The sequence below is a fragment of the Antennarius striatus genome, chromosome 14 (genome assembly GCF_040054535.1).
Source record: "Antennarius striatus isolate MH-2024 chromosome 14, ASM4005453v1, whole genome shotgun sequence".
In the NCBI taxonomy this organism is placed as follows: Eukaryota; Metazoa; Chordata; class Actinopteri; order Lophiiformes; family Antennariidae; genus Antennarius; species Antennarius striatus.
Window position 1 is genome coordinate 11,080,406 of NC_090789.1, and position 282,627 is coordinate 11,363,032.

Sequence of the window (282,627 nt, forward strand, 5' to 3'; positions counted from 1 at the left end):
GAACAACACCATACAGAACAAACATGGCTTCTAAATGTGATTCATGAATTTCAAAACAGGGTGACATGCAAAACATAAATGAAAAAAACTGCTTTTTCTAACATCAACATCTTTTGGGGGTTTTTTTTACAGAGATCACACAAAACAGCACCACAATACAGATCAACATTGATGGTTGATCTCATTAGTTGGAGGAGAATCTCCCACAATTGACTCTTACCGAAAATTAATTTAAATTTGTGGCGCGATTACCCACCAGCCTTTGGACGATGTAGAAACAACCCAATTTAATCGCCCCCTGTGGTCATTTGTGGAACTACAGACACGTAAAATGACATGCTTACTTTACATGACAATTAAATACAAGGTCATTTATCATCTAAGCATCAATAGTGTAATTAGATAACTCGAGTCTGGGTGTAATATAAATAGTTACTAGAATAGGAAACAAAAAGGATATTTTGGGATTCCAGCTGTTCAGATTTTGCCTGAAATTTCCCCTGAAGTCGCTGCATTGTTTTCTCCATCTAGGCACCAAACAGCGAAAAGCGTCAGTGAGGTTCTCTGGTGAACACGGCTAACACGAAACAACTCACCTCCTCGGCCATAGCTGCAGCTGCTTTGTTGTCTGTTTTTGACATCGTTAGTTCAACAACACATGAATATTTACATATAATCTGAATCTTAGTCATGTAGCAGTAGTATGATTGTTGTTTTTTGTTGCTGTTGTTTTCCTAGACAACCGTAGCATCCGTCCCAACTCAGCTACATTAGCTTGAAGTTCCATAACTTTACGGTAAACATGGTTCAAAGAGCTCAAAGGTTTGACTTCCGCTTGTGAGCATTTGTACTTTCAAAATAAAGGTAAAGAAAGGAAACATGTCAGGTTGTTCAGTGAAATCTCCAATACTATGATTCATTCTGGACCATACTTTGGTACTACACTGCACCACACCCACAGTCACCTGGAATAGGTTCCAGTACCCCGCGACCCAAGGCAGTGGAAGAGGCGGATGTATGACGATGAAAGTCTCTTAAATCTTTAAATTTAGCTGTCGTGCAATGCACCAGATGTTAAGTACAAAATGGTACTGTTATGTGAATTGAACCATGATTTTAATTTTTAACATAATTTGTGATGTCCCACTTGGCTAAAGTAAGAAAGTGGGCTTAGAGCATTACATTCTAAATTCAAAGAAGCATGCATAATGTTCAACTTCATGAGTTTGTCCAATATCCAGTCCATTAATTTGTCATTTCATCAGGGACATATGTTGATTTTTTGATTTTTGCAAAAACACTTTAATCACATTCAAACATTTTACAATTTTACATTAGATGAAAGCACTACAGTGCTTCAGAAGAAGAATAAGATTTTTTACAAAAAAAACTTCAGTCACATTCAGAACATTTAGAACATTTTACAATTTTTCATTAGATGAAACTTCAAAAACACTGAACACTCAAAAACACTAAACACCAATAAACAAAAGGAAATACAATATAAAACTTAGGAAGGAAGTTTGTAAAAGTGAGGTGGTCATCAACTAAAGTGCATAGGACATTTTTGTAACACTCAATTCAAGAAAGACGTTACATACATACAGTTGTTAACAAACAAACACTTAACATTATATACATTAGCTAAATTATGGAAATTTAGTTCATGGAGCAAATTGTTTTTTGCCTTTTTTTGTAACTGATTAAATCAAGACTATCAGTAGAAATTTAGAAATAATAAAGTTTATTTTTATGCAACACAAACTGCACTAGCAAATTGGCATGGAAACAGTGGTGCAAAAATAAATTATATGATTTGTTACTTTCGCATTTTAGAAATTACTGTCAATGTAAGATCCAAAAATGTGTTTAAAATTGTTGCATGACGTTTTCTGTTTAAAAACCGTTCTAATTATCTAGTAAACTCAGAAAAACCAACGTCTGGCACTGAACTCAGACAGCTGTTTCAGGAGTGGTGTGATATATCTTAATATACAGAAGATCTTTGAACACTGACGTAGTACGTAACGTATGACGTTTACGGAAGTGTGGACTGGCGCTTAGACCGGACACACTGAACCCGGGTTACACACTGGGTGAAGTACGGTCATTTAAGGACCCTATTCGAAGAAATACTATAATACAAGTCTCAGGAAAAAGAACAGGGTTTTTAATGCTCTTTTTCAGGCACATTTTGAGTTGTTTTTCTGATTTCATTGCAGCCTTTCAAAGCAAATTCACTTAGAATCATCATAAGTGTTTAATTTGGACATTTGAAGCACAGTTGGAGCTAAAGCCGTCCTGTCTAAATCAAACTCTGTCTTCAGCGGTTGTTGTTTGTCTCGGTAGAGTCGTAACGATATTGATATCGTCGCTGTTTGAACTGTTCAAAGCTGTAAGGCTGTCTCTGAATTTCCGAGTCACTTCTTGGCTGGTGGTGGCGTGGCAGTAGCTGTTTCTATTTGTAACCCCGGTGAAGACTATGCACGAAAAACTTTCTATACTGTCAGAGTCGCTTGACGGGACCAACGGAGGAGAAACCATTGATAAAGTCAAGACTTCACTCAGCCTTTCCTGGGACTGACTGCTGTGCAGCTGAACATGGAAGATGAGGTGTTCGACCAGATCGTGGGAGTGATTAACATCCTGGTGTCGTGGATCGCGGCTGGGGCCATGGTTTTCGGTGGGGTGGTGCCCTACATCCCCCAGTACAGAGACATCCGCCGGACCCAGAACGCAGAGGGCTTCTCCACCTATGTGTGTCTGGTTCTCCTGGTTGCAAACATTCTACGGATACTCTTCAGGTATTAGATCATTTTCCTGTTCTCTCTGTTGTATGATAAAAGAGCCTACATTCAAATCTAATGCTCTTGGGCCTGTTAATTAAAGTGTACACGTTTTGAAACAAGACAGTTTTAGAATTAGTTGGGCATTCTCTGAAATTCAGTTTCACATAGCCTAAAGAACTAGTTAACTTTGTCGCGGTTGTAGTTTAATTTATTATTATTTCTGATTGCCTGATGTCTTTGAAAGAATATTATATTACGGTAGATGGCTGGCCAGTGAAGCACCAATACATTTTTAGGCAGATCTAGATACAGAGGTGAGTTCTGGATTAGATTTCCACTGTCTTTTTCTTAGAAAAATTCACAAATCATAAATAATAAGAAACCAGTAAGTTTGTAACTAAAATAAATGCAGATCCAGAAGTGAACATTTGTGAGCATTTGAACATTTCTCTACTACTACAGATGCAGTATTTGCTTTGAGGATGTTGATAGAGAAGTACAGAGAAGGCCAGACGGAGCTGCATTGTGTTTTCTTAGATCTGGATAAAGCTTATGACAGAGAGGAACTGTGGTATTATATGAGGAAGTCTGGAGTGGCAGAGAAGTATGTGAGAGCGGTGCAGGACATGTATGAGGACTGCAAGACAGTGGTGAGGTGTGCTGTAGGTGTGACAGAGGAGTTCAAGGTGGAGGTGGGACTGCATCAGGGATCAGCTCTGAGCCCCTTCTTGTTCGCTATGGTGATGGACAGGCTGACAGACGAGGTTAGACAGGAATCTCCATGGACTATGATGTCTGCAGATGATATTGTGATCTGCAGTGAGAGCAGGGAACAGGTGGAGGAGAAGCTAGAGAGGTGGAGGTTTGTCCTGGAAAGGAGAGGAATGAAGGTTAGCCGCAGTAAGACAGAGTACATGTGTATGAATGAGAGGGACCCAAGTGGAAGAGTGAGGTTACAGGGAGAAGAGATCAAGAAGGTGGAGGATTTTAAGTACTTAGGGTCAACAGTCCAGAGCAATGGAGAGTGTGGAAAAAAGGTGAAGAAGCGTGTACAGGTAGGATGGAATGGGTGGAGAAAAGTGTCAGGTGTGATGTGTGATAGAAGAGTTTCAGCTAAAATGAAAGGAAAGGTGTACAAAACTGTGGTGAGACCAGCGATGTTGTTTGGTCTAGAGACAGTGTCACTGAGGAAAAGACAGGAGACAGAGCTGGAGGTAGCAGAGATGAAGATGCTGAGGTTCTTTCTGGGAGTGACCAGGAAGGATAGGATCAGGAATGAGTACATCAGAGGGACAGCACATGTTAGAGGTTTTGGAGATAAAGTCAGAGAGGCCAGACTGAGATGGTTTGGACATGTCCAGAGGAGAGATAGTGAATATATTGGTAGACGGATGCTGAGTTTCTAACTGCCAGGCAGGAGGCCTAGAGGAAGACCAAAGAGGAGGTTTATGGATGTAGTGAAAGAGGACATGAAGGTAGTTGGTGTGAGAGAAGAGGATGCAGAAGACAGGGTTAGATGGAGGCAATTGATTCGCTGTGGTGATCCCTGAAGGGAAAAGCCGAAAGGAGGAGAAGAAGATTTTGATTTTTTTGATTTTTGCGAAAACACTTAAATCACATTCAAACATTTTGCAATTTCACATTAGATGAAGCACTAAAGTGCTTCAGAAGAAAATTTTTTGCAAAAAAACTTCAATCACATTTAGAACATTTAGAACATTTTACAATTTTTCATTAGATGAAACTTCAAAAACACTAAACACTCAAAAACACTGAGAAGAAGATTCCAAATGCTACATGTAATCAGTCAGTGTCAATAAATTACAGATGGATACAAAATATGACCAGCAGTTAAACCATGTGACTAAGTTCACTGAGTAAGAGGTGGGGCTGGATCTGATGTGTGCAGGAGGAACAGGTGGCTGCATTTTTTTAAATTCACACTTGATGATGATGAATTTAAACTAATCACGTATGAGATATGAAAAGGTGTAGCTGAATGTAAAATAATCACACATACAAAGGTACATTCTACTAGATTTGTGGTGGCAGATTCTTTGTGGGTATAAATGAGTGGTAGTGGGTGCTTTATACTGGGATGTTTTTGAAGCGTTAAACACAAGCTGCTGCAGCAAAGTACTATCATTTACAGGGCTGCTTTTACAGCAGCACAGGTACCTGCAAAGAAGCCAGCTTCCTTAGTGCCAAAGCTTTTTCTGTTTCTTTTTTACGTAGTTCATCCATTTTTCTATTTTTCTCCATCAGATTTGGCCGCTACTTTGAGACACTTCTGCTGCTGCAGAGCATCGTCATGATCACCACCATGCTCATCATGCTGAATCTGTGCACCAATGTCCGCATGGCCACTGAACTCAACACCAAAAGACGCACCTTCATAGGTCAGAAACCCTCTGCAGGGCCTCTTTGCAGTGCAAATAAAACTCATTCGATGATAATGCATTGGTTTGATTTCAGCTTCACCTCTTATGTGCGTTGAAGAGCAAGAGTGTGTGAGTGTGATTACTGGGAAAATCTGTGATAAAGATGTGTATGTGTGTGAGAGAAAGTATGAAGCCTCACCCTGCTTGACAGCAAGCAGGATGAGGCTGTCTATATGAGTCTGTGAAAGAAATGTTGTGAGTAAGTGTGAGCATGGTGTGAATAGAGTTCTTATGCTCAGAGTTCACAAGACCTCACCTTAAAAAAGATTTGAATTATCCAGTGAAATCTGTTTCCGTAATTGTTTCCAACAGTCAGATGGGAATTATCTGAATTGTTTCTTTAACAGATGATCCAAAGGTAATTTCAATAATTATCCATATGCAGGAAAAACACCCAATAATGTACATTAGTACATAAACATAAAGAGTTCTATTATTTTAAGAAATAAAGCATTACCTTTTTAAAAAGTTGATGGCTGTTTAATTTATTTTTCCAATATTAATATTAATAGCAAGCCTCTTTTGAAGATGAGAGTAGCAAGTGTAAAAATGTATTTTTATTTCTATGGTAGTTACTTAACACGTCTGTCCCAATTGTTACAATGCTGCTGAATTATTTAAGATTACAACTGCACAATCATATCTTTCATGTGTGTAAAAATAGACATGTCAAGGTTCCAACACTATCTCCATGGAGTTTTTCCACTGTTTTTGACGTTTGACTGGCACATGTTGATGGCATCATCTAGTCATCCTAATCCTGCTCTTGAGTCAAGGGTTCAGTTAGCCTTTAACACCACAACCATTTATCTCTTGTGCTATTTAGAATCGAAGAGACATTTTCGTCTTTCTTAATGAGAAATACATGTTTGTTTGTTTATTTGTGATGAGACTCCTAGAATGGTTGGATGAATCAGCTGAATGTGCAAATAATGCGTAAGCATACTTATTTTTATGAAAATTATTCATCAATTAAAATTTCCTGATCATGACAGCCGTAATATAAAACTGTTTCAGTCTGATGGTTCTGAGCTTGAAGCCTACTGCTGTTTCCAATGAACTGACACTGAGATGCTATTGTTTGCAGACTGTTCCTTTCTTTACAGTCTACACACGGAAGTGTCAGATCCTGCAGCTATACATTCAAGCTTCAGTCCACAAACAGACAAGGAGCTTTTCTCTATTGTGTTCCAGAGTCAAGTGTTTGAAACCTGTCTTACATGTTGTGTTCCATCTAGATCAAACATTAAACTCCTTTTTCAGGGTTGGTCTATTTTGAATAATGGATCCTAATCTTTTTAGGCCCAGTGTGAGAGGAGAAAGTAAAGAGCAACAGATTAAAACAGTCTGTGAGGCAGTAGAACATACATCAAAACTGAGAGGAAATGTCCACAGATGACGCAATGGGGGCCGCACTCCCAATGCACCAGGGCATTTGCCGGTGGCCACAAGATTGATTCCTGACCCTGTCCCTTTGATTTTGCCCCTTATTCCCTTTTTTTCCTCACAACAAATCTTCAGTTGTCTTACAAATTGAAGAGACAAAAATGCCCCCACCCACCCCCCAGAAAAAAAAATTAAGAGGAAAACAGACTAGGTTCTAGGTTCTGCGGTTTTTTTAACCGTCAAAGATACATCTACAGGTCAGGCTTTGTTTAGCTTAAAACTGAGACTGTTGGAAAAGAGCCTGAATATCTGTATCAGCATAACATTAAATGGTCAAATGTTTAAGATATATGATGCAAAGAAAAGTACTCTGTAGACTGACAAAAACCTATCCTTGTCACTCACCAGAGGTGGGTGGTGGTGTCTGCAGAATCTTTTTCTTCTGTATTTTGTCAGTTTGTGTGTTTGGGGCGTTTGCAGAAAACAGCAGATTTGTCCTTTCAGGCGTGAATATATCAATGTTACATTACATAAAGGCTTAAATGATAGTTTTGGGATTTTGCCACAAAGTCATGTCCTGCTTGAGCAGCCTGTGCATCACATTTGGCTTTGCTGAAAAGCAAAGGAAATCAAGCTCTTTCTTCTTTCCCTTCCTTTACTTGTTTTGTTATTTTGTCTGTAGCAACAGACAGTAAGGACGAGGAAATCCGAATCCCAAACAGGATCTTTCTGGGTATGTACTGAACTTACTGCCACCAGACATCAGCTGTAGTCCATCTGCATCTTCATCTCCTCATCTTGTGCATGACAACCCAGAGTGTCTCTCTACTAACAGCACCAAGCATGAGCCCATTCCATCAGCACATAGTCTTGTTGTTGCATTAACATGTGATTCATGGAGCCTTTATCATGTGTATAATGTGGCTGTGAGTCTTTGCTTGCATGTTACACATCATAACCTGAATACAAATAGATTGTGTGACTGAAAATCCTGTGTGATTTTGGCTTTTATTGTTTGTCCTTACATGTTTTTTATCATATGAAATAAGAAGCTGCAATATTCTGAACTCACATGGACTACAAATTTACAACAATCTAACTGTTTTCGTAGCAGGTTTTACCTAATTATTAGAGCCCTCTGTGTGACTGTCATCATGTTTAGCTTTGAAGCATGACTTTAAAACTCTAATATTTCTTGCAAAACATTTCACACACAGCTACCAAGAAATAAATTGGTTGCTTTTGCTTTTTAGGAACAATATTTTTTGTTGTTGTTTCCATGTTTACCAATGGATTTTGGCTCATTGTATAATTCTGGATCCATCTCAGATGAAGTTTTCAGAAGTCTAACTAAAATGCATGCACTGGAGAAGTGCCTTTTGTTGTTTTGGGAGCATTAAGCATTTTTTAATCATTTTCTTCGATATATATTTTACAAAAATTCTAATTGAGAGGGGCTGAACTTTTTTTTTTGTCCTTCTTTGTTGAAAGACAAATTTCAAACCCATCTGTTTTAAAGTTATTGCTTTATGATGACATATTCATTCCTGTGTTTTATGACTCTCCATGACTTATGGCAGTGTTTTATGCAGTGTCAAATGCTAATGAAATTTAATTCGTTTCCGCAGCTTTGTCGCAAATCCTTCTTTGAAATCCACTTGGTTTCTGTACTCAGTCCTTTTATGATGAAAGTGCCAGATGCTACTCAACAGGAGAAACAGACACATGAGCTCAACTACTATATTATATAAATATTGGATGATCAAAAACAGAAGATTAATAGTATTATGATCAAGTCCACACTAACAAACTACTGGAGCTGTGCACCTTTCATTATTTCTATTACTATACATGGTTGCAGGCTTTCCTCATGGTTATACTGGAAAAGTGGCAAATTAAGTTGAGCTATTGAATTTGGCAAAGATGCGCTTTTACTGTAAACTGTCAGTTTATAAGGAAATGTTGTTCTTGGTTTGGACACTAGATAGCAGTAGGAGACTATTTGTATGGTTGGAGGAGCGCCTTTGTCATGAAATATATCCTCCTCCTGGGACTGATTAATGCACACTAGATGGTTTGGTATTTAAACTGATGTTTCAATCATTTAAAGAAAGTGAACAGAAGAAAGGTGGAACCTGTTGGATGTTTGCTTTTCTGCTGATGATCATCTTACATTGGCAGTTTTTCCCCACATGTTGACACCGACTTTTGCAGCACCAGTGGTTTGAGCCCCTAGGAGGGGTCATCAGTTCACCAAGCATAATCACCAGTGACAGAAAACCAGCGTCTCTGCTTTCGCACATTGATCGGCTGGAAGAAAAGTAATTCTTAACCATGTTGTAGTTTCAGGGTCCACATGGATGAGGGAGACATTAAAATAGTTGAGTGGAACAGAAAAGACATTTGTCATGATTTATCACGTAGAGGTCTAGAGCGTGTGAGGCTGACGTCAGATCTGATCCATCAGTGGAAAAGGAAGTTCTAAGCAGCAAACAGTGTAAAATATGGAACCCTGCTGCTGTCAGTGTGGTTCCATCAGGTGGTACAGCTTCAAAGTGTGAGGCACTCAGCCATATTGTTCTTTATAAAAATTGCAGGGCCTGGGGGGGCAGGCCATCTTCTATTGGTTCCTGCAAAATTGTTTACTTCATGTCCTTTCAGCTGGTGTTATGGTACCGTACTTACTGTAATTGCCTCATTGCAGCACAGTGTCATCATCACAATAAGCAATTCCGTCAAACAGCTGGACATTTGTACTTCTAAAACAAAGGCACTTTAAAAGCAGTTCCATATGAAGGTCTGATGAGGTGGCATGAACGGCTGTGAGCATTACATATATGAAGACTGTATGTTGCTTTGTTTATGATGTGATGTAACTTCAGAGAACTACAATGACACAACCAGCCACATCTGTGCTGCACATAGCAATGCTTGTAGTTGGTGTCATTTTACTTTTCAGATGAGAGAAATCCTGGTGTAATAGCAGCTCAGTGGGATTTATATGGAAAACTGCCTGCTGCTATCCTTTAAGAAGATTAAAAGATCAGATCATCTGGCTGTGTCAGGATCCAGAAGGCTGGCAATCACTCAGGTGGAGGTAAAATGGTTTGAAAGGAGAAAGTTAGAAGAAATAAGTTGACAGTGACTCTTCAGGAAAGTCTGACTTTGTCTAAGGCGAGTTTTAAGAAAACTTTGATGTACAGTAAGTCGTTCTGCAGACCTGAGAGAGTAAAGCCAGATTACATTTTACAAATTCTCCAGTGGTGTAAAAATGAAATTGTGTCAGCAAGCGAGCCATCAAAACAGGATTGAAAGCATGTGCCATAAACGGTTGGATGCCTGTGGCTTCGGACTCCTGGGTAGCTTGTTCCTGAGAGGCAGCCACTCTCGTCTGTCACAACCGCCTTCCCTTTCAGTTTCAGCTTAGTTTAATCTTAAAACATTTTGATAAATTGTGTACTGTGGTCTGAAGAATGTGGGACGGAGCATAGAGGAGAGTACATTTAATTAGAGGGGAAATGCTCACCATTGTGCCTACAGTCAATTTAGAGTCCCCAGGTAACATCTAAGTTCTTTGCTTTCACGACGGAACCTGGAAGAAAATGACGCAGGCAACCTAACCATCATTTAGCGTTATGTTACATTACTGAATATACCACTTTCTGTTTTTGTGTGAAGATGATGTGATTATTTAGAAACTCTTCTGGCGTGTTGAACCGTCACAGATCCTTCTCCATGGTCCTTTTATACACAGCGCTCACACAGGAGTGCAGCAATAAATTTGCTTCTGTACACCAGAAGCATTATGCTACTCTACGTGCGAAACCATTTTCTTTTACAACAGAACACTAAATATTTTGTTGTGGAATTCAAACGTAGAAATTTATTTCTTTATACCAAAACAACTTCCTCCATTTCCCTTCCTGGATGGCTTGACTATAGTCTGAATATGAAAGTTCATTTTGGATACAATGGCTGTTTTATTGGAATGGGAACTACATATTGTAAAAAGAAAAAAAAGGAAAATAAAGTTTCCTGAATCAGTTGCAAATTGCTCAAAAAACAAGTCAAAGTATTTTCTAAAATGTGCAGTTACCTTCATTATGTCACAACAATTGATTGGCAGCGTTCTACAGAGCTATTGGCTTCACTCTGTTACAGACGTTCAAGGCAGAGCAACACATTGACATTTCTTTCTAATGGTTGCTCATGGCTCTTTCTGGGCCTTTGGACATATGTACTTTTAGCTTCGTTTGGTTTTTCAACTCCGGATCATTCACCCTGTCCTGGGATCCAAGAAGCTCAGTTATACTCTCCCCGGGCCAGATCCAGACAAAACTGTACTTTTATAGAACACGTGTAGCAAAAAGACAGCTCTCTGTCCTTCGGGTAAAAGCCTGTTGGTTACCTGTTTCCTGTTAAAATTTAAATAGAGAAGCTTGTTGAAATTTAAAGTTAACTTTCCCAGCCTGTTATTACGGCCTTTTCACAATAACATTCCTACCTCTCCCGTGGGTGCATTTGAGTGACAGTAAGTCATTATTTCAGTCACATATAGACATTTCTGGGGCTTTGCAGGGAACGGTTTGTACACAAGCGACTGAAATTTCTGATTCCAACTGTGCCTTCCTACACATACACCACAGCTCTGTAGGACTTCAAACTGAGCTGCACAACAACAAGCTGTTTGGCCACCTCAGGATTTGTGCAGCTCCAGCCTGTTCCCACACATTGCTGCAGCAGTTGCCACACTGCACAGGGATTAGAGGTGGAGGAGAATGCCCCAGGGTACAAAAGAGACACAGCAAGAGAGGGTATATGGATGGTACAGTATAGCAGTGGTATATGCCTCTGATAGAAAGAGATCTGTTTCTTTTTCTATGTACAGTTACTGCAACTCGGGGTGCAGAGCAGGAGAAGGCCTCATGCATAAACTGAGGTATCAGAAAGAGATCGCTTTAGCACCAGCAAACAAGAGATCTGCACAAATAATTGAATGACATGTCTCAATCGCAAACTCTTTTGACAGAGTTGTTCATCAAGAAGAGGTTCCGCGCATTGTGGAGTTCTCTGTCACCAAATTAAGTTTTGTGATGAAAAAAATGTCTTTAATTTACCCAAACACTAAACTTGAGGCGTTATCTCTCCTCCTACACTCTCTGGCAACAAAAATAAAGGACGTCTGTTTGGAAATCTTTCTTCCTCAATCATTAGTGTCATTATGATTGAATGCTTTGATATTGGCCAATTTTAGAATTAATAAAAGGCATATTTCAAAAAGTTTTAGGTCATGTCTTGTGAAATAAGACATTCAAAAATTTATGTCAATAAGTAATGTCAAGCACTTTTTAAGAAATGTTTTTGAGGCACGAGTATAATGTGATATTTTAGTAGATGATGTTGAGGGGTGAGGGAATGTGGACCTCATTTGGGTTTAAATCTGAAACGAGATGCCACTAAATCTCACACACATTGACTTACAACCAATGAATCCCAAAATGATTTTAGACCTTGCAGTCTAGCTAATGTTAAATGGAGTAGAATAGAATTTGTGTTCTGCATCCTAGCAGATTGCTAAGCTGTGTGTGCGTAACCGTAACTGGAGGAGGACATCATCAGGATGGAGCTCAGACAACCTCAGCCCTGCCTAGAAAACAGAATGGGCAACAATGAAAAAAATCCAGCTGTCATTGGGAAGTCCATCTTTTTGCTGGCAATATGAATCAAGCTCTAGCTGGTTCTCGTAGATGTAAAATACATTACAAAAAACAATTTTGAGACAACTAGCATTCATGATCTCTTTTGCATTTGATCAAATCTGCTGCTATTGAGCTGAGTTTTGGGGGATTTTAAGCTATTGAACATCCAACTGTCCATGCATCTGTTGCTGTAGCTGTGTAGGGTAGTGGGGGTACAGGAGCCGATCCCAGCTGACACTAGACAGGAGGCAGGATCGATTTATACACTGCATGAGCCAAAAGAGACCCCATTCACACTCACATTCACACCTACAGGTAATTTAAAGCAAGTAGAATTATCCTTTTAACAAATGTGTTAAATCTAATAAAACTAATTTGTTAACTGTGTAACACCGTTTTTTATTTAGCTCTGGTTTGTCCTCCAGAAGTCTGCTTAGACGTTACGTCCTGTTAGCCAGCTGGCACTGTGAGTGTTTGCACGACTGCTGTCAATGACTAATTTGTGCTTGTTATTGGATCTCAGGTCTATCATCACCCAGAGCCTTTCATCACATGTTTCATCATATGTTTGGTGTTGCATTAAACCTCAAGTTGTGCATGCTTTTAGCTGCTGGATTGCTGATGAGTGTTGCTCTTTTGCCCCTGAATGCTCACGTGTGTGTTTGGCTGTTATCAGGCAGTGTCAGTACGGTGCTACTGTAGTTGGCCTATAGTCACACGCCTCTGGCTCTGCTTCCAACAGGTTTCACAGCCACACAGCAAATCCACACCCACAGTACCAACAGAATAACACACCGCTCGACACGACAGCTAACCACTCTCAAAGGATATATTTGTTGTTGGACGAAAAAAAAGAATAAACTACACCTTATGCAGAACTATGTGTTGTTGTTTTTGTTCTTCTTAATTGTGAGGTCTTGTTGGGATACCTTTTGTTGTGTGGAGGGTGCAGCAGGCTGACAGAAGGTGGTGACCTGGTCTGAAGTGATCTGTGACATTTATTACATTACATTTGTTTTCATTGTGAGAAGAAAGAACTGGTATGGTGCAGCGATGTAAAACCAGGTTACCGTGTTTGCTAAAGTGCCTTCCATGCATATTCATGTGGCTCCATCTAAATGTCAGAATCAGTGACTCTAGTGACTTTAAACCGGAATGTCATTAAAGCATGTAAAAAAAATCTGGTCAATTTTAAAAATAGCTGGTGTGCTTAGTTGAGCGTGACATTTTGTGAAGCTGCTGTACGGTCCCTTTGTTGGAAGCTCAAGTAGGCGTCAGCACTCGGCCTCTTAGAGTCCACACACATAGCTTTTAGATGAAGACACTCCACACTTAAGCATGATTAAAGAAATGGGCTATATTGCATTTGAGACTTATAGAAATCCTTTTTTTGCTCTCAGCCATGATTAGATTTTTATGATAAACTCTTGATGTCCTCTGCTCACACATTAAACTAGCGGCTAAATGAATCTTGTTTTTCCTCGACCCATAGAGGCACTGTCTTTATGAAATTAGATGTTAAGATGTCCTTGATTATTGGACTCCCTCCTCTCATCTGCTATAGTTAAAGTAGAATCTAGGGCGCTTTGCAGCCTTGAGAATATAATCAAAATGTGATTAGTATTGGCTCTGTTGCTTATTAGAGGAAACTAGTATTGTTGTCCTCAGAGTCATTTCCTCAGAAGTACACAATAGGTGTTGGGGCAGAAAACTGCTGTAAATCATTCAGCAGCATCTTATATATAAAGGTTATATATATTTATACCACTGTGTGGAAAAGCGTAATGACCTTGGCCAGCAGTAACACTCCTTCTCGGCCTTTCTCCACCTCGTCGAACAGAGATTTCTCTCCTCAACAACTTGAAGTAAAAAGCTTCTGTTTTTGTGAGAAGCTCGATGGGAACAAGCCCAAATGGACGTGTTGCTAAAGAAGTCTATTTGTGACTGTGACAAACAAGATGTTAGATTGCAGGAGTCATGTGAAAATTCACTGCTCAAGTGTAAAGTTTTCACAATAATACAGTTTTGGCTTTGCGTTATTTACAACATACTGCTCGGAGAAGTTCATCTTGCCAACATTTACCGTTCACATTACTGTTTAAACATGAGAGAAAGCTAAAAAATGTCAGCTACATTTGGAAGAGCATTTATGCTTTTTTTCTCACTTTCCATAACTTTGCCTTCCTCATCATACAAGCAAAATAGAAATTCACTGACTTTAGTGATTGTGATGACCTGAAGTAGGAGGAGATCACAGGAGTTATTTTTTCTTAAACAACGACTCCTCTTGTTTTATTATTAGGTGAGGATTCCTTTTGTGTTCATTATCCAGATGATTTTTAACCGGAACTGAATTAGCCACATATTTTTAAAACCAACAACAAAGCAGTGGTGAATTGAATAAAGCAGATCCACTTCATAAATCAGTGCCTCTTGGTATGTAAAATGAGAAAACAGCTCATTTTGAAACACACAGCATCGCTACCTTGTGTATTTTTTCTCTTGCTTTTCTGATGCAATGAATGTTTCATCATCTTGGGGACACCAGCTCGTATTTGTTTCTCCCCAGAATTCATATCGAAATGAAACACTTTCAGTGTGATGTGTGTGAAAAAGAAATAATGTTCCTGTTACTGTGCTGTATTGACCAGATGGTTCAGAACTCTTCTCTCCTGAAGCAGATAGTATTTAAAAAAAAAGAACAGGAAACTTTCTGTGAACTCATTCTTGTTTATCCGTGTTATGCACCCGTAGATTTTGACTGGAACCACTTCTGGTCGTGGAGTCACTTTGTGGACTACCTCCAGTGCGTGCTGGCCTTCACACTGGTGGCGGCCTACATCACCTACCTCCTCCTGGATTCTGCCGTGTTTGTGGAGACCTTGGGCTTCCTGGCTGTCTTCACAGAAGCAATGCTGGGCACACCACAGCTTCACTGCAATTATCAGAACAAGTCCACAGAGGGCATGAGGTAAATCATGGGAAATCCTTTATTTCAACACAATGGGATTTCGGGGTGTATTTTTTGTTTTTGTTTTGTTTTGTTTTGTTTTGTTTTTAAGAGACCTCAAAAGTGACCGAAGACTTTGGGTAGGTCTATAGAGAGAAAAATCTAGAATGCCGAGTCAGACTTACCAACACAAGGATTTTATAGCCAAACTAAAACAAACGTAAAATCTGTTGACTTCTTTGTGTGTGAGTCAAGTTTTTTCACATCCAAAGGACGTTTCAATGTTAGTTTCACAGAGAAGATCTGAAACTCTGAGCGATTAGGTGTGTGCTGGAATAGACTCTAACCTAGCAGGACGGTGAATACTAGAATTCTCATGGGTAAAGGCAAAAACATCAATGTTTGGTGTGTGTCCCTTCAATGTTAAGAAAAACTTTAAATCACAAGTACATGAAAGGTGACTTGTTGAGCTCAGCGGGTCGAACGTGTGCCTTATGTTTTGAAACTTGATTCTACCACGAACATTTGCTGCATCTCTCCTGTCTTCTCTTCAGGTGTTCTTTTTGTGTAATAAAGATAAAATACCCAAATTATAGCCTAAAAAAAAGAGTGACCCCTATTCCAGTCTATTTTTACGTCATGTCACTCGTTGTTATTGGTTGTTTTGTAGACAGGGCTCCTCACAGCATTATATCAGAATAAAGCTACATAGATCTCCAGGCCTCCATTGAAGAGATGTTACAATGTGGAGACACATCTTTTTTTTAAGGGGATCACAGAATCGTGCCTTAAGGGAAACCCTTCTCTATTCCATCTTTGTTTATTTAAAGTGAACAAATCAGTGTTGGCATTACATCGCTCCATTACAGTATAAGAAAAGAGGCATCAAATAGGGGCATCTTTGAAAGTGCTCAGTCAACAACATTTTATTATTCTGTTGTATTACAGTCAATCTTGTCCTCTCCACTGTCAACCTCATCTTCTTCAGTAGCAGTCTCTACTGTGGGGTTTTAATCCCACAGTCGTTACTAACACTCAAAGTGTTCTGTCCTGCCAACTCGCTGCCTCACACTGTTTATACAGATGTCGATTCAGCACTGTTGGAAAAACAGTGACCAAGCATTACCTATCTAAAATGCTTACAGAGAACTGTGAAGTGCAATAAGGGTACAACACTCTTGCCTTGAACAGGCTGGATAAAGGCACTCTTGAGTGCTTTAAGATTGTTGACTATCCCTCTTCATCCTCAGCTCTTTTGGGCTTTGTAGACTGTCTGATGGCAATCATTAATACTTTAATTACAATGTCTTTATCCTGATGAGTATTTTTTATTTATTTATGGGCACCACTTCCACCAAAGACTGCTCCAAGGATGTATTCCTGTGGTACACACTTCTGACCCCCAAGATTATGTTGTATTGCATAGAATCATTAATACTATCAATAGCTGTCAAGTTTGATGTAAGGATGGGGGTTGCTGACAAGGATTATTAGAATTACTATGATAACATGAATTAGCTCGCTGAAGTTTCTCTGGAAATCAATTTGGTAATGAGCCATTCTGTCTTGCAGTACTCATCATTCTGACAATGTTGATTTGTCTCCAGTCACAATTGCAATTAAAGGCCTTAATGTAGAAATAGATTTTTCAAAGCGTATGCAATTTCAAAATCAATTTTACTACTTTTCGGATCCAGTGGTTCACTTCTTTAACTGTATAGCTTTTCTGAACACCCAAAGAGCCCAGCAGCACCAGACGATCAAAAACAGACCTGCAAAAAAGAGAACTGAGGTTGGATTACAGTAACTGAAAGATGAAGCTGTTCATGTATGTATTCAAAGAGCTGTGAGATAGAGACGGAACACAGTCTTGATATAAAGCTTTGTCTCAGTGTGTGTCCAGCCTCGGAGCAGTGTGCATCTCCCCCACCCCCATCCAGTTGACTTTCTGCTGCAGACAGATAACACAACTCCAGCAGGGCTGCTTGTCCGTTTAACTGGCCATGGCAGCTCTCACACTGGGCTTTACCCTCCCATCCCCATGCTTTATTTATTTTTCATCCTTTTTGTCTATACCATCAGTGTTCACCAAGCAGAGTTACCCTTATTTACGTTCTTATTGCTATTTCTGGTGGATTTCAGAATTCTTCTTGGGGTTAGCTAACATGAGAGACATTAAGATCAAACTCACATTTTTGTTAAAATGCTTTCAATCGGGGCTGATTCAGTCTGAATTATTTGTTTTGGAAAATTACCAGATTCTCTCTGCCACATCGGTCTCTGACTTGACGCTTGTCAAGATCCTTGCCTCAGTCACATGACTCCCTTTTTAAAGATAGATAGATATATACCTAATTAATCCCGGAGGAAATTGCACATATCCACTGCTCAGGCACACATAATGAATAAATACTGGGTAAAAACCAGGGGGGGGGGGGGAAGGAGGGGCTCTCCGGCAGGTAATGCAGAATACATAAATTGAAACTCCAAGGAACAAAATATAAATATTGACTCGATATTACAAGAATGCTCATAATACACCAACATTTGATTCATGTTTATTATTATATTTGGGGGGGGAAAAACAGCTTTTATACTGGTTAAATTTTATTTTGTTGTATTTACCCGCTACATTTGAAAGTCCAGTTTGTGAGAATATTGTCTGACATTAAACAATAACAGATAGATAATATACTGTATATTCAAGTATCTTTAGAACAACAAAGATTTAATGTGCAAAAAATTAAGAAGAGAAGAAAGAAACACACTATAATTCTTGAATTCTTACCGTGAACTGGTTTGGTTTGTGACAATCATAACGTTTGTGGAACATTTTTCTTTTTTTTCTTTTTTTATTTGACAATGGCATTTTTCAAAAATAATTTGGTTTTATTTAGAAATGCAAGTAATCAAAATGAAATGATAATAATTTATAGTCTGTGTAAAAATGTTAATGTGACATATAGTTCTGTCACAGTTATTACATAATCCTCTCAGTGGGATTACCTTAAATCCAGGCTATTGAGCACACAAGAATATAAACCGCACCAACTAAAAAAATTGTACATATGTAGGCGACACTTCTGTATAAGCCGCAGGTGTCAAGATATAACATGAAAAACTGACACAGAAAGATGGTACATAGATTTTGTAAAAAAAAGTTTGGTTTTAAATTTTTTTCAAACAGTGCCATTAATTTGGCACCAAGACAAAGCTGCTGTCTCAGATGTTTTGCAGACATTTCATCAATGCCAAGCTGAAGGCCGTTAGCCAGTAAAAATCTACAGATTAGCAGCATCTTTGTTTAAACTGCAGGTTTCAAAGTGTGTGGAAAAAGTAACAGTTTATATGCCAGAATTTACAGTATTTGAAGGAGCTATATTTAATTTGAATAATAGTTTCACTTGCATTTATCTGTATGAAAGCAACTAGACGAAAAAGAAATGTCACATAGCTTTTGCCAATTTCCACATTGTCTTTCATGTTTCCCTGGCGTTTGATGAGGACTCCATCTGGCGTCAAATGTTCTACTTTGAGAGGAGCAGTGAATTTGCTTTTACCTCTACCAACTTTTTTAAAAAAAATCTCTTCAGGGCTTTTTTGAAGATTATTAATGTGAACATTATGGTTAATTTAGTGGCAAGATCAAAATCCACAGCGGCAATGTTCAAACATTTTGGTTTTCATAGGATGTGATGTTTGAAACTTGGAACAAGAAGTTGCCGTCTCAATCCTTCATCTGAAAACCCTAACCCAGACACTTCACTGAACACAGACAGACTACTGCAGGTCCATCCTGCTTTACTGAAGCATTGTGACAAGATCCTAAATATGAGAGTAAAATCCCAGAAAGTGTCTTTTCATTGGACGATTGTGTCATTAAACTGTCACAAGACACTTTAACATGAGATAAAATAGAAGTTAATTAAAAAATTGCAATCACTTGTGTGACAGTTGACAAATTTTGTGATTGCAGTGAGTACGGAATGAAGTTTTTATCTTAAGAATTTTGCATTCTGAAACTAAATGGAAATGAATAATAAAAACAATAAAATCATATATCATTTAAATTAAAACTAACTATTATTTAAATTTAAATAATAATGGGATGGTTGGAAAAACAATCAACCAAAGGTGTTGTTTTACTCTGCAACATATTCTGCCATCCGTCGGGTGGTGCGCACATGAATCTGCTGCTGAAAGCTGAGGACAAGTTCTGTTTATTGTTGGTGTCCATTCCTCCCTCTGTGCAAAACCTGTTGAGTCTGGCAGGCTGTTGCTAGGCTACTTTAAGCACTAAGCACTCACTCAAGGCTGTGTGTGTGTGTGTGTGTGTCTGTGTGCCTGTCCTCACAGATGGGAGCGAACGGAAGCTGTTGGGTGCGCGTTTGGCCACGTTGAACTTATTTGGTGATTTAATTATTCTTTGTGTGAAAGAATAACCGCACACATATATTTTGCAACGACAAAAACAAGCAGACAGATGAAGTAAAGCAGAATGCCCTTTCTTTTAAATAATCATATCCCATGCAGCACGCCCGTGTGGAAAAATGTCACGCTGACTTCCTCCCCAGTTAGAATGTCCCCCACTCCAACTGGCATAACAAGTATCATCCTACTTGCGCAACTTGTACACTCACAAAGCCTCTCCACCTTATCAGCTCTCCCAAGTAGGGGATGTAGTCGGAGCAGGGAGAAGTTGACAGTCGAATGAGTCACACTGGGTGTCCTCGCCATATACACTGACACGACACCTTGACACGCTGTCGGCATTAGCAAAGCAGTTCCTAACTATGAAATATGGATGGACTTCTGTGAAGGCAGTGTTTGTCTCTTGGAGGCACAGTAGATGATATGTGGTTTTGTATGACGGTAATTCAGCCTGGACATAATGTGGACTGTTAACCTCAGAGACTGTTTGAAACTCACAACTGCTCTGTGAACATGACTTGACTACCATTGTTGGAATTTTCCATTAATGCCACACATACATGGCATCATGGTAATGGTAAGAAGAACTGCTGATTGTAATGACAGCAGTGACAGATTAACCAGTGGAAATTCTTTATAAAAACAGTGGATTGATCATTACATACAGAGGTAGACAAAAACCAAGTCGATAGGTTTCTGTCCCGGGATCATCTTCTTCTTTTTTTTTATTGTAAAAAACGTCTGATGAAAAACAGCCAATTAATTATATTTTGTCAATGGTAAGCCGAAGCATACTTTTATCTAACAGAGCTCCACAGAGTAATATATTTTGTTAACATTCGCTAAACTAATATTAGTAAGCTAGTTAATCAAATGTTTTAGTATGTTTACTATGTACAAGACAGAAAAAATGTTTAATATTGATAATTTAAATCAATCGTTAGCATTTTGGATTATTCAGCAAAAACATATGATAAAAGTACATATTCTCTCATTATAGGTCAATATGACTACTGAGCTTCCTCATGCTGTGAATGTTTTTAAAACATGTAAATATGTTATATACTTTTCCTGGTTACCAGCCTGCAGTTACCTGTATGCATGATTTATGAGTTAAACATTCAAAAAAATCAATCAAAATCAAAAGTTTCTTATATAAGTGAGGAAACCTTAACTCCAAAAATGCTACATTTTTTGACATATTGTACAAACTCAATAAATTCACAATGACTGTAAATATTTTTTAATCCAAATGCAGTCAGTAAAGGTACAGGGACAAAATGTTTAATAATAAACTGATGAGTCAAATGTTAATTCTGAATTTGATGTGTGCAACACATTGTTAAAATGTTAGGACCTTGTCATAATGTGGCAGCATGTACTAGAGTGTAAAAAAACAGCTGTTTAAGTTTTGAAAGTAGATTTCTGTTTTGTTCTTATTGATATATGACTTAATTTAAATCATTCTCTCATACCATCACAGATGCTGGCTGGTAATAATCTGGATGGTTCATTTACTATTCAGCTTTGAAGACACCATTCAAAAAACTATTTGAAATATAGAATCATCAGACCAATGAAAGCTTTTCCACTTTAAAAGTAGTCCATCTAGATCAATCAATCAATCAACCTTTATTTGTATAGCGATGAGCTCTGGCCCTTAGAAGGTCAGGCGATACTTGAATTTGTCGAAGCACAGACAAGTTGTGTTTAGCTAGAACAGCGTTTCCAAGGGGATTCCAATCCTAGAATCATGTTGGGTTTTTTAAAAAGTGCCATAAGAGGGATCAAAGGTCATGTCCATTCACAGTTTCTTTTTAGCCCAACCCCTAGATGCAAAAAATTCCCCTTATTCCCTGAATTATCCCATAATATTACAAACTGCAGACAGTGAATATCTTTCTCAAGTGATGCATTTCTTTATGTATTTCCCTGGTATAAACAGCTTTTGGATGACGCCTCAAAATTTTTGGTACATGTTGCTGGAATAAAAATATTATTTTAGATATTGAGATTTATTTGAAACTGGATTTGGAACAAAATATTTCATCCACTGCAAAAATTTAACGACGTTACTCACCTTTCTAGTAGTAGATAAAAAGTGTGTGTGGTTCATGGTTTCACACTGCTACAATTATTTACCAGTCCTGACTTTGAGGAGCCAAAGTTGCATGTGGATTCTGCCATCAAAAAAATAAAATACAGCACACAGACACAAACATAGAAAAGGGAGGCGGGAAATCCAGACAGCTGACTGCAACCTTATAAGGCTAAGCTTCACCAGCATGTTAGATGAGGATGCTAGAGCCTTATTTAGCCTGTAGGCTGCCAGCCACATGGTCACACACTGGGATTGTTGCATTGACTACTGATGGTACTAGGCCATCACCCTGTGGCCCAGTGGATGTAGCTACTGTGTGAAGCATGACTGTAGAACAGAGTAGCTGGAGAACCTCAAGATTATCAGTCCAACTCGTCCTCCCCCGGTCTGTTCACTTCACTTGAGGCTCTCTGTTTTCTCTTGATCAGGGCAGATGAAAAGAAAATGTGTTTTTCTTCAGAGGTAACATCCTGTTTAGCGTAGTAATGTTAGTGTAGCTTTTATCTTACATCAAAATACACATATTGTAACATCAAATGATAGATTAAAAAAGTAACGATAAAAGAAATCCTTAACAGAGGCACTAAACAGTACTTTTTATTGCCGTTAAGTTGTTTCTAAAATTATTCTTATGCCTTCCTTATGCATGTTAGCTATTTATTTTCTCTTGCACCTGGTGATAAGAAGTGTAATTCTGTTCCACTTTGTATGTTTTATGGCTATGGCAAGAATAACAAACTCGAGGACTTGACAAGTGGCATACTCTCACATAAAAGAGATAAAACTAATATAAAGTCACTGGTTCATCGGAAACTAAATGCAATTGCAATAGAAGTGTTTCATCCACCAAATGATTATAGTCTTTCACCCCAGAACCTCAAGATTTGAAGGCAAACAAATGGGTTTCAGGAAAAGCGCTGCAAGAATACTTTTCCATCAATATCCCCAGGATTAGATGAAATTGTCATATATGAGACTCTCAGAGTAATCCTTCATGGTTCAGATATTCTCTCACATTTTTCTTTAAATGATGAGTAGTTCTTTTTTGTAGTTAGGTATTTTCAGGTAGTTACCCAGCTGTGTATTACAGTATTACTGTAGGGCTGCAACAAAGAGAGAGTTTTCATTGGACAATCAGTTGATAGGACTGCTGGCTGACTGGCAGGGCATGTAATGCTCATGCATTGCTGTTCTCAACTGGAAAAAGCAAATCTCTTCCCAGATTCCTGTTTTTACTGGAAACACAGAAAAGTAAAGTAATAGATGCCAACTTAACTTAAGATGTAGTACAAAGCTGGATTTTGCTTGGCATTTCCCACTGGGCTTCACAACTGACCCAGCTAGTCAGTTTACAGCAGCTATAGTTGGCAATTAGCTTCCTTTAGCAATGAGCAAAGCTTCCATCAGGAACTTGGTCATTTTTTCCCCTTTCTTTACATTTAATTACATTCTGCAATACATCCAATGTATGTAACTGAATTTAAGGTCATTGAAATGACAGCATTTACAGCACAGTTACAAGAAGATTTCACTATGTAGTAATACTTGATGACTAGTTCATGTTATACCAATGTAGTTGAGAATAAGAAAACCCACAACAAAAATTATAACGGTGACAGCCGATGTCAGAGCAAACCATTTATGACTGTTAAACGTAAGTATAACTGAACATTTTGTTCAAGTGTGATCATTAGAACAACTGTGGCATATTTATAACATGTTACAATAACCAAACAATTCCAATTAATGAATGAGTGACAAGGACAACTCATAAACATCAGACTCATGTCATTCTAGTGTCATGTTCTCATACACAGCAGCCTCATGAAGTCTCATGGGAGACTGCAGCTTTCTTCATAGCAACACATGAAATAAATAACTTTCTTTAATTCTTCACTTTTCTTTCATAACTTTCCCCTGAACTTTAAATCCATCCCAAAGCTTTACTTACTTGTTAAAATTATTTTAGGAAGTAGATGATTATTCAGTATGTGACTGTCCTCTATTTCCTGCATGCACTCACCGCTATGACATCGTCGTAATAAAATGAGTTGCTTGATCTGAATAAATAGGAGCTGCAGAGAGACGATAAGAATGACAAAATTAATGCCCTAAACTATAAGCTTTACTCTGTCTGCAGTCAGTGTAGTGATATATGATGGTACATGAATAAGTACTCTTTAATAAATTATGTCAGGTATTTTTGGCCACTCTGTAACCATTTTGGATTAACAGATACAGAGCTGAGCAGCATTTTAGAAACTAATTAAGCCATTTGCTTAACAATTCATCTGTGCTTTTACTTTAAATGTCATTTTTTTAAAGCAAATATACATGCAAAACTAGAGTATGTATGTTTTTATGTATGTAATGTATCTGCAGCCTGCAGTAGAAATTTCCTACTTCTCTGGCATCGTTTCAGATGGGAGTGCAGCATGTTTCCATCCTCAATTTTCTATATATGTCCCTGAGAAGGTGACAAATAAGTAGCCCGACATGTCCTCACCATGTGCTTCCAGCGGTCCTTGTCTTACCTCTCATTAGGGAACCAACAGAGGAATTGATCAAACAAGAATCCCGCCTCTTTAATCATTACCAGTAGATATACAACCTCATAACTACGATAGTGGCTGCAGAGGAGAGAGAGGGGGGAGGGACGCTTCCCACAGTGCTAACAAGCTCCTCACTAAGAAAACAGAGTAGGAGGGGGAGGAGACGAAGGTGGAAACAGTTGGGAAGATGAGTGGACAGGGAGGAAAGGAGAAGAGGTGTATCAAGTTAGTTTTTCAAAATAGACCATGAAAATTATAGAAATGTAGGGGAAAGTAATTACAGAGGGAGTAGCTAGAAAATAGCTTGCACAAATTGGCCTCACAAATGAAAAAGGGCTAAGGTTAGGGTGGAGGCATGAATTATGCATGAAGAGTTCAGGCTGAAAAGCTTTGCTTCAGATGTTCCATGACATGTTCTGGATACACTCTCTTCTACCTGGGGCAGAGAGAGTAGATTACTTCTAATTCATCCTATAGCACGTTCCATCGGAGCATCCTCAATCGGAACCATGTGACATCATTCAGTTAGGAATTAATAACGCCTTTATTTGACCCTGCTGTGGCTCGATGGGTGAGACCCTATTATGAGATTACAGCTGTGACTTATTTTCTTACATCAGTAGAAATTGGATTGAATCTGTCAGATCTAGTGCAATAACAAAATGAGCATTAGCCTCCGGTCAGCTGCACTGCCTTTAAAAAACAAGAGTATCAGAAGCTGAGCATTAATCTGCTGCTGCAAAAGCTTCCATTCTTCACGACAAGCCTACCTCGAGATTCAGAAACCTGATTGCAGGTATTTTCTCCCATGGAGACCAGCTCAAAAACTGCATTCATACTGGACAAGTATTTCCGGTTCCAGCATTTATCGGCAGTGCAGAAAGAAGAATCCACAGGTGTTTTATTCCTGTAGTGTTGTAGTTTCTACGTGGATTTTGCCCCCAAAATATATCTTGTTTGGATATATATGAAATTAGTGGTCAAACTGTATGATAGAAAAAACAAGAAGACCAAACTATTAAAAGAATTCTAATCTCAGCTCACAATCAGTAGAGCCATGGAGTTCTTCTGTCATGTTAAAGCAAACAAACCAACCTCTGGATTTTCTAAAAGCCATTTAATGATTTTAGTACATTTTCAAATATAAAATATCCTCCTGTTGACTGAGAAATTGTCTCAGCAGCTTGTGTCATAATTGATCTGTAAAAGACATTTACCTACGGATTTATGCAAATCGTTGTAATGCAATTCCACATCATTGGGTGTTCTTTCCCTGATCAAAAATGATAAAAGCTTTAATGCTTTTGTTCTATGTGCATTGTCAATTCATGTGTGACAAGTGTGTGACAGTATTAAGTCCCAAAAAACAAAAACTGTTAGTCTGTTCATACACTTTTGCTGTGAATAATTTCTGTGACAAATATTCTGAATCTAAACTAATGAGGAAAGATGCCACTGGAGATAAACCAACCAAACTTGACTCGCTGACACCAAAAATATTCTCTAAAGCTTTTTCCATAGTGCTCGCAAACCAACCCAACACACTTGAATGAAGCAAAATTTCTCAGCCTGTGTTTTTATTGTTGTTGGCAGGTTGCTTTATGAGTGTGCTTTGTAGACAAAGTGCTGGCTCAGGCCTGTTTTTTTTGGTTTTTTTTACCTACATGTATCCTGCCTCAAGGTAAAATGCCTGCAGCGAGTGCAGCAACCAGCAGCGCCTTTTAAGGCATCTAAAAAGACTAGAAGCAAATCACCACCCTTCCTTGGTCCAGCTGAATGTTGTATCCATAGGTATTGTTGGAATATGATTTACAGTATACATATATATAGAATTATGTATTTGAAGCCTGGGGCTTGTGTTTTTGTCTTTGTTCTACTTTCACTATGCTTCCTTTTCCATCTAATTAGTTGAGTTCAGAGAGATTCCAGATACGAGTGAAGAGAATGCTTAAATAACTTTGGCCTCTCAAATCACGTGGATGCTTTACTTAAGCAACTTTAATACAATAACTCTATTATTTAACTGCTTCAACCCCTTGATTATCATTCATTATTCTATATTTAAATTTCAAATTGGTGTTATTGTAGCAAATGTGCTTTAGCAGATCATTGCACTGATGGTCTTCTGACCCATTTTCCTAGTGGATTTGGTGACCAAAATCTGTCTTTGTTCCACCCCTTTGACTCCACCAGTGGGTAATTTGTATTAAAGATACTTCTGAATGTTAATCAAGATTGAGGGAAAACATTTGATATAAAATGTGCCATTATGACACATTCATAAAAGAAAGGTTTTGGTAATTGTTTAGGATTTAAATTTTTTAATGGTTCTTTTTCAAAAAAATTCTTTCAGCTCCAGTTAGCAAGAGTGAAAGCGATGCCAAAGTAATCATCAACCAGCTAGAGGCTCATTAAACACACTGTGCAATCCATTATTTCAATAACAAATGAAACTAAATAGCAAGTATAGTTTATTAGCACTAATATCAGCAGCTGATTTAATCACTGCTGGACTACATGTTGATCAAGACATGAATGAGATTTGTTACTGATTAAAAAAGATGGAGCAGTCACTGTTGAGAACACTGAAAGTGGCGATAAGAATGTAGCGGTGATAACTTATCTGAGGTAACTGTTTGTTGTCTGATTGTTTGGTTTTCATGCTCTTTAGTTTCATTCATTCATTTTCAGTACCTGCTTCTTCCGCTGTCGTGGGTCATGGGGTTGTTGGAGCCTATCCCAGAGAACTTGGGGTGTGAGGCAGGGTACATTCCGGGCAGGATGACAGTGCACCACGGATGCTCTTTAATATAATTGGGCAATGGGAAAGAAGACATTTTCTAACAACAACAAACTCCTTAAATCATCTCTTCTCTTTCCTTTCAGTATCAAGATGGTTCTAATGTGGACCAGTGGCGACACCTTCAAAACCGTCTATTTCCTGTTCACCCAGGCTCCTGTGCAGTTTTGGACGTGTGGCCTGCTGCAGGTCTTTGTGGATTTATCCATCCTGTTCCAGGTTTACTACTACAGCCGCTATCCACAGAAACCAGTGTCTCACACAGTCTCCCTCGCCAGCAGTGCTAAAGCCCTCTGAAAGCATCTGCTAGTTCTCAAAAACTCTGGAAAGGAAGCTCTTTAACCGGCGCTGTGGGCTTGTATAAACAAAGAGGTACCAAAGCACCCTGAGAGGATGCAGGCTGCTCACCCTCACCTCCCACACCCATATATTAGGATGGAAAACACACAGACATGTGGTGTTGGTGAATGCAGCGTTACCACAAGTACACTTGTTACAACCTTTTTCATTTATTTATCCAACAGACTTTTTCTCAATGAGGCTGTAAGCTTGTGTGTTGGAATGCGGACTTCTCAAAAAATATAAAGTTAAGTCAGCCTGTGCACGTGGAGATTATTATGCACATACATGAATATAAACAGTCTGTAAAGTCATGATGTCCTGATGAGGACCAGCTTTTGTCATCCACGTTAGCTGATGATTGTTGCATGGAACCTCTGCCTTAAAACAAACATTCAAACATGGCTTACCAGCAATATAAATGTATTAATCAATCTTTATATATGTCCGTACTGAATGTACAACGCAGCAGTTGTTTTAGTTTTTTGTTTTAGATATGCTGTTCAGTTTACTTGCTGAAAGAATTGTGTCTGTGCAACAGAAGCTCAAATAGTTGGATAATAGAAGAAATCAAGCTCAAAGAAACTAAAGGCAATCATACTTTACCAAAAGAAGAAAAGCTTGAAATACATTGTCATTTACAAGAAACGATAGTTACATGTGGCATTTAAGTGAATGAAGGTACAATACCTCTCTTCGGTCTGGTACCAATATTGCTGGAATCACAAGCGTTCGTTTTTCCGAACATCTCTGTAACATTGTGACCAGTGTTCAGGTTGAATCTATTGATTTTGTTTAGTCTGTTGATTTTGTATTCAGTTCAGATAAGTGCTAACTAGCTACAGCTACAGTCTGTACAGCGTGTGCATTAGCCATTTGTGCAAATCCGACCAGTGGAGTGTTTTTACAGCCAAGGCGGGTGGGGGTCATAGAAAGGATTTAGCTGTGTTAACAGATTCTGGACAAAGATTTTGTTTAACATGCTGCATTGAGGCGGTTTTGTTGTTGTACAACTTTAGAGTATTTATGCATTATTCTAAGTTGCTGCTAGCCTTGAGGTCACAGCATTTAAACAGTTCCCGCCTAATGTGTCAGTGTGTTTTATTAAGATGCAGCTACCGGCTGGTGGCTTTGTGATTATTTTGTCACCAGCTTGTTGACACTTCAGTTCTTTCTTCTTCTTTTTTTAATTCCGGGAGAAGAGTACAAGTGGAAAGCTGAAATGAATGCTTTTTCCCCACATGGTTCTTGATTTACATGAACAAATGAGTTGGAAGCAGATTCGCTCAGTTTTTGCCTTTATTTAAACATGTAACTTGAGAGCACTCAAATCACATATTTCAGCCAACAACACTTAAATTACTTTTTATTCTGAGCCAAAATAAAATCCTACAACTGTTTATCTGTTGGATGAATGTAGTAGGTATGCTTGGGGGGGTGTAAATAGCACAGTGTTTTAGACATACACCCCATGCATGGACGTTTCAACCCTCACATGTCATGAGGGTCTACATGTCTTCTCCCTCACCCTCTATCCCCTTTTTCCTGTCATATCTCTGGGTGTCAATACCATTAAAGATAACTATATCAACAAAAAAAAGGAAATTGGTGCACCGTGAGGATGTCCTTATTTGTTATATGATCATACACTATGGACGCCACCAAGATGATGTTACTTTTGTCAAAATGTCTCATGCCAATTTAAGTAATTTCAGTGAATTCCTTAATCCAGGAAACGTAATATCTGGAAACCTACTTTATGTTTATTATCAGTAGTCAATGAGAAGATCTAGATGGTGAACTGGCCAGTCAGTGTTACAACTACAACTTGGCTGAAAGTCCATTGATAGCTCTTTAAGATATCTGACTGTCCTCTGAATCAATAGTAGAATCAATAACATATTGTGCATGTGTTAATTAATGAAAATAAAAGGCAAGGTAACGACTTGGAGGAACAAACTATCTGAGATTTTGATGAGCACAGCAATTATTACTACCAAGTAACCTCGTCCATAAAGTGAGACACAAGTCCTAATGAACCAAAAGGCAGATTCGCATTGGGTTTTACAGACAGATTTCCCTGAACATCCACAGGAAAATCATTTCTTCTCTTCCCATCATCTTGGCTGTGGGATGCACTCATTGGTCAGGCTATCACCAAGATAGCAAATTTAAATGCCCCTTTTACTGACTCTGATATTCGATGTGGCACTGTTTTTGGAATCTAAAAGCATCAGATAGCACAGTGAAGCAGTTTTTGCTTTTCTTTTTTCTTGGTGTGTGTGTTTTGTAATTCTCCTCTCAGGAGAGAAATGCCAAACCAGGAGACGTGGGACTGTCAGCCCTTCAGTGAACTGTGTATCAGAGAAGACCTCATTCTGTCCGCTTGTTCTGAACCTTGAGAAATGAAAATTTCCCTTTTAGTCCACTGGGATGTGGTAGGAATTTTCGATTAATATAGCTTTCCTTGCTCTTGATTGTACCCAATGCATCTATCATACAATGTCTGTTTGGTTTCTTATTTGTAGACATGTACAATATTGTTACTTCTTTTTTCTAACTTCCAATGGCTCTAAGATCATGCCTGTCTTTCATTCGCAGTGATAAGACTATCTCTGTAGGGATAATGTTGGATGAATGAAAGGTCTTTGGTCTGCTTGACCAAAATGATGGCACTATTCACTATTTTACTCGTGATTTCCATTTATCTGACTTGAATTATTTTACTTTGGGTTGCATCAGTTTATCATGTAAAGGTATTTTCCTATAGAAACTGCCAAATATTACTTTGTCTTATCTGTTAAAATCCACATCTGATTTTTTAGTCAACCAAAACTATGTTTAACTATTTTGTCTTTTTTTATAACGTCAAATCTGTTGGGTTGTATTTAATATTTTAATTAAACTACTTAAAAAAAATCACCGCTTCAATAACTGACATTCATTGGTGCATTATGCTGTGTATACACCAGGTTCTGTTGAGATTCTCTTGAGGCGTCATTACCTGAAGAGAACACAGAAATGTTTGCCATGGTTTTTTGTTTTTTGTTTTGCTGGATGTGACTGTTGTGTAGACATCCATCGTTGCTCCCATCAGCGATGCAGCTCTGGCAGACATCAGTTGTCAAAGGGAAGATGGAGACTCATCGACTTTGGTTCTTCTTTGGGCTTTGGACATAAAATATATTAATAATAAGCACATAAATTGTTTTGTGTTTGGCTTTCATATGAAGCGCTCCACTGGTTCACTGAAGAGACCATAAAATGTTGCCCATACACCAACCAAGCAGTAAAATATGTATTTAAGAAGGTATTTTCTAAATGCAGAGATATTAAGTCATTTGAAAGTCGGAATGAATGGGAACTCACTTAAATCGATAGAATGGTTTGTATGAACTTTTTCAAGTACCCCATGTTTTCTGTGATATGATTATTTGTTGTATCACCTCTAACCTCATAGAATGTGCATTTTTAAATCAAACTACATGTTTATATTGGACTACAACAGTAACTTCAAAATTTTCAATGAAGCTAAAGAAGTGGAACAAATTGCTGATATGTTCCTGCTTCTCACTACCTGGTCTTCAGAAAGTTGTGATCTTCATCCCTTCATCAGCCACCAGTATCCAATCCATGGGGGATAAATCTTGCTGCTGCACAGGACAGATTGCATTCTTAAAAATATCTTTGCTCCATTCACTTGTCCCTTCTCCTTAAACATAATGTAACATTAGAACTGGTCACAGATCAATCATACCATCACATCGGTGAGGTTCTTTGTTATGAAATGTGTTGTTCTTTTTTTCCTTTTGGCTTTTCCCTTTATGGGTTGCCACAACAAATCAGTTGCCTCCATGTAACCCTGTCTTCTGCATCCTCTTCTCTCACACCAACTACCTTCATGTTCTCTTTCACTACATCCATAAACCTCCTCTTTGGTCTTCCTCTAGACCTCCTGCTTGGCAGTTCAAAACTCCGCATCCTTCTACCAATATATTCACTATCTCTCCTCTGGACATGTTCAAACCATCTCAGTCTGGCCTCTCTGACTTTATCTCCAAAACCTCTAACATGTGCTGTCCCTCTGATGTACTCATTCCTGATCCTATCCTTCCTGGTCACTCCCAGAGAGAACCTCAGCATCTTCATCTCTGCTACCTCCAGCTCTGTCTCCTGTCTTTTCCTCAGTGACACTGTCTCTAGACCAAACAACATCGCTGGTCTCACCACAGTTTTGTACATCTTTCCTTTCATTTTAGCTGAAACTCTTCTATCACACATCACACCTGACACTTTTCTCCACCCGTTCCATCCTGCCTGTACACGCTTCTTCACCTCTTTTCCACACTCTTCCACTTGGGTCCCTCTCATTCACACACATGTACTCTGTCTTACTGCGGCTAACCTTCATTCCTCTCCTTTCCAAGACAAACCTCCACCTCTCTAGCTTCTCCTCCACCTGTTCCCTGCTCTCACTGCAGATCACAATGTCATCTTCAAACATCATAGTCCATGGAGATTCCTGTGTTACCTCATCTGTCAGCCTGTCCATCACCATAGCGAACAAGAAGGGGCTCAGAGCTGATCCCTGATGCAGTCCCACCTCCACCTTTAACTCCTCTGTCACACCTACAGCACACCTCACCACTGTCTTACAGTCCTCATACATGTCCTGCACCGCTCTCACATACTTCTCTGCCAGACTTCCTCATACAATACCACAGTTCTTCTCTGGGCACCCTGTCATAAGCTTTCTCCAGATCTACAAAAACACAGTGCAGCTCCGTCTGGCCTTCTCTGTACTTCTCTATCAACATCCTCAAAGCAAATACTGCATCTGTAGTACTCTTTTTTTGGCATGAAACCATACTGCTGCTCACAAATGCTCACTTCTGCTCTTAATATAGCTTCAACTACTCTTTCCCATAACTTCATCGTATGGCTCATCAGCTTTATACAATTTATACAATTTACTCCGGGATTAATAAAGTATCTATATATCTATCTATCATTATTCCTCTGTAGTTGCCACAACTCTGCACATCTCCCTTGTTCTTAAAAATGGGCACCAGCACACTTCTCCTCCATTCCTCAGGCATCTAAGATCCTGTTGAACAACCCAGTCAGAAACTCTACTGCCACCTCTCCCAGACACTTCCAAACCTCTACAGGTATATCATCAGGACCGACTGCCTTTACAATCTTCATCCTCTTCAATGCCCTCTTACTTCATCCTGACTAATCTTTGCTACTTCCTGGTCCATAACAGTCACCTCTTCTAGTCTTTGGTCTCTCTCATTTTTCTCATTCATCAACTCTTCAAAGTACTCTTTCCATCTTCCCCTAACATTACTGGCACCTGTCAATAGACTTCCCATCCCTATCCTTAATCACCCTAACCTGCTGCATATCCTTCCCATCTCTGTCTCTCTGTCTTGCCAACCTGTATAGATCAGTCTCTCCTTCTTTACTGTCCAACCTAGCATACAAGTCATCATAAGCCCCTTGTTTGGCCTTTGCCACCTCTACTTTCACCTTACGCTGCATCTCCCTGTACTCCTGTCTACTCTCCTCAGTCTTCTCAGTGTCCCACTTCTTCTTAGCTAAACTCTTTCTCTGTATACTCTCCTGTACCTCCTCATTCACCACCAAGTCTCCTTATCTACTTTCCTTCCAGATGACACACCAAGTACTCTCCTACCTGTCTCCCTGATCACATTAGCTGTAGTTGTCCAGTCATCTGGAAGCACCTCCTGCCCACCCAGAGCCTGTCTTAACGTCTGCCTAAAAGTCAACACAACACTCTTCCTTTTTTAGCTTCCACCATTTCCTCCTCTGCTCTGTCTTTGTCCTCTTTATCTTCCTCACCACCAGTCATCTTACACACCACCATCCTATGCTGTTTGGCTACACTCACCTACCACTACTTTACAGTCACTGATCTCCTTCAGATTACACTGTCTCTACAAGATGTAGTCTACCTGTGTGCTCCTACCTCCACTCTTATAGGTCACCCTATGTTCCTGCCTCTTCTGGAAGAAAGTATTCACTACAGCCATTTCCATCCTTTTTGCAAAGTCAACTACCATCTGTCCTTCTGCATTCCTCTCCTGGATACAAAACCTGCCCATCACCTCCTCATCACCTCTGTTTCCTGCACCAACATGCCCATTGAAGTCTGCACCACTGTCTTACTTCTAGGTGTGCTCTGCATCACTTCATCAAAGTCCAACCAGAATTTCTCTTTCTCCTCCAGCTCACATCCTACCTATGGAGCATACCCACTAACAACATTGAACATCACGCCTTCTATTTGTAGCTTCAGACTCATCACTCTATCTGACACTATTTTTACCTCCAGGACATTCCTAACAAACTACTTCTTCAAGATAACTCCTACTCCATTTCTCTTCCTATCTACACAATGATAGAACAACTTGACCCCTGCTCCTAAACTTCTAGCCTTGCTACGTTTCCACCTGGTCTCCTGGACACACAGTATGTCAAACTTCCTTCTCTGCATCATGTCAACCAACTCTCTACCTTTTCCTGTCATAGTTCCAACATTCAGCGTCCCTACTCTCAGTCCTATACTCTCGGCATTCCACGCTTCTGTCTTCCTACAAACTCACTTTCCTCCTCTCCTTCTTTGACCAACAGTAATCCAATTTCCACATGCACCCTGTAGGTCAACTACACCGATGGCGGTCGTTGTTAACCCTGGCCTCAACCGAAGTCATAGGTTTGATTCGCATGTTTGATTTAGCAAAAGTTTTACGCAGGATGCCCTTCCTGACACAACCCTCTGTATTTATCCGGGCTTGGGACCGGCACAATAAGACACTGGCTTGTGTCCTTTTGCGGCTACATTGGTCTTTGTTATGAAATGTAATAGTAATATAATTTTCTGGGTCTGATTAGATCATTAATGATCGCTAACAATATGAAAAGGTGGGCTCATTCACTTTTTTAATAGGAGTTGAATGTTAACTGAAGCACTGAGTCAACGATCGTACAAAATCAATGTCACGGAGAAAAAAAAAAACCTGAGCCACAGACCAACCATTAAGGTTGCTCTAAATGAAGCACGTACTCTTCTGCGGATTTAATGTTATGTACATAATATGTTTTTAAAGTAAACTACATAGACGGTCCATTATGATAATATAATAATCAGTGTTTCATTGTATCATATTATTTACACTTATGTAAACATAGATATGGAAGAAATTATAGTTTAAAGAATTCTGTGTAGTTATTCTGTGCTCCAGTAAATCCAGTGGTACTTACAACTTCCTTCGGGCATTTTGAAAACAAAAAAATAGATTTGCACTCTCAAGCACATTACTTTGATGAATTTCAACCTGCAAATTGTTTCAGAAAATGTTTTTAATGGTTTTTTCACAGTACAAGGCATTGAAGTCAAAGGAAATGCATTTGCAATTATGTGAGGATATCATTTAAGGCCGAAAATTGTTTGCCAAGTATAAAGTGGTTTTGAATTTGAGTGCATAGTCCGCCTCTTTGAAGAGAATTTATCTCTAATTACATCTCCTGGAAAATGCTTTTGTGGCTGGTTTCTTTTCACATTCAAGAATATCTTTATACTGTTGATCTGCTGGTTACTTACTGTGAGCTCTGGCACACATTCAGTCGCTGTCACCAGGGCATATTATGTGTGTGAATCAGCAAAAACTTTTTAAATTAATACAAGCTGTCAGTAAAACTATTTCAAAATTATCATAAGTAAACTATGATTAGTTCATTTTCTATAAAGCTGATATTACCATATATTGGTTGCTGCACTGAACAAATGTTAAGTTGGTTGGGACTGTTTTCAAGGAGGAGATTGCTAACAATGTGCAAACATCATCATGCACATGTCTGAAGCTTTTATGGCACAACCGTGGCTACCATAAGTCATTCGATGTGACCAAATGAAATACAGAATGAATGGAGACACTAAATATCAATCTGAATTTTCAGGAAACAGCTTTATTTCAGAAAAATCCCTCAGATGCAGCTACATAAGAAGGTTGTAGATTTCCTTTAAACTCAAGTCCAAATCGCAGCCAGTCAGTATCCATCAGCCACTTATTTGTTCTTTTTCTTTCGTTGTGTAACCATGAACATTGTACTGATACTGCACCCTCTTATAAAGTTGAATCCGTGGAGAAAAAAGAGCCCTAGAGCTGTTTTGTAAAACTTATACTCAGATACACTGTGGCGTAAAAGCACTTCACACGATCAAAGCAGAGACCTCAAGCACCAGAGAAGAAAATCTCCTCCCTGTTCACAATCCTGCAGCCTGGCAAATTGGAAGTCCCACTGCTAGGTGTCATGGCCTCCCAGGATGCCAGTGCATGCAGAGAGGCAGACAGCTAAGTTTGCATGTGGACTTTGATCTCAGCAGCCCTCTGAAAAGCTACAGACTTCCTCCGCTGCATGGATGCAGCTGCAGCCTCCGTGATTCCTTGGTAGCTGTCCGTCTCCTGAGAGTCCTCGCTATTCTGGGACTTGGTGCTGTCCTGCGAGTCGGGCTTCTGCCTTTGCGCCCGGCTCTGTTCCTCCTTCAACTCTAAATAGGAGCGAGAGAATGTGTGAAAAATGGATGTGACAGGGAATGCCATGAGGAGGATGCCACTCAGGATGCTGCTGAGGGCCACCACCTGGCCGGGGATACTTCTGGGTACCATGTCTCCGTAGCCAACTGTGGTCATGGAAATCACAGCCCACCAGTAGCTACCAGGGATGCTAGTAAACTCCTGCTTGGCACCCATCTCACTTTCAGCAAGAAACACCAACGGGGAGAAAAGAGCCATAGCCACGCAGAGGAAAAGCAGCAACAGTCCAAACTCACGCGTGCATCTCCTCACTGTCAGACCGAGAGTCTGCAGGCCTAAGGAGTGGCGGGCCAACCTCATCACGTAGAAGATCCGTAGAGCTCTCAGAACTCTGAGAACCAGCCCCACCTTCTCCAGGTAGTTATTTCCAGAGCCTGCAGATTTTCCTCCCACTGATAGAGAGTCCACAATGAGGGTGATGTAGTAGGGGAGCAGCGCTACCACATCTATGACGTTCAGTGGAGTGCGCAAAAACATACACTTGCTCTGAGTCTGAATGAAGCGCAGCAGGAACTCCAGGGAGAACCAGGCAACACACACCGTCTCCAGTACAAAAATGTTATAGCACCTCTGGGAGCACTCACCCTGCAGAGGAAGAACAAGCACACATTAAATATTGTCTTCCTTATGTTAAACACCAGCAGTAACGCCCTTCACTTTACAAACTACAAAGAGGCTTTGGATAAAGGTGAGAAGTAATTAAACCATTTCAAAGCCTGCTATTTGAATAGTGGCAAATGAGGTTGACACATTTGATCTCACAGCAGAGCAGTGATACTGTTGACGGTATGAAACACAGCTGAGGAGGGGTTGAAAGATTCACGAAGAACAAAGGCTTTCATTACCTCGTCTTTTTAAACCTCAGTGAAATTTACTTTGTGATCAAGAGGTTTGAGTAGAAGTACACGATGCTAGTCAGAAACCTCAGCGGTTTCATGAAATTTAGCAGAGCTGAAAGTTCCCTCTAAATTCTAATCATTTTTTTTCAAGACTGATGAAATAGTGTTCATAAATATTTGATAGTATAATTATAAGAGATTACATGGTTATTAAGTAACAGTCACCCCTGGAGGGGGCTTTGATAAATTGTTGCATTTTTATATCTCATTAATGCTAAAAAATATTCTTTGCTTTATTTGTTATTTAATCATTATTATTTTATACACAGCGTAATCAGAATGTGACAATGGGCAACACGGTGGTGTCGTGCTGGTTCCTCACAGCAGGAAGGTCCTGGGTTCAAGTCCATGTGGGACTTTTCATGTTCTCTCCACGTTCTCCAGATTCCTCCTTCCACCAAAAATATTTGACCATGGATGTGAGTGTGACTGATCATCTGTTTTTCATGTGATCAAAAATTGGCAAGTTATCCAGGTTTGTACCCCACATCCCACCCAATTTAGATGTGATAGGCTTTGGCCCCCTGACCCAAAACAGACCCAAAACAGGATGCACTTCAGAAAAGGAACAAAGAATACAACTGCAGTTGTAGAAAAACATCGACAAAGAGACTGGAGCTATTTAAAATAGGACATGGTTCAGAGTTTCTTTGCAGGAAAGAAATTTGTGGTTGTGCAGAAATACATAATGACATTAGCACAACTGCATGACCTGTGGTTTTAAAGGTTATTTCCTAGTGGAAAAGTTAATATAAATACAAATCACTTGGTATTGGCTCAGAGAACAGCTTTAGTCCATAGGGACTTCTTCTCAAATGACCGCCTGAAAACAGTCCATCGATCAGATTGAGCTTGTGAAACAGTTTTAAATCCGTTAAAACTAGTCTTGGCTCAAACTTCTTTTTCGCCATGCGAGTTGAGTGGCTAAGAGGATAGCAATATCAGATTAACAGACTGGTTCATTCATATTTTGTGAGTGAGAAGGAAGCCGTAATTTCAAATAACTTGTGTGTCCTTGTGTGTTTACATGTGGTTTCTTTATTGTTTGTTGCATATAAATGAAAATATTAAATAACAGATTATTTATGTGCATGTTCGATTGCTTTAAATATTGTTGTCAAGGACTGTGGGCCTCAAACATTTTACCATCAAATCTGTCCCTCCCTATAAAATGCTTGGACACCCGTGAGGTACAACCTCAAACACACGTTATTGTGGCAGTTGAGTTGTGTTGCTAAAACTTGTATTTGGCAGAGGCAATCACTCTAAACAAAAATATCCAAGCTTTGGCAACTCACAACATTCCACCACTTATGTGCACACTTGGATTGAGATCTGGATCATGATCTGGAGCTGTGAGGTAGGTGGTGCTTTGGCAGCGTGCTAAGTATATGTCAAAAGCAACATCATTATTGTGGTAAAGTCCCTGACAAAAGTCCTGTTTCTTATCCATTTTGTAGAAACATCAGTTTATAACCTGACTTTTAATAAATCCATTGGTATTAGGCGTGTCTGATATGAAAGCTAAAACCATCCCAAATTAAATTTCATATACTAAAGTCAAACCACATGGATGCAGTACTTCAGGCTTGTGTAAGTCATACAAGATATTAAATATAGATCTCAAAGCACCACTACTTAATTCACTGAGGTTATGCAACATATTTTTGTATTTGAAGTAAATTGTTTTTTCAATTTTCACATTACTTTCTGTAGATGACAGAGAAATTTCCTTTAGCACAATAAACATAATTTGGGAGGGTTTTAGCTTTTATATGAGCCACTCCTAAAAACTGATGGATTAATTAAAAGTCAGGTTATAAACTGCTTTTTCTACAAAATGGATAAGAGACAACACTTCTGTCAGGGACTGTATTACTACTGTGTGATATGCCCAGAGCAACAAGTGATTATTGATATGACAGTTAATAATCTTCTCACAGAGATCTAAAACGTTACTGGCGTGTCGTGCAGGCAAAAAGGTGCACCTGATTTTTCTTTCAAACACCTTTTTATTGGTTGTGGTGGTTTCTGAGTCAGTGACATTGGCTCTTCGAGAGCTGATTACGTAACAGAGGAAAGAAGCATTTTTAGATCCTTAATGTACATTATAATATTTAGCACATTTTCCAGTGAGGATCCATTCCATTAAAAACAGAAGTGTTTTGTTTATATTCTTCATTTTCAGACTGTCAAACGTATTTGCATGGTTTACAGAGGAGACAACCCTTTTTGTGACTGAGACTGAATAGTCAAAAAGTCTCTCTATTCAGTCTGAGGTAAAACACACATCTGTTGTTTGGTTATGTTGAGATTTCATACAGGCACAATCATATTTTCCATTTACTTCTGTAACTTCTTTCTTTTGTGTCCTCACATTAATGTAGCAGACCTTTTAAATATCTTCAAAAGTGTGGGGGTTTTTTTTTCTAGTTCTGGTTAAACGCAAAGATTAAAGCACTGCAGTCTTGAAGCTCTGCCAATTTATTGAAATGATTGAGATTTGAGGTGCAATTCTTCATCTAATCATGTGATGTAAATTTCCATCGAAAGAAACAGGAGACTTAATCCAGAACAAGTGAATGTGCTCCTGTCTGAATGCTTCAGGAGTTACAGTAACTCCTCGTGCAAAACAACATATCACACGTTCTCTGTCATTCAGCCGTTCTGTGCCCATAAGGAAGTCTCTCTGCAACTGAACTTTCCGTGGATCGACCGGCGTATTTGGATTGTTCTGTCAGAGGCTTTCTGGCTGAGTGAATCTGCTCCCTCCCATCCATCCCCACACTGGAAAGCTTGAAACGTATGCACACAGGATTAAATTAAAAGCACACAATTATCCATCTCAGCGATCAAGAGACTTTGACCCTGTCACAGTTGAAGACAAGCGTGCAAGCCAAACAACGCAAGAGGGGACAGCTCACCTCTGATCCTCGCACACAAGTTGGAGTGGGTGTGATGCACAAACAGACACACTCGGAACATTTCTGTTTGGGGCGCACTCGTGTTTTTAATGGATTTATTTACTGATGTTATTTGCTCACCTCACCAGGCTTCACTGTGTGTGTTTGTTCTGCCTGCCATTGTTCCAACAGTTCTCTCTCTCTTCCAGAAACCATCATAAAAATGCTCCCTCACAAAGCTATAATCTTGTTACAGAACATATTGTGTGTGAAATCCTCAGGATTTTAAAGTAAAGGGCTCCCATCCAGATAATATGCAGTTTAAAGAATAAATCAATGCTGCAAGTAAAGCCCAGAATTTCTGATTTTTCTGGGTCTGAAGACACTTCCTTGACATTTAGATATCTTCTTAAATATACAGTCTCAGCAAGATCTAATTTGAGTCTGGATCTGACGTGTTATTTCCTCTTATCTCTTATGAAAACACACCTGAATTGAAGTTAAATATTTTGCTGTTTACCAAAGTCTTCTATAGAAGCAATAAAATATCTGAATAAATAAGTACATAAATCCATATCAACCTCTGCTCTGCATCCTCCTTCACTGTAAGTCTCAATCTTCTGATAACAAGGGCAAGGTTATAGATTACAACAGCACTTGAACCGTGTTTGTCGTTTTATCACAAAGTTATTAATACAAACAATGAAGGTTAATTGTACCACACAATGTGGAAAATGGAAGTTTGATCGTGCATAATTTGATGTTGCCTGAATGGAGCAATCAAATGCTGGATAAACTGTGTTCAGTCATTTGTAATTTAGAGTTCAAAACTATCACACAGAAGCTGAAGATGAATTAAATAGCAACTTAAATGAGTAAATCTCTCTGTTGGGTAACACTTCAGGGATTTAAACAGGGCACAACCACCAATCTGTAGCTGAGATTCAGAGTCACTCAAATGAATTTCATGTTTCTGTAAAAGGCGAGAAGTTATAGCTCAACAATAAAATAAATGTCATTAGAGAATCCTAACTCATTAACTTTGGATGAGTCTAAATATAATAAGTACTGGAAGGTCTTAAGGTATTATTAATTTGACATGACGTGGATCTGCAGCATCTGAGGGTCTGACTAATACCTGGAACAAAGGCTAAGCTTTATATGTTGATTTTTTTATGTACATTTTGCAGATGCATATAAATAAAAATCAATGATCTTCTTCTTTTCCCCTTTAACATAAGCGGAATAATTCTCACTGACATTTCCATAATCAGCACTGCATGTCCAATGGCTCTGACCTCCACGGTATAACAAGGTTTGCATGTTTCCACAGGCAGAATTAAAGCCATTCATGGGCTGGTTGCAGTTTAAGTGAACTGGTAATTGCACACAGGAAATATATTAGTCTATTTATAGCCTTGTACAGACGACCTGTAAATGGTATGACCTGACACTCATCCTTGAATGCTGGAAACACTACTGTCTATTACAAATGTCCTCAGGAATCATCGCTGCGTTTTAATCTGCTAAATTTCATTGTCAGGCCTCATGTTTGCTGCTCTGTATCTAAACAACTTCAGTCAATTACAATTTCACATCTTCAGTTTCATTAATCTCACAAAACCTTAAACATCACTGACAATGAATGTGAGATTGGAAAATATTAATTAGATCCCTGGGAAATAGGAGACAACCAATCTAAGATAGAGGGCAGTTGCACCCTCCTTAGAGAGAAATTAAAAGTTGGCTGTGGCATCACAATTCATAACAAACAAGACCAATGGACGCGCAAATGTAACAACATCATGCACTGCTGTGCTTCTAATCGTTTGTCAATATGACAAGATGATAATCTTCAGTCATTCTTCCCCTCTGTCCTTACAAAACAGTTTAGCTAGCAGTTATGTGAATTTCCACATTAATCGTCTGACAAGAATGCAGAGACTTGATTAACCACGTTTTCCATTAAACTAGATCCCATTATTACGTTGTTACAATTACTTTGCATGGAACTTTTCAGAGATTTTATTAAACCTAATCTTTAATTTGAAGAAGAGTTTTAATCCACCTCCACCATGGAGATTAATCAAATGATTTAATAATGTAGGAAATATATTTATTTTTCAGCAGCATGAACACACTACTATAACTCAGCCACACTGAATTGGCCTGCACCCAAGCTGTTTCCCTGCTTGTCAATTGGTATTTTATTACTGCCAGCCCTTTGGGGAGGGGTGGCAAAGTTTATGACCAGTGCTTTCTGCAAGAAAATATTTTTTCCTTCCCCTCCCTGGGTGATCCTCAAGCTTTAGTAGATTTCACAAAAACTATGTCCTACGTCCTATGTCCTACGTCTGTAAGAAACAATTATCAAGCAAATTCCCCTTGTGTGCATGAACGACGCCTGTCACCACTGCTCTGCTAAATCCTCATGCCCCTAGATATATTAATTCTTTGTTCCATCTGTGCACCTGATAATGAGTAGCCAGCCATCTACTTCAGTATAGAACATTGAAACACTGCATCTTCAAATAATGCGCCATAGGCTGCTATTTATTTCATGCTCTGTGCAGCAGTGATGGGTAAAGCTCTCAGTCTCATCTGATCACTCTCAATCTAAAGAGTCATTGATCATGGTGGCTACTGAAAAATGTTGTATCTGCTGTCTTGTGTTAAAACACATTATAATTGAAACTGCAGACAACATAGAAGTAGTAAAAAAGTACATTTCGATCTGACTTTGCTTCTTTTCCATTCAAGTTCATACATGTTATAAATTCAGTGGGATTAATAACCCTCCAAACAGCTCTTACACTTCTGTCTCCACTGAGGCCTAAATGGGCAAACTTTGTTGGTATTAACATTCATGAGAGAGGCTAATGCAGCTCAATTAGATTAAAAATTACTGCCTTGAAAAATATTTTAAGTTCTCCCCATGTTCTGATGAGATTTTGGCAAACTGTACACTCACACCCTCTGAGAATTATCAATTGATTTGCTTTATACCACTCACACAGCAAAGTGCTTCCTTTGTGGTTACATTGTATCTAATAATTTTAAAATATTCAGTATTACTGTACGTACAGTGTTTCAGTAAATGACACAGAGACTAATCGAGCTCCAAATGATTACTAATGCAAATGCTTCCTCAGTAACAGGAGACACTTAATACTAAAAGTCAATGTTGTTTCCTCTTCAAGTGTGGAGAGGCTGTTCAGCTGACTTGGTTAGCAGCTCCACAGGGAGGAGCAGTTAAAGCTGAAGCATATTTCCATTAGGAAATAACCAAATGTTTGAAAGAAGACATTATTAAGGCTCTTTTACTTTCTATTCTTAGAGTCTCTAAATTAATCTAAAATAAACAGGAAATGCACCGGCCTGTGAAAGCAGGGCAATTAAGATACATTTGGGAGACATTTGCATTAAGCTCATGCAGCTATTAAAGTGATGTAAGGGTGGGAAGTCATTTAAAGAAAGCACCATTAGTCTTCAAACCTTCAGAAGGGATCCTGACAGGTTCATCAGAGAAAATGTTAAAATCATTCTGAAGTCCACCAATTTTAAGGATCGACCACGATCATCAATGTTTCCTTACTTTCTAAAAATTAAGGGTGTATTTTGAAATACCTTGAGTGTACGCCACCTGTGGCATACAGGTACATTACAGTAACAGTACAAAAAGTAGAGAGGGGTCTCCAGGATATCACACCAACATTCCCATGTCGATTTACAGTTTGAGCTTCATAAATGATTCAACAAATCATGACCACCATGAAGGAGAAATGTTTAAGGTACACCTCAAAAGACGGATGCCTCCTCATTTCCTATGACATTTGCACACATTCCTCTTCCACCTCATCCGGAGCTCTGAGTCGTCAGTCCCCTGTGATGATAAATGGCTCAGGCAAGGGTGTAGTTTAAAGAGGATGGGATTTACATCACAAGAGAGTGTGCCAGTTCTCTGAGGCATGAGTAGAGTCGCTGAGACGTCAGACCCATAGCGTGAGTTCTTGCAGAAGACAAATGGGGAAAACAACACTTTTCAAAGATTTATCAGCAGTGTAAACAATTCTAAGGAGAAAACAATCAACAAGACACTTGAGGTTTTAATCCCCTATTCATCATGAGTGTGTGGAAGTGGTACCGTGAAATGTGAAATGCATCTTTTTGTTTGTGCGAGAGAGAGGCAGAGTGGGTAGAAAAAAGGTCTCCCGGTCACCCAATGCCGCTCTAAGAGCCTCATTAGATTAGACAGCCAGACTAAGTGCTTTCCATCGAAGGTGGCTGCTTAAAAATGTCTGGTTTTGGACTTGCATGACTTTGTTTCCTGGGTTTTATGTTGCATTGTCCTCCTGCTTTAATTATAATCCATATCTGACATGACATGTGATGTTTGAATTCCATAAAAACATTTATCCATACAGTTATAACCCTAATACTGTAGTGACTTAGCATCTTTCAACTGTTTACATTTTCTGGCCAGAAGTTCAACCGGAATAGACAACTGGCGCAGTGGGTACCGCTGTCGCCACACAGTCAGAAGGGCCTCGGTTTAAATCCTGCGGCGACTTTTCTGTGTTGAATTTGCATATTTAAATCACCCATAGACATGAGTGTGAGTGTGATTAGTTGCTGGAGGTTCTGCCCCCCCCCCCCCGTCCTGCTATACTCAGTGTCAGCTGGGATTGGCCCCCTGCAACTGGATAAGCGGTTAAGAAAATGAATGAATGAATTTTAAGATTTGTTTTGGTTCCTAGTCAACCCACAAAGCATTCTTAAAGAGCTGCTTTCAGTAGAGGTGATAGGAAACTGTTTGTCAAACTCACTAAAGACAAAGTCAGCCACTATGTGAACATATTGCAGTATTTTGCAGCCTGGAATTGTCCCTCGAGAGGTGTTGAGGACCAAAAGAGATAAACAGGAAAATTATTAATCGTTCAGAAACTCTAAAATGAAAGATAACACCAGTTTATCTCTTCAGGGTATGTAACAAGGCAGCTATCATTTTCAGTCTACACACTCTCATGCTGTTTTCCTCCACAGTTTTTTAATTGAAGGTTTAAATGGATCATTAAATATTCATTACAATGAAATACATTGAAGTATGAATTAAATAATCTAAAAAACAATCAAATGTTTTTCCCTCTCTGTGTAAAGTATACATGAAATACTGAAATGGGTGGATGAGGAAAGTCTTTATTAGTTTCATTAGCAAAGGGAGGATCTCTGCTGATGTAAACAACCCAAAGCTAATTATCATTTGGAGGCTGTGTAATGGCAGAGAATGAGTGGGCCGACTCAGAGCGCAGAGCTGAGTTGATACATGATGGTTGTCAACGACTGAAACCTTTTCTTTAGCATGACAGATGACAATACAGGAACTGAAGCTTGAACTGCGTTAACAAGCACAAAAACACTTGGACCCCCATACATCCACTGTTCTGTTTTATATTAACACATGCACAGATAATGTCACCGAGGAGAAGATGGTTAGGCATTATCCCAATAAGGGCATCAAGCGGGTGAAGGCAGCTGACACTAGAAAAGGTTGAGGGACACCTAAAGGAGGCGAACCCCCGACGTGCTTGGGGGGGGAGGGGCATGCGCGAGCTTCTTAATATGAACCGCTCCAGTGCTCCCACCACCAGCACCAGCTCAGACCTAGCAGAAGAGCTAAACCTCTTTTTTAGTAGGTTTGAAGTTGGAGAGGAGCAGGACGCCCCCACGCTGCTACCCCTGACACGCTGTCCCTCACTGTGGGCACAGAGGGGGTCAGGAAGGTGCTCAGTGGTGTGAACCCATCACAGGCTGCCGGTCCTGAAGGCATACAGGGTAGGGTACTGAGAGGCCGTGCGGAACAGGAACTGGACCTCCAGACTGACCAACACGTTTTACTCAAGCGCGATCAGAGTACTAAACACAGTACTCCAAAAGTAAGGGTTTACATGTTGGAAGTCCACCCCAGTAAGGAACCCAGTGCAATGTCCTCGTCCCAATGGCTGCTACTGAGCCCTCTGCCCCACAGTACACTGTACAATCTTGAGGGCTCATTGTAAATATATTCATAATTGCTTGTTTTTTTGTATCTGTCTTGTCTTGATTTTTTTTCTTGTTTTTTTATTTATAGTTACTTTATACTTGAAACTTTTGCACAGAGAGTTGTCGAAGAATTTCGTTGTACATTTGTGTATAATGACATTAAAGGCATTCTATTCTATTCTTTTCTAACATGGAATCATTGACTAATGTATGGATGGATGCTGCTCAATAGCAGCCACAGGATATAAACAGGTGAACTTTCAAAGCCTTCTTGTCCAAGTAATGTTTTACTTGGACAAGAAGGTTGTTCCAATTTACCATCTCTGGCTTTTGTGTTGGTTAAGGCAACATGAGAACTTGTCAGATTCTAGTTTCTAATTGTGTAATGCTAGATATCCCAGGAATGACAGCTGCTTCATTATAATCTGAAGACCCCTGCATTTTCAGGTTGTCCTCCTGTGACTCGTTTTCTCTCCTAATGAACTACTCGCTTAAAGGAGGAGTCACATTCAAGGCGTCTCTGGTGGTTAATTGGCGCTACGATGACGCTTTCAGCTGTCCAGAGTTTATATGAATCTGAAGCTCACACCTGTTGAGCTTCAGATTCATATAATTAAAGCGGAAGATTCATATAGCGCATTATGGCAGATGACACTTCATTAAGGTTGGGAGAAGACAAGAGGAGACTATGTTTGGGTCAATCAATGTTCAACTTTGTTTTCCAGACTGACATCCACCACCACCCCCTTCCAGACTGCTGATGAAGACGTACAGCTTGTTTGACAGAGGAAGAAGCCAAATGTTTTGTTTTTCATAACTTCCAGCACTCTGCTGATGTCATGCAGAGATGAATTCATCTGATACCATGGTGCCCTACAGCCAGCCCTATAAGGCTTTTGAAGCTTTTGTCAGAAGTCAGACATGAAAAGGTTCAGGAGGAAGACATTGTCAACTTTAAAATGCTTGTTCCAAAGCAGCATGTGTAGTTAGTGGTAAAGAAAATAGGAATTTGTTGTGAGAATAGTTATTTATTGGAACATTCTCCATAACAGGTTCCATATTTTCTACACACTTATCTATGATGGATCTCTCCTCTGGTTTCTATTTAGAAGAAATAATTACAATGTGTATTTTAAATTGATTTTGATAACTTACTTTGAAGAGTTTGAGGTCGTTTGTTCTGACAAACTACAGGTGGTTTGCCTGTAGTTTGACATACTTCATGGAAATCCTTTTAAACTTTTAAGGAGAAGTGAGGACAGCCTGGTTATTGGTAATAACTAAGTCCTAAACCTTACATTTTACTCTAGAAAATGAACATTGTGCTGTATTGATGACTTAAAACCAGCGTCTAAACCATAATTTCTTAGAAAACATGAAGACTGGTAGCTCTACAAATTGTTGCACTATTCCCAATTTCCACATCAATCTTAATATGACATCCCTTGTGGTAAAATATCTATATCTATATCTAAATGTCTATCCACCTCGATCAACTTGAATTAAAATATATTCAAAAACTAAATAAATGGTTCCTGAAATTTGCTTTTGCTTTTTTATTTGGTCAACTTTGGGTAAACCAGCTTTTAAGATTAACACTTCATGGTTATTATTTGCATAATCATAATGTTATATAACAATAATGAGCTTATTTCATAGTCATTTTTGGAAGCAGGTAAAAAAAAAAACAATTGTATGGGGAGTATGGGATTTTGGAAATGCAAAACTGAAGCCAAAACCTCAAAAAAACTGTTCATTTGTAAGATGTGTGAATATATATAGTCCGTTTTCTCATTTGTGTGTTGCATATGCTCTGTTTATTGCTGTATGCATCTGGGAGAACACGGATCTATTGGAATGTGTGCAGCACAGACACTAAAGGAGGGAGACAATAATCTGGTAGTCAAGAGAATGGAGGGGAGGCCTCGCTGCATCTGAGCCTTCGCCTCTGTCACAATGATTTTCAATAAAACTCAGTATGTGGGCTGCAGCATCAACATAATCTGAATTCTATGTAGGAGCTGAAAAATGTTCCTGTCCCCAAGACTATTGTGAAAAAAAGTAATCTTGAGACCATAGTTCATTCATTAAGCCAAAGAGAGAGAGCATGCCATTACTCCATCAGAACCATAGCGGGGATGTTTTTCATATACTGTATACACTTTTCAAAAATTGGTAATCCTACCTTCAAAATCTAAGGATGTTTTGCTTTTGAACCTCTGTGTGAATAACCATGATTGTATAATGATGTTGCTTTTGCTGAATGAAATTATTCCCTCACAATTATTCTAGGTTCCATCACAATTAGAATAATTGTGATGGAACCTACTGGTAATTCAAAAAAGTAAATATGAGTAAATATAGCATGTTGGGATAATTCAATGTTAAACAAGAAAATTAAAGAAAGATGTTTCTGGTGAAGTGAAGAAACAGACTGAACTCACCCTCTCCTCCTCTGCCCTGAGGTCCGGCATGGTGCTGACACACAGTGTAACAGCTGTAATGGCTACAAATAACACTGACAAGCAGGCGAAGATCTTCCCTGGAAGGCCAGAATGGGGGTTCTCCACCATGTCCCTCAGTCTTCGCATACAACTCCCTACTTGGACCTCTTCCGGTTCCCCCACACCTGGAGAAATCTCCTCGCAGGACTGTGGTGAGGTGAGCTCAGTATCCTCTTCCTCCAGCCTCTGCTGCTCTTTGTACTCTTCCTGCCTCAGTCGCAACTTCCTAAGGCAGCACCAGTCCAACTTGTTCTCCTCCACTCCCCAGTACAGCAGTTCCTCCTGGAAGGACAGGGCACACATCTCTCTGAGGAGACGCAGTTTACCTGCTGCTAAGAAAGTGACAATGGTCCGGAAAGCAGATGGGCTCCGGTCGAAGAAATACTCGTTGCGGCTGCCATCGTAATCGTCACATACGTCCATGATCTCAGCTTCGTTGTTGCAGCTGCGCAGCTTGCCGAGCCGTGTTAAAGGGAATTCCTCCAGGGTGGACCATGGGATACGGTACTTGATCCCCCCAACATTAATAATGGCCACACCATCAGCCAAGCCAATCTCATCTCCATCTCCCTGACGAGAATGAGGCTGGAGCAGCAGCTGGGCTCGCTTATAGAACAAGCCTTTCTTGGAGGTGACCTCCTGTGGGTTCTCCACGCGATTGAAGCGGAAGGTGGGGAACTGACGGTCAGTGCTGCCAGCCAGGAGCGCCACTTCCTGGTACATCACTGCCGGTCTGTTGGGGACCCTGTCCTTTGCAATGTGATGGGAGAGGGGCTTCACAGTTTATGTGAGGTGACTGGCAGATTGTCACCCATTTAGCTGTAGGGGGTGTCTCTATAGGGAAAAAGACAAATGAACAATTACTACTTTTATTTGAGTGTCACAAAACAATGCATCTGCTTGTCTGGTTTGCCCTTGGTTGGTCACAGGAAAATGGGGATGACAGTGAGGGGGTTGGGATGCAGCACTGTTGTGTGAGCTGGATGGAGCTCACGGTGCTCACGGTAGGACTGTTTGGTTTGTCAGTTCAGCACATGGCATTCTGGGTAGCTCATCTGATGTCTGAAAGGTTCGGAACTTCCCACCAACGGTTTGCAACCAAAGAAGCCTCTTGGATGAAAGATGAAACGTGTTTTAACTTTTTTGTAAGTCCAGTGGTACTTCGTTCACCACAGAGATCACTTCACATTGAGGTGAGGATGTTAGCCTGGTTGACGTGGTCTACTCATGTTGAACATGCAAGTGACATAACAATGTATGAAACTGTTTTTCATAGGGACATAGTGTACATCTTCTTTAAAACAAGTCAGTGAAAAGAAACTAAATGGTCGTATTTTCCCTCCAACTACAAATATGTCTATTAAACTTATTCACATGATTGCTTTTTATAGATGGAGAACCTGCACAAAGGATTAATGTGATAAAGGCTGAGTGAAGTTTTTACTTGAAGGGAATAAAACACAAAGAGGTAGATTATGGGAAAGGGAGAACCTTGACAGAAAAATGGTTAACGATTTCTCTAAAATGAAAGACGGTGCTTTAATATGCAGTTACGCAGCATATTAATTCAGCAGACTGACAATTCATGGTTGGCAGCTGTCATAGAAACACAATCAATGTTTCTCAGCACAATCGACTGAATCTGAACCAACCAACAAAACCAACAGAGTGAACAACACTAGAATAAAAGCTTTCAGTGTTCAACATCGGATATCTGTGACGTGGCTCTTTTTTCATGTGTCTTACATAAAATCACATCAACAACCGTCAACCTTACAAGTCTCATTGTCTTAACATTAGTCTTTCTGGTTTATTTACTTCTCCTTGCAAACTGTAAATATGAGATTGTTTTTATCCATCACTCCAAATTTACAAGAGATAAAATGACCAAAGCCTTAAGGTGTTTGCTTTCCTCGACTTTGCTCCTCTACTGCGAGTCCGATCGTTTTGTACCAGACTGTTTTCTGAGGTTCATAGAGCAGCACCTCTTCAATGACCCAGCGTGACAATGGGATAACTTTGAGAGCACAGAGGAAACAAACCCAAGTTATATAGAAGAGTTTTCACATACTGTAAGCGTACTGAGTCTGATAAAGCTAACCAAGTCATGGAAATCTTGTATTTCTGGTTAAAACTTGGCATGATTGAAACGTTCTTTGAAGGATTCTTCCCTAAAAATGTGTTTAGTTTAACATGTATTCTTCTTTGAAGGGATGGTTAGTTAGACATAATTTCTCGCTGAAGGGGTCAAAAACTAAACATATCACCTGGTTCTACTCTATATCAAAACCCTGACAACCATGAAAAAAAACTACATCCGTGTAGATTTGACACATTTCTGTTTTAGAGTGTTCAATAATGACAGAATGCTTTTGAACTCGCTGTTCTTTCTGCCACCAGTTGCTCATGCAAATAAAATTTACATGCCTCTTTGTATAAAACTGCAGTCCATGCAACACTGATATATCTGCCTTCCCACTGTCACAAAACCCGGTTCTTCCTAAAACGCCTGAGGCAGGAGTCTATTTTAGGATTCTTGAATGACAATCAACAACCATCTAAACTCCTGCTGAACGGTTAGTTCTCTTCTGAGGAAGGTTTTGTGACTGGCTACTATTAAGAAATGATGATAATCATCCCTCTTGTGCCTTCAAGAGTGGTGCAGCAATCAGGAAATATAAAACAAGTTCATTATCATGAATGACAAAAAAACAGCTGCAGTAATGATGGAGAGGGCACTTCTCACGACATGAAGAACAGAACATGCATTTATTTACCCCGCCTGGGCTTGCGCTAGCCATACGCCACTTCGCCGTAGGCGAAGTAAATTCCATATGGCTACAAGGTTTTTAGCTTGTGTAGCCACTGTAGCGTTCTTATTTTTAGGGAAAAAAAAGTCTAAAACTTACAACTTTTTTGGACTGGCGAAAATCCCCGAGCGATAACATAAGAAAACAATAGCATGCTTCTATTTCCGTATGCCGAAGGAAACAGCCGAAGTGACCCGAACGCTCCCGATCATTAAATATGCACTTGGGTCATGACCGCCTCTCGCCCAATAAAAAAAACTAGGGCTGTCACTTTAATGTGTTGATTGGATTAACTAATTACGCTGCAAATTAACGCACTATAAAAATTAACGTAATTAATCGCGAGTGGCAAGTCAATGCGCAAGTATTTTAAATTTGTCCCGTTGAGGGACCCGTAGGCTGCAGTGACGTCACTTCCTACCTGCGCCACTAGTCAAAAGCAGAGTGACTGACAACAGAGATGGACGCAACTCAGGAGAGCGAGGCAAGCCCACTCGGACCTTTGGGCGGAAAGTTTATTTATAAAAACAACAAAGACGGGACTATCAGCAAAAACGCAGTGATTCTGCGCTGCCAATCTGCGCTGTAGATGCCTCCGTCAGTCTGCCCCAGGGCAGCTGTGGCAACAAACGCAGCTTACCATCACCGAAGCAGCTCCAGCCTAACGTATCATTTAAATGCAAAACATGTCAAGGGCAGAGAGTTGAACATTAGCTTACCCTTTTAAAGGAAAAGCCTGTTGGCATCTTGCTATTGATGTTGCCTTATTTAGAGGCATGTTATACTATTCATTTTGAATTGCTGTATTGAGTCAGCTGTAGTATTCATTTTGATTGAGAGTCTGCTTATGTGCCTGTTTGAGACTCAGCCTTGTTTCATTTCTGAATTTTATTTTTTTATTTAACTGTATTTGTATTGCATTTTTGAGAAATGCACCTGGCCTCATTGGTTTGCTGATGTGCTTGGCCTTTTTTCTTTTGAATTTCATTTATAAAGCACACTCGACCAATAAAAATGTGGATTTCAAATCTTCTCTTCCTGGTGTATTCTATTGATTTGTCATGCACTACAATTTTGTAATGTCCTAGAATTCAAATTCTTTATTTGGGGGCCTTTAACAGGTATGAGATTAAAATGTGATTAATTAGATTAATTAATTATGAAACCTGTAATTAGTTAGATTATTTTTTTAATCGCCTTACAGCACTAAAAAAAACAGGATTCTTTTTTTTACAAGTTAAACCTGCCTTGTTGGTGTACGACAAGGCAAGGACGATCGATTGGAAGAAAATGAGAATAGAGTGTTTTATAGTAGATTTTGTGTTAAAATTCTAATTGAACAGCAAATGGTGAATGCTTAGAGGGGGGAGGAGTGGTGACAGATCGATCAGAAGGTAGATGAAAGATATTATCAATACTTGTTTGTAGTCTTCGACTTTTGATACCTATGACCGTCAGGAATAACCAGTGATGCATGTAAATATGTATTCACCTCGCTGGCTATTTTATATGCCTTTTTAAATTGAAATGAAAAATCAAGTTATTAAATAAAAAATAAAAAAACAACTAAACTATGGCGTACCAATGGTGTTGTTTTGTCTAAGTCAAAGTTAAAATGTCTTCTAGTCTAAGTAAAACTTACAAGTAAACATTGAGTAACATTTTGTATGACTGTATCTTCACATAGTGACTGGAAATTTTCAATTGCTGAATCTCACATTTATACCTGTATAAACTAGGATAGAAATAAAAATTGTTCAGCTTGAACTGTTGACTTTAGTGTATTTTTGTAGGTAAACTGAACAGAACATTTTGCCCTCAGAATGCAGGAAAACAACCCCATTTTCTAAAAAGCCCCCAGACCCCCCTGTGGGGAGGTACCCCCCCCACACACACCCTACGACGAGCGTGGTTTTACACCTACCAACAATTGAAAACTTACATTCACTATGTGAAGATACAGTCATTCAAAATATTACTCAACGTTTACTTGTAAGTTTTACTTAGACTAGAAGACATTTTAACTTTGACTTACACACTTTGATTTTAATAAATTTGATTCTTGGTATTACTCAACGTTTACTTGTAAGTTTTACTTGGACTACAAGACATTTTAACTTTGACTTAGACACTTTGATTTTAATAAATTTGATTCTTGGTATTACTCAATGTTTACTTCAATGTTTCAAGTTTTACTTGCTATTACAGCAAGCCACTGTCTTGGACACAGAATGTATTTTTGTGGCTTACTCAATTCTTTTACGCTGAGCCACATTGGCTTGGTCATACTACCTCCTAGTGCAAGCCCAACCTGGTAAAATTATGAAATCAAGTTACCCATGACACAATTAATTACTGTTTTACTCAGAGGAATACCTTCCATTCTGTCTCTGTGTATCTTTGGTTGTGGCTTAGAGCAGTGCAATTACATAACAGTGCAGAGCCCTCTCTGTCCCAGTCTGGATTTTGAGATTTAAATGAATCGTATGTCAGATGGAATGCAATAAATGCACCATGCAGGTACTGTTGATAACACAGTTTGGGATAGATGGTTTTGGTTGGTGAGATCGGAGGAACACCTTGATCTTCAAGATTTCAATAAAGAACAAAGTCACATGAATATATGTACTTTTTTTTGTGCTGATAATAACTTTTTCAGAAAAGGTACACTCACTGATATAATCAGTTTGTAGAGCACAGTTTTTCTGGAAATTTTTGGCACACTGAATTTTGCATGGGCCCACACAAATCATAATGCCACAAACTTTACAATTCAATATTCAGTCACTTTATATGCCTTTTCTTTCTAAGAAGTTTCTGAAGTGCCATGGCAATCAAAAATTTGAATGAAACCTGGACTTTGAGGCCACAAGTCACTGTCAATCATTTGAATCAAAGGGCTGGATTTAGCTACTTATAAGCCAGAGAGAGAATAAAATGATATACTTGAAAAACTTGCCGCAGGGGAAAGGATCAATTTGGCAGAGTGCATGAAAACAGAGAATGGAGCATTTGCACAGGATTTATTTGGACAGGGTGCAGAAAACGGCTGAGTGCACAAAAGGAATAAAAACAAATTTATTTACACACTAACGAATTAAGAATATGGCACATCTCCCACCCTTTGCATAAATAAGCACCGGAGTCTCGTACTTTCTTACGTGCATTTCTCTGTTAACCACACACACATGGCTTTAGCTTTAGAGGAGAGCTGAGGGCAAAAACAAGCAGCTATAGGGTTTGTTGAGAAGCAAACCTGGTGCATAACATGTTGATACAGAACAAACTGTCACATCCAGTCATCTGTTCTCATTAGTTTGTCTTCTCTGCTTTCAAGGGCCCACTGGTGTGTATTCACTGCACAGGAGAGATGAGCATCCATCTTCACATATCAACAGGTAAATGATCTCAGGAAGTACAGGAAGACAGTGGCATACACATACGGACAATCTATATCCATAAAGTCAGGGTTGGAGTGACTTACATATTATTATACTGTTATATTTATGTGTCAGTCAGTCATCTTCAGATCACCACTGCTACATCTGCCGCAGCGGGTCACGGGGAGCCGGAGCCTATCTCGGCAGCATAGAGCGTGAGGCGGGGTACACTCCGGGCACGACGCCAGTGCACCGCGGAGCCACACACAAAGACATACAACCATGCATGCACACACTCATTTCTACGGGCAATTTGGACCGGCCAATCAACCTGAAGCGCATGCTTTTGGAGGTGGGAGGAAGCCGGAGAACCCGGAGAGAACCCACGCAGACACTGGGGGTTAATTCTGAACAGCATTCTTCTGTTTTAACATCATTCAGTGACATACTATAGATTGCAACACAATTTGGTAGTAAGGAGAACGGTTCCATGTACAGAAATTATGGGATGATGAGAAAAAAAGTATGGAAATGTGACAGTTAACAGACATGAGCGCTGCATGGATAAGGAAGCTTAAGTCCCTAAACGTGTCAATTCATTAGGAAATGACATGTTATTGATCTTGTCAAAGCCGATTGGTATTTTTTCTTGTAATTTTATTAGCATATTTAGTATTCTTGAAATCAGTTGCAGTCGTAACTATTTAAGTACGGGGTCTGTGGCTCAGCCTTGGGGTTTTGTCCCGGGCCCCTGCAGTCTACTTGTCAACGATATGGAGCCCCAAACTGCTCCCACTGGGGAGTTACATCACTCCTGAGGAGCAGGAAGCACCACAGGATCATGTGTGTGAATGCTGGGTCAGTGCTGTTAAGCTCCTCAGTGTACAAGCACTACAGTACAAAGTATAATCCAGTACTTTTATAATTTTTCTATTGTATCATAATGATCGTAATGATTTCAATTATCCATTTGAGAACATACTGTACACTAATCACAGTTCAGTATCATGCTGTGAATACACAATACAGTACTGAACTCTTTTCTATTAAAATACTGTAAAAAAAAAAAAAAAAAGGAATAATGCTGGCAGTTAATGTCTTGTAAATGTACACTGAAATGTGTTACAGGGAATTGATTTGATCAAATCCAACGTTTTAAATCTTGTAAGTAGAAACAGATGCGGAGACTGGAGGCTGTAGAACACCCAAGACATCATTAAATAAACTTTAATGCACCCTATCCAGGATAATACTACAGCAGTGGGAGATAACATTAAGTGCTATAAAATCACTTTTGGAAGTACTCAGCGTCCCATACGAAACATTATGGGCCTGTTACAGCCATGAATAAAATAAATAGCAGAAGACATTATGGACACATTAATTGAGAACGATTAGCCCTTGTTATCCTCTTCCACTTTTCTTTCTGCCTTCTGGAGAGAACACAGTCGGCTTTTACAAACGATTTGTATTCTGATTTGTATTCTCTTTGCTCTTTATAGACTTTAATGCTTCGAGTAGGATTATCAACCTTTCCGTCTGTGACTTTACTAAAGCATCACAAACTGCGATGGTGTGAAACAAATCCTAGTTGTCAGACTTACCCAGTGCGTTGTTGAGCTTTTGTCCATCTGTTTCAGTTTGCTCGTACGTTCGCACCCCTCAGTATATGGCTTGCCTTGAAGTTTTCCACGTCAACTGTCTGGAACATAGTGCAGTTTACAATGAGTTTAATTCTTTACCGCAGTCAAACGGAGTTCGAGAAGTAGATGATTAGAGATGAAGGCGTCTCAGCGACCGAAAGGATCCTTCATTCTCCGGGCGACGCCAAAGAGACGCGCATTTTACTCCACGTGAAAACACAGTGTGACAAAGTGTTTCTCTCTTCGTGGAAAGGCACGTAGTAGATGTTGTGGAGGACGGCGTGTGAGAGACTGTTTCCAGCTCAGCGCGCCGTTCCGGCTGCTCAGGTGCGTCCGCGGCTGTGCGCTCCGCGGTGCGCTGCGCTCCTTCCAACTGCGCCTCTGGGAAACCGCTCCAGTGTTCAGTCCAGTATCACAGCGTCAGGGGGAGTGTTTCTGAAGCACGTCTCCTCACTGTTACAAACGAGCGTGGAGTGTTCTGTTCTTATAATTAATTTGGTCGACAACATAATAATTCGATCATGAAAGTATTTTTTTTAATTGGGATATAAAGTCGACCGGTGACGTAATAAATAACGCTGATATCTGTGTAAAAGTAAGACATTCTCAGTGTGGTTGATTATCTGGCTCGGATGCAGACATCCAGCTGATGCAGCAGGTGTGGTTTTGCTTTTTTCATTGCAACATTATCTGTCAACATAAAATCTACTCAGGTGAATGTATTCAAGACAGGAAACAGCAGAGTGGCTGTAATTTTAGGAGTGTGATTTGTGATGGCAGTAGAGACATCTATCTGCAGAATAACTGGGTTTCTAAATGGTTGTTAACAGCTCTGGGTGACGGATGCAAAAATGTGTCACAAATGTGACATAAAACATGGCAGGATTTTATGTCACATTTCATTGTGTTCTATTGTCTACCACAAAATCATCATGCTGACGTGTCTCCAACCAAAACAAAAAACAAAAACAGCAAACACTCAACATTCATTCACCTTCCATTCTTTTGACCTTGTGGTGGAAAGTTTTTTAATACAATAAAATAATACAATAAAATAATATAATAAAATAATAACATTTCTTGACCCAAAAATCTAGAGTGTGTGTGTGTGTGTCAAATCTTTCAGCACTTGGGAGAAATGGCCCCAGGAAGTCTCGAGGTCATGAAAGATTCTGCAAGAATCTAATCTGTTTTTAGAAGTGTTTGCGTAAATGTCAGTATCTGTTCATAATTTTGTCTGCACTAAATGTCCGCGTGACTGATTAGGTTATGTCATCAGCCATGTGAAACTGTCGACTAGACGTCTCTGCTAACTTCTTGAGGTCATGATGTACCTACTGAAAATGGGGGAAAGGTTAGTGGAGAGCAGAGGGAATGAAGTTAAACAACTGATTCACACCTCCCATAGTTACGCCTTTAGAGTATAAAAAGAGATGTGATCCATGTTTTAGTTTGTACTTGAAGTTTTTTAGTACCCAGAGTACTCTGCAACAACACACCGGAGGACTTTTTCACTGTCCCCAGAGCTCTCATCATGCTTAGATAAGTATTTGTTGAACTTGTCTGTTTGTTGAACCTGTCTGTCTGTCAATATCATCGATGATGTTATTGGACTCATACTCAACCTATCCATCCATCCATCCATTCTCTTCCGCTTATCCGGGGTCGGGTCGCGGGGGCAGCAGCTTAAGCAGGGAAGCCCAGACTTCCCTCTCCCTAGCCACTTCATTCATACTCAACCTATTGATGGTATTATTGTACTGCTACTCAACCAATACATGATTTGAATTGACAAAAAAATATCTTGTATTTTACACTGTCTCCTGTCCTTAAGAAAAACGAAACCCCCACCACAACCTGCCTGTAAAGAAGATTTTTGAAAAAAACATTTTAGGAAAAGGAATTTAATTTTAATTCTATGTTATCTTATTTAAGTGATACTTTATAACTAGCCTTTTATCTTTAAAGACAAAGAACAATTTGTAGATTTATACAATATACAAAAATAATGCCTACATTAAAACTCCGGGCCCACAACATGTCTGCATATGTGTCTATTCATTTTGTTGTGTTTGGGAGCATTGTGGGTAAAGGAGAAAGCAACGTTAGAGTTTTCAAAAACAATTCTTGAAATAACAGTGACACAAATATTGTGCCTTTTAGGTTAGGTTTTCACTGCGGTTGAAAGTTTCCTGACTCTAGTTTATCCCCAAACTGATCTTTCCTCTTGACTAAACACATGCATCTTTATATTATTTCTTAAAAATGAGGCTTGGGGCTAAAGTACTTTCCAGTGAAGCTACTTTAATTTGGAATTGTCTGTCTCTAACTCATCATTGCCATGATTCTCTACAATATACAGTATGATTGGTGCTATAACGATCAATGAGAAATGAAGAATAATTATGTGAGTGTCCTCAGTTGGACAAAAATCACATGAATTGTGGTATGACTGTAGACTTCTGGAAGTCATACGGGATCACACATACTTACATGCTCTAATCCAAAATTTGAATCAAAAAGATCAGAATGTCCAGGTTCTTTGCTGCTCAGAGTGTGTGGCACATGAGTCGAAAAAAACAAAACAAAATTCTTTGAGTAAAGCCAAGGCATGTGCCGTATATGGCTCTACGTAACCATTTTGAATATGTCTACTCAGATTTGAGTTATTTTGACATGACAAGTGAAATCTTAATCTGTGAGGTATTAATGTTACATTTTACAGACCGGTTGCCATGTCCACATGATCGGCCCTTATCCTTGGTCCTGAAGCCTAATTAGACCATTTTCCACATTGTGGATAACACACAACATTAACTAAAAAAGAATTAGCTCTGTTGATTGCCTATTTTTTTCACAAGTTAAAAAACATATCCCTGTCCTCCCTTTGTTTCTTGGACAAATCACACCCTGTGTCTAAACATCTTTCACAATTTTAAAAGCCGGACCAAGGAAGAGTTGGACTGTTGTAAGGTGGATCTGGGGAGAAATGTAAATTCGGGATAACTTTTATGCTTTTTCATTTCTAAAGTTTTTGTAAAGAATAGACCAATCAAAATAAATATGTTAGCATGGATAACTCAGAATGTTCTGTCAATACTCCCAATTGTATGCAGATCTGAGAGTGGAGCACTATGTATGGGGTCACAGCATGGAAACAGAGAGGTACAAGGACATGGCACTGGACCCGCTGTGTAGCTGAGATTATTCAGATTTGTGTTCATTCATATGTATGTATCTCAGAAATTTGATTTCCAGGAGCAAGGAATTAGCTGGTATTACTAAATTTGACCTCCTCGCTGTGTTACATAAGGTAAGACACATATTGTGCAGTTATGGCCGTGCCCGTTTCTTATTTCAGACACCCAAACCGCAGAAACTATTATGGCTGCATTAAAGATAAAATGTTATCTGTTTCTGCGAGGTAACTCTGAGTTCATAGAAAATGGCAGTAAGTGATACCATAACTGTGGGGAAAGTTAATTGGATTTTTAATTGAGGTGGGGATCTCACACAGTCAGCAGAAAAAGAATTAAGAAGAAACGGAACCGTTGAGTAAATATACTCTCAGCCAGTGAGCCTCAGAGTGCCGTCTAGTGGTCTACCGAGGCTGTGGCAGTTTTTGTGAATTTTCTAAGTTAGTTGTTTTTATTTCTCATGTTTGCTCAATAAAATACAGTAATAAAGATTGAGAACTTAGTTTCCAGACAGGGCTGGTGATGGTCACATGCACACAATAAAATATATAAAACATTTTGCTGCAAGACTAAAACGAGCATTGATCTCATAAAAAGTTGACCTCCTTTCATGGGGTTAAACTATGAGAACACATGCAGACAAAAAAATATATAAATACCAATAAAGGCCATTTCAAAATGCATAATTTGAATGACCAGTTATGTTTGAATAATGTCGTACTGATCATGAATCATCGAGAGGGGACTTCAAGAAACCAAATGCAAAGTGTCGGGATTTATAAATCACAATAGGCTTAGAAACTCTTCTTTCGAATCCTCTTGCAGCTTTTATTAACCTTACAAATCTATTTGCATTTTTGTGTCTATTTGGCATCTTTTGACAAGTGACAAGATCCTCCTGTGTTCATCTTATTTTTCTCTGTAACAGAAAGACTCATTTTTATGGCCATTGTGAGAACTCTTATCTCAATTGAAGATAATTTCAGGTTTTCATCTGTTACATGAAACGTTTACACATACAAACACACTTACATGCCTGTAGATTGACAACAAAGAAACCAAACACGTCAGCACAATAATTTTACACCAGTGCAGCTAGTCCCTTCTCCATGTACGTGACACTGATGAAGTACCACACTGCAAATATGCTGCGTGCACGTGATGCACCTTTAACTTTATCTCCCTTCTTTCCCGTCCTTTCTCCCTCTGCGGGGAATCACCTAGCTGTAAGCCACAATAAATGGCTACCCCGTGATTTTGATCCCAACACTCAGGTGTATAACTTTTGAAGAAAGATTAGGTATGGTTTTCTACAGATAAAGCTGGAACTTGAAATGTTTGAATTCTTGAAATGTTTGAATTTACAATGGACTCTCAGACAGAGACGGGATGTTGTTTTTTCAGGGTAAGAGAGGATTTTTATTAATTTGTCATTTATATATATATATATAAAATATATATATATATTAATATACTATATATATATATATACTGTTTGTGTGTTTGTGTACAGTATCTTTAAATATGGTTGTTGGTCAAAATCTGGATTACATGTTATTGTCTTCAGTTATACTGTAATTTACAGTATTGATTAAAAGTATTAAAGTATTGTTTATAAGGATTTCCTTTTGACTCTGCTAGGGATTGCTCATGTTCCCGAGGGAATTACATTTTTTTTCTGAGACATGGCTGCTCTACTCCATAAACAACCTCGCCATGTAAACTATGAATCGGTTAATGGCAGGTTTGTCCTCACCATCTGCAGTCATGGTAAGATGATCACCTTTTAGAACACCTCATCACAGCCAAAAGAAAGCAAAGGATCAGTCAAGTCCATTCATATTTAAGGAATCAGGATGACCACAGGGCAAGTTTGTCTTATTCACCATTGGACCACACTAATAGACCATCCATCTTCCATCCATCTTCTAATAATCGCTTTATCCTCCATAGTGGGTCATGGTGAGCTGGAGCCTATCCCAGCTGACTGAGGGCGTGAGGCGGGGGAAACTCCGGGCACGACGGCAGTGCGCCACAGAGCCACACAGATACAGATAACCATTCACGCTCGCACTCAAACACTACGGGTAATTTGGAATGGCCAAATAACCCGAAGCGCATGTTTTTGGAGGTGGGAGGAAGCCGGAGAACCCGGAGAGAACCCACGCAGACACGGGGAGAACATGGAAAGTCCACACAGAACGAGAGTCAAACCTGGGACCACTTTGCTGAGTGGCGACAGCGCTACCCCAAGATGATCAAAATACGTTAAAAGCAACAATGAGAAGCGTAACACACCAACTTCCCCCAGGAGAAGTGCTTTGGTGTTTACAAGGTTATAAAAGCCGTAAAAGAGATGGAGGCAACAAAAAGCACATTCTAAGTTTCAGAAATATCCGTATCTTTGGGAAACAGACTGGGAACGATGTTAAATTGAATTACCTCTACTACCATGAGTTTGAGGATTTTATGTGATTGGAAAAATCTTGTTTCACTTACAGAAAACAGACATTGACATTTACACCACCAGATGCAGGAAAAGCGCCACTTAGGTCGTGAAGGTCTGCACTCACCTTGCACACATTCTGTCACTCTTACTTCTGGAAGGGGTTGTGGAAACTGTGGAGCAGGACCCAAAGTATTGAAAAGCAGTTCCTGTTGAGTAGTGGTGTTCTATAATTGTCTGCTGCACATTGTGCTGTTGCAAAAATGACAGTACCTTGCAAATAACCAGTACCAATTGCACACTGCAGATAACTACTCTCATGCACATTAGTTTGCTGCTTCACGTGTGATTTGAGCCTCTCTTTTTGGTTGATAATGCTTCCTTAATTTTTGTACATATAATATTATCTGTTTTTACAGTTATTATTTGCTGCTATTGCTGGACATGACTAGGACCTGAGTAAGAAATGCTGTACTACTGTCATGAAAGTGCTGACTGGAATGGCAATAAAAACTTGTGTAATTGAATGAGCCATTATTTAGATAATAAGGTACATATACTTCCATTTTGAGTCATAACACAAACTTCAGTGTGTGATGACTGAACTGTTAAGATGGGACCTTCATGACTATCAGTGTATCAGAAGATTTTAAATATTTGTACTCCCAAACACTCACTTGGAACTGAAAAACTTTCTTGGGTGGGAGATTAAATGTCCTCAAGCTCTAAACAGAAGTCTAGATGCTTCAATACAGCCATCAAGGATTATCATGACCTGATAAATGAGAACGTCACCCACTTAAACTCTTATAGCACTTGTAAAGTGTATGTCATTTCTAAATAAAGTATATTTCATTTCTAAATGTTAATGTAAGCAATATACGTTATTCTAAGTAGATAAACCTGGTTTCATGTGGATAGAGCCAGGTTTGAACATGTTTGTCTGTTTAGTTAAACTATTGTTAATTCAGGATCTTCACATTTGACAGACAAAAAAAAAAAAAATGCAATTTGAGTGTTTTCATTGAACTCCTGAGAAGATAACAAATGAACCCAAATGTAATACGTTAGATTGTCTTCATCCTTGTCTATGAAACTGTCTTCAAACTACCGGTGCTTGATAACTGCTTACATCATTCAAAAGTCATTACGTTATTACTGCTGGTGTGTGTTGCCAAAGGGGAAACACGAAAATACAATATTTTCACACCATCGCACAACAGTGGGAACATTTAGCACAATGTGGCAAAGATGCAGCAATCAAAATCCGGATGTAATTTGTCAAAAATAATGAAACTCATCAGCTCTATTACTTTTTCATTGTGAATTCCATATCAAGAGAAGCAGGTAACAGCTAATGGTGATCTGAGCGGAAATAATGACTTAAAATAGCTGCTCATGCAGAGTGAGAAAAAAATCCAAATGTCAACCTGAATGGCATTCATTTCCATGTCAGCCTTACAGTTCATTTGCTTTTCTCCCTGCACTTGTCTTTAAGTGGAAAGACATATTCCTCCTGTCTGTCTCCTTGACATCCAGTAATCATTATGGTATAATGAGTCATTGCAGAAAAATCATTACAGAAAAACATTTTAATTTGAACAAACATATGAACTTATTCTGCCGTGAGTACCTCTTTCCTGTATTCTACACACACACACACACACACACACACACACACACACACACACACACACACACACACACACACACACACACACACACACACACACGTGCACGCACATATGCAGCTGAGTTTGTCCGTGGTGATTGGTCACTTTCTTTAAATCATATTCATGCATCAACTCCTTTCCATCAGCAGAAGATAGCTAGGGTTTTTCAGCTTAGTTGCTAAAAACAACTTTACACTTCAACATCAGCACATTGACATAATTAGTGACTATAGGTTAACAGGTGGCTAACCAGCCCAAATGCAGACATTTGTCTTGTTGGTTGATTAAGTTCAAAACACTAGAAAGAGATGGAATACTGGATTCATTGGTGGCTGGAAATACAACGTTTCATTTGTTACCCATGGGTGTACTACCACAATTGTTTGACAAGAAAAAGATGGATACGAAGGAAACAGAAGTCTTGCTCGAAGCAATCTGTGTTGTGGATTGTTTCATGTGGACTCATAGAGATGAGGCTGCTGAAGATTGTAAATAATGCAGAGCCTCCTGGTGACTACTCTTTGTGGTTTCACATCCCATCAGAGAATGAACCCTTCTTTCTCTTTATTGGCCTCATCACGTTGACATGTTCTGTGCTGCTGCTGTGCAATATTGAAGAGGATTGAGGAGCAGATGGGCGAAATTCCCACATTAACCACAATTCTATGATACAGTACTGTACTATTGTTTTTTTTTCCACATGTCAATTATGTCACGATAACTTAATTTTTTTTTTTTTTAAAAAGCCTGGAAAATGACAGAATTCCTTCATCCACTGCAGTCCCGACTGTAGTGATTTACAAAGCCAGTCTAATGGTTCCTGTATTTGAGTTTGTGTATGTGCTGCGTTGAGTATGTGATTCAACATGGACAATATGACTTGCAGGAGAACGGAGAAGAATTTGAATTAGATTTGAGCATGTTTTGTTATGATTTGGAGAGAAACAAATTGGAGAATAAAACATCCACAAGGAAACATGACAGTTTTAGCTGCACATTTTCAATCAGCAATAATCCATGAGGAGAAGATGACAAATAAAATGGGTGCAGAATATGACATTCCTTATCAAGCAGTATGCACAAAGATGAGCCCCGCCAGCTTCAGAGAGGAGCCTCAGCAGCAGCTGGATCTCCGGCTCCTTCTGAATGTTGACAACCTGCACAGCCACAGTATACATGTCTATCGGTACATTTCCATAGCAGAAAAAAAAAGATAATGAGGTGGTTGTTAGAATGAGTCCCAACATCTTGTAACAAGATCACAGAATTCATTCATCCATTTATCGTCTTGAAGATGAGATGATTGTAATTATCTCATCTTTGGCTGCTTATCCGAACGCGGGTCGCAGATTACGCTGGAGCCTATTCCAGCTGGCTAGAGGAGAGAGGCAGGGTACACCCTGGACAAGTCACCAGTTCATTGCAGAGCCATACAAGAAAGACAGAAAACCATTTACACTCACGCTCATCACAATCCATACTGACCAATTCAACAGTGATGCATGTTTTTGGTGGTGTGAGAAAACCAAAAAACACAGAAAGAACTCACCCAGACACAGGAAGAACATTAAAAAAAACTGCGCAGAAATTCCCCAGAATTATTTTAGTGATAAAAGAAAAGAGATATTCATTACATTTATGTTCATCTTTGGGGCACCGTGGCTTTTTATGTAACTTGTGATTTTCATTGAGCAATTGGCTACAATTCCAAACAGCATAGCATTTTCTGAATATCATTTCCTCAGTTTCAACCTGCTCTTTCAGATATGGCTGAAAAAGTTAGAAACAAAAAAAAGACTCATAAGAATATAATGACTTGCATGGTTCAATGGGACATTTGCATCAACCCAGGCATCAGACGGACTTGTGTTTGTATCACTTCATTGGAATCGGTGTTTTCATTCATCCCCATTAACTTCAGGCTGATTGGCTTCATTCATGCAGCTGATTGGCTTCCAGCTGACTCATCAAATCAAATCCCATTGAAATAGGCTTTATTATGACTACTCATGCCAGCATTATGAGTTTCAGCAATTCTGTCTTCCATTCAGGCCTTCACATCATCTTTTGTTGTTGTTGATTTGACTACTACCTATTGTTTTGTCCTGCAGTTATGCTCATTATGCAGCATCATTTATTTATCAGAAGGTCCAGCATTCTGCTTGTCAAAGTTGTGTCCTTGCTTAACATTTTGAAACCCAAAGCGTTCCCAATGGCTCTTCTATTTGTGAATGAATTATTGGTTATGCTCCTGATGAGCAGGTGGTGTCTTCAATGACAGCCTCTGCTACGACTGTGTGAATGTGTGAGAGAATGGGTGGCTGAGTTGTAAAGGACCCTGAGTGGTCCATCAGACTGAAAGGCGCTATGCAAATACAGTCCACTTACTGATTCTCATTGCTGCCTGGTTTCTGTTATCTGTATATAAACAGTTTAGAGCAGAAGAGCCACTAAGAGACAGAAGAATGAGTTTAATATCTACAAACTATGTTGACTCTCTTCACTATGGTTTCAGAACATACAGTGTACTATGATGATCACAGCTAACGAGCATTAAAGATTTAGAGATTTTAAGTTCTGGATATTTTATTTAAAAGTGAAAGTACCGTTTCCCTCCACCTCCTGTGTCAAAGAGCTTTGCATGCACCCTTTATCGTAAGCGTGGGTCCAGTGCCAGAGACAATTAGCGCTTAGCCACAGAGAGGCGTGGTGGGCAGATTTGCAGGATGGCATTGTCTGCCACATTTGTTGCTCCTGTCACCAGCTGGAAGAGTCATCTCATAAATGGAGTGGGCTGTGGGTGTCAGAGGACGTCCATCTTGTCACAGCCATGTTCCAGTTTGCCTGTGCTTATATACCCCCACTCCACCAACACCCCACGCTATGTCTCCACACTGTCTGCCAGACATTGCATTGCAAATCCTGAAAACGTTGAATAGAAGCAAACCAAAAATCATGTTGAGAGAGTGCACCATAATCAGCACGTGCTCATTTTCACCTTGATAGAATGTTAAATGTTGTTTCCTTCATAACTGATGACTTGATTTAGTTTTGGTCATACTTGCTTTTTCAGGTGATAATATATTAGTGTTGTGATCAGCCCAGCCTAAAATATCTCAAGAAATACTGTGAAAATGTTTATAATAGATGAATACTAGATGGATTTCATTGACTATAATACATTGTGATTCCATTCATTATGCCTCATTGGCTTCCTAATTTTCTTAGGATGGCAGATTATCAAGTCAGCAGGTTCCTGCCTGGTCCTAAAGCAGCTTTCAAACAAATCAAAGATGGAAAAACTGCAGAGGAGGATAAGGAGGCACAGGTGCAAACAATGAGTGAAGAGGAGGAGGAGGAGGAGGAGGAGACACAGGAGGAAAGGCAAGACAGGAAATGCATAGCAAAAAGATTACACAGGGGAAACTTGATAACATTTATTCATTCATTCATCCATCCATCCATCCATCCATCCATCCATCCATCCATCCATCCATCCATCCATCCATCCATTCATTCATTCATTCATTCATTCATTCATTCATTCATTCAGTCAGTCAGTCAGTCAGTCAGTCAGTCAGTCAGTCAGTCAGTCAGTCAGTCAGTCAGTCAGTCAGTCAGTCATTCATCCTCTTGAAGACGAGACAATCGTAATTTTCTCGTCTTCATCCATGGGTTACGCTGGAGCCTATCCCAGCTGACTATGGGTGGGAGGTGGGGTATATCCTGCACAAGTTCCCAGTCCATCACAAGGCCACACAGATAGACACCGGCTCACATTTACAATCACACCTACTGACAATTTGGGCGACCAAATCCTTTAAGTTGGAGAACCTGGAGAAAACCCACACAGACACAGGGGGAAAATGCAAACTCGTCAAAATACTGTTCAAGGAATCAAACCAAGGACCATCTTGGTGTGAGGTAATACTGCCCACTGGGCTGCCGTGCTGTCTCAACCCAAACTCAAATATTTAAAAGAAATATACATACTTGCTATACATCAGCATATTGTCTGTATAGTCTAGCAAATATATTTTCATTAGCATATTAATGTTACCACTGAGTACAAAGCACCACCACAGTGTCCACATGTCGTATGGTGGCAATGTTTGCTGCTCTTGCATTTAATCGTCATAAAGTGTTCTTTTACAGAAACCCAATAGTCCCTGCTGACATTAAGGCAATCAGGATTTAGCACTATAGGCAGGACAGTAATAACCTGGGGATGTTCACTCTCAGCTGCAGTGAAGCCATTTCCTGATTCATTAACCCTGGCCTTCATATGTTTCTATGGCTGAGACGAAAGAGAGGAGGGGGCTCTGTGGCTCCCACTGAAGCCTGGTGGCCACATGTTTTATGAGAACAGTAAATCAAAGGTGCACAGTTAGGTAATTTTTTTACACACTCACAGAGAATGATCATCAGGACAAGTTTCTGGATGCCCACTAATCCTTTTTGTCTAAATTCAATAAACAAAATATCAGCCCCTCTGTCTCGCATGTATCCGATGGCCTGTATGATATAATTTTTCTTTTGAGGTTGGAATCCCAGCTGGTGTGTGAAATAATAATTAGTGATATATAGTAACTTGTATATGATTTTTATCTTTGAAAAGCAGCCAATTACTCAAATCATTATGTATTATTAAGGCTGTGGAATAAGTTTTAAAAATGAAATATTTTCTTTTAGAGCATGGAAACACATGTCTTTTCAAATAAATACAGTATTTAAAATAAAATAAATGTATTTCTGTTATAAAATAAATGAAATACATTTTCATATATATATATATATATATAAATTCAAATGTGCAAAACATTCAAGAAATACATTTTGAGAAAAAACAGAAAACATAACACATATAACACATTTGATAAATATTTTTTTTTGCAGAAATCTCAATCTTGTTTTACTGTATTTTTTTCAAAGCTCCAGTGATGTTACATAAACAATTCACAATGACACACAGCTGTGAAATAACCTGTCAGGGTAAAAAGCAACAGAAGACACATAAACAGAACATGGAAATATATAAAAATATCCCAGGTATGAGGGAGAACTGTATTTCTGGAGGAACAGAAATTAGCCTGAGGTGTCAAAGTTTGATTAATATTCTCAGGCACTAAGGGCACAGGACCAGAGAGCTATTGGCTGTTTAAAGCCAGATCGACATGTGGGATACAGTACATTTAGTCTAGCTTCATGAAGATGCATTGAGTCATTGTGACTGTTGAAATCTGATGTCTTCCATTCATAAAACATTAATTCATCAGAGCAGAAAAGGAATGAAAGCAAGATGATTTTGTAATGCTATTAACTTAAATTTTATTACATGAGAACATGAATACCACTCTCAGAAAGGCACAAACACACTGGGAATTTAGGTTGTATAATCATCTATTAGCTGTGACATATAGAGGAGGCTGAGAAGTGTGATCACCCACCCCTGGTGACCAGCACCCTGGTCTGCTGATCTAGAGGTACTGTCCCTGACTGTATATCTGGCCTGCCTGTATCTGTCAGCTGTATCCAGAGCCCCACGACTCAACAAGAGTTAATCACACTTCTTCTTCAGCTTGACGTCATCCAACATCGATCCCCTGGTTTGGGGGTTGCTACCGCTACAAGCACCAGAGAAATTGCAACTTTGCAACCGCTTCGACGATGGAGGTGGAGAAGATGATTCCCTCTGACTCAGTGTTCCCATCCTCCTACAAAATCTGGGAGAAGTTCTCCCGGAGGTGGAAGTTGAAAACCTCTCTGACAGAGGGTTTCACCAGACATTCACAAAAGACCGTCAAGACACGTTTGGGCCTGCTGAGTCTGTGCAGGTCCTGCCCTGCGCCCTGTGAGCAGGGGCCTGGCCACCTTGGTCGGATCTGTCACCTAGGACCTGTTTGCCATGGAAGACCCTACAGGAGCATAACTACCCTGACAATATAGGTCCTACCACCATTCGAGCACTCAAACTCCCCACCATGATAAGGTGGCAGTTCAAGAAGATGAAGAAAAAGAAGACATACTGTTTGTTATCCCAGCAGGGAAATTACTTTTTCCACTCCAGTCTATTTTCCAATACACACACACACACACACACACACACACACACACACACACACACACACACACACACACACACACACACACACACACACACACACACACACACACACACACACACAAACACACACACACATATATATATAGCAGGGTGTAAGATGCTCGCCAGCTCAGCATACATGGAAAGGCACAACCAAGTAGCTGTGATAGTGTACAGGAACATCTGGACCCGGTATGGACTAGAAGTACCCAAATCCCAATGGGACATACCACTAAAGGTGGTTGAGAACGGCAAGGCTAAGATCCTGTGGGACTTCAGCTTCCAGACCGACAAACAGCTACTGGCTAACAAACCGGACATAGTGGTGGTGGACAAAGAGCAGAAGAGAGCAGTGGTGACAGATGTGGCGATTCCAGCTGATGCCAACATCAGGAAGAAGGAACATGAAAAGATTGAGAAGTACCAAGGGTTGAAAGAACAGCTGGAACAGATGTGGAAGGTCAAGGTTAATGTGGTCCCCGTGGTAGTAGGAGCACTTGGGGCAGTGACCCCCAAACTGGAAGAGTGGCTCCAGCAGATTCCTGGAACAACATCTGAAGCCTCAGTCCAGAAGAGCGCAGTCCTAGGAACAGCTAAGATACTGCGCAGAACCCTCAGACTCCCAGGCCTCTGGTAGAGGACCCGAGCTTGAGGATGACACACAGATACCACCCTGAAAGGGTGAGAGGGACTTTTTTTTTTTAAATATATATATATATATGGTACAGGCCCTGAAACACACACAAACCAGGGGCCTGTACAGCATGCAAGTATATAGTGAGGGGTAGAGCATCGGACAGCTCGTCACTGATGCGCCCTATGAGTGGCTTGTGGGGGACGGTGCCTTGTTCAAGGGCACCTTGGCAGTACTCAGGAGGTGGAGAGACACCCCTCTGTTCACGCTCCAAGTTTTTTGTTGTCCACACGGGATTGAATCGGCTATCCTTCGGTGATCCTCCAATCCCCAGCCGAAGAATTAGTGGACTGAGCTACTGCCGCCCCCCCAGAGGGAGCCTTCTAATTTGTTTATAACTTTATTTGTAACTGACCTGTTTTAAAAGTAGGCTTCAGTCGGCTTATATCTTGACTTAAAGCTGGGAAAAAGAACACATCTGTTATTCTGAACATGCCCTCAAGCAAATCTGACATGATTTATTTCATCATCCAGGACTGAGCGCAGGGCCGTTATCTTTCTGGGGATGATTGATTATCAGTCTTGCAGACTTTCCTGGAAAGTAAGGACTTTCCAGGAAAACAATTTTAAAGATTTTGAAGCATGTAATGACTGGAAACATACATAACACATAGGTGTTATATAGGAGATGTCCAATTGTAATGGATAGATCCTATCAATTTGCCAATGCTCAGATGATATTAGCTCTTGATGCTCGTATTCGTGAAACCAGCAATAGCATAAGATTGGATTTACTTCTGTAAAAGATAAAGGATGATATAATCCCAAGTGTATGACAAAGTCTGATTATTCATTCTCATGATAAATCATGATTTTACAAGACTGAGTCAATAACTATGGATGAAGAATCTTGTAATGACTTTCTAAAATCTGAGTAATCAATCCTTTTTATGTATTTTTTAATGGTAGCCTTCACTAACTAACAGCAGCTACAACCTCCCTCTGCTGCCCTACATACTGTAATCTAATAGTCGCTGCATGTCTGCAGTCTGGTGATAGAGAGTATGAAATATCTGAGCGGTGCTATTAGTCTTTGGTATTGCTCACCTTGTTACATCTTTGAGAAACACAAATTGATTTAAGATCTTGAAATCCACTGTAAAAAATGCACATTTTCCGAGGTCTGATCAAAGTAAAATTCACTTACACCCAGAGAATTTGCATCCATCTTTGGTATGCCTCCAGCCATTGAAAATATTGCAAATACCATTTGTGTTAGACTGAGGCAGGAAAATAATCCATCGATCCATCCATCCATCCATCCATCCATCCAAGTACAAACAGGATGCAGGAATGACAAACTTTCAAAATAAAAAAAGAAAATCACAAACCATGAGCAAAGCACAGTATCCACTGAACAATAATGATTATTAAAAGTAACAATTGTATTGTCCTTATCTATGCTAATGTCAAATCTACTTGGAAATTGACTTGCGTGCTTTTGTGTACATGTTGTTGTCAGGACCATAAAATAACTAATGCAGAGCAACATTGCTGGACTATTGTAGCTAACGCCTCTGTTAAAATGGGACTCTTTAGAAGGTCATGAATACGTTGAACAGACCCTGAGGATTCCTCTGTGGTTCAGTGAAACATCATCAAAATTCCCAGTTTGTTCCATGTCCCCGTTATCGGCCTTGACCAGAAACACAAACACAGCAGTAGAACACAGAATGACCACAAGTGTCAATCAACCTTAAGCCTCTCAACGGTTTCATGGCTTATTGATCACATCCATGATTTGCTACCTTTGGGATGAAAACAACAGAATACAAACGTCAAGCTCAGCAGGAAGATCAGAGATATAAAGGTATATCTTTGGGAAGGCAGCAGAGGGAGTGGCTGTCACTCAGAAAGTATTTTTTTATGCTGGCCAACCTTTATACTGTAACGTCTGGAGAAAACTGAGGCTAAGATTCATCTGCAACTCAAGTCTCACTGAACAGATAAAGGTTTTCAGACTAATTCAAAATGAAGTACAGAAAAGCAAATGTGTGATCTCAAGTCTACTTAAATCTTATTTTAAACTTTAGACCTCTAAACCCTGGTTGGGTTATATATAGTAATTCCATATATGTGCAAAGGATTTAATAACACGCTAACATTTCAGGTGAAACAAATGGAATCAGTACAAATTATAGCAGTAATCATCATCTTTGTGGACTGGCACAAATTTTGAATGCCATCCTGTGTGGTGGTAGCAGTCTTCCCACTGGTCTTGGGTTTTGTAGTTCATCATGTCTCAGGTGATTTATTTATGTCATCTATCATAGGTGCTAAAGCTCTCTTCTGCTGCTGTTGTGGCTGGTGAGAACCTATTTTTGAGGTTCAACAGGCGAAAATGATCTGATTCCGGATCATTAAACAAAGTTAACCCAGAATATTCTGTCTTTGTTCCCCTTGAGGCATAACACTATCATAGATGGACTATTGTAGGATGGTGAGCATTCAACATCCTGTTGATGGATCAAAGATTTTTGGATATTTCCCTATAAATTGTATTTTCAGACTGGTGACAGACTGCATGAACTGGCCCAAGAAATGTGTATTTTAAAAACATTTTAATGCTACTTACACTTTCAGTACATACACATTTAAATGTTTTATAATGTACTTGCTGATTTTGTACTCATAAGATGGGGAAGAAAAATAATCCAAAATCCATTTGAGTCTCCAGAAGTCAAAACACAATTTCCCTGTTGATCTCAACACAGAGCCAGTCATTCCCATTCATTTTGTTTCCTTGTCATTCTGTAAGATTGCCTTTCGAGGACATTGGAGTGCACTTACACCACCAACAAGAACCAAGGCAGTCACAGACTGCAACATGCCACGACTTACCCTGACCTACCTTCAGGGTAGGTCAAAGCTATGCACTAGCTTTGAGCATAGATAAAAGCTCCTGCATAGGTAGATCAAAGCACTAGCTTTGATCTACGGTCTTACTCACTCTGGCCTTCTCCCTCGTCTTTCTATCTTATCCGGTTCCTGAATGTACAAAAGTTGAAATTTGGCCTTGACTTACTTTTCTCAAGGTCAAGCTCATCATCTCATTTTCATCCCCTTTGCCGCCCGAGTAATCTGTTTTTTGTTTCATCTTTCTATTTGCAACGATTGCGAAGATATTTGGTGGACATACTAAGGGACAGACGAACACACAAACACTGACAATTACAATATATCACCACTTTGAAGCGAGATGTATTAACAGGCTGCTCACAACTCTAATTCATCCTGTAATGCGTTTTGGATTATCTATTGGTACGTGAGAGTTTCTCTGTTTTTGTGTTCTGACACTGAGCAGAAATCACTTCTCAGACAGCTACCTATGTGTCATAGAATATATCCCCAGAGCACTGCAGATGTTCCTGTCCCCAATGACACCCAGAAAAATAACTCTAAAACATGTTTACACTTGGCCCAACACAGGTTAGAATATATAATTTCAGATTTGTGGGTTCTTGACTTTTTGAAGACCGTTACATCATATCTTAGACCAGAACTTGCTGTAAGACCCTGTGGCATACACTGAATTGCTGTTCTAGATCATTAACAAAACAGCAATAAAATATCTGCATTCGAAGGTGGACTCAAACCAATATCGACGAGTAAAAAAGATTTTCCCTGGAGAAAAATACCTGCCTTCATTTCAGGACAAACAGCAAAGCACTTATTGGTTCCTTCAGTTGTAAAGGCAGGCAAGGAGTTCTGGGAAGCAAATGTCACTTTTAATCGACTTTATGATTGTGATTTATCCATCTTGTTACCAACAGCACACCAGAAGACAAATCATTTAAAGTGGAGGACAAGATGAGATCTTTTGGTTACGAGTATTTTACACCTGATTTTTAATACAAAATCACACTGCATTTAGTGCTGAGCCTGAGAAGAAATGACATGCTCTTACCCACCAGGTATTATTCACTTGTCTTATTTCCTGTTCTTCCTACATGTAAAATTACAAATTGATGACTTGTTCTGTCTGTCGGCTCCATAATAATGTCTCTGTGTAATAGCGACGAACAAACACAAGAGGTTCCTTGCAGATTGCGGTGCATTCTCTGCACACACACCTACGCAAGTTGCAAGACGGAAGCAAGCCTAATGGTCCTCGTATGTTTTTCATGACATGGAGCCCATTATCTGAGTGCTGTTTTCTGGTGGGAGTCTCACTGCGCCACAACCATTATGATGCAAATGTTTAAAAACCAACAAAGAATGAATAGAAAATGAAGGATACAAAGAACATCTCTCTACAAGATGAAAGAGCAGCACAAAATCTAGTTTCATTACTTTTAAGCAACATCTTTATTTAATGAAATTTCAGTCAGGGTCAAATAAGAATTAAACTTTACAAATAATTAACACATCTGTTGTACAAGGTAAAACACCCTAAAATGGATGAAAGTCACTGTAAAAGGAACTTTTGTTTTGTCTGGTGCAGTAGGTGAATGTGTGGCTAAATCATTTATTAGGCAGATTAAGACACATCTCTTCTCAAGCTTTAGGGAAGTTCTTTATTTTGTAAACCTAAATGCATGAAAAGGAAGACTGTTCACGCTTTTGAACAAGACAAAAATAGATTGAGAGCTGTGGGTTTGACTTCGGATAGATGCTGAACAGTGAATATAAGAAACCTTGAACTAACATTTCAGTTGCACAACATGTGCTTTTGGTTTCAAAAGACAGAGATGGAAGTATTTGATCTTCAGTACACAGAAATCTTGATATAAGATGTAAGAAAACTGCATGCAGCAGTCATATTCTACATCCAGCATCCAACGCAAAGTCAGCATGAGCATTCTCCGTTTGTAACTCTGGAGGTTGTCCCTTGTTTTTGACAGTGCAATAATCATTAGGGCTTGTTCTTAATAATTTAACTGCATTAGCATCTTACCTCAGGCAGGTTTAAAGGGACTGTTAACTGACCTCACCAAAATGTTCTCACTTGCATTTTGTGGTGTCCAATTTAAATGTTTTTGTCTAGCCGCAAAACACAAGGTAAACTCAATTTTATTTTTTGAGTTCCCATCACCAAACCAGCCCCCCTCCCCCCATTTTAAAGAATTCAAGAGTTTTATCCATCCAGACATATATGGATATTTCTGATATGAAATACCTCCACTAAAGCCAGTTGACAACATTAACTGGATCACTGATCAACAGGGACAAGACGCCTGGAGAGAGATTATCATTTGCTGCACCAAGTCCTCCAGATGACACAGAAAATGTTAGTCTTGAAATCCTTACACAGAAGAATCTGACAAGTGAATGTAGCTTAAGGTTTACAATGAAACGGAATCATTCGATGGGACACTGTGTTGGCTGGTCATTTTTGAGCAAGTACCCATTCCTTGCAATCCATCTATGAAACTTGATGCTGCAGCATTTCTGATTACGTCTTGGTGGCCTTGACAGAAGGATAAATTGCTTTCCAGGTAAGCTGATTTAATTTCCGATATCAATATAAACAACTGAGCCGTGTTATTATGACATATGGGTCTGTTGTTCAAATCTCACATAACCTGCAAGAACCCAGATGAGTGTTCAGCCTTTCTCTGTAGATTCTCCATCATGAATTTGATATTTTATTTGTCTAGTTTTGTAATTTTATACAACTCATCTAAACCAGCAAACATGTTTTGTAGGAAACATTAATTTCAGCTTTACAATTTTTCTCATTTACTCATTCACAGAAACTACAATGGCTGCAATCTACTATGCACAGAGACAATCAGGGGCAGAGCTAACTAAATGTTTGACCAATGAAGTTGGGAAATCACAATATATTGATAATGAAGGGCTCAGTATAATGTTCAATGACAACATAAACCTCAAATCCATGGCAGACAGAAAACTATTTGATAAGTCACATAGCATTAAATATAAAATAGGCTTCTTTGATGTAATACGGGTGAACGTATACTTTGAGGGAACAAGGACGCACAAGGTATAAGGTTCGGTATAAATAATCACAGGCCTGGCGAGATTGTTTGTCATAAATGGTACAATATTGAGAGCACAGATGAGCTGGGAAGGAAAAGGTGAGCTAACACTTATCACACATGAACATGAACCTGGCTGTTCAGTCACAGTGGTTGTGCACCAAAGTGCTGGTTGTAATAGACTGAGAGGATAACTTGTTATCAAAAGTCCAAAAACCAAGATGAAGAAGTTACTCAAGAAAACACATACAAATGTTCACATTAACTCGTTGCTAATATGACCCACAAACACGACTGAAGCCAAAAGGAAAACAAAACTGAAGATCAGAGTAAAATATTTAGCTGCAAACTTATTCCAAACTCTTTGGCATATTCAACCAGCAAAATGTACGGTGTTATTTATTTTTCTTTCATTGATATAAAATTTAAAATAGAAAAAAGTAAAGCAAAAGACGTATCAAATTTTTTGTCTTCTATAGTTTATCTTACAATAAAATGTTAACATCAAAGTTTCAAAAAGGCCATATACCAATGCTACAAAAAATCTAAGCCTTTATTTACACAGCCACAAGTAATTTTTGTACAGGACATTCATATTTCTTACAGCACACACTCATGGCTCACAAGTCCACTGATCCCAAAGCAAAAAAATAACATTTAAGGTACCATCTGTCAGGACGATTGGGGCAGGTTTTTTAGGACTTTTGTAACTCCCGTCATTTTTCACATCACATGAAGTCATTGAGTTCTGCCTCTATGGCAGCGGCCATTTCATCCGCCTCTGAGCTGCTGCCCCCCTCTTCCTCAATGGAGTCTTTAGAAGACTCATCAGCAGATGCTTCTGGATCTTCTCTCTTGACATCACCTTCCTCCTCCTCATCCATCTTGGCTTCATCATGCTTCCGTTTGTGGCCCCTAGAGATAACAAGAGATGACTTAGAAAATACTCTATACCTCTACTCGTATACAAAACTGATTTTTTTGATTGGACAAACCAAACCTGAGAAAAAGTTGAAGGTCGAATATGTAAATAATACAGCAAAGGGCAACATTTTATTATTGCTTTGTTTCTTAAAGGAACCATTCAAAAGTTTTTTTTAAAACTCTACACCAACACTAATACAAGGAGCTTTTTAACTTGGATCAAAGAAAGACAGAATAAGTATACAGTGATCTCTCGTTTCTTGCGGTTAATGCGTTCCGGGACCACCCACAGAAAACGAAATTCTGCGATACAGCGACAAAGTATTTCCAGTATTTAATTATAAATGGTAATTTAAACGTTTATGAACCCTCCCATACTGATATTGAGACTCGGAACGCAGCGCACTTCTGGATGTATGCTAACTGGCTAAATAAACAGCTATCTTCACAAGTTCCTTGAGAATTAGATTGTTTTAATTAAAAATGGTGAATGGCAATAGCTGAAGACAGCGTTTAGAGCAAAGTCAAAGCAGATTCTGGTTGAGGTCCACAGTGGTCCCGATCCCTGACTGGGGGTGAAAAACTAATGAGACTCATGAACAGTCATCGCTCAGGGTCAGAGTTTAATCCGGTAAAGCCAAAGATTAGGGATCTTGCGTTAATTAACAATTAGCTTGGTGCTGGCTGTAGTTTAAAATAAATAGGCAAAAAAGAAAAAAAATATGACGTCTATTCAACACAGTACTAACAATAAATTAAATAGGAAAAACAAGAAAAGGCTGACAAAATAAGCCCTTTTCTTGGTGCAGTGCGCCCTCGCGCAATCGTGCAACAAAGCTTGCGACTTCACTTCATCGCGGGTTTTTGGTAGGCAGCCATGTGATACCGTACGCGCATTCTATTGGCTGACGGCATCCGGAAGTACGCTCAGTTCCGTGAGTCTCGAACTTAAATGAGACACCAAAGTGCCTTAAACAGTCGATAAGAGTGTGGGAAAGGTAATATAGATAGAAGGTGGTTTAATATCAGTATTGGGGGGGGGGCATAAACGTGTAAATTACTGTAAATAATAAGATAAATAGTTCGTAGCTCTATTGTGGAATTCATTAATCACACGTGTGGTTCCTGGAAGGCATTAACTGCAAAGAGCGAGGGTGCACTGTATTGGCAAAAAGGGTCCTCCTCCGTCATTGTAGCAAATAATAATAATATAGTTAAAATAAAGAAAGATCCGAAAGACCATTGTTCCAACGAATGAGAGCAGACTATTATACTCCTCAAAAAGTATAATAAGAAATGGTAATATGATAATGTTGTATTGCTTATTAATGAAATTTACAGGTATGTGCCCTTCAGTCTGCATCTATTGTGTGACTGAACTGAATCAAACTACTGAGTCAAGAGATCCTAACACATCCTTTCAGTAGAGAATTCTATCTTAGGCTAGGAAGTGATATTGTTTTAATGTTTCAAAGGCAGTTGCAATTTTTTGTATAATCGTCCTAAAAAACATTTAACATTTAGACACTGGTGAAATTGTAATGTCACACAGAGTAATAATAATAATAATAATAATAATAATGACCCAAAAATCCAAAATGGCTAAACAATCCTTTGCGTTTGGGTTGTAGATAGACCATCGCTCTTTCAACTCCATTTTAGCTTCTCATCCTCTGCAGTATCTGATTAGAATGATGTTAATGAGGTGTGCAGGCGTTTTGAATGGGCATCGAGGAGGACTGAGATGGCTGTGATGTGAAGCTCTCTCAATTGGCTGCACCCCGCCAGACAGCCTCTCTTACCTCCCACAGCAGGAGGCTTCTGGTCGTTTGTTCATTAAAGGTCAGATGTCAGCTCATATCAGCAAAGAGGCTTTATGACTTGACACTTACTGTGGACCCCTGCAGACTGTGTGATGTCTGAGGGATGGAGAGGGTTGTGTTTGTGTCATAGCAGCACAACACTTCTCCAAATTGACAAAATGTCTAATTTTCAGTGTACAGTACATATATTCACAGATGATGAGTAAATATGTGATGTGTATGACTTTACACATCCACCATTCCTCTCCCTTCTACAAATATTAAAAGTTCAGACAGCAGGGGTTGGATTGGGATGAGTCCCTCCATTGTTTTATGCTTTGCATCATTACATCCAATCTAAATCCTTGTTTATTATTCTAACCACCCACAGACCAAAATGCCACAGACAATCCATCAAGTTCACTCATGTCAGTTCCAAAACAGCTGTAATCTGTTTTATTAGATGTTAGCCGGTCTCACATGTTGTCAACTGCACCGCTACAAGGGGTTGGGGAGCATCTTGCAGTAAACAACATAGAGTCTGGTCAAAACACTCAAGTAATTAACAGCAAATATTCTTGCATCAACAGTTTCATTAAAATACAAAGTCACAGGTCAAAATAGATATTTTAGAAATTAGGTTTCATCCTCTAGGTACAAATTTCATGGCAACCTTTTACAGTGCTGTGTCAAAAAGTACCACCGCCTTATTTTTGAAGTAATTGAATTGAAGTAATTTCTTGATTCAAGTCATCAGGCCTGAGAATGGTAAGTGAAATTGAACTTGGATTAAAAAAAAAAAAAAAAAAAAGCAATAAAGTTGTTAATCCATGATTTAATTGGCGGAAAATTACTTTTCCACATTGGGCCAGAGGGATTTAGGTAAATTTCCATTAATAAATGAAATTGTCATTTAAGAATGCATTTTGTATGCACTCAGGTTATCTTTGATATTAAAATTTGCATTAAGATCTGGAAGATAACAGTCTGAAAAATATGGTGAAAAGAAAAGTTTCCTTCATTCAGAGATTTTTTTATATCCATTATAATCAAATACACAATCTGCATCTGTACTCCAGGAATCATTAAAACATCACCTTTCCAAAGATCTCTCTATATCTTATGAATTAAAGATAAATAATTCACAAGCAGGCTTGACAGGTGATTGAATATGTATGTACAATGATTAGATACACCATGTTCTAGCATGATGAGATTTTATAAAGCATTTCATTTGAATTTCTTTCGTCATTGATTCTCTTAATGTATAGTACAATATAAGATGGATAAGAAGGATAGCGTCCTATCACCATGTCAGAGGACAGTGACCTACAATGTAGTTTCAAGTACAGTATAAGAAAGGAATTATTGACTTTTTGAGTAAGTAAAATCACACAAAACAAGCAGAATCACAAACAGAAACCTAAGGAAGTAGGACCTAAACCGTGAACGCCCACAAAAAAACAGCAGCTGTTGAACACACAAGAGGTAGGGTGGATTTGACATGTCAGGTAGTAATTATTAGGTGGAGCATTTGTTATTTATATACCTTAGGATCTCAGTTAAAGGCAACACTGGGTCAAAACAAAAATACAGAAAATGAAAACTTGTGTTTCACACTCTCTCCAGGTGGTTTGAACCTATTTTCATGCATGAAAGAATAATCTGTCCTTGACAACGACAACCAAAAAGAACTACAACATTGCAAAAGCTAATAACTCATGTCACCCTGAGATGTATTATCTCCATGTTACATAGGAATATTACAACATTAGGGGTGTCAACAAGTCCATGTAGCCACAAGAGGGTACAAACCAGTGTCCTATTGTGCCGGTCTCAAGCCTGGAAGAGTGAGGTTACAGGGAGAAGAGATCAAGAAGGTGGAGGATTTTAAGTTCTTAGGGTCAACAGTCCAGAGCAATGAAGAGTGTGGAAAAGAGGTGAAGAAGCGTGTATAGGCAGGATGGTATGGGTGGAGAAAAGTGTCAGGTGTGATAGAAGAGTTTCAGCTAAAATGAAAGGAAATGTGTACAAAACTGTGGTGAGACCAGCGATGTTGTTTGGTCTAGAGACAGTGTCACTGAGGAAAAGACAGGAGACAGGGTTGAAGGTAGCAGAGATGAAGATGCTGAGGTTCTCTCTGGGAGTAATCAGGATGGATAGGATCAGGAATGAGTACATCAGAGGTTGAGCACATGTTAGAGGTTTTGGAGATAAAGTCAGAGAGGCCAGACTGAGATGGTTTGGACATGTCCAGAGGAGAGATAGTGAATATATTGGTAGAAGGATGCTGAGTTTTGAACTGCCAGGCAGGAGGCCTAGAGGAAGCCCAAAGAGGAGGTTTATGGATGTAGTGAAAGAGGACATGAAGCTAGTTGATGTCAGAGAAGCACATGCAGAAGACAGGGTTAGATGTAGGCAACTGACTCTCTTTGGCGACCCCTGAAGGGAAAAGCCGAAAGGAGAATATGGGTGTCAACAAGTCATGCTACAAAGAACCTGATGATGAATAACCAGCCTTCAGCTTCACTTGCCTAAACACATCATTAGAGATGCATTAGTGATATGAAGTATGTGATATGTTCAAATGGATCAGGAAAATCAATTTGTATTTGGGGCTGTGCACCAAAAGCCAACCAAGGCAATTAGAGAAAGACTATTAGGTTATACTACAATGTTACAATGATGCAGGGTAACTATCACCATTAAAACTGCACCAAAGTATTTCCAATATGGCAGTCTTGAAAGTTGTACATATGTAACTTACTGTAAACATATTAATCCCCCAATGTGTTTTGATCAGACAGTAATAGTACATGTACTCAAGTTTATAAGGATTTTATGAGGAATGTAATTTTTAGGGGTACGATTTTATGATACCTAAAGTATGTATGACTGAGACTGACAAAAAACTCCGACCATTTTCTCTGATCCTTTCATAATCATACACACTTCTCTTGACAAAAAACTCCGACCATTTTCTCTGATCCTTTCATAATCATACACACTTCTCTTTATCTCTTGCCAGTATATGTATCGTACACTGTTAAGTATCTTTTTCTTCTCAGCATGTGTTGCTTAAATTGTTAACAAAAAAATTCTAATGTTCAGCAAACTGAACGGAATCAAACTGTAAGGCATGGTGGAAACAAATTCCTTATAAAGAAAAAGACTGACCGAAGTCCAAGGCTGCAAGGTCTACCCAGACATCCCAATATAGGAATGAAAGGAGGGAAACAAAAATGAGGAGGAGGCTCAGAGCAGTCTTAAAATGCCTGTGACAACTTACAGCAAGGAATAAAAGAGGGGTCGAGGAAGGGGGGCTGGGTTAAAAACGAAGATTACATCAACTTTTGGGACATAGTTAAAACATTGTTTTTTTTCAAAGTTTCCTGCAGTGTAGGAAGGTTCACATAACAGATCACCTGCTTACATCAAAATAATCTGAATAACTGACCATGACTAAGGTCAATAAAGGGTCCTCCAACACCTCTTTTTCTATACACATGGGTCAATCAGCTTCAACATTATCTCTGTTTGAGCAACAAAATGAGTGGAAGATCAGACCTTTACTGCTAATGGTCCACTGGTTTGTAAAAGTAGCTCAACAAAGGCACAGAGGACATTACTTTGCAATACTGGTTATCTCTGTCCTAACATTTCACTCTCATTTCACCAGAAACCCATCTCATTTACAGCAGATGTGTCAAATGCAGATGGCAAGATATATTTACTCTTGTCCCTCATGCATTTAACAGCTCCATATGCAGTGAGCTGATAAGCAGAGCTGTTAAAGGGTTGTTTTTACATAGACATTATCTTTCCCTGTGCCTCATTATATTATCTTACTATGAAAACTGACGAACAGGAGGATGAAAGGGACACGTGTTGATGTGGCAGAGGTTTTACTGGGGATGTTGGGAAAGCAATATGAAGCGTGCTTTGCAAAGAAACAAGACATTGAAATGCGCAATGACCAAGCAGGTTTCCAACAGCACATGCTTTTAATTTCAATGTGACTGAAATTTCAGGCATGATGTACATAGTGGAGATATTCAGTATTCATTGAAACAGCATCACACAAACTGCAGGTAGCTGGTCTTTAGCAGCTTTGGGGATGTGGAGCAGCTGGTTGATTATTATTTTGCCTCACATAGAGCCACCATTTGCTTTCTGTGGGAGGGAAGAACAGTATGTGGCTTGTTCTGGACTTTTTCTGCTCTTGAAACATCAATCATACACAGCAGCAAATATAAAATGAATGAATTTGGGATGTTCTTTATATTCTCTGGTCTGAGGTCATAATATTTTAGAATAAGTACTTCATTTTGAGCTAATATTGTCAATGTTGTATCATTTTCTATCAGTTTTAACATTAGTATCTTCATTCATTCAGTCAGACATTCGTCTCCATTTTGATCTCCACCAGTTCAAGAGAGGACTTCGAGGTGCATAAATTGCTAAATTCACTGTGACAAGTAGTTGCTAAGGTTATGTAAATGTAAATTCAGTCTTTTTCTGGCTCGATGTGTCTGATAATATTAAAGACATATCCTAAAATACAGGATAAAGAACTCCAGACATGACAATATGTTGTTTTGTTTGTGCCATGCTAGTAAACAGTTTTGTGCATTCATTCCAAATGTCACTAAAGTATATTTGATGTTTGCTGCCTCACATTATTCTAGCTTATTGGTAACAATGGGAATCTATCCAATGGAAAATCAGTGGTCATGACTACTTTTTCACAGTTGCAGCTTTTGTTAGTATGTTTATATTGTACAAAGTATGTACAAATGTACCTATATTTCTATACTGGTTGGTAAACTGTTATTCATTGTCAGTAATATTTCTGCGGTCACCCTTTTCTACATCAAGTGAACATGACTCAGTCACAAGATCCGGACACAAATTAAAAGCCTGTAGGTGCAGGACTCAAGACTTGGACTCACCATGGAGTTGGTTCAAAGAATACAAGAGAAGGAGTCTATCTCATTTTCAATTTACAGGTTGGCAAAAAAAGACTATTTCAAAAAGGAGAGGAGCAGGATTTGATCAGTGTGCCTTGAAAAATGTCTGAGGAAGACAGAAAATTTTGACTGATAGTCTTTATGACAGATATATTTGGAAGAGCTCCATAGCTGCTTAATTTATATAAAAGGTCCTTTTTCCAGGTCATAAAATATTTGAGATTAATATCTGTGTTGGAGTTTTCCATCTTTGCACTCTATCTGAGGTGTGCAAACAACTGCCATCTGCTTTATCTCACTAATGTCCAAAACATTAAAGCCTACTCAAGCAAGTTGACAATGATGGAAAATAAAGGCAGCGTAATCTGTATATCTGAAGTCAAGAAAGTTAATAGTTTAACTGTGTACACAGAGGAGACAAAGAATGATGCCATCAAAACAAAGGATGGTGTGCTGGGAAGGAAGGATCTATATGTTAAAAAGAAAGTTTTAAAACAAATATTTAGGTTTTTAGTAAATGTTATTTATGCATTCCTTGGTCAGGTACTAGTATTATTCTCATTACTCCTTTTTTATACAATGCCAAGCTTAACAATTTACCTGCGTTACCAGATTAAATATGTATTTCAGATATAAACATGGTAGTTATAATCTCATTTTGACTTGTACCGGAGATAACCAAACATTCTTAAATATTAGTGTAGCATCAGGGCACATAAAACAAATATTAGGATAAACAGTATTACTATGCATTATAGCAAAGTATTTTTGCTCCCAACTTGTCATGGTTTTCCTTGATTTCAAAGAGTTGGAGTGAGGTCATTCTGATGTTGAGGTGCAACTTCAATACTTAGTTCTATTCCCCTGCGAAGCAGGATACCTGCTGAGGCATAATGTTGGTTGATCTGACTTGAAAAAGAATTTTAAATTTCTCACCAAAGATAGAAGTTAGAAAAACAGTGTTGTTGAAAGAGAAATTTGCATAGGTTTTACATTTCTAAAATGAGAGCCACACTACGCTGCTACTTAGATACTTTGGCATGTTATGCTCCTACAGTCCATGCAAACATTTTTGATTGTAGAAGCATGTGTTGCTAATTTTTGATGTGAGTAAGTTATTATTCTGGCTTAATTAAATGTGGTACATGTTGAATATTAGATATAGCTCTTTGTTAAAATTACTTTAAAAAAAGTAGTTTAGATATGGTTTGCAGCTGAGTGTGACGCGAGTCGGATGATGATCAGAACCTCTAAATCCGAGGCCATGGTTCTCGACAGGAAAAGGGTGGTGTGCCCTCTCTAGGTCGGTGGACAGTCTTTGCCCCAAGTGGAGGAGTTTAAGTATCTTGGGGTCTTGCTCACAAGTGAGGGAAGGATGGAACATGGATTGACAGACGTATTGGTGCAGGTTCCTCAGTGATGCGGTTGCCGTATAGGTCTGTCGTTTTGAAGACGGAGTGGAGTCGTAAGACGAAGCTCTCGACTTACCGAGCAATCTACGTTCCTACCCTCACCTGTGGTAATAAGCTTTGGGTCATGACCGAAAGGACAACAGCCCGGATACAAGAGGCTGAAATGACTTTCCTCCGCGGAGTGGCTGGGCGCACCCTTAGAGATAGGGTGAGGAGCTCAGTCACCAGGAAGGGGCTCGGAGTAGAGCCGCTGCTCCTCCACCTTGAGCAGAGCCAGCTGCGGTAGCTCGGGCATCTGTTCTGCCTCCTGGACCACTCCCTGGGGAGGTGTTTCGGGCATGTGCTACCGAGAGGAGACCTCGGGGAAGACCTAGGACACGGCAGAGAGACTGTCTCCCGGCTGGCCTGGGAATGCCTCAGGATCCCCCCAGAGGAGCTGGAAGAGGTGAGAGGGAAGTATGGACATCCCTCCTGTGACTTTCCCCGCAACACGGCCTGGGATAAGCAGTTGAAGATGGATGGATGGACGGAAGTAGTTTAGATGTGATATATCAGATTTACTAATGAAGTTACAGGATGATTATATACTCAAGTAAAGTGAATGGTGCAACACAGTTAATAATCTTGGTCAACTTGCTGGATTTAAGATGGGATTTTTCTAGATGAGAATTTGGGCTGCTTCGTCTTCTTGATAAAAAATGTGTTGTGCTCAGCAAGTGTTCCCATACACCTGTATTATGACCAGCTGAAATGCAAAAGTTTATCTGAAGACACCGAATGTTATTCTGGGTACGCTGTCTATCATACGGACCACATTTGGTTCATGAAAAGTGCAGACATAAAAAAATAGTGGAAATTCTTTAAAGTAACTTCTACTTGCCAAAAACCTGTGCACACTTTTCTGTTTAAGAAAAAAATAGGCTATGCAAGTATGTATGGAAAGATGGTGATGAACAACAGCTATTAAGAGGCCAAAATTCCCGAGTGCCTCACAGTGAGATCAATCTGAAACATGGGTCAGAGAGTACTTATAGGTTCTAATTGCTTATTTCTCTTTTCTCCTCTTTTCATATATGTGAAAAGCCTGAGTGAGAATTCCTACTTTTCACAGCCTCCCCTTCTTTCTCCCTGCTGGACAGGTTTTAGTAGGGGCAGAGACCACAGGTATCATTTTTAGTTTGTTAGCACTGCTCAGCAATGAAAATGCTCACTATTGGATTCAACATGCTCACAAGGGGCTGTCCGACAAGGTGGAAGACTGTCAACATCCTTTAAACCTGTGTTACATGCACAATCCTCCTTTCCTGCATGTGGCATCTTTCAAAGCGCCTTTGAGAGTCAGGTGTCATGCTTCATTGTCAGACTAACAAGACAGCTGGGTGACACTATCTCCCTTGAGCCAGATTGATGGATTTGATCGACTCCATGAGGTGAAACAAGGCTTTCAAATACTTCTTCAAGAACACATTCACAGTGTTGGGCAACTACACAATACCACAATGAAAATTTTAGTTTGGGACTGCGTAATCCAGAAAATATGGCAATCAATGTCAAATACTGATTCTGAAAATGCAACGGAGTATGAATATGATCGGCTGTGTGAATAGAATCATTAGTCATTTAAATGTGAAAAACATTTCTGCAAACTGTCAGAATGAGGTAGTGGCAGCAGTCAAAGAAACAGCAGAGGCGGAAAGAACCAGTAAAAGTGTTAAACAAACGTACAAAAACAACTGTTCTTCAGTGTGCCTTGTCTTGAGTACATGTCTTAAAACCCCATGAAATCTCACTGTGTTGCAGAATAATAAGAAGTTGATCTATCTTTATGATTTCTACTGTACAGTCTCCTCTAATTCCATTTAATTAATTATGTAAACTATATATCACAGATCATATAATCAGTGTGTCACATTTAAGATTTGGACTAATGCAGGAATTTCATTACATTTGGATCACAGTATCTTGTGGTCAAATAAACACTGGCACCGCTGTAAATATGAAGCAATCAATACACACCTATTAAGCTTTTGCATGCTAAGGCAAGTACACAAGCAGAAAATAGGTTCTTATCGGACCCATTTTCTACCTATGTACAAAGTTGAACAGAACTCCACTTGGCAATTTTTGATCGCAAAATTTTTTAAAGGGTTAACAAATTCCTGGATACATCCCATCATCTGGAACACCAAACTGAATGGATTCCTTCTTCTCCCATGTGCGCAAATTTCTTCTGGAAATTCATCCCGAAGATTTCATCTTATTCTCTTAACAAACCAACCGACCCACATTCGGACTGGGTGAAAACATAACTCTTCCCACTGGAAGATGATGGGAGAAGGATAAGTGACTCTTTTCAATTCCTTTCATAACACAGCCATGCAAACCTGAGTTTCACCAAGAAACAGTGACATTTGGCAATCTGCCAAAACTTGATCAAAAAGGAGCTATGACTGAGGAATGTATCTCTGGCTTTATACTAACAAAAAACAAACGTGTACGTTGTCTTTGGTGGAAAAAACAAACCTGCAGCTCGACGATTTATCATTTTGAATGAATGAAAAGCAGATGCCAACTACTCTATGTGATCTTCTTTAATGTAATAATTTTCTGTTTGTCAAAAGAAGCAATTTGAAGGCCCAGCTTTAGGTTATGAGTACTTGTGGTGAGCAGAGCACTTTTTAATGCTTCAGTTTTTTTCTACTTGGACTCACATTTATGCCTATAAAGCATCAGTGGAAAATGGAAAATATAGGCCAAGCAGTTATATTTAACTGGCCCGCACTCTATATCACAGAATAATTTATCACAGAATAATTTATATAATAAAAATTCTGCTGAAGCTCAGATTTACACGTTTTTACCATTCAGCATTATATGTCTACAACTCTACTAGAGTAAGTAATGACCAGAGGACACCCTGTTCTCACTTTGCCTCTCAAATAATGTGACAGCTGACCCTATAGTGGCTCCAACAAACTCCAACTCACCTATCCAGGAGCAGTTTGTCAGAATGCAACTCTGGACAGCATGGCAGAAGGAAACTAAAGCTCTGTTATACGAATCAACTCTGCTGATAACGGCTGTCAAAGAATGTTTGTACCTGACAAATGACATAAACTCGGAAGTTGCTTTACGAGAAGGAGCTACAACTGCAAGTCAAAAGAAAAGAATTGACCTGTACTTTGACGAGCCTAATTCATTCTGGCCGTTTGTGTCAATCTCAGCCCGAGTGCCAGACATACTATTGGATAACAATTAACAACCTGCAAAAAGCCTCTATGAGCCCTGTGTGAAAAGACCAATATGAAAGCTGACGGACAAAGAAAAATAACAGCTCTAAAAACAACAAATCAAATCACGTTTATCAGTGAACCAAATATCAAAAAAATTCAACAGATAATTTGAACACACACTTGGAAAGACGCAGCACCACTGCAACAGTCTTCAGGGTATCAGCTAATACTTACTAACAATTAACCACAACAGGGCCCTTGGGTGCAGATGTTCTAATTGGAATGCTCATGGAGTTGAACTTACAACATGGGAAAAAACAGTCTTATCTCATTTACAAATTCTATCATCTACTCCAGTAGAAAAGAGAGTGAACCATTCCCTGTCCAGATACCAGAAATGTATGTCATGTTAATAATGTTTCTGTACCACATACAGTATATGAATTTAAAAAAATGTAGGAGTTCAGCATGTGATTGTTGTTAAAGCCTGCCAGGAGAAGACTAGAGAGAAAAAACAATTGACCAAACTGACCAAATATGAGCAAAAATGATATCAAGTTTAAATGAACCTAAAATGTTTTCAAAAATTAAATTAAAGAAATTAGTAATGATACACACTTCTTTAAGGTGTATCTCCCCACCTACATATTTGAATAAGCTCAATCGAAAACCTCACGGTGTCACGTTTTAACTCCACTCACTACCGCCCAATCAATCATGGCACATCTGCCAGAAGGAATCACGTGAACAATATGGCGTAAGGCATCAGCCAGCAGGAATTTTTGTTGCTGTTACGCCTTAAGTCCACATGACAACAAAGATATCCGGGACGAAAACGCTGGCCAAGTTTTTTAAAAATGACGAGTCTGCGTTGTCGTGTGGACGCTGTAACTGAAACTTTTCTATCCGGGGGGCATCTCCCTGCGACGAAAACCGCTGTGCCTTAGTGTGTGTGTGACCCACGTCTACATGTGCACACAGAATGGACGGTGTTAAAACCGGCTATTTTCTGACGTACAGTATAACAGCTCCACATCAAAGACGCGTCGATAAACATGCTTGACAGTTGAATATCTGTTCGTCTGTTTCTTTCTTTATGAGCCATAAAGTTTATATATTTATTTATTCCCGTTCCTCGCTAAAGATGTCGACACCAGTTCTGGGTCAGACTGGGATGCGCTGCCTGCTGCTAACCCCAACCGTAACTCTGTGATGGGTGCGCTTGATTTAAAATACCAATACATTTGTTTTCATGTGTTTGGTATGAGGTCTGATATTACTGTTTTATCGTGGAATTTCCACAGGTTCCCGCTACTGTATGTACAGGTATAAGAATATATGTGATTTAACTGACTCCTGTGCAGTGTAACCTGTAACAGTCGCAGTGTTACGCTGTTGTAAGTAAAATGCCCATATATAACCAGAGCATAAACAAGTAAAATTAAGACTAGCAAATTTACAAAGAGTCTGCAAAGAATCTCAGATTTTACAGTTAATGATAACATACAGTAATGTCCATATACAAGACTTCAGCTCCACAACTTAAAAGCCTGGAAAATATGAAGAAAATGCTTCTGGGGTCGCACAAAAGAGTAAAGCAACACAGGAAGAGAGAAGCAGTGAGAGATCAGTTCATAGTAACACAAGATGGGCTATAATTTTATTTCTCCCTTTCATCATTGTCAAAGAGCACACTGAACAAAAGCCGCCAAATGCTGATAAGACCAAGGTACCCTACAATGTGTTTTGGCTTTGTTCTTTGTCAAAGAGAGATAAGCAGTAGGATTCGTATAATCAGATTTCAGCTGTCCTACAGAAGAGTACTGAAAAATTAAGGTGACATCTATTAATAAAAAAGTTCACACCCTGTTTAAGGTTATGTACCAAGGCTGATATGTTTTAAGGGTGCCATGGAAGCATTATCAGCAATCACGGTGTGTATTTGCATATTATATTTGTGAGCATTTCACACATATAGCGAACTGCACATTTTCAAATAACATCTACCCCAAATGTGGAACGCTGATTTTAGTTTTCTATATAAGCACCACTTAATGTTTAGGCGAACAAAATCAGCTGAAGTGGTATTGGCTGAGCCATGAGGGGTCAGTTACATTAGAATTTAATGAGGTGATGAATGTCAAGGGTGGTAATTTGCAGTAGCAGCACAAACAGATTATGGAGAGAAGTTCATGCTGGGGAACTTTGACAGTGTGAGAGCATCTACTATTTAATTAGGGAAATTTGAGTTCTGGTGGGTGGTCAAGGTTCACTGAAAGCAAACAACACTGACTGTTCTAAGCCAGCAAGATGACAGTGAGACAGCACTGAAGTTCACAGAGTGGGTTTAATGATACTGACCAAGTTTTATGGAATCAAAATTATCTGAACGTCATAAAGTATAATTTTATTGTGATTTGATTCTCAAATAAAATCTCTTTCCATATAGGTTTTGTTAGATTGACTTCCATGTCACTGAGGCCCGGTGTCACCTTCCGTCAATCTTTACCTGGAACTTTTGTTTTGGTCGAGGTGGATGGTCAAAGATCATACAAATGTTGTAAAAAAGATTTCTTAAACAATTATAAAATGGGCGAGGGTGGTGAGAAAATTGATATTTGGGTTCTTCACACGTCTCTCTAGCATAGGGTGTCAAAGTCAAATACATAGAGGGCCACAAAAACAAACTTGCTACAAGCCGAGGGTCGGGCTGGTTCAGTGTTTATTAAAACATATTGAAATGAACATAGCCTATTGAACCAATAGCTAACACAGTGTATATTATGTAATGATTAAATAAATTAAATTGTATGTGCTATAATCTGAAAATACGTTATTCTGCATGTATTACAGCATGCACAATAATAATATTGTGCATGCACAATAATAATGCATTACTGTACGAAAAAATTAAGACATTTTAAAAAAATTATTGTGCTGCTCTATGATCCTACCAATCACTGCTTTCAAATAGCTGACTCCCACCTGGCTTGAAAGCCCCTGCTCTCAGCGTCCACGTTCCTTTTAGCCATTTTTGAACAGGGGAGTAGCCAAATGCAACCTCTGCTCTGATTGTTGATAAACATCCATCCATCGTCATGACCGCTTCATCCGCCGTCACTGAGCATGGGAAGCTATAGCCTATCCCAGCTGGGTTAGGGAGTGAGACGGGGGAAACTTCAGGTCAGTGGACTGCGCCGCCACACAGACAACCACACACACTCATTCCTACGGTCAATTTGGGACTGGTCAATTAACCTGAAGCGCATGTTTTTGGAGGTGGGAGGAAGCCCAAGAACCCGAAGAGAACCCATGCAGACACGGGGAGAACATGCAAACTACACACAGAGGGGGACTTGAACCTAGAACCGCTTTGTTGTGTGGCGACAGCCCTACCCATTACGCAACAAAAAAAATCAGCTAGTGTTCAAATATACAGTATGCCCAGTCTAATAATGGAAGATAAGCAGGCTACTAAAATGTGAACCGGGAACCGCCTTGCTGTGCGGCGACAGCGCTACCCACTGTGCCACCGTGCCGCCCATTGTCGATTTTAATAAGGCTGAATCAAGCAGATGAGTCTCGTGACGAGAAACTCACGCAGGTGCAAAACACAACGGCGATTTGTGGGTTCGAAATTTAAGTGGAAAAATGGATAAATTGTGAATATTTTTGTTGAAAGAAAGTGCATTTTTCCCCAATATTATATCGTGGAAAAGGGTAGCATCGATTTTTTTTATAGTCAGTATTTAAAGTTTGTGTCCCAGGGCACACGTTCTTTGATGATCGCGCGTCCCTGTCAAAAATGTGCGTCAAAGACGCAAGGCCGCACAAAAACCAGAACACTGGTGGCGTGCCTCATTTGATTTAACATGAACAGTAGTAGTCAAAATACAACTAAGGGTAGTGCAAAGCCTTTGTTGTGTAAGCATGAATCAGCATGTGGAAATTTCCATCCATTATGAAAATATCCTATAGTCTATCTGCTGCAGAGAAACATGATAAAAAAAAACCCAAATGCCCTAAAAAAACTACATCTTCAGATGTCTCACAATTAATGCACTACATAATTTCACGGCATAACAATAAAAGAACTTAAAAGACCCTTATTGAAATGAACTCGTGGATTTGCTGTAATATCGCTGTGTCACAATTGTGGTTTGAAAAGGGCTGTGATGGTGTTTTTCTATCAGAGACCATTAAACTACCAATTATGCCATTGTGGATGTGCTATGTATTAGCCCTGAGTAATAAAATAAGGAAAATTTGATTGCCCATTTCAATACATCGGTGTTATATGTGGAATGAAGTACACATAAATCTCACATACATTTCGTTTGGTGTTTTACTATGCTAAACGTTCTCCCAAGATTAGCCTCAGAAGCTTCAACATCATTGCTTAAGTCAGCATTCGGCTGTCAGGCGTGACACACCATCAAGGAAAACACATAAACCTTCTCCATTAAAAGGGAATGAAATGGCTGCACTTGTCATAAAAATTCACTTTCTTGCTTCGCTCAGAGATCCTCTGTCTCTGTCCTGACAGTAAAGGCAAATACTGGGCTTTCATGTCCAACTAGCATCTCGTCATGAGATACCAGGAATAACACTGCTGATCAGCCAAATTGTGATGATAGAGAAGACCCATAAGGAACCCATTAGCTAGGAAGTACAAAGTGTGAAGTATCACATTACCAATTGACGACCAAGCTAACAGTGTTTTCTAATGTTAACAGCTATCAAGGTAGGTAGCAAAAGCTCTTTTCCATACTATCTTTGCTCCTTTGAGGCTTAAATCTTCTCTAGGATAGGAGGCAAACACTATTTTCTTTATGGTCAACATTATGTTCTATTGTCCTCTCCTTTTCTATTCATTAGAATTTCTTTTCTGCTTCGATGATTGGAATAGAATGTTTTTCTACTTTTGCTAGTTCTGCCAATCTTTATTGTCGCCTTCAAAAACTTATAAAGCCAAGCTGTCTTAATGTTGCAGACAGCAAATCAACAACCAAGCAGCTTCCTTTTGTTTGCAATACTTCCCCATTATGGCCACTTCTGCTGTGCGTTATGTGTGCCTAAGGCTCAACAGGCCCAAGCAATATTAACTACTGTATATTGTTTTATCAGTGGGGCAGGCTAGCTTTGGACATTGAAGTAATCAACTAGTTATATTTGCGTAATATAACTGACCATTTTAAATATGAAACCTGTACTTGGCCGAGTAGGTTCATGTGCTAAACCTAGAAAGGTTATATTTTTCCATTTTTTAGTAGAACTAAGCATGGAACCAATGTAACTGGTTTCAATGGAACTTGGTGGAAAAATGCATCTTGGACTAGACCTCATTAAATCTCGTGCAGACCCAGGTACGCGGCAGGTCATATAGGGTTTATTTATTCCTACTTACTGGGGCAGCTACATGGAGCACATGAGCTCCTTTTTGCCTCTGTGGCAAAACAGCCTTTAGCGTCAGCAGGTTATCATCAGTGATGCGTAAAAATTAATGAGTCAAAGTGGCTTATTATTGCTGACAAGCATTTCCTGCCTTGAACAATCTACTGATTGAAAGTAAACAAAGCTTTTCTATTGTGCACAACTGTTCTACACAATATCCAATAACTTCACCAATAACTGTATACAGGCTCATTCTGTACATCTGGGTTCTTTCCGGGCTCTCTTCAGGCTTAACTAAAATCTGACGACACCTAATAGAACCTTTAAAAACAGAGTAAAAGATCCATAAAGCTTACTGCATATGAAATGAAAATTCAGAGTTATGGCTGATGTGCCTACTGTAATTATTTGATAGAAGGTAAAATCAACAAAATGCCCTGGAGAGCAGGTTAGGCCATAAGGAATGTCATGACTACAAATGACTGCAAAAGTGAGCCCCATATGCAGAAAAATTGATGTCAAAGCTCTGACAATGCAAACCTACTGGACCAAAAACACTGCTAAATCAGCAGTACATACAGTAGCACTGCCCTGAATCTGCTAGTGTTTAAAAGTGTTCCCTTTTATTTAACAGTGGCCCATTTGTTTTCACCCATTTCTAAAACATGCTTCAAGTTTATTGCTGTGGAACAAATGAAAGTCCACTGAGAAAAACGGGACATGCACCATTATATGGAGCATTCCCCAAGGTACCTGTTTCTGGCAAATAACATATTACTCAAGAAATGCCTCAAAGTCTACCAGCACAGGTACAAACGAAAGAGAAACATTTACATAAGAAGATGGTACATAAAGTAAGGTCACTTAAACTGTGGTGCATGTTCTCCCACTTAAACACAGGGGGCCGGTAAGCATGCAGTGGGGTGTGGGGGTAGAGTGGCAGGTAGCTCCATTGTGGTGCATCCCTCATGAGATGCTTATAAGGGGATGGCGCCTCGCTCAAGAGCGCCTCAGGAATGCTTGCTTCAGAGTGTCAGCTGACACCTCCCACTGTGAGCTCACACTCCGAAGTGACTGGACGGGACCGGGAACCGAACCACCAGTCTTGTGAGCATTGGTCAACCCACTCTACCGCTGAGTCAGTGCCGCCCCAAGTAATTAGTAATGTTGATCTGAATTGGATTTATAGGAATGAAACAATTTTGATGAATGTGAAACAATAACAATTCAGTACAATCCGCTGAAGGGAGAATGTGAGTCACACATGTTAACAATCTTGAGTTTGAAGTGAAGTGTGTATTTCACAAATTTTAAATACAATTAAACTCAAAAAAAATGTTTCATGATCTCTTTCCAAAAGGTACTGTGTATTTAATTAAAGAAAGGAATTGTCTGTCTTCTCTGGTAATTGCATTTGGGGTTACATTTGCAAAACTCGAGGATTTGAGACAAATTGAGTCAACAAGAGAAAGAAACCGAGATCGAGAGAGCCAGAGAGTTACAACGATAGATAAACCAAATGACAAAGTACCTCTCCAGCAAATGAGAGAGTTGTACATAATATATTATGAAAAACTAATGGGAAAAAAAACAAAACACATGACTGTTCCAAAGCATAATGTTAGGTTATTAGGCTAGAGCACAGAAGTGTCAGCGACATCATTTGTCAAAAATAAAACCAAAACCAAACAGTAGTTCATTGGGTCCGTTTCATAAAATAATTGTCACCTGGACTGTAGCCATTTAAAATCAATGTAATTTAACAACAATTTTAAATAAAAAATATTCAGTCATGTATATAACGGTGCATCAATTCGACCTTTACTAAAATTACTAAATGCAAATTCTGCATTAGTTACAAAACCTGTCAAAAATTCACTGGTCTCATGTTGACATGTATAAATGTATAATTGTGAAAGTGATGAAGTGTCTTAATTTTTTCTGAATCTAATTGAGAAGACTGAAAATTTTAAAGGCCATTTAAAATTACTACCCCGTGAAGTGAGAATAAAAGGGGGCATAATGGGACCATAGCAACACCAAATGAAAGAAAACGAGGGACACTGCAAAAAAGTGTCATCCTCAAAATTGCATTAAGGCTTCTTTAGTATTAGTCACTCTTTTTAGCATTCTAATGTCTCATGACTCAATTTTATGAGGAGCCGTCAGGGACACAATACAGAATAAATGTTTTCTCAAATACAACCGAAATGTTCTCACAAACTACTGAAATGTTCGGTAGTGTGTATGAGAGCATTTCAATAGTGTTTGTGAAGGCATGTATTCTGAATTATGTCCCTGACGGACCCTCATAAAATTTCACCAGAAATACTAGCAGCTGGCCCCTTTTGGCTTACTCAAGAGGAGAAACCAAGGGGTGAAGAGGCTTGTGAATCTTTATAATGTATGAAAGTAGCCAAAATAGATAGATTAAATTAAAACTCTTTTTTACTGCAGTTCACCTTGCAGAAAGAAAAGTAATGAGGTAGCTAGAGAGGCCAAGTAAGTAACAGTGAGAGAAAAATTTAACATTCTGAGAGTTCTAGGACATTTTGTCACTCTGGATTTCATTCAGTTAATCGTCTTTGAAAGTGAAGCACCTCTCTGATATCAAGCAGTGGAAGCAGTCAAAAGGAAGACCGGACTTCATGCTCCCTTGCCCTGCTATACATCTATCCTTTGATCAATGAAAAGACATGATTTGGCAATAGGAATTTTTTAAAGACCTATTCTCAGGCAGTTATGGGAGTGACTGTGGAGGGGCACTGTCTTCAATACCTGATGATTTGAATGTTTTCTACCAGAGGTTTCACAAGCCTGCATGGCTTGAATTTTCTACAAAAGACACTCTTCTGACTAAAACCTGGAACATGTATGGCGTTTACTGTACATATAAGCATACAGCAATGTCAGGATCAGAAAACATCCAACAAAGATGTGCCAGCAAGGTACTGTGTATTTTTCTAATTTCATACATCGCTGTCTGTCAGCCTGAATGGAAAACTTGTCAATACATTTTCATCGTCAATCACCTCCACTCTGGTGATGTTATGATAACATGCTTACTGAAGACAATGAGCTTCAAACTTGAAGCAGTAGAGCAATACAAGGTGCAGGAAACAGAAGCATCTGAAAAAAAATGTGTTGGTTACAAAAACAGGAAATTAGAAAGGATGACATCAGATAACAGCAGCCATGCTTGAGCAGTGAGTGGATGTAAATGTAGCAAGAGTAATGAATAAAAATGTTTGATGCAACAACAAATAAGAGAATGTATTAGCCTTAAAACCATTATTGGCGTGTGACTTTTATTGACGGTCAGTTTGATTCTATTGGTGGCGTTTTAAGTGAAATTTAAGTAAAAATAAAATTGTAAAATTTTCCTGTCAGAAAGTTGAAGAAAAATATTCAACAGATTATGGATGTAGTGAAAGAGGACATGAAGGTATTTGGTGGGAGAGAAGAGGATGCATAAGACAGGGTTAGATGGAGGCAACTGATTTGCTGTGGCGACCCATGAAGGGAAAAGCCAAGAGGAGAAGAGGATTGAGGCTGGATAATGACAGCTAACTGTTTAAAATAAATTCTCTAATGTTCTGTGTCTTTTTGTAAATGCAAATAATTAAAACAATTACAAACAGCAACTTAATCAGCTGAACCGGCTGGTACTGATACTTTCTGATACCTGGCACCACACGTTCCTCATACCATTCTTAAAGTGAAGGACTATGATGTTTGGCTACAGCTCCATAATTACCCAGCTCTGAGCAATAGCAAAATCATTCCTTCTGGTGGTGCAACTACTTTTCATAAAACAATATCCAAAGCCAAGTTGTATCAACTAGAGTCAAAGCCCATGGAAGGAACGCATAAACTTAATGATTCTGTAAATGAATAAAGAAAGACATTTGCCTTTTCTAAGTTCTTATTTAATGTGAGTGATTGTCTAAACCACTTACCAAAGACATTATGCACAATGTTTGAGCTGAGACTGTCTGGAAGGAGGCCAAATAGACCCGTTAAAACTGTTTGTAAGGGTCAACACGGATAGCTCTCACATTATCAGGGAATCTAGTATATATAGCTTTCAACAATAATTGCTGTGTGTTTATCAACCCATTGTAATAAAGACAATGTGCAGGTGTGGTAATCAAGGCCAACAATGGCTACATATCATAAATAATCCTCTCATTTAAAGCTTGCTAACAGCATTTATTCAACCCTCGGTTTTATGGTTGACAACTGGATTTCAGTAATGGGACACTATGTTTTAAGGGCGTCCTTTTAACAAAAACTCACTCTGGTTCTAAACCTTAAGTTTGATTTTAAGATGGTGATTCAAACATCTTAGTCGGTTCAGTATGCATCCTTTGTCTAAACTTCTCCTGACATCGGCTGCGTGCCCTTGCGACCAAGAAAAATGATGAGACATGTTGATTTGTAAGGAACCTTTAAGATGAACCAGAAACACAAATCATGTGTCTGAGCAGCTAAAACGTTTACTTCAATTCTCTCTTCTTTTGCTCAGATGCTAATTAAACTACACAGTAACATAAAGATTATTTTAGAACAAAAACTGTTTATTTTTTCAGTCATATTATATATTTTCCTTGAATTTAAAAGTTGCAAAGATGATGAGCATGTAAAATAGTCCACTTAAACGGGGACTAAAAGCAACATTTTTACTAGACCGATTACAATGGGACTACATTTTACCAAAGCTCTGTTGTGCATCTGTCTTTAGAAATTATTGACATAAATAGTACTTAAGATATTCCATGGTTTTCAAAAGACATTAAGTGTCCTCAGACATCCTGATGTGGGCCGAACAGTGGATGCCTGGAGTGTGCAATGAGGTGGAAAATTGATTCCTCAAAATAAAAACCTAAGTTGACAAAGAAAAAAAGTGTAATCAGCCTAAGGCTTGTTAGCTCATCATGCATTAATTGATTTTAAAAAGATGAAGCGTGTACTCATCAAAAAAGAAATGATCTGTTGGACTTATACAGTTAAAAAAGCAAATCACTGACTGTGAATGTTGCTTATCTTTTTCCTTGGGCAGGGGAATAAATCTTCTCTCTATTCCCGATGTTGGAGCTAATTATTTTAATTCGACTCACTCAGAGGATCCAACCGCTGACTATTTTTTGTAAAACCTGACTGTTACTTGCTTAAAACTGGATGTGTGAGAGGAACATACTCAATGCTGATGGATGTCATTGGGGAAAATTAAGTGACAAAAAAATAAGCAAGACATTATTTGCATGAATTTGGACATGCAAATGTATCCGAAAATTGAGCCCACTGATTGTTTGGGTACCATTCAAGTGTTGCCTTTGTGTTTTAGATGAATTACAGAACAAAGACACAAGTGACATTTTCACATTAAACAGACTGACTAGAGAAATGCAGGAGCAGATCGCAAATGATGGTGAAATAAAACACAGACATCATGACAATAGCTTAGCAACAGATGTATGTTTATTTTGTGCCAAATATAAGAAAGCTGTGAAGCCAGCGATAGAGACTGACAGAACTATTAAACCAACTCCTGAGGGAGTGGAAGCCCCACAGAGTCACATCTAAATCAGGAGCAGCTATACGACTTTTGCATGGGTCTTAAAATTGCCTTCATGTCCTACTGAGCAACAAAGCAGTGCAATCATGTCTTCTGCCAGACAGGAGAACTATATTAACAAAGTCTGAAAGTTTAGAGATGACTGATAGATATTTTTTGAGTTTACATAAGTCTGGGAATTACAATATATTGTAATGTTAGATAAGTCAAGGTAGTCCAGAGCAATGGAGAGTGTGGAAAAGAGGTGAAGAAGCGTGTCCAGGCAGGATGGAACGGGTGGAGGAAAGTGTCAGGTGTGATGTGTGATAGAAGAGTTTCAGCTAAAATGAAAGGAAAGGTGTACAAAACTGTGGTGAGATCAGCGATGTTGTTTGGTCTAGAGACAGTGTCACTGAGGAAAAGACAGGAGACAGAGCTGGAGGTAGCAGAGATGAAGATGCTGAGGTTCTCTCTGGGAGTGACCAGGAAGGATAGGATCAGGAATGAGTACATCAGAGGGACAGCACATGTTAGAGGTTTTGGAGATAAAGTCAGAGAGGCCAGACTGAGATGGTTTGGACATGTCCAGAGGAGAGATAGTGAATATATTGGTAGAAGGATGCTGAGTTTTGAACTGCCAGGCAGGAGGCCTAGAGGAAGACCAAAGAGGAGGTTTATGGATGTAATGAGGGAAGACATGAAGGTAGTTGGTGTGAGAGAAGAGGATTCAAAGGACAGGGCTAGATGGAGGAAATTGATTCGCTGTGGCGACCCCTGAAGGGAAAAGCCGAAAGGAAAAGAAGAAGATAAGTCAAGGTAGTTTCGGACTGGAGGGAGAACCAGGATTAAACCTCTCAACATTAACATTTAATATATTATGTTTTAATATAGTGGCGGCACGGTGGCGCAGTGGTTAGCGCTGTCGCCTCACAACACGGCATTTTCATGTGTTGGCGCACCGAGATGCCCTGAGCCATGCTCATGATGGACTGCTTCCAGAGCAGGAGTCAAAACACGCCTTTATTGACACTGCTGACACACAGTAACGTATGTCAACAGTTATAGATACTGTCTGATGAGCAGCCTTGTTTTAACAGAGATGCAAAATGCCCAGTAATATTGCTATTAAGGAGAAACAGAGAAAAAAATAATATGCCAGATGAAACTAACATCCAACATGAACAGCTCTTCTCAACTAAGGCCTGACTTTCAGCAATAACAACAAAACTCTTTGCCTGCCTGCTGTCTGTTTGACATTTGTCTCCATGGCAACGGATTAGACCGTCTGGCTTCAGCATGGTTGTGCTGATTAAAGTGATGCGTTATGATAATAGTCATTGTAGGAGTATGACCTGAATATATTTATAAGGATTCTCATTGGATTTCTTTCTTGCCAAATGCAATTTAAGTTAAGCATCCTTCAAGCTTGGATGTGTTTATATAAGAGGTAGAAGATCAGCAGTGAAATGACAGTGATGGCATTGAGGAGCTGATAAACAAACTAGGCAATATTAAAAAGTTTGGGATCTCACCTTGGCACACTACTCTGCAGACCAGCCTCCCTGGATGGTATGTGGATCTTCTCCATGCGCGGCACCTGTGACGCAGACTCTCCTGTTGCTCTCTGTCCAGCTACTTGTTTTTGCTGCTGGTCCTCCTCTTCATCCTCCATCTCCTCACTGCCTGGCTTATCCTTCCCTCGGCCCTCACTTTCATTGTCACTCTCTTCGCCTAAGATGTCATCCACCTAATTTAAGACAAAGGAGTTTTGTGACTTTTTTTTAAATATCTCTAAACAGGATAAGTTGAGATTTATGTAAAATTCTCTTCACTTTCAGTTATGAATTTAGCTAATTTATAATTTCACATACTACATATCAATACTCTCAAGTGTTCCAGAACTTAATATACAATTTACTGGCAAAACATACTTAATTATACTTAAACTCAGGGCCTTTATTTTCAGGGGATCTTTGAAAAACCTAATTGCAAAATCCATCACATTATATCTGAACCATTTTTTCCCTTCTACAAATAAATCAGGCTACGTGCTGTATATATCAGCAATTTTGCTGAAATATTGTTTTTCATTTTCAATCCATTTAAATTTTTGCCAAGACTGAATGCGGAGTATGTGAGTACTGTAATCTTGACAAAATTCTGTTGGTGACATTATACTAAATCATGATTTGGGCCAGAATAATTTATCAGTGACTACCTCATGTACTGTATGATTGCAAGATTGCAAGACCTGCAAGGTTCATTTGGTGGAACATTGACAAACAGGTTACAAAGAAAGAAACTAAACTCAGTGGCAATAATACACCTGTAGGCTGTTTACACCTGCAACAAAAGAGGAAGATCACCCATTGACCACAAGGCAGATGACAGAAGCACTGTATGCTAGCTGTACAAAAGTCCACAATGGAATTCCTTCAAGTAAATAACATTGAGTAGATTCTATACAAGTCCACAACGATGCACAATCACTTGAGAGTAAAGCACTGGAATAAGATGACCCTTCAACACTTAGTGACTATGTTAGTCGGCAGACAAAGTAAGCTTGATCACTAGTCATTGGTGCTGAGCAATTTTGGTTATTTCTACTGTTGGAAATGCCTATCCCTAATTTATAGCTTTTCCTCATCAAAGCGGTCTCTGGTTAGCTTTTTTCTCGATAGCAGATGACCCATAGATGGTGTGTGATAAAACACTACGTAGCATAATGTACTTCTTACAGGAGGTATCTGCTGGATAAAATCTATGCAGCACAACCATAAATGCTTAGGGCAGGGACGTGGAATTAAACGAGAAAACTTCTCAGTTTTCTTTCAACAAATCAGTGACAAATTTGTTACTATCGGAAAGAGAATCATTGTATTCTGATTTATATTGAAGACACTAAGTATATTCCCACATGTGAGTAGACCACAACATTTTAATATATTACATACAAATATCACGAGAAATCACACTTATATTCTTTGCTGGTCTATATTAATGGACAATAATAGTTCAACTTAATTTTCCTCCAGAAAAAAGAATAACATCTACAGTATATGAAAAAAAAATCTACCAAATCTTGACCATGTGGAACAATTAGGGCTCAGATATAACACTAATAACACTCATCTTTCCAAAAGGACAGTTCCGTAAGCTAATCATTCTTGTATTCTTTACGTAGCTACCATACACACAGGCTACTGTTCATTTAGAACAGGTTCCCAAATTGACAGGCAGCAGGTCAGTGGTATAGGTGAATATTACTCAGTGCATCATCTCGCTTCTGATTGAGCACACATCCCAATGGGAAAACCAGGATTAATACAGGGAGACAATCTCTTGGGGATGGAGCTGGGAACATTACTGGGATCATGCCAGGTTAATGAAAGCCTTGTTAGTTATTCATTCAGGCAGCCAAACAGCAGTCTGGTAATGGTAAAAGGTAATGTGCCTGACGCATGGATGATCTGGGAATTTTAAAAAAAAAAAAAAGAGAAAGAAAACGCTCACTGAACTTGTTGAGTCAATGTTTTCCTTTGATTTCATTTGCTGCATCAAATTCGAAAGAGAAAGGGCATGTGTCAACAACACGCAACTAAAAATGAGTGGACAACACGCAATAAGTTTTCAACTGAAATGTGTGAAATGGCACAAATCAGTATATGTTATTCAGCCTTCAGATTGTTAAAGATGGTAATCTGATAAACTATACCCGGAGGTGAGCTGACAGTGGGAGGTGTCAGCTCATCTCCGGAGCACTGCCGAGGCACCCTTGAGCAAGGTGCCGTCCCCTTTACAAATTGCTCATTTGAGGCGCACCAAGAAGGAGCTGCCTGCCACTCTACCTCCCCTGCATGCCTACAGGCCCCTTTGTGTGTGTGTGTGTGATACAGGGGCCTGTACTCACATATATGTATGCATGCGTTTGTAATCAGTAGCTAGAGTGTGCTTTCTTAATTTCCCTTCGGGGATCAAACCAGTATATAAAATTAAAAATTAAAAAAAACAACTGTATAATACAATTCATTTTGACTCTTTGTATTATGAAAAATCTTTAATGTTTTTGTGTCTGAAAATATGTGGCGACCTTAACCACGTAAACCAGCTTTTTGCCAGCTGAAATCCAGCAGTGAGTTTAATGTGGGCGCACAGAAAGAGAACAGTTTTATGTTAATGGAGCTTAGCTCACCTGAGGCCAAAGGGGAAAGCTAATAAATGCACATAGAATGAGAGGTAGGCACAAGCACAAAGACCTTTTCCACCTTCAGCTCATAACTGCAGTCATCTGAGTTGTTCATTACCCCAGGGTGACATTCAATGCTAAATCCCTTATAGCTTCCAAGTCAAGGGCAAATCCCATTCCGATGGGTCCAACTCAAAATGTGAATTCACATCTTAGCAGGAATGGAAAAGAAACCACTTCTACTCCCACATGAGCAAACCACTCAAAAACACAAAATTAAACTCTTGTTCCTGAGCTAGAATTCTTGATAGCTCCTGAAAATTTGAATCAAATGATTTATTCACCATTACCTCACAAAACTAGAAACAGCAGCTGAGCTGAACTCAGGGTAGTTATGTAAGGCTGAACAGAATACTTTGCCATGGAACACATTAGAATTTGAAAATTTGAGTTCTTATATTAAGGGTTTCCAGTTCTGAACCGATGTGGCTAAAAAACCAATTTGCTCATTTTGGAATTAATGAGAAAGGAAGAAAATCCGACAACTTGCCTCTTTCAAACGCATACAGATGTTTCTGTCAAACTGACAAGGACTGCGTCCCAAAGAAAAGTGGAGCAGTGGGATAATTCATGCAGGCCCAGCTTAGTTGGGATAATAGAGTGGCTTGTAAGGGAGTAGAGATTTGCTGTTTTTGTCAGTATGATGGTTGACTGCGCCCGACCCATTAGAGATTGTTTGATATCATGTAATTTATAATTGCGGATGTAAACATAGTGAAATATGTGGACTTTGAACGGCAACTCAAACTCGGATCAGCTGACTATTTTATAAAATTTCACCAAACATTTTATTTTGGGCTATTTGTGTTTTTAGTAACTTGCTTTAGAAAAATTGTCAAGTGTTGCTGCTTGCAGATTCTCAAATGTGAACATTTGTTGGTTTTTGTGAAAATTAAATAAAATAATGCTTCATGACCAACACCATTTGAGTGTCATCTTTTGATCTACATATAATGTAGTATACCTGTTATTATGGTCACCTGTCAACTAACCTGAATCTTCATCACGTACGTAGGTCTACCCAATTGGAGGAACTCAATAATTACAAAGAAACTGAAATAATTTATGTTTTGGTCTGTGTTTGACCAGTCAAAAGAACTGTGAAGTGGCCATCAATAAATCAATTTGTCAAAAATTAGTTACTGTAGCAATGACCTAAGGTAAAAAGGTAACCTTGTTTCAACCACTTATAATATCTGTTGTAGTTATTTTCTTTGGGTGATATTAAAGTTATTATTGGGGTTTGAGCTGTTGTCAGGTTGTAGCCGCAAGAGGACACAAGCCAGTGTCTTATTGTGCCGGTTCAGAGCCCGGATAAATACAGAGGGTTGCGTCAGGAAGAGCATCCGGCGTAAAACTTTTCCCAAATCAAACATGCGAATCAAACCTATGACTTCCATACTGGATCGGCTGAGGCCCGGGTTAACAACGACTGCTATGGGTGCTGTTGACCTACAGGGTGCCAGAGGAAATTGGACTACTGTTGGTCGAAGAAGGAGAGGAGGAAAGTGTGTTTGTAGGATGGACGTAGTGAAAGAGGACATGAAGGTAGTTGGTGTGAGAGAAGAGGATGCAGAAGACAGGGTTAGTTGGAGGCAACTGATTCGCTGTGGTGACCCCTGAAGGGAAAAGCCAAAAGGAAAAGAAGAAGAGCTGATGTCAGGCTGAATAAACCAAATAATTCGATCCTGAGCAAATGATAAAGAGATGCATTGACAATGAGATTACCAGGTGGTTTGGGTTTCCTCTGCTTGGCATGGCACAAGTCAATAACCGTAACATTTAAATTCTGCTTTACTTGTCAATTAGGTATGGCAAAGCAAAACTGATTAGCCACATCATATCCCTGACAGCATGTCTACTCTGCAAGGGTTATAAAAAGGATAATTTGTCATGTTTAATGTCCACAGACCATATATGAAACACATACAACTCCCACCACTACCTTTCTACATTCCACACTCTTAACATCTTATCAGAGACTGGGACTTTATGTTGACAACACCTTTCAAGTGCTACGCCAATAAGTAGCACTCAGGCCTGGCCTGCATGGTCAATTGAGAAGCAGTTTCACAAAAGGATTAGCAATGAACAAATTAAAGGAAACTTTTAAACCATCAGATAGCACTTCTTCAACAGAGTCCAGTTCTTGTAATTATGTGTTGTTCAATTAACTGTGGAAGTTCTGATGGATCAGCAGTAACTCTTCACACCAAAGCTGTTAGTCTAGAAGAGTGAAGGTTCATGGTACATGATACTGAATGAAAATGACCTTAGTGTATCTCATGCTAACCTTTTCAGGGACATTGATGAAGTCAAATTGCACTTTACTGGACAATTTTTGGAAGATGAAGATGGGAGCAACATTAAGGAATACTTTGACATGAAGGTTAAAATATGGATATTTTTATGTGCATTATTACTAAACTATCAAGTGAATCTCCACTGCTACAAATATTATGCAGTAACTCTATATTTTGCAAACTCATGCAGAAGCTTGTCCTCTCCAGTAACTCTCAAGGATTATATCTTACCGAGGCTTGAGAGATCAATACCTGAAGGCGGTGGGAGAGCAGAGATCACAGTGACTGATGACTGAGTAAGATCTCTTATGATCCTTGCTTTAATGAAGCAGGTCTCTATGGGCTGCTATAGCACCACATATCAACCCATTGACCTTTGTCCACATCACCATCTGTATAATCATCATTTACTTCTCATTAAAGCACATTAGGATTTCATTTACTCTAGTTTGCCAGATGAATCAAAACCAGTTAATACAGTCTTATATGAATGTAAGGAGATGCAATACTAACAGCAGTCGGATTCAAATTCAGTTCTACAAAAACAGACTTTTGTTTTTTACAAGTTAACAATTTTAGACATTTAATAGTGTTACTTCACCCAACTAATCTCACACAGGTGGGCTGGAGAATTTAGATTCAAGTAATAGAGAGGATGATGTAATCAGTTTCACTGTTAGAAATATAATAAATCATTGAGGAATATAATGAAATATAATGTATAGGATAAATTACCTATAATATCAATTATAGGTAGTACAGCATTTTCCGGATTATAAGGTGCACCCAAAAGCCCTTAATTTTCTCAAAAACTGACAGCGCGTTTTATAATCCAGTGCGCCTTATACATGAAAAAACTTTAAAATAGGACATTCACTGAAGATGACTTCTCAGAAGAGGTCTCAGCTCTCAGCTGCAACTTCAAACCCCAAAATTAACATATTCTGTGTGCACTGAAACTTCTATGGAAATATGTCATCATAGATAGCAATGATATGAATAAAAATAAGGCAGCTAAAGTAAACTTAGCTTGTCATACACAAAACAGTAGAAACACTAAAACTGGTTGGTTTTGGATGGCATAGTATGGCTTGAACTCCCATGATACTGAATTAATTAAACATTTATGAACTTTTTGTTCTGAATTGAGTTTCATCTAGTCACAGTCCAAGACTGACTGGTAATATTGGAAAAAGGGCTCAGAGTCCATGTGGTACATTATCGAGTTACTGCCACTCATCAGTCACCTGGGGAACAATGATTTCAAAGAAAGGTCATTCATTTGGTACGCCACTGATTATTTGCTGGACAACTCCGCACATGTTGGTCCAGGTAAACTGACACATACCACCATGTAACCATTGGTGACATTTAAATGTGAAGCTGTCTACCTGACTCTGATGTGTACTTTGCACCAGGTAATTAGGACTAGTTTTTCCTTTGCCCTGAAGATCTACAGTGTTTAAGAATGTCACAGTCTGCCCTTTAGCTAATGCTGTATGAGGAGGATGACATTTTAAAAACAGTATCTACAAACGACCCTTCCTGAGAGTCAATTTATTTACCCCTTTTATGTAAAAAAAGTATTTAAGATAAAGACCTGGAGTTAAACTCAAGAGATAGATGATAGAAATTGATGCCAAGTCTTGATGGTGAGCTGCATTTCAAATTGACACATTGTCTATTTTACACATACATAGCCAAAAAACGTCCCCATTACCTTCGCTTTGCAATTATTATTAATTACACACACATGCACCCTAACACACACAATACTGAAAAAAATATTTATACAACTTTAAAAAAGTCATGGTTTGGACTGATTTTGGCTATTTTTAAATGTGATTTATTAAGTAGATTATTTGACTGTTTGGCAAGACACAATAAATTTCAGTTAACCTAAAGCTTCTGCTTTTTTTGGTCAGTTTCCAGCTACATTTATTGACATCAGTTCGGTTGATTTCATTCAGGTCTTAAAGAAGGAGGAGCATTTTGAAGGTGTCAAAATGGAAGAGGTTTTCTACCAAACTGACTGACCCAAAACCTTAAATGTAAAAAAAAAACAAAAAAAAAAACAGCCTGTTGGAAGAAATATGAATAAATCTTTGCTGTTCACCTGTGAACTTCACTCAGTATTATGCTCCAGCTCTGTAAATGTCACATTTACACAATAAGCACTGCTGGTGTTTCGAGTACAATGCCTGCTGTGAGCTATGAACAGCTAATTAACAAACTCAAACTTCAACTGTGGTGTGTTGGGGTGCTATATAAGAGGCTGTACTTTAATGAGACAGAAAATTAACGTTATGGTCATGCTACCATGGCAACATTGTGTTTCTGAACTTAAAAAAACTTGGCAGACCATTACTCTTCAAATGAGTTTCATGAATTGCATAAGCAAAAAACTTCTCAACATCTTTGTGACTGAACATGTGCTCAAGAGCCATCCTTAAACAGTGGGACTGACAGCAAAACTACTGTTTTCCTAGTTTATTGAATTGTGCATTTTATTTTTTATGGACATGGTCTTTTCAAATATTCACAACATATTGTTAACATTTCATGTTGAGACCCATGAAAGATCTTTTTAAATTATACATTCACTGTTTTTAAATTACCCCATATTCACAGGGGAGGAGACAGAGAACATATTTCAGTCTAATCACTGCAGCTCAGACACAATAATACAACAGGACTGATATGACCACTGACATTATGCATCATTACCAGATTTATAGTAGAAATTTAATATCCTGGTTGCTTTGAGCTTCAGTCATAATGATGTCTATAATGGGTACAAAAACAGATGTAGTCTTTGAAAATATGTCCTGCCTTTGCAGCATTGCCAAACATAAATTGTAATAAGAGTAATTACCTGTCGAGACAGGCAGGATTACTGTGTTCAAAATGCCATCAAGGCTTTGGTGTAAGTTTTAAATAAGTTAACTGACTGCATCTTATTTTAAAGTCAGTAATTGACTCTTCACTACTCTTAACAAGCAATTATCCAATCACAGCTTAGTAACTTGAACAAACATCAAGCTAAGACTAAAAAGAATTTTAATGATCATAATCCCTCTCCTGTAGTGTGTGATGCTCCATTGTTTTCTCATCCTGTGCACAGTTGAGATTTGCGAGAACGTAATCTGTGGAGATTCTCCCTATATGCGTAATGAAACCTGATTTCACCACTGTAATAAAACATTTGAATTATCAGGATACTTAGAGATGGCTCGGGCTTTCTGAAGTGGGGTTATGTGTGGTAATTGTCCATAGTCGGAAGGTGGCGGTTTCCATGACTCCAGATCGACAAAGCAGACAGAAGTAAAATGACGCAATTACATTCTTCTATGCTCTTTTCACAGCCACAAGTACCCTGCAATCACACAAGGTTGCATTTTTGCAGGCAGAAAGAGATGAAAGATGGTACAAGATTCAGGTTTTTTTTTTGGTTTCATCTTTTTTTTTAGCCGTCATACGGCGCTCATGTCAGCTTTTTGAAATTGGGGTCAGCCACTTTAGAGGACATGGGATGTTTCCTTGCATCTTCTTTAAACACATGGGTGTAGTCACTGGTCACCGGTCATTTAAGGCAAGACCAATCAGAACAACACCCAGATCATCCAATTGAATTGAACAGAATTAGATTTCATCTCAGGATCTGTACGCTATATTCAATATTTAGTTTCAAGGTAACAATAAACCAAAGGTACTTTGTCTGCTTTTGAACATTTTAGTCAATATATATTCTTAGTGGGAAAAAAATGACTGAACCACAGATGGTAATTTGCAGTTTTTACCTGGAGGCAACCCCTTTACTTCACTAATGTATCTACTGTTAACATGCATGTAGACCAAAATGGCCAAAAATATATAAAGCATCATTTATTTATTATTAGAGAATGTTGATTTAAAAAAAGCAAAAAGATTCAATGGAACCAGTGACATGCTCCCATTACATAAAACAAAGGTTAAATATTAACCACAAGCCAAAATGTGTCGTCATTTTGAATATGACTTGCCACATGTCCTGTCCCATGTGACAAGCCACAAAGCTTTCTGTAGAATAATCATCTCCTGAGAGGCTTTTAGAGATCCCAAGTACCTCCTTTGGGCAATCTTCCCCACTGAAGCATTTGCAGAATTCAGACACCATTAAAGTATATTATCCTGGCAGGAGGGAGGTACACCGCTGAACCACTCTCAGACATTAGTATTCATGTCACCTTTATTGTTGGGGGGCGGTGTCATGATAAAGTAAAGATTTGAGTATCAGACAAGGTGGCATATATATTGGAAGAAAAAAATAAAGGCTTCTGTGATAAATTCACTGCCATTTATAAATCTGAGCTTAGATTATTTCTGTAATCAACATGTGCCAAAAGCTGCCTGCTGGAATCGGATGACAAGCTGTGTTAACAGGACAGTTAAACCCACAATCAAAAATACATCTGTACTGTTATTTTACCATCCAGACTGCTTTTGTGAGTTGTGACTTTTATAGATACTAGATGTACAGATTTCTGCAGTCTCTGTATGTAATGGAAATAACTAGATAATTTGTGGTACCCAAACTGCATTTGACAAACTAAACTGCATCTTGGCCCTGTAGAAATCGACCATCATTCCTCAAGAGAATCCACAGATCATGACAGGAACTACAGTATAACCACACAGGAGGAAACATGTATTCAAGCAATCAAATATTACACTTCAGCCAAGAGAGATTTAACTACTGTTTTTCATCCTACACTATCAATACTGCAAATTTCACTTCAATGAAAGGATGCATGTTTCCTTCTGCACTGATATGTTGTAATTCAGCAGAAATTAAATGCGCTTTGAAAATGCAGTTATATTGGGGAAAGAGCTGAGATTAGAGCTGCCGAGGCACCCTTGAGCAAGGTGCCGTCCCCTTTACAAATTGCTCATTTGAGGCGCACCAAGAAGGAGCTGCCTGCCACTCTACCTCCCCTGCATGCCTACAGGCCCCCTTGTGTGTGTGTGTGTGTGATACAGGGGCCTGTACTCACAAATATATATGTATGCAAGCATTTGAATCAGTAGCTAGAGTGTGCATTCTTAATTTCCCTTCGGGGATCAAACCAGTATATAAATTTTTTTTTTTTTTAAAATTAAAAAAGAGATTATCTCCAAAACTCATCTGCAATAAGAAACAAACTATTTTAAACTGTCTATAAACTGGATGATGTAACAAAATGCACACGGCAAATCTGAACAATCTGATCATTCAAATGCATAACAGTACTAACTTTATTGTATGACTGTAATTTACCACACTTAATAAGAAAATGTGCTAGTGGTTTGCAGGGAGTAAATGTAGAATGTTTAAAAAATAAATAAATAAATAACTTTCTTCTAGCAGAACATTCTTAACAGAGAAAAGAAACAGGAAAGAAGTTATGTCCAAACAACAAAGAATCCTTTATGTGGGAGAATCTAATGCAAACAGAAAAAAATATTTATTGAGACTTCAAGTAGCGCAGAAGCACTTTTCTTTTTGTATGCGTCATTTCCCTGTCATTAGGGCTAAAGAACACAAACTTACAGGGAGGGGTGATGCTGTCATGCACATACCTCCTTGTCCATACTCTCCAGATCCTCCTTGCAAAGCGTGTAAAGAGGCATAGTTTCTGACATGCTTGGCTGTCTTTTCCGACGGGATGGTCCTGGCTGCTCGTCGTCTTGGCTACACCCTGATGCATCATCTTGATGACTGTCTAAAGTTCCCCTTTGGAAGAAAAAAAAACACAAAAAAGCCCAAAAACCATGAATGCAAACTACTGATGTTCATTAGATCAAAAGTAAAGTTCTTCAGCAGTTTTCTGTTACTGGTCTGGATTATACGTCTTAACCCACAAAAGTCAGTCATTATGTTATGCCTTATAGCATTGTTTACTTTAATCATTTTGTTAAGCATCATGTGAAATTCTGCTGTTGAAAGGGATGATAAAAAGCTATTCATCAACTTTTCAAGTTCTGGCAAAATCTTTATGAAATCTAACATTTGAATGAATTCAATCAATTTAAATGAAAACAAGCGACACCCCTGAATTCAAAATTTTACTCTGACCTACTTGCATCGGTCAAAGATCAAAGCTAGTGCTCTGACCCACTGTCATAGATCAAAGCACTAGCTTTGATCTATGGTCTTACACTGGCCTTCTTCCTCGTCTTTCTATCTTACCCAGTTCCTAAGTGCACAAAAGTTGAAATTTGACCTTGACCTAGTTTTCTCAAGGTCAAGGCCATCATCTCATTTCCATCCCCTTTGCCGCCCGAGTAATATCCTTTTGGTTTCATCTTTCTCGCTGCAATGATTTTGAAGATATTTGGTGGACTAACGAATGAACGAACGAACTGACGAACACTGACAATTACAATACATCACCGCTTTGAAGCGGAATGTAATTACCAGAATCAACTGGCTTGGTGGTACAGTGGGTAGAGTCGTCGCCTCACAACACGGCGGTTCCGAGTTCGAGTCCCGCTCTGTGCGGAGTTCGCATGCAATCCCCCTGTCTGCGTGGGTTCTCTCTGGGTTCTCCGGCTTCCTCCCACCTCCAAAAGCATGCGCTTCAGGTTGATTTGCCGGTCCCAAAATTACCCGTAGGAATGTGAGTGTGTGTGTGCATGGTTGTCTGTCTTTGTGTGTGGCTCCGCGGTGCACTGAAATCATGTCCGGAGTGTCCCCCGCCTAACGACCTATGCCAGCTGAGTTAGGCTTCAGCTCCACCTGACCCGCTACGGCGGATGAAGCGGCAGAAAATGAATGAATTTTTATTTTATATGACAGTCACAACTTCTTTACAAATACACAAATGTTACGTATTCGATTCATATATGTTTTAATGTCCTCTATCAGGATTACAATTCAGATTTTCTTTCCTGTTAATTTTACTTTAATTTGAAGTGGATTCCATTCCACCCATCTATTGTTTTGCAGACTAAATGACTGCAATCATCTCATCTCGAAAGGTGGGGTACACCCTGAAGAAGATAACAGCTCATCGCCAAACAAAACAAAAGACAAACACACACACACGCAGACACCAATTCACCTAAGCTGCATGTTTTTGGAAATGACAGGAAGCTGGAGTACCTGGAGAAAACTCATGTAGACATGGAGAGAACATACAAACTGCACCCAGAAGGGAATTATTACCTGAAACTTTCTTGCCATCAGGCAATAGCACTACCCACTGAGCCACCATCCCAACCCTTGAAACAGATTCTTGCGATAAAAATGTACACGTGAATGTGAAGGGAACAGAATTAATTTTCCTACAAAACATTCGGTAATTAGCAAATTCTTCACTCAGCAGCCAATTTGTGGATGTGGACTGCTTGGTGAAACACTGACGACTTTGGGTGAAAACCCATAGTAAGCGCCACAAAGGCTTTCTTTCAATAAGAAAGGCCCTATAGTTGCAAATTTTATGCATGTGGGTTGATCATGATGAAGGCAAGACACCGTTTTCATATTCGCACTTGGCAGATTGTAATTGAACACACATTTTTAGATGATTAAAGGTCATGCAACACCCACAAAACTCCACACTGTCTCCAAAGCCATGAATTATGTGGGTCAATTTCATGCTTGCGATTATTAATTACAGTATCATCACTAACATTCAAAACATCTTAAGGAACTGTGACGGTATAATAAAAGATGAGACTTTATTCATCGGGTGTGAAAAGTGTCTGGATCACAGCCTCAGTGATAAACATACAGATGGAACACATTTTTCATTTGTATCTTTGACTGGCAGATGAACGACAAACAAGATGGAAGATCATAGAGATGACCGTTAAGGTCTTCCAGCATCTGTTGCATCATCTTCATCAAATTAAAGGTTGAAATTAAATGAAGAAATATCGAGAAGTGCAGATATTTATCGCTGGATCCCTCTAAGCCTAATTTAAGGTTAGAATTTTACACACATTTTCTCTCGAGCTGTATGAAGTGAATATGATTTTATTCATTTACAACCACAACATAAAAATAAAAAGAGACAAGCTTCGAAGCCTAACTGGGAGTCACATTACAGAGTCACTCTAATCAGATAATAATCTGTGTAAATAAAAGTTTTGATGAGACAGATTTATGTACCTCAGCTGGTAGTTGACGATACTACATGTCCATTGAGGGTAATACCTGTCAATTCACGGAAAACGGTCACACTGCATCAACAGCTGTTTTAGTTTATACAGAAGAGGGTAATGGAAATCAGTGATTTGACATTATCAATACATATATACTGGAACAGCAATTACAAGACTGACACCATTTGACTTAAATTCGCAGGCACACAGTTCTTCTCAGGCCGTTGGCGATAACAGCTCAAACCAACTGAAGTCTCTCAATTTGAAATACAGCAGTTCCCCAGGATATGAACATCTGAGTTATGAGCAGTCGAATGTTTGCACCTCTGGGAACTGCTGGGTGTAGTTCCCCTTCCAGCGACAACTTCTGTTGAACAGCACTGCTTTATACGCACGTCTCCAACAATCATCTCACTTGTCTCGCTCAATTCGTTGTAGCAATTATAGACTGAAATTTAATGTGCCAAGATTGTCTAATTTACGGTCACAATAGATTCCGAAAGGCTGTTCATGAGCTGAATTGTTCGTAAATTGTTATATGTTAAATTTCAATCAATAGCAACCTTGCAACTGCCTACCAAACCTACATGACTTGCAGAAACAAATAGGAACCTCTGATGAGGTCACGTTGAACACGTTCCTAATCTGAGACACAAAAGAAAGCCTATGAAAGAAACCTGCTTTGACTTGATTATTCAAGGATTTATGAATTACAAACCAACATCGCTGCTGCTGTTTCTCAACTTGAGTGCAGCTTTCTGACACTGTGGACCATAACTTACTCCTAAGCAGCCATGAGAAGCATATTGGTTTTCAGTGGAAAGTGGATTTTTGGTTTCACTCGTGTTTATCAATTGGAACCCAATGTGAATATGACAGCACCACAATCTTAATGAAGTCTGATATTATTGTTTCCTGCTAGTCCAGTTTAAAATTTCAGTCTCATATTAAGACAGCATTTTTTGAGTACTCTTTTATGTTCCATATATGTTAATTATCTTCATGAGATGCAATACTACCATTGAGTAACCCTTTAAGACAAGGTTGTAATTTCCCAAAGGGGTGCATTTCTAAATTAAAGTTACAAAATGATTTTTGTGCTACAGAGCACTGCAGAAGGAATAGTCCTCAGCAGCAGGCAGCATGTGTTAAAAACACATTTTGGTTACAGTAATAACTAGCATTACAATATAGATAATTCCTTCTATTTGCCAGCTGCTCATTAAGAACATGGCAGATCTCTTAATTAAAACTCAAGACGTTTAGAAAAAGGTACAACAGGAATTAATATGAAGCAAATGTTTAAACATAGTCAAGGTAACTGAAAGAGCACACAAAATATCCAGCTGTGTATGATACATCCCTGTTATTTTTAACTGCACTTTTGTCATTACCTGAGACAAGACTGTTCTTTTTGATCAGGGAGCAGCAAAGACCCTGACGCTTGGATGTACGGTGACGGCCGTGAAACCTGAGGGCCTGTGCGAATCAGCTTCCCTGTGACGGGATCGTATGTCCGGACCTCAGGGGCTGAAATTGGAGGTTTGAGGTGGACAGCAGCTGGGTGGAAAAACGGCTTCTGAGCAGAACCCAGATTGTCAAGGAACGCTGCTGGATTGTTGCTCCTTCAAGAGACAAGAATGTTAGAAAGTTGTGATGTATTGCAATAAATATATGAGAAATGGTCTGACGTAGATACAGCTATGTATGACCGTGGTCTTTATATAGATCTTTTACCGCAGCGACTTGGAGAAATCTTCCTTCAGTGGGTAAAGTAGCTCCTCTACCCTCTCCCAGCGTTCCAGACAGCTCCACAGCCAATCAGGGCTGACAACATGGAGGTGCTTACAGCCTTGTGCCTGTCGAACCTTCTCGGTACCTAGGTGACAGGATTGACAGACAAAATTTTTTTCTGGAAAAGGTATTACAAAACAGTTTCAGTTGGCTACATAGTTCAGAATAATTTTAAGGAATCTCTTTCCTGGAAAAGAAGACAAAATAATTATTATGTCAATACTCGAAGAAGGAAGTAAGATGTTTTCTCAAGCCACTGCTTTTTTCCCCCAATAGCTTTCTTAGAAATCCAATCACGTTGTGTTTAGTTAAACCTGTTTGGCACAAAAACTATATAAGCTCACTGGGTTATTTCTGTCATGCATGGTGAACAGTCACATGATGTTCACATATTGAGACTGTTTGGCCACATGTTCTGCTCACAATCCACAGTAATCCTTGTCTTAAAGTTCTTTGTTGCCATGTTTAGTCATTTTATGATAACTTAGACAGCACAAGAAGAATTTGAGGTCAATGATACTTTATGAAGTAATTGTACTGACAAAAAAGAAAAGGGAACATTATAGGTGATCCAGTGCAACAAGGCTATGGGCCTAGTGGCACTGTGAGGCTACACTGAGGAAGCGTGTACTGCAGCACAAATGTATCAAGTACGAAAGAGGTATCTAATTTGCATTATAATTCCATTTGTATCTTTATCAACTTCAGAAATATGACAAAAATGCAAGAGAAGGTGAAAATAATCTAGCATAATCAAAGCAGAATGACTGTTACATCCTGCTTCAAAGCGGTGATGTATTGTAATTGTCAGTGTTCGTCCGTTCGTTCATTCGTTCGTATGTCCACTAAATATAGTTGCATATAGAAAGACGGACCAAAAAGCATATTACTTGGATGGCAAGGGGGATGACAATGAGATGACCTTGACCTTGAGAAAACTAAGTCTCTGACTGCCTTGTTTTGGTATTGGATTCTTCCTTTAATCAGCCAAGTTTCCCATCACAAGTATTGAGACTAATAGAGGTAGTGAGGGCTTGAATTAACTCATTAAAGGGTGATTGCAGTTGAACTGCTTTCCCCTCCAGTGGGTGAGATTTGTGATTGTGATGTACTGACCCCTGTAAATTTTAAGCTCTAACAGATAAGTTACGTGGACTGGACTCCAAATGGGAGTTTGTGCCAAACTTGAAAATGTTCTTTTCAACCAGTTCTGATATATCTTTTTCAAGAAAGAAGGAGTGAACAGTTGACAACAAAATGAAAGAAGACAATTTATTAAGTAGACAAGTAGCTTTGGGACATCAGTAAGTACTCACTTAATAAACATGAGACACATATTATTTAAGAAAACATGAGCTTTGGACCAGATGGACACTTGTCAAATGTGTTGTTCAGACAACATAATGGGCCTTTTCAACAGCTCTTTCCAAACTAAGTGGCACACTGGTCACGCTGCCCCGATTCCATCTGATTTTCCTCTCCATCTGATGTATAAGTTGATTGCCAAGTGCTGCTCTCAGCCAGGGTGCCTCCCAAGGCAAAGGTGCCATGTTCTGTTCTTGTATTTATAAGGTAACAAGACTTTCAACAATTTGCTCAATTTTTGAACTCCTCAGAATATTTGCATCTATAACTATCGGAAAATGTGATATATAATAGCAGTCAAAAATTTGGACACACCTTCTCATTTAATGGTGTGTCTATGTCTATAACTTGCAAACACGGTAAACATCAAACCTATGAAACAAGATCAATATAATTATGTAGCAAACACAAAATTGAGAAAGAAGTTTAAATATGTGAAATATTTTATATTCTAGAAATAGCCACCCTTTGCTTTAAAAAAAGCTGTAAAAACCCTTGGCCTTCTACCAAAAAACCTCATTAGATTCATTCATTCATCTTCCAACCCGCTTAATCCGCTAACGCAGGTCGCGGGGTAGCCAGTGCCTATCCTGGCAGTCTCAGGGCGTGAGGCGGGGGACACTCCGGGCACGACGCCAGTGTACCGCGGAGCCACATAGAAACAAACAACCACTCACACACACACTCACTCCTATGGTCAATTTGGGACCGGCCAATCAACCTGAAGCGCATGCTTTTGGAGGTGGGAGGAAGCCAGAGAACCCGGAGAGAACCCACGCAGACACGGGGAGAGCATGCGAACTCCACACTCGAACCCGGGTCCGCCGTGTTGTGAGGCGGCAGCGCTAACCACTGCGCCACCGTGCCGCCCCCTCATTAGATTGTCGCCTGAAATTGTTTCCACTTCACAGACGTGCCCGGTCAAGGTTAATTTATGTATTTTTTTGCCTTCTTAATGTGGTTAGGACCATTAATTGTATTGTGCAGAAGTAAGGTTATTTAAACCGTTGACAGCCCTATTTGACATGTATTAAGAATTTACTGGTACGTTATGGCAAGGTCCAATCAGCTAAGTAAAGACAGGTGACAATCAATCATTACTTTAAAAACTCGGTCACTGCAGAAAATTAAAAAAAATAAAAATAAAGATTGCATAACCAATTGCAGTAGCAAAGACCATCAAATGCTATGATCAAACTGGCTCATATGAAGACTTCCCGAGGAACAGAAAACCAAGGGTCACTTCATCTGAGTCACCAGGTGAACAAATCACACTAGAGCGGTTCTCTAGTGTTTTTTTTACTGCCTGTGGATCTGAGAGGACTGTAACTTCACCGGTGCTGTATTTCTTGCATAAATGATACATTTGAGCTGACAGTGGGAGGCGTCAGCCCACCTCCGGAGCACTGTTGAGGCGCCCTTGAGCAAGGCGCCGTCCCCCATACATGTCACTCATTGGAGGTGCACCACGAAGGAGCTGCCTGCCACTCAACCTCACCCTCACCTGCATGCCCACTGGACCCTTGTGTGTTATGGGCCTGTACACACTATATAGATGCATGTAAAACTACTAACCTGTGTGTAGAGTGGAGTCTTAATTTCCTCTTAGGGATTAATACAGTTAATAAAATTAAAATAACAAAAGAAGAATATGAACATATAAAGATCACATTTCAGTCAAATTAATGTAGTGAACTCACCAGCTCGTGCTGCTACGAGATGTGTTGTCCGACTGGGATCTTTTGAGCTAAGAAGTAGATTCCTGCCAATCTTGGCCCCCAGTGCTTTGGCGTGGTAAAACTCCCGGGTCCTCTCCATGGGGTAATTGGTTGGGTACAAGCCGCTGAATACTAACGTCATACCCTCCAGTGTCTTACTTTTCAGCTCCGGGACAATCTTACGGATGTCAGGCATTTCAGAGACTTCCTTCTTCATGAAGGCCTCATAACGGGTGAAATACTCTGCGTGGATCCTCTCCAGCACCTCCTCCAGGTAAATCAGGTGATCATCCCGGTCATTATCAGATTCCTCCTCCTCCTCCTCATCTTCCATACTCTGGTCTAGCAGCTCCTCGCCCATAGTGACTCCAGATAGTTCACTATTCTGAGATTCTGTTTCAGGCTCCCTCCTATCCGAGAATCCATTTCCCAGCTCGGGGTCTGGGAGAAGAACTCCTGAAGGTTCTGTTGCATCAGAGGTGGTTTCTCTGTTATTTTGACCCTTACTTTCTCCATCAACAAGCTCTTTTGTCATTTTTAATTGCTCACATTTCTTTACCTGGCAAGACTTGCCTTCATTGTCACTCTCTGGTGAAGGAAACTTTTCTGTAATGGAGTCACTATCACTGTCACTGGAAAGGTCAAAATCCAAGTTATTGGACTCGTGGCTTAGTGCTTGCAATTTTGCACTATCCTGTGACACAGGTGTTACAAGTGTCCGGTTGCACTCCTCAACCTCCTTATCATTCGTTCTGTCACCCACATGAGTTTCCCTTGATTCCCCTCCAGAGTAGGCCTCAGTCGCCAACCCTTTACCTTGTCCAGATTCGTCCTCCACAACTCCTGAAGGGTGTGTTCGTTCAATTGTTGGTACTCCCTGAGAAGAATGAGATGTTGTGGAATCCTCCTTTCCAGAAATGTTGAGGTCTTTCGCTCTTTTCCTGAAGCCATTATTTTGCTCATCTCCACCAAGTGCCACAAGTGAATCCCCACTCTCTGCCGTTCCACTTGGTGGTCCTCCTGCTGGAACCAGACAAGGGGACAGTATTCATGGAGTCATGCATCGGACTCAACAGCTACAGATGAAAGTGTTTTAGGCTCAATCACATCAACCAATTTGGAAACTATTTCCTGATTGGCACGCACTTTTCCTAAGATTTTGCAATCGTACAAACTGCTCCAAAATGTCCCAGTCCTGCCCAACAAACTTCTTGGTAACTACTGGAGTTCACCGAGTCCCTGCAGCCCAAATGACCCTCATAGAGCATGATTTAAATTTGAGTAACAGCCTGTGAACAACATACAATAGTTGAACCAATAGTCATTCAAACCTAGCAACACTGAGAATTGACTTAGAAGTGTTTATGTCAATGTGTTGCTGTAGGTAAAGCAATATTTTACTTGAACATGTACAGAGTTTCTCTGACCAACATTTGACTTGCAAAGCAACAACTAACTTGCTTGAGGCAAAAAATAATTCTGCTTAAATAATTTGCATTTGATCAAATTTTTTACATACAGTATTTGCACAAGGTAAAACATTTGTGAAGCACTGATGAGGACTGATAGTTGGACATGCGCCAGTTCCCCTCCAGGGCACTGCTGAGATGCCCTTGAGCAAGGCACCAAAGCCATGAAATATTTGCTCCCAGTACTTCCCAACACTCTCTTCATTTTATGTCTGTAGACCCTTTGTATGTGCTCAGATCCAGAAAGAAAGAATTTCCCCAGTTGTTGGATAAATAAAAGGATTCTTGTTCTATATTTGCAGACATCATCATTATGTAACTTGCAGCTTTTGTAGGAGTTATCATTAATTGATGGGATGGCGTGAGAATGGGTGTAAATGAGGGGAAACACCGGCTGGCCCCAAGCTGGTTCTTTCCTGCCAGAAGATGAAGCTAATAATAGTGCATCTTTGAAAGAGATTCCGTATTGCGAGGTCCATGCAAGTAGTCTGGGTTCATCGCATAAACTCTTGATGCTGGCTGAACGTCAATGCATTGTAGATTTATTGTCTGCGTACAGCCTGGGTTCCTCTCTATAAAATGACAACTAGAGAATTCAGTAATCCATAGGAACTATACGGCAGTACTGTTAACAAAAAACAGTTCCTGTGTAATACCCCATTCATTTCTAGTCTGGTACTATTCAACTATCAAAACAAACAGGAATGGTTTCTTTTGTTGCTGCTATAAATTCAGTCATTCAAATTTTCACAATTATCAGTGTTAGAGAGTTGTCCTCATTAAATCGTGTGCTTTATCTATTTTTAACTCAGCTCAAAGATAGCCAAGCTTCACTGCTTTTGTCTTTACTTTTTCAGTAAAGTACAATATTTACATCTGCTGCCAAGGAGATTACATTTTTGCCCATGTCCATTGGTTGATTTGTTCAAATCCAGTTCAGATCAGATAGTTCAGATCCAGAAAAAGATGAAGGGGCGGACAGGAATATTTTGGAAGATTTTCATGACAGAACAAAATAGAGTTGGGGCAAGCAGAACCGATTTGCATGAAACATCGAGCTAGGTGCAGATATAAGCTCTATTGAGAGTAATCCTAATTTAAAACTGGACTCAAACACTGGTATCATACAGTTGGTGTCTGCTTTTAATGACCTCTCTCTAATCCTCACCTGCCAAGCAATCAAAATAAAGAGTGTACTCGTTCTGTAATTTAGACATTTTTTGAATGTGATTTATAAACTGTAAAAAATGTGTGGCCACGGCACCTTTTCTTTCCATTAGAGCTTCTCGTGATCCAGGGGGAGCATTGATGTCCCCTGTGCCCTGGAAGTAGATGTATTTCTTCACAGTGATGAGGTTGGGTGCAAACTTCCACACATCCTCTCGATCATCGATAATGCAGACCATCGAGTCGCCGCAAGGGAACAGATTTCTGTAAGGAGAATGGTGCACAACACACTAACTAAATTTCTTAGCTCTATTTTTAAAGATAATGTAGTGAGGTCATGATTTATTGTAGTTTCACTGTGGTGATGTTATAATGACAGTATGTTCCCATGAAAAACAATAAGAGGCTCTTCAATTTCTGACACAATGCATCCAACAAATTCCATTTGCAGAATGTCACCAATAAATTTTCATAAGTGACACTGATTCAGAAATAGATGCCTGTTCTTTGTACTCATTTAAAGGACAAAATGGTCACTACTACCAAGAAGAACAATAAAAAACAATAAACAATGAAGAAAACAAATGTCTAGAGAGTAGAGAGGTGCAGAGACACCACAAATAGCAGCGATTTACTTATTGGTATTTGCACAAGGCAATTCTCACCTAAGATTTCCTGTCTTTGAGAAAGGATCAATACATTCATCTCTCGAGAGGATTCGATGTGAGAAAAGCTTCTTTTCAGGATCCAGAAAACCTAAAAAAAATAAAAAATGAGTAAGAATAAAAATGAAGTAAATAAAGAAGTAGTTTATAATCAGGTTCTAAACATGAGATCCTAGGTTTCCTCATCAAGGCTACACAGAGCAGCAAGCTTTAGAATGCAACACACCACATTATAATAAATGGAATGTGCTGTTTTATATCTAGCCATCTAAATTTCAATATATCACAATACCTTGTTTTTCCTCAGCTTTTATTATTAGGTTTGCTATTTATGTCTTAAATTAAACAAATGGATAAGACTTTGAACAGAGGTAAAATAAGACACTCTGGCCAGAGCCTCTTGGACTACAACTGAGGACGTCAATAGTGCTCTGAAACTTGCCAACTTCCCTCTACCAGGGCCAAGAGAAAAATCCAATTCAAATTGCATTAAACATTCATCATATGGAGGCAGAACAGTAAAGGACTGGGGCTGCTGTTCTTATAGACATTAAGATGAAAAATTGCAGCCTGCATACCAAAAAGACAGAATATAAACAAACTACCTATACTTCAATGTAATTCAGCCTTGAATCATAAACTGAAGCATTTTTATTTCAAAGCAAACCAGTCAGCAACCTGCCAAATGCCTCTAAAAATAGACTGAACATGATAGGACAGTATTATAAATCTGCATATTTGACAGATAACCTGCCAAAAATGTTAATGAAAAACATTAACTGGCTTAATATGCGTTTCAAAATGCAGCACTCCTACTGCAAAAGACATATGGAGATAAGTTGGTGAACCGTCGTATCTAAACATGGACAAACAGTGACCTCTTATGGAAACAAGCAGATAGTACAAGTGAAAAGCTAAAAGTTTCATCACTCAAAGTTAAAATAGTTTCAATTCTGGATTTTTATGTGAAGAATAAAGATACAGTCTTACGTAATCAGTGTCTTTACTTTAAGACTGCTGTAAAATACAAAACAGTGAGGGTATTACCAGCAATGGTGTGTGCGTAGAGGCGGCTCCCGAATGTGAAGACATGCAACTCGTACAGTTTTGCAATTTTCTCCAAAAATTCTTTGCAATGTGGGCGTAGCCGTGTATGGAGCATAGGTTCCCCTCGCCCCAACTGGAAGTGAAAAATGCCCTGGGGGAAACAACAAGAGTCTTACCAATGATATTATCAATTAAAGAAACAAATTTAGGGATTAACATCAACACTTAACATATAATTCGGAATAACAGTTTAAGATTAACAAAACTGACAAATATCTAATAACATATGGATAGCAACACTGAGTGCACAATATAGACAAACCTTCAGGCTCTCATGGAGGATATCCATAATGTTGGACCATTTGCTTACACACACAAGTAACAGAAAGTGTTGAAACTGTTGTGTTTATCAACTGAGTAACTCTAGTTTCAGAATATAAAACACAGTTTGCAAAACTTTGTGGACAGAAGAGGTTGCTTACATCACAGCCATGACAGCATAGGAGGAGTAATTACGATGAAGTAATACCTTATTGGACAAACGCTGGCAGTGCTGCTCAGTGGTATGGATCAGGGTCTGGTCCAGATCCACCATCAGAACCAGCTTCTTGTTGCGGTGGAGCCTCTGCTGGTCTTCTCTACCCAACTGTTCGGCTTGCTGTTGGCGTGAATGAACTCAATAAATAGAATATCAGAAAAACTCACAAATGAGCAATTCCTATTTTGAATTTTCAATGTTCTTTATACATAAATATGTAACTTATAAAAAAATTATTGTATTTATTGCAGGTAGCGATGAATTATCACCCGTTAATGGACAATGTCTATTATTTCCAAATTATTGTTATTATGTCATAACATTGTTAGTGAAGGCAACTGTTCCACCTCTCTCCTCAAAAACATTCAAGTCTGCAGTGCTTCCTCTGGTAATGTTTTCCAATGCAGGATGTGGGAGAGCATGGGTGAATTGTGGAGGAACTCTGGCTTTATAAAGTTTTTTATATATTAGTCCTACAGTTTTTTTTTTAAACTTCTGTCCAGACACAGTATACTTCCACACTACTCTATTCCCCAGAGAAAGAAGAGAGCTGTTAACTTGAGATTGAGGATCACACGACATCAACACTTTCAACTTTCTATTTGAGCATGCTGAGCCTTTAACAGGGAAATCTTTTTATCTGTGACTTCACTCCTCGTCGCTACAATTTAGTTTCGGGGTCTGTCAGATGGTCGAGCTTTGAAAAGGTAACAGTGACTGATCAATCATCCACATATGAGGCCAATACTTTATCAGATGGTTTACACTGAAACCATTTCGATTAACTTTCAAATACCACTCAATGTCCTGGGACATCTTTTGTTTGAAGAAAGATCAGCATTATAAAAGAAACGGTACATACATATAACAGGTTGAAATGATTTGTGACCTCGTCCTCCACAGCGATATAAACACACAGCCTAATGGAACCAATGTGAAGCTTATATGCCCAGGTTTCCAGCCATCACATCATAACATGACTCACCTCTGAGCTGACCATAAGCTCAGGGACACTGTGCACCATGGAGACCGTTGCTGTGGAGATAGGAGTTTGCTGGTTGCCATTTGTGCTCTGCAGCCTGAGAGGGAAAGGAAGACAGGGAGTGGTATTTTCTGGTTTGTGTATCTCTTAGGTCTTAGGTTCTTGAACCAAGTAATTAGCTTACAAATGCAGACTAAGTGCATCGTTTTGATGTCTTAATACAAAAACATATCAAGTGGTATGCAAGATTATTCAATGGTACGTAAAATTTCAATGTCAAGCAACGCCTCCTCTCTCACAACCATACTTTTTCTTTTTAATTTAAAACAATTAAATGTATAAATAGAATTTCTACAATCAAAAGTTTTGGATATTAACTGAACCCGAAAAATGTAGATATCTGACACAATAAAGAGTGTCGCCTACATGCACACCTGATTTATGACACAATTTATACATAGAAGCGTTACCTACAGCTTAGATCTGTGGTGCCCTCTGGTGTTAACAAAAAATCCAAACACATTCGGGTCAGACTTCCAACGTTTATTGTCACTTATATTAATTTGCTCACTAAAACAAATCAGTACCGAGTGAGGGTATGTGTATAAGAAAATAAAGCAAAACACATCTTCCCAAAAGTGAATGGAAGAGTTAACTTAAAACATACATTTCCTTTTAAAAATGACAAAATTTTCATATACTTACTGAGTCAGGTCCTGGCCACATTCAGCACATAAACCCTTCATTACAATTGGATGGCTGCATTCTTCTATTCTGACGATAACACCCCTGCAACAAAAATAAAAGAAGTGTTCAATTACAGCAGAGCAGTATATTATTTCAATTGTATGGTCCCAAAGTGCAATATAGACACTGCAGTACATGCAATGTAACTTATGGAAAAATTAACTTAGATGACGAATTTCATGCAATTCAATTCAAAAGGTGCAACCACAAGGTTTCTATGGTGATCCCACAATATAAAGTTTGTTTATTTTACTAGCCTGCTTATCTTCCATTATTAGACTGGGCACTAGCTGTTTTTTCTTTTTGTTGCGCAATGGGTAGCGCTGTCGCCACACAACAAAGCGGTTCTGGGTTCAAGTCCCGCTCTGTGTGGAGTTTGCATTCTCTCCCAGTGTCTGCATGGGTTCTCTCCGGGTTTTCCGGCTTCCTCCCAACTCCAAAGACATGCGCTTCAGGTTAATTGGCCGTACCAAATTGCCCATAGTGTGTGAGTGTGAGGGTGCATGATTGTCTGTCTTTGTGTGGCTCCGCGGCACACTGGTGTCGCGCTTGGAGTTTCCCCCGCCCTAAGACAGCTGGGATAGACTCCAGCTTCCCATGACCCACTAAAGAGGTTCAGAAGATGAATAAATGTTTTTTTTTGTTAAAAGACAATAACACCCCTCCAACATTTATAGATGATAGATGCATTACATCAATCAGAGTCGATTGAAAGTGTGTCACGTGACAATGCAATCTCCACCAATCAGTTATCAATTTATCCCCGCTCTAAATTATCATTCGACCACTATATTCCGTATTAATTCATATCGTACACTTGGTGTTGATGTAAGTGAAGACTACTACATGTTACATGTTTGAACCTGAGAGGTCTGCCATCAAATAATAATATTAAAAACGTGTTAGGTGACAGCAAATGGTAATATTCCACAGGCACCTGGCACAAGCGGCTTCCTGTCCATCACTTTCTGTATTGTGTATGTTACAGAGCACCTGAATTTCCTTCAGGATCAATGAAGTATGTACGTATGTAGAAGTTTCTGAATAGTAATAATAGGGTATTATGCAAATCCAACCTCAACGTTATAATATATTTAGTTTATTTAGACAGTTTTCACATAATTAATTTTGAGAATACACTGTCATAGCAGCTAATTAATTTTTAGTCGGGACTGAAAAATCTGAAGGCAACACGTGCTCTTAAACATTGTTAGGTATAATCTATTCATACTGATATAGAATGGTTAGTAAATCTTATTTTACACGATGGCATCTTGCGTGCCACAAGGTGCAGAAATTTTGACTACTACAAAAAGCCAATAATCTAGCACTCATTCAAAAACGTACTGTTCGAAAGCAGCGTGTGTTTGCCGAAATATATTTCCTGTATTTTGTTAACAATACACCGATGTTTTGTGTCAAAAGTATTTTGTGGTACCTATCGAGACATTACTTATGGGTATTAGAGATTTTGTACGGTTTCACGACAAGGCAGTACCGTGTATACTGTATTACGAAAAGTCGTCAGGAATTTACGGGACAACAGCTTCTACAAATGTCGTGCTATCGAGACTGCTGAGTCAAGGTAAACAACGACACAACCCTTTATGTGTCTGGCCTTCAAAATAAAAGACAAGTCAACGTCTTACCTCTAATCCCTAATAAACCTCTTATCAAAGTAACAATTTAACAAGTCACGTACAGTATACTTACATTATGCTGACAACTACTTTACATTTTTGATTTAACTGCAACATATGAGAAAATGAGGATCCGGTCGTCTAAAGGACTGCATATTTATTTTGAAAGCTAAGGGCAAATGCCTGCTTGTTTGTTTAGACCTACTTCACGCGACCAAGTGTTGTTAGTGATGTTTAGAGGTTAGCAAACAAGCTAACTTTAACTTAGCACCTCTATGTAGCAATGCTAGCTCGTTAGCTAGCTGATGTTACACTGCGGGTGAAGTCAATAGATAGCAAAGTGGCAAAAACTCAACCAATGACAGTAGCAGGATATATATAAAAAAAACGAGTTAGCCATAACAAGCAAACCAACTCACCCGGGAGGTATGACTTGTCCAAGTTGACAGCATAGCTCCTTGACTACTCCTGCGCGGTCCGATTTCACCTTCTTCTCCGGCTGCCTGGCAGCCTCTGCCCCATTATCCTGAGTAATAGGAGCACACAGTGCTAGCACAGTGTCCACGTTAACAAGCGATCCGGGTTTGACTTTCCACTCCAGAAGTCGAAGTGGAAGAGGCCCAGTTGACCAACAGATATCTGCCACCTGCACCGCGGGGCCCTCCGGTGCTGCATCGCTACTACCATCGGTAGTATCTGCAGAAGGATCCTCCATCTGCTCAGCACTCGACAAAAATCACCAGAGACAAAATGTATTCCTCAGACCTCGCAATACCCGGTGTATCATTAAAGCGTACATACCAATAGCATCAAAGACAATTAAAAGAAAGTACTTCCAATTTAAGCCCAGTGGTTTCCACCATCGGCTACGTTCGCTCTTCCCGCCCGTAAACAGGAAAACGCAACACTGCAGTTACACAGATTGTTACAGCATCCGGAAAACTGAGCAGTGACGAAAAACATTGGCTTTTAAAAATAAAATGACCAAACAATCTTATTATAGTCGACCTAATAATGTAGTACAATGTGACAAATTTAAATTTTCATTACGATACTTTATTCACACAATTTAGTCAATTATTCCTCTGGATATTTTGTGATGGATAATGACTGAAATTAAGTTAATCTGAAAAAATATTACCTTTAATTTGAAGCTAGATACTGTTTCCGGTTTTATTTTGCTTTAGTCAAATCACACAACATGACCGTGAATTCCCCTGTGACAAGCACATAAATGTTTTTACACTTATACCTGTACTGTATAATATCATGAAAATAAATCAACAAAATCCAATAATAATGACAAAATATTAACAGTTAAATCAGCTTAGCTCTGTCTTTGTTTCTCTGCCATAACTTTCCATTAAGCTTCTGATGAGGACCCACAGAGACCTGAGTGATGTAAGATGATGTAACTTAGAAATATTACTACAGTTCTGTCACTGCTTAACAATAAGCTTATCCAATGCACTTAATGGCACTGTGCTTTACAATTACCTGCCTGTGGTTCTAATGTGGTTCAGGCTGACCCTGAAGCAAGATCATGAAACATTTTATACTGTGAAACATTTTATACTCTTACTGACTAAACCTACTGTATAAAAACAAGTCCACTGAAATGATGCTAAAATTTTGAGGAAAAAAAAAAGATGTTTAATTTAATGTCCCCAAGGGGGAAATTGCTTAAAACATTTTGTGTATATCATTCAGACTTTTGGATTGAATATTGTCCATTTTAGAATATTCTTGGTTTTCATTGAGGGAGGCCTATGAGTACTTTTAAGAATTATAATTTTAAATAATATTTGTTTAACATAAAAAATGCAAAAGGCATTTATAGATTTGTTATCTGACACAAGGCCTACATTAGATATCATACACATGCATTAATGGAGCTGTTTTTAATCAACAAGAAATGAACTGAATGATGCAAATATATTTGTGAAATTTAAATATGAAGAACCTTAAAAGCTTATTATTCTGGTGCCACGCCGTTTTCCTGAGAAAAATTGCGAATTCGTTTTAAAAACACAACGGATACACATTCGACGACTTCCTGGTTTCAAAATAAATTGTTAAAGATTGTTCACATACAATAGTTCGTTCGTGTGACGTCAGAGTGGTTGTCCATTTATTTCTGCTTTACGCCAACACGACGCCGTGGATTCACGAGACGGAGGCGGTCCCGGAATTGAGCCCCGCCCCTAACAGGAAGGACTGACTTCGGTCAGTCCGTGGTAACCGTGAACTGAGACCCTTTATTATCACAGGAAACATAAAATGGAGACAAACAGAGTGGTAAAGAAACAATCTTTCTAAATAATTTCAGATTCAAGCGTAGTATCTCTAGCTTCCGTTTGAGAAGTAATTAGCTACTCTAGACGTAGTTAGCTGGTCATGTTAGCAGCGCACACGAGTGGACAGATAACAAGGTCCTACAAGAGATAATGCATGATTTAGGCTAAAAGACCAATTTAATGTTCGGCTTTTCTACCTGACATTTAAATGTAAATATTTGTGAACGAAACTGTATTTCAATTTCAGTTCACAATGGTAATTTACATAGAGTAATTATAGTAAGCATGGACTAGGATAAACAACATTGTTATAAATACTCATGATACTTCGGTGACGTTTAAAACACGATTCCCCCTCGTTCATCGTTGTGATTATGGATGGAAAATGAGACGTGTTGTTGTCAATTGGTGAGTGACATAATTATCTTGATGTTTCAGTGCTCAGGTCCCTGACATCACTGCTATCTGTACATCAATTTGTTAGCACTGGAGACATTTTGTCCCTCAGATGCAGGCAAATAACAAAAACATCGATGTACCCTGACTGATCATGCTGGCCTTGATCTAAGACCACCCCCCCCTCACGCACACACGTCCTGACTCACTTTCTCCTCCTGTTACTCAACAAAGTCTGGGCCAGTCTGTGGGGTTGAGCTTGTAGCAGGATGTGAATTTATCTGAATGACATATCAGAGATGATGGTAGCCTTCAAATCAATATTAAAACTTAAGGATTTATCAAACCTCCATCAACTAATGTCCAACCAAAAGGCTTGTGTTTTTAATTAGCTGTTTTGTTTTGTTACATTAATAATTGACAAATGCCAAACATGCTCAAGTTTTTGGTTCTCAGTTATGAGCATTTGTTGATTTTCAGTTTTATTCTCTAAGCAGAATATTTTGGATTTTCGACTCAGATGAAATTAGCGTCATGAAGAGGCCATTATGAATTTTTAAAAAAAGTATTTTCAACTTTCCGACTGTTGTAGGGAGGACAGTAACCTTGGTCTGCATTATTGCCAATGGGAATGTCAAAGCTTTTGTTGAGGTTTTGCTCAATATCAGTAGTTTAAGGTTGTTAAAATAATGTTACTCAGTCATTTTTGCACAAACTCTGCTGTTATTGTATATCTTACATCACTAATGAATTATAATCCAGTGTTATTTTATTAGTAATATTCATGTATCAGTTGCTGTATAAAAGACATTTTTTTTACATTCTGTCCCAAACAAAGGCACTGTATATTGATTCTTGTTCAATAGCCATAAGATATTATATACGGATTTTGAAAGACATGAGTGAAACTATCTTGTTTTGTTTTTTGGCCTAGTTAAGACTGTGTCTGCATCGCATGGCTCTACTCCGAAGATACTCGCATCCTGGTTCGTCATTCCAAACAATCAGGACCTTCAGCTCCCTCAGGTATCAGACAGGGTCCAATCACTGATCGCACATTACTGTATTTCCTCATGTAATCAGGGGCCTTCATATACCCCAGCTTTTTCTGCTTGACAGTGTTGCACTGAGCTGCTGTCTGCTTGTTGGAATTAATTCACTACACTGTTGATTTAAAATCAGCACTTTATTTTTCACATTATAAGCCGTCCAGCAAACCAGTAGTTTTTCAATAAGGCTGTTATTATGATATATTTGTGGGCATTTTTTTTGTGAAGACACGCAGCAATTTGGATCTGATTGCATGAATCACCTTAGATACATGTACTTACTATATTATTGGCTATCATAAAACAAAAGGAAAAAAAAATCAGATATGACAGCATTTCGGATATGAACATTAATATTGGTATTTACAGCACAGTCAAGTATTTTAAAGATCAGATTCAGCTGAACAAAAAATGTAAACTCCAAAAACAGTATGTTGATCATCTTAAGATTGGTTTTGTGTTAATCAAATCAAGAACTCTAACATCCTGCATTTTGTTTTGCAGCTGCCATTTATTGTTCATGATAATAAGGCATAGTTGTTGGAAGAGTTATGGATTTTAAATGATGATTTAATTTTACAAGAGGAAGTATGATAACTTCTGTTTATGATGGTGCTGTCTTGTTTAATGAAACCATTTCCTGCTTCAAGGGAAAATAAACGCAGGGGGCTGTTATGGAAGTTAATTGTCGGGGTCTCTGTTGGCTTACCTGTGGCAGTGGGCGTCCAGTATGCTGTGTCGGCACCTAGAGAGAGAAGGAAGATGAGGATTGTGACTGAAGGATTTGGCCGCTTTTGCAGGTTTGATGACATCTGTTGCCATAAGGATTCAGATGCTGAGCCCATAGCATCATCACATCATCAAATAAGTCAGATCCCAACGGTGTCTTTTCCCTGTGTCTTCTCAGGTCTCTGTCTGTGGGAGTCTTGATTTCTGTGGATTACTGGTGGACAACTAATGTGACTGTGCGCGGTCTGCATGAGGTAAGTTCCAAGGAGTGAAAATGGATGGAGATTAGGGCTTTGTAAAATAAATCATGTTTGTTGACAGGTGTTGTTAGATGGGTCATGATTTTATATCCCAAATTTAAACAATAATGCACACATTATTTTATGTTTTCTTTGTTTTTGTGTTGAGTTCTATGTAAAGGTATGGAAAATAATAATGATGATGAGCTTTGCTACATTTGAGAAGTCCTTGTGTTTGTCCCCTTTAATTATCCTTAATGTGCCATTAAATTAGGTTTAAAAATAATATTGTACTTCTTTTATTACTGGTACACTTTCAGTAAATTTGATGTACCTTGGTTTCAGAGCAGACTACTGTAGTGTGGTTGTGTGTTGTGCATCACAAACATAAGCAAAAAGCACACAAATTGTTCTGATCTAATCAGCAACCACGGTGCTCCTGTTAATGTTAGCTTCATCTTATGAACTCACTTGTCCACATTTCCTTTACATTCTCTTCGTGGACTTTGTGCGTGGACTTAAAGTAAAAAATGTGTCACAGTTTACTGTAGCTTTTGATATCTCTCTCTGTAAATGTTCATCGTATTCGGACAGTCATGTCTTACTGCTGTCCTCCGCTGCTAGAGCAGCCCATTTTACTTGGATGAGATGTCAGCTTGCCACCAGAGAGCAGCAGAGAGCATCGTTGAAGGAGCCCTCAGAAATGGTGGGATATACATCAAACTTGGCCAAGGTCTGTGTTCTTTCAACCACCTCCTACCCCCAGAGTACATCCGCACCCTACAAGTCTTGGAAGACAAGGCCTTGAACAGGAGGTACAAAGAGGTGAGAACTGCAACACAAACAAGCCATCTGGTTAAGTGAAAGGGGACAGCCTGAAATTTCTCAGGATTGTTTTTCTCTGGTGCAGGTGGATGCTCTTTTCCAAGAAGACTTCAACAAAACTCCACAACAGCTTTTTAAAACCTTTGATTATGAACCCATCGCTGCTGCCAGTTTGGCTCAGGTTCATAAGGCAGAACTGTTTGATGGGACACCTGTTGCTGTGAAGGTGAACATTTTCTTCTTTTTTTTTGTCGTGTATTTTTGCTCAGACACTTTCAGGTAGGTAACTAGAATTGGTAAAAGGGCACATTGAATAGAAGTGAGCTGTGTTAAATCAGACCCATTCAATCCAGGTGTCAAGCTAGTGGCATCACTTTATTTGCCATTACCAACTTAGAAAATGCTGAGGCTGAGTCAGGAATTTATTTTCACTCGTTCTGTGTCATAAAAGGGGGTTTTCACCAAGTTTTTAGAAATGCTTGCCCCATTCATTATGTATGATGTAACAAAGTCTAGAACAAAAAAAAAAGATGTCCAAGTGGAACTAATATGTTTAGGTGCTTTGACACAATCGGTACAAAAAACACTGTTTTTTTTATTAAGCTAATCCTTACCTGTCTTTGCTATTGCCCCCTCAGGTGCAGTACATTGATCTCAGAGATCGATTTGATGGCGATATCAGAATACTGGAGATACTGCTGGATATTATCAAGTTCATGCACCCCAGCTTTGGATTCCGATGGGTTCTTAAAGTCAGGAAATGCTTTGTTGGTTTATGTACTAAACACAATTAGGGTTATGATGTAAACTGAATTTAAACACAGTCTGTAATAGGATTTTATTTTACCTCCTGTAGGACTTAAAGGGGACATTAGCTCAAGAGCTGGACTTTGAGAATGAAGCTAGGAATTCTGAGAGATGTGCAGTGGAGCTAAAACACTTCAGTTTCATTTCTGTGCCCAAAGTCTTCTGGGAGCAAACGAGTAAGGTGAGGTAATTATTAACTGCACAAAAAACCTCGACCCACAAAATAATTGTCCATGTACACGACATTTTTTTTCCTCTCCAATTTAAAGAGAGTATTGACAGCAGAGTTTTGCAATGGTTGCAAAATCAACAATGTGGAAGAAATTAAAAGACAAGGACTAAGCTTGAAAGATGTGAGTTGAAGTTATAAAACAAAATTGAACTGTTGAATATTTTGTCAAACTTGTGAAAAATATTTGTTTTTCAGACTGCAGATAAACTGATCCGAACGTTTGCTGAGCAAATATTCTACACTGGTTTCATCCATGCTGACCCTCACCCTGGAAATAGTGGGTACATCAGTTTGCATGTGTGGAAAAAGAATATGCTCATTAGTATTCAGCATCAGTGGCTCTGTGTTAGCAGTTTATCTTTCTTTTGCCCCATAGTATGAACTACAACACCTGTGGGCCTCTATTCCACTTTTACTGTATATTAAACTACAGAGGCATCTAGAGGATCGTTTTGATTTCATAAGTACTAGATGTAATATTTCTTACGCTAGCAGAGTGGCTCCAGGGAAACAATAGTTGTCTGACCACTACTGCCCAGGTTTAAACATCTAACTAATCTTTAGATATTATATTTACAGTTCATTGTGCACTAGGTAGCATGCTGACCTTTCACCAAACGCTGCCAAATTTCAGCCTCAGATAGCCACCGTCATGGCCGTGGATGGAATGGCCAATAGTTTTTATGTAATGCAGACTGATTACTAAGTGGTCAAAAAGAGGATGCTGATTTTGTGAGTCTGTCTTTGTGACACGGATCGTTGGGTCCTGATTCTATTTCAATTATTTGTGTTGACAGTTTTGGTCAGACGAGGTCCTGACAATAAGGCAGAGTTGGTGCTCTTAGACCATGGATTGTACGAATACCTCAGTCAACAGTAAGATTTCAGTCACACTGTTAAGATATCTGATGATCTCTATTACCTCTAACTGTGACCTTTAACCTTAGAGACAGAGTGGCCCTCTGTAAATTGTGGAGATCTATAGTCCTGAGAGATGAAGCAGCGATGGAAAAGTACTCCTGTGAACTTGGTGTCAAAGGTTAGAACTTTTAACACATTAATGGAGCATGCCAATAAGTGCAGCATATTACTTCATGATGTAATCTCTTCTGAATAAAGTGAACTATACTTGTAAGAATAGGTTGAAGACCTTTCACCTCTCATCAAAGAAGATCCAAGAGTTCTACTATGACCTGGATGACTGTAAATCTCCACAGAATATATAGTAAGACTTATCTAATTTGCTGTGCAGAGTTCTTCCTCTTCTGCGAGATGCTCCTGCAGCGACCCATCAACATGCAGGAGCTGGGTCTGTCTAACATCCTGAGTAAAGAAGACACAGCTTACATGCGTGAAATGGCCAGCCAGCGCTTTGAAAGCATCATGCAGGTGCTGAAGGCGATGCCTCGACCCATGCTGCTTGTCTTCCGGAACATCAACACGGTTCGCAGCATCAACATCACTTTGGGAGCACCAGTGGACCGCTACTTTGTCATGGCCAAGAGGTTAGTGACGATGTGAGGGCACACTCTAAAAAGTGATTCAAGGACCTAGTAAATGTGACAGTAATATATAGTTATGCATAAAATTTCTGAATATCATCATGATGAGTATTTGATTTGGTTACATCAAAATTAATTAGTAAAACTCCAACAGGAATATTTGTGTGAAATAGACACATTTAAATTAAGTTTACTTACTTAAAGTATTATTTGACTCACAGAGTAATAATAAGTGTATGTTTCACCAACCTTTTTGAGAATACAGTGGTACCTCTACTTACGAAATTAATTGGTTGCGGAAGAAATTACGTAAGTAGAAAATTACGTAAGTAGAGACGCGTTTTCCATGCAAATGCCGTAATCCGTTCCAAGCCCACAAAAATTCCGACATAAATGTTTTATAAAGCATATAAATGCATCAAAACATGTAACAAATACATGTTACGATTAGATTATTACACAATAAATGAGAGTTGTGCATAACGTAAAAAACAAAGAATAGAGTAAAGAATAATAATGACGGTTTTTTACCTTTTAACTGCTATCTTCATTGTTTTTTGCCCTCTTTGGTTCATGCACTCCTATCTCACGATCCCGAACAACAGAGTGAATTCCAGTCCTCCTTTTGAACTTCTCCAACCACCCACGCAATGCCTTAAACTCCTTAAACTTCCTTTTCTTTTAATAACGTGTCGATTGTAGATTTTTGGCCATATTCTTTGGCGAGATCAAACAAACGCATCCCTTTCTCACGCTTTTCTATCATCTCTTGCTTTGTTTGTATGGACAAAAAAAGTCTTTTCTTCGTCTTTTCTTTTCCGCTTTTCTCCGTAACTTTTTTAGGGTCCATAGTGAACACGGACTGAAAAAGTTATTATATTTGCGCAAAACTATCAGACTACCTCACGGGTCGAGTGCCGAGACACTCCATAAGCACCATTCTAGCTCCACACAGAGGTGGAGTGGCATCCCTCTTAGCCAATGGGATGCCAGGAATATACGTAATAGGTAATAGCCAATGGCAGAGCAGCTATGAGAATGTTGAGTTCAGGAACCTGTGGGAGATTCAAGTATCAGCCGATACTGTGTTTTTACATTACGTAAGTCGAAATTTCTTTCATAAGTAGAGGTAATATTTTCCTGCTGAGAAATTTCGTAAGTAGAGACATTCGTAAGTAGAGGTATCACTTATCAGTTAGTTTTAATAACTGCAATTATTAAACAAGTCAACTCAATTTTATTGGAGACGTAACTAACAACTTAAAAACATCAAGTAAACAGAAGGGAACCGATTCCGCCTTTTTAGGATTTTGGGGCGCCGGTCACTCACTCTGGCAGTGGCTCAGCGGTTGAGCAGATGTCTTAAAGACAGATCGCCCAGCCATCGGTGGTTCAAATCCCGCTCCCGCCAGGACATCCCTCAGAGTGTGAGCTGACGGTGGCAGGTGTCAGCTCACCTCCCACCCACTGCCAAGGCGCCCTTGAGCAAGGCGCCATCCCCCCTCATTTTGCGGTGCGACCCCCCCAAATTCAGTTACATTTACTCAATTTGTGTAGGTAATTGAACCATATGAATTCGTTCAGACACACTAGAAAATATTACTTAGATATTACTCATGACTCAGGTTTTGTTTCAACAGATTTGAGAGCTTTCATATCTACTCAATATTTGTAAGTGTGAAAATGTTTCACTAATTGAATTAAGTAACATGCAGTATTACTTTTTTGAGTGCAGGTGAGATGCAGCTACTAGGACGGTCTTTCTGCCCTTTTGTGGGCACCAGATGGTAGAAGTGTGTAAAGATCTTTTATATTGTAGAAACCATGTCCTTCTTGTTCAGTGCTGTAAGAGGCTGGTGCAAGATTCAAGCAGAGAGCACGGGGATGCTGCACCGGCTCTGGGTTTTCCGCTGGGTGAGAACAACGTGGGAAAGCCTCAAGTTTGAACTGGCTTTGAGGTAAAGACTCATTTGGGTTAATCATGCAAATGACATTGTTAGCTACTGAAAATTAATAAAGCATCTCCTTTACAGATGGGAGATGGCAGCGATGAGTATGACACGTTCATTCTTGAGTCTACTGTCGTACGTCGGTCTCATATCTGTGGATGCAGACTTGTATGAGTACCTGAGATAGTTCATGTCTCGCACTCTGGAGGAAAGATATTATGGAGCTGGTCCAATATCAGGAAGCCTTCCACCTACCGTAACAGCTCAGAACACTACCGGTAACGGCGCTGCAGTGTTTGCACACCAAATTGTCAAGAGCTCTGGTGACGTAACTTATTTGAAATAGGTGAGGATGTAATGACCTGTAGGAGTGAAGTGCCAAAAACCATCCAGAGAAGACTCACTTTTAAATCATAATTTCAATGAACTTATTCTACAAAAAAATTATAGGATAGTTTTTTAAGTTAGTTTTTGAAAGTACTGTTCTTTACCTGCAAGAGACTGCATCACGTAGATGTATTGTCTCCCATGAGGGATGTGTGATCACTGCACCTTTGTCACAAAAAGGATGTTTATCTTAGAACGGCTTAAATTCATGTATGGATTCTCCTGAAACACTTGTTTTTAATTGATTTGATGAAGTAAACACAATTAGTGTTTTGAACATGTTGACATGAATGTATCGAGCACATGTGGGTTGGATATGGATGTGTGTGTTCTGTCGGGTGGGTGAAGCTATTTTGTTAGTGGTTTAGTCACCAGGGTGTCTACACACTCTTTGCAGGTAAAAGAAAAGGTCCATTACCAACTGAAGAAATGTATTTAAAATCATTAAACAACATGAATAAAATGTTCTACCTCCTTTTTATGGCATTCCTCCGTTGACTGAAAGTACAATGAACAGGCACACAAATAGCTGATGTAAATTACTTTTACTGATTTTTGTTTTTATACAAAATATCCTAAGAAATGACATCACCTTTTTCTTCATCTAACAAAAACAAGTCAGATTTTCACAAAGATGTCATAACAAAACATTTTCTCTTTTCAGTATAAAAGCATTGATTGGTCTAGACGTGAGAATGTGGCTCTCAGAAATGAGCAGTTACTCTGTCGATTTCCAAAAGGTCATCCAGGATCTGGTGATGAAAGAATGACAAAATAAGGTGGTGTGAGATCAACATCCCTGCATTCTTCCTTTAGCTGATGTACTTACAATGTCCTGTGTGGTACCGATCTTCTTGGCTAGCTCACTGCGCTCCATCGTACTGAGGTACAAGTACTTGTTGAGGAGTTCTCCATCAAGGATGTTTCTCACAGCGTTCTGCAGGGTTCTTCTGTCAGCGTGCATCATCCTGATAAACCCAATGCACAACAGAGTAAAATGAATCTTCCAATCTAACTAGAGAACCTCTAAGAACCTCGTCCCTACTGACAAAAATACAAGAAAATGTCGCACCTGAAGGCCTTTGGGTTGAGACCGGCATGATGAGGCAGCATGACGTTGAGAGCATTTTGCAACATCAGCAGACGGCGGTAGGTTTTTTCCTGCATGGGCAGGAGCAGACCAACTCCTCCATCCAGAGTTGCTGCAGGAACAAAATTAAAGAAAAACAAGTTTAGTATGGACTTATATAACAGCCTGAATGATCTTTTTCAGAGCATTTTAAAGATTTCATGGAGAATTCTTTGTGAAAATGTGCAACATTTTATTACTGAGAGCATTTATCCATCTTTGTGATGGAAGTTTAACAGTTAAGGCTGCCTTCACCTGAACATGTATGTTAGTGTAATGTCAGTAATTATGTCTTTCATAATTGTCTAGGTTTTAGTTTTGGACTTCATACACCTGCTGGTTTCTGGAAACACATTCAGATACTTATGAAACCGAAAGACTTTTGAAAACATTTTCTTCCAAAAAGTTGAAATTTATTATTTTTTTTCCAGATTTTTCCTGATTTAACAAATCTTGATTTTAGGAATAAGGCCACTTCTAGAGATGGGAGCGTTGGAAACTTACCAAACCATGTGATGTGCTTGTTGTCCCAAGTCAGAGCCTTTTTGCTGCTGGCATCTAGCGCTCTGCACGGCATCCTCCAGAAAGTGTTTATGTTCGCTCCAACGTTGAAGTCAGCTCTCCTCAGCAGGCGCATTCCTCCGAAGCTTTCTTTGGCTGAAAACACAAACCACGTGTCATATGACAGGCTGTTCCTTTGATGCAGAGTTACGGTACTTTACATTTTGCCTTGTGTGTTCTATCATCACAAACCTTCAGGTAAATACATGTAGACATAAAGGTTTTTGTCTCGATCAGACACTGAAAGGAGAAGAATATAAATATTAACTAGAACCAAGGCAGTCACAGACTGCAACATCCCGCGATGTTTTTGACCCTGACCTACTTTAGGTCAGGGTCAAAGCTTCAGGGTAGGTCAAGCTATGCACTAGCTTTGACCACAGATCAAAGCTAGTGCATAGGTAGGTCAAAGCACTAGCTTTGATCTATGATTTTACTCACACCGCCCTCCCTCGTCTTTCTACCTTGTCCAATTTCTGAGTGTACAAAAGTTAAAATTTGTCCTCGACCTAGTTTTCTCAAGGTCAAGGTCATCTCATTTTCATCTTTGCCGCCCGAGTAATCGGCTTTTTGTTTCATCTTTCTATCTGCAATGGTTGCGAAGATATTTGGTGGACAAATGTACAAACGGACAGACGAAAGAACGAACTAATGGACGAACACACAAACGCTGACAATTACAACACATTACCGCTTTGAAGCGGGATGTAATAAGAACAATTTGTTAATTTTGCTTTATTTACTTAAAAACTTCAAAATAAACTTTACCCAAGAAGCCAAGCTGGTTGTTATCCACCATGAATTCGATGCTGTAAACTTCCAAAGGCTTTGCATCCTGTTGCAAAATGAACAAATTAGTTGAAACCCAATAAAAAGATGCACGTCGTGAATTATTTCTTGCCGTCAGAGCTGCTCGGAGTTTCCCTGTAGCCACTGGTCAAATGAAATTGATCAAAAAAAAGAAAGTCTTATATGTAATCATGGTCCAGTAAATGACTACTGACGATGTTTCCTCACCCTGCTGACGAGTGACAGAGTCTTGCTCGCCTCCTGGTAGCGGAGCAGCGAAATGCTCTTCATCAGATCAGCAGCCAGGATTAAATTCTTGATGCTGAACATCTGGTGGATGTAGAGCTGCGTGTCGATGAAGGCCATGCCCGTCAGGTCGTTGTCTTTCAGGACCCACAGGAAGATCTGCAAGAACATGAAGGTAGTCAGTCATTATTATTATACATACTATATTTTATGCAATAGTTTGTCATTAGATCCTTTATCAGCATAGGGCTGAATTTCTATTAAATGTTCATGCCTATCTCGGATTCTTTTCATGTGGGGCGAGAGTAGCTCAGTGGTAGTGTGTGTGTGTATATGTGTGTATTACAGGTGTCTGTACATACCAATATACTGTATATATGAATGCGTTTGATTGAATTAGTAGAGTGTGCTCTTAATTTCCCATCAGGGATCAAACAGTATACAAAATTTTAAAAAATAAAAAAAAATTTAAAATGTGTGCGTTAGCAGCATGTCTGGGATATGGGACCTTCTGTCCGATGGCTGACACCAGGTATCCGTTGCAGTGGCAAAGAGCCGTCACTGGCCCCTTCTGCTCCTTCTCATATAGCACCTTGAACTTGTTCTTGGTGAGGGGCTGGCCCGGCTCTGGCACTACCTCAATCACATCCAGGAGCAAAATCTGAACACAAGAATCACAGTACCGGTCAACAGAAGTCTAATTTTTTTTTAAAACCTTTTTGCACAAATATGAAGAAGCTGCCGTGTTGTTATCACTGTGTGTTCCTCACCCGGCCCCTGCAGGTCACCTCCTCCCCCTGCATCAGACAGGTCCCTGCTGCAACATAGCCCTTTAGTCCAGAAACAGTCTCCTGACTCCTCAGCGCCACCGTCTTCATACAGGTCACATGCTCCCACTCCTCCAGGTCAATCCTTAGGGAAACACAGAGGACAGATAATTTTATAAATATACATTTAATGGGTATTTCTATTTTTCTGTCTTATATCAGCAAGGATGGACCAAATATTAGTATGTATAGTTGTATTTCATATAACGGTCTACTTATTTTAATGTTTATATATTTATTTATTAATGTTTAATGTTTATTGCTGTCTGTAATAAAATTAACTAGAACCAAGGCAGTCAGAGACCGCAACATCCCTCAACACCCCTGAATTCAAATTTTACCCTGACCTACACTGCACAGGTCATAGATCAAAGCTAGTGCTCTAACCCCTTTCATATATCAGTGCACTAGCTTTGATCTATGGTCTTACTCACACTGGCCTTCTCCCTCGTCTTTCTATCTTATCCGGTTCCTAAGTGTACAAAAGTTGAAATTTGACCTTGACCTACTTTTCTCAAGGTCAAGGTCATCATCTCATTTTCATTCCCTTTGCCGCTCAAGTTATGTGTTTTTTGTTTCATCTGTCTATCTGCAGCTGTTGCAACGATATTTGGTGTACTAATGAACGAGAGAAAAGACGTTTCAACACACAAACATCACCGCTTTTGAAGCGGGTGTAACAAAGGGAAACCAAACAAGGACAGTAGGCAGAAATTAGTAATGCATTCCATACATTAATGTTAAGGTGACTTCAACAATGACTAATCACAGTAAAAGTTGGTATTAAATAGTCCAGAGGCAGCTAACGCTGCAGGACAACAAGATGAAGAAAATGGAGGAGTGGTCAAGATCCCTTTCTTTTATCATTCTGCCTTTATAAGGGAGATGGCATCGAAGGTTTGGAAATAGTAGCAGCAACAAACAGATCAAGCTCTGATCCAAAGTGCGAAAATCACATTTTAATGTTCTGTAACAATCTTTACAGACATTAGAACCAAGAAAACTGCTACCAGTTGGTGTGAACTTCTGCCTGATGCCTTGAGAATAAAATAAAGCATTCAGAAAGATTTGTTTCGTAGGGATATGGCAGGTTTTACCGTGCATTGGGAATGGCCTCCCAGCTGACTGGAGAGATGAGCTGAATGGAGAACTTCTCCTGTTGGGGATTAATGTAACGTTCATCTGCAGGGAGATACAACCATAAGGAATTAAGGATTTGGGACAAAAACAACATCAATTTTAATTTTAAATTCTAAATTTAAAATGAAAAAAAAAAACAACCTGACTAATCCTTGAGGACAAATGATGACAAATATTCAAATGAACTCATACAAATGCAATATATTTATCGGTTAAATCAATTAAAGTTTCTAATTTTTGAAAATGCTTGATTATTTGTCTTTTGTCAATTAAAAGCAAGAAATTTGTGTCACAACTTTTTTAATGTTTGGAAACCACTGAACCAGACACTATAGACCATTCCAGCCAATAACTCTGACACCAGTCTGTGACAAGTGCTTCAAATAGAGACATAAGTCAGAATGCTGGTTGGACATAGCTGGTGCAACTTGTGGAGGTATTGTTAACTGTATTCAATTCAACAGTAGTTCAATAGTTATATAGAACTAACTACTACGTGGCTGAAATGAAAATAAATCAGTTTTATTAGTGGTGCCCAACCTCGTTCTATGATTTCATACTCCTTCTCCTCTCCAGTCATCCTGGGGATACGAGTGCAGATCTCTTTCACACTGGTGCACACAGCATACACCTTAGCAGGAAAAAATAAAACCATAGAAACACTTCACATCAAAGACAATCTCTTTAAACACAAACTCAATGATTTTTTTTCTCTCGCAGTGAGGAAACTTTGAGGCCAAGGGAGCTTCCTTCTCAAACTTTTTCCAAGTGTCTAGATCAATGCACTTTTAATTTGCATTGCATTATGAGAGCAGAGGTGTGTGAGTCTAGGGAATGTGTGTCAGCTTGAATCTGTGTCGTGTTGCTGCTTCGGTGCCCCTGTTGCAGTGAGGGAGAGCAGCCTTGCCTTGGATTCGACGTGATAGGAGACGTAGTGGACGGTGCATCTCAGGGGGATTTTTCGGACTGGCCAAGGGGCATCGTATGACAGGTAAGTGGGCAGGACGCTGATCCTCAGCTCGCCCTGTGAGGAAAACACCCAAACAGACATGAAAATTGTTTAGGATAAATCATAATTACTAAAATTATCTGCTTTATTTTTTCAATTCCTGTAAGATTTAAAAAGCTTCCGTACACCAAATTGGGAAAATAGAAATCCAAGATAATACCGGGTACTAATAAAAATAAGTCCGTGTACCAGTTTGTTGAAGTAGAGGAAACCTTTGGGGCAGTTGATGTTATGGAAGGGTGAGAAAGACTCAATGGTGCCATCAATGCTCATGGGATGAAGCCTCAATGCTCCACGAGAGGTGACCAGCATCCAGTGAGGAGAGGGGCCACAGATGAACACCTGGCAATCAGAATGGTTTGGTTAATCAAAGAGTCTGTGACTGAATATCAGATCTACGTTGGTACGGTGATATGAATTTTTTTCCTCACCCCGGAGTATCCAGAGATGTCCTCAAAATATCTGAATCTAGCAATTCGACTCTTCACACCTGAACTTTCTTCTGAGATTCCGGTCTCTGCCTTCTTATCTTTTTTAATTTTTGATTTTTTTTCTCTGAAGTTAATATTGTGAGGCACCTGTATGGAGTAAAGCAGTACAGTGAAGACTCGAGTCATTCAAACATGATTTAATCCATCTTCATCAGACTTGGATCTTACTTTTTTGAAGCGCACTTTCAGGTTGTTCTGTGGCTGCTGCTGATCATATGGGAATGCTTCATAGATCAGAAGCTCCTGCTCAACATGGACCTTAAAGACAACATTTTCTCATTATAACTGTATACTTGTAAAGCAGTATAAGTGAAACATAAAACAAATAAATCAATAACATCAGAGAAGTAAAAACTCACCAGTAAGTATGGTCTACTGTGATTGTAGCCAAGTGAAACTAAAGCCACCTCTTTGACATGTGGGATGTCTCCCTGACGAGTTACTTCCTCTTTTTTACCATCTCCTTGTGTTGCTGACTGTCCAGACGAACTGTCCACCAGCACTCTCTGGCCAACTGGGAAGTTCTTTACAAGGAACACCAAGCGCCAGTCAGGAAGTTGGTAAATCTGTTTGAATAAAAAACAAGGTGAACGATTGAATCATCACTGATATACTAACGAATGTTGTTTTTTTTAAATTAAACACTCCCCATACCTCCATTACACCATTTTCTCTGATGATCATGCACCAGTGGCTGGGCTCTGCCTTGTTTGACATTACTTCATTCACTGAAGACCCCGGCACGGAGCTATGGCCCATTTCCTCTTTTGAAGGGACTGCACTGGTGTTTGAGTCTCCATAGAGCATTTCCTCCTCATCATCAACAGCATTGCTGCACAAACATTAAACATCCATCAAACCATAAAAAAAAAAAAAGGAAGACGTGTTTATTGGTTGCATGTTTGAGCGATGAGATAGCTCCTTGCCTGAGGTCCTGGATGATGGTCTCCGCTTCAGAGTGACTCCTGATGATGATGTCCTCTTTGACAGAGCAGTTCACTTTGTTTTCTGTCGTGAACATTCCACTTATGTCTCTGTATGCACACAGTGCGATCACCCGTGATTGCTATTGAAAGACAAGCACATTTCAGTGAATCATCTGAATGTTCTTTCTAAAGAAGGGTGTGTAGCAAAGCAGTGCAAAACAAAGACTTGAATTAGTCCAGCAGGGGGCGCCTTTTGTCACTGATGACTGACTCACAGTGGAAATCTGTGGTTTCTGCAGAGCCAGCCGGTGCGTCTTCCCCATGTAGGAGTCAGTCTTCAGCGCAAACATGGTGACCACTCCCTCAACAGTCATGATAATAACATAAGGGTCTGCCACGGAGCAATGCATTATGGGAGAGCCCAGGTCCACGGGGATAAAGTGGAGCTGTGTGACTGAAAACATAATGAATTAACAAGTTAACTGGTTTGTTTTTATTTTTAATAGCTTCAGATAAGGTTTTATACTCGCAAATTCATTCTCCTTAATCTTTTTTTTGACCTGTGTGTGTTCTCTCTAATCATCTGGATTTGTAATCACTTATTCTCTCACCTCCTTCCAGCAGCCGGATACCCATCGGGGAAACTTGGACAATGTACTTGTTATCACCGATGTTCCCAGCAAACACTGTGGGTCCCTGTGTAGCAAAACCACTGGTGTCCAGCTCCATGATCTCCTGACCAGTTTGAAGAATCTAAAGACAATCACAGGTTTGGTTTGAAAAACAAACGACTTCACCAAATCACAGATTTTTAGCAGGCAAAGAACAAGGGCACACTGTATACAGTATGTCTGTTTTTCAACACACCTCATTTCTAATAAGATGCGTTTTAACAATTTACCATGGTGGAATCTTCTCTACTCAGAATGAGAAAGCCATGCTTCTTTTTGTCATCCTCCATGGGAGGCTCTGCTTTGTCTTCTGCTTCTTTCTCCTTCTCCTCCCTGTCCTTCCCGCCTTCCTCACTATCCTCACCGTTCTCTGTCTCTGCCCCGTCTTCTGAATCAGTGCTTTTTACAGTCTGGGAAAGGAACGACAAATGTCTGACTGTGAACAAAATGTTTTACCTTTAAGAGATGCAGATGTTGAACATGTCTTATAGTGAAACCCTGATTCATTCACAGTACTTTCTTTTCTTCCTTGACTTCGCTCGAGATGACCGTCCACATGTCATGGCAACCTGGCAACTCAAACGTTGTGACTACTTGGGGTCGGATACTTCTCTAAGAAGAGAATGAAAAGAAATGAAAGTGCAATTCAAGGTTTTTTCGAGTCATATATTCTATATCCAACATATATATATGTGCAGACATGCATGCACACGTGCACGAACACACATTTTAGATTTTGTGTAAAATATCAAAAAGTAATAAGGACTAGGAGAATTTGAGCTTGTGTCTGGGGTGTTTACAGGCTACTCCGTCGATCTCTGAGGCAGCCCTGGTAGACCCAGACTTCAATGTAGCACCATCTCTGCACCTGTGGCAGACGGTCCTCACGACCACAGGTTTTAGGATGGTGCAGCAGTATACATCAGACACACCCATCAAAGAAGGCATACAATGAAATGACACATAACGATGACAGGTTTTACCTGGAGGACAGACAGCGCACCATTCTTGCCGTAGCCAGAGCACACTACCACCTCCAGGTCAGGCTCAGGGTTGCTCTGGAACTGTGATTGAGATGAAATTGGGTCAGAATCTTCAATTCCAAATATTGTGCTGGGTAATATTAACAATAATGAATTTATAGAGACAATAAAGTTGTCACCTCTTCTGACAAGAAGGCAGGTTCGCCCATGGAAGCGTTTGCACAAGGTCCGATGTTGAGAATGCTGTCACAAACCTGTACGAAAACACAGTTAACGTCCTTCAGTCTCATCCCAAATAGCACATTTTTCAGTTTTTTGTTTGTTACCTCAAATGAGTAGGTGGCCAGCTGGGTGCCTGACTGCGCTTCACTTCCATACACTTCTATTTCATCTACCTCATCTGTCAACACAAAGATGTTGGCTGGAAGACCAATCAGTAGATCACACACAAATTTCTGAAACACGTCAAAAATGAAGTGTCAACATACCCGTCCAATTGGTGGAAGATTCCACACGCTTCTTCTTGTTTGGGGGTTCTTCCTATAATTAGCAAACATGTTTAAGTTCATTGAACAGTTCGAGGAAAACCTTGCGACAACAAAAAAAGAGAAATCATAACACTTTAGTCAATTACAAATGTACTTGTTTGTCTTTCTCTTTTTCTTTCTCCTTCTCTTTGTCCTGCTTTTCTTTGCCCTCCTCTGGTGGTGTCTCCTGAAGTTTCTCAGTGTATTTCAGTAGTAGAGAGTTTCCAAGGCGGGAGCCCAGGAAGAGGTAACCAGGTTCCAAGGTCACCATCTGTACAGGGAAAAGCCCGGAAATTTCAGATTGGTGGAAAATCCATTCTAGATCCTTGAGATGAGAAGTTATCAGTCTCCAAACACAAATAACTCAATATGATACTGTGCAACCCCCTCTTGACAGTTTTGTAATATATTACAATATCATGAACAATTACTCATTAATATTATCAAAAGCCCTATTGCTCAGGTAGTTTGGTGAAAAGTAATAATTTCATGGGTTTTTATGGCCACTATTACCCTAAAAATGTGTAAGAATCATCCCTCCTTCCTCTTTCATGTTTGTTCGCATAAATACATTTGTAGCAGACCTCATCTTATTAGTTGCTAAAGGTAAGAGGCTGATCTTACACAAGTTGTGAGGACACTGGCAGCAGCTTTGTCAAAATGGAAAGCCCGCACACTTCTCATGCCGTCGGTTATGAGGGTCAACACATAGCTGCAAAACAACAGCTGTCAGGGAAGAATTGTAAAAACACACATCAAAAGCATCTACATTCTGGAGGTGAATACGACAACTCACATTTCTCCTCCTTTCAAAGAGATGACCATCTTGTCATAGGCAATGAAGTCAGACTGGGAACAATCCAGTGTGATCTTGACTTCATCTTGTACACCTGTTTAATCAAAAAGCATTGTCCACTGATAGGTAGAAGATAAGATTAAAAGTACAGATATGTATTTTAATATGACAGAACATACGAAGGGGGAAGGCTGTGGTCCCATTTGTCTGAGAATTGAGGGAAACTCCATACGGTGGAACACTCTGGTTTAGATACAGCAATGAATTCACAGCAAAGACTACCACACCACCTAGAAAGATATGACTTGTGACCAAAGCACTACAGCACCAGGGACACTAAAATGAATAATCTTCATAAAAATCAAATTTAAAAACCATATTAGTGATAAGCAGGGACAAATGACAGTGTCTGTTGAGCTCACCAATGGGTTTAGGGACAGCCATGACCTGCATACAGTCAAAAGGGAGATTACTGAGAGACCAGATGACAGGATGGACCTTCTGCATTATATTGAGGGAAATTGCAACGATGCTACAAGTGTCCTGACGCACAGCCACACGCCTGGCAGAGTGATCAGAACAGAAAGTTAAAACATAGAGTCAGATAGGGTGTGGTTAAAAAGAAAAAGAAAAAAAGTTCCATCTGCTAATGCGGACTGACCCAGGCCATGTCTGGTTGGGCTCAAACAAGATGAGCAACGTGGGCTCATAGTAACCATGGAGGAATTTCATGTCGATGATGTTCAGCAACTTCTCATCTAGTTCACGGACGTCAATTATGTAGCTGGGTAGGAAGCTGGATTTAGGTCTGGAGATGAGATTCAGATGTGTGCACTGTTAGACAAGTACATACAAAACAACAACATGCAAAACAATCCATTCATGTCAGATGGAGTTATACGACTATTGAGTGTCAGTGTAAACCAGCAACAGCAGAATAACTGAGCAGAATGTACAGTGGATTGTATGCGTACCCTTCTCCAACTCCACCCTCTTGCTCATCAGTCAGTGTGTCCTTCCTGAATGGCAACACCACAAGTTTTGTGCCATAAATGAGCATTACAGCACATCGATTCTCTGGATCGACCCGGACAATCGGAATATGCACATTTTGTACAAATCCATCCTAAAGATGTAAAAAGGATTCAGTTTGATATATCGACATTTACTGTACACTGTTTTTTTATTCTTATTTCTGCATGTTTAGTGTGTTACTGTTTCTACTTCACATACTCTAAGCTCTGGCTCCTCAAAGTAATGAAGAGACAGTGTCTTGAGGTCATGTGTTCCAGGGTCATATTCCACTACAGACAACTGTTGAGAGAGCAGACAAAAAAGTCTGAAAACAAGTTCACACCGATAAAATCTGCGGCTAACTTGCCATCTTCAACGAGGGTACCTTGGCATCTTTGAAACTGAGAAGTAATGCATCTCTGTTGGCTCCTACAAGCTGTACACTTGCCATGGACATGACATTGCCAAAAAGAGAGAAGGATGCCACCTGCTCCAGCTTCTCCTTACGAGATTTGGAATCTGTAATTCAGTCGCAAAAAATGCACGATTTTAATTTAAAACAATTCCGCGGTAACTGGTAAAATATATATAATTGAGAGTTTTAAAAAGCAGCCGATAATTTTCAATTTAACATGATTTTCTCTATTTCAAAATTGAGTCTTTAGAAAGCAAGTTACAAGTAGTCCTCAAGATACGAACAGCCGACTTATGAACATTCATAGATACAAACAACCATGCGTCGCCGTATCTGACTAGCTCACTAGCTCACATTTCTGCCACAACCCCTACCGAGCAGCACCTCCCCATACGCACATCTTTAACACTCAACTCCCCTCTTAATCCATGCGATCGTTAAACACATGTAATGACCCAGAAGCTTGGGAGTCATGCCACATATGATGCTGCTCATGTTTTCGTTAGTGATAAATCAAAAACAGTCAATGGGCAGCACAATACAGATCTAATTTTCAAACTCTCTATGTGTTTTTAAATCTCTTGAGGATAATGTTAGTATGGCATTGAGACATACCTGAGGCTTTGTCAGTCTTTGACATACTCTGAAATAAAGATGGAAAAGATGCACATATCAGAAAAAAAGTGGCGGCAATCCAAAAATCAACACATAGAAAACAAGCAGAGCGGGGTTGCATCTTTACCTCAACATCATGTATAATTCTGTAGACAAACAGTTGAGATGTCCCAGCAACAACCAAATTCTTCTCCTTGCTTGATATAAAGTTGCAGTAGACAGAAAATTCCACTGCAGTGGGAGTGTGTGCTTGTCTGTACACGGCATACATCTCGAAAGAGATTACTCAGCATCTGAGACGTGAAATATTCATGTAAATATCTATGAACAATAGTCTGACAGCCAAGCATGTGTTCTACTTCTCCAGAAGAAAACTATAGATAGACCTGTGCCAACTTGCGGCTACATTTCCAGAGAACGAACACTACATAATGTTAAAGATATTCCCATTATAAATCAGTGCTTCCAAACGTATTTTAAATCCTTAGCAATTGTCCTGCTAGAGCATTACTACCCTCCCTGGCAATGAGGTACACTGAAAAGCATTGCTAGCATATTAGCTGGAATGACACAAGGCCCACACTACTCTCTGCAAAATTTGAATTAAAATTTCGACCGTACCTGTATCAATACGTGAGCAGAGTATGTAGATTTAATACCTTATCATTTATGTACTTTTAAAGTGGCATGTTTTGTGGGTTAATTATTTGAGATAAATGTCCAGTAGCCACACAAGCTAGCTATTTTCCTTTGTCGTAGTCGGCCCTGTCTTCTTCGTGTTTTATTTTTTTGGTAGAGGAGCTAAACTGCCGCGTTTGCTGCCCCCTACAGACCAGAGTTGAAATAGAAACACACTTGCATATTGTATTACTGTACTGTCACTTTATGATAGTCATAGTCACATTTATTGTCACATGTGCTATATATGCACGACATACAACACAGATAATACTTTCTTCTCAGACCCACAGGCAGTAGAAACATGAAAGAACCGCTCTAGCAGGAGAGAGAGAAGCCACTGTGTGTGCACGCACTGCCATCCTGTCATATCCCAATAGGCAACAAAACCCAAAAAACCCTCCAGAGTGATCCTAAGCGACAGTGGCGGAGAAAAAGTCCCTAAATGGGTGGTCGTCCATCTTGACCAGTTAATGAGAAGAAAATTAAAATATGACATTCAGAAAAAAACAGTCTCACTAATTACATGTTTCCTTTCTTACTTACTATTAATGTATCAATCAATATTGTATTAATCAGTCTTCATAAATTTATTACCCCTTTGCACATACCTGTTTATATTGTACTTATCTGTTTATTGTGTATAGTGTTGGTTTTATGTGTATTGAGTCTGGGTTTTGCTCTTAGCACTCTGCATTTCCTTCTTGTACACCAATCCTGTCTTTTGCACCAATACAGCAGCTTTATGTGCCTTCAATTGCCCCTTGGGGACAAATAAAGTTTTTTTTTTTGTGTAATGAATTGAGAAATAGTTTACAAAGCAAGTCTTGTGGAATTATCAAGTAGAGATGGGCATAAAGCTTCATAAAGCTTTGAAGCCTTTTATCCAATTGGTTCACTCCAGCGCAAAGCTTTTTGAGGCTTCATTTGCCCTAACAGGACATCTATTGGATGTCCAGCTAGGGCACGGATGGCATGAGTTTGATTTTGATTTGTGCCTAAAAAACTACTTGGATCATTTATTATAGAGGAGTCATTGTTATGGAGGAAACTAGACCTTCCTTATAACCTCTTCTGCTATTTGACAAGCAGCAGTATTACCTGAATCTATCAGGTACATTAATGTAAGTTAAAACAATGTGTCACATCAAGGAATTTCAGAAACATCTTTAAAGCAATCTCAGGTTCTACTTGTGTCACCTTAAACATTTCATCCACATAAACCCTCGGCTTCTTGTCGTCCATGTCAGCCAGCAGCTGATGACAATGTATCTGGATATATTTCAGCATACCTGGCTCCAGAGCAAGGACTGTCTCCCTTTCAATTGGTGTTGAAAGAAATTCCAGGATTGCAGAACGCTTTTCATTCTCCATCCGTGTTAGAGTCATTGCATCAATATTCCCTCCTCACTCTGACACCTTCACAGATGGGAAACTCAGAGGCTGTAGAACTCAGACCATTCTCTACAATAAAACATTGTATATTCCCAGTCTGATTCTGCAAATCAAGCTACATGCATGGTTTGCAGAATCCTCGGACAGGGCAGTTACTGCCAGGTTACAGTCTGATACCGAATATACAGCAAGTGACCCCGTTTGGCTCATTATTTGCAGCAGTCGCTCTTTCACATCTTTTTTTGCAACTCACCTTCTTCTGGCATGAGTGTAAAATGAACTTCAGTTATTTGCAGAGTATAGTCAGTCCAGTTCAGGCCCATCATGTTCACCACAAACGGCCCTACCATCTAAGTTCTGGTGTTGGGGTTGATCCCCTGCAGCAGAATACACCGTTCCTCAGAGGTGGGCCTTCTCACATTCAGCTCCACGGCATCCAGAACGTGTTGCCCTTTGCACAACATTCGTGCAGAGACTGGCAAAATGATTGGAACTGAAATGTTGGCATAGTTAATAAATCCATGCAATGAAGTGTTTGAAATTTTTTTTTCCTGATGGAGAGTTTTCATTTAAGCGTTGTCTCTTCTTAGTGTTTCTGTGGATAAATAATATTTAAAAGCCAACTGGAAATCAGGACCATTTAGAAAAGAATAATTCAGAAGTTTTTAGGGGGACTGTTGAATGCTACTTTAAGTTTTATAAGCTTAGATAATTCTGAAGATAGGAGAGCAGCCAAAACCTAAAAAAAGAGATGAAGCTCAAGTAAAATATGTACTCCAAAGAGAAAGTTATAACAGGAACAACAACTTCGGTGATCAGTCATCACAGCTGAAGATATCGAGCCTACTTTTATTTCATCTGTCGATAGAAGTTAAAAAAAGAAGAAGTCCTTTTCACGGTGGATTCGGACGTTTTTGGAGTATCATCTACTTGAGCTACAAGAGACACATTCACTCTAAAGTCTTCTGTTCAACGGTTTGAGCCGACACCTGTAGGTCCTCGTTATGAACAGCAGGTGGCGCCATCAGCGTCACGTGTTCAAGGAGACCTCCGTGCTGGTAGCTGGAGAGAACCATTAGCGATTCAATATAAATATATTATTATTATTGTCATCATCATCATCATCATCATCATCATCAAATTAAATAGATAAAACAAATAAAAGCGCTGACCTGTCTCTCGCCCACATTCAGACGGATGGATGGATGGATGGATGGATGGATGGATGGATGGATGGATGGATGGATGGATGGATGGATGGATGGATGGATGGATGGATGGATAGATAGATAGATAGATAGATAGATAGATAGATAGATAGATAGATAGATAGATAGATAGATTGGCCTATTATTTTATACAACACAAACAATGAGCAAATTTATTATTTATATTGCTCCACACAGTCAGCCAGCAGAAATTACCCAATGAAAGACTTGCATACAAATAAACGGATCAATGATAATGCAATACAGTTGGCAACTATTTCCTGATGTGAATTTTTTTATTGTGTTTTTTCTTTCCAGTGAATTAAATCAATGGCTTTTAGTTGAGACGATTACTGTATTCTTATTAAAAATAAAAATGCATTAAAAGCATGTACGAGTTGTGACATACCGTTGATGACTAAAATAATTAATTTCTAAACTGCAGTCAGGCTTTTGCAGAGGCCACTGGTGGATATCAGACTCATACAGTTCCATAAAATGGCCAATTTTATGATTCAATGCCTATGTCTAATATATTTGTGTTGTTATAAAGGCAGAACTTTATCTTGGAATGAAATACAGTATTTAAGAGCCATACTGTCAGCCTTTTTCTTTTGAACTGGGAAACCATATACACTGTAAAAAGTCTCATATATCATTTAATAGCTTATAGAACGTTCAAGTAAAGGCTGTAACACAAGGCAGATATTAAAGTTAAACCAATGGTAATGTACTCCCTTTGTGAATGGGGTGTCTAAAGATTGTAGAACTGAGCAGTCTTAAAAATCAATGGAGAGAGTTGAGCTCAGCAGACTTTAAAGAACTGTGTAAGTCATCACAACTCAGTATTCATAAATATCATCATTCTGTGCTCTGAGGCAGCTGATCAGTGATCAGTCCTGAGTGTTTGTGTGTTTGATTGGAGTGTTTAAAATATATAGTAGAGCGGGGCAGTAAAGAAGAATCATATACTTCAACGCTTTCTATTCCTAATTGCATTTCCATGTCATTATTATAAATTCATACACAATCAGTGAGCCAACATGGTCCTTCTGAAATGTTATATTTAAGTGTTTGAAGCATGAGCTGTAGATGGGAGTTTGGATCTGATGCATTCTACCACTTTCAATAACTATGCTTTTCATGCCATTGCTATATTTGCTTCTTGAAGAAGTCCACAGTGGATGAGAGCAGTGTCAATTGATAAGAAAGGATTTGGTAAAATGGATGTTTCTCCCACAGCAGTCACAAGTCAAAATGTTAAATTATGAGAGAGAGAGAGAGAGAGAGAGAGAGAGAGAGAGAGAGAGAGAGAGAGAGGGAGAGAGAGAGAGAGAGAGAGAGAGAGGAGAGAGAGAGAGAGAGAGAGAGAGAGAGAGAGAGAGAGAGAGAGAGAGGGAGAGAGAGAAGGAAAGAATATGCTGGTAAAGGAGAAGTTACAAAAAGAGTCTACTATTATTCTAACATTTTATGGAAAATAATATTCCCCTTTTAAGATTGTTAAGGACTAAGCATAGCATGACTTAGAATTGAGTGAAAGGTTCTTTTCTTGCTTGGTGAGGAGAAAAATCCAAAGATCAAAAAAGCAAGCAACTACTGTCCTGAGGTAAGATTTCTAATCATACTCAGATTTCACTACTTACGATATATGATCCTGATTTCAAAAGAAATCAAATGATTACCTCATTTCAACTGTAACCTAAAAAACAAATCCACAAATATCCATTCAAAGTTGTTGCCATGACACACACAGATTTATTTTTTTTATTTTATTTTTTTGTCTAGAATCATTGTAATGTCATATCTCTCTATATTAATTTAACAAAACCTGTGAAGCACTCAGATTGTGTTGATTGTTGTAGACTGGTTTATCACACCAGTTTGCATAAGGCTGCCATCATTTACAGCTTTCCGACATAAAATCTGTACTAACATCCTAAATGTATTCGTTTTATAATTAATAAACCCCTTGCCCGTTTTCACATTTTAAAAAACATTAAAAAACGAAAACAAAACAAAACCCTCCAGTTGTGTTTTAACCCATTGTAGGAGTCCACTAACTGAATAATGCAAAATGTCATTAACATATCTCCAACGCAAGTCAGTGACCCTGTTCACTGGACAGGGAAAAACACAATGAATATACAGCCTGAAATGTTATCAGGATGCTACTTTGAAGGGTTTATTTGTTGGTCAAAAATAAAGTGAAAGTATAAGTAGATGGAAACAATGGGAGTGACAGCTACATGAGGGAACATTAAAGAATCAATTGACTTTGAAAAGTGTCATTTAATAATAAGCCATCACTTCAGACACGATGAATTAAACAATGTCAAAACTAGTATATGTCCTCGTCCACAAGGTGGGAGTATCCCCTCCAGAACAAATGAGACTTAACTGACAAATTTTTAAAAAAAAAGCATTTCAAAAATATATTCATAAGATTCCACTTTTTCTCAGCCTGCTCTCATGTGGTGAGGGTAATGATCATAAAGATGATGAGCAAATGTCCCATTATGTTTCAAGGCACATGGAACAAATCACTACCAATCAGAGAATCACTATCGAGCCTGCGATTCCTGAACAATCTGTGATTCTGAAAGATTCAGAGATTTGTTAGTGAAAATGGTAGCATCTGAAGTCTGCGTTTGTAGAAGTCATAAAACACTTAGTTGATATTCAGTCTTGGACAAATAGAGTCAAAGATTGCTACCCTACATGGATACACAAATGGTGTTTATTATTCTATGGTATATCCAAAAATGCACTCATCAGGGAAATAATTTTCAAAAATGTAAACAGTAATATTATAAATTATCCTGAAATTTAGTGACGCTAATGATAAATATTCAAATAAAGCACACGTTTTATGGTGAATTCACAATAAAAAACTTCCATTAAAGGCACTTAACACTCACTAATCATTATAAATACACGTCACATGAACATCAACAATGTCCAGTTCATCATAGATTTTTATTAGGCACCCTTAAATTCTCATGATCAAAGTCTTCAACTAGACAAATTGTTTGTGTGACCCCTCAAGTGCTTTAGACCATTCTGTCAAATTTGTGTTGATGCTGAATGATTCACGTAACTAATAAGACCACATCTCCTGTACAGGTACTCACGGCCAATGGATAGTCCAAAAATAAAGTCCAAAACTTTATCTTGTGAATGACTTCGTATTTTCTTAATTAGATTCGACTAAATGCAGATTGGTTGATGTGCTCAAAAAGAGTTATGGCACTATTCTATGAAAAAACTTACCAATTATTAATAGATAAATTAAATCAAATTTGAAAATATGTAATTTCAATCCTTAATTCAGTGAGGGTTGAGTGAACGTTTCCAAAACTAAATAAATCCACTTTGGTAATCTATAAATGTTAGGCTGTAGTAAAACAGGCTCTTTGGGAATGCTTTTGGATGAGATAAAGTGACCCTTGACCAACTGAGTGCCTTCCACCACAAATCTTGGATTTGATCGAGGTTTCTGCCTGTTAAAAAGCAGTTCGTCCTCCCACTGTCTCCAAGTTCTTGCTCATGAGGGATTGTTCGATCTCTGTAGAGTAAAGACTAAAGATATGCTCTTCTTTGAAAAACTTCCTTGTCACCAAACAATCTCCAGTATATTGCATGTTTTTGCATTGCAGGGGTAGGCTGAAGACACATGCAAATCCAGAAAAATAGGGTTAGATTAATCTGGAACGTCTATATGTAAGGCGACACCCCAGTTCCACCTGGATCTACACAGGCAAATATGGCACTTTTCTGACTACTGCTGTCAACTGCACATATTTTATGTCAACACATACAGCTTCAGATAGCTGCAGTGCTTTCCTTTCACAGGAAAGGGAACATAAAAATACATATAATAGTATAATTAGATTATTATACCATGCATGTCTATAGACAAAATTGTCTTCTATGCGTCATCTCCCATGGATTGCAGATTTTGCCTTTGCCTTTCTGATTGTTACCAAGACAGATATGTTGCTTCATCAATAAACACAAGTATAAGTGAAGAAGAGAAAGGACAGGTCACAATAGTTCATATAAGAATATCTTTGGGACCAATGACAGGATTTTTCTCTCAGCATAAAATAAAATAAAATAAATGAGAGTTTAAAATTCAGCAATGGCTCAATGTGTCCCCATCATCTGCCTTTGAACATCTGGATTTTGTGCTTGTCTGCCAGTAGAAGGGTGACATTATATTCATAATCTCCATCATGGACTCCCGTGTGTCGAAAAGCTCCAGACAGAAGGTTGTCCTCCCAGTAGTGGTGCCAATTTCCATACCGGTCCGCTCCAAATCCAAACACACTGACCTGTGGAGGGGTACAAAGTGTCATATACAAAGTGAAATATCCACGCAACTTTCCTATATTTATCCATTTGTATACTTTGATTAAGTTTCACATTAGTTTTGAACATTTGTTTTTAATTCAGAGAAGTTCTGTGAAGATTCAGTGCTGTTGTCATCTTAATGCAACTCACCTCATCACATATGTGAATAGCCAGAAGTAAGGTGAGGAAGCCAGTGGAAGGATATCGTCCATGACCCTCAAGCCAAGACTCGTAGACATATTTAAAAAACGTGGGACTGTAAATCAAAACCTGCAGAATCAGAAGAGATGTTTTTTCCTTTTACACACTGAATTACTCACATTCCTTTACCTAGCCAACTGTATCGAAAGGAAATATCGGGAAGAAAATTAATAAAATGTTTTATACTGAAAGCAGCTTTGTCCCAGACACTTCAATTGAAAGCACAGATGCACAGAGATCGAAAAGCTGATGCTGGCATAGCTGGCACACTTCATTTTTATTTGGTGTAGCTTTGACATATAACCACCGTCGTCATCATCATCATCATCATCATCATCATCATCATCATCATCATCATCATCATCATCATCATCATGACACTTCAGTAAAGAATCATCACACAACGGCAGTGGGTATGTGTCAGGAACAGCCAGTGGCAAACTATCTTAATGTACCATATGTCACTTGTCAAAATGAAAAAAAATTATGTGTGAAAAAAGTACTGACATCTTTAGAATAAGACACACCATAGCCTAAAAATATTTAACTAATGACAGACTTCTGATAACACATCAGATTGTTTTTAATCTTATTCATTCTTAGTGTTTTCTACATTAACATCTCTGATTATTTCAGAACCTTCTTCACTTCCCTGTACTGAATCAATCGCTTCACCTGTGTTTCCTCAGTCACCTGTAACCCTTCTCCCAATGAGCCTCCTTCCTTGATACACTCTGCTAAGCCCTCAGTTCAATGCTAGATCTAGTGATGTCCAAATGAGGCCTCATGGGGCTTCAAACCCTTTGGGACCATTGTGTTGAAAACTACTTCATTACTCGACGCTTCATTCATTGGGAATGTGAGCGTCCTTTTTGGCAGCATGGTTGTACTGCAGTCACACAATGGTCAAGCCCAAAATGCAGTTCTTTGACGTTTCCTGTCTTCTATACATTTTCTGAAAAAACAAACAAAAAACAAAAACAAAACCCGAATATAATTTAATTTACTGTGTTAATCCTGCTTGGCTATATCTAGCCTTATATTATAGGAAATTGATTTATGATCATTGATCCTTGCAGGGTTCAATAAGAGATATAGATTACAGTACATGTTCATGTGTATTTAAAATAACTATATAAATATGTGCTTGTGTGCGTGAGTTTCATAGGAGAATTAGGGCCACTGGAAAAAAAAAGGTCTATGTTGTGAGATAAAAGTCAGAATTCCGAAATTTCATCTCAGCAGCACCACCGGCTTCATTCTCATGTCTGGCTCAGTAACACCTCATCATTGACAACGTGTTGTTACGGAATGCCAGGTGCTGGGAACAAAGCAAACACTTCACCTGCAAGTTAAAAATGAGATGTGTGTGGTTTATTTTTTTCTTGAAAATAACTTTCTTAGAATTTAAAATCCACTTTGTTCTGGGGCACAAGTCCAAAATTTTCTCAGACTTGAGATCTCTTTCTGGTTGGTGCCATTGCAAAGCAATTAGAAAGCAAACCGTCAGCAATCCAAAAGCTAATCTAATCAGTCAGGAAGGTATTGACGCGATTGGCAGCACACCGCGCTGTTGCATCCATTTTAACACATCTGGGACCGGCCTGTGTTTCAGATCCCCGCCCAATGATCCGAACCACTAAACTGGTTCACCTGGTGAATGAAGCACTTAGTGTTTTACCTGGTGAATAAACCACGTGACTGTTTCAGATGGTGAATGAACCACCTGAGTGGTTCAAACGTCATCAATCAAGTGATTTTTCCATGTTTTAAGCAGGCCTCAAAGCAGTTGTTCAGAAAAAAATCCCTACCAAGTCTGGGGCAGGGTTTGGAGTGCCTTGTCAAAGAGGACATCACTGCATACACTCTGCTCAGCCTTCAGTTCGATGCTAGATCCTTGTTTGTGTGAGTACTTCTTTCCAGGATTCCTGTTTTCTGTCTAATTACTGTACCCAGTTCCAGTTTTGCTTGCCCCTGTGGGATTTGTTTGCCTGTTGGAATGACAACAGGCACAAAACAGGCTCTTCTTGCTTGAATAAATACAAACTTTGATTCCTTATCTGTCTACTGTCCTGTTGTCCTTTTGGTTCTCTCTGCTAGTTAGTCAAAAGCCTAATAATAATAAAGATAATTCAAGAAAAAGTATTCAATATACAGAAACACTATTAGTTTTATGATATCAACATATATAAAGAATACATTAAACTAAATGTATTAATATTGAATATTAATCCTTATTGTTTTGGAATGAAACACAATAAAGTTTCAGGTTTAAGTGGATACATAAAGTCAATGCTGAAATAAAAGCATGTTAAATTGATAAAAGGATGAATTAAAAAAGTTAACACAAATAAAAATATATAACCTTTTTAAAGCTCACCTTATCTTTGTTTGCCTTTATCCTGGACATAACAGGCAGGTATGTGCTGCAAACAAAAGAAAATTCCAGGGACTTAATTGCAGTTTTTCATAGACTTAAATGTTTTTCTTTGAATTATTAGTTACTTTATTTATCTCAATTAACTACGTAAATGTCTTCCTTTATGTTTTTATAGCTGTATGAGGAAAGCTGAGTAAATATAGGTATTTAGATACCATCACATTAACATTAGCTTACTATCATTGTTTTCTTTCTGATTCATTGACAAATGTGTCAAAGGTTTGATGAGGCTCTTTGAATAAACTTGGGAGCATCTCCTTCAACATTCAAACATTCCAATTTGAAAGAATTCAAATTTTTCTTTTGCAGTTTACTTGCACAAACTTGTCAGATTTAGTGTTGAAAGGAGATTTGCACACAGTTTTGACATTTTTGCATATAGAGGAGTATATATTTGAGTATTCAAAGTCAGGAGAGTGGGCCAGAAACAAACAGTCCATTGTACCTTAATGCAGTTTTCTACCTTCATATAAGCTCCTGTGGCAAGACTTAATTTAATATAATTATATTTGATATGGAAGTCTGACAAATTGAAATCGTTGTTCCAATCCAGAGAAAGTATACCCAATTGGGGGATGTGACACATCAAGTGTACCCCCTAAAGCAATTAAAAATAGAGTATTGGGCCATTGAGAAACAGAGTTTGTATTTATTGTTTTTCTTAAAGCCGCTATATTATAAAAATGAGGCTGATTTCTGAATTGTGGGTTTGGCAATACAAGTTATACCTTTTATACAGAATGTATAATACAGCCCAGCAATGCAGTTGCAGCTGTACAAGATATTTACTGTTGAATGGTCCCGGTGGTGAGAGCGCTAATGATCCACTGCAGGTCCAATGTCTTGAAGGGGATCAGCACCAGGCTGGTAGAGTTTTCCAGGTCGATTGCACTTTCTGGATACATGACATGATGTGTTGTTCTGGAACCCACATCCTCCTCAAAACCAGCGGTAGGAGCCTGGTTCATTCTGTAAGAACAATTAAAAGAAGACATGTTTGATTCTGGGCTGTTTCAAAAACTTAATTTTACTTTTCTGTAGTTTCCATCAATGTTTTTTTTGTTTTGTTTGTTTGTTCTAGTAGCCACACTCTGAAAATGACTCAGTTTTCATGAAGCCACCAAGCTAGTGAAACCTCATTACACCAAAAACAGAAAGTGCAGTTTGTGCCCACTTCTCCATGTTTTGGACATCAATTTGGGACAATCATGTATCCATTTAGAGTGCAACAATTACTGTTTGGCAAGCTAAGCGAAGCATCCCTGTTATTATGTCCAACAATACCCTCTCAAGCTGGAGTAGTAATTGGCAAGAACATAGTTTGACAGAAGCAGCTGGAGTCGGTCAGAGGAAGGAGAAGGAAAATGATGAAGCTGACCCTTGTGCGACTAGCATCACCTGTTTGGGAGCTCCGGTCTGAGCAATATCATTCTTCTCATTACGGAGTCTGAGATGACAGATATAAAAAACATGACATTTTCAGCCTGTGCCTGTCGTGACACAGAACAACTGCAAAAGACATTTTAGGTCAAGGCAATTTTACAGTTGATGAAATATTTCTTACCTTTTCTAATCTCCCTCTCTCTCTCTCTCTTTTTTTTTTTTTTTTTGCTGTTCCATGTCGCAACTTGATGTGGCCTGTAGGGTTAAATAACTGTGATCTTCCACCTTTGGAAATATCTCTGTACCCATTAATGAAATTGATGAGTCACCTTTGAGGCATAGACACCTCTATTATCATTCTGTGCCCTTTGTGCTCTATGCTAATGCTAAAAAAAAAAAAAAACCCAGTGCATTTCTTAGGGTACAAGACAGATCTCAGTTGTGTCAATAATAAGATCTGTGTAGTCATGTGACATTATGCATGTCATGCGTATTCTCATTGTTTCATATACCATCTTTTGTTTACAGTTAGATAAAAGTTATCTGAATACAAAACTGTTGACTGTGCAAGAAAATCTCACGTTGCTTTAAAAGCAGTTATTAAAGTAGCATTCATGTCTTTTTTGTTATTTTGTACTATATTAACTTCTCAGATGATGGTTTGCATTGATATACACAGCCAACTTATACAGAGCAACACAAATATTAATTTGGTATTGTGTTTCTGGCCTTGTGAAGAATGTGAATCTAATATCAGCTCTACTTGTATATCTACTGTAGTTTTAATTTCCTGTTGGCTTTTTGAGGAAATGTGCTGTCCATCACAACAGGACTGGCTACGAGCTGAATTCTTCTTGCTGTTGTGTCAAATTGATAGCTCTGGTAGACCAGTGTGTATATATCAAATTAGTGAATCAAACAGAAAAAAACAAGGCAGTCACAGACTGCAACATCCCGTGACACCCTGAATTCAAAATTTTACCTTGACCTACTTTCAAAGGTCAGGGTCATTGAATAAAACACGTAACTGGTATACTGTATTTGTCATGAGGTTTCAGAGATGCGTACCAAAAAAAGTATAAAAGTGAAAATGTGACCTTGATCTAGTTTTTCCTTTCGGCTTTTCCCTTCAGGGGTCGCCACAGTGAATCAAGATCCTCCATCTAACCATGTCCTCTGCATCCTCTTCTCTCACACCAACTACCTTCATGTCCTCTTTCACTACATCCATAAACCTCCTCTTTGGTCTTCCTCTAGGCCTCCTGCCTGGCAGTTCAAAACTCAGCATCCTTCTACCAATATATTCACAATCTCTCCTCTGGACATCTCCAAACCATCTCAGTCTGGTCTTTCTGACTTTATCTCCAAAACCTCTAACATGTGCTGTCCCTCTGATGTACTCATTCCTGATCCTATCCATCCTGGTCACTCCCAAAGAGAACCTCAGCATCTTCATCTCTGCTACCTCCAGCTCTGTCTCCTGTCTTTTCCTCAGTGACACTGTCTCTAGACCAAACAACATCGCTGGTCTCACCACAGTTTTGTACACCTTTCCTTTCATTTTAGCTGAAACTCTTCTATCACACATCACACCTGACACTTTCCTCCACCCGTTCCATCCTGCCTGTACACGCTTCTTCACCTCTTTTCCAGACTCTCCATTGCTCTGGACTGTTGACCCTAAGTACTTCAAATCCTCCACCTTCTTGATCTCTTCTCCCTGTAACCTCACTCTTCCACCCAAGTGGAAGAGTGAGGTCTTACTGCGGCTAACCTTCATTCCTCTCCTTTCCAGGACAAACCTCCACCTGTCTAGCTTCTCCTCCACCTGTTCCCTGCTCTCACTGCAGATCACAATGTCATCTGCAAACATCATAGTCCATGGAGATTCCTGTCTAGCCTCGTCTGTCAGCCTGTCCATCACCATAGCAAACAAGAAGGGGCTCAGAGCTGATCCCTGATGCAGTCCCACCTCCATCTTTAACTCCTCTGTCACACCTACAGCACACCTCACCACTGTCTTACAGTCCTCATACATGTCCTGCACCACTTTCACATACTTCTCTGCCACCTCCCACCATCAGCTCACACTTCGGAGACGTTCTGGCGGGAGCGGGAATCGATCCACCGATGGCTGGTCGATCTGTCTTCAAGACATCTGCTCTACCACAGAGCCACTGCCGCCCACACTGGCCTTCTTCTTCGTCTTTCTATCTCAACCAGTTCCTGAATGTACAAAAGTTATAATTTGACCTTGACCTAGTTTTTTCAAGATCAAGTTCATCATCTCATTTTCATCCCCTTTGCTGCCCGAGTAATGTGCTTTTTGTTTTATCTTTCTGTCTGCAATGATTGTGAAGATATTTGGTGGACTAATGGATGAACACACAAGCACTGATAATTACAATACATCACCGCTTCATGGGATGTAAAAACACAGGGCAGCTGCCATCCATCGGAAATAAACCATGCCAAGATCTGAGCCTGTTCTTAAACTAATGGTACCATCTTCCATCGCACGCAATCGATTGCATGTACTGTATGTACACATCAGCACAGCACTCAACTGGTGCGTGGAGAGTGTGCAGCCAAGCCAAAAATGGACGGCACAGGAGAGAATGAGGAGAAGATGAAAGCTATGGATGAGAGGGAGCCCATTAAAGGGAGAGACCCAGAGGAGGAAAGTGCTGCTAAATGCTGCATAATTACAAATGCCTTTATAAGCAAGTGGCATGGACGGTGTTAAAAAATGTAAAAACACACTAGATGAACTGATCTCAACATTTCAAATGGCAGCTATCTTTTATAATTTGATGATAGGTAGGAAGATAGATAGATAGTTGGATGGATGGATGGATGGATGGATGGACGGACAGATAGATGGATAGATAGACAGACAGACAGACAGACAGACAGAGACAGACAGACAGACAGACATATAGATAGATAGATAGATCTAGAACATAAATGGATGATAAAATATGACTGAACGAGACCTCTTGAGCGGAAGAGGTTATTGTGTTTACTAGTGTCTATTTGTTTTTGTTTGCTGTGTGCAAGGATTTTAGTTTTTCACATTTTCCCTAGCCATACAAAAACTAAAGACCTGGTTTGCATGGCACTTGGCGCTGGTAGAGCTATGAGATCTGATTCTAGTAGAAAAAAGTTTGTGGGCAGCTTCCAAGCCTGACTAATCATTCCAGTCGATCTTTGCTCTGCTGCGTTCTCCAGTAGTCAGTAACATTCTACGTCTGTCTGTTTGATACTCGGAAGAAAGCTCAGTATGGATTTATCAATTTATCCCAACAAACTGTGCTGCATCTTGAAACAAAGTTGAGGCCAGTGAGCCAGAATGAAAAGTATACTGAAAGGTTGGTGAGTGAACAGAACTTAAAAAATAAAATCTGAATGATGCTAGGAAAGCAGGAGGGAGACGTGATGCTCAGCTGTCTCTAATGCAACAACCAGCAGAAACTATAACGCAGCTGTTGTGGTAAGTTGTTTCCTCGCTCAACGCCAGAGGAAATCAGTGTTGTGTTACCAATAATGAAGCTGCTACACCAGATGTGGTTATTATCAACACAGAACTGATAATTCTCAGATTGCATCATCAGTTCCTTTCTTGGGAAAAAAACTTTATCTGTCACAATGACAATGTGTAACTTTATGTGACTGCAGAAATCTTACAAAATGATACATAACAGAATTGTTTTAAAGTTTAATATCTTAGCAAGAAAGACAGAACTTTATTTTTGGCGTTTCTCCTTTCACCTCTGGCTTCTGGGGATTGTGAGGAAAAGACCAGCAAGGAGATCCCTGCCATCCAGTGCAGAAGAAAAAATATGTTGGAGGAACCTCGTGTTCAAGTTAATTAACAACAAAACCATTTTCTCTGCAGCACACTTGTGTTCTGCCTTAACATCACATAATTGTGCAGTATATATCTGCAGGTACATTTTTATATAATATTCCTTGAGGCAATGTTCTTCTCAGGAAAAAATAAAAAAGAGCCTTACTTGGCATCTGTGTCATTATCTTGTAACACTGTTCATGACATTGGAGAAAGGTAATCATGTTTCTATGGTTAAAACCACAAATTGTCTCTCAATTGTAGAACGGGACTGACATGTTGTTAAATGTGATTTGCAATTCATCCCATTTCTTTGTGCTAGCTAAAAGCAATGGCAGATGTCTATGAAAGTGCAATAAGGGAGGCCTCATTTGCTATTGGGATTAGAGGAAGATTTTCATGAATATCACAATATACATGAAAGTCTATGAAAATCAAGTATAAAAAATACCACACAAACCTGCTTTATGGCCAATGCTCAGAGTGGTCGCATGCTCAGTTAGGAAGAATCTTAAAGCTTGATTAGATTCCATTTCTTGTGTCAGATGAGATAACGCTTGATCTCATGCTGTCCTCCAAATTGTACATCTTTTTGTTTTGTTCGCCTTCCTCCTTGTATTAGGTGCTGACTGCTGTTAGCTGCTTGCCACTGTGTTTAGTTTGATAATTATTTTACATAACTTAAATACTGTATATTAAAGTGCTTTAACATACCTTAAATACACAACAAAATACAACCATGAGATCTGTAGGATGCCAAACTTAGACTAAGGCTTATTTCTCCTGTGTCTCAGTTTTTTCTCAGGAGTAAAAAGATGCACTAAATCTCAATTTAGTCTCCTTTTAAGTTTCAGCAGAGATCTCAACAAGGTCTAATTTAATTCTCAGAGTTTCTAATTGCCTCGCCTATTTCCTCTTGTGAATTTTAGGAGAAACATATGAGAAACATTTTAGACATGGAAACTAAAATGAGACTGAAGTGAGAATCTCGAGTTTGTCTCTTGAGCTATAGGAGAGCAACCTGTGAGCAGTAAAAGTTTCCTGCATATTCATGTAGCTCAACCAAACTTCCCTTTCTTTTAATACACTGTTACTATACTAGTCTAATGTTCCTCCTCTAATGTGTAGAACACAGGATGATCCCAATTCACACTGTAGGGGTTAATGATGCAGTAATGCAACCTTATAAAAGTACTCCAGAAGTTTAGTAGTTTTTACATTGACTCACTGAGCTTGTTCACTTAATCCTGACAGGATGTTTAGTGTTGATTACCCCAAGGAGGCAAATATTTAAGATCTGTCAAATCAATATTACAACTTCTACCCTAATTCCGTCTGGAACTTGACTTGGAATAAACTGCAGCAGATCTATTGAGCCTTTTAACATCCCATCTCAACAATTGGGTCAAAAAAAAAGAAGAAGCACAAATCGTCAGAAAACACAGATTACAGCAATGTAAGATGAAGGACAACATGGAAACAAAACATAACCGTAACACCTTTCTGTATTTTTCCAATGAATCAGTCACAAACTGACCGGATTAAAGTGCCTTCTCCATCGCAGCTCTCTGCAAGACTGAAAAATCCGTGACTGAAACACAGTTTGGCTATGGGAGGAGGTACCTGATCTGGATTATATGTCTTTATACATGGTAGTCATAATTATCTTTAGTGCAACAAAGCTGGCGCTGCAGCAGCATGTATGGATATATATGTTCCCTTTCAAAGGGCATTGTGTGCACTTTATATATTTTTTGAATACACGCTAGAGCGAGGCGACTCAAGATTTTGCATCCTTATAAAGAGTGCAACACTGAAAAAAGGTTGACACACGGAACAATAAAATATATATTTAGGACTTGTTGAAAACAATACATTTCTTTAATGTATTGTGAGCAAAGCATCTGTCACTTGCAGTCACCATGTCACTCAAATAGTTTTATCTCTAGTAATCTTTTTTCTACTAACTGAATAGACAGAATGTCATGCTATAAATGACTAATGACAGTTTTAATGCTGTTTGCTTATTGTTGCACATTATTATGTCTTACTATTATTCATTTGTCCTCAAAAATACCCAAACCAAAAACCACAATTCTCCACAACAAGGCCCTGTGCCTCATGTACAGCCACATCACATAGCTCAACGTATGAACGTCGGATGCTTTGAAGGTCACTCGCTTCATTTTTTCACAGGTTTGCCACCATTACTGCAGATCTCCTTTGTTACCCTGACTGTACATTCAATGCTTGCATTGGTCTAGCTGATGAATCACTATGATGGAGAACAAGTGTCATTTCAGACGAGAATTTTCACAAAGTAAATGAACAAACGGAGCCAAATTGTACCAACAACACCACATGAGAGGAAGAGTCTCTTAAAATGTGACTGCAATTAGTTAGAGATGGCTCGCCGTTGACTGAGAACCACATTATCCTAACTGGATTTTAATTTTGGACTGGTCAAATGCCAGCTGCCAAAAGTCTGTGGGGACCAAGAAAAATGTTGTCTCATATATTACAGATAAATAACTGTGTGCTGCAACTGATTCTCAACTTGGTCTGCAGTAAAGAGTAGGAAGACTAAGAAGCATATATGTTTAGTTGTTAAATAGCTGACCTTATAAATAAAGAATAAGAAATAAAAATAAGAATATGAATCCGACAGTTACGCAGATCAACTGCTAGTGTGATGTCATCTATGCCTCTTTTAACAGCACATGCTTTACCTAAAGTTGCACAACGAATTTAGTTGCACAATGGAAGAACACATAATGAGTATCTCCTCTCTCTGTACATCACATTCAAGTCAGAAGCTTGGTGCACACAGCTTTTGTTGCCATTTTGTTTTGTTTAGTTGCCTGTTGGATTCACTTGTAGGTATGCAGCAACATCTTCAGTAAAAGAGGAAATGTCTGCCATAGCTACACAAAAGCTATGAGGCCCATTTTAATTAAAACTTCATTGAATAGGTGATTTTTGATAGAGATCAACCACAAAAGCAGCCAGAATCAGTTACGGCTGCAGCTTAAGCTGCCAATTCATCTTTTCACACTGTGTTGTAAGAAAAAAAATCTAATTAACGCATACATTACATTTCACACTGTTCTTCGACCTGTCATCAGCAGCAGGCTATAAAAATCCACAGCAGGAACGAATTTTTGCTACAATAACCATAAATTCTTATCTTCTCTCTTATTTATTAGCTGAATGAACAGTTCACCTAGATTTGAAACAACAGGCAATGTGAAAAAATAACTTATCTGTAGTTAAAATAGATGATAATTGTAATCCATGCCACAAGATGAGTTTTTTACAGACACATCAGTGTGGGCAGGTTTCATTTTGTCATAGCAAAGAAAACAGTGACGAAATGCAGTGTGGACTGATTATTGCCATTGTGTAATACAATGACAACAACAACAACAACAACAACAACAACTACTACTACTACTACTTCTACTACTATTACTACTACTACTACAATTGATGATAATAATAATAATAATAATAATAATAATAATAATAATAATAATAATAATAATAATAATAATAATAATAATAATAATAATAATAATAATAATTTCATACATGAGCTCAAGTTAAACTTAGGTTACAAGCACCATCATGCTGCCTCTCTGTCTTTAGTCAGAGATTGTTGTTTTAAGAGGTTCATGTAAGGAGCCTTCTTGTTCTCAACTGGCCTTGGGAACGTCATTATCATGGTAATATATGTGACAGAGAATCAAAACGGTTTAATTTCTGAACACAAACTGCAGCTAAAGCTTTAAAAGCTCATGTATTAGCTGTGTGAAAATCCCAGATATGAAGGCAATTTCAAGCAGAGGGCTTGAATCACAAATGAGGTGTGCTCACCTATTACTTCTGCTGACTGTAGGATCCATCTTGATGAAGTAATTTATAAGGGCTTACATCATTGTGTAGAATATAAGCCTGACTGATCCTCAATTCAGCAGGGTAAATATGAATGATGAGACAATAACATACCCAAGACAGAGCAGACCCACTTCTTTTTGAGTAAAATATGTGTCCAGAGAGTTTGCAGCTATACAGAGATTTGATTACATAGAATTCAAAACACATGCGAGTAATGTTGGATCCCAACTATATATGGTTCCAAACGTAATACCCATGTAATAAGTAACAGTATATAATCATCAATGTTTATTCAGGGAACTGTTTGGTAGTTTCTGCTGTTCCTTCCATCTGATAACAGAATTTATTGACGCTGTCTTGGTGCTGTCACAGCAGGCGCTGTCAGAGCAGTAATGTGGCCTTGAACAGAAGCAACATGCCACAGCAGGGTGACAATACCCGACTGTGATGAATTAAGAGTTATATAACAAAAATAGCATGTGGAATTTGCTTTTGGATATTCCATACGTCCTCTAAGATCCTGTAGTCCACTTGTCAGCCACATTATCACAAAGTCCATTTGTCACCCATCTAACTGTCGGGGATGCAATCCACTGAGCCGTCATTCCAAAAACGTGCCTGTTTGAACAGTCACTCCTCCAACCTTGCATGATTGATGGTATGTGCTTTCTCCTACAGAGCGGTGTGATTGTTCATAAACTAGATATGAAAAAAACAAAAGGCGAGCACTCAGAAAGCGCACACCTCCGCCAACGCATTGTCATTCAAACCTGAACAACTGGAAAACAGTTTTCAGGTCATGTCAAAAGTATTGTATTAGTAGCTTTTCACCAATGCCTAAACAGCAACCATGATGTAGTTATAAAGATAAATTTACATGAAAATACTGTACCTGTATTTACATGAGAAACACTTCAACGACAAGGTTGCTGCAATGCATCAATTGAAGTAGATCTCTGATCACTATAGTATAGTATATAATTACATATCACACATAACTATGCAAAAGGTATTCAATTTTCATTCAGAATAAAAGAAAAAATGGACTCTTCACTGAGGCAATGCATAGAACATACTGTGGTGACATCACACACCTGCGTTATTTCAAATTAAGCGACGCCACCATCTTCCACAATCCTGGAAACCTACTCCCAGAACCTGCAATCATGTGTTTGTAGTTACCTAAAACTGGATTGTACAGAAAGTGGGATCCTGATCTAGTTTTCATGCAAATATAAATTCTTACCTTTCACAGATACAAGAAACCCACCTGAATGGCTCTGAATCTGTATTATCTCAGTGATGTACAATACAAAAATACATGCATCCTTTGAACAGAAAAAAGTGCAGCTTTGAGTGTTAGAAAAGACAGTCTCATTTTATATTTTATTCAACCAAATATAAAAGTACAAGTTCTTCTGCACTTAAAAGTCAACTTTTTACTCACATTAATAAAAACAAACAAACAGGAATTTGATTTTTTACCAGTCTTTGCTGTATTACTCATCCCGTATTTAGTCACTTATAGTTTTTTTGCTCTACTCATCGATAAGTTGCACTTTCCATCACACCTAAATGATGCTGATGTGAGACAAGACTAGTTTTTCTTACTATTTGGTCTAAAGGACCCTCTGTTTCTCTACTATAAGTCCCAACTATTTCAGTATCTCAGTCTTGCCTATGTTTTCACATTTCTAAGATAAAATCAGTGACTGACTGTGCTTAAAATTTCCTTTTTTCTACAATCAACTGAATGAATTGCATATCTACTTCAAGTTTCTGCAAGATGAGATGTAAAGGGAAATGTGCTTTTAGAAAGAATCAGCATCATGATTAGTCGTGGAGAACAAAAATATTATTTAAATCTCCTTTGAATAAATAAGAGGCGTATTGGTTCTTCAAACAACATTTTTATTAGAAAAATAATTATTTAAAAGCCACAGACTTCACTTTTCTCTGTCAAAGGCAAATGCAAATTCTCAAAACTATCTAACCACATCAATCTGTTGAGTAAACAAGAGGCCTGAATCAACGCCACTCAATATTCATAACAGTCTATAAAGGAACCTTTAAGGGATCTGAGCACATTTCACTGTGGGTATTTCAAAGTTATTAGTTTTCAGTTCCTGTTCCCACTCACTGGACTCTGTCTCCCTATCATTTCTATGCTAATATCCCATAAATGCCATTGATTTGAAACATTTAGTTTAAAAATGCGCTGTTGCGTATGATAAGTATCTTCTATATCATCCAAATGTCTCCTCAGGGCACTTATTTCTGTGAAGAAACAGTCTTAAGAAAGCGATTGAAATGTGATTTTTTATAGTACACTTGAGGTAGATGTACGATCACATATTGTGGCATTTGAGGCTGTTATATAATATGATACTCTAAGACCAATTCAGAGGAATATAATTCTATTCTTTTGGGGATTTACATATTCTGCCCCTGCAGCCCTGAACAAAACCTGCAAAAACGGCAGCCAAGACTTAAATCTGTGACTTGTACATCCCAGAGATATCGCACGAGCGTTGAACCGTTGAACCAGAATGTTTGTTTACCCCTTCCAAATTAGCTTAATAACTTGATTACAAAGCCAACAGTTTTTGCAGCAGAAAGTATACCCACATCCCCTCGGAGAAAATCTCCTTGTCGTGTTTTTCCATCTTTTTCAATTCATTCTCCACAGAGCTGCAATTGGTGTGAAAGATTACAGGGCGCGTCAGATTCCTGTTGTTTTCTGCCATCCTGGGGCATGGAGGAAAAAACATTTGAATATACTCAAACGCTATTGTTCCCATTTGCTGCTTTGTTAAGATAATTTTAACAAATGTTTATTGAAGGCAGAAACATTTGTGTGAAGTGAAATTTAAGACTACATAGCAAGCAAAATTTAGTTTTTCTGCAAAACAACATATTGTTTTATTATATGATGTTTATGCTGCAGCTCATTTGACTCAGCACTTACTTAGAACTGCAACACTTCTGAAAATGGACAAAATAAAAACAGTTTAGTATTTTAAGGTATTTGGGTGTTGATTGATGATCAAATAAAAGAACTGAATGAAAGAAGCGCCCTCAAAAAAATTAGGTTTTGCTATGCATCTGACATCTGTCAATTAATCAAGTCAATGATCAGCAGACTAAAAGTAGCATGTTACATGTAGAGTTTACTGTGGCTTTGATCATCAATCCTAACATAATAAACATGTAGTCAGCAAAGTTAATGGATGATTTGCGGAAATGACATGAGGTTTTAGCTTTTATAACTCTTCTTGTTGCCTAGAAGAGGAAAGAAGTGCATGGTTTTTGAGGTGAGAGGAAGCCGGACAACCCGGAGAGAACCCATGCAGACACGGGAAGAGCTTGCAAACTCCGTACAGAGCAGGACGTGAAACAAGAACCACTTTGCTTAGTGGTGACAGCGCTACCCACTGCACCACCGTGCAACAAGTATATTATAATGCACTCATTAATTATTTTATTGGATAATAGACCCTGTGGTACCTCACACTCTGAAAATGAAGTACAGTACTGACTTTAGTGGAGTTGAATAAATATTAAGTCAAATGAAGAATTTTATCGGAAATAATTATGATAACGTGTGAATTTGGTGTACATTATCCATTCATCTTCTAGTAGGTGAAATTATCGCAATTGTCCCATCTCCAGTCGCTCAGCCATCTTATGGGTCACAGATCCCATCTGGCCACAGGTGAAAATCAGGGTACACCCTGAATGAGATGCCAGCTCATTGCAGGGTCACATTAAAGACTAACAATCATACACACAAACAAATACACACATCCGCCTACGGACAATGTGGTGTGACCAATTCACTCGGCTGGATGTATTTGGAGGTGGGAGGAAACCGGAGAACCTGGAGAGAACTCACACACATACTATAAAACACACAACCTCTACACAGAATGGAATCAAACCCTGAACCTTCTCGCTATGAGGCGACAGCGCTACGTGTATATTAAGTAGACTGAACTACAGTATATAGACTGCATATATCATATTTTCCCTCTATTTTTCCATTCCTAAAGCAGTCAGATTTTGCATTTACGCTGTTACGTGGTATTTCTCAGCATTTTGGTTTCTCATAGACCTAAATTCATTTTGACAAGTTTTTTTGTGTGAATTATTTTGTATATTGATGGTCTAGCTATACATCCTTCATATAGGACAAATACCTTTCATTTCATTTAATTTTTGTGGTTGTATTTTTCTTACCAAAATAGTTACATGATGATATATTTAGTGTAAAAACTTTGTTGGGCCTCAAACAACAGTAGCTGCAGCCTTGACCAAATGACTGACAAAATATTTCAGGGCCTCTCTTTCAGCGTTAGCTCAGAAAGCAGTGTTTCAGATAATTATGTTGTTTGAATCTCAAGCCTTGTCTGAGTGTGTTGTTGCAGCATTACTATATTTATAAAAATGTACCCAAGTGGTACCAATAGTTTGAGAAACTAAAACTATTCTTAAAAAATATGTAAATAAAAGCTGCAGTGGGACAATGATAAAAATGTCAAAGCAAATGTCAAAAATGTGAGACTGTTGTTCTGATTATCATCCACAGACTGAAGCACTAGCTGACCTTATGATCAAATCACGGGAGTCGATAAGGCTGCCGTATTGGGAACCCTTCAGGTTCCCAGAATTCCCCACCACGGCACACGTCCTGCATCGCTCGGGGCTGGCATCCATGTAGAGCACCTCACCAGGGATGACTTGGAACAGCTCCTCCACCACGCTGTTGAAATTGGCTGGCTTCCTCTCTGACTGCAACCACTGGTGATACAGAAGAGACAGAACTCAGAGGGAGCCACAGCTCTAAGGCCACTTTAAGTAGAAGTGATTGAACAAGGGCAGCAGAGCTTCTGACACCAAGCACATTTCTGAAATAACCTCGGGGTGGCTTAGCTTCGTCTGTGGGGCCTATTATGTCCTGGCTTTCTTCTAGTGGTTCTGAGACAGCAATGAATGCTGGATTGTGTGTGTGTTGGTGTGTGTGTGTGTGTGTGTGTGTGTGTGTGTGTGTGTGTGTGTGTGTGTGTGTGTGTGTGTGTGTGTGTGTGTGTGTGTGTGTGTGTGTGTGTGTGTGTGTGTGTGTACGTACTTTGTGTATAGTGTGTGTATGCATGAGCATAGTGCCATGGCAGCTTGAAATAGAATGGAAAGAGCATGTTGCATTCCTTTAATGAAAAAGTTTTCATAATTCACACTCTAAATTATTAATGGGACTTTTTCTGCTCTCTACTTTTGAGGAAGCTATTCAACATTTTGGATTAAATGGTGTTAAAAATAAGCAATACACTTTTTTTCCACAGGTATAACATTTCAGCCATGACTGTAAACCTCTCGCTAGTGTAAATCCACAAAATAGATATATTTTTGTCTGGTTAAAAACTGTCCATCAGCCACACCTGGAATACAAATGCACGTGTTTTCCAGCAGCGTAGCTTGAACCATCTGGCCACGTTACCGCTGATATGTGTCACTTTTCTCCTCAAGCTCACTAGAATGAATAGTGACAGGAGGCAACCTTGGAATACTTTTTCAATTCTTGGATCTAATTGGACATTATCCGAAGTGAATGCAGGAACGCCTAAGCCATTGGATGCCTGCCAGAAGGCACAATAACTATGGGACATAGGCTTTTTCTTAATTTAGGAAATTACACAGTAAAACATCTATTGGTTGGCAGAATTAAATTAGAAGTGGCACATAATTAGAAATATGTTTATTGGAATTTCTAAGTAATGATTGAATGGGTTTAAGCAATGCATTATCAATAAAACAATGTAATGGCTATTGTGAGCAATATAATAACATCTGGTACAATGTAAGAAATGCAGGTAGCATTGTATCCATTACACACACACACGCACACACACACACACACACACACACACTCACACACACACACACACACACACACACACACACACACACACACACACACACACACACACACACACACACACACACACACACACATATGCTTGCAGTGGTTATTTTAGAGTGTCATTCAACAACCAAACAGGTGACAAAATCCACCACGGACGAAGCAGAAATAACAATTTCTCCACCAAGTTGAGTGTCAGGGAGTAAAACCTACAATAAATTCAGTCTGGTGCTGGATATTTAGAGTCCTTGCTTTCTTACAAAGTCGTTTGCTGGATGTCTTACTCCCTTTCTCTCTGTTCTCCTTCTCCCTACGGCTGTTAATACACGATAAAGGCCAACCCCCCAAAAAGTAATTATTTCTAAATATAGGGAAAAAAGGGCATCAAATTCCAGATTTAGATGTATCATCTCTGTGTAGGTTACTGAACATTTCAGTGTCTTCACTTAAAGATGGAAAGATGGTGTGAGCAACAATTTCAGTTTCCACCATCTTACTTGTTAAATGTGAACAAAGTGTGTGTGGGAGTTAGCTTCACAACTTGATCTAAGAGACAAACTGCTGGATTCGAAACAATCAATGGAGCTGTTTCTGATTTCTTTCCTTTGTTCATCATCTTTCTTTTTGGCATCTCATCTGCCTGCAAGAGCTGAGTGTGCATGTTTCCTTTCCACAATAACCACAAACACATTCCCGTCAATCTTACCTGCCACCATTTATAGGTTTCATCAGAGAGGACACTGTTCTCCCTGGTCATCAGAGGGTGAATGGACTGATTGAAGCGCTCGGCGAACCAGGGATCATCCTCCAGCTCTGTCATGCACCGCCGACAGGCACACAGCCCTTTCGAGAAAAAGTTATCTGACAGGCGAAAAGCATACTTGAAAAAGTAGAGCGAAGGGTCCCGAAAAGTGTAACTGAACAGAAATGTTGTAAATGTAATGATGAAAAACAGAAGAGTTAAAGTCCTTATTTTCCTCTTCTTGGAGAGAGGCATGTTGCCTCAGTCAAGCTCAATTGGCTGTGGGTGTAATGTTCCTAAAGATATGAGTAAGACGAAACCCTGTTGACCACATGGTGGAATCCAATGTTCTTATTCTTCAAACATTACAGGATTGGCTTTGTGAAGGTCCTCAATTAAATCCATTGATGTGGTTTCTTTACAGATTCATCTCAATCAAACGAAGGTGAGATTTGGTTTGCTTGATGTCTTCTGCTTAATCAGATTCGGCCAGTTTCACTGACTCAGATGTTGACACTGAGAGGTCAGTGACTGAGGTGTCATCCACTCATTAATGATCCACCTAGAAGGCAAACAGAAGGACATTATGTGACAAACATGCTGAAAAAACCTTGGGAAAAGAAAAACATCTAAGACTGGCACACAATCTATCTTGATAATTTGTAGTAACATTAATATTAATTGTGCATATTTATAATGTTTTGATTTTCTGCCAAATTACATGCGATGAATCAAAGTCTCTCAGCTCTTAAAAGACCATCAAACAGTGTACTGTGAAATGATTACATGCATCCTGAAACAAGCAGTCACCAACATTATTCAACCCCCATCCCGTGTTTCCATGTCAATAACTGGTCACAGCTTTTGTTTGTTCAGGTAAATTTAAAATCTGAATGAATAAATGTTTGGATAATTTCAAATGACTCATTGATTCACAAATGCTTATTCACATGGAGATTTACAAAGTGGGTTGTTTTCCTTTGATGGGTTAGGGTTATTGTTATCCATTTAGAATGCATCCAATTCAAAACAAACCTACAATACAGTAATCCCTCGTTACTCGTGGTTAATGCGTTTCCACGATATAGCGACAAATTATTTATTTTCTTATTTACGGTAATTTAAACGTTTATGAAACCTCACCATACCGATATTAAACCACCTTCTATCTGTATTACCTTTTCACACACTGTGATAGACTGTTTCATGCACTTTTGTGTCTCACAGGAGTGTGCTGCATTCTGAGACTCATGGAACGCGGCGCACTTCCGGATGCAGTCAGCCAATAGAATGCACAGTATCACAATGACTACCTACTAAAGTCAGCCATGTAGCGAAGGCGCGCGTGTTGATGCGCGAATGCGTGAGGGATTACTGTATATTCAAGTGATTTCAAATGCACCATCATCTGCCTGATTTATGGTGACAGTATATTTGTGTAGGACAGGTTATGTGATTCTCCATGTACAGTGTAAGGTGGTCAGGCTTGACAGATTTTTCTGAGCAATCTTTAGTCTGAAAACTTACCACGATACCTTTATCCCTCTAATCCCAAATCACGCAATGGAAAAGACCGAAGTCTTCTTTTCCTTTCGGCTTTTCCCTTCAGGGGTCGCCACAGCGAATCAATTTAAACCCTGTCCTCTGCATCCTCTTCTCTCACACCAACTACCTTCATGTCCTTTTTCAATGGTAAAGACCTGAGTATTGGTGCAAAATGACATCAGTAAGGATGCTTAGAAAAGAAACTCATATCTGCTATTGTGCCATTGGCATGCTGAAGGTGGGCTACCAGACAAAAAGCCGGGGCATCTACACAAGAATTATGTAGCCAGGGGAACTGCACAGTGTGTTTGCAAAGAATGCCATCACAGGCTGTGCACCCAGTTTCTAAGGGAGAATATAATCACAGTTCTTGCCTGGCAAGCGATTATCTCTGACCTAAGCCACTTTGAAAACCTCTGTGGATGTGAGCAACATGAATATCCTCAAGATACTACAATAGCAGACTCTGTATTACTCTGACTGGAGAGTATGGCATCCTGAGGTTTAGGCAGTCTATAAGGACATCACTGACAGTAGGGGACTATTAATTAGTGATTGTGCATAATGAGCATACTCCAGTTATTACTGAGAAAATGTATTTGTGTTTGTGTTCTTTTAGTTATGCCCCTCGGTCTCTCTATTAAATCAACACTTTCTGAGGTATCTGACAGGTCCAAGGGACTGCGTCAACAAAACAATACGGTTGTACGTCACTGTTAACCTTGCGCCACTAAATAGTTAGTCAGACACCTGCTGGTGAAGGAAAAATCCCAGAATAAAATAGGAGAGAAGTTTTTTTTTCCAGACCAAGGCTTTTCATGACTGACGAAGCAGGCAGGTCTCCTGAGGTTTCATATTCAACATGAAAGGCCACCTATGCTTTTAAAGAGGTTCATTCTGATGCACAGCTGTGTTGAGGAAGTGCTTCTATGTTTGGCAAACAGCAAATCCACACTGGAGATGAAGCACTATCGTCATTACATGGGGAGAAATACATCTTAAAAATAAACCAGAGAAACAGTACCTGCCCTTTGCTCCTAACAAGATCTGAGTGAGACCTCCATATACAAGATTTGTGGGGAAACTCCATTACGAAGAGAGAAAGACTTTCCTGATTAGAAATTGATCAGGTCACTCAAATCTACCCTGGAGGAGAGAAAAAAAGGATTGGATTTAGGATTGGCTAGGAAAGACTACAGCGACACAGTGTGCCTGTTGATCTCATTCTCACTATCGTTGCAGAAAACAAACTGTACAGCCGTTTATCAGCAGCACCGACACAGGCCAATGCTCAGGAAGACTTATAAGTGATCCTGTCTGCTGTTTGGAGCTTCGTAACTCACAGCAGACGGCAGATTTGCATAAAGCCCAAGGTTGGTTATTATCCAAGGCATGAAGTTTCACAAGGGTAACAGGGGACACTTATAATCGACACTTCAGTGAATGGCCCTAGACAATATATATATATATATATATATATATATATATATATATATATATATATATATATATATATATATATATATATATATATATACACACACACGGAATTATTATTATTTTCAAAATAATAATGACTAATAAAATATTATTATTCAACTCAGCTGAAAGTGTTAAAACAACCATTTCAGCTTTCCTTATGTATGATGGTCTCATTTCATATATATTTTTATATGTTGCCAGAGATCTTAGAAAATATCAACAGAAAATATTGAGGGGCATCGTAGCTACAAGCCCAGCAAAGCATGACAAATCTGGACAGAAGAAAATGAAGACAAAAAAATAGAAGTCAAATAGTAAAAAAAACAACAACTCCCTTTCTCGAAGTACCTAATGGAATCTCAGACCATGTAAATTACTGCTTTGAAATTACTGCAAATATTACAACAATCTCCTCCATATTTTTTGTAGTTATTAAACTACTGTCGACTCCCTTGTGGATCTGTCAATGCCAACAAAAAAGAAAGTAAAATTGTTGTTTAAATCTCATCTACCTACCTGGAGTATACAACATTAGGAAGCACAGCTTGATGCTTGACACAACAAATACTTTGCTATATTACCATTTCAATATTATGTTTGAATATGTTACTCATACAGCAGGTAAGTAGACCAAAAACAACAACGTGTTTTAAAAATGCATGAGGCTGCATTTATGGGGTTACATTTTTTCAGTTACTGGTGAGATGATGAAATATGGTCGAGGAAATTCAATTTGAGGCATGAGATGGTGGCGCAGTGGCAAATATTATAAACTCATCTATCTGAAAGGGATCCCTCCAGGTCGTCCGGCTTCCTAGTTTGCTCTGAAAAACAAGCATTATGCAGTGGGTGCAAGCATGTATGGCTGTTTGTCTCCTTATGTGTCAACTTGTGACGCATTGATGACTCATGTAGGGTGCCCAATGTCAACTCCAGATAAATGGATGAAAGGAAATCAGGGTGAAAAAGTGTAGTTTCTGTATACGATTAAGAGTCTATAATAACATTGGTTCCTTTCTGGATGGATTTTTTTACCTGGATGATCGTGCATTCTTTGCTTTTAGATTAGCACCCTTTGTTTTAGAAGTGGTTTCTCTCAAATGAATGATGACTCAACACCTTTAAACAGTGGAAAGATCAGTTTAAACATGGTACAAAGAGCCTTTCTGCTTTATAATGAACATCTTTGTCTCAATTTCATATTTATAAAGGCCAGAAACCTTTAATGTAAAAATAAAATAGCCAAATAGACTATTTGTAACATGAAGTGTGGCCATAGCTATGAATAGAAAAGAAAAACTGCATACCTGTTAATGTCAACATTCAATAGCAACTGCACCAGAAGGGATGGATAAGCACAGACTTTAAAGGCAGCGCAGTGGAAATCCAAAGGGATTTTTTGAAATGTCCTCTTCCACAGTGAATAATATCACTCAGAAAATAAAAGCTCCAGAATTTACATTTGATGGCATCACATCCCTGTCTCTTCATGCTGGAGTCTCTGGTGAGAAATATTTCATTTCCAAGGATATTGACTTTCATTCAGTGCTTTATTTTGATAAAAAGAGGTATGGTTATGTGTTGCTCAAGCACATAAAGAGGATTCTACAGGCATTGAGAAAGGAAAGACGTAGGCAAGGTTATCTCGGATGACTGAACAACTAAAGAAAGGCTGAACTAATTTCAGAGTTATGAACATAATACTGTACTGGGCCAGTCATCATACCATTAATTAAATTTAAGGTGGATTATATAAAAGAAGATCGACACCACGATTACTTTGCACTGTCTAAGCAAAAAAGCAGTATTTGCCATTAACGAAAATATTTCAATATATTACCGAAGGTCCATAGGGTTCTCCGAGGGCTGTCACCGCTACTTTCATTTACACTTTCATAGTCTAGAAGATGAATATATGTTAAGTGATAATTTTTAGAACACAGCGGACACTTTGAAAGTCAGGACTTTAATTTTATTTCAACTATTCAATACGTTATCTATACATTTCCTAGTTTTCTAGCTCGCTACCTTAAATTCTACACAATACAACCTATAGAACAGACATTTCTTGGTTATCTAGGTCATGGTAGCTCTGCTGTTTTGCATAAAGTTAGATGGAATGGTAGGAAAAGCTTGAAGACATTTCACCTCTCTTCCAAGAGGCTTCTTCAGTTCAAAATGGACCATAGAGACAAGGATGGTAAAAATATATAATATGTCTTCCACCCATATGTGGCAGGGTGTCAGAGAAATTGTAACAGATTTTTTATGAAGACAACATCTTATTGCAATTTAAGACCACCAACACTGCCAACTATACAATGACTAACCCCCAGACACACTGAACAGTGCTTAATGTGTAGTTCAATGCAACTAGGCCAGGCCAGACATGAACATTAAGGAGACAAAACAACAACTCGACACGAGGATGGCACAAAACAAGACAAATAGTTTGACAGAGGGGTTGGACCTCACGAATGTCCCTTCTTCCACGAAGTTACACACATTTTTTTTGCTAACACTTGTATTTTATTATTAAACATGAAAAGCAGACCAAATTTAGAAGTTTTATTCTTGGATGTAAAAGGAAATGAATGAAATAATTGTACTGTCACTTCTTAATCCAGATCAGAAACACAATTTAATGAATTTCCTTAGCCCATATCCCATATTTCCTTTCAGTCTGGAATTCCATTTGGTATTTTTCAGTAATTCTGCCAACCAGCTAACCAAGTAACAAAATGACGTGGGAGAAAACAAATCTTTCCTGGCAGAGGTGATTGTTTCTGAGCCATTTTAAAGATTTGCCATCGTGGTTTCTTGAAAATGTCACAATGTGTTAATGGACTAACCCATTGTACTGAATACTCAAGTACTGATTTGTTGACAACAGGAAAAGGATTTACGTCCATTTAGATCAGGATTAACATCACAAGGGGAAGTGGGAAATAAAGGGAGCTAACATTTAAGGCAGAATGGAGATGGAATATAATATTCATATTTGTTTCTTTTAATGTATAATCACAGAATGTAAATTCTTAAAACGTTGCTACCTCAAAATAAATCCTCTTTATCTTCACAGGGAGAAAGTCCTCTACTACCTGCATTATGCTTCACTGCCATTTCCATAGTAGCCCAAAATGCAATGCTGGCTAGAGATGTAGTTTCACATGTTCTATCTCATCACTAAAGTCACTTATTCCTGGTGTTTTAAACCATTGATTCTAATTTACAGAATTTTTAAAGCTTTACTTTACAGTAGATGTGTAAATGATACAAATGAAATTACTATAGTAGAGTGAAAGCAGGTATTCATCATTAATATTTCCATTTACATCATTCCCTGCTTCTTCTATGTTCTTATTGATGTCAGGTTTACTATTATCACCATAACTTGGCTGGACCTTTGCACATTCGCCTTCTCTCAATAGCTTATTACTGTATAGCTCTAATTTTATTATCGTAAAATTATCCACCCACTCAGACATTTTCCCACTGCATGTTAGCTGATTAATCCAGACTCCTATTCATCATGTCCTTCACACTCATCCATGCAACTGTAGTTGCCAAGAGCAATAAAGTTTCCCTCGTATATCAAATCCCTGTGAAGCAGCCTTATCTACTTAAGGTATCATTGACTACAAATAGTAAGTGCTGCAATCTGAGACAAACCTTCAGACTATTATTCTGAGTCACATTAAACTACTTAAGATGCCCTTTTGTCCTTACCTAATTTTCATTTCAGAAAAATCATCTTCAGTATCTTATATGTGAAGATATTCAACATCTTTCTGTTATTAACATGACTTTTAAGTTAAGTAAAATATTCCAAGTCAATATTTAATGATCAACAAATCCATTTCTTCTTTGTACTCTGACATTTAGATGACGATTTTAAATAAGAATAACTGTTTCCATACACTGCATAACTCTGTAATTACATAATAAAAAAAAGTAAAAAAATAAAATAATAATTTACTGGTACATGAGTGAGATTTACAATTTAGTATTAATATTCTAGTGATGCCAAATCCACACTTAAATGTTACATTAATGTTGTTGAGGCAGGATCCATGTATGGTATTCCAGACTACTCTCCTCAGCAACATTGTCCTCCCTGTCGACTCCTGCGGTTCACACTCATTTAATCCTAAAAACGGATGAATGTGTATTAAGCACCTGGGCTGCACAAACCAAGTGGTCAGCCTCAAAAAACGCAAGAACACGGGAATTCATGGAAGATTTATGACTTTACAAGTGTGTATCTCATGTCAATCATCAGCAGCTTCAGACAGCGGCACTGTCATGTGAATTCAATGGCAGGATGGAAGCAGGACTCAACATTCAGTGACTGGATGCCATCCTAAACAGAAATGTCAGTTACAATTTAAAGCTGTAGCATGGAGATACAACATTTTGCTACTTTTTAAGCCATATCTAAAGATGAGGTCATAAACAAACGCTAAAATTTAAGATATATATGATTAATTTATGTAATATATAGCTGGTGGACTGTACTGTGTTAAATCCGTTGGTCATATTTCTGTATTAAGCCTCTTGAAAGCTCTGAATCTGGCCCTTCAGATTTTATTTAGTTTATCTTTGCATCTATTAGGATATTAGTTCCAGGTGAAGTTAAACCCCCTCCATGCATTCCTTAGAAATTCCATTTTCTAGAAAAGACAGCAAGCCGTAACCATAATGCCTCCAGCTGACTGTTGCCATGCCCTCTCTACTGCACCAAAATTAAGTTAGAATTCTGTATATGTCCGTCATTCTGACTGTTAAGCTAGCCTGACCCATTGTCCACCCCTCCACTAAGTTTGGTGATTTAAGAATCTGTCCAAATACCTTCACTAATGCCATTCATATGAGTATCTTCCGATGACCCTGGAAGCCTGTCTCGTACAGTGTTGTTAATTTCCTTTGCTGCTGTTTCCCTGACAAGATATTTTTACGGTACTGGGTTGTTAGCCCTGTGTCCAACCTCCAAACCTGAAGGACTGGTGGAGAATACTGATAGAGAATACTACATGCATATGGGATCCCCAGTCAAATTGTGCATATCATGAAAGGTTTCTATAGCAACTTCAAATGTCAAATTGTACGCACATCAACACCTTCTTAGTATGTGCAAACAAGACAACATGGCGGACATCCTTATGAGAAGGCAGTTGAAGTGGATTGGACTGTAGAGATCAGGACAACATCACCCAAACTGCTCTTCACTCGACACCAGAAGGTAGGCGCAAAAGAGGCTGACTCAAGAACACCTGGTGGAGGACAGTGGAGGGAGAGCCGAATACCCTAAATCACACCTGGGGTTCCATAAAAACTCTGGCCCAGAACAGACAGGAGTGGAGATCCTTCGTTGCTGCCCTGCATGCCAGTTGGAATATAAGGCACTGACCTGACCAAATACCTTCAATCACAATGTTAAATAAATTTAGATGTCTCTTTGTCCAGATCTTTAATCTCATTGTTGTCCAGCAGTAGTAATCCTGCAACCAACCAACCAATAAATGGACACAGCAGATACAAAAGCATATAACAGGTCATGAAAATACAAAGACGTGAACAAAACGCAACCAAGAGCAGTATATAAAACACATAAGAGTGGTATGGTTGGTGCAAACCACATTTTCTAGTAGGAATTCCCAGATGTAATAAAAACCATACTCCAGTTAATGTATCTGTAGCTCCAGTCTCCACTGAAAATTGCTTCTGATGTTTACTCTAGAATGGAAAAAGAAATAAACAAAACTTTTGCATCCAGTCAAATGTTTGTTTTTTCTGTATGGCTACTGATGCAAGGTGGAGGAAATGCAAAACAGCCCTGATTATTGGTGTGTGTTGTTAAACGTTTGTCACATTAATCATTAACAAAGCAGAAGTGGGGGGCCTCTGATAGAAAGAAATGCACGTGTCATTTGCATATTTGGACACACAACATGTTTCTATAAGGTTGGGATTTTTATTCAATTTCTTGTTTTAAATCTTCAACTTTACCCTTTTATGGACTCATTTTGCATGTGGACAAAAGTTTTTTTCCTGCACTTACACTGATGTGGTCAGGAAGAGAATGTAAAACAGGCTTCAGCATTCATGTGTTTTGTTAGCGATGCTCTATATTCAAAAGGCAATGTGTTGTTCATTAATCATTCAAAACAGAAAGTGGACAGCCTGGACTAATATAAACCATTCCTTTTGCATTTTTGTTAAAAATAAATACATGGTACTATGATAGCAATGGATCTCTATATTTTTTGCAATGGTTTGCCACAATATATCTTTCTATATTTTATCTATTATGTAGATGTTAAAATGAGGCAAACCACACAGGGCTGCTGGAGCATATCCCAGCTGACTCACGGGTGAGAGGTGGGGGACACTCTGAGCTCGATGCCGCTGCTCTGCAGAGCCACACAAAAAAACAACAACCACTCACTCACTATTGCACTCAAATTTACGGGCAATTTGGAATGATCAATTCACTTAAACTGCATGTTTTTGGAGGTGGGAATAAGCTGGAGAACCCGGAGAGAGCCCACGCAGGCACAGGGAGATCATACAAACTCTGCAATGAAAGGACTCAAACGTGGAACCTTCTAGCTGTGAGGTGACAGCGCCACACACTGCGCCACCATGACGCCTCCAGAGAACAGCAATTGTTGATATAATTTCAAAATGTTATTGTATAATGCTGAAAAAAATTGAACTATACTTTTTAATTGTTTTTTTTAAGTTTTTATTTTCTCATTGTATCCATGTCCCAACCATGGGGACTGCACAGAATTATTATTTTTAGTGTAAAGCATTTGTTCAAAAACCGACTTTCACCCTCTACCAGACAAAGGTCACAGTTTCAGTCAAGCAAGCGACCACAATTCTGTGTCTCTGCAGGGAATAGATATTGTGACCGGTCAATACCAATGCCTGGGCATTTCTCGCTTTCACACCTCGTCCTCTAGCTTGTGGTTTCATATGGCGCATACTACCCATCAACAGTTTAGAATTTGTTGGGATCGTAGTCATTCATTCTGTCCCCAACATTGATGCTGATGTAGACTGACGTACTGACAACTGTGCAACCACAAATACTACTGTAATTCTAAGAGATGTGGTTGAAAGTCACACATTCTGCCCAACAGTTTTCCATAAGAGTTTATTCTTAGCAGGATCGAAGAGATTCTGAGGTCTGACAGCAGCGAAGAAGCAGAGCCCTGAATGCATCGCTAGGTCATCATAGGGACGATGTAGAGAGAGAAAGTGCCAAAAGTGCTTCAGGCAGTTTAGAGTCACCACCGGCACATCGATGAGGAGACTTTTTCAACTGCCACCATTGCTAGCTAAAGCAGGCTTCTTCTATATAAAAGCTGGAAAATAAACATTTTTATTTACTTTTCATTTAATATTTTATTTTTTATTTTTATTAACACACATTCAGTTTTAAATGATTTATATAAAAACCTGCTATAAAGTTTAGCAGCAACAATTTCTCCAGATGTTTCACAGCAAGAAAGCATTCTGCCATCTGAACATCTCTGAATGTAAAACTGATGAGGGTACGGCAAGACAACAGTAGCAATAGCAATTTCACAACAAGAAGAAAATGCTGTCTCTTCTTCTCATTTCAATAATTCATAGCTGCTACCCTCTAAGCTGCACGCGTGCGCAATTGTGCACTACTCGCACAGTTTCAGCGCACAAGAAAATTTATGTAGTGCACAAAATAAAATTTGATACAAACATATTAAATAATATCTAATCTAATTAATTAGAACAATAATATTGTTTTTTGTACCATTTTGCATTGGAAGTCAGTAATTGACAGGTGTCCAGCCAATAATACGATAAGGTCCACTTAAGCTACGTAGCCAATCAGAGCATTGATGGTCCTGCATGTGCTCCCTGCTATATGCGTCGTGCAGGTTAGCTGCACTGGAAACCTATGGGCACCGATATATCCACTCAAAGTCAGAAAAAATGTGGTTCTTTTAGGATGGAATGGCTGTCAGAGTTTATGCAAATAGAAGAATAAGTGGTGACACTGGGTGAGATTTTTTCTTTTTGAGAAAGTTCAAAGCAAGAACAGACGAGGCCAGTAACCCTGACAAAATGTACAACCACACGAGAATACGGTAAAATCAGATTTGTGCATATTCTAATGACATTTATCAAGATCTTTTTTAAATATATGGGCATTAAAAATTGAATGCTGTTACTACTACATAATTTGTGGGTAATAGAAAAAAAGCTAATAAAAGAAGAGTAATTAGATATTTTACAGACCCAGAGTTACAGGAATTTATTCAGTACCACAAGCAACAGCGCATGTCATTGTGCAAAATGTGAATGTTTTAATGTGAACAAAATGTTATGTCTGAAACGTCATTTCTTCCAGAACAGGACCCTAAGCCAGACCACAACTGGACCTCACCGGCTAAAGCAGCTTTCTTCCCATGGCCAAAGCAGGACCCTCACATACAACATACTACACATCTCATGAAGAACAGGATTTTTGTCTTTTTCATTTCAAGTGGGCCAAATCACTTGTATTGAAAATAAATAAATGAAAATTGCTGCTGTAATTTGATTCTTTTAAAAAGCCGTGTAACTTGCTATGATCCAAGGTTTTGAACAAGTGTGATACTAGTGTGTGGCCACATCTGATGTTGCTCACAGTGGTCCTCAGTGCGCTCAGGAAGCTTGTGTGTTTGCTGAGACACATAAAAAATTAGAGGGAACATTGGCTGCTACTAAAATTCCTGTCACTTATCAGTTTGCAATGTAAGAAATGCATGGTCAAGAAAATAAAAAACAGATGCAGAACAGCTGATTTGCTTTGTCTGCTGTTCAACATTCAGTTGGTCTGCTGTTGGGTAGCTTTCTCTACTCCATGGAGCAAAATATTTCTAGCAGTAACTGAGAAGAGAGATGGGGGAGACAGTGTGGACGCATGTGTAGGAGGAGGTATTAGGCATAATAATGTTGGCACAAATTGCACCTGTGATATTTTACAGAAAATGTTTTACAGACCTTAATATATTCTGCGGTGCTAAATGTTTTCAGATAGCAAATGATGTCAACTTCACTTTGGAATCAATATTTTAAGAAAGAAAAAATATTTCAAAAGCTCCTTTCATACTGTATGTACATTTAAAATCAACTCCAAAAATGAACTTAAAAAATATTTCAGAACTTTATACATTAAAGAAGTTCACGAGCGGTGAACAGATGGCCCATGTTGGCAGACTTTTCAGTTATAGTGAGTGGGATTAAGACAGACTGCATTAAATAACCTGAAGCTTCTCAGGAAGAACAGTCAGCTCTGCCCTGTCTAATCTATTGCCACAGTGTTATCAGAGCACTGCAGGTTGTTAATAATGTGACCCCCCCCACCCCCAAGTAGTTGGAACTGGGATGGACTATATGCCTTCTGGCAATGTCAAAAATCCAACAAAAGCTAATTCGCCTTAGTTCCATCACAGCAGCAGTGCTGAGATCAGCAAATGAGAATACATTACTGTCTGTTAGTAAATCAGTCGGGGTCTGATGATCACTGAATTAAAATATAATAGGGCTTTTTTCATTGACATGACGTACCATCGCATGATTAAATATAAGCTCTACAAATCACGTTGGATTGAGGTAGAAGCTAACATCCGCTTATTGGCTAACAGCAAAACAATGTTTCATCATTTTTTTTTCAAATTGCGAGTGCTAATTATCATATGTATTATCATATATATTGTTTATGCTATTGATAAATATGTACACAGGAAGAACATGCGAACTCCACACAGAGTGGGACTCGAACCCGGAACCACCGTTCTGCGACAGCGCTACCCAGTGCGCCACCCCATGTAAGTTAAACACATATGATTTGAAGTTATTTACTTCAACCACTCCTCTCTCCTGATGGAATTAGTTTGCAGATGACACCAGGCTCTTCACATAAAAGAAAATAGGTCAGTGGGACTCATTAAACCTGGATGTCAAAAAGCTTTCTTTCCAATTTTTTTATAATAGACAAATTTAAACCTATTTACTCAGCTGCCAACAATACTTTTTAGAAATTTCATTCTTTTTTTTTTTCAGGTTTGTGATCACATCCACAACAGTATTCAGACATCTTTTCATATTGTAATATATTAGTGGATTGTCTTGTCCAATGTCATCTTAGATTGGTCAACAATTGAGATTGGGATTATCCTCTCTGTTTGATGCCCCCATTTTCCCTGTGCACCAATCAATTTCCTGTTTGCTAAGTGCCATGGTGGCACAGAGGGTAGCGCTGTCACTTCACAGCAAGAACGTTCCAAGTTTAATTACTTTCTGTGTGGAATTTGATGTTCTGCCCATATCTGTGGGCATTCCCTCCTGGTTTTCCGGCTTCCTCCAAACTCCAGTAACATACAATTTAGGTGACTTGGTCACTCCAAATTAATTGTAGGTGTGAGTGTGCATGTGAGTGATTGTTTGTCTTTCATGTTCCCTTGCTGATGTGTCTGGGTTGTACCCCGCCTCTCACCTGTATTCAGCTGGGTAAGCCTCCAGCATCACTCGTCACCCGCACAGTGGAACAACGGCTGAAAACGAGGCGATTACAGTAGTTTTTCACTGAAATTTTTTTATTTAATTTTAACCCATATATGGCCATAACTTGACACAATTAAGGCAATATTTGTTTTGTAACTTTTACATTTTTTTTTTTTGAGAGACAAACAGCAATGTGTTTGTTGTTGTTTGTCATTTGGTGGAATTTACAATTTATCCTTGTGTCTCTCTTAATCAACTGCTATATATTAATTATGTATTTATTTTGCGATTTACTTCCATTAATATTAATACCCTAAACTATAAAATGCAGTGTTTGCCTGACTACACTGGCAGTAAGTTGTTTCCCTTATTCCTAACCGCCTGCAAGGATGTAACAACATGCTTCTCTACAAAATCTAGACAACAATGTGATTTTCTGCAGTAACTGTTTTATTATTTGTTGAGCTGTAATTGTTATGCACCACTGTAACTGACTATAAATAACAAAACTATTTTCTGTTAGCAATTTACTCAATTCTTTAAAACAATTTCCTGCAAAGTCTGATTAAAGAAATTCAAAAAGCTGAGGCACATGGAGAATGTAGAAACAAAACACTAGAACATTTATTACCACTGCTACACCTGTTGCATTTTTTATTAGTAATTAGGCGTCTGTTTCCACTACCTAAAGGTCATGCTTGGTAATACCATTCTTTCATTCACTGTCAAATACCTGCTTCATCCGCTATTGCAGGTCATGGGGAGCTAGAGCCTATCCCAGCTGACTGGGGCCGTGAGGCAAGGTACACTCCGGGCGCGACGCCAGTGCACCTCAGAGCCATACGCAAAAAGACAACCATGCAGGCACACACTCAGACGTATGGGCAATTTGGTACAAGCAATTCACTTAAGTTGCATGTTTTTGGGGGTGGGAGAAAGCCAGAAAACCTGCAAAACATCCATCTCCGCACAGAGCGACATGTAAACCCAGAACCGCCTTGCTGTGCGGCGACAGCGCTACCAACTGCGCCACTGTGCCGACCCACCAGGGATTATTAAAGGATATAATTTTGCATTCAGGGGACAAACCTTCAACCAGTGGAAGTGTTTTCAAAATTCCCCAAAAAATTAATTTAGACTCGACTTTAAGCAATGTGGAATCTGAACTGCAGAACTGTCAGACTACAGTTAACTGCATATAAACTGTAAATGAATTATGCAAACCATGTTTTATCTGATTTACATGAAGCACAGCTGGATGTGAATTGATCAGTCTAGTGTAGCTCATCCCTGTGAAGTAATGTCTGAAGAAACTGCAGCTGAATTTGAAGTAATGGTTCATGAAATGTTTATATTTCTTAGTGGAAAGTCAATGAGAAGACAAAAGAGTTTCAAAATGACTGAAGACAACCATCACATTGCTGACTTACAGTCTTATCTTGTTCTTTACAGAACAGCATAATGAATCTTTCTAATGTACTAATTTGCCTAATTTTATGGGTTTTACTGCTTTCACTAAAACTTTTTTTTATCGAGACAATTTTTTACAGTCTCTACCTAAATCTGTTTGAAATGAGGAGAGACTGGGGATTGAAGTAAATAAGAATGTTTATTACATAAAACAATGTAATACAGTAATAAGCATGTTAGGAAAAAGAAGTTTGGCGCTCTAGCTCTTCAGGAAGATTGAGATCAGTCCTGAATGTTATTGAGACACCCCCACCACCTTGAGCCTGGTGGTGCTGATGATCTAAGGGAACCTGAAGAATGATTAACATGGTTAATTCTTAAAGACTGGGAGGCGATGAGGAGATGGAAATAGCAGCATGAAAGGTTTGGAAGAATGGAGCGAGTCCTTTTTAAAAAGAGAACAGTGAAATTACGGACTTAACAATAAAGGTGCGACGATTGCATAGGTATGACGTACCAATATTAAGGTATAGTCTTCTCAACTGAACTTCCTCTAGAGCTCCATGTGTGTCTGTTTCTGTAAGCTACTTTGACAAAATAAACGTAAAATGTCTTTAACAACATTGTAAATATTACTTCAGCTAAACTACATTATGTGTATATCTCCTTACGTATGAGCAGAGTCCATAAACACAATTTGATTTTTTTGGGGCCTCTCATTTTAAGAGCTATTGACTGCTGCTGATACTCGCTTGTTCTGACATTACCAATCTAACACACCGATTAGAATATTTAATTAGTTGAATGCTTTATTGTTGATTATGTGCATACCGAATGTCAGCATGACATGTTTTTACCTTTGTAAGGGTTTAATCTGAAAGTGGTCTGGTGTTAATTTGCAGTTTAATATTCATTGTGTAGTGTGTGGACCATGGTTTAATGGAAAGTAACAAAACAAACCAGTGGACAATTAATTTACTGCAAACAAGTTAGTCACTTCAATTGCTTTTTTAATTGCTCTGGTTCTAAAACAAATAACATAAACAGTTCCTTTGTATAAGGAGAATAAATGCAGCTACACCTAAACAACAGTATCATTAATTCATGAAATGAGCATAATCTTAATTAAGATATCAACAATGATTTGAGAGTAAAACATTAGGGAAAGCTATTTTTGAAAATGACATGCAGACGTGCAAAATAAAATAAACCACTTTTTAAATTTTTTTTTTTTACACAAAGTCTTAAATTCCTCATTGAAAGACTCAGTGTTCCCCATTTGTCCTTAGTCTGTTTTGTGGATGATCTGTTGGAATAATTCTTTCATGCATTCCAATAACAGATCTGACAACATTGCTGTTCATTCATTTCATTCATTTTCTGCCGCTTCATCCGCCGTAGCGGGTCATGGGGAGCTGGAGCCTATCTCAGCCGGCACATGGCGTGAGGCGGGGGACACTCTGGGTACGACGCCAGTGCACCGCGGAACATTGCTGTTGTTAAAGCTAATTATAAACAGCTCACCAATTATCTTGAGATGTTTGAAGTGAAAACAAAGACATTGTTCAGTCACCATGAAGCCTCAGTATGATCTGAAAGTGACAATGTCACTGCTCGATACCTAAGAAGAACATTAAATTCTTAAGAAATACTTCCTCTAAAGAATGAAGTGCAGACTGTATTAAGGGGAAGGTGTGGGACATTCTGCTGCTTATATTGATTCTGCAACACCACGACTGAGAGGACTTTCTAAAAACAACCACACATACAGTATGTGAAGACAATGTCAGTTGATTTCTATACAGTGAATCTGCTGTTATATCTCAGAAGGTATGATGCCTCCACAGAGACAAATTCAGAGAAAGAATTCATTACACCATTGACGATCAGGCACCTGTACAGTTTTAAAATGTGATTGACATCTTGCCACATGGATAAATGATCCCCACATAGCATTCCTGAAGCTATACTTGTTCTCATCATGTTGAATCCTGTAACTGTGGTTACATCAGTGTCTTTCAGGTGTCAGCACAACCAACTCAAATCAGTGACATAAAAGATAAATGAGAAATAACAGGATTATGGCTTGGGGTGGTCCCTGGAATGATACCAGCCACAGCCCGTGGTCAGGTTGTCAGAATGCTGTAATTCAGAATGCTGCAGGGGGCATCCACATGCCCCGCCGACGACTTTCCCCCCTACATCGCAGCAAGCATGCTCAAAGAAAGAAGATCCCTGCAGTGTTATAATCATCTACATGGAAGGAAAAGTGTGGATCAGCTGGGCAATGACACTGTCCACATGAGCCTGGAAGGCAAAGTGAAGGGTCTCAGGAGGGGTCTGGGATGGTCCTGGAGAAACATGCTGTTGCTCTACAGTCGCTGAATGGATTTAGATAGACACAAAAAAAAATCAATGTTAACCAGATAAAGAAAAGACTCTGGCTGCAATATTATTTAAATGTCTTTATCTAAGTAATTTAATTAGAGAAAGGATTCCAAAACACACTCAGACATGAATACAAGAGACCTCAGTCAGGGTGGTGCTATGATAGACAAGAGGAAATATACCTGGTAAAACCATACTTTAACTGGTTTATCATTTTAGACTTTTAAAGAAATTACCTGATCCAATTAGAAAGCTACACATTTAAAACTAAAATGATTACATGGAGTCTTGCTAATTCACTGTATTTGTATGATGGAGGACTCCATACATCCAGCTGGCACACAGTGAATGAAGTGAAGAACTAAAAAATGAATCCATAATGAAAGTTGTTGTCCTACATAAAATATCTTTCTCTGCCAAGCAAGGGTTGGAAAAGGTTATGGTACCCTTTGTTTGGTTTGTTGGTATTTTTGTTTGTTAGTGGGATATTGGGAATCAATTAGCCTTTTCTGAGGCAAAGGCAGATTCTGGGCAAGAGATCAGGTGATTAGATTTTGCACTTATCTGGGAAATGGTATTTTTATTATAGCTGATGCCAAGAGTTTCTCCTACTCCATCCCTGCCTGAGTTAATGTAAAGATGATGTTTTTCATGCAATCACAGTATGTGAGGGACACCAAAAGAAATGTCATTGTCATACCAAGCTAATCAGAGGCAGAGTGGACCCGATCAAAATATTACTGGTCCAGTACATCCGCAGTGGATAAACTATCTTTTAAGAGGCGTCAAAGAAATACCAAAATAATACTTCACATTATATTTACTTTTTAACTTTATTCAGTCAGAGCTAACCCACATGAGCACATCAGTTATGACAGGCCATGTGTTAGTCATAGAGTTTGGGTTAGGGGTTAGGAGTTAAGGTTGAGGTTAAGGGTAATGGTTAGAGAAATAAAAAAACCCTCTAAATTTTTTTTTCATCTGTTTTTCACAGTGAGTTGTGTGAAGAACTCCACATATCTGTGGAGACATTTGTCCAAAAGAGTTCATTAAAAACCACAATGCAATAACTGATAATATATGCTGCCCTCTGTGTGGACTCACTGCTAAACAACAAAAAGTTTCATGTCTGCAGCAATATTTTTGTACCATCCAGTTGTTCGACCACTGTGAGACGTTCAGGCTGACGCTTAATTTCCTGTTGCCAACTTCAAAATAATATCATAATTTCCCCAGCTTTGTTATTCTCAGTAAAGTCATCAGGCACCAGCACAAGAGTCTCAGATGCCACGGGGGATTAAGCTTGTTGCTGTTTAATGCAGTGTGTACAGAGTACTGTAAGTGCTGGCTCAGAAAACTTTCAATGGACGATTTTAAATAAAGCCAGCAGAATTTCAATGCAAAAAAAAAAGACAGTCCAACATTAATTATTGTTGTTATTTTGTCTATGTTCAAGATTGAAAGTGGAGCTGTAGGAGCCCTCTGCAAAGCAGGGATACAGTCATTTGAAAAAGTACGGACACATCATTATAAAATCTGTTCTTTATTAAGAATTGTTGGCAAACCAATGTCGATTCTTTCTTTTTTGCTGGTTAAATCCTTTTTTTTTTTTGGCCAAGCAATATTTGTGAGGGTGTCATATTTTTTGTTTGAGGAGTAAAACAATGTTACTTTTTGTTGTTTAATTGTGATTATATCACAATAAAACAGAAATAAATAAAAACAAGATTGGACATTGACATGCCAAAATTTATTTAAAAAAAGAGCTGATTGTTTGATTAGGTGTCCTAACTTTTTCACGACTGTGTGTCATCATTGTTTTCAGAGGAGTTCTCGGAGGTGAAGGCAATGCAGCATTTTGGAAGCGTTTTCCCCTTGGAGACAATTTTCTATTTTTTCATGTCCTCAAAATGCACCTGCTATGAACAACTATCCATCCATCCATTTTCAACCTTTTCATCCGCCTCAGTGGGTCGCGGGGAGCTCAAACCTATCCCAGCCGACAGCGAAGCCATACATAGACAGACAAACACGTACACACACACACACACACACACACACACACACACACACACACACACACACACACACACACACACACACACACACACACACACACACACACACACACACACAAACACACTGTTTATAGTTTCCTCTGAATTTGACATTCCAATGTAGAAATATTACATTATGATTAATATGTCAATAATATTATATTATGTTTTTATATTGTATTATGTTTTTATTTTTATTTTTTATATATTCAAATTTATATTCAATGCGCATTATGCATTATTTGATAGAAGAATGGTGGTACCTCAACCGTATTAATGAAGAGTCTGGCATTTTCATAGAGAGGATATTTCACAATGACTGATTTTATTGAAACCTCACCTACATTTAATTTTTTTGAGTCTACAGGGAGCTGATGTGACACTTCACACACATTTTGATGTCTCTCTTGAACTAGACGATCAGGACGAGCTGACATTTTCAAGACCAGGCATCTAAATGTTGCATGTACTTAACACTAGTGTGCTTTTTACATACTTGTGTCTGTCTCTTAAACAGCAAAGTTACTTTGTCTAACAAAATTATTCATGACGAACAGCGGAGTTCTTCCTGTGGCTTGGTACGTACTGAGCAGTACTCTAACCTTTACAGAGATGTCCTGGATTCTCTGCTCTGTGTCAGATCACTCTATTTGGGTGGAAGATTTTTACAAATAATATTATTTCTCTGTCAATTTTTGAATTTAATCTAGTAATTGACATTGGAATGGAGGAAATTGTCTATAAATGTTAATCAAAATCTGTAACTGAATACAAAATAAATTTTAAAATAGGCTGGCAGTCAATTTTGAAATCACTACTGCCCAAACCACAAACAAACTAGGAAATAGATGTATAAACAATGTGTCTGTCTATTATTTATAATAATAGTGTTTATTTCAGTTTTATCGAAAAAGTATATTTCCATTATATTAGCTCTGCTTTGCTTCCTCCCCCTATGCACCACATTCTCATTCTCAATAATGACACACCTTGGACAGGCTGTAATTTGGTCTGTGAAATGGTCTGTGGTTCCATGTCTCCAGTGATCAAACGGTCACTGCTGCCTGGCATTTCACGGAAATGGATTCTGTAGCTTTTGCGTAATTAGGGAAAATGCTGTGACACTGTTAGTGAAAAGACACAACTGGATCAGCACCACATTTGGTCCTCCATTATTCTCCCCATATTTCCACCATTTTTGTTTGTAAAAATCCACATTTTATTTTTGTATAAACCTGCTAACCAACCATCCAACCAAACAACCAACCAACCAACCAACCAACCAACGAATCACCTTTTTAAAATACAAAAAAACAGATTGTTGTTTTTTAAAATGTCTGATTAAATGATCAAAATGTTAAATCTATAAAACCAGATCCACTGCACAAATCAGGGTTTTGGAATTTCTAACTGATAATTGATCTTTGGAACCAATTAAAAGCATGGATGAATCTGAAAATAATTCACTATTCATTTTTATTTGATCCTTTCATTTATTATCCCAAGTGTTGGAAGTGTTGTGTGTTGTGTGAAGGAATTTTCTGCAGCTACTTGCATCTCCGTGGTCAGGAAAGTTGCAACCGATGGAATTGCCATCAGTTGCAACTGAATTTAAGTAGAGAGAACCTGTCCTCGCAAGGGATAGCCAAACTTAAAAAATAATTTATTTTCAAATCTGCCTTTATTGGATAGTAAAGCTGAAAGAATGTGACAGGACACAGGGAGAAAGAGTATTATGAACGCTCCATGAGTGTCAATCACAACCACAGCCAAAAACAAGGTCTTGGGATACTTGCTTGTACCACTGGGCTGTGCATCAATCTGCTGGTGGCACTGAATGCCATAGAAAATGTCATTAACCTTCATCCTCAGTGGAAAATTGATTTTGTGCCAATCTATGCAGATGTGGATGCAATTCACTGTAAAATAAACCTTGACTTCCAAGTTACACAACAAGAAAAGTCAGGGAACCACTTGATCAGTTGTTTGCCTATTAAGCACATGCATTTCTCTACCAAATAGAATTGAAATCCAGAGCATTGTAGTTAAGATATTTCAACAGGGTCCAAGTCCATGGACTAATAGACATTGCCATCTCAAGGACCTCACTGCTAACCTATTAAAAACATAATTTCCCCATGTAAAGTAGTCGGTAGTTTGTGCGTCATTTTCGGTTCTGAATGACAACAAAATGACACAGTAGTAGACATAGTGGTTTTTGATTCATTTTTTAAATTGATGTTATAGCCAGTTGCTCTCCATATGGCCAATGTTTAATAGATTCTGAAGTTAAGAATTGCTGCTTTGGCCTGACTAATGGGGGTGCATCACATTATGGCAAGTATGACCTTAGAATTTTGTAAAAGCTTAGTCTAATCCAAAAACGTAGTTTATTCATTATTTATTCTTATTTTAATTTGTCTCTGTGTTGTGACTGGAGCAGCTACTATTTTACATAAAACATTCACAGTATCACAGTATTGAACCAAAAAAGAACATTTATGGGAATTTTAGCCTTTGGTGTTGATCTTATCCCCTGAAGATGACACTTTTAATATTTAGCAGGAAATACATTCTTTAAAATTACCTTTTGTGGCCTCTACCTTGAATGCAATAGCTTTAGCTCATATAACCTGAGTAAATGTAACCCTCAGTGTACTCTAAATACGTCAGCTGCTTTTAGGGTGCTCCAAAGTTTTGAGGATGGAGGCCCTTTGAGGATCGTTTGCTTCCCCTCTCACTTCCACTCATATTAAGTTTTAAAACACCTTCATAAGGGCTCTGAAATACTTTTTAAATCTACTGTCTACTCTTTGTTTATATGGATCACAACTCTGAGCTTCTCAGTAATGCATGCTGATGTATAGTAGTCTGGAATAATGTGTCCTCATAAAATATTAACCACTCTGATGTATGCTGTGGCTTCTTGTCATGAATCAGGCTAAAAACAACAATTCAGTTCGATTGGGTTTAGGACACATCTTCAACACCACCTTAAATCACTCCAATGTGAAGTCTTGTACATCTGTACCACTAACCAATAAGTAGTCATGGGCAACAGGGAGCATTTGATCACGGTCCTTTATTTGCATTAATTCCCCTTGCATGTGAAAATGCAGGATAGATGCACTATTACCGTTAAGGTCATATTGCCAGTGGGAACAGAATATTTTGATTGCTGTGCAGTCTGCATTCATGAGAACACATAGACATAGTTCAGAGTTCTTTCCACATAAATGGATTCATAAGCAACCGTGTGACTTCAGCTGATATCAGTTGTAATGAGCTTGAATCTTGGTAACTATTTGTCTCTTGCTGTCTCCTCTTTTGTAATGATCACAGCTGATAGGCATATCTTTTCTTTTTTTTTTACGCATTTAAAAATGAATGAGCTTGTAAATTAAACAACAAACACCCTCCACAATTATTTCTATTTTACGCATTGCTTGGAAATTAAAAGATTGTTATAAAAAGTCACGGCAAATATAATACTTTGGAAAATAAAATATCATATCACGAATTTGTTTTTAAATATTTTTATGGGTGTAGTTGGTAGAACATTTAATGCCAATTAAGGGTTAGGGAAAAGATGGAGAGGTGCTTTGTTTTGATGTCTCACTGACTTGAGATGGGTGGATTACTGCAGAATTGTTTGTCTATACGCCTGATAAAGGCAATAAAAGAAAATTAATTCCAATCTGTAGAGAATGAAGTGACATGCTCAGGGTGGGTACCTGGAATCACTGTCTACTGACGATAAGGACAACTCAATAATGGTAGTATTACCCTTTAAGCTGATTACCAGCTCATGTGAGGTGTCAGAGCCTAATCAGACAAAGAGATGCTGTTTACTTTGATGATGATAAAGTTGTGAAGGAACTCTATTTTTTTTTAACATTCTTTAACATTCGGGTCAAATAGAGGAGCTATCTCTTTCACATTCTTCAGTCTAGGTACCAGTCTGTAGCTGGGCTAAAAGCAGCATGACCAGTATAGATCAATGTACATATGCAATCAATCCAAAGGAAAGTTACATGCATTTTAAGACACAAATGAGTGAAATCAGTCTTACTGGAAAGTTTAGTGGATGACGCCAACATAACATGAAATGAAAGGTGGAGAAACTCAGCTCGCAGTCTCAATGTTTATATAGTATATAGTACTCAAATATGCCAAATATCAAGAAAAATAAGGTAATATAATATCATTATAAATGCAGTGATGATAAGTGTGTGGTGTGTAAATTACAGCTTTACGTTGTTGTCGAATGAATAACACAGTTATTACTGGAGAAAATTCAGAAATATAAAGAAGGTAGATAAGAGTGTATCCTGTCAGTATTTACTCATATTATATTTCTGTACTCAGAACGCAATATATTTCAAGAACGTTAATTGATGTTCAGAACCTAAAAGAACTCCAATAAATGATTACCTCATTCTACAACACCTTCAGGTAACCATTGCTCAGAAATGTTCACCCAACAGTCTTCCTTCTGGCGCCTTGCTCTCACGTCGTGGATATGACGTCACGGTCCGCCATATCCGATCAGAGTGTTTGGAGCTGCTCAGACTGAAGACGCCTCTGTCCATATCTGACACAAAACTACCTCCCGAATATGGTTTCAGTCCTTGCAGCAAATATCGGATATCATGTGGTACGGGACTGTTCAGACTACAAATGATATATGCAATGGGCTAAATCTTGATGGGCTAAAAATCGGATATAGGTGACTAGTCTGAAGGCCTCTATGAAAGAATGAAATGTATGTGTGTCACGTGCTGCTCTTTAGTCCAATCAACATTAAGCAAAAAGCCAGAGACACTGATAAAAATTTGATCTCTTTAAACATCACGAAACTTTAATTTCTTCAAAGTAATTTTTATGACAACACTTTATCTCATCATTGATTTTCATCCAAAAGCAGACACAAATATAATCCTGCTCTGCAACGATTCACCAGCAGGATCCACTGAGAGCAACACAGGGATGTAAGAGCGAAAGGTTTGTGTGTGAATTCTCTAAATTGTGCATTTGACTCCTAGTTAATACACATTTAGCTACTAGTAAAGTTGAAGTCTAGTCGCACAATATGTTTGAATGGCAAGAATGAAATGAGCAAACAGATAGACAGCTTTGCTAATTGCTGATAATAATAATTTGATGTTATAAATGCCAGTTGATGTGAACAATGCTTTGTTGGGGAAAACTACAGGTAACAGCTGTCATAACTGATGACATCAGCAAACACCATTAAAATCAACAATTTGCTGGAGGTTCTTGAGATGCAATTTCCTTCATAATTTTGTGAGTGCTGTTTAAAATCTACCATTTGCAGCTTGAAATTTCCAAAAAATTACCTAGATACAGTTGTCGGGCTTCTATTATTTCATGAAGCTGCTTGTTTGACAGCATATTAAAAAATGAATGGAACATGGACAAAGACAAGGACAGACACTAATCATCCTACACAGATCAGGGTGAATGACCCCGGTCCAATGTGTCATCTGTAGACATTTCAATGCCTCCTAATCAACCTCATGGACACAGTCATGGAAACCTGAATGAATGGATGAATAAACAAATGAATAACTAGAATTAAATGATTAGAAGCCCACAACATTTGTTTTAATGAAGTGAGACAACATTCTATAACTGAACTGATAATCATACAGCTACACCACTCATCCAATTTGTGTCTCCAGTAAAAACTGATAACTACCTCGACAGTTATTCAATGTAAAATGCAAGCACAAAATATTTATCTCCATCTAAGGTATGTTTTTATGGAGTGCAAAGCTAACTTTTAAGACTTTATATATGGAAAAAAATAAGTTGGAAATCTGTTCCAATCTGTTTTTGAGTTACATCTTTGGAATCCTCATCTGAGACAAATCCCACACACAGAATGAGCCTAAATTCAAGTTGTATCCATGGAAACAAAAAATAAAATGAGAGAAATCCCTAAATAGCAAAAGGCAAAAGTTTAATATTTGGTCCTTCTGTGGAGAAATGTTTGCAGAGAAATACTGAATATGGAAATAGATCCACTCCGGAAATGAAACCAACCACCAGAGCGGCATATGGCGAAGTTGCAACCATGGAAGTGGGAAAAACTAACATGAAGAAAGTCATAAAAAGGCACTAATTCCTGATATCATCAGTCTGTGGAAACTTAATGTTACAAAGAAATATTAAATAATATGTGAATTGAGATGTGATAGACCAATCTAATTCTTTCTTATATCTCTCTCCTCCTTTCCCTTCAGTAATTAGGAGTAGCAAACTCCAGTCCATTAACCCATCAGTAACAGTAAATGACACTGGTTTGCTTTTGGTGTTATGGTGTTTCATTACACACCAAGGCTGTATAGCTCTGGTCAGGAGAGAATTGAGAATTGATGGCCAGAATACCAAGGAACTTTGGAGAAAAATCTGCTACCCTCTAGAACAAAAACATAACAATGAACTGAAAGAAGAAAACCATTTTTCAACTGGACAACAAAACAAAGCAGACAGCCAACTGAACTACCAGCTGAGCCTGAGAAAGATCTTTATCCACTGTTTTTACTTTTGTACACACAGGGGATCGACCTCAGGCACAACGAGAAGGCTCTTCGGGTCCGATCAGAGGAAGGGGACGAATCCAAGATTTCGATGCAGCAATGTAATCCAAAAGGTCACAGCTGTTATGAAAGTAATAAGTTCAGGGCGTGCATCATGCAGGAATGAAAATTCCTGTGTGGTTTCATTTTTGCTAAACTGTCAAAAATTAGCCTCCTCTCAGTTTTACCTCTTGCTAATCAGCATGAATGAAATCCAGTTTGATTTAATAGGTTTTCATTTGATCCTTCAAGGCAATAAAAATTTTGAAATTAGAGTCTGTGGACTTCTGATATCCAGACGTCAGCCTGATTTACTTCCAACACTCGCTCCAGAATTACTGAACACAGTAATTATTCATAACAATTACAGAAGCCATCCACTGTGTATGTAGTGCTATGATGAAGACCTCCCCCCATTCTGGTGTATTCCAAAGACCTCCTGTGAAAGTTTACAAAACTAAACTGTGTGCAGGCTGATTATTCAGTCTGTGAAAACACACAAAAAAAGAGTATTTATGATTAATATTTATGTAAATGTAAAGTTTTTTTTGGAAACTTGTTTAAAGTGAATTGCCTTTGATTAAAAGAGAAAATGAATAAAATATGCAGCAATAAAGCAGCTATAACCATTGGGGTTTTTTTTTTTACCTGCGTGTTAAATCTATCCATCCATCCATCTAAAAGAGCTGGTTGTTAAAGACACAAAGATAAACATGCACTTAGCTGGCTTATTAAATTGTAACATAGGTGTATTTTGTCAGGATGTAAAAATGACAATTTGTTTTAGGATTTTAGAGGCTATTTAAAAGGCTTATACTGTACATTGCTAATATCACCAATGACCAACATAATCTATATACAGGTATGAAGATACAAACCTGTCCAAACCACTTAACTCTTTAAGAGTCCTAATTGCTCCACAATGTTCAGCGTATCAGCAGGTAATGAACACATTTCATTTTGATTAATATTAAATCTTTTTAAGATCGTTCTCAGGAAATGCATTGAACTGTTGGGCTCCGTCCACTAACCCTACGTTGTGATGAGGAGGAAAAATCAAACCAAGGACACTATAAGCTGTACATACATGTACATGTATACACATTATGTATAAATATTTATTCTTCTATCAGTTCTCTATTGCAATTTTTTTCTCTCTTCATTCTTAAATTCCTATTCTGAAATTATCTACGGTTTTTCTGAGGCAGTGTAACTAAAATGAAAAGCATAATCCCTTTTAGGCATCAATACAGTTCTGTGATTCTGATTGATGTACCAGGAGCTCCCTGAGATACTAACAACCCTGACTGACGGTCATAAAAAAACTCCGTATTGAATTTGCAAGTTCATGTTTTGAACCGCACACTACCTCTGACTTGTTCCCCTTTCTGTCACAACCCAAGCCGATCGGCACAACTCCACACGACTATCTCCAACTCAGCTCCTTCATCTGGACTTCACCATACTTAGAAGCAAATGTAAATTCCCAAAACACAGCTAATATCAATCCTCTCATGCCTCTTGACGCAAATAGCCTATGTTCAACATGTTCACGTTAAATTATTTTTGTATCTGGTAAACGGGTTTAGATTAGACCACATTTACATTTCTGGACCCCACACTCTTTTAATTAACGCAGTGAAGCCCTTTCTATAGCCCACTTCTGCCTGTATGAAAATTAAGCATACTTTATCATTATGTGGCTAAATGAGAAATTTGTCTTATTGCAGGTATTCTTAGTTCTCGGGCAGGCACGAGTAGTATTTATAGTTATCCTGCTCTTTACTGTATTACTGGATTGACCTCAGAAACAAAATTACAAGACTCTGGGAGTCCAGTCAATAAGTCTTCTTCACAGAATGGAGCCACTGTTTCCTATAGTATGATTAATTAATGAACTCTTATTAATGATGTGCAGTGCAGATTAGTGGAAGCAATGACGCTACTTTCAGGGATTACAGCACCCTGCTTATTATGATTAGTCTTGTTTTACGTCAGTAGCAACTTAATAATCACTCTTCTTTGCTGCTGCGCCGTCGTTAATGAAACATGGATTGGGAAGGAACGACATTACTCATCTCAGAGAAAAGTATTCTATATGTAAGCTGCATATGTAAACTGAAACTGCATGCTGCCAAAGCTCAAGGCTGAAAGACAACAGCCCCTGGAAAAACAAACTATGACAACAAATCACTCAGATCAAGATCGTCCTCCTACATTGCTACGTGGCGTTAAAACATTCTGCCTGGGGCTGGTTACACAACAGCTACAGTATAAAGCATTTCAAAACATTTCTGTCTGCCAATCAAGACATAGTATATTGTCTGAATTGTCTTCACTTTTTTAAATCTGCATTGTGGCCACAGAACAAAGGGGGTGGCACATTTGGGAATTAGAGTGAACTTTAAATGCTGGAGCAGAAACACAAAGCGTGCCTATTGACTTTGTAATATGAAAAGACAAAGATCTTTTGTCCTCCAGAGCACAGCCATGCCAAGTCACATTTCATCAGAGTGTTGAACACATGGGACGTACCTGTCTGGTGATTTTAAGGGCGAAACATAATGATTGACGTAGTCATCGAATAATTTCACAGATGCATGGGTGATTTTATCTCATGGGCGATTTTATCTCCCACAGCAGGGACACAACACAGATCTTTATCATGTTAGAATATTGCACTGCTCAGTTTACTCTGTGAGCTTCCAGTGAGTTTCCATTTCATTGTAGAAGGCAACTGCATTATGTTGTCATCCGGGCTGTTGCTGGACAGAAAGCTCCAGTGGGGTACAAGCCCCCATTACTCATTCCTCATTTTTTCTTAAATACCTGCTGACCGCCACTGCTGCACTGCAGCACTATGATTGAAAATGAAACTTTTTTTTATTTTTTTACAGGATATTCTATAAAGATCCTCAGCACATTTCTACTGAGTAAAGATTCATGCCTTCACATATAAAAAAAGCTCAAGAAATTATTTCTAACTTCTGCAATTTGCATAGAGAGTAATTCATAAAAGTACCTATAAAGCCGGGTAATGAGACTGACATGGGAAAAAAGGAGTCTGATTTTTCCACATTGTTTTCACACAACAAATCTCTTTCTAACACAAAGACAAATTTAAGAAAAAGGATTTTAAAAAAAGTGAAACAACCTTCAACGTTAACTTAAAATCATCTTTCACTCGAAAACTAAAAAGAAACCCACATATTAAGAGGTATAACTATTCATCATGGTTACTATATGTATAACAATTGGTAATGCAAGAATGGTAAGTTTGTGCCATGTGATCAGGACAAAACGAGCATCCTTTAAAAAGAAAGGAAAGGTTAAATTGATTTTTTGGAGCTTCGTCCTGATGCTGGCTTTAAGAGCATAGCTTAACTAAATACTGTAACATGAAAATAACCTTTTACAGCTGTTTCCTATCTTTTCTCTCTCCCTACAACTCTTTACCTATCTGTCTTCATCTAAGGTGCCATACTCACACAATGCCAAGGCCAACGATTTTGCTAGAAGCACCTGGAGAGTTGAAGGCTAGGAAATACGGTACACAGCTTTGACTGTCAGTTAGAGTGGCAAACATGTGAGAGCTGCCAGAGATAACTTCAAATTAACAATGGTCTTGTGTGTTATAATAATTAACCTTTCTTTCAAATACACCCACAGAACAGACCCATGTCAAGCCCACTCACCAAAATTTTTCCTCCTTACTGGAGACAAGCAAAGGACCTAAACAGCGTGTGAGCAAGTAATACTAATCCTGAGCAAAGTCTAATAGAATCAGTGCTTATGGATGGCTTACATATTGAATGGGCCGGTGTCTATTTGAACAAGAATGAAGGCATGCCTCTTGACAAGGTCAAAAATGCTGCAGGCCTGTCAGCACGAGAATAAAAGATTCAGAAGATGCTTTACATTGATGATGACATGTAGGCTGACGGTGCAATGCGGACAGTCACCCCAGGTGTGGCACAAAATGATTATGACAGTGAGATGACTGTTGATGGAGAATGGACTGGTTTGACAACAATGTGACGGAAGTCTAGAATGGTGAAAGTGTCCGTTAGAATGGGGAACAAAAAGACGAAAACTCCTGAGGATGCTCTGATGTGGAGATGCCGAAAAAAACGTCCGCTGCACAGTATAGACTACACAACAGAACACATCTGCTGAAGATTCTCTTTTTCTGCTACTCCAGAGACACCTGACAAACACATTTTCCAAAAAAAACAAAAACAAAAAAGATTTTAAAAAAAAGAAAAAAATCACAGATTAAACCTACCCAGTATTAAGACTAATTACAGGAGAGATGTTTGATCTCAACATCACTGATTGTGCCGTGGAAAGATTAAGACATCAATCATGAGATGGCTTTATTTGCCTCTATGAGGTCCATTTAAAATGATTTTATATACCGTATGTAACATATATATATATATATATATATATATATATATATATATATATATATATATATATATACACACACACACACACACTGTATATATATATTATATATACATATACATATACAGTATATATACAGTATATATATGTACACACGGTGTGCTCCCGCGCATCAACGCTCGCGACTTCACCTTAACCCGGATTTTTGGTAGGCTGTCACATGATACCGTATCCATCCAGAAGTGCGCTCCGTTCCATGAGTCTCGGACTTACGTGAGACACAAAAGTGCTTTAAACAGTCAATAAGAGTGTGGGAAAAGAAAAAAACAGACAGAAGTTGGTTTAACATCAGTATGGGAAGGGTCATAAACATTTAAATTACCGTAAATAATAAGTTTGTTGCTCTATCGCGGAATTTGTTAATTGTGTGTGGTTCCTGGAACGCATTACCCGCGAGGAACGAGGGCACACTGTATATAAAAAATAATTTTGAAAGGACCCCCATTCAAACTGATATATACAGTATATATATATATATATATATATATATATATATATATAATATTGTGTGTGTGTGTGTGTGTGTGTGTGTGATAACCTTAAGTGTTATGCACTTTCCACTTGTGCCTCACTTTAAGACTGCTGACGATTGTGAAGAAAAAAATGCAGGGATTTCTTGGAAAATTGCCAGTGTTGGTAAGTGGAAACAGAGGGCAAATTAAAAAGCCAGGAAGATGTCCCAGTGAAATACTGTGAAGCAACATGACAGTGAGGCCTAAACAAAAGAAACAATGAGCGAGACATTTTTATACATTCTGTACATGAATATTTCTGCTTTTGCCACCAGAGTCTCGGTCCCAGGCGTCTCTGGAAAGCCATGTACTTAAAGGGTCTGATTGGGTCCGTGGTGAGGTAAGGATTCTTCTCATGTCTGGAGTTGGGAGTCTGAATACCAGAGCTGAATGACTGATTACAGAAAAACCCACACTGACTTAACTTTGCCTTCACACCATGGCAGGTTAAGACTGGGGGATATACCTTGCAGGAAACCTCTTAAAACTGGGAGTTGAATTATTTGAAAAACTTGCAGAAACTTTGAATGAAATGTTAGGCATCCTTGTGGAAAACCATACTGTATGTTTATGTGGCGGGCTTTAAGACGTCTACATTTTCCTACTTGCAGCATGTCTTCATCTGGCTGGCAGCTGGGTGAGAGCTCCCATGATTTACAGCCCCTTGCTGCTTCTTCTATGCTCTATTGTTGAAAGGCTTTCCTTGCAGAGGACTAACACTGCTCTTTTAACTGTATATGCAGATGGGGAAACCTAAACTGAAAGACAACATTATCAGGATGATACCCATTTCCCTCAAAGTACCCCCCCTGTCTCTTAAATTCTAACAGATGGCAATTGCTTATGGCAATTTCCAGATGTAATTGGGTTCCATGATAATGGACGCCACCAAAGCTACCCATCTCCATCTCTGCCACCATCCTCTCTAAATACTGCAGCACGGTCCCCCAAGGTCATGCCATCCAATCTGATTGTAAGTGATGAGAAGCCAGATGAGCTAATTTATTCTACTTCGTTATTATTTATAATGGCGAGGAGAGGTTTCAGCAGAAAATTAACCAGCGGGCCACTGACACTTTCATTAGCAAATGAGTCGACATCTCATCGCAAAATACTCAACAGAGAGGCTCATTTCAAAAGTGGTAACCCATAAAACTGGAGTTTATGCACAACGGGATGTCACAACGATAAGGAGACACAGAGTGATTAATGTTTACAAGAAATTAAAAGGATTTCTGTCAGAGGAAATTGCTGTTTTTCTAAATGAGGTCGCTTCCAGGACCCCAGTCAAACACACCTACTGTATTGTGTGCAGCACAGATAGTGTATTCTGCACATCTGTTGTATATTCAACAGTTGCTTGAGTGGATGGCACAGTCTTTTGAAGTCAGACAGCTGCCCCCAACCACACAAACCAATCCACATAATAAACACCAGGCTGTCCTCAGAAAGAAGTTGCCTTTTTTCCCCAAACAGTACAGGCGATGTGTGAAAACATCACAAAAATTAAGATTAGACATAAACATGTACAAAACAAGGTCCTATAAGGTATGTTGATTTATTTAATAAATAGTAATCACTTAGGGTCCTTCTTATAAACATGCAGGTGTGATTTTTTTATTTGAATGTCCAGCACAACAAAAGATTTTGCCCTGACATGTATTTTTGAAGAAAAAAAGTTACTCTTGGTCAGCAGCACTTGAACATTTCTGTTTAAGGAAGCGAGAATAAAAAACCCACAATTACAATATAAGGTGATGGTCGTGTGGTCTGTGGGTAACGGCGTTGCGTTTCGACACTCACTTTCAGCCGAGCCGAATTTGCGCGTGGAGTCCCGTTTCTCTCCGTGCGGCAGCAGCTTCGCTGCGAACACAAAAGCCTGCAAATGAGCGCAGCCACAGCTTGAATGTTCCAATTTAAGGAGGAAAAACAGGCTCCAAACTGGCAGACACACTCCACTGCCTTCTTTAAAAGATCCAAAATACTGGTGGAGGTTTATTGCCCTTCTGGAACAAGCGCATCTGCGCGTCTTTCTGCGAAGACGGACGCGGATAGTTTCTCGCCTCTGCCGTTACTCGCTTGCAGCATGCGTTTTAAATCCTGAGCGCTGACCACGAGGGGCACAACACCGCTACGCCCCTCAGCATCCTCTCTCACACTCCCTCACGCCTGTTTTCTGTATTATTTTTTTTTCCTGCATGCGTGAAAAAGTCCTGATAGCCTTCAGCCTATTGCTGCAGGAATGAACAATAAGCACCTACACATTCTTGAACATTATTGTGGATCATCTCAAACTATCACATCCAGGTATATCGCTGGAATTACAATAGGCAGCTTCAACCTTTTATTGATAGGACTAACAGCCTCTACGCCCCTATTGATGTTCCATCAGTATGAGAATAAATTGTTAAACTGGTACATCTTTGATCCATATTATGAGGATTTCTCTTATAAATGAACTAACGAGATCGTTCCCAATCTGTGCAACATACTAATAGGATAACAGAGGTGAGCAGTGGCTTAACTGCAGCCAGTCGACGTTAAAGTTCACTCAAACATTATAGCCCCAGGCCTGTAGATACCTGTTGGTCAGAGTTATGCCCTTATTGGCAAAGAGACTGCTTGTCTTCCCCCCCTGGGGCCACTTAAAAGTATTTATTGCCTTGAAAAAAAAAAGTGTTTGCTTTATGAAACTGGAAACATTTACACCAGATCCTCAAAGCGGCTGATTTAACAGTCTACAATTGAATATTTCTCTCCAGTTGTTTGAAACAGCTTCATAGGGACAAAGAAATAAGTTCAATTTATCTTGGGTTAATGACTGAAGGTGACTGAATCATCTCTTTAAAGGAAAAATAACATGGTGAATGGGAAGTTTTCCAACAGGAAAACACACCTACAGCTAAAGATATTTTATACGCAAAAAAACAAGTTTCACTCTGGAAAAAGCAAACCATTCTATCATTAACAAAAGCTATCTGGAAATGCCATGTAAAATAGTGATTGAAGAAAATATAATTTAAAGACATCCTCACATCCAAACCTTTGCTATGTGAGTGAATGAGTATATATATATATATATATATATATATATATATATATATATATATATATATATATATATATATATATATATATATATATATATATATATATATATATATATATATATATATATATATATATATAATGACACATTGGCCGTATTGTTTTCCATGGCTGTACAGAATGATTATGCCTGCATTATGTAATGAAGGGAATAAAATAAAACACTAAGTTGAGAGAAAGAGAGAAAGTGTGAAGCAAGGCCGAGATGCTCACACAGGCACTTTTGCAGAATACCCTGAGGCCTTGGACCCCTGAAGCACTTGAAAACCATATTTTGAATGCTGATAAGTTTTGATGAAATATGTTTTGATGAAACACATCTTTTCTGGTTGAGATTTTCCTGCTGTCCTAGGATCAACAGATGGGCTCTTGTCTCGATGGAGATTTGACAGGCCTGCTGAACATACAAGGATGGATGACATCTGCTGGCTACAGGTGTGTTTGTGCAGGGTCTGGCGGGAATAATGTTGGGGGAGATCAGACAACATGGTTAAACTGTGACTGGGGTGATGGAAATATGTTCTGAATAATGTAGAATCTTGTTTTTTCATTTTTTGTGCTTACATCTGTGGTGGAAATAGAGTGGTTGCCATGGTGTTGTTTACAAAGCCATAGATTTGTAATAGTACATTTAAAACATGAATGCAGTCTTTGTAGTTTCAAATATGAAGATACAAATAAAAAAGAAAGGGAAAATAGGAACTTGTCATGTTTTGGTTCTTATTATTTTGTGAAATCAAATGAGCCTGCCTCTTCCATCACACAAGCAGTTCTCATTAATGAGGCAGATTTTATGCAAAATGGTCTCCTCATCTCTTGAAATGCGGGTCTTTGGTGTCACACCAGAGGAGTCTTCTTATTCCCAACCAGCCACAGATTTTATCAATCGTAGTTAACAAGATAATTAAAATAATTAGCTCCATGATTTGGTAAAAATGCTGTCTATGGCTCACTTTTTAGTGGAAGGATTATATAATATAGTGTATGTAATTGATGAATGAACCTTAAAAGACTACAACAAGTAGTGTATGTCCCATGGAAATAGCTATCACCAGTATCATTTGCACAATACTGGCATTCTTTGCAAGACCGGCCATACCGTGGTTCTTATTGGCTATTAAGATGATTTATATGAATATTAATGGTCACTTAACTATTGGGTTATTCCATTACAATATCAGATGACAAATCCGGCTGCGGCTACTGGAGTATTACTTTAACTTTTCTGACTTCAGAAGAACAGCTTAAAGCTGTAAACAGCATAAACTAATAGCATGAAGGTAAGCTTGCCATTCCATAACTGTGTAAAATTAGTTGAGCCAAGTGCAATTACTTCCTTTCATCTCTATAGAAACAGCAAGAAACAGTAATATTAGTGCCATCACTATTTCCACATACGTGGACAAATCCAGACCTTGACAGGCTGCCACAGTTACAGCTGCTACACAATCGCGAAGAGGGGTTTAACAAACCCTTGCTGAAGACTTTATGAGTATGTCAAAGCTGATTCAAAGTTTTCCTTGAAAAATTTCCGGTTTTAGATTAATTGGTTTATTCTTTGATTGACAGGCTCGACTGATTAATGTTTCCGTGGCATGCCTTTGTCCCCAGGTCATGAAATGTTAATGTAGGGGATAATGTCCGCTTGTAATTACGAGAACAAAATTGCTAAAAAAGGGGCTGAATTTGTGGACTTTCTGCTGTGCTGCCAGTGTTATTCTGCAGGCCCTGTACAGGCCAGTCAATACTATGAACATTAGCAACGCTCGCCAATTGTGTTTGGGGATGAATGGAAGACAGATTTTGGAGTCTGAAACTTTGTCAGGATTTGTAACTTCAAATTAGTTCAATTTTTTTATTACATACATCAGTAATGACTAAAGGAGTGTGTTTGCCAAGACAATGTTGAAGCAGTACATCAATTTATTTTGCCATTAGATGGCATAAAGTCAGGACAATATTTTTATTCTTGTCTCAAGTCATTAATGCTGATCTAAGTTTCCTAAGGTATAGACATATATCAAATCTGCTGTGAATTGGTATTGCAATGAGTTTAATGTACTTGAAGATGAAAAGAGGTTTTCAATTAAAGGCGTCCACTTATGACAAAAAAACATTTTTAAGGTCTTTGCATATATATGATGGTTCTTCCCACCCCAACCAACTCATAGAATCTGGAAAACAAACAGGTCCTGCATTGACGGTACACCCACAAACTTTTGCAACGGTCCTAAAACAACTGCTGTCAAGCAGTAGTAGTAGAAGTGCTTGACATGAGTGATAGACATAACCCAGCCTGTCTACACAAGAACATTCTCTCTCCCTGGATAAGGGCGTGTTCATCCACAAGGTGAACTTTGTGTGCAGCAGTAAGGTAGCAGTGTGTGACAATGTCTTTGCTCAGAGATGGACATGAAAGTTGCTCAGTTGTTCTTGAAGTCAGCTTTTATTTGGCTAACTAGCTAGCTAGTGTGTGTCTCTGTCTGTGTGTGTGTGTGTGTGTGTGTGTGTGTCTGGTGTGTACACACACACACAAACACACACACACACACACACACACACACACACACACACACACACACACACACACACACACACACACACACACACACACACACACACATATACGTAAATATAAAAAATGTATTCAAAAAAATAGACACAATATAACCATTAAGTTGATTTTAGGCTGCACATCTGGATAATTCTGAATAGTCATCATAAGAGTAAAATTGAAGTTTGTGAGAGAATGAACAAAAAGAAAACAATTGACCATTTACACTGAAATAACCTTATGTAAAGTGTCACTCAATTTAACTTGTTCTCTGTAGTGCACACTGGAACACGAGAACAAGAGAGTTTCAGTGATTCTTATTTTTACACAGAGAGAACATGCATGCTGGGCTTCAGCTGCAGAATCTCCACCAAATAGCAGTATCTCACAGCATGAGACATGCAGCCCTCTGGTTATATCCTTCTAACAGAGAGCCAAGGTCACTTGACATACTACAGTATCTCATCTCTGTGCCAGAGGATTAGCAGTTTGTTGGACTTCTATCTGGTGGGGAAGCTCCTTTCCTATCACTCTTATCAGAAGATGCTCCATCATAAAGGAATGCTGACAGTGAGATTGCATACTCTTCTCTATATGCATGAAAAGGCTGTTGTCCAGCCTGTTGTTTACTGTTGTCCAGATACATAATTAATTACATATATGGAGAATTGTGACAAGATGCATCCATCCAAAGATGGGTCTTACACCTCCACCTACTCATTCTTTTTCTCCTTCGCTTGTCCAACAGTATATAATCATATTCTGCTTCCTTGTGAAAATTTATGTCGTAGATACTCTTCCAGTTACGGTCAAATAGAATGATCACCCTTTGTGCTGGGATGATAAAAATGATGGAGAGATCCACACAGTAACATTTCAACAGATTATTGTAGAGACAAGTAAGCTTTGTTGTCATGACAATGTCACATTACATCAGTCATCCGGGGAGCAGGGTTTTCAGATAATCAAGCTAAACTTTCTCAGTCATGCAGTGGCAAAATGCTGAAAATTTGTGTATGCTGTAGGAAAAAAGAAAGAAAGTCTGTCATATAATTAATTGCGTTATTGACATGTTATCATTTTTTGGCCCTGCAGCCACAGCCAATTATGATTACTGTACATTGTGTGAAATATGGAGATTTGAATGATGGAGGCCTAACTGCTGCATCTAGCAGCTCAACAACATCTCCACATTTGAATAAAGAACCCAGGAGTACTTTACAGAGAAGATTATCAATTTACTACTGCTGCCAGGACAGAAGCTCTCTCCTTTGGGAGATGCTGTTATTTCAAAAATGTGTCCAATTATATTATGCTCAGAGGGGCAATTGTGTATGCATGTGTCTGTGTGTGTGTATTTACGTGCAAAACACTCAGGTTCAGTGGGCCAGCTAGAGTGTATAGGACACTGTGTGCTAGGAATATAATAAAGAGGAATAAGTGTTTGCAGTCTGTGAAAATAGTTGGAGAGCTATGTGGCTACCAAGGAAAGATGAGAAACAGTTTCTGAGTGGGGTGACGGAATCTGTCGTGTTGATGGAAAATCATAATCAAAAGCATTAAAGAGCACTGGGGTGAAGCCTGTAGAGTCCATTTAAAACAGCAAGAGCCATGTCTTTGTGTCATCTTGTGAAAATTGATTCAGCGACGCCCTCACTTTTGATCTCAGAGTAGTTTTTATGCCTGCTGTCGATTTGTGAAAGTGCTTCAGCATTGGAGCACAGCGAGGGCATCAGATGAGTTATCGGCATGGTGTGACACTTACTATATTTTTGCCTCTCTGAGTCCAAATAGAGCACGTGGTGATTGCCTTATTTTTACAGCAGAGAGCAGAGTTCACAGAGACATTGCGGAGTCCTCTGTAAAAGCAATGACTAACAGGAGCAAGATGAAAAGTCTTACTAATGGAGGCAGCAGTACCTAAACCATTTCAGGAATATGAGTGCCATGGGTTTATTAAAATCAAAAGAATTCATCCCCTGAGAGCTTGAATGTGCTCATAAAACTTCATGATAATCTGCCCATTTCATTTAAGACAATTGCTTGTGTGGGGAACCTTTAGAAATCATGGTGATGCTGAAAGAGAGCTAATGATGATCTGAATAAAATAATAGAGTTGGTCCTCAAGGGAGTGTGTGGTGGTGAGGATAAACCTGTTAAATGCAGCAATGATAATGTCATTGTGATGTAAAGCTAGTTTAGCTCATACAAAGTTGTTTAAACCAATCCACTGGACTTCAACAAAGTGTCTTGAAGATGTTTTACCTGTCATCCAAGAGGCTTCTTCAGTTCTAATGGTGGTTGGTCAACTGAACAGACATCTGAACCTACACAGCTAATTAATTTCCCTGATGGAGCCTCCTGAAGGGATCAATAAAGTCCTACTCTCTCTCTCTCTCTCTCTCTCTCTCGCTCTCTCTCTCTCTCTCTCTCTCTCTCTCTCTCTCTCTCTCTTTCTACATGTAGTTTAGGTCATTAGCATATTAATTTCTACTAGCTTACATATGAGGTTACACTAATAGAAGGTGATGTGGGCAATTTTTTGGACTAAATTATGGCAAGTAAAATCTAATTTCAATCCACTGCTAATGTTGTTTGAAAGATCTCAGGTTTAGGAGATAATTAATTTATATAGGCTAATTTATATTGACTGGGCTAAGCCAAAGTAGTAGGACCAATCAACAAGTGACCAACAGATCAGCACAACAATGAGAATGTAACCTAAAGAATGATCTTGATGCATCTAACAGCTCAAACCTATGGTCAGTGTGTAAATGACCTATGGGTCTCCAACCCATTGGATGATATGTTTGGTCAAAGGCAATGCTAGCCATGTACCTTCTTTTCAATCATTATTTAAAGTGACAGGAAAGTCATTGTAAAATAATATATATTTTGTTTATCATAATGAAAAAATAAAATAATTTCCCGATGTCTCGCATCATCCCAAATCTGTGCTGCTGCAGCACCGTCACAAGGGGTAATGCGTCATCGAATGACACTCGTCGCTTCAGCTGTTACAGCACAATACAATCAATGAATCGACACATCTGATAAAACATGTATTTTGATAGTCCTGCATTTGTGAAACCCAGTACTAATGTGCCAATATGTTCTGGCCAGTCTTTTAATTGTGTGCCTTTCTCCATGCAAGAGGCTCACAATGCCTTGTGGGTTAGATTCCAGAAAACCTTCAGGACCAGCTGTAACTGATCTTACTCCTTACTTTATGCTGATTTTCAGTTGAAATTTGTATTTTTATACAGTACTTACTCATGAAATGAAATCCCAAAGATATCTATATCTAATTTTGTCCACTCTTTTGTCCTCACTTTACTAGGGGTGACCCTATAATCTTTAGCCATGACCTGCAAGATGGAAAAGCGGCTGTTGACAAGATGATTATGGTTATCTCGTCTGCAAGAAAATGGATGGATGGATGTAAAACTCCAATCATACTGGTTAGTTCTCTTGTGTAGGCTAGCCTCCTTTTTATCATAGATTTGGATATCAGTACAGTAGACTTTTACTGCATATGAGGCAATTCTTGGTCTGCTTCCGTCTCTGTGACCATTTGAAAAGTCCCGACAGTACTCACTGCATTCCCTGTATTTTTTTATAAGCTCTTTATCCTGAATACTTTGCCAGAAATTGGGGAAAATGATGGCATTGTCAGCGTGGCATTTGTCATACAATGCGATTTTGCCACGTTTTTAAATCTATAAATGAGAGACAGAAGAAAATTCCCAACAATGTCCTTGTTTTTAGATTTCCTGGCTGTGCCATTCTTATGTTTTGATTTTGAGTTGCCTTTCATTTCAAATTTTATTGCTTGTTATTGTTTTGTTTTTTTTAAGTTTCATTTTTTTATGCATCACTGTCTGCAATTTAGTGTTTTTGCTGCCGACTGCCCAGTTTTCCTTTGAAAAAGAGATTTTTAATCTCAGTGAGACATACCTGGTTAAATAAAGGTAGAATTATTAAATAAAATAATTGAAATGAAAATGAAATATTAAACTCTTGGTCTTGACCTGTAGACCACAAAGTAGGTCATTAAATAGACCTTACCTACATGGTTTTAGTTACATTTTTATTGCTAAACAATGTCTTCACTGTCATTTTTATGACAATAAATATAGAATCAAATCAAATCATTCATTCATTCATCTTCAGTACCCACTTCTTTCGCTGTCGTGGGTCACAGGGTGCTGGAGCCAATTCCAGCTGACTGGGAGCGTGAGGCAGGGTACAAACCGGGCACGACGAACAAAGATTTACTGTCCTGTTTGGGCAAGTTGAAGAACCCAGAGAGAACCCATGCAGACATGGGGAGAACAAGCAAAATCCACACGAAAAGGAATCAAACCAGGAACCTTGTTGCTGTGAGGCAACAGTGCTACCAAATGTGTCACTGAGATACTGAAAAAACAGATAAAGCTTTTTGTGTCTCCTGTTGACTTGAGCTCAAATAATCAATAACCTATAGTTACCCCCACTGTTATTATGACAGCAAAAAGAATGCAGCATCCAAGAAGGTAACTGTGATAGAAGAGAACCACACAAAAACAACACAGTGGGGATTCTGAGTCCAGATACCCTCACTACCCTCTATCCCCTTCACCCAAGTCTCTTCTTCTTCCTGTTTCTTTTTGTTGTTTCACCCAGGGCCTACTTTTTTTTACATGCTCCACTTCCCCATCAGAGCGCACTGGTCTTGCCGAGGTATTAACAGGCTCTTTTTTCAGTTTGCTAAGAACTTCAAAGTGTGTTTGACATGCTCACTTGGGAGGCCAGAACTAGAAGCAAGAGTGTCTCACACTGAGACCTGAGGGTGGTTCTTAAAAGCACCGTGTGTATATACACTATTAACATTCAAAGAAGTTCGCACTTTGCTGACTGTTACACAGTTCCTCTGAATTAAATGTGTGTCATCTCTGTCACTGCAGCTCCTGCGATATACCGAAGCTTACGCTGCAGTGTAACTGATGAGAACGGTTCAGACAAAGCCTGTGTGTTCTAAATATCAATTAAGGAACTCGTTCTGGCATGTAATTTGGCATTTGACTTGCTAGAGGCATCTTCCTGTCATTGTGGCCATTTCTTTTATGATTTGAGCTGCAACTTCTTTTGAGAGAAGCATTGAGAGAGCTTAAAGGTCTGTTTTGAAGTGGAATCTTTTCAGTGTTTAATTTACATTAAACACTTGTCTGCATTGAAAAAATAACAGGCTTGCATCTCTATTTACTGTATGTTGTTTCCCATTAATGAATAATCACATCGGTGGGAAACCAATGTTTCACCAACCCGGCCCACAGCCTCACAAGGCTGAGTGGCGGGCTCATGTGTAGCGTTTGGTCGCAATGGACCCTGCTCTCCTCATCTCTGCTGGCGCAGAGTGAACCTGTGGCCGCTCTGTCGGGCGTCCTCGTCTGCTGCTGGACCCAACTCGCCAGCACCTACTAGGTTTGGCCTGGTTAACACCAGATCACTCAGAAATAAGTAATTTATTCTTTAAGATTTATTCACGTAATGAGATTTGGATTTCCTTTTCATCTCTCAGACTTGGCTGGGTGTTGGTGATACCTCCGTTGTTACTGAACTTTCACTGGATGAGTGCTCTTATTTTAACTGTCCACGACGTAACAGATATCTCCATCTTCCCTCCTCACTAGCTTTGAGCTGAGCTTGTTTGAGGTTGGTCATCCATTCACGGTGCTGTGTGCTGTGGTCTATCGGCCTCCGAAGCATAACAGCATCTTTTTAACAGACTTCTTTTCAGGCTCATATTATGCCAAAATATGACCGCATCCTGGCTTTTGGAGACTTTAACATTCATTTGTGCTGCCCTGAAAAGCCTTTGGCACAAGACTTTTTAAACATTATTGTGGTCACACGCTTGATCTGGTTTTATCCCCTGGTTTGCCTGTTTTTAACCTGTAGATCCATGATGTGTTTTTGTCAGATCACAAACCTGTACTGTTTTAAGCTGCTGGTCACTTTTACACAGTTGAAACTCGTGCGTCTGCTCCCAGTATTGAGTTGTTAACCCTATGTATGTATGACCCTATGTAATCTATGTATGAGGATACGGAGGCTCTTAACTCCTGGTTTTCTCGGCCACTGCCAGACTCCCATTGATGTTGCAGCTCCTTCAAAGACCAAACGACATAAAACTGTATCAGAGCCCTCGCTAAGTGAAACAACCCGTGCTGCCAGACAGGAGTGTAGAAGAGCGGAGCGGAAATGGAAAACGGACAAACTACAAGTGTCTTTTCAAATATTGAGTAATGGTTGGTGTAATTATCAATTCCGGATAGGATCAGGAATGAGTACATCAGAGGGACAGCACATGTTAGAGGTTTTGGAGATAAAGTCAGAGAGGCCAGACTGAGATGGTTTGGACATGTCCAGAGGAGAGATAGTGAATATATTGGTAGAAGGATGCTGAGGTTTGAACTGCCAGGCAGGAGGCCTAGAGGAAGACCAAAGAGGAGGTTTATGGATGTAGTGAAAGAGGACATGAAGGTAGTTGGTGTGAGAGAAGAGGATGCAGAAGACAGGGTTAGATGGAGGCAATTGATTCGCTGTGGCGACCCCTGAAGGGAAAAGCCGAAAGGAAAAGAAGAAGATCAGAGTCGAGAGAGATTTCTTGTCTGACACCTTTTTTGCTTTCATCCACTAGTCATTAGTTCTCACATTCCTCATTTGACTGAACGTTGCAGGGAAAATGGTGATCAGACGGTTCCACTATATCTTCTTCTAAAACACAAACTTTGGCTTTGACCATTGAGTCTCAATGTAAGTTTACAGGAGATACCAACAGGCAATGGCAATAAATTTGTTTGGACATGGAGATGACATGATAGAAATGATTAATTTTTTGCAGGAAGATTTCCTTGATTTCTTGCATATAAAAAAATTGCTTAAGCGCTGCAGCGATTTGATGTAGTATGTATTTTATTCGTAGTCTCAGCGTTGGTTGATTCTTGTATATACCATTAAACATGCCATTTGCAATTGACTAAAGGTTTTCAACCTGAACAGATTTTCTGGAGGGAATATCCTCTTTGTCAAGAGTAAAACAGGTGCAGCAGTGAAGGCCCCGCCTGATCTTCACTTACCATCCTGCAGGACAGGATTTGCATAGATTAATGCATCACTACGAGTGTCATTGGGTCATAATAGCATTACAGAGGGGACTGAGCTTTACCTGATGACTGCTAATCATAATGTGTTTGGTTCAACACGACCACATCCCAGATAACTAAATCTGAAAACCCAGCAGGTTGAAAAGCACAAATTCCCTCACCATGGGAGAACTATTCTATACCACAGAAACATTATCACGACGCAACATGGGGTCTGTATGACATTCTTTAAGGACAAAATTGCCATTAAAAAGTCATCAATCTTCCAGCACCCCTCTGTTAGTGACTGTTGACCCTTTATAAATATGAAAGAACAAGATTTCAACCACTTTTAAAGATTTTTGTCTTCAGGAGGAGCCAGTGGCCATAAACAAGCCCAAGAAGTCATGAAGCATTTAGATACCATTTAAATCTTTTTTGCCTTTTGACAAATACTGTTGACAATGACAAAAAAGTGCAGTGATGCCAGCCATATCCTTTAAAAAATGAATTTCATTGCTAGGAAATCTTATGAATTATTCATAATCACTAAAGTGACTATGTAGCTCCACAGTACTCAAGTAATGTTTGGTAAAATCTTTAGCCATGCTAGCAGGGTGGCTCAGTGGATAGCTTCATTGGTCTTTTGGTTGCTCCACCACTTTGTTCAACTGGAAATTCCCTAACAATCAGTGGATTGTTTGCAATGACATTCCTTTAGACTTTCAAGGTCTAGGGGTATGATTCCATGAATGTTTAATTCAGACTTGGATAGAACGGCACTGCTCAAGTCATTATTAAAGAGAAGACAGACACCTTAACCTGAAAAATGGTCGGTTGTAATTGCGCTATTCAATATATATGTGTAAAACGTTCTCCAATCTCCAATACACACATCCTGTCAAAGTCAAGACCAAATGTGTAATGTATGATATGGTGCATAATCCCCATGTAAATATTACAAAGGCATCATGAAAGTTCTCTTGTACCACCTCTGATCCAGCAGCAACAGCATCAAATTAACCCCAGTATAAAGTTAACCAGCAAGGCTGTAGGGCAGGAGGGTGATGTGACATTGTGTTGGTGTGTCACATGTATAATCCACAACCAGGAGATTGAACAGCAAGTAGCAGCTAACAGAAACAAGACCAAAAAAAAAAAAAAATCAAAACAGGAAGAAACCCTGGTGTCCAGGAGACTGTTTACAGACCTCTACTTGATGGATGCATGAAAGCTTTTAAACTTACAGATATGTCTTTAAGTGCAGAATTTAAAATAAATAAATAAATAAATCGATATTATATCCATATATGTATGAACACTTTTTACTTCTTTACTCGTTTTATAAGTACATGTCAATTATTGTTTATTTTGTTTACAAATTTTCTTGTACCATTCCAAATCTTATGATGTTCATGTTCACCCATGCCTGTACAGATTTAAGCTTCCTACAATGTTGGTGTGTTGCACTTGCTTTGTTCAGATTTAACAACTCACATAACCCAAAACTCAAAGTAAAAAAATAATAATTTGATGACATGAAACTGAAATTCAAGCAGTAAAATTCATGTTTTGCATGAAGAAAGAATATAGTGGCAAGGCACAGAGAAAACTGCAGTAATAATTACACATAAACAGGAAAATGCAGGTGATTGAGAAAGTTAAGAAGCAGAACCCAAGGTCTAAATTTGCAGGATGCCAATCAGTGACAGGTCCAAGTAAGTTTGGCAAACAGAAAGGAAGCAATGGAATCGAGAGGAAAGCATGACACCTGAGAACCTAAAAAATGATCCCAATGTTGCTGCATTTCTACATGGGTGGACTGCATGCTTTATTCTAATTATTTTAAATGGGTGACCTCTTTTAGCAGAAATGATGTTTAACTGAAAATTTTCAAGAAAGACTGTATATATAAAACTATCCACATTTTATCAGTGATAATTTCTTCTGACAGCTCAACTGTAACTTAATAGCTGCTTCTATTATCTATGAATTGATGCAAGCTTTACTTTGTAACTCACTTTGGAAGTGTCTTTTTTTTTAACACTGCTACAGCAGTACAGTAATTAGAACAGGCTTTGGGAGGATTCAAGGCTCTTCCTCCTCAGATTCTCCCTTTATGAGCGTACCCATTAGAAGTAATTGGATTATTTCTGTTTATCTCTTAATTCTCCACATCTGTAGTTGGGGGGAAGCAGATTGGATGAAGGAGAATGAACTATGGGATCTCACCATGGGTTTATGGGAGAGCATTCTCTCAGCTGGAGTACATTGCTGCCTGGCAGTCTCAAGGGAACCGGTGCTGAACATGTGAAAGTGGAGCTAAGAAGAGGGAAGACATGAGCTTATCCATCCTCAATTACACACCACAAAGCAGAGACAATACTGTGCTTTAATGTGACTACTTTATCCCTCTGACAAACACAGAGGCTATCAAACAGCAGCGTGTTAAGATCTGAGGGGAGAGGCTTGCTTTTATATCTCAAGCATGAGGCAGCCGATCAATACAGAGACTGCTATGAGAGAATTCAATCCAATGCCATTGATTTCTCTCAAGATTGCGTGGATCCAACAGGCTAACGGTGCTGTGTTAGCATTCATTACTTTGATTCTATTAATATTTATCTTAATGTCATTCTTGATGGGACAAAGACTGAATTCTCTTCTTTGTCTTCCCTGTGTGTGTTTTTGTACGCCTTCAAATTTCAGTTTCTAGGTACACGGGTGTGAAATGCAATTCCCTCAAACCATGTAATGTTGTCACACTGCTTGACTTCCCTTTTTTACTAGAAGAAGACTTTGATGCGAGACTTTGGCTTGCAAATAAATCATGGATACCAGATGAAAAACTTGTCCCTGAAAAATACATTTACACTCTCTATAGACTGGATGTTCACCTTGTTTCTCTTCCCAAGTGTTTCACAGCTATTTGACTGGAGTTGTTTTTATAAATTCTTTGTCTCTCATTAGTCAAAATTTCCTCCGGTGCTTCAATACTGCTGATTAATTATGCATTTAGACACAACTGCAAAAGCAGCCTCAACATCAAAATAATGAATTAATGATTTGCATTTGTAAGATTGTCATGTATGACCTACATTTTCCCCCAATGATTGTTTATTTCTATTTGAAGCTTGTGGAAATGATTATGTTCTATAGTCTGCTCTTGCATTAAAAGCATTACATTAAAATCGATCGTTGCTGTGATGCTGCTGCAAGGCTGCAGCAACATCACCTAGGAAAAAAAACCAAACACTCCACTTCAGGGCTTGTTGCAAAACCCTCATACAATTCACACCCAGCAGTCCTTTTGACACAACAGTTACGACAGTAGTCTGTCTACATCCACTTCTGCCTCTCCAATCCAATTCAATACTTAGCCCGATGTCATTGTCGGTTATAAAGAAGATCAAGTTCAGTGCACATCATCTGGTGACCTTTTCTCAAAGTGTGCAATGTGTGACAAATTAAATGCTGCATGATTTCTACATGCAGTGCTGGTCTGCCCTTTTGTAGTTGTGAATTTAAAGGAGATTACAAGGTTATACAGATTGTCGGGCGCAACAAAGAGGGGTGTCTTACATCAGATAAATCTTTTGCTTTCAACCTTGCCAGACCTTGAAGTGCTATCCCTGTATGACTGGCAGCAAGAAAATAGTCTTTGGTTTAAGGTGACAGTCTAAAGGAGATGTGAAAGTGGGTGGGTTGTAATTCTCCAAGCACCATTTTTGCATAGTAAGGTAAAGCCTTGTGAGACGCAGGTCAGACATTAAGTTTTATTTTATCTGTAAACTCAAGTCATTTAAAAAATATATAAATTGCAATAATATGATAGCGGAAACACTATCAATGGTGACAAGCTGAAACAAGCCAACAACTCAGTACTGTAATGTCATTCTCACTTATTATAAATAGCATCTTCATTGGTTCACCAGTCAACTGATTGTATGAATTATAACTCCCAGGAGTAACAAAGTAATTTGCATTGACCTGCTTTAAACAGTAGAGAAGTGAGTTCTTCATATATCTCTCTCTCTCTCTCTCTCTCTCTCTCTCTCTCTCTCTCTCTCTCCCTCCCTCCCTCTCTCTCTCTCTCTCTCTCTCTCTCTCTCTCTCTCTCTCTCTCTCTCTCAGCTGGTGCAGCTTCGTTGCCTCCTGTCAGTCTCAGTTCCATTCTTGGGTCCCACAGCTGTCCCCATCCCCACTTTTACTTTGCCTTCGTGCTAATTCAACACCCACGTTTGAATACTGTCTCTCCTAACTCAAACCACACCCGATGAAATCTCATCAGCTGTGAAAACACTCAATAAACAAGGTGAAACTCAACCCTGTATGATCCAGTCTGTGGTTTTTGCTGTATTTTTTTTTTGAAAAATTTGCTTCCCTAATGGGTTCCACAGAGACAGAGGTGCATCACTGACTGTCTTTTAGTTTTACCCTCAGCCCTGGAATGAATGTATGTGAGCATGAGAGCTAGACAACAATGAATGTCAGCATATCCAATTCACTGTATATTGTCTGCTAGTGTGAATGAGATATATCATAATGAATTTGATAGCAGTGATTTTCTGTGTCTAATAAAACTAAACTTCACAGTCATATTTTGCAATGTGTGGATTTTCTAATCTTTTAGAGCATGTGCAGTATCTATAAATTAAAGTCGTAATGAATAGCATAAATACCTACAGATGTCAGGGTGAAACCAGACTGTTTAATATTTATCAATTAGAGGTAATATATCCTGATGCAGGGAGGGATGCAAAGCACATTTTGCTGCATCACATCACATGAAATCCTTCCTTCTGTGCTGTGAGCTCCTTCTTGTTGTGGATTCAATGTGTTTTTCATTTTACCTGAGAAAAACCAGAAGGAAGGAGGACCTGAGATTCAATTTACGGACAGGATAGAAAGCCAACACAGATGTCAGGGTTGAAAAATAGTTTCAATTGACAAGTGAAAGAAGTTTCTGGTGTTGGACTGTGATCGCTCTGGCAGATGGGCTTCTATGATTGCCACAGCTGAAATCTTATTTTACTTTGCAAGATTGTGTACTGTGATATTTTCTTTCTCTTGCTGTTGCAAATTCTGCAGTCCAATAGGTTGGAGGGACATGAAGAATAATTGATGTGTGGCATGTTGCATAATTTATTCCCTAGCCATCACAATCAGAGCCGTCACTGCCATGCTGTTTTCCACTGTGCTGCTAGGCAATGCATCTTCTGCCTGGAACTACAGATTATGTGACTGACGCTGTCACTATAGAAGCAACGTTTAAAATGCACTGATATTCAAGGATATTGCATAACCAGTGCTTGCTCAGCAGGAGATAAATAGCAGGGCTTTCTCATTTCGTGGAACCAATCAAGCCCTGAATGATTTCCATAAATGAGACAAACAAATAAGTTATTCAGTTCCCCTCCTGTCATATTCTATAATCTTTCCCGTCAAGGTTTGTTTAATTTTAATCTTCTTTGTTAGCCCTCATTTTAACCCCCACCCCTCACCCCTCCCTTTCCTTTTTGAGGTGGAGGTGGGACATGTTTGCCATACTTAATAACTCATTCAGTCACCTGAGAAAAGGTTGGAAGAAGCATCAAGTGCTGCTGCAAGTAATACATAAAGATAAAGTAACAAGGACAAAGCAATTTCAGATACAGAAAAAAGTCCTTCATTTCATCACGATTCTCTTGAATAGATACATTATTATACAGAATGTGGTCTCAGAACACAAGCGGAAAAAAAGAACATGCACTTAACATAAATCTATCTGTTATCTCACATCAATGAATGCAGAGGAAAGTGGCAGAACTCCAGTCATTAAAACATACAAACCTGCCAAAACGTGGTTGATCGCTGGTTCACAACCAACAGCTGTACTGTTATTTTGGTTATAGTGATGATGTGTCAGATCTCTGGTAGGTGTTTCCACATCTCTGCTGTGGAATTGCTGTCACGAAAGTATTTTGCATTCTTTGCTTCATCAGGACTGAAAGCAATATTCTCTAAGCCTTGTTTATAGGCAAGATATTTTTGATATTTTTTACCATGTCTCTTCTGCCGCAGGGGTTTCATTTTTGGTGATTTGGTGGAGCCTACAGTATACATATATATATATATATATATATATATATATATATATATATATATATATATATATATATATATTTTTTTTTTTTTTTTACAGTGATACACCTGAACTTTATATCTTTGTACCTGCTGAAGATCAACTTGTTCAAAGCTTGTATTTAAAAAAAAAAATAAAAAAATTCTGTGGTGTTTTTGTGGAGCAGGTGGTGATGTGTTCAAGGTCAGAGGAAATAAGTCGTCGTGATCACATTTATTATTAATGTCTAAGATGCTTGTAAACCACAAAGCATCAGAGTTTAGTTTCTGGTCTTCTGATGAAGTTCAATATCGACTCTTCTTTTTGTCTTTATCACTCTATAACTTCACAGCTGCATGTTATAATGTCTTCATCACCAGCTAACTCCTGTGTGTTCTGTTCCTGGACAAGTACAAAAAAAGGGTCCTTCAGATGAAGAAACTGTCTCTTGCATGCACAAATAAGATTGATGACAGCTGAGGTTGTGGGACAGAAAAATAAATATGAAATAAAGTATATAAAAAGCTCCATAAAGCTAGAAGCAACAGTAGTTGTAATCCATTGCTAGCATTAAAAAATATATTGTTTAGTGCAGTTTCAAGTTCTCATAACACACATGCTGCTGGTTTCCCAGGAATGTGCACTGAGATTACTAATCCTATCACATTCGATAACCTTTGCTTTTGTGATTTGCACTTCACTGTCGTAAATGATGGAGTCAGCATGTAGATGGCCTCATTCTTAGCAGAGATTTGTCTGGTGTGTAAGGTTATAACAACATCCAAAGTTGGTTTTATCCTCCACCGGTTACATGTAATTCTAAATCAATTTTGTCACAATTTTGGTTCATTTTAATTTTTTCATTTCAATTTACTATAACTTGGTAGCGGAGAAGAAACAGCATAAGCTCTCCTAGAAGGAACTGTGCAACATGATGGAGTTCACCGAGTTGGAACAGAGCCTCAAAAAGAAGCTCTCTGAACAAAAGGAGTATTTCACAAAGGAGCTCGCTGACCAGCAGGACAGGTTCAGGCAGGAGGTTTCTGAAAGTGATGAAAATCGGAAACAGCAGCTCTGCAAGGAAGAGGAGAGCAACAGGAAGTAGCTCTCATGGAGCTTTCTCTGCAAGAGGAGACATTTGAGAAGACGTTTGTTGATTTAGAGGCCAAACTGAAGAAGCAGGTCTCAGAAGAGGAGAAGTGTTTGAATAAGATGTTCACTGATGAAGTCAACCTGAATCAGCAGCTCCTCCAGACAGGAAGGAGTCCTCTCACCTGGCTGAAATGTGTGCTGACAGGGAGTCAAAGGCACAAACAGTTTGAGAATGACAAAAGAAACCTGGAACGACGAGGAATGAGGAGTTAGGGAAAAATATACAGCCTCAGGAAAGCTGACTCACCTCATATTATTTGCATTTTAACTGCTTATTTCAGAAGCCTTCAAATTGGAAAAACTGATTGAAGGTTAGTGGAAACAATAAAACAAATTCAATGTCTAATTTTCAATTGGAAGTCAAATATGCTGTCATTTTCTCTCCCGGAGCTGTTAATGGCAGAGGTTTAGAAGAAAAGGAAGAAGTGCTTCAGTAAGCATATATTTCATGAGTGGAAGACAAGGGCAAGAGAAACCTTGAGCCAATGAAGCTTTTCAAACCAAAAAAATCCTCCCCTCCTTTTCCTATGTGTGGCATAATTCCACATCAAGACAATGTCAGAGTGATGGAACTTATACTGCAGAAAAGAAAAAAAAAAGGTTCACAATTATAGGCCATGAGTTTTAAGATAGTTTTTCTTTACAGTTCTTTTTAATTATTTCTTAAGGTTTGAAACAAACAACATGCAAGGATTCTGCAACTCTTCTATGCTTGTAGTTGGTGGTAAGAGTAGATCTGTACATTGAGCTGTAGTCACTATTGATGTTAATAACCTCCAATCATACACAATGAAACAAATCTCAATTATATAAGGCAATGGCCCACTGTAATTCTGATTCTATGCAGAAAAACAGAAAATTAATGTTTTTTTATCAAAATGCTGCCTTTATTCATAGTGTATTCATGATATTAAGAAAATATTGTGTGGATTATGTATTGAGGTGGCAGTGGCTCAGTGGTAGAGCAATCGTCTTGAAGACAGGATCGCCCAGCCATTGAGGGTGTGATTCCCGCTCCTGCTAGGACATCCATCAGAGTGTGAGCTGACGGTGGGAGGTGTCGGCTCACCTCCCAGCCACTGCCAAGGTGCCCTTGAGCAAGACACGGTCCCCCCTACAAGATGCTCATTGGGGCACAATTTCTTCACACAACCCGTCACTCCGCCTCCCCTGCACCTCTATATATACCTCTCTGTATTTACTAATTGCATGCTTACAGGCCTTACCGTTGTGTGGATTATTATTATTATTTGCAGTATGTTGAGATCACTTAATAAATGCTCAGAATCAGTCTAGTGTATCCATATTTTTAGTCTTATACAGGTTAACCTCATACAGGATCCTGCATTTTTCAATCCATTTCACTAAAGAATCAGGTGCTATATACCAACGATGTTGTACCACAGTAAAGTCTATTGTGTACAGACATCTAAGAGGATTTCATTATCATACATCCTGGAGCTGTTTGATAGTATTAAACTATGACACACTTCCTAGCTGTTAATCTTCAGAAGCTTGTATCAACATGAAAAGTCAAAAACAAAGAAAAATCAATATTACACCAAAGGAGGAATAGTTGAATTCAATGCTTAATAATCTAGAGTATTTTCCAATTTACTGCTCAGAATTTGCCCAAAGGAATTTGTAATTTGTTACAGACATGACTAGAGATTTCCTTCAGCCACAGTGATGATTTTTTTTTTTGTGAAAAACAAACTTTATCTTGAAAATAACACATTTCAGTTTGGTAGAATATGTTCCTCTTCATCTTCCAAGTAAGAAGTTTACTATTTTTTCATCTCTGACTGTGGTGTGGTATAGTATAGAGCGTGGGTTGCGCTGTTGCCGAAGGTTCTGAGTTTGATTCCTTTCTGTGTGGAGTTTGTATGTTCTTTCCATGTCTGTTTGGGTTCTTTCCGGGTTTTCCAGCTTCCCTGCAATTTTGATGAATTGGTCACACTTGACTGTCTGTAGATTTTAATTTGAGCATGTATGGTTGTTTTGTCTTTCATGCGACTCTGCTACGATAAGCTGGTGTCTCATCTGGAGTGTCCCCCGCTTCTTGCTCCAGCAGTGATAGTCTTCAGCAGACCCGTAGATGAGACAACTGCATCATCTTATCTACAAGAAAATGAATGGATGAATTTGACTGCGACAAAATCAGGAAAGAAATCAAGGAGCAGTGAAGTTCACATCATACAGTATGAGGGTAAGTGCAAGGAAAAATGAAGATTCAGCACTGGCGTAGAAAGACACCTTTAAAATATCATCTGAAAAAAATCATTTGGATGATATGCAACTGTTAATTTTTGGAATGAAACTATACATAATATGGCAACACTGATGCTGGAGTGCTTTAAATGTCCCCTGAGCTACGAGGCATGTCCATACTGATTTGTGACTTGTTCCAGCCTCATCACATATCAAAGGATCATTTTTTGATGTTCTATGGAACAATATGTCAAAGCTATTTGGCTAAATGCAAAAGTAAAGGTCTTCCTGTCACTTCAGATTTCCAGCAAGAAAACACAGCTTGAATGAGATCTTCTGAATGAGTATTTTCTGTCAGGACTCGAACACGACTGGTAGGAGGAACCCAAAAGCACAAGAGGGAAACAGGCAGGTCAAGGCTCAAAAAGGGTTTAATTAGACAGACAGGGGTCAGGTATCGGGTAATCAGTCCAACAGGCAGGAGAATCAGACAAACGACAGGCGATGGGCAGAATCCAGAAACCAGGCAAGATCATACACAAAAGACAATCCAAAACCAGGCGGACAGATCAGACCAGGGGTTAGCAGCAAACAGAGTCCAGAAAACAGGCAGAGTCAATCACAAAAACAGAACGACAGGCAGGATACTAAGGCTGGAAGGTCAGGGCAAACACTATACATTCTGGCAGAGAGCTGAGGGCTGAACAGGATATATGACGGGTGCAGGCAGATTGGGGAGTAGCTGCAGGTGTGTGGAGAGAAGGCAGGTGAAGGGAATGAGCTGACTGCAGTAGAGGCAGAATCTGAGATAAAATTATCCATCCATCCATCCATCCATCTTCCACCGCTTATCCGTATTTGGGTCGCGGGGGCAGCAGCTTCAACAGGGAGCCCCAAACTTCCCTTTCCCCGACCACATCCACCAGCTCTGACTGGGGGATCCCAAGGCGTTCCCAGGCCAGTGTTGATATATAATCCCTCCACCTGGTCCTGGGTCTGCCCCGAGCTCTCTTCCCAGCTGGACGTGCCAGAAACACCTCCCTAGGGAGGGGCCCCGGAGGCATCCACACCAGATGCCCAAACCACCTCAACTGACTCCTTTCCACACGAAGGAGCAGCGAATCTACTCTGAGCCCCTCACGAACAGCAGTGTTTCTCACCTTATCTCCAAGGGAGACACCAGCTATCCGCCTGAGAAAGCCCATTTCAGCCGCTTGTATCCGTGATCTCATTCTTTCTGTCATGACCCATCGCTCATGACCATAGGTGAGGGCAGGAACGAAGATTGAACGGTAGATGGAGAGCTTTGCCTCTCGGCTTAGCTCCCTCATTGTGACAACAGTGCGGTATAGTGACTGCAATACCGCTCCTGTGGCCACAATTATCCATCCAATCTGACTTTCCATTGTTCCCTCACTTGTGAACAGGACCCCAAGAACTTAAACTCCTTCACTTTTGGAAGAACCTCATTCCCACTCGGAGAAGGCACTCCACTGTTTTTCTGCTGAGGACCATGGCCTCAGATTTACAGGTGCTAATCCTCTTCCCCACCGCTTCACACTCAGCTGCAAACCAGACTAGTGAGTGCTGTAGGTCACAGGCCGATGACGCAAACAGGACCACATAATCTGCAAAAAGCAGTGATGCAATCCTCAGGCCACCAAACTGTAAAGCCTCCTCAACACGACTACGCCCTGGTATCCTGTCCATGAAAATCACAAACAGAATTGGTGATAAAGCGCAGCCCTGGCGAAGGCCAACAGCTACTTGGAACAAGTCCGACTTACTGCCGAGAACCCGAACGCAGCTCTCACTTTGGGCGTACAGGGATTGGATGGCCCTGAGAGAGGCCCCCTCACCCCATACTCCCGCAGTACTTCCCACAGTATATCCCTGGGGACCCGATCATACGACTTCTCCAAGTCCACAAAACACATGTAGACTGGATGGGCATACTCCCAAGCCCCCTCTAGGATCCCTGTGAGAGTAAAAAGCTGGTCCGTTGTTCCACGACCAGGGCGGAACCCACATTGTTCCTCTTCAATCCGAGGTTCGACAATCGGCCGGACTCTCCTATCCAACACCCTGGAGTAAACTTTTCCAGGGAGGCTGAGGAGTGTGATGCCCCTGTAGTGGGTACACACCCTCTGGTCCCCCTTTTTAAAAAGAGGAACCACCACCCCAGTCTGCCACTCTTTCGGCACTGTCCCAGACTTCCACGCAATGTTAAAGAGGCGTGTCATCCATGACAGCCCCTCAACACCCAGAGCTTTCAGCATTTCCGTGCAAATCTCATCAACACCCGGGGCTTTGCCGACAACCTCCTCAGTTGAAGTTAACAGTGTCCCATCTTTGCTGTATACAGCTTGGATGGTCCCCCGTTTCCCCCTCCTGAGGTGTCGGACAGTCCTCCAGAACAACTTTGGTGCTCTCCAATAGTCCATCTCCATGGCCTCTCCGAACTCCTCCCACACCCTCTGTTTTGCCTCCATCACAGCCAAGGCTGCAGTCCTTTTTGACCGTCGGTACCCTGCAACTGCTTCAGGAGTCCCCAGGGACAACATGCCCCTGAAGGCCTCCTTCTTCAGTCGGACAGCTTCCCTGACCACTGGGGTCCAACACGGTGTTCGAGGGTTGCCGCCCCTTGAGGCACCCAAGACCTTGAGACCACAGCTCTCAGCTGTAGCTTCAGCAATGGAAGCTTTGAACATCGACCATTCAGGTTCAATGCCCCCAGCCTCCACAGGGATGCACGAGAAGCTCTTTCAGAGGTGCAAATTGAAGGCCTCACGGGCCGAGTCCTCCTCCAGACGTTCCCAGTTCACCCGCACTACTCGTTTGGGCTTACCAGGTCTATCCAAAGGTTTCCTCTGCCAACGGACCCAACTCACACCCAGGTGGTGATCAGGTGACAGCTCTGCCCCTCTCTTCACCTGAGTATCCAAAACACATGGTTGGAGGTCAGATGATACGATCACAAGATCAATCACGGACCTCCGACCCATGGTGCTCTGGTACCAGGTACACTTATGAGCATCCTTGTGTTTGAACATGGTGTTTGTTATGAACAATCTGTGACTAGCACAGAAGTACAACAACATAACACCGCTCGGGCTTAGATCAGGGAGGCCATTCCTCCCAATCACGCCCCTCCAAGTGTCTCCATCATTGCCGACGTGTGTACTGAAGTCCCCCAGGAGAACAATGGAGTCCTCTGCAGGGATCCCATCAAGGACCCTATTTAGGGACCCCAAGAAGCCCCAATACTCTGAACTGATATTTGGTGCGTATGCACAAATAACAGTCAGAGTTCCCCCCCCCCCCAGCCTTAAGGCATAGGGAAGCGACCCTCTCATCCACCTGGGTAAACTCCAACACAGCGGCGCTCAGCCGGGGGCTTGTGAGTATCCCCACGCCCGCCCTGCGTCTCACGCCTGACTCAACTCCGGAGTAAAACAAGGTCCAACCCCTATCCAGGAGTTTGGATCCAGAACCGAGACTACGCGTGGAGGTAAGCCCCACCAGAGCCAACTGGTAACGCTTCACCTTCGACACCAGCTCCGGCTCCTTCCCCGCCAGTGATGTGACATTCAACGTCCACAAAGCCAGCTTCTGCCGCCCGGGTCTGGTCCGTTGTGACCCCCTGTCATCACTGCCACCCATATGGCAGCGCACCTGACCCCATCAGCCTGCCCTGCGGGTGGTGGGTCCACAGGGGTTGGAAGAGTCCACATTGCCTTTTCGGGCTGAGCCCGGCTGGGCCCTGTGGCAGACCCAGCCACCAGGCGCTCACTGATGGGCCCTCCGTCCAGGCCTGGCTCCAGACGTGGGTCCCGGGCTTCCTCCGGGCAGGGTCACATTTTTCCCTTTCTGATTTTTCATGGGATCTTCTGAACCATTCTTTGTCTGGCCCTTCACCTGAGACCTGTTTGCCTTGGGTGACCCTACCAGGAGTACAAGACTCCCAACAACATAGCTCCCAGGATCCTTAGGGCACACAAACCTCTCCACCACGATAAGGTGATGGTTCCTTGGAGAGATGGAGAGAAATTATATGTTAGTAAAAACAACGACAAATGGAAACTTAATTGTTCTGGGACATGACAGAACCTCCCCCCTACCGACGTCCCTCGATGTCCCTCCAGGCTGGTCGGGGTGGTCCCGATGAAACTCCCGGGACCCAAACACATTCCTCTGGACTGTACCCCTCCCAGTTGACCAGGTACTGGATAACTCTGCCACGGAGTTGAGATCTGATCAGGTGATGGACCGTGTACACAAGGAAACCATCAATGAGCGGGGTTCTGGAGAAACATGAAAGGTGGGATGGATCCTCATGGAGCGGGTAAAACGGAGACACATGGCCACAGAATTGACCACTTTGGAAATGGGCAACGGGCCCACAAACCTAGGAGCAAACTTTCTCAGTTCCGCATGGTGGGGACAGTCCGGTGTGGAAAGCCAAACCCGTTGAACCGGAATAAACGATTAAACGCCTGGACTGAGCAGTAGACCGACTTCCTGTTCCTGCTCGGGAGCGAGCGGAGGTTGAAAACCCCGGGCACATTGGAAGGGCGAGAGGCAGGTGGTAGAACTGGGCAGGGTGTTGTGGGCGTACTCTACTCAAAGGAGTTGTTTAGACCAAGAAGATGGGTTCCAGGATGCTAGGCAACAAAGTGCTCTCTCTATCTCTTGGTTCATTCTCCTGGCTTAACCATTGGACTGTGAGTGGAAACTTGAAGAGAGACTGAGCTTGGCCATAAGCAGACAGCAGAACTCTTGCCAGAAAGAAGAGGAGAATTGTGGCCCCTGGTAGGAAACCACATCACTCGGGAGGCCGTGCAAACAGGAAACATTGAAAAGTAGGATTTCTGCGGTCTGTTTAGCAGAAGACAGCTTAGGGATCAGTACAAGGTGAGCTGTCTTAGAAAATCTATAAATAACAATGAGAATGACTGTCTTATCCTCTGAGGCCAGTATTCCCGTGACAAACTCCAGAGAAATGTGTGACCAGGGGTGGTGGGGTAGAGGCAGTGGTTGACAGGAGGGTGGACAATTGGAGTTCTAGTGCCGTTGGAGAAGACCGGGGGGTGGACGTGGGACGGGTGGCAACAAACTCCCTGACAACCTTTTCAATAGATGCCCACCAGTACCGCTGCTGCAACAAGGCCAAGGTGCTTCTTACCTCCGTGTGGCAAACCAGTCAGGAACAATGACCCCACTTCAAAACCTAGGAATGGAGACTATCAGGGACAAACAAATAATTACCAGGACAAGCACTCGGAGTAGGGTGTTCCCTCTGGGCACGTTTTATCTGCTCATCCACTTCCCAGGTTACAACACATGTATCAGGGAGAATATTTTTAGGGGAAGCAGGATAATCGCCCTGCTAGAACTAGAGGGTGCCAGGCTTAGTACTCCTAGATCCGGGTCGATAAGAAAGACAGAAGTTAAATCTGTTGGAAAAAAAGAGCCCACCTGGCTTGTCGAGAGTTCAACCTTTTAGCAGACCGAATATATTCCAAATTTCTATGATCAGTCCAAACTATGAAAGGTTGCTCTGCCCCCTCCAACCAGTGTCTCCTCTCTTCAAGTGTCAACTTAACTGCCGGTTCCCATTATCATTGTTCCTCTTGGCAGCTGACAACTTACGGGAGAAGAAGGCACAGGGAGGGACCTTCTGATCATCAGCTGACCACCGTGAGACAACTGCTCCCTCTCCTGAATCCAAAACCAGGCAGACAGATCAAATGGGGGGTTGGCAGCAAACAGAGTCCAGAAAACAAGTAGAGTCAGCCACAAAAACAGAATGACAGGCAGGATACTACAGCTGGAAGGTCAGAGAGAACTGAAGATTTAAAAAAAAAAGAAAAATAAAGAAATAAGAACAAAACAATCAAACCAACCAATTTTTTACTTTTTCAGTTTCAACTGGTGCTTAAGTTAGGTCCTTGTTAGCAAATCTTTCTAAAACATGCTTTGTAGCTGCTCATGCTTTGTGCACCATTAAGTATTGATAATGGCACACAAAGCATGAGCTGCTAGAATGTATGGAAATAAACAGCTGTCAGTGAAGCGACACTGGATGAGGCAATATGAGTAATGAAGCCATGTCTGTAAACACCCGTTACTGTGACACTCCAATGAAAAGAACACTTACATATTTCGTAGGTTCTCTTGATTGTTACTTGATTGCCTGTTAATAAAATTGAAAATAAACCTGTCTAATGATTTTAATGTCTTTTTCTATTTCTGCTTGTCATCACCTTGACTACATAATAAAACAAAGAAAAAAAACCCTTCCCCATTAATGTGATGAGTCCCTGACTGCTATTTAATTAAATGCGACAAGGTTTATCTCAGGACCTGCAATTTAAATGGCAATAGTAAAAGTTACAGTGCTTTCTAATTCTCAGACAAAAGTATTAGAGTGGCCTCACAATACTTTAATTAGAAAATTTAACCCCTTCCCTGCAACATGATGGCAACAATTTACACAGACATGAAACTAACATATACTACATATATTGAAACATTCAATAGTGATGTTTTCATGCATTGGCCCAAAAGTGCATTTTGGGAAGACCTTATTTTTGTGATTATTCATTCATTCATTCATTGTCTACTGCTTGTTCCGCTTATGGCGGGTCGCGGGGGTTGCTAGAGCTTATCCCAGCTGACTTGCAGGCGAGGGGCGGGATGATTAAAGACTTAATAATGAAGGCAAGAGAAGTGAAGGGAGACATCTGTGAAACTCTGAACATCTGAATAAATTAAAAATGTTTTTCCTCATTATCTATGTAAATTAAGGGATGTTAAATCCTCAAATGCACATAGAATATTTTTGTTTTATCTTAGAAATCCAATTTTTTTCCTCTATGTATTATAGACACCAATAGGAACATTGGTTTCTATAATGTTGCCTCATGTATTGAAGTGAGAATGCTTAAAATTGTCCTAAAATTTTCTTCAGCAAATGATGTTCAATTGCACACATCTACTCCAGAGTGCAAATTATGTGATTGGGTGACATTAGGAATGCAAACACACTGTAAAATACCCAACATGTGCAACCAAGCTCATCAGTGAAAGCCGCTGATTATTGCAGATGCAAGGATAAATTATCAGTGAAGGACAACGCCAACCTTCGAAAGATTTTAAGATTTATTGTCTTTTAAAGCAGTGCTGAAAGGGTGGGAACAATTAGAGGATGCTGTGTAACCATAATGCTCTCAGTGCTGGTTAAACTGGAACTACTTACCTAAGACAGAGTGAAGCTGTGGGCAAATAAAAGGTTTAATGATATGTGTTGTAAGCAAAAAGACATGGATAATCCGATCTCCTGCAGAAGAACATCTGAAAGGTTTGTGTCATTTTGTCATGTCCTATTGACTGTATTGCACACACAAAACCAATGTTAACTTCTGACAAACAAGCCAGCAAATGAACACAAGCTCAGTCTTGTTGCATTTATGTTGTTTAGCATCCCTGTGTTGGTATGAAATCAGATAACTACACCTCTTCCTTCAATTGATCAGTTTATGACATCAAACCGGGAAAACCTAAAGCCACCATATTATCAGCTTATCTTGGAGGCAGTAACACTGCTGGACAGAATGACAAAGTCTGACTCAGGTAAACACTGTGGGGATGCTGCAGACTGAGCAGTATGGAGCCAAATGGATGTTGGTCCATGTTCACATGTCATTTATTTCACACTTACAGATTATCAGATAGCGATTCATAGTCACAGGTTGTGCATTAATCAATAAGTGATCAATTTAGCTACTTTACAATATTTTTATGTAAATGTTGGGCTAAATTTATGACTAATTGTTTGTTAATGATGAATGACAGGAAGTTGTTATTCATTGTGCATTCCTTTCTGCATTAAATCACAAGGAGTTTTTTGAGAGGAGAGCATAGAAAGGCAATCATAGAGCAATTACTGCTACAAATGGACTTTGCTGGGGTTTGGATAATTAGCATTGACTTCAATTGCTTGACTCATGCTGCATAATTCTTCATCCACTGAGAGCTCAACTGGCGAAATACTATAATTTTTGAAGCAATCATAGGACTTACATTTTCATTATTATCTTGTTAATGCACAACAGCACTGTAAATCCTTTCTTAATTCAGTGTCATTTTGCCCTTATTTATGGAAAAACAATCAAGACCACATCCGACTAAGCCAAGAATATTGTGAAAATGAGAACATATTTGAATCCCACTGGTACAGAGTAATGACTTGAGCAAATATCACTTATGGTCGAAGTTAATATCTAGAAAAACAAGAGTTCTACTGCCTCTTGCTCTCTGCCTTGTTCAGGCTCTGCACCCCCCCCCCTTTCATGCAACCCACAGATGTTATTAGAGGAAACACTGGACGGGGAGACAATGGAGCATTACCTCCACGGATGGCGTCCAGTCTCAGCTGCACCTTTCAGAGTCACAGATGGCTAGAACAAGACGGTTAGTGTTTTTCCTGATGAAGAAACAATCAATAGCTTAATTCAACACAGAGAGAACAATAGTGTGAGACTGTGTTGTCTAATGGTTGTTCTCATTCACATGCAAGGAATGTGAGAGGAAGAGGCTGCGGACATGCACGATGAAGCTTTTGTTTATCAAAAACAATCATGAAATATTACGGACTGCTTTGCCACAGAGAATGATTTTTTTGGCTTTTGCTCTGTCAGTGCTCAACATATAAGCAATATCCTGCAGCAGATCTGTTCAATGGTCACCACACACAAACAGTGAAGTTATTTTAGCAACTATGACTTTAAAGATTGTGACCACTCTATCTAAATGGTAGACATTAAAGGAAAAGATAACGAGAGGTGGTCTGGAAAAGTACGTCACTCTGAAGACTACGCCATGGCAGTTTTGCTTTGGTGTCCACTTACCTGGAGTAGGATCTGCAGAAAAGAAGATAGCAAGTCAACTGATCTTGACTAAACCAAAGAGGATAAAAGGAGCGGTCACCAAAATTATAATTATTAAGCTGATGAGGCAACCGAATATTTGTCTCAAACTTTGTACTCATTCATTGTGGTTCATATCTCCCCTCGTAACTGAAAAAATAGAAATACTGGTGCCAGATTCAAAGTCACATGATCACCAAAGTCATTCAGCTACATCATTATATACTGTAAATTCAATCAAAACCATGTTTATTAAATACTGCACACTGGAATGAAGTGATGACCATTCATTAATTTTTCTGCTGCTTCATCCACCGTAGCGGGTCACAGGGAGCTGGAGCCTATCTCAGCTGGCATAGGGCTTGAGGCAGGGGACACTCCGGGTGCGACGCCAGTGCACCGCAGAGCCACACACAGAGATGGACAACCATGCACACACACACACTCACTCCTACGGACAATTTGGGACTGGCCAAAAGTATGGCTTCAACCTGAAGCGCATACTTTTGGAGGTGGGAGGAAGCCGGAGAACCCACGCATACATGGGGGAGCATGTGAACTCTGCACAGAGCGGGACTCGAACCCGTACCCATCGTGTTGAGAGGCGACAGCGCTACCCACTGTGCCACCCTCAAGTGATGACCAACAAAGCCAATTAAAAGACATAAACAGAATGCTTTGGACCACACAGGCAGTGTTGTGTAGTAGTGCTTATTCAACAGTTTTAACCAGTGCAGTCCCTCAGATCTACTCATCTCTGCTTCACAAGTCCAGTCAAGGGCATAGTCTCCTCTGAGTGAATCATGTGTGATTATACCTTTCGATTTCTAAAACATTACTGAGACACTGATTGTCACACTGAATATGTGACAGCGAAGCTCCTCTTGACATTCCAAACATGAAACACAAGTACAAAAATAATAGGGTAATCATATTGTGCACTTAGCAGGGTAGAAGGATATGACTTGGCTTTGTCTGGGCTCTATTCTAATTATGACCCATAGATCACAGACAGACAGAGCTAGAGCCAGAACTAATTGAGCAAGGCCAGTTCTTCTGCTTGGACTTGGGCGATTCTCCCTCCATGACTGATGATTGTGTCTCAGAGGAAGACCCGTCTGCTAATGTCACACTGATGACTAACATCTGCTGGATCACACACAGAGCTTGATGATAAATGATGAACTTGTTGAATAAATGTATTTCAAATCATGCAGCTAGAGACTTTTTAATAATTTTACTTGACAAATGTTCATTTGGTATAATATTTCTGTCTATGACTGAAAGTCTGTAAAACAGATGATTTCAGGTCTCGAGAGTCAAAAACCAAAGAGAAGAGGTTATGAAGTCTGGGTACCACTTTTTGTATTTGTTGTTGGACAATAAAATAGGTTTCCATAAAGAGGTGAGCTTAACAGCCTGGTCTTCCCGGCCTTGGCCAATCCGAGTCCCATGTGGGTCATTTCATTTTGCTGTGATTAGCCAAGGTTGGCCTCAGACTCAGGCTGGTCTAGCATGGCTCCCCTCCTAAATGTCACTCCTCTCTGTGGTCTGGCTGTCTGTTGGATGGTTGAACAATGCTAAGGGCTTTTTCTCAGGTCTTAGTACGAATGGTGTGGATGATTTTTATTACTGAAAACTGATATCAGTTTAACAACAAAAACAAAAACAAAAAAAACCAATTAAAAAAAACATTGCCAGGACCTAGAAAGATGGAATGATAGAATGTCAGACAGAACAACAAAAACAACAAAAGAATGAAAATATTATAAAAAGAGTAACAGAAAGAATGATTTGATAAAAACAATGATGAGATGACTGATAAAACAATAGAACAAATGATGGAAAGATTAAATAATGCAAGATTGAAATAAACAAAAAAACAAGACTGGTAGCTGGTAGCAAGTCTACAAGGACTTGGCTGGGGGACCAGTTCAAATCCAGCTCGGATCAAAATTCTGGAGCATAAACCAAAGGTTCCAAACTCCACAAGCTGCTCCTAGGGTGCTGCTACGTGGATGCCCATCACTCCTCCCTCTCTCCATTAATTGCATATCTACAGGCCCATTGTGTGTGTGTGTGTGTGTGTGTGTGTGTGTGTGTGTGTGTGTGTGTGTGTGTGTGTGTGTGTGTGTGTGTGTGTGTGTGTGTGTGTGTGTGTGTGTGTGTGTTCAACAGTTCAACATTCACCCCACTACTAAACCTCCTACCAAACTAGTGAGTCCACACTTGTGTGTCTCTCTACAGGGAACCTTGAGTAAAACACCGTGGAAAGCCTGTTTATCACCTAATAAAAAGTTGTCATGGTGTGTCTGTGAAGAATGGGCTCTGCCACGGTGGCTTGACAGATGGCTGGCTGTGTTCACTAAACCACAATGACAACTCCATCCGTCACTACGATTGCATCATCATCCATAGTGAACAATTACTTCATCATTCATCACTTTCGCCAGAGAAATTATATTACTCCACATAGTGGTGGAGAGGAGGGGAGAAGCAGTTTCATCCTTGACCAGAACCTGTGCTCATTCAGTGTAGCCGTGATGTGAGAGCAGATTCCGCATCCCATTCGGTCTGTAATGAACTTTTGCTGTGCAAACTGTCAGGAAATAAACGGTGCCCCTTGAAGTATAAAAGGTGGGAATAACTGGAAAGACTTTTATTATTCTTAAAATTTCACTTTCTCCTATTTTGAATTTGTTTTGATAAATAATTGCTGATTGCATCACACGTGTAACGTTTTACATTTACTTGTCAAACAGAAAGGATTACACTAGCAACCAGATTAAAGAGATTAAATACATTCCAGTAAATATCTTCTTGGGATTGGATTTTTTTTAACACCCCCCGTCAGGTTGTAGCAGTCAATTGCGAAGAAAACCAGCTTTCTCTGACTCCCCCTAGTGGTCATGAAAGAATTTGCAAGAATCCATTACACTCAAACGACATGTATGGTCAGAGGTCTCTTGTGGATAACTTCAGTATCTGCAGTCTGTAGTGTCACAAGGAGCTTTTTTGCAAACACAAAGCCCATTCCTGCCTCAACCCAAGTTACTTTCATGACAGAACACAGTTTGTAGCGGCAAAGAAATGACAAATCGCAATGGGGATAATTTATGAAGAGGGCAGTGGTACCTTCCTACATTCCAAGCACGAAGGCAAGAATGTCCATTTTCCTTGTCCGCATTATTAGAGTTAAGCGAAGCAGTTCAGCTTTAACCCATCTGCTGAAATCAAATCCTCTGTTGTGTCTTTCCCATCACTGTCAAAGCAAAACTTTGTTTAAGCAGTTGAAAAGGTCATAACAATCCATTCCTCTCCTGCTGTTAGATGGGGTCGCAGCTGGCTCTGGGGAATGGGGGTCCTCTGCCCTGGGGGCCATAAATGACCACATCTTGGGGAAGTTTCCACAAATAAATGGAATGCAAGAGGAGAAAGGTAGGTATTGGACGGATTCCGTTTGTGGAGCTCATTCTCATCATTAGAAATCATTCCGCATCTGTCTTTTACTGTATATGCCTTGAATGGAGTACCAGTGAATTATTTCAAATCAGCGACCAGTGAATAGGAAGGCATGAGATGGAGTGCTAACTACATTCTAAATATGTCACACAATGGTGAAATGGATATTACGCAACCTCGATTTAGAATAGTGAGGACAATGGACACCTTTGAGTTAGATCAGCTGGTGTCTATTAGTTGAGCAGGGCTGGATAGCAACCAAATTCTTATTCCACATTACATAATATAACTCGCGACCAATGTTATGCCTGTATGCGGAAAAGGTTTTACAAGCTTTTAAAGAGTGCGGGATTTCCTGAATGACCTTTGAAATGATGAACTTTAGCTTTAACCGACCCTAGTTTGTAGGTATCCAAAAAGATGTATGGGACAATTTAATATGTTTCCTCTCAGCTCGGTAAAAGATACAATCCGTCTATCAGCATAAAAAAAACCAGCCCTTCTTCCTCCAAACATGGTGTGTTGTGTTTGACCATGTGAATGAGCAGAAATGAGTGACAAATGCAAATTGGGAGTGTGAAAAGGATAATTCAAAACACTTCATTCTTAGTTTTCTTCTTTTCCATCCGGCTATATTAAGTATATATACACACACATTTGGTGTGATCCGAAAAAATATTTGACCATCAATATAAAGGCTGTTGCATTTGAAATGATAAATAATGGTTATGTTTAAAGTAGTTTATGAGGAAAAACTAAAATAACATTAACATACGAAAATAATCTGACATGTTAATAGTCAATAATATGCAAAGAACAAGAGAGCTATATATAACACTTGAATTTCCAAAACTTACTGAATAATGATACAATGTCACTTCTTTTGTGTAAATAAGCAAACAAGAGGGTTTTTTTTTATGACTTTGACGGCACAGTGTAAATGAACAGCCCTGTTTAAATATAAAACCAGAAAGATGACATCTATTGTGTAAGATGACAAACAGGATGTTGGCAGTACTGTACTGACTAGTCACTGATAATACAACACTGAATGTCACAATAAAGACTGAAATTCAGTTTTTATGATTATAACTTTTTTCAGACTGTGTACAGCCAAAATGTCTGTTTACACTGACCAAGAATGATATTTTGCAAGTCTCAAGGATGAGTCTGAAGGACAAGTGATCAAATAGAAGCACTAGCCTGACATCTAGTGGTGAGATTATGGTATGACGTCATGGCTAATATGATTAACACGTCGAGACCTTCTTCAGTATTGTTTAGCCCACAGCCAAGGTACAGTATTTGCGAGACCCATAAATGTATCCATTGTTAACCATCAAGGATTCATCGATACTTCAAGAGTCTGAAAGATTTTAGAGACACTATGACTTTCCATTACTTTTAATTATGCCAGCACTCATGCTACAACAGAAACTTCAAATGTACAGTAACATAATGCTTTATAACTGAATACAATTCAAACCAAAACATTAGCTCATGAAATCCTCATGTGACATATCAAGGTTTACATAGGTAAGCGTCTGTAATGCAGTAACACTGTATCACACAATGATGAAATGGTGCATTTGTGAAATACAAGTTGTTTTTTTGGCAAAAATAAACTCCCTTATTGTCTAACATACCTACTCCTGCTCATTAATGAATGTTTCCAGAAATTACTCAGCTGTTAGGCTTTAGTAAGGCCTCTATTTATAGGACTCCATTTAAGAGGTCAACATGAAGGAAGAGGAGGAAATCATTTGGAGCTAAATTGCAAATCAGCTAGTTGTATGAGTTTTATTTTTATTATGCTATGATTCAAGAAAACATTCCATATTTCATGTTACTAGGGTACGACTTTGCAAATACTGACAAGAGTATGTGACAGCACTTATTGCACAACATCTTTACATTATCATTCTATCAATGATCACAATAATTACAGCAACACATTTAAGCAAGATTGCATAATTTTCACGCCAGCAGGCTCACGCTCACTTTGACTGGGCTTCTGCATATTATTATTTTCATATAATTATTCATATTTTCTTTTTGTCCAACAGGCAAAAAACAACAGCTTCAAACCCTGTCAAAGGGAAAAAAAGGTTATCGAACACTCTGTATAGTTTTTCTGCTAATGTATTTCAAATAATATTTTCAATGGTGTTAATACTATATTGTTTACAAGAAATGATTAATACCCTTACTAATTTTATCAAAATAAAATGGCATTCAATGAAATAAGTAAAGACAGTGTCTGTATTCCAGTCCAAACATTTTCAATTTAAAGACATATAAAGAAAGGAAATTACTCAGTTATCTTGTATGGTATTTTTACATAATCTATCTGAGAACAGGCCTTTGGGTTATGAACCTGTGACACTTGACCTTGATGTGGACACATAGATCACTTTATGTGTTAATTCCAACCAGTTCAAGTAAACAACCTTCTCTCAGCCTCTGCTGCAACTGATTACAGCTGAGTGTAGGATGTTTACATGAACTGAGCCTGGACAACTTATTTAGGATACAGGCCCCCAAAAACAAAGTTACACTTCACACATGAACTATAGCACCTTATTAGTAAGCATTCATACAACCTTCACAATTAAATTTAAAAAAATAACAGCTTGACAAATGAACAGAAAGCATTTCCACGTCCCTTTGGTTTCTTCAGAGCAGGAGGCAGTCAGCAGTTGGCAGCAGTAAACATCAGACTGAAAGCTCTGCTGATAGACAGCTTCCAGTCGGGGATGTTTACAGCCTCAAACTACCTTGTGCATTTGTACTCCCAGTAGTAAACTATAATGTGCACAGCTAGAGACAAAGTGAAATTGTTAAAGTTTTGAGAAATATAGACACAAGGACTTGGAGTCAGAAGTTGAAGACCTTACCTTACTTTTTCTGCATTTTGATATTTCTACTTAATTATGCTGTAACTGTGCAGGCTGCTTTTGGGCTGATCTAACACAGAAAGAGGAAGAAACAGCATGGGAAGTAACCATCTGGCCAGTATAACACACTGGCTGGCACTGTGGATGATGTCTGAGGCTAATCCAGATTCCAATGTCAAAAACCATTATAGTCTGTAGTCTTGCATTTTCTCGAGAAACCACTTTAGCCTGACTTCATTTACATTACACTAATGCTGAGAACGACTATCAATGACAACGCACAAAAATATTTTAGTACTAGCCCACTGCCAAGCATCTGCTAAAGCTAATGATTAATGAGCAACTTCTCTGAGGCTCCATGGATTATAAATCCTTCAGAAAACTTTGTGTGGACTCATTACACCGCTTCCTGACGCTTAACAAGCTAGCTCATTAACTTGCACCGATGACATTAGCTTACACCTCGGTTAAAGACGAGCCTGTGCTGCCTTACACGGTACAGTCAGTGAAGTTCCACAGCTGGTAAATAATCAGTGTCAAGGCCAGATACTGTGTCCTCTCTTAGGAGCAACAGTGAAAAAGCTAGCGTAAATAACGTTTTAGCCTTTAAAAACGGGCGCCATTTGATATAAGTGAGCTGACTTCGCCAGTGAACCACTTAAAGTAACTTTGGCTTGTCAGGCAGGCTTCCAAAGTAAACAGCGTTTATGTGGTAACTGTTAGCACTAGCTCCGGTTAGCCAACGACCTAGGCTAGCTAGCTCGCTAGCTCGTGCTAGCTTGTGTGTGACCCTAACCTTCTGCTGTCTGACGTTTGCTTACCGCTGAATAAAACGATGATTTCCAGTCCACATGAGGACAACACCCATTAGAATGTACTAATTTGTAGTTTGAGTCGCTTCGGTAATGATCTGTTCTACACTCGTCCGCCTGTTAAGTTTCCTTCCGTCTTAATTCACTTGTCTTTATTTTGACCTTTGGTTACTCGACACCAACATTGACGTCATTGTCATAGCAACAGAATCCCGCCCACCGTCAGCTCGGACAAATGCAATACTGTAATTACATTTACATTTTACACCTGACGTTTAGTTAATAAACAATGTTTTACACGTACTTCTGGGGTTTTATGCGAAAAGTCAAATTACTATCCAACCCAAAGATAAATATATTGCAGCTTTGTGCATCATTAAAACTTGAAACGAGTTCACTATATCCCACCAGGCAAAAGGAAATGGGTGAAAGTCATACAGAGATCCTTACATTGGTAAATAAAGAGATGAATACAAAAATGAAAGTCATGTTTGGTTTTAAGAACAGGTTTAGCTTTCAAATTATAGTGTAGAGGTTTAAAAATATTTTCATCCCTCCAAGCGGCGATGTATTGTACTGTAAATGTCAGTGTTTGTGTGTTCATCCGTCGTCCACCAAATGTCTTCACAACCGTTGCAGATAGAGAGATGAAACAAAAAGCAGATTACTCAGGCGGCAAAGGGGATGAAAATGAGATGATGACCTTGACCTTGAGAAAAGTAGGTCAAGGTTAAATTTCAACTTTTGTAAATTTTTTTTGCACATTTCTCATTAACCGGATAAGATGGAAAGACGAAACAAAAGGTGTTATATTCAGGGAGGCAAGGGGATGAAAATTATATCACAACCTTGACCTTGAAAAACTAGGTCAAGGTCAAATTTACACTTTTATAGTGGGCCATCGCGTAATCGTGCATAAATGCTCGTGACTTCACCTCATCGTGGATTTTTGATAGGCAGTCATGTGATACCATACGCGCATTCTATTGGCTGACTGCATCCGGGAGTACGCTAGGTTCTGTGTGTCTCAGACTTCCGTTAGACACAAAAGTGCTTTAAAGAGTTGATAAGAGTGTGGGAAAATGTAATACAGATAGAAGGTAGTTTAATATACGTATGGGGAGGGTAATAAATGTTTAAATGACCATAAATAAGAAGATAAATAGTATGTCGCTCTATCGCTGAATTCATTAATCGCATGTGGTTCCTGGAACGCATTAACCGTGAGGAACGACAGTGCACTGTATACTTTTGCAGGTACACATCTCTGAAACTTGAGATATAATCACAAAACAAAAAGCAACACACAGTATGTAGGTCAGTTGTTCAGGAATGTTCCAGTTTGTGACAGCTTTGTTTGTCTTGTGTTTGCTTTGAATTGATTTTTATTCATATACTGAATTCTTATCCTACTTTTAATTACTGTATTCTATTTTTAATTTATAAGCTTATTTTACCTAATTCTATGCATATTCATCTTTTTTGTATGCATTTCAACATCAAGTTTCCATTTGGTTTATATTCCTGTTTAAATATCTTTTATTTTTGCTTTGTTGGAAAACACTTTTAGCTGTATTTCCAGTATTTCCTTGATACACCAGCATTATAAATATGTCAAATGTCACTTGAAAATGTATTCTCAATTAATTCTTATAGAATCATTGTAATTATCTTTGGAAAGGTCAATATGGAGGAAGTTTGCTCATTTGTCACTTTTAAATACTTTAAAACAACAATGTGATGGATTGCAGACACATCATGTAGGAAATATAGACTCAAATAAAAAAAATTCAAAATTAAAGATGATACAGATATTCTAGGGCGGCACGGTGGCTTAGTGGATTGCTGTTGCCGCACAACACGGCAGGTCCCGGGTTCGAGTCCTGCTCTGTGCGGAGTTTGTATGTTCTCCCCGTGTCTGCGTATGTTCTCTCTGGGTTCTCCGGCTTCCTCCAAAAACATGCGCTTTAGGTTAATTGGCCAGTCCCAAATTGCCCGTAGGAATGAGTGAGTGTGTGTGTGTGTGCGTGGTTGTCTTTCTTTGTGTGTTGCTTTGCGGCGCACTGGCGCATGCCCGGAGTGTCCCCCACCTCACAACCTAAGCCACCTGTGATAGGCTCTGGCTCCCCGTGACCCGCTGCGTCGGATAAAGTAGAAGAAAATGGATGGATGGATGGATATTCTATAGAAACGACTGATATATGCAGTGTATATATATATGTATATAAATATCCCTCTCACCCTTGTGGGGTGGTATCTGTGTGTCCTCCTCAACCGTGGGTCCTCTACCAGAGGCCTGGGAGTCTGAGGGTTCTGCACAGTATCTTAGCTGTTCCTAGGACTGCGCTCTTCTGGACTGAGGCTTCAGATGTTGTTCCAGGAATCTGCTGGAGCCACTCTTCCAGTTTGGGGGTCACTGCCCCAAGTGCTCCTACTACCACGGGGACCACATTAACCTTGACCTTCCACATCTGTTCCAGCTGTTCTTTCAACCCTTGATACTTCTCAATCTTTTCGTGTTCATTCTTCCTGATGTTGGCATCAGCTGGAATCGCCACATCTATCACCACTGCTCTCTTCTGCTCTTTGTCCATCACCACTATGTCCGGTTTGTTAGCCAGCAGCTGTTTGTCGGTCTGGAAGCTGAAGTCCCACAGGATCTTAGCCTTGTCGTTCTCAACCACCTTTGGTGGTATGTCCCATTGGGATTTGGGTACTTCTAGTCCATACTGGGTACAGCTGTTCCTGTACACTATCACAGCTATTTTGTTGTGCCTTTCCATGTATTCTGAGCTGGCGAGCATCTTACACCCTGCTACCACATGCTGGACTGACTCTGGGGCTTCTTTACATAGCCTGCACCTTGGGTCAGATCTACTGTGGTAGATATTGGCCTCTATTGCCCTTGTACTTAGGGCCTGTTCTTGTGCTGCCATGATCAGTGCCTCTGTGCTGTCTGTCAGTCCAGCTTTATTCAGCCGTTGGTAGGTCTTCATGATATCGGCCACTTCCTCTATCTGACGGTGGTACATGCCATGTATGGGCTTGTCCCTCCATGTTGTCTCCTCCTTATCCTCTTCCTCCTCAGGTTTCTGCTGTCTAAGGCATCACTGAGCAGTTCATCTGTTGGGGCCATCTTCCTGATATACTCTTGGATTTTTGATGTCTCATCCTGGACAGTGGCCCTGATGTTCACTAGTCCTCGGCCTCCCTCTTTCCGCTTAGTGTACAGCCTCAGGATGCTGGACTTGGGGTGAAACCCTCCATGCATGGTGAGGAACTTTCTCGTCTTGATATCTGTGGCTTCTATCTCCTCCTTTGGCCAGCTTATGATCCCAGCGGGGTATCTGATGACAGGCAGTGCATACATGTTGATGGCTCGGACCTTGTTCTTGCTATTCAGCTGACTTCTCAGGACTTGCCTCCTGGTAGGTCAACCAGGGGGCAGTTCTGATCATCTTGCCCCTTCTTGATACCATCAGGCCACATTTGTCCAATCCGAATGACATCCCTATGTATATATATATATATATATATATATATATATATATATATATATATATATATATATATATATATATATATATATATATATATATATATATATATATGGCGGGCACTATCCAGTGAGGGTCCTTAGGCAAGACCCTTAATGCTATACGAGCCTACCTCAAACATGAGTGAACACAATAATGACAGAGTCATACCGGCTCGGACGTCGCCCGGGTTAACAAGGTCCGCGTCAGATGCTAGGGAACCAGGGCAATCTGATGAGAAATGGGCTACTGGAACAAGACACACATGGACAAGGGCGGAGAATACGGAGTTGTTGGAATGCTACTACACAAGTAATCCCAGAGAGAGGGGATATATGGGGCGGATGTGGGACCAATGGATGCTTCGAAACCCACAATCAAGGCTAACAAAGAAACAGCTGTTAGCCCAGTGTTCCAACATCCGTAACCGAAAACTGCTGTCACAACTAGAGATCGATGAAATACAACAACAATGCTACGGCAAGGGGGAGCCAGGACGCCAGGTCAGCGGGGGGATATCACCCCCCCCCACAATCCGTGATTGGGTACCAAGCCCCAAGAGACATAGACAGCCTCAATACAAGAGCTGCTGACCTGCGAAGGAAGATCGTGACCCAAATGGAAACCTGGAGCCTCCGACAAATACCGAAGCCAAGTTGTCAAGTACCTTCAGAAGATCTGCTAGAAGATGTGAATGCTGCAATAAGAACCATCCCCACAGGGAACATAACTGAGACCAACAAGCTGATCCACAGTACAGCAACAGTAATCCTCGAGATGCTGGGATACAAGATCAACACAGGGCATAACAAACAATACCCTCCATGGAAGAGACGGCGACACGGAGAGAAGTCAGCCAGCTAGCCGAGCTACAGAAGGGGAACATGGTGAATAAAGGGGCACCCAGGAAATACAGCAAGCTCTCCATACCTGAAGCACTCGAAACTGCCAAACAGAGACTAACAGCTCTGGCTACCTGACTGAAGCGATACACCAAGGAGATTGAGACAAGGAGAATAAACAAGACCTTCTCCACTCAACCAGCAAAGGTGTACTCTCAGTGGCAGGGAAATAGCATCCGGCCAGACCCACCAAGAGCTGAGGTGGAGAAATACTGGAAGGGCATATGGGAAAGAGTAGCATCACACAACACCGATGCCCAGTGGCTAGTGGACCTAAGGACTGACCACAGCTGCCTCCCAGAACAAGAACCAGTAACCATCTCAATGGCAGACATCCAAGAAAGAGTGTCAAAGATGAAGAGTTGGTCAGCCCCGGGTATGATCCATACATACTGGCTAAAAGAAGCTGACAGCACTCCACGAGCGTCTAGCAGCACAGATGAACCAGCTGCTAAGGGATGGGACGCACCCAGAATGGTTGACTGAAGGCAGGACAGTCCTGATCATGAAAGACCCACAGAAGGAATCTACCCCATCCAACTACCGGCCAATAACCTGTCTCAGTACAACATGGAAGCTCCTGTCAGGCATCATGGCCGCTAAGATGAGTAGGCACATGGATCAATACATGAGTGGGACACAGAAAGGAGTTGGTAGTAACACCAGGGGAGCCAAGCACCAGCTACTGGTGGACAGAGCAGTACACAGAGACTGTAAGAATAGGCAGACCAACTTGTGCACCGCTTGGATTGACTACCAGAAAGCCTACGACTCAATGCCACACACGTGGATACTGGAATGTCTGGAACTGTATAAGATCAACAGGACACTAAGAGCCTTCATCAAGAACTCAATGGGGAAGTGGATGACAACCCTGGAGACTAACTCCAAGCCAATTGCCCAAGTTAACATCAAGTGCGGCATATACCAAGGGGATGCACTATCACCACTGCTGTTCTGCATAGGCCTGAACCCCCTCAGTCACATCATCACAAAGAGTGGCTACGGATACCAATTCCGAAGCGGGACAGCAATCAGCCATCTCCTCTACATGGATGACATCAAGCTGTATGCCAGGAATGAGCGAGAAATTGACTCACTGATCCACACCACCAGGATCTACAGCGACGACATAGGGATGTCATTCGGATTAGACAAATGTGGCCGGATGGTATCAAGAAGAGGCAAGATGATCAGAACTGAAGGGGTCAACCTACCAGGGGGCAGGATAGAAGACATCAAGGACAGCTACAAATACCTTGGAATCCCACAGGCTAATGGCAACCATGAGGAGGCCGCAAGGAAGTCATCCACAGCCAAATACCTCCAGAGAGTAAGGCAAGTCCTGAGAAGTCAGCTGAATGGCAAGAACAAGGTCCGAGCCATCAACATGTATGCACTGCCGGTCATCAGATACCCCGCTGGGATCATAAGCTGGCCAAAGGAGGAGATAGAAGCCACAGATATCAGGGCTAGAAAGCTCCTCACCATGCATGGAGGGTTTCACCCCAAGTCCAGCATCCTGAGGCTGTACACTAAGCGGAAAGAGGGAGGCTGAGGACTAGTGAGCATCAGGGCCACTGTCCAGGATGAGACATCAAAAATCCAAGAATACATCAGGAAGATGGCCCCAACAGATGAACTGCTCAGTGAATGCCTTAGACAGCAGAAACCTGAGGAGGAAGAGGAGGAGGAGGAGGACACAACATGGAGGGACAAGCCCCTACACGGCATGTACCACCGTCAGATAGAGGAAGAGGCTGATATCAAGAAGACCTACCCATGGCTGAATAAAGCTGGACTGACAGACAGCACAGAGGCACTGATCATGGCAGCACAAGAACAGGCCCTAAGTACAAGGGCAATAGAGGCCAATATCTACCACAGTAGATCTGACCCAAGGTGCAGGCTATGTAAAGAAGCCCCAGAGTCAGTCCAGCATGTGGTAGCAGGGTGTAAGATGCTCGCCAGCTCAGAATACATGGAAAGGCACAACCAAGTAGCTGTGATAGTGTACAGGAACATCTGTACCCGGTATGGACTAGAAGTACCCAAATCCCAATGGGACACACCACCGAAGGTGGTTGAGAACGGCAAGGCTAAGATCCTGTGGGACTTCAGCTTCCAGACCGACAAACAGCTACTGGCTAACAAACCGGACATTGTGGTGATGGACAAAGAGCAGAAGAGAGCAGTGGTGATAGATGTGGCGATTCCAGCTGATGCCAACATCAGGAAGAAGGAACACGAAAAGATTGAGAAATATCAAGGGTTGAAAGAACAGCTGGAACAGATGTGGAAGGTTAAGGTTAATGTGGTCCCCGTGGTAGTAGGAGCACTTGGGGCAGTGACCCCCAAACTGGAAGAGTGGCTCCAGCAGATTCCTGGAACAACATCTGAAGCCTCAGTCGAGAAGAGCGCAGTCCTAGGAACAGCTAAGATACTGCGCAGAACCCTCAGACTCCCAGGCCTCTGGTAGAGGACCCGAGCTTGAGGATGACACACAGATACCACCCCACAAGGGTGAGAGGGACATTTTTTTTAAAAATATATACACATCATAAACACATCATAAATTCAATGAAGCTGATACTTCAACAATATTGTCACATTTTCTTTTTTTATATGGAGGTTTGATTCTGTCCTAAAATATTTGTTCAACAATCAATGAGCATAAGATAATCAGTAAAAGTCTTCTTCTTTTCTTTCCGCTTTTCCCTTCATGGGTCGCCACAGTGAATCAGTTGCCTCCATCTAACTCTGTCTTCTGCATCCTCTTGTCTCACATCAACTACCTTCATGTCCTCTTTCACTACATCCATAAACCTCCTAATAATAATAAACCTAATAATAAATCTCCTAATAACCTCCTAAGATAATCAGTAAAAGTAAATTTTGATAATTTATTTCATGAGTACAGTAAATATTTTAGAAACTAACTCAGTTCTTTTTAACTGTAGGTTAGAGTAGTATGACTATCCTTTGGTTTCTGAGACTGTCATGGTGTTTTTTATGGACCTAATGAATATCTGAGTACATGATAAATAGATAATTCAGTTATATAATTATTTATTGCTTCACTGGCATTTCTAATTTTCCCATTATATGAGGCATTAAATAGTTCAACGTCATTAATATTTTGAGAACCAGAGGTATATATTTGTCCTGTGTGATGCCCTTGTCGTTAGTGTGGCAACCTTTTAACCTTTTAAAGAACTGTAATCACTGCTCTGTCAACAGCACAAAAGCCTTAACAACAAACATCAGTAACACGTCATATCTGTAAAAGATTTGCTTCACTTCCTTCATACTTTCTTGATCTGAAGTTGTATCTGTTATTTGTGCTGATTTAACATGCTTGACATTGTTAAACTATTAGCCTAATTCCTGAGTGATCACTACCAACCATACCTTTGCATATATGGTTAGGCAGAGTTTCAATGACATGTTGATTGTGCTCATGTTAATGCCTTGCTCAACAAGCCAACCATTTATCCTGTCATGGCTGTTTTTGTAAACTGCTTTGCACAGCATGCTCCACAGGAGGTCAGGATGGTTCCATCTAATTTTCTTTGCATATTTATTTACCAATTTCACTGTCAGCTCTTGTGATGGATCACAAATTATTTATTCTATTTAAAAATCAGTGGTCATGCATATGCTGGCACTTTATTCAAGTACCCAAGCTTTGGTCTGATTTTTAAAGCAATATCAGCAGATGTGCATTCTTTAAATTCTTTTTGAATATACAGTAATTTTTTTATGATGTACTAATCATAAATTAATAAGGCTTCAGGAACATGGGGCTACCCACCATATACCACATTGCTAATAATTTATACAATATATATCAGTTATTCCCCATGAAAAGACCAAGAAATAGATAGAAACTAAAAATAAAAATTCCATCCATAACCTAAGCAGGAAAATTGATTCCCTTGTCAGTCTGTGTGGTCTGAAATTGCTCCAGGCTATTATCCGAGAGACTGATTTTCTCCGTGCAGTGAAGTGGAACATTTTTTCCTTGCAGAGGTTTTATTTTTTTGCGAAATGTGAAGACATTCATAAACAACAATGCCATTAAAGAGCTATAATGTTATGTGCCCTCAACCAAATACCCTTAACATGGTCAAAAGCTTTTCAGATTTAATTTGGAAGTGATCACCTACATTTTTTTCATAGCGTGGCAATCTAATAAAGCTACTGAAAGCAAGTGTCAGGTGGTAAATATTTTGGAGTATTTTTGGAAATAAATGACTTTTAGATGATTTTAGATGATTTTTCAGGGAAAAAGTCCAATGAAGGTCTTTTTTAGGAAATTGTATACAAGGGAAACAATGCACAGCAAATGTGTACATTTATTAATACTTGACGAAAATATCAATAATCAACTTAAAGTCAACCACATGTATGACACCATACAAAAAGTGCATTATTTATACTATTATACATTCTGGCATAATGCTCATACAAATTAGATTTTACCTAAGGCTTTGATGTTATCAGTAGATAACAGACCCGAGTTCACCATGTGCTCTTAATTGCAAAAATATGGATATTTTGTTTGCACATTGGTTTTGCAACAAGTGTATTCATACAGTATTGAATGGAAAATGAATAACTCAATTAGGGGTACAAATGAGTGGTTACAGGGGTACAAATAATGGCAGAGATGTTAGGAGGGTTTATTACTTTGGCCATATATATATATATATATATATATATATATATATATATATATATATAGATAGATAGATAGATAGATAGATAGATAGATAGATAGATAGATAGATAGATAGATAGATAGATAGATAGATAGATAGATAGATAGATAGATAGATAGATAGATAGACAGATTGATAGATAGATAGATAGATAGACAGACAGACAGACAGACAGACAGACAGATAGATGGATACAGTAGACAGACACAGACAGACACAGACAGACAGACAGACCGATTGATCGATAGATAAGTAGATAGTTAAAAACATGGGTTTATGAAGCTAGTAGTGTTTCTGATAAATATGAAACTATCTTTAAGGAATACATTTCTAAAACGAATCTTGCCTGCCTAGCCTTATCTACAAAATGATTAAGTGATAAAACATTTTTTATGAGTTTCTCTTCCATGTTCTCTTTTTTTACAGGTTTAGTACTATTTTCTTTTTTTTTTCTTTTTAGAGCGAGAGAGAGAGATAGCGAGCTTGTGTGTGTGTGTGTGTGTGTATGTGTGTGTGTGTGTAACAGTAACAGTAACTATGTAACAGTTAAATATCTGTACAGTATGTAAACTATTAATTTGAACAGAAGTGAGAAAGTGTCAAACTACGTGCAAGCAGGTAAAAACAAAACACTGGAGTGAAGGCAGTGACCGATGCGACACGAGCAGTTTTCAGCTCTGTTTGGTATGTGCAACAAAACACAACAAGAGACAAGTTCACAAAGTAACCTTAAATAGACCGAAATAGAGTCATGTGTTTCTGTAGGGAGGGGCGGGCGCTGTGTGTGACTGGCCAATCACAGAGTGCAAAGACAGTCAGTTATGAGCAAGGGTCCCCAACCTCCGGGCCACGGACCGGTACCGTGGGGACCCTTACAATAAACAGTGCAGTCACTTGAATCGAGTTTTTAAAAATAATTTTTCTTAAAATTATTTTGTTAACAGAGATATTGATTATTAATTTATGAAAAAAAGGTTGTTTATTGTCTGCTTGCATTTTACATAAAACCACTGCGGACAGTTTATTATTAGACTACAACTGTCCTGACATCATTAACGATTATCGAGCAAATGAATGCCGGTCTGTGGTGCGAAAAAGGTTGGGACCGCTGGTTATGTAGAATGACGAGTGGAAATTATACTGTATAGAACAGGCCTTAATTAACGACTGGAAACAGAACATGCCCAGGAACGGGCAGTCATACAACAACACAAGCAGGCATTTCGCCGTACACTTACGGTCTTGCAGTAAAGCAGTGTTGGAATCTGTATCTCTACATGACAGGTTATGAGGATTTTCCTTCAGCACGAGCACGAGTATCGACGAGTTTCACTCTTATCCTGCTCGTACTTGTCAAAAATGCTTTATCTGTACCGGATACTCGTCTGAAACAAGTACCCAGCTCAACCCTACCAACAGCTGTCTGATTGTGTAACCTGGAACTGCTACAACAGCGCCCTCCCCTACAAAAGACCAAGAGGTTCCTATCCAGTGCTAAATGCCCTCTGCAAGATAGGCTTCATGGATTTGTGACCAGACAATATAGTTCAGATATGCAGATATATCCTTGTAATGGTAGAGAGGTTCACAACATGAGTAGAGGCCATCCCATGTAAAACAAATCTGTGTCACTGGCTAAGTGTGACACAGCTGTGTCACTGGCTAAGGCCAAACAGGCGTTAGGGCTCAAACACAAGTTTGGTAATGTTTGCCACCTTGTGTCACCAGGTTTAGTTAAACGGGCCAATCAGGACATAAAATGGAAAATTTATTAGGTTTGTGTTACTTCCAAGCTCACATGGGTCAAAGAATTTCCCCTCACCCTCCAGTAGTTCCGTCACTAATCCTTCATTTAATGAGCTATTGACAGGTAAACTTATGACTAGACCCCCAGAGATTCAGTTATAGGACTGGCACTGGACATCCAATAGACGGAGACCTCTTAGTATCTGAAGTCACTTACTGAATTGCAGAAAGAACAGCTACCATTGCCGCTTCAGATCTTGATTCAGAACCACAACCCAAACAGCCTGCAGTTGGACATTGGATTAAAATCCAGATCCACAATGATCCAAGAGTGGTTGTTATTATTGAGTCCTACTCTTTAGATTCCCCTGCAAGACACAGAACAATTTGCTCTCAGACTATTCTTCAAATGGCTCTGTGTGTGTCTTCCTATCCAGTTCATTATGCCCTTTATTACTGTCCTATATTCAGCTGAACAGCTAACTGCTCGTGCTGATCATAGTGGACATGGTTCAAAAGACGTGTGCTCTCACTGCTCCTAGTGGTTCATTTCATAAACATGTATATATATATAGTGATGCTACAGGTGTTCTTTGAAGTGTCCCGAGTGATTTAAGGGCCCATTGTCAGATGGAGCAAGATTCAAATCCATTTTTATCCGACTCACCAACATTGTTTTTTGTACTATATTTAAAAAAAAAAAAAGTATTGTTTCAACGCTTAAAATAGATTTTTTATAAGTAAATATTATTGAAAATGCATTCATAAATAAAGTACAGTAGAACTGGGTATGGTTATCTTTGGTTAATTCAACTTCAGTCATTTCTCGTCTAATGTCGTGTCTAATGGAACCAATTAACATAAGTCGACATAAGCAGAGGTATACCTCTAGTTGGTTTGGTAAATATAAGAATATCATGCTTGGTATAACTTGAATGGCCTGCACAAAGACCTGACCTCAAACCGATTAGAGCAGAGTTTGAAAGCCAGGCCTTCTCATTTAACACCAGTGTGTAACCTCACAAATGCTCTTCTGGAGGAGTGGCCAAAAATTCTCATCAAATCACTCCTAAACCTTGTAGACAGAAGAGTTGAAGCTATTATAGCTGCAAAGGGTTGACCAACGTCATATTGAAATTAGGAATGGAATGACATTTATGTTTATATGTGAGTCGAGGCAGGTGAGCAAATACTTTTGGCAATAGAGTGTATATGCTTGTACAATCATGTATCATTTGACATACATCATAACTATGTTTTAAAGGTTCATTAACTGTTAATAATATAATATAGTCAAATAACTTAAATGTATGGTTCTGCAAATTCTCATATGCAACTCTGAATGTAACTCTGAATGTCCTCTTTCTCTTGCACTCCGGGTCTGGGTGATATCATGTAAGTCTCAAACATCAGTGTGCAGACCAGGTAGCAGAAACCACCCAGCAGATAGTTAAAACATTTCAGGGTCATTCTGTATCATCTGTAGGAGGAGGAATTATCTAGGTGAAAAGAAAAGAATAAATGAACATGCTGTCCAGGTATCTGAGGACCAGAGTTCTGGTGTGCTCAACTCCGACACTATCCTGCTGTGCTAACCATAAGCATATTTTTCAGGCCACAGCATGAAAACCACACGGATGTGTTTTTAGACACCGTATGAAGATCGGCAATCACACCCAAGACCATGGGAGAGTTTTATTCAATGGACACTTGCAGCTATTAATTTTGACTGGTTCACATACATGCCAGACGTGATGCTCATTCCCTTAGCTTCTGTTCCCTTTCACTCTCCTTCACAGAAAGTGGGTTAGGGTAGGTGATATTCAGGGAACAGGCAGTTACAGTATATATAACCACTCAGTATAACCAAATAAAGTGTGATGTACGACGCAGCAGAGGTAACAGTGCACAGAGGTAGGTGTTCAGTGAACCACAGTCATTTGCAAGCAAAAAGTGCTACTCTCTCTGCTTTGTCTTTTGAAGTTCTTCCTGAAAATAGCACATCATTCAGCACACCCTATATCTGAGACACTAGCTTTAACATTTACCTTCTCACACCTACTTTTGTATACTGTCAAGTTAGGGGCACTTTTTTTACAAACTCCTCAGGGAAATGCCTTATTTGCTAAATGCTTTTCTTTGTACAAACTGGTTTTGTCTTTCTGATTTTTGGTGATGGCCGTATTGTTTACAGCAGGATTGTCATGGGTTTTTAAATGGAAACGGGTCTCTGCTATGTCTGTACAGGAAAAAAGCTGAAGACTGAATTAAATAAAATATTGAACCATGTTAAAATGCAGAGCGCAATGCTGCAGAGTCAGATGATCTAGCTCTAAGCTCTGATATACTTTTTAAGATCCCTCAGTCCTACAGTATTCCATGTGATCTTTATGAGTCATATGATGATTCTGTTGCTGTCACAATCCGCTCCTGGTTTTCCCCTCATCCGCCCAGCTCTACCTGCCTTCCACTCCAAACTCATCAGTGCAACTGCCTTCACCTGTGTTTCCTCACCTGATTATCACCTGCCTGCTCAGTACATATACCCTCCCATTCCTCTCAGTCTTTGCCAGATTGTCTTTGTGTCATGCATAGCTCTCTCGTGTTAATCTCCGGACTGCCTCCTCGGTTACGACCCTGCCTGTCTTCGACCCGTCTTCCTCGTCTCTGCCCCGGTAACCTGACCAGCCTTCTGTCGTTGACTACTCTGCCTGCTCGTTCCTGTTCTGATACCTGTCACCTGGGATTCCTGTTTACGGAGACTGTTTGTCTGGAATATTGCTGCCATTCTGTGCGAACCTCAGAATAAACTGTTAGACTATTCCTGATCTGGTCTCAGTCTGTGCTGTACTTGGGTCCTACCTCTGACCCGTTACAGTACAATCTGGCCATAAATGGATCCAGCACAGGTTGATCACCGGATCTCCCGGATGGAGGACATGCTTGACCAGCTGGTTGCGAATTCTGTTGCGGCTGCAGCAGAAAACCAGCAGGTTCTGGCACAAGTTCGGTGTGATGTAGCAAGTCTCCACGCCCGCACCCAGGCCCTGGGGCTCACACCGTCTGTCTCACCGGGAGCCACGTTCTCGTCACCTGCCTCGGCGGGCGCTGCTGCTCCGCCGTCCGCCTCAGCGGGTGTCGCCGCCGTTCCGCCTTCGATCCGGGAGCCTAACGTGGGAGAACCGGAGCGTTATGACGGCGATCCTGCCACCTGCAACGCCTTTCTCTGCAACTGTTCCATCCTTTTCTCCCTCCAGCCGCTCACCTTCTCCTCGGAGGAGGCTAAGGTGGCTTACACCGTCAATCACCTCACCGGGCGGGCACGTCTGTGGGGCACTGCGGAGTGGCAGAGACGGACTCCCGCCTGTCGATCTTTCCAGTCCTTCGCCGACGAGCTCCGGAAGGTTTTTGGTACCGGACCTCTGGGGGCCGACGCCGGACGAGAACTGCTGGATCTGGTCCAGGGCAGCCGTTCAGTCACGGATTACGCTATAGACTTTCGTACTACGGCCCCTCTGTGTGACTGGAACCCGGTCGCCCTCCGTGATGTCTTTTTGCGGGGCCTGGCTGGATACATCAAGGACGAGCTGGTCGCTTATGAGCTGCCGTCAACACTGGAGCGCCTGATTGAACTCGCCACCCGCATTGATCTGCGCATCCAGGCACGCCGGAGAGAAAGACGCTCTGAGCTCCAGCCACGCCCTGCCCGTCCCCGCAGTCCTCCTCGCTCCAAGCCTACAGCGGCGCCGACCTCTCTCCTGTCTGCCTCAGTCACCCCTGTGTGTGAGGGGGATCCGGAGCCGATGCAGCTTGGCCGCACCCGCCTCTCACCTGAGGAGAGGGAGAGAAGACGGCGCTTGAACCTCTGCATGTACTGCGGTCAGCCAGGACACTTCGTCAGCCGGTGCCCAGTAAAAGCCAGAGCTCACCAGTGAACGGAGGCATACTGGTGAGCTCCATCGCTGATCCCGCCTCCTCTGAAAGGCCAAGCATCACCGCCAAGTTCATGCTGCCTTCTGGTTCCCACTCCATCGCCGCCCTCCTGGATTCTGGGGCTGATGGGAGCATCATGGACGAGAACCTCGCTCTTCAGCTGGGACTACGTCCGGAGCCGCTGCCGTCGCCCATTGCAGCCAGAGCCCTGGACGGACATGTGCTGGGGAGGGTAACATCTCAAACCAACCCGGTGCGCATGCTCCTGCCAGGGGGGCACGGTGAGAGCATCCAGTTTCTGCTTCTGTCCACACCTAACCAGCCCGTCATTCTGGGGTACCCCTGGCTCCGCCTGCACAATCCTAACATCGACTGGACAACCTGCTCCGTTCGGGAGTGGGGCGCGACCTGCCAGCGGACCTGTCTCGAGGCGTCGTCAGCTTCTTCTGCTCCTGCTTCTACTCCTGCTCCTGACCTCACTGGGGTTCCAGCTGTGTACCACTGCCTAAAAGAGGTATTTAACAAAGCTAAAGCCACCTCCCTGCCGCCACACCGCCCTTATGACTGTGCGATTGACTTACTACCGGGCACATCACCTCCCAAGGGACGCTTGTACTCTCTCTCTGCCCCTGAGAGAAAAGCCATGGAGGTATACATTAAAGACTCCTTGGCGGCAGGGATCATCCGCCCCTCTTCTTCACCTGCTGGCGCAGGATTTTTTTTCGTAGACAAGAAGGATAAAACACTGCGTCCCTGCATAGACTATCGTGGACTTAATAATATCACGGTTAAGAACCGCTACCCCCTCCCGCTCCTCTCCACGGCTTTTGAACTGCTCCAGGGGGCGACGGTGTTCTCCAAACTCGATCTGAGGAATGCGTATCATCTGGTTCGCATCCGGGAGGGAGATGAGTGGATGACTGCCTTCAACACCCCGACAGGGCATTACGAGTATCTTGTGATGCCCTTCGGTTTGACAAATGCCCCTGCCGTTTTCCAAACCCTGGTGAACGATGTGCTCCGAGACATGCTTAATAAGTACGTCTTTGTGTATCTGGATGACATCCTGATCTTTTCCCGCAGCCAGGAGGAGCACATCGACCACGTAAGATCCGTCCTCCGCCGCCTCCTGGACAACGCCCTCTTCGTCAAGGCGGAGAAGTGTGAGTTCCATGTACCCTCAGTCTCCTTCCTGGGGTACGTTATTGCCAAAGACTGCATTAAAATGGATCCTGCTAAGGTTTCTGCTGTAACCTCCTGGCCTGTCCCGGAGACACGCAAGCAACTGCAACGTTTCTTGGGGTTTGCCAATTTCTACCGGCGCTTCATCAGAGGTTTCAGCTCCATCGCATCTCCCCTCTCTGCCCTCACCTCATCCAAGACCTCCTTCCGTTGGACCGATGCAGCTCAAGGAGCCTTCGACACCCTCAAGACTCGTTTCTCCACTGCACCCATCCTTCAGATCCCCGATCCAGAGCGCCAGTTCACCGTGGAGGTGGATGCATCCAGCGTGGGGGTGGGGGCGATCCTGTCCCAGCGCGCCGCCAAAGACCAGAAGCTCCATCCCTGCGCTTTTTTTTCTCGCCGTCTCACTCCCACGGAGAGGAATTATGACATTGGTAACAGGGAGCTTCTGGCGGTAAAGGCGGCCTTGGAGGAATGGCGCCATTGGCTAGAGGGGGCCGAGGTGCCATTCATTGTGTGGACTGATCACCGCAATCTGGAGTATATCCGCTCTGCCAAGAGACTGAACTCAAGACAAGCCCGCTGGTCACTCTTCTTTGAGAGGTTTAATTTCACGCTGTCTTATCGGCCAGGCTCCCGTAACACCAAGCCAGATGCACTCTCCCGCCGATTTCCTGAGAGCCCGGATGAAAGACCTGAACCCTCCACCATTATTCCAGCCTCCTGCCTCGTCGCTTGCGTCACCTGGGAGATCGAGGAGAGGGTGCGAGCAGCCGCTGAGGATCAGCCCGGTCCTAGTTCCTGTCCTCCTGACCGCCTGTTTGTTCCGGCTAGGCTCCGTTCCGATGTGCTCCAGTGGGGGCACGCCTCCCGGCTCACCTGTCATCCAGGCATTCAGCGCACTTGTGATGTCCTGCAGCAGCGCTTTTGGTGGCCTTCGCTGGAGGAGGATGTCCGTGGCTACGTCAACGCGTGTCCTGTTTGTAACCAGAATAAGACTCCTCGTCACCCACCAGCCGGCCTCCTGCACCCCCTGCCTGTCCCTCATCGCCCTTGGTCACACATTTCCCTGGACTTTGTTACCGGTCTACCCCCCTCCAGGGGTCACACTGCCATCCTCACAGTGGTAGACCGGTTCAGCAAAATGGCACACTTCATTCCCCTTCCCAAGCTTCCTTCTGCCAAAGAGACTGCCAGTCTGGTCCTCCAACACATCTTTCGGCTCCATGGTCTGCCCACCGACATCGTCTCTGACCGGGGCCCCCAGTTCACGTCCATCTTCTGGAAGGAGTTTTGCAGTCTGCTGGGGTCCTCGGTCAGCCTCACCTCTGGTTTTCACCCCCAGTCCAACGGGCAGACTGAGAGAGCTAACCAGGACCTGGAAACCACGCTTCGCTGTCTCACGGCTGACAATCCTGCTTCCTGGTCGGAGCAACTCATCTGGGTGGAATATGCCCACAACACCCTCACCTGCTCCTCAACGGGCCTTTCCCCCTTCCAGTGTGCCTATGGGTATCGGCCGCCACTCTTTGCTCACCAAGAGAGGGAGGCTGCCTGCCCGTCGGCTCAAGCCTTTGTCCGTCGTTGCCGGCGCACCTGGGAACGAGCACGCACCGCCCTCCTGAAGTCTGCTGACCGCTACGCTGCCGCCGCCAACAAGCGCCGCAAGCCTGCTCCCGCCTACCAGGTCGGCCAGAGGGTCTGGCTCTCCACCCGTGACCTGCCCCTCAAGGTGGAGAGTCGCAAGCTGGCTCCCAGGTTTGTGGGGCCCTTCCCCATCACTCGCATCATTAACCCGGAAGCGGTCCGCCTGCAGCTTCCAGGGTCCATGAGGATCCACCCAACTTTCCACGTCTCCAAAATCAAGCCTGTCCGGGTGAGTCCTCTTGTTCCCCCTACACCACCCCCTCCTCCGCAGCTTGTCGATGGTGGTCCTGTGTATGCTGTCAAGCGCCTCTTGCGCTCTCGCCGCCGTGGACGTGGTATGCAGTATCTGGTGGACTGGGAAGGTTACGGTCCGGTGGATCGTTCCTGGGTTCCGGCCCGGTTCATCGTGGATCCTCGGCTCATCACAGACTTTCACCGCCTGCATCCGGACCAGCCTGCTCCATCCTCCATCCCGTCCCCTGGGGGACCTGCTGCTGCTGGGCCTGCCGACCCGCCGGAAGATGGTGGCTCGGATGTGGTCACTTCCTCCGGCTCCTCTTCCTCTTCTGCGGACGACGATGTGGACTCCGCTGTCTCGGAGGAGTTTTAGCCCCCCTCCGGCCTCCCCCCTCCCTCCCCGCTCAGCCTGGGACGTCTGGAGCCGTCCCTTGAAGGGGGGGGTCCTGTCACAATCCGCTCCTGGTTTTCCCCTCATCCGCCCAGCTCTACCTGCCTTCCACTCCAAACTCATCAGTGCAACTGCCTTCACCTGTGTTTCCTCACCTGATTATCACCTGCCGGCTCAGTACATATACCCTCCCATTCCTCTCAGTCTCTGCCAGATTGTCTTTGTGTCATGCATAGCTCTCTCGTGTTAATCTCCGGACTGCCTCCTCGGTTACGACCCTGCCTGTCTTCGACCCGTCTTCCTCGTCTCTGCCCCGGTAACCTGACCAGCCTTCTGTCGTTGACTACTCTGCCTGCTCGTTCCTGTTCTGATACCTGTCACCTGGGATTCCTGTTTACGGAGACTGTCTGGAATATTGCTGCCATTCTGTGCGAACCTCAGAATAAACTGTTAGACTATTCCTGATCTGGTCTCAGTCTGTGCTGTACTTGGGTCCTACCTCTGACCCGTTACAGTTGCCAGTTCTGTACTTCTTGTTTTGTCCAATTCTTCTCACAAGTTCTGGAGAATATTTTTAGTCTATTTGAAAAATATAAATAAATATAAAATACAATCAAGACATTTGCAGTAATTAAAGCTAGAAAACCCCCAGAGAGTGCAAACCTCTGCCAATCCCACTGTCAGTCAGTCTAAAAAAAAATCCTGTAAAGATGTCTAATTAGTGTACCGTACCACTGCCTCACAAAGAGCTGCCTCTTGTCATAGTATTGTATCCTGTTGAGTTGAGTGACCAGTCCAGTGTGCTGTCTAGCTGCAGTCCCAGGTACTTATAGTTTCCTACCACCTCCACTCACTGCCCTTGATGATCACTGGCTGTGGAGAGGGGGGTGCCCGCCGGAAATCCAGCACCATCTCCTCCGTCTTGTAGACATTGAGCTGGAGCTGGTTCTATTGGCACCACTCCACGAAGCCAGCCACCAATGGCCAGTACTCCACCTCATCACCCTCCCAGATACATGCCACAATTACAGTATCATCGGAGTACTTCTTGGTATGTATTAGGATTAATGTAAGTTCTGCTTGAAGTTCGACTTGTAAAGGATGAAGAGAATGGGGGAGAGCACAGTCCTCTGTGGTGCCCCCCTGCTGCTGGTCACCATAGAATACAAGCAGTCCCCTATACGGACGTATTGGGGTCTGTTTAACCTGGTATCTGTACTCTACAGTTACAGTATATAATAGCCCACACTCTTTTCAACAGATTTTGTTCCTCCAATGGTGACTTTCATTCCAAAGTGTAAAATCAATCCTTGTAAAATGAAATGGATTGAATTAAAATGACAACTTTTTTTGGACCAGTTACTTTACAATTATTATCTTACAATTATTATCTGTAACGATTTTGCAGTTTGTGTCTTCAGTGTGTCACTGGCAGGCTTGTTTTTTTCGACTGCAAAACAATATCTTTGGATATATATATAAATCTGATCTGAACCTTCAAAATTGAACGAGCTGTTCTGTAACCCAAGGTCCACCCTCACGATTTTCTTTAATCAAAATTGACAATTTCTTAAGATAGCCTTTCAAAAACCACACAAACAAACAAACACTGATGGTTACATAATGACCAACAATTACATTGATTCATAAATGTAGCTTAAAATAAATTATTTGAAGGCCTGTCACAAACAAAGTATATTTTTCTCTAAACACCTTACTGCCTTCAGATATAAAAAATGCAAATTTCCTAAATCCTAAGACTAAATATCATATCCTATATAATATGCAGGTAAACAAAGTGGTATGAATGCTACTGTAACAGACTAATATTCTACAAATGATAATAAAAGCATCTCACAGATATGTTTTGCATCTTAGTAATGGTGGCGGATAAACACCTCAAGATTAAGAACCAACTTCATCCCACAGCAGGATGCATCACCAGGGTATACAGAACCAGCTATAGAGGAAAGTCCGAGTGCTGGGACTTTCCTGGTCTCTTCCTCTCTCCTCTGAAAGGTAAAAATAGATCATTTTATAAGTCATGTCAGAGCAAACCAAATTCTGTCAAACCGGAAAGTTCAAAGCAGACTTAACAGCGTTTATATAACACTGACGGTATTCATAAAAGATCAGGTGCATAATGCCCCAAGTTTGAGGTAAAGTGCACATCTCATGACTGACTGGGTGATGATTTTATCATCACTCTGGAAACATGTCTGCTAAGAATCATGTGAACAATAAATAATGCACACAGCTATTAAGTGAGAGTTCTATCTTCAGACGGGTTTATCCATCCAGTAAAATAGAGGATTGCCATTAGACGATTAAAAGGTCTGCCGAGTTATTTTCTACTCTCTCCACACCTCCTCCTGTCTCCCCTTTAAGCTACCTGTGGTATTTTCTACTTTACTGTTCAGCTATTAGGAAAGGAAAAAAAGTGCAGATGAAAATATGAATGTATATAAGTTGGACCTCTTTGAGACTGCTGGTTTTATTTACCAGAATTAAATTAATGCCTCAGCATTTACTTCACTAAAATCTTGAAGTAATTCACTGCTCATACCACTTCTCCTCAATGGCCTTGGAGGATTTATGTTTTGTGTTAAGTAAGGATGAAGCTACTCATGTTATCTCACTCCATCAATAGCAAACACATTAACAATATCTAGTCAGTGCAAGCACACTATTAATTTACCACGACCTGTCCCTACAGGGACAGAATGATTGTTGGAGGCAACGAGGTGTATCTGCTTACCCTTCCCTGGGACACAGTGTCGCTGCTGGGGGATCAATGTCCATTGCGCTTGGAGGAAGATGGGCAGGCAGGCAGCCAAGCAACCTTTTGGAGGAAGCCCTCAAACTCAGCTCGAGTGACGCTGTCACTTAAGAGGTCCCAGCAGGCTCTGCAGAGACAGAGAAGGATGTGCCACCTGACGCTGGAGCCATGTCCTTTCACACAGAAACATGGGCCATCATTTTTCAGAGGTTGAAGAGGACAGAGGTAATGGATATTGCAACCTCCGGTTCATGACAGGAAAAACCCAGACTGCCATTTACAGTTGGAATAATTGCTAGTAAGACATATTGACATTTATCACTTGGAAAGGTGCAGTATGCATTTAACAAAAATGTGAATCAATACGGATAAATACATCCTCACTTCAATATACTTGAGAGTGCACAATTTTGACTCCACAGGCTATTTTTTGCGGGACCACTACATTGTGTGGCTAATGTTGGCGAGGTGATACTGCTGTGTTACGTTGTATTATGGATGAATACTAGTGTAAGGACTGAAGGACCAAATTTTTATTTCTTATTTGTAATATCCTCAACACTGCCACTGTCTTCCATTATGATGTCTCAGGGAGACATTGGAAATTGGACACCACGTCCTTCGAGTTTCTTTTTTAAAATCTCATTTTATTTTTATAATTCTTCTGTAGCGTTTTTATGTTGTTTTTTTGCACCCGTTTCAAAGGTCTGTTGGTGGAGTTTTGCTCTCTACTGATTTCAAAGCCTTTAGAGTCAATTATTATTTGTGAATTTGGGCTGTACATTTAAAATTTAATTGATTGATTGATGGGTAGCATGGTGGCGCAGTTGGTAGCACTGTCACCGCACAGCAAGGCGGTTCCTGGTTTGAGACCCGCTTTGTGCAGATTTTGCATGTCCTCCCTGTGTCTGCGTTGGTTCTCTCCGGGTTCTCTGGTTTCCTCCCACTTCCAAAAAGTGGAAGTGGGAGCTCAGGAGGATTGAGCTTTCAAAATTGTCCGTTGGTATGAGTGTGAGTGCGAGTCAGCGTGTGCGTGTTTGCCTGTGTCTACATGTGGCTTTGCGGTGCACTGGCATTGCGCCCGGAGTGTAGCCTGCCTCATGCTCACAGCTGGCTGGGATAGACTCTAGCAACCCCATGACCTGTGACAGCGGAAGAAGCAGGTACTGAAGATGACTGAATGAATGATTGATCAATCAAAATCTGTGACGTAGTTGAAGGAAATGACTAGAAATGTATGTCTAGCCAAGTTAAAAAAAGCAAGAACAGACATTTTTAAAACCTCCTGGATCTGCCCTTTATCTAGATAAGTCAGGTTTTCCATTTTACATGCCCACACCTTCTATTTCAAAAATTATCAGTTACATTTTTCTGTCTTATTAATAAATAAATGGGAGTACATGATGGTGCTTTAGAGAGAAGCTGCATCATTGCCTGGTTCCCAGAGCCCCATGTAAGGGTTGAAGGTTAATAGCAAAATACCTCTCGCACTAAAGCTTAGAAGTGGCCGAGCTAGAGCTAGACTGTAAAACAGTATAAATACAGGATGTAGTATGATAGGAATCAAAATAAGAATTTACGGAGGATTGTTTTATCTGCAAAAAAAACATTGCTGCAGGCCTCTATTTTTTTTTTTTGTTGGGTAGTGAGCTTCCAAAAATAAAAAATAAACCTTTCCACACATAGTTCGGACACTGAAGTATCAGACAACCAGAAAATTACGTTTTTGATGAAATCCATCACGAGGGATCACTTGGTCTTATGAGAACCATTGCTCAAAGGAGGTATGGTAGATGTAAGAGCATGTCATGAATTAAAGGAGGGATACTTGATCTGTGTGATAGGAGCCGTCAAAATTTTCACTGATATTTTATGGTAATAAATTCATTCTTTCATCTTTTTAAATTTTTATAAAGCAAAATAGTCCAAAACATGTATGCTCTCTCTGAAAAGTCACAATTCCTTTCATGTGACATTGTCAACTGCCAGCCTGGTGAAAGCTTTTAAAAGGCCTCTGATGATGTGCCTTTGTCTTCTCCATTGCTCTGGAAAGGATTGAAATTCCTTGAAATGATATTCACAGTGATTAAAGAGAGTCATTCAGTGGAGCTGACAGTTCTAATAGAGAGCAGACACTTCGTCCAGGCCTAATAGGCTGACAGGCTTCTTGACAGTGACTGGAGGAGTAAAAAACAACAACACATTGTCAAGAGGCATTTGTTCTCTGATTTAATTTACAGACAGGTTTTTTTTTTGTACATAACCTGTCTGTATGATAAATCAAGAGAGAAAAAAAGGAAAACATTAGTTTTTTACTTCCACAAGCCCTGGAAATCTTGATTCACTAGCACAATTTATTGTTAAGCCACATTCATGATTCCAACAAGGTTCTGCTAGGAGATGGTCCCATATTTCAACCAAACAAACCACCTCCTGAATGTGACTTAAGTGGTTCTTAATTTTCTGAACCTCAGCATCTTCATCTCTGTTACCTCAAGCTCTGTATTCTGTCTTTTCCTCAGTGACACTTTCTCTAACCAAGCAACATCGCTGGTCTCACCACAGTTTTGTACACCTTTCCTTTCATTTTAGCTGAAACCCTTCCATCACACAACACACTGGACACTTTTCTCCACCCGTTCCATCCTACCTGTACAAGCTTCTTCATCTCTATTCCACACTCTCCATTGCTCTGGACCGTTGACCCTTCGTATTTAAAATCCTCCTCCTTCTTGGTCTCTTCTCCCTGTAACCTCACTCTTCCACTTGGGTCCCTCTCATTCACACACATGTACTCTGTCCTACTGCGGCTAACCTTCATTCCTCTCCTTTCCAGGACAAATCTCTGCCTCTCTAGCTTCTCCTCCACCTGTTCCCTGGTTTCACTACAGATGTCTGTCAGCCTGTCCATCACCATAGTGAACAAGAAGGGGCTCAGAGCTGATCCCTGATGTAGTCCCACCTCCACCTTGAACTCCTCTGTCACACCTACAGCACACCTCTGTCTTACAGTCCTCATAGATGTCCTGCACCGCTCTAACATACTTCTCTGCCACTCCAGACTTCCTCATAAAATACCACAGTTCTTTTCTGGGCACCCTGTCATAAGCTTTCTCCAGATCTACAAAAATCTACAAATGCTCAATTCTGCCCTTAGTCTAGCTTCCACCACTCTTTTCCATAACTTCATTGTATGGCTCATCAGCTTTTTTCTTCTGTAGTTGCCACAACTCTGCACGTCTCCCTTGTTCTTAAAAATGGGCACCAGCACACTTCTCAATTCCTCAGGCATCATCTGACTATCTAAGATCCTGTTGAACAACCCAGTCAGAAACTGTACTGTCACCTCTCCTAGACACTTTCATCATCAGGACCGAGTGCCTTTCCACTCTTCATCCTCTTCAATGCCCTTCTCACTTCATCCTGAATAATCTTTGCTACTTCCTGATCCACAACAGCCACCTCCTCTAGTATTTGTTCTCTCTCATTTTCCTAGTTCATCAACTCTTCAAAGTACTCTTTCCATCTTCCCATCACACCACTGGCACCTGTCAATACACATCCCTATCCTTAATCACCCTAACCTGCTGCACGTCCTTCCCATCTCTGTCTTTCTGTCTTGCCAACCGTTATTCATCAGTCTCTCCTTCCTCACTGTCCAACCTAGCATACAAGTCAACATAAGCCCCTTGTTTGGCCTTTGCTACCTCTACTTTCACCTTATGGTGCATCTTTCTGTACTCCTGTCTACTCTCCCCAGTCCTCTCAGTGTCCCACTTCTTTTTACCTAACCTCTTTCTCTGTATACACTCCTGTACCTCCTCATTCCACCACCAAGTCTCCTTATCTACTTTCCTTCCAGATGACACACCAAGTACTCTCCTACCTGTCTCCCTGATCACATTAGCTGATGTCCAGTCATCTGGAAGCACCTCCTGACCACACAGAGCCTGTCTTAACTCCTTCCTAAAAGTCATGAAACAGTTTTCCTTTTTCAGCTTCCACCATTTAGTCTTCTGCTCTGCCTTTGCACTCGTCATCTTCCTCACCACCAGAGTCATCCTACACACCACCATCCTATGCTTTTTGGCTAAACTCTCGCCTACCACTGCTTTGCAGTCGCTGATCTCCTTCAGATTACGTTGTCTACACAAGATGTAGTCTACCTGTGTTTTCCTACCTCCACTCTTATAAGTCCACCCTATGTTCCTGCCTCTTCTGCAAGAAAGTATCCACTATAGCCGTTTCCATCCTTTTTGCAAAGTCAACCACCATCTGTCCTTCGGCAGTCCTCTCCTGGAATCCAAACCTACCCATTACCTCCTCATCACCTCTGTTTCCTGCACCAACATGCCCATTGAAGTCTGCACCACTGTCTTACTTCTAGGTGTGCTCTGCATCACTTCATCAAATTCCAACCAGATTTTCTCTTTCTCCTCCAGCTCACATCCTACCTGTGGAGCATACCCACTAATAAGACTGAACATCACACCTTCGATTTCTAAGTTCAGGCTCACCACTCTATCTGACACTCTTTTTACCTCCAGGACATTCCTGACAAACTCCTCCTTCAAGATAACTCCTACTCCATTTCTCTTCCTAGCTACACCATGATAGAACAACTTGAACCCTGCTCCTAAACTTCTATCCTTGCTACATTTCCACCTGGTTTCCTGGACACACAGTATGTCTACCTTCCTCCTCTGCATCATGCCAACCAACTCTCTACCTTTTCTTGTCATATTTCTACACACAATGAAGATACTTTAAATATATATTTTTTACAGACTCTTATGGATTGTCAGACAACCACCTTTATCCTGATGACTTGAATGCCTACAAAGATAATTATCGTTCATCAGAATCTCTCTTGTATCTGCTTCTCAATGCTGCTCCTTATGTAAAAGGCTGCTCTCATCACTCTGCTGACAGGGATTTTATCCAATACCACCAGATCATTGCACAGTCACACACTGGTTGCTTGCTGGTTGGAAAAGAATCAATTACGCCCGTTTCTTCTGCGATACTTCAATTTTTCATTTATTTTCAGTTGTTAACAAGAGCTAATGGAAGTTTGCTGGGGTGATAGCAGAAGTCATTGTCTATGTCAACATATCGGGTGGCCCCAGCTGATTTCCAACAAAGTGCTTAGAGCCTGCATGTGCCAGCCCAGAGCTTCTTGCCAGGCGGCGCAATGGCGTACCCGCTGGTTTGGTCACGTCCTCCGCCTTCCCGCTGATCACCCAACAAGAGCCATTCTCAAGTTTGATCCTAAGGCTGCAGGCTAGAAACGACGTCGAGGCAAGCCCCGCACCCGATGGCTTGACGTCATTGCGGGTGACCTCCGACAACAAGGAGTCGCTGTGGAGGATGCAGAGCAGCTGGCACAAGACCGCCAGCATTGTAAAAAACTGACTCATCTGGTTGGCTCAATAACTGACTGATGGTGTGAATGATTATCACTTCTAGACTCCTTGTTCCCTTCACCACCACTGTATGAATGTTAATGTGAAAAGGTGAATGCTGGCTTGGATTATGAACCACTTTGAGCAGTCAGTTTGACTGGAAAAGCACTGTATAAGTTCAGTACACCATTTATCATTCTTTCCATTCTAAACAAGGAAAAGAAAATCTCAAGATGTATCCTTCCTGATTTCAGCTGCTGGTGCCATAAGGCTGAATAATAACCCAACAGTCTATAAATTTGTCACCTTGTTAAAGTGGTCTCCAACACCACCAAACTAAGTGAACACACAGGTCATATCCATACCTGCATATGGTACTGGATTCTTTTTTATTTTTTTAAAAAAATATTCAAAAGTAATAGATCCTTGGTGTGTATGAAGGTTTGTTTCTTAGATCTGTTGAGGGGCTGGTGTTGTGACTTTTAGCAGGTTTTCCAAAAGAAAGCACTTTCCTGTCGTCTGTGATTTCCACTGGATATAAGATATATTCATTCCATGTAAAAAGACACTGAACCTTTAAAGACAGAAGGCTTCTTTGCTCCCTGATATTCTCTCCTATTAACAGTTGTCGGGGATATTACATTTTCATATTACATATTTATATGAAATGCCCTTCTTTCTTTTCACTGACCGTAAAACTGCTCTTATGATCATTCTCTCTCTCCACTTATGTTAGACATTATAATGGCTGAATTCAGATAGATGGAACTGTTGCAAGTATACAGAGACACATAAATACATTACAGTTATTCGTCGATGAAAAAATCCATGTTTACACAAATTGGATAATACTTGAGAATTCATTTAAGACATTAATTTCAGATAAGCTCTTCATTTTACATCATTACTTGTTCATCTCACATTCATTTTCTCAATTAATACATTCGTTCAGAGTGTGGCAGCAAGGAAAATAGTGGACTTTATGCAGATGGTTGAGAATAACTCCTGGATGCCAAAAGGCTACACAAACAGAGGTCATGCAACACTACCAGAACTGGACTCTTTTCTGTGATGCTTTCATGTTGGTTTGTAAGCAAAAGCAGTGTGATGTATAGCAAAGCACAGCCTGTGTCTTAACGTGACATTAAATGTTGAGTAGCACTGGAAAACCATAGAATAATCCATCCCTCTACCATTCCTGTACCACTGTGGTTGATTTGGGGTTTACAGGGTAGGGCTCTTGCAGAGAGTCTTCCATTTCCCACTTTAAAGTCTTTTAGTTTTACAATCTTCGTTTTTAAGCTACCTGTTAAGTATTTGTAGCATTTCTTATGAAACAAATTAATTAGTGTAATTAGTTTCATATCTCTTCTTTCTGCTTTTGGGTCAAGTGCAGGATCCTAAATGATGATTTGAAAAGACTGGGAAAAATCTGATTTGTCTTATCAACCAATCCATCCATCCATCCATCCATCCATCCATCCATCCATCCATCCATCCATCCATCCATCCATCCATCCATCCATCCATCCATCCATCCATCCATCCATCCATCCATCCATCCATCCATCCAACCCATCCATCCATACATCCATACATCCATTTTCTTGTAAATGAGAGGACTGTAATCATCTTGTCTACAGCCAGTTTCTCGCATTTCGAGTCATGGGTGTTGCTCAAGCGTCTCCCAGCTGATTATGTGTGAGAGGTAGGGTATGCTCCGGTTGTGTCGTCAGTCCATTGTGGAACCACAAACAAACGCTCATGTACACACTCATACGTACGGGCATTTAGATAGGTCATTTCACCTAAATTACATGTTTTTGACAGGGCTACCCACTGGTCCACCATGCCACCCCACATTATGGAATTAAAAAAAATAAATAACAGAACTTCATCTCAAGTAAAGAGAACTAACTATGTTTAAATTACTGTATGACAAATCAAACCTGAGAAACCAATCAAACCAGTGGGGCTTTTTAGCTTTCTTCTTAAGTGACTGAAACTCTCATTCTCCTTTTGTAAATTAATTAAATGTACTATGTATGGGCTTTAAGGTGGAGGGAGTGTATAAATTTTAATAACTGCATGTTACCAACTGTAATAAATCCGTATACAGATTATAAAGTAATACATTTGGAGTAGAATTCAGAAAATCTAACTCCACAACTGTGATAGAAATTACAAGGATGTCAAGTTTACTACTCTATCTTGATCTTGTTTGAAATAATAAAGTCGGATACACACACACACGCACGCACGCACGCACGCACGCACACACACACACACACACACACACACCATATTTTTAGTGTATGATCTGTAACTTGAGATACTTAAACCTATGTACTCCTCATACCTCCATGTTACTGAATAATGAATTATGGGTAATGATTTTCCTTCCCCTGAAATGAATATATAGCATTACAAATACAAATAGCATTACAGAATTGGACATTTTACAGTAAGTGGCTTCCTGATCTGTCTCGACCTATAATAAGTGAAGTTCAGTTTTAATGGTTATCGATATTTGTGGAGATCGAACTAGTAACCTTCCTGTTGCCACTTGGCTACAGGATGACCTTGTGAACTACTAGACCTCAATGACAATTAAACAAAGTTTAGCAGAGAATATTTTTATACATCTTTAGCCCCTGCTGAGTTTTTTCTGCCTTGATTTTTCCTCATATCGTATATTTTACAGAGGATTTACATTAGAGAGGAAGACGTGCGGGATATTTTCTAATGAACAAGCTTTATTTTTCAGTGTCCTCATGCAAACTCAAAGCTTGCACAGAATGAAATGCACACAAATATATCTTTTTCTATCTTACGACAGAATAAATAAGAAGCAGTACAAGTATGATTTGAAAACCTTTTGTTTCCTAGATCAGCTTTTCATACCTGGTAGGTAAATCCTGTTCTCTGCTTCCCTTCATTGCGTGTAGCATCTTACACAACCAACCGTTGATGGGGTCCAGTAACTTAAAGGATACCATCAGCCTATGCCAAATCCTCTTTCCTTTCCTTTACATTTCTTTTTTAAGTGTAATTAATTGAAAGAAGATATTTAGAAGGAATACATGTTAAACTCCCTGGCAAACAGATAAAAATAAGTCCTTAAATGCATCAGAGCATAAACAAGACATGGCATACAGGCTAAAATGCCACAGGCAGTGCTTCATCAATGATTATACAATCATAATTGAGAGACAGCATGCATGTTGGATCTGAGTATGTATGCTGTTCTGATTATTACATTAATGCTAATGTAATGTAATAAATAAAAACATTTTTAAAACATACACACCCAATTTTGTAACGAGAAGAGTAACAAGTGTGAATGGATACATTGTCAATAATATATCCTTGATTGACATATTATATGAATTTATGACCTATATTCATCATATACAGAGGAAGCAGATCCCTATTCACAGAATATGCCATATTAGCTTACTGTGTTTCTACAGGAGCAAGAATTTCTTCCTGGGATTACATTCTATTCTTCAGTCAAACCTAATCGTACTTGATCATGGGGGGCCATCCCAGACTGATCAAGTTTTGGAGTGTGTTGCATAGACAATCAGAATTAGTTCTTAGCTTGATCTTAGTACTACTTTATGTCTCTATGTGAAGTTGAAACTGTTTTTATAAAGTATTTTAACCCCAATTTTAGTCTCATTTTCTCGGATGCCAACAACCTGTTATCTCAATTTCTGTAGTATATGCTCGTTTTGTTTTGGAAAATGCAATCACAGACTCTTGCTCAAATATTTTAAGTTTATGTGTAGCCATAGCAACCGAATGAGATGAAAAGTTTTCAGTCAGTGAAGGCCCTACAACCACCTGCAGCTGGAGCATTTAGCAGCTTTAGAGAAAAATATTTCAAAATAAATCAAATCTGTAGGAGACAAAACAGAGCTGAAAGAAGAATCAGTATGCTGCCTTAGTCAGATGACTACAGGCGTGTATTTTAGAAACTTAATGTTACAGCTCCATCAAAGACTCCTTTAATGTTTGCTTCCCGCACTGTCATGAACATGTGACTCTCACTCTGCACAGTGATACCATCAAGTTTGACCTCCTCACAAGGGCTGTGGATAAACTGGGTCATGATACCTGGAAGGACACAAAGGCATTGAGGCTTTCATGTGCAGGTGTGTTTTATTAATTTATTTTTCATTTTGGTGCTTCTCCGGCAAGCATTCCCTTGATTGGACCTTTAGCTTATGACCTTTAGCAGATTTTATATTTTCAGATAAATACTGCTAAAGCTGCAGATTCTGAAAATTTCATCACTTGGTTCACTATTTTAAGATACTTTGTATTTTCTTGTCAGTACAGTGACATACGATCATGAAATATGATCATCAAACTTAATTTCGCCCTGAGCCAATCCAAGTGCACCATCTTATCCTGAAGTCATCTCCTTGGGGGTATCCTTTACCCTGCAATTATACAAGAGTTAATGATTTCCTCATGTTGATGCAGAATGAATGACTGTGAGAATTATCCCAGGATTAGATATTTGACAGCCTGGAAACTTTCTTCTGTTCTGTAGCTATGAGAGCGTTGTACAAAGATATACAGAGGATTTTGGACTTTATTTTCAACTGCAACAAAAATTAACTGTAACATCGACTACTAGTTGTAAAAAAACAAACAAAAAAAGAACACATGAGGGTGGGAGAGGATCTTTATGATGATTTACTAATGAAGGCAAGCAGAAAAGACTCAGGCAAACTGAACGCAACAGTAGAGCTAATCCATGCAAAGTGATATTTAGAGAGGATTGGTGAATATTTAGAAGTGCCTCCGACCGTGGGGAGCTGCTGGTGCCATCACAGCATCATTGTTCTTGTGCTTCATCGCTGTGTCTAATGACAGGAAATGAAATCACCCGCTGAAGACCAACATGCTACCCACAGAATAATTACTGATGTTGACCTTGTGCCTCTTTCTGGTATGTAACACTCAACCACACACTTAATATTACATATTGTCAGCTTCTTCAGGCTGTTCCGCTGAGCTCATCGTTCTCTACAGACTATCAAAAACACCAAACTGGGCTGTTGACTTTCTGTCGCATTTGTAGCTTCAATTGATAAAACAGTCTGCGTGAAAAAAATGGGATGACATGCACGCTGTTTATTGGACTGCTCTGTCAAGTTCACATAGTGCAGAAGAGTAAAAGCACAAAATGTGTGCAGGCAGTGTGATTGTCTTTCACAGCACGGGGCCTAATAGAACATGTCAGTGTATTCATATCTCTGAATTGCCCAGCCTTTCCTTATTTATTTATTCTTTTATATTGCTTGTCATCATTGTTGTAAAGCAGAATTATTTTTTAAACTCCTATTTCTGTTCTAGTTTTTTGACTAAAGGCCGGATTTTGCACATTGAACCGCACATCTAACAGCATGAAAAATAGTCAATACTGATCAGATTACTTGTGAAAATATAAAAGTATATTCAGTCAAGGTCGACATTTATTAAGATTTTAAACTTAGATCCACCCATACTGTATTTTTTCATTTACCAGGGGTGGGGTCAAGATGGCAGCAGCCTGAGGAGAGTATTCCTCTCCATGGCAACTCTTTCCAGCACCTTCTGTGGAATCATCAGACATTACCAGTCTAGGTGAGATAATACCTCCAGATAATTACGGCGCTACATGCTTAGATGTTCAAATCCAGCAATACTATCCAGATGCTCGAAAAAATTCTACTCATTAAATTATTTTGATAGCTTTTCTTAACTGTGGGAGACTCACAACACAGTTACAGGTGTAAATCAAACATGAACGCAAATGCAGATAGATAATTTGGAATTGAGATGAAAGGTTTGACATTTCAGATTAGATCCAAGATAACTTTGTTGCCTGGAGATATAGAGTATCAGTAAACCAGCGGTAGGTGAGCTTAAAGGCTGACATACAGGGAATAGTTCTGTCCATTTGTAATAAATCTTCCAACCTCCTCCACAGCCCAGAAGAACATGTGTGAAAATACAACGTTACTACAGCTGGCCATCTAAATTAGTACAGAATGAATAGGTATATTATGTGTACAGCCAGACTCCCCCTGTTTTCTATTTCTTTATGAGTTACAAAATCCAGACATGGTACTAATCTTTTTTAATTCTAGGAAAAAAGAAAATATATACATTTCCCAAAATATTAAATTATTCCTTTAAGGGTAAATGGTGACCTTAATCAGGGTAAAATAATTCCATTTTAGACCTAGTTTTTGGCTAAAAGCCTAATCTTGACATTGTTCTTTACACTGGAGAAGCTTTGACTACAGGATGGTTTCGGTGTGTGTGCATGTGTGTGTGTGTGTGTGTGGGTGTGTGTGTGTGTGTGTGTGTGTGTTTGTGTGTGTGTGTGTGTGTGTGTATGTGTGTGTGTGTGTGTGTGTGTGTGTGTGTGTGTGTGTGTGTGTGTGTGTGTGTGTGTGTGTGTGTGTGTGTGTTGTGGCTCGACCTTGGGAGCTCTGCTGGGTGCCATTGATTTGTTTACCTGTGCACTGCTGACAGTTTCTCATTAGGTTTCTTTTGCACAACGCTTCCAGGAGAGGAGACCAGAGTCTGCACTTCCCAGCCGACGATGCGTGATCAATGTACCTGATAGATTGGCGCTGGCAATATAATTCTGTTGAATGGCTGTTTAATGGATGTGAGCGCTCCATTTAGTAGCCACAATAAGGTGCCTTTTGTGACTGAAGTGGCATTGTGTGGTTGTGTGAGGAGGAAAACAATGCCTTGAGAGGAGAGCTTTGTTAACGTTACTTTAGAAGACAAGTGAGACTGGAATTGTTTTTTTATTATTTATTATTGTTGTTGAAAAGCATTAAAGAATAAGGAGACAGTATAAATTAGTATCAACAATTCCGTGTAACATTATTCTTTTAGACAAGGTGCATGCTGTTTGTAGAACTTTTTACAGACAGGTGAACAGAGGATAAATAAAAGAATAAAGGGTAACACAATGACAGTTTCCTCAGCATTGTTGGGCCTTTTGTTAATTACTCTTTATTATTGTGAAACCTTTTAAAATATTTCATCAAAATCTTTTATATTTGGAAATAAAGACCAGACCTTTGGATGTGGGTGATAACGGTTTTAATGTGCATTGGAATTTCAGATAAATTCAACATAGTTTATCTTTTGTTCCAAAGCTTAATTTTGTGTTCCTGGCTCCAACGATATTTTATTTGTTACCCATGTATTTCCCCTGGCATCTTAGTTATGGAAAAGCTTCAAATCCAAAGCACTGTGTTTCTACTTCAGCTCTTCCTGTGCTCCTAAATAATTAGACACGGTCACAAGGAGGCACTATTGCCACTCTCCAAGCAATCCTCCTGCCACCATGGAAATGTGGTGATGTGGTGGTGAGGAAATTCACTTATTTAAGGCATTAAAAAATTCTCCCGCTCTGTCACTTTATTTCTGTTTGTCTCACAGATAAAAAAAAAAGGCAACACAGTGAAGCCTGCTTGTTCTGGCATTCCAATTTACGTCCTCTCTGTGGTGTAAAGTGACACAGCAATCAATTTCAGGTCAAGGTATAATTACACCTAAAGTGACAAGACACCAATGACATTGCTTAACTGAAACATGATTTTTTTGAATATTGAAAGTAAGACCATGAAGTATGTCCACTTAAATCAGCCAGAATTTATGTCAGTTCAAAGGACAGTTGACTGCAGCGCTGATCAGATTCCTCCTCTACTAATCAGAAGGTGAAATACTGACTTTGAAAGTAGAATAGTGCAGACATAATAATATGAGTGTACGACACCCCACAGTGTTCTACGGGCTTTTTAGATCTAAATGTGTCAACATCATATTTAGGGAGCTGGGACAGGTTGAGGGGCAAGGGGGGGGGGGGGGGGACATTTTCTAATAATCAAACCAGCACTTTGTCAATGTAATAGCCTACTGTTCCTCATGCCTTGTACCCACCTGACAGAACATTCTTCATACCTTTGTTTACATCAGGGCTGCCGCCCTTTTGGTATGTTGTGACAGGTATAAAAATGTTGCCTCTGATTATTTTCACTGCAATTGATGTGTTGCAATCACTTGGAAAATTCTTAAAAAATAAAAAAAAAACATTTCAAGGAAGATGTATTAGTCTGCAATTTTGATCCAAACATCAACGACAATGTGAGGCTTTGTTGATGAAGACGCTGAGCAACAGATGGCAAGCATATCTATAAATAAGTCATTCCTCTGAATAGGAGATTAGTGCATTTGAGCCGGTTTTTAATGGTCTCTGGGAGAGATTAAAAAGTAAGCTGATTCATATTGCATTTCTCTTTGCAGTGATTTACTCATAAACAACATGCCTCAGATGTGACGAAGTAGAAGTCAGACAAACCTTGTACATCTTTAACATGTACACCATTCTCCCATTGCATCTGGACTGCTGGAACTATTAGTCTCTTGAATAAAAATGTGAGTTTTGCAACCATTTATTTAAAAGAAATATATTAATCATCACTAATGCCTGCAGCGATTATTCTGGAGAACAAATTGAGTCACAAAAGAAAAATAACCAATAGCTTCTTCTAAAGTTCATGGAGGATATATTGTTGATAAATATACATAAGCCTGTCTTGGTTTTAGCCTCTGGGTCACATTTTATTCAAGTTATTGAAATAGAGTGGAGAAGGAAAAAAAAAATCCTCAATTATATAACCAGTGCTGATCTGCCTACAGATAGCCACCCACCTGAGGCTACCTCAGCATCCTCCACAAATATTGACAGATTTATTATCTTTCTTCCACATTCTCAGACAAATATGAAGCTCGTTCATAAATTCCATTTTTGAATGCACTAAGTTCCACACAAAGACACAATTGGCTTTCTTGTATGTTTCCAGGAAGTTTCAGGCTCAGGATGTCTGATAAAATGGATTTGCAAGACTGAGTCTTTAGATATGTGCTGTCTGGATAAACTCTATATCTGACTATTAATATCACTAGTGTCACTATTTCTTTTCAGTTATAAAAGTGGACACTCACCATGAATGCCTCAAGGGCTTTATGAAGCTTATATCCGGACAACAGATTTCTCTTATTTAATTAATTCATAAACACGGCCGGGAGAAAGGCGTGTTTGACCTATGAGAAGGTGATACGATTTGCTGTGATCTATTGACAGGTTGTCCTAACAAGTAAAAGCAACCCAAGGAGTCATGCTGTCATAATCAATTGTTTAAATGAGTAAAGAGGACAATTATGTAGCCTCCTGAGACACAACTGTAACATTCATACCTAATTGAAATACAACAGCATTTTAAGTGGAGCTACATTTACATACATCATCTGAAAGAGCCTTTTTTAAATTTTTGACCAATTTAATATGCAACCTTTGTGTATTACAATGTTATTTCCAACAACTTCATCACATTTATATCTTTTTGGTCCATCAGTTCCTTTTATTATTGTGAGCCTTCACTTTGTATTTCTATACCTAATTAAGAACCATTTCAACAAGATGTTTTGCAACTCATTGGGTGTCTCCTTCACTCATCAAGGAGTTTAGACACATCAAAGTTAATGGTATTTTACTTCTCCAGTGTTTATAGACATATGGTACTCCCAAAGGTATTCGACTATAGTGGTAACGGCATCATTAGCTCAGTTTGTCTTTTAAGAATGTTTAAAAGATGAGATACAAAGACAAATTAATATGATTTTAAAAATAGCACCGAGGATCTGTTAAATTGTTGTCAGTGCGGTAGTAGTATTGCAGCACAAAAGCACCAGGTTTGTAGTGAGGTGATTTTCAGTCATTTGACTCTCAAACACATTTGGCGATAAACCACAGTAGTGAAATAGAAAATTTCTTCACTTTATTATATTTTATTAACATATAGCTCCTTGAGATTAATACTTCTATCAGTGAGGTCTTAAGGAGGATATGTAGCCCATGTTTGTTTTAGAAATGCCCGGGCACTGGCAGATCCTTATTTTCAGCTGTTCATACGTTGATATTGATTGGGACATAATCAAAGAATTTAAACAAAGTCTTTTAATATATTTTTTTGTAATATGTGTTCGATCACAGTACACTAACTACATAACTATGAGATATCGAATCAACCACTGTCCCTGATATGTAGCTGAGGTACCTCAGATTTGAATTCAATAAATATTAATCCTTGTATCTTTATTATATCTGGAAAGCGAGATTAAAAATGCCACTATGGAAAATGCAATTTTTTCCATTCATTAGTCATAAACTACTGATGATAAACACATGATTCTTAAAAGGAGTAGAATTTTCCAGGGTGCCAAGAAGCAGATCCGAGTAAAGTGATATCATTTGGTGAAATATATGTTAAGAATTTAATTGCAATTATTTTCTCAACTTTCCCTGCATACATTTTTACCATGCAACTATTTCTATGTCTATGTGAGGTAATATTTAATACTAGTGCTGTCAGGTGATTAAGAAAATTAATCAAATTAATTACAGGATTTGTAGTTAATTAATTAATCACATTTTAATCTCATACCTGCTAAAGGCCCCCAAATAAAGAATTTGAATTCTACGACATTACATAATTGTAGTGAATGACTAATCAATAGAATACACCAAGAAGAGAAGATTTGAAATCCACATTTTTATTGGTCAAGTGTGCTTTATAAATGAAATTCAAAAGAAAAAAAAGGTCAAGCACATCAGCAAACCAATG

At 39.7% G+C, this 282,627-nt stretch overlaps 6 protein-coding genes across 12 annotated transcripts; 2 read left to right on the plus strand and 4 right to left on the minus strand.

The window, feature by feature from the left end:
- Window positions 1-2,079: 2,079 nt before the first annotated feature.
- Window positions 2,080-30,393, plus strand: LOC137607308 (solute carrier family 66 member 2). 2 transcript variants are annotated; one of them, XM_068332982.1, is made up of 5 exons: window positions 2,080-2,804; window positions 5,055-5,188; window positions 7,299-7,349; window positions 15,070-15,286; window positions 27,236-30,393. In XM_068332982.1, the coding sequence occupies exons 1-5, from the start codon at window positions 2,602-2,604 to the stop codon at window positions 27,444-27,446; spliced, it is 816 nt and encodes a 271-aa protein (XP_068189083.1). In that variant the 5' UTR covers window positions 2,080-2,601; the 3' UTR covers window positions 27,447-30,393. The 2 variants fall into 2 exon arrangements, with proteins under 2 accessions (XP_068189083.1, XP_068189084.1); XM_068332983.1 differs by lacking the exon at window positions 7,299-7,349.
- A 4,552-nt stretch (window positions 30,394-34,945) lies between these two features.
- Window positions 34,946-56,631, minus strand: kcng2 (potassium voltage-gated channel, subfamily G, member 2). The gene is made up of 3 exons (XM_068333359.1): window positions 56,252-56,631; window positions 48,398-49,291; window positions 34,946-36,697 (listed from the first exon to the last, which is right to left on the minus strand). Exons 2-3 carry the CDS (start codon window positions 49,178-49,180, stop codon window positions 35,870-35,872), a joined length of 1,611 nt encoding a protein of 536 aa, XP_068189460.1. The 5' UTR covers window positions 49,181-49,291; window positions 56,252-56,631; the 3' UTR covers window positions 34,946-35,869.
- An 18,056-nt stretch (window positions 56,632-74,687) lies between these two features.
- On the minus strand, window positions 74,688-128,355 carry ctdp1 (CTD (carboxy-terminal domain, RNA polymerase II, polypeptide A) phosphatase, subunit 1). Of its 2 annotated transcripts, none has more exons than XM_068332269.1 (13): window positions 127,868-128,355; window positions 125,767-125,850; window positions 125,065-125,158; window positions 124,071-124,199; window positions 123,542-123,692; window positions 122,495-122,585; window positions 121,927-122,093; window positions 119,176-120,213; window positions 116,054-116,195; window positions 115,711-115,941; window positions 111,788-111,941; window positions 101,173-101,387; window positions 74,688-77,263 (listed from the first exon to the last, which is right to left on the minus strand). In XM_068332269.1, exons 1-13 carry the CDS (start codon window positions 128,161-128,163, stop codon window positions 77,077-77,079), a joined length of 2,979 nt encoding a protein of 992 aa, XP_068188370.1. In that variant the 5' UTR covers window positions 128,164-128,355; the 3' UTR covers window positions 74,688-77,076. The 2 variants fall into 2 exon arrangements, with proteins under 2 accessions (XP_068188370.1, XP_068188369.1); XM_068332268.1 differs by having other exon boundaries at window positions 119,176-120,216.
- Window positions 128,356-129,612: 1,257 nt separating this feature from the next.
- Window positions 129,613-138,352, plus strand: adck5 (aarF domain containing kinase 5). Of its 5 annotated transcripts, none has more exons than XM_068332271.1 (15): window positions 129,613-129,746; window positions 131,076-131,167; window positions 131,841-131,990; window positions 132,098-132,173; window positions 132,783-132,983; window positions 133,069-133,209; window positions 133,622-133,735; window positions 133,840-133,971; window positions 134,060-134,143; window positions 134,218-134,299; window positions 134,820-134,898; window positions 134,970-135,061; window positions 135,275-135,527; window positions 137,366-137,482; window positions 137,558-138,352. In XM_068332271.1, exons 1-15 carry the CDS (start codon window positions 129,729-129,731, stop codon window positions 137,658-137,660), a joined length of 1,734 nt encoding a protein of 577 aa, XP_068188372.1. In that variant the 5' UTR covers window positions 129,613-129,728; the 3' UTR covers window positions 137,661-138,352. The 5 variants fall into 5 exon arrangements, with proteins under 5 accessions (XP_068188372.1, XP_068188371.1, XP_068188373.1 ...); XM_068332270.1 differs by lacking the exon at window positions 129,613-129,746 and adding an exon at window positions 129,754-130,153; XM_068332272.1 differs by lacking the exons at window positions 129,613-129,746; window positions 134,060-134,143 and adding an exon at window positions 129,754-130,153.
- Window positions 138,353-138,546: 194 nt separating this feature from the next.
- cpsf1 (cleavage and polyadenylation specific factor 1) lies at window positions 138,547-150,776 on the minus strand. Its single transcript, XM_068332267.1, has 38 exons — window positions 150,621-150,776; window positions 150,127-150,292; window positions 150,000-150,027; window positions 149,355-149,488; window positions 149,189-149,269; window positions 148,930-149,081; window positions 148,617-148,763; window positions 148,378-148,517; window positions 148,135-148,245; window positions 147,956-148,049; window positions 147,784-147,871; window positions 147,275-147,430; window positions 147,121-147,172; window positions 146,959-147,032; window positions 146,812-146,886; window positions 146,633-146,713; window positions 146,166-146,261; window positions 145,880-146,059; window positions 145,590-145,731; window positions 145,254-145,432; window positions 144,979-145,118; window positions 144,707-144,884; window positions 144,412-144,618; window positions 144,221-144,310; window positions 143,993-144,139; window positions 143,751-143,903; window positions 143,460-143,576; window positions 143,093-143,183; window positions 142,510-142,594; window positions 141,356-141,497; window positions 141,094-141,246; window positions 140,568-140,744; window positions 140,319-140,385; window positions 139,743-139,790; window positions 139,494-139,646; window positions 138,933-139,062; window positions 138,690-138,828; window positions 138,547-138,612 (listed from the first exon to the last, which is right to left on the minus strand). The coding sequence occupies exons 2-38, from the start codon at window positions 150,268-150,270 to the stop codon at window positions 138,565-138,567; spliced, it is 4,419 nt and encodes a 1,472-aa protein (XP_068188368.1). The 5' UTR covers window positions 150,271-150,292; window positions 150,621-150,776; the 3' UTR covers window positions 138,547-138,564.
- Window positions 150,777-157,379: 6,603 nt separating this feature from the next.
- Window positions 157,380-208,969, minus strand: LOC137607386 (CMP-N-acetylneuraminate-beta-galactosamide-alpha-2,3-sialyltransferase 1-like). The gene is made up of 7 exons (XM_068333107.1): window positions 208,878-208,969; window positions 176,028-176,625; window positions 174,011-174,204; window positions 161,064-161,243; window positions 160,215-160,260; window positions 157,784-157,903; window positions 157,380-157,614 (listed from the first exon to the last, which is right to left on the minus strand). The coding sequence occupies exons 2-7, from the start codon at window positions 176,316-176,318 to the stop codon at window positions 157,441-157,443; spliced, it is 1,005 nt and encodes a 334-aa protein (XP_068189208.1). The 5' UTR covers window positions 176,319-176,625; window positions 208,878-208,969; the 3' UTR covers window positions 157,380-157,440.
- Window positions 208,970-282,627: the final 73,658 nt, after the last annotated feature.

Excerpts from the sequence above, each read along its gene's own strand:
- kcng2 (XM_068333359.1), bottom strand. The coding sequence starts at position 49,180 with ATGTACCAGGAAGTGGCGCTCCTGGCTGGCAGCACTGACCGTCAGTTC. Across the intron at positions 36,698-48,397 it reads TCAGGGCAGAGGAGGAGAGG|GGTGAGTGCTCCCAGAGGTG; the intron begins GTGAGTTCAGTC and ends CTTCCTCTGCAG.
- ctdp1 (XM_068332268.1), bottom strand. The coding sequence starts at position 128,163 with ATGGAGGATCCTTCTGCAGATACTACCGATGGTAGTAGCGATGCAGCA. Across the intron at positions 122,586-123,541 it reads CTACGCACACACCATTGCTG|GTTTTCTGGATCCTGAAAAG; the intron begins GTAATACCCTCA and ends TATTTTTTTTAG. Across the intron at positions 122,094-122,494 it reads TCAAAGACAGGAAATCTTAG|AAATCTGTTCCCTTGCGGCG; the intron begins GTGAGAATTGCC and ends TTCTCCTTACAG.
- adck5 (XM_068332270.1), top strand. The coding sequence starts at position 130,124 with ATGGAAAATGAGACGTGTTGTTGTCAATTG. Across the intron at positions 131,168-131,840 it reads AGGACCTTCAGCTCCCTCAG|GGAAAATAAACGCAGGGGGC; the intron begins GTATCAGACAGG and ends TCCTGCTTCAAG. Across the intron at positions 133,736-133,839 it reads GATTCCGATGGGTTCTTAAA|GACTTAAAGGGGACATTAGC; the intron begins GTCAGGAAATGC and ends TACCTCCTGTAG.
- LOC137607308 (XM_068332982.1), top strand. The coding sequence starts at position 2,602 with ATGGAAGATGAGGTGTTCGACCAGATCGTGGGAGTGATTAACATCCTG. Across the intron at positions 7,350-15,069 it reads CCCAAACAGGATCTTTCTGG|ATTTTGACTGGAACCACTTC; the intron begins GTATGTACTGAA and ends ATGCACCCGTAG. Across the intron at positions 15,287-27,235 it reads AAGTCCACAGAGGGCATGAG|TATCAAGATGGTTCTAATGT; the intron begins GTAAATCATGGG and ends CTTTCCTTTCAG.
- LOC137607386 (XM_068333107.1), bottom strand. The coding sequence starts at position 176,318 with ATGCCTCTCTCCAAGAAGAGGAAAATAAGGACTTTAACTCTTCTGTTT. Across the intron at positions 174,205-176,027 it reads AAACCTATAAATGGTGGCAG|TGGTTGCAGTCAGAGAGGAA; the intron begins GTAAGATTGACG and ends CTGTATCACCAG. Across the intron at positions 157,904-160,214 it reads TAAAGGCAAACAAAGATAAG|GTTTTGATTTACAGTCCCAC; the intron begins GTGAGCTTTAAA and ends CTGATTCTGCAG.
- cpsf1 (XM_068332267.1), bottom strand. The coding sequence starts at position 150,270 with ATGTATGCCGTGTACAGACAAGCACACACTCCCACTGCAGTGGAATTT. Across the intron at positions 139,647-139,742 it reads CTACATGTATTTACCTGAAG|CCAAAGAAAGCTTCGGAGGA; the intron begins GTTTGTGATGAT and ends TTGTGTTTTCAG. Across the intron at positions 139,063-139,493 it reads CAAGCACATCACATGGTTTG|CAACTCTGGATGGAGGAGTT; the intron begins GTAAGTTTCCAA and ends TTGTTCCTGCAG.